General features: G+C 47.7%; 7 protein-coding genes, 1 long non-coding RNA gene and 2 pseudogenes across 25 annotated transcripts; 9 read left to right on the forward strand and 1 right to left on the reverse strand.

Moving 5' to 3' along the window:
- LOC100154127 (tripartite motif-containing protein 26) lies at nt 12,109-38,524 on the forward strand. Of its 2 annotated transcripts, XM_013977562.2 has the most exons (9): nt 12,109-12,374; nt 26,113-26,168; nt 26,267-26,761; nt 29,031-29,126; nt 29,372-29,602; nt 30,754-30,776; nt 34,361-34,476; nt 36,017-36,049; nt 36,483-38,524. In XM_013977562.2, exons 3-9 carry the CDS (start codon nt 26,321-26,323, stop codon nt 37,052-37,054), a joined length of 1,512 nt encoding a protein of 503 aa, XP_013833016.2. In that variant the 5' UTR covers nt 12,109-12,374; nt 26,113-26,168; nt 26,267-26,320; the 3' UTR covers nt 37,055-38,524. The 2 variants fall into 2 exon arrangements, with proteins under 2 accessions (XP_013833016.2, XP_013833017.2); XM_013977563.2 differs by lacking the exon at nt 26,113-26,168.
- SLA-1 (MHC class I antigen 1) lies at nt 55,849-151,866 on the forward strand. Of its 3 annotated transcripts, none has more exons than XM_021098437.1 (8): nt 55,849-56,231; nt 56,546-56,815; nt 57,042-57,317; nt 57,927-58,202; nt 58,322-58,432; nt 58,883-58,915; nt 59,043-59,093; nt 59,254-59,677. In XM_021098437.1, the coding sequence occupies exons 1-8, from the start codon at nt 56,168-56,170 to the stop codon at nt 59,256-59,258; spliced, it is 1,086 nt and encodes a 361-aa protein (XP_020954096.1). In that variant the 5' UTR covers nt 55,849-56,167; the 3' UTR covers nt 59,259-59,677. The 3 variants fall into 3 exon arrangements, 2 of the variants coding, with proteins under 2 accessions (XP_020954096.1, XP_013833010.1); XM_013977556.2 differs by lacking the exon at nt 59,254-59,677 and adding an exon at nt 151,772-151,866 and having other exon boundaries at nt 56,087-56,231; XR_001297765.1 differs by having other exon boundaries at nt 56,087-56,231; nt 57,927-58,432.
- SLA-5 (MHC class I antigen 5) lies at nt 83,600-86,494 on the forward strand. Its single transcript, NM_001114056.1, is given in 19 exon segments — nt 83,600-83,633; nt 83,636-83,662; nt 83,983-84,210; nt 84,213-84,251; nt 84,472-84,508; nt 84,511-84,547; nt 84,550-84,604; nt 84,607-84,682; nt 84,685-84,743; nt 85,342-85,365; nt 85,368-85,392; nt 85,395-85,456; nt 85,459-85,614; nt 85,733-85,749; nt 85,751-85,768; nt 85,771-85,843; nt 86,277-86,305; nt 86,436-86,488; nt 86,491-86,494. Coding segments are annotated over 19 exon segments (1,053 nt in total).
- LOC100515902 (HLA class I histocompatibility antigen, A-11 alpha chain-like) lies at nt 99,775-103,215 on the forward strand. The gene is given in 8 exon segments (XM_021098438.1): nt 99,775-99,853; nt 100,182-100,451; nt 100,642-100,917; nt 101,547-101,822; nt 101,942-102,052; nt 102,487-102,519; nt 102,650-102,700; nt 102,852-103,215. Coding segments are annotated over 8 exon segments (1,086 nt in total). The 5' UTR covers nt 99,775-99,789; the 3' UTR covers nt 102,857-103,215.
- Nucleotides 120,328-151,866, forward strand: LOC100513601 (patr class I histocompatibility antigen, A-126 alpha chain-like). Of its 2 annotated transcripts, none has more exons than XM_005665685.3 (8): nt 120,328-120,700; nt 121,017-121,286; nt 121,512-121,787; nt 122,398-122,673; nt 122,792-122,902; nt 123,337-123,369; nt 123,500-123,550; nt 151,772-151,866. In XM_005665685.3, the coding sequence occupies exons 1-8, from the start codon at nt 120,637-120,639 to the stop codon at nt 151,774-151,776; spliced, it is 1,086 nt and encodes a 361-aa protein (XP_005665742.2). In that variant the 5' UTR covers nt 120,328-120,636; the 3' UTR covers nt 151,777-151,866.
- On the forward strand, nt 148,459-191,117 carry SLA-2 (MHC class I antigen 2). Of its 9 annotated transcripts, none has more exons than XM_021097872.1 (8): nt 148,459-148,753; nt 188,132-188,401; nt 188,628-188,903; nt 189,501-189,776; nt 189,896-190,006; nt 190,422-190,454; nt 190,585-190,635; nt 190,796-191,117. In XM_021097872.1, exons 1-8 carry the CDS (start codon nt 148,474-148,476, stop codon nt 190,798-190,800), a joined length of 1,302 nt encoding a protein of 433 aa, XP_020953531.1. In that variant the 5' UTR covers nt 148,459-148,473; the 3' UTR covers nt 190,801-191,117.
- On the forward strand, nt 153,115-166,126 carry LOC110261491. Of its 2 annotated transcripts, none has more exons than XR_002345606.1 (3): nt 153,115-155,124; nt 160,304-160,388; nt 165,482-166,126. It is a non-coding gene; the product is annotated as an uncharacterized LOC110261491 (long non-coding RNA). The 2 variants fall into 2 exon arrangements; XR_002345607.1 differs by lacking the exon at nt 165,482-166,126 and adding an exon at nt 161,961-162,108.
- Nucleotides 169,923-174,447, forward strand: SLA-3 (MHC class I antigen 3). 5 transcript variants are annotated; one of them, NM_001097427.1, is given in 8 exon segments: nt 169,949-170,095; nt 170,413-170,682; nt 170,908-171,183; nt 171,778-172,053; nt 172,172-172,282; nt 172,714-172,746; nt 172,877-172,927; nt 173,088-173,659. In NM_001097427.1, coding segments are annotated over 8 exon segments (1,086 nt in total). In that variant the 5' UTR covers nt 169,949-170,031; the 3' UTR covers nt 173,093-173,659.
- On the forward strand, nt 206,184-208,167 carry SLA-4 (MHC class I antigen 4; annotated as a pseudogene).
- Nucleotides 237,148-242,502, reverse strand: SLA-11 (MHC class I antigen 11; annotated as a pseudogene).

The following is a 275,770-nucleotide window of genomic DNA, read 5'->3' on the forward strand; positions in this document are numbered from 1 at the left end:
TCCTCTTTTATACATTCCCTAGGTCTTTGCTGAGGTTTTAGCTTGGTTCTCTTCCCCTAGCAAGCTGGTCTCTACCTAGACTCAGCCTGCAGGCAGAGCCCAGGCTGGCCACACGGGACTCCTTCTCAGCTGTGACCCCCAAGTGCCGCTGGCCTGACTGCTCTACTGCTTACAAGGGCGACTGAGACCAACATGAGAGGCACCCTCAGGCTGGTGACTGTGAAGGGCTGATGAGGGCTTGGCCCTCAGAGGGAGCAGAGAAGCTGAGCACATAGAGGACTTTAGAACTGTTTACCCTGGCAGCCTGGGCGCGCTTCCTGCCTGAGGTTAGGGAGCCTCAGCACACCTAGCTGCCTCCTGCCCTGACAAGACAGAACTCATTTAAGTCCTCGGAGCCTCAGGTCACCCATCCATAAAATGGGGAGAGTGATACGTACCTTCAAGGGTTTCTAAGCGGGTTGAGTAAACGAATTATGTTGAAAATACTAAGCATAAGCGCGGCACAGAGGGGAATGGAGGAGAGAACCTGGAATCCTTGGTTCCCAAATCCAGTAAGTAGTCAAAGCACAGGGAGAGCAAGAGCAGAGATTTAAAGTGGCAGCAAAAGAGGAAGTGAAGAGGAACCACCACAGTGACACACGCGCTCCAGAGTTAATGCCAACAAGAGCCCTGTGGGGCGGGGCGGGGAACCTGGCTCTGCCCTGGACCCACGGAGGAACCCACGGAGGGACCCATGGAGGACCCGGGGAAGGCAACGGGAGCAGTCGCTAGGTAGACAGTCGGCAAACAGGGCACACAGGCAACCGTGAGGCTGAAATGAAACCTTTGGAACCACCGGCAAATCAATACAATTACTGATTTTGTACGTGAAAGTCCATTACAACAGGGTTCAGTGGCCTTTGAGTTCTTTCCCTGAAGCCACATGAGTGAGCCAGAAATAACGCCCCCAAGAGAACACACCACACAGGAGTACAAAGTCTGCTTCTTGAGGATCTGAGCCATATAAAAAGCACTTTATAAAATGAAAGTACTATGTAAACGTAAGGGATTTTACTGCCGACAATTCCAACCAGAAGCGTCAATGGATTTAGAAATGAGTGATTTAAGAGAAGTAACGTGTGTGGAAGAGACTGTAGGTACAAAGTTCAAATGAAAGAATTAAGGAATTTAATTGGTAAATGAAGGTAATAAGAGTTTTTCGAATGTTAATAAGGCGAGTAAAAATTCCTAGGGCATGCCTGGTCCAACTCCCTGGTCTGAGTGTTGAGGAAGTGAGCCTGACCCAGCACCCTGAGGGTGGCACAGGGTTGGGACAGGTTGGCCACGGTGCTGGTGATGCCCACGGGCATTGGAGCCCTGCACCAACTCACTCTGCTGAGGGGCTTGGAAGTTCAAAAGCTGAGGGTATTTGTCTCTTTTGTTGCTGTAGGTGGATGGCACATGCTACCTTTGGGGCTGGGAATTTAATGACTGGATGAAAAAAAGGGCTCGGGAGAGCTCAGCTACAGCTCCCCATTCACACGAGCAGGCGCCTCATCACTTGGAGCAGGTGTTCTTAACCCCTGGGGTCTATGCTGGGCCTTCATGGGTGTTTAAACCCCCAAACTATAGCAAAATGGTCACATACGTAGTAGAGGAACAAACCTGTCTAAGGGTTTCAGAAGAGCACTGGCGAGTAAGTGTAGGAGGGATAACAGAATTAGAAAAACACCATCTTGCAGCCCCCATTATAATAAGACAAGGATCATCACGGATGCCAAAACCATGACATGAGGGGACAGGATGGTCCCACGGTGCCAAAGTACCACCAGCGGGTACTCCCTAATGTGCCCTTGATAAGGGAGCGATCTGGTGATGGCTTAGCCAGTGCCCAAATCCAGCAGCCTGAACAGAGGGACAAACCAGCCTGTGTTTCCCATTGTGGCGCCACATGAATCGTACAACATCACCTTTGAGGCAGTCCTGCCCAAAATGTCTGATGTGACAAGCCTTTCTTCCTAACTTCCAGTTTATGGAAAATACGAGGGATAGAGGAATGAGCTAAATCACATCATCAGGAAACAATCAGATAAATCCAGAATACAAGGTATTCCACAAGACAAATGGTCTGGTCTTCTAAAAAGTCAGTGTCATGAAAAATAAAACAGGACTGTTCTTTTTTTTTTTTTTTTTTTTTGTCTTTTGTCCTTTTAGGGCTGCATGTGCGGCATATGGAGGTTCCCAGCTAGGGGTCTAATCAGAGATACAGCAGCCAGCCTACGCCAGAGCCACAGCAACACCAGATCCGAGCCATGTCTGCTACCTACACCACAGCTCACAGCAATGCCAGGTCCTTTACCCACTGAGTGAGACCAGGGATCAAACCACAACCTCATGGTTCCTAGTCTGATGTGTTTCCGCTGTACCACGATGGGAACTCCAAAACAGGACTGTTCTTGATTTAAGACTAAAGCAGGAGTTCCCTGGTGGCCTAGCAGTTAAAGATCTGGTGTTGTCACTGCTGTGGCTTGGGTCACTTCTGTGGCACAGTTTTGATCCCTGGCCAGGGAACTGCATGGCACAAGCGTGGCTAAAAAATAAAAATAAAAGACTAAAGAGAAACAATAACCAAATGCAAATACTCTGACTGCACTCACTTTTTTTAAAAAGCTATAAAAACTGGGGGAGTTCCTGTTGTAGCTCAGTGGGTTAAGAACCCAACTAGTATACATGAGAAAGGGGGTTCAATCCCTCCCCTTGCTCAGTGGGTTAAAGATCCAGCATTGCTGCAAGCTGCAGGGTGGGTCGCAGGTGTGGCTTGGATCCTGCGTTGCTGTGGCTGTAGTTTAGGCCGGCAGATGCAGCTCCTCCGATCAGACCCTTAGCCCAGGAAATTTCATATGCTGCAGGTGCGACCCTAAGAAGGAAAAAAAAAAAAAAAAAACTGTTTGGGGACACTTGGAGGAAATTTGACAAAAGACTGGGTATTGGATCATATTAAGAAATTATTATTGATTTCTAAATAGTATTTATTGAAGTTATGTACAAGAATGTCCATATTTTTAGGCATGCATGCTATAGTATTTAGGACTGCATGACTACGACTTCCTTTCAAATGGTTTAACAAAACAAAATAAAAAGTTAGAGAAATTTTCTGAGGAGGGGGCTAGAGTTTTCCATCTTTCTCAAAAGAATCTGTACAAGGGTCTGTACCTACTGAAGATGTTGAAAATCACCAATAGGGAGACGATGGTGCTTGGCACTTGTATAAGCTCAATACATAGATGCTGAATAAATGAATGGATTCCGAGGAATGGAAGGCAATGCTAATTGCATATGCATTTGTTTGAGAGTTTGCTGAAACTAACAAACAAAACAGAGTACGTTTCTATGTTCAACCCCACTGCTCGGTGACACAGGCTCCATCTTGCACATATTTCAAATACTGAAGATGACTAACTATGGCACTGCTGATTATACATAAGACCGAGGTGTAAATCTGTGGGTGGAATCCAGGTTCAAGATGGGGTCAAACCCAACAGCCAGGTGACTGACACCTTCTTGGTGACCACATTTATGTAGGACCCACCCTAGCTGCCACTGACACTCTTATGGTATTTAATGCTTAGGACACTCTTCTGAGAAAACTGAGGCTCAGGGAGGGAAGCAATTTGCCCAAGAGCACGTGGTTAGGAAGCAGCGTGGTGCTGATACCTCGGCCCAACCCATGACGCTCTCTTCTCTACCCAGGCCAGCGGTAAAACGGGGTGTAATACCAGCTCCTTTGTCAGGAAGCTCGGATGAGGTCATCTCAATGGAAGGGCATTGGAAGCTGAAGAGCGCTGACAAAAGTGAAAGGGCAGGGTTACTGCTGACACCCAACAAAAGCGCCCTTGCCTTGGGCCAGGCACGGGCAGACCTGACCAACTCACCCCACACCCAGCACTTTCAAGCCGACACAAACCTGACCCTCTCACCCAAAAGCCCTCCCGACTTACCACGTTCCCCGTGATTCTGCCCTTTCTGTCATCTGTGCCTTCGGCGTATCCTGATGAGCTCAACAGGTTTCCACAACAGGGGGTAAAACTAGCATTCTCTTCTCCACTCCTGGCTCTCAGGTGCACAGAAACCACAGAAAGCCAGAGCTAAAATAATCCACCTCTACTCCCTTCGCCCAAATGAGAACTCTGAAATCTGAGGAAGACACTTCATGAATTACCTACCTTGTACCAGAGGCCACACAGCCCTGCTCTGGGGTTGTCAGGTTTTCTGTCCTTTCAATAAGCCGGAACCTGGTTGTGATTCCACAGAGCCAGGCAGACCTGGAGACACTCCTGACCCTTCTGAGTTCCCCTTCCCCACAATCCACCTGTCCCTACAACACCTTGGATCTCATAAACACCTACTCTGCTTATGTCAAGAGACTGGCCAAGGTGGCACCACATAGACGCACGAATGGGACACATTTCAGGACGAGGATGCCATGCACAAGTCTTGGCTGTGAGAACCACTGGGAGCTGCAAAAACTAGCTGAGGGAAGCACTGCCCACGCCTTGGAAGGGACAGACATTACACGCCTCACCCATCCCTGCCCTGGCCCCGGTCCAGGGAGAAAGGATCCAACTCTAGCCCCTGCTTCAGAACAGTTGCCACCTCCGCCCTAGTGGAGACTAAACCTTCCTGCTACTTTCCGTGGCTTCTGATGCCCCATGTCTTCCTCCCTGCCTCCTGCTGCCTTGGCCTCCTACATGCCCCAGAAAGGGACCCCAGAAGACACCAAATCCCAGAAATGGACTCCGCGGCCCAGAGAGGTCAGTGGAGGGGCCTGATTTGCACTCTGGCCTCAAGTCCACGCGTGCATCTCCAAACAAAGCCCTTTTCCTTGTAATCCCAAAGCACGTAGCTAGGGCTCTGTGCCCTGTGGGGACCCCATTTAAGAGCTCTTGGGGCTCCAGATTAAGGCTCATTTCTTAATCTGAAATAAGCAAATTCTCCTAGAAGCAAACTTCCATGAGACACCTCTAACAAGCCCGGAGAGGACAGAACTCAGGGCGAAAAGCAAGTGATCTGGACCTGGATACAGAGGAGTGGCCATGCCCTGACAGCACCAAAGGCCCGGATGCCCCGGGCTGTGGCTGTGGGCTGGGTACCAGGCAGTCTCGGGGGACACTGATTCAGTGGACAGGGAATTGCTTTTCCCCCACAGGTAAGCATCAGACCACTGGGGCCAGAGTGGGACATGGAGGCTCCTGGGAGGTGGATGGGACAGGTTTTAAAGTGCCGCCAAGGCTTTTAAGTAGCAGGATGTCAAAATTCATTTAAGAGCTAATAGATACTTCTTGCTGGCTGTCTACTATGTGCCAGGCCCTGAGGATACAGCATGGAACAAAAATTGGAAAGTCCCTGCCCTCCCAGGGCTTACATCGAGTGATGTAATCAAGTGATCTTTGGAAGCTGAAATCAGAGCTAACTGGAGGGACTATACAGCCCTCAAGGAGTTCATGGTTTGCTTAAACCTCTTCTCTCCCTGCTTAGTGTTTCAGCCATCGTGGCCTTCCTTTAGCCCCTCACACACACCCCGCCACGTGTTAAAATGCAAGTATGCTCCTGTTGATTAACCTCCTCCATCTGGTGAATTCCTGTGCTCCAGAGAGGTCAGTGGAGGGGCCTGATTTGCACCCTGGCCTCCAGGCTGCTTCTCAAGTCCACGCATGCATCTCCAAACAAAGCCCTTTTAGGAGCAGGACACATCCTCAACTTGCCTAGATCAAGTCAAACTGTTTCCAAAACTACCCATGCTCTGTGAGGCCCCAGATAATCTAGGCCCAGCCCTTGTCTCCAGGCTCATTTCCTGCTACTCCCCACCTCAAATTCAAGTCCACAGCCAAACCAAAACCCTCTCCAAGCTTCAAAAAGTGCCATGTTCTTCCCTGCCTGAGTCCTCTGGAAATTCTGTGCCCTCTGCACAGAACACTGTTTCTTTCCCGCTTAGTAAACTTTTCCAGCTTGACGTCTCGGCTGAGAGCCGAATCCTCGGGCAAATCTTTCCTGACCTTCCAGACTGAGTCCACAAACTCACTCCTTATACAGCCCCCAACACCCCTACCAAGCGTGGGATACATCTCTACAATCATGAGTCCTGACTTGTAATTTCAGCTTATGGAACATCAGCTCTTCCCACCATGTTTGGATAGAGGCTGTGTCCACCTTATCCCCAGAATCCAGCACAGTGCCCCGTACAGAAGAAACAATAAAAACTAAGGAAGTGAATAAAGCACAAGCACAAAGCATCTGACACCTGCAAAATGCTTACCAAGTGTCTGTTCCAATGAGTCCAAGAAATCTCAGCCACTAGCCTTTCCCCTCAAGCAAGACGGCAGAGTACTAGAGTGATATTGGCTCCTTCCCCTTCTTTAGTTTTATGTTAGGTATGCATCCGTGAACAAAATAGTTTCATTTTCCTGATTTTGAGCATTTCAAATGAATGCAATCATACTGCAATTTGGGAGGTGGGAGGGGCTATTAGCAACATGTCTGTGAGGTTCGTTCATATGACTGTGAGTTGATTTTGTTCATTTTCATTGCTTTATGACTATAGAATTCTACCTTTTTTTTTTAGGGCTGCATATGGAAGTTCCCAGGCTAGGGGTCGAATCAGAGCTGTAGCTGCCAGCCTAGGCCACAGCCACAGCCACACCAGATCCGAGCCATGTCTGCGACCTACACTGCAGCTCACAGCAACACCAGATCCTTAACCCACTGAGAGGGGCCAGGGATGGAACCTGCGTCTTCATGGATACTAGTCGAGTTGGTTACCACTGAGCCACAATGGGAACTCCCTAAAATTCTACTTCTGATGTAGCTTACTTCTGATGGTCTCCTGAGTTGTTTCCAGTTTGGGACAATTATAATTACAAACACTGCTCCATGAACACTTCTGCTCGCGTACCCTAGTACATGAGCAGGACGCATCCTCAACTTGACTGTTTCCCAAGCAGCTGTACCAATGTACGTCCCCACCAGCAGGCTCCGAGCACCCACGTTGCTCCACGGCTTCACCAACACCCGATACTGTCATCTTTTACAATTCCTGCCATGGTGACTGTAGTTAATGATACTGTATAGCGTATTTGCAAGCAGCTAGGAGAGTAGGTCATGAAAGCTTTCAACACAAGAAGAACAATTTTTATAACTACGTATGGTGACAGATAGTAACAGGACTATTGTGATCATTTTGCAATATATACAAATATCAAACCATTATATTGTATATCTGAAACTAGTATGTCATTATACCTCAGTTGAAAACAATTATATAATAGATGTTTTACATTCTAAAAAAAAACCCTGCCAATCTGGTGAATAGGAAATAGAATCTCATTTTGTATGTGTGTGTGTTTAACTCTTTTAAAAAATAATAAAAAGAAACCGCATGAGAGAGTCCCACTAACAGACCAGGCAATCAATCCTACAACAGCAGATGAGATACGGTGCTTCCTGCTCCAACTGGTAAGTGCTGTAAATGTTTATCTTTTGAGGAGCTGAGAGGGCTCCACCCAGCCTCCATTCTTCCTTCCTTTGCCAGCTTTACCCAGTTGCTTTCCGAGGACAATGTGCTGAGGGTGGAACTCTCTCAGCTCCCCCCGCCCCGCATCAGGGATGAGAACATGACTCAGGTGCAGCCAGTCACAAGGAGACCTAGTTGGGACACAGGGGAAGAAAGATTCCTGAGAACTTTTTCTAGAGAACTTGCAAGAAGTGAGGTCATGCGATTTGGAGCTGCTGGAGCTGCTAGCCAGAGGGTTAGCCTGTTTGAAAATGTAGCCAATCCAGGGATGAAGGGAAAGAAACTAGGTCTTCAAGGCATTTTATGACACCTGCAGCAAGCTGTGCTGGAAGCTAGCCTACCCTTGAACTTTCTGTCCCAAGAACCAATAAATGCCCTTTCTGCCCAGTCAGCTTGGACTTGTCTAGCATCTGAAACCCCTGCCCCCAAAGTCCTGCAAGAAACATTAGAGGAAGTTATTGAAGGTTACTAGGCTGAAATATACAAAGAGCTAGTAAGAAAAATCAGCCTTTTTATCCAGAGAGTCTTGTGGCAAAGGTAGACACCAAGGTGTAGTTCGGTCCTCCCTCTGGGCCCCGCAGGTAGAACACAACCTGCAAGGACCACAGACTCCAACATGCTTTCAGCCACCATAGTCCCTCCCCACAGCACCCAGACATTGTCACTGAGGAAACAAGCAGAATCTTCTTCCACCCTGTCATTCTAACCAAAGCCCAAAGTGACAAGTGCTGGGTTAGGATGAAAACTCAAGATTATCACCCAGCCTCAGCTATTCTGCTGTGCAGCCCAGGGCTAGATTCTTGACCTCTCTGGGTTTCAATACCATCATGAAGTACTGGGGGTGGGAGGTAATATACAGGCTATTCATAGGACGGATTGAAATAAAGTTCTAGCAAAGTGCACCAGCATGTTTACTGGGCAACCTAAAGTTGCTGCTGTGATCAACAGCCATGAAATCTCCGGATCAGGCATCCCAGTTTTATCGTGCCTTTTTTTTTTTTTTTTTTTTTGATAACTGGCTACCAGACAGGAAAGGCCAGCCTACCAAATATAGTTTCTTCACGATCATAAACGGAGTTAGTGAAATCAACATCTATGCGTTAGTGAGAGGGAAAGAATCTAACCATTCATTCCCCTGAGGAAGGAGCGCCCTAAGCCACTAGCTAGGGAGTTACCGCTTTACATCAAATTTGTCATTATGTGTTTGCATCTCTGAAATGTGATCAACGGGCATGCCATAATTTAACTAGCAGAATGTTTCTTCCAATATAATCATAAAATAATTGATGACCTCTTAGATGTGGTGAAATGCAGCCTATCTCGTACAAAGTGCTGACAGGGTCATCTACCACATGGGACTCATCTGTCATTCTCCTGCTTCAAAACTCCTGAGCTTAAAACTGCATGGCAGGGCACACAGGCCCGTATAATCTGGCCCCCACTTACTTGTCCAGCCCTGAATCCTATTTCAGCCTAATGCTGGATACACTGAAGCAGAATGACAGCCCCTTTTTCACCGCCTCCCCCCCCCCACTCCCCGCCCCTTGTTCTTGTACATGAGTTTCTCAGTCCCAGCTCATCCTTGAAAGCTGGAATCAGACATGCCCCCTTCTCTGCGAGGTCCTTCCTGTGCCCAGCTCACCTCCACGCTGAAGGAATGCCTCTGTCGGGAAGCTCCTGCAGACCCTGCGTTTCCATTACAGCACGACCACCCCACTTCTTAACTGACAGCTTTACCCATCCTTCTCCCAACAAGAACGTGAACCCAAGGGTCATGGCTCACTGAACTTTTCATATCTCCAGCATTAGGCGTTTACACAGTGTAGAGGTTATCGCGTTCGCCTCATATCTCCAGTGCTGGGCACAAAGTCTGTAAATGTTTGTGAGGCTGAATGTTACCCCATGAGTCCAGAGCCCCATATCTTCTTCATTCTCCCCAACCACACTCCCCTCCCCCCTCTACAATCTCACTTCAGCAGGAGGCACCAAGGGCTCCCCTTAGATTAGACAGTCTTGGCCACAAATACTACCCAGATCACCTCCCTCCACACATAGCTTTGGGGGAAAGGTCACTGCATTTCTGCAAAGGTGGCAAGTTTTAATTCGCCCTGGATGCCAGCCAAACTAAGGCTTTGTTTTCCAAAACCAATTTCTTCCCATTCTCCATGTCTTTTCTATTCTGACCCTGGGAGGTGGGTTGGGGGTGGGAGTGGGGTGGAGGGTGGGGTGGGAGGAAGGGTATTAAGTCTGAAGTCACCCCAAGAAGCCTCAATTAAGATAATGGGCTCTCTTCTGCAGGTCACAGTGACTTCCCAGTTTGTGTCCAGCCTATCACTTCCTTTGCAGGAAGTGACATTTTAGATGTCACCTACTGCTCCTGGGCCTTGGTTTCCTTTCCACTTAAAAAGGTAAGAAGAACAAGATCTTGTCAGGTTTGCCTGGCTGTCTGAAGTTCAAGTGAGGTCACGTAACTGAAATTGTTCAAAAGCAAACAGCTCTATAAAAATACACACTAGAAAGGAGCACAGGAACTAACTTAGCACTCCCAGTGGCTAAAGCGGCAACAGAATGAAGTAGTATTAGATTATAACCCAAAGTATAAAATAAATATCCCCAAGTTCATACTGATAAGAATAAATGACTTCTCCCATGCAGAAGAATTCCAAATAGTATAGTATGGAGCTGCCCTTAAAGAGGGAGGAACATACTCCCCACTCCTTAGGTGTGGGCTACACATAGTTTGTCTGCTCTGCAGAGATACAGTATTGGGGTGGGGGGCGGGGGATAGGGTAACTTCACCCTGGAGAAGCCTGGCAAACACTGTCTCAGCCAGATGATCAAGACCAACATCAAAATCATAAAGCTTGTTTCCTGGATGTGAAGTGATGAAAACAGCAATCTACCTCTGTGGTCTTTCTCCCAGTAACCCACATACTCAGTCTTAGGGGACAAACAACAGAATCCAACAGAGGGGCATCCTATAATATACAGAGCAGGTGTTCCTCAAAACTTTCCTGATCGCAAAAACAAAGTCTGAGAAATTGCCACAGCCAAGGTAAATGTAAAGAGATTTAACGGGAATATGGTAACCAGGGTGGGATCATGAAACAGAAAAAGTACTCAGGTAAAAACTAAGGCAATCTGAATATGTTACGTATGTTGGCCAAACTTAATGGGTCAACAGAGGTTCACTAACTGTAACAAATGTTCCCTATTTAAGCACGATGTTAATAAATGAATGGGGAAAGGGTTTAGGGTATATGGAAACTCTACTATCACCATTTTTCTGTAAATCTAAAAATGTTCTTAAAAATAATCTATTTTTTAAAAAAGGGGAATTTGAGAAACAGTAAAAAAGTACATCTATTTATTTTTGCTTTTCAGGGCGGCACCTCCGGCATATGGAAGCTTTCAGGCTAGGGGTCCAATCCAAGCTGCAGCTGCTGGCCTACACCACAGCCACAGCAACACCATATTCGAGCCCTGTCTGCGACCTACACTGGATCCTTAACCCACTGAATGAGGCCAGGGATGGAACCCGCATCCTCATGGATACCAGTAGGATTCTCAACCTGCTCAACCATAACGGGGAATTCTGTCTATTTTAAACTTGAGGTGGGGGGACACTTTTAGGGATTACAATTTTTAGCGCAGGCACAGTCCCTGACACTGGTATTTGTTGTATGCATGACGGAATGACACTCTCTTGAAGCGCATACAAACTGTCGTGGTGTCAAAATCGAGAATGTACTGGGACTTTGTAAGTCTTGGCCCGCATTTGGTCCACAAAAATAAATTTTCATACTTTTCTAAGGCCATTGAAAAGCAGCAGGGAAAATGCAGCAGGGAAAATGCTGCTGTGCTAATCGGGTGAATGCACAACTTCAAGTGTACGTGGCTAAACCAGTTTATTCTGATCAAAACCAAAAAACCGTGACTTTGGTCCTGGAGCCAGACTGGCCGTCTACTCGGCTCCAAGCAGTGAGACTGTCATCTGGGCCCCGCTTACTTCTGGCTGTGGAGACAAGAATGGATTGGTGCCTGAGTTTGACACGGAAAGCGAGGAAGAACCCACGAGGAAGGAGCGAATGGAGGCCCAAGCAAGCAGGAGGATTAAGCCGGGAGGGAAGACGCAGCGAACTTCACCCTTCTCCCGAGCCTGCCCCGTTCGGCCCGGCCTCGTTCCGTTCGCGCTGCCACGTTCGATCGCCTGGACCCCGGGATGTGACGGCTGCTTTGCCGCATTTCTCACCAGGTCTGCCTTACTCACCAGCCCGCAGCTCCCGGCTACGAATCCTGGGCCAGGGTCGCTTCTTCCCCGCGGCGGTCAGTTCCGGGTCGGGCTGCTCTGCCGGCACCCAGCGCAACCGCGAGTCCCGGCCCGGTAATCTCCCGGCTCTTCGGAGCCCTCCACCGAGATTTCCCCCGGACCAGCGCCCGGATTGGCCCCTGCCGAACGCCGCCTCCCAATAGGAGCTTTAGTCCTGTCTACGTCACGAGTCACTGGGCGAATCCCCCGGCCGCCGCTGGAGCAGAGAAAAGGAAACTGAAAGCGTGCCAAGCCGAGGCTTCGCGGCTGCTGCAGCCTGGAGATTGGCTCGTGGTGCGCACTCCTGCGCCACAGGGCGGAAGGAAGTCCAGTTTTGAGGCCTAATGAGACTCCTTTGTAGGACTCTGTGATGCCAGAATCCCTCCTCTCCTCCCGATTCCCGCCTGGGTCTGGACCAGGGTCAGAGGCTGCTTGACTGCGAAGTGGCGCTTGCCAAGCGCTCAACATTAAATAGGATTTTCTGCCCCCAGCATGGCCTAAATTTGCTTCCTGGACCAGGTAGGATGTTAAGCAAACAGATAGTCTGAGGGGGCTATTTGAGAAAATTAACTACCGTTTCCGAAGTGCCTACGATGAATACGGCGCTTTACATGAAATATCTTTAAACCAGGAAGGCATTTTTGTCCCTATTCGACAGAAAAAACTGAGGTTCCATGAGCTCAGGGGTCTGAGTTGTTTCCTTCCGTGGTGCTGGATCTAGAAACCACAAAGCCGAAAAGCAGACGAGATCCTGGGGCGGGGGGTGGGGGGACGGCGGCGGGGGCGGGGGGAGCTTCCTAGAGGCTCCTGTGCATCCTCACCACCTAAGATCCGGGAACCTGAGTATGCCAAGTGTCACAGGCCTCTTGCCCGAGGCCATTGCTCTGTGCAGTCGTTGCTGTGTCCCAGGCATCGCCGCAGGAAAATTCTACAGTCTCCCTGGACCAGCGAAGCAGTCCCTATGTTCACCACATCCTAGGCCCTCCAGCTACCTGCTCCTGCAGTTGGTGTTTTGGAAGAAATGTTTAAAAGGCTCCTTAAATGACTTCATGCAACTAATTGTCTTCTCCCTGCCCCTAGGAGGTACATCCCCACACTCAGGCCATTTTGTACTTCCAGACACAGGTCCTTTCCCCTGTTTAAAATTATCTGATGGGAGTTCCCATTGTGGTTCAGCCTGTTATGAACCTGACTAGTATCCATGAGGATGCCGGTTTGATCCCTGGCCTCGCACGTTGCCGTGAGCTGGGGCGAGGGGGGGCGGGCACAAGGACAGTTGGGGGTTGTACACAGGAGTGCCCTACTTAACTCTCAGCCTTTGCTCTTGCCACAAAGCCCCTGTTCTTCATCCCCTGCGGTCTAGCCCCCCTCCCATGACTGCCCCCTTCTTGTCGGTCTTGTCCCTGCTCCACTGGCATCTCAGAAAGGCCTTCCTCTACCATCCAGCCTAACTCAGTTCTCCATAAAGCATCATTCTCTTTCACTTTCTTTGTACCTTAGTCCTTTGAAAGCATCTTGTTCATTTCTTTGTCAATGCGTTTGTACTTCCCACTCACCACTGGTACCCCACCAAGGTCAGCGCCATGAGGGTGGAGACATCACCTGTCTTCCCTGCACAGACTTATTCAATAAATGTATATTGAATGAATGGGCTCTACTTGGGCATTTCTGGAAGCCTTCTAAAGTCCTGTGGCCCTGCTTGGCTGCAGTGTCAATTATGTACTCCCCTCTCCTACCATACTGCACCTTCACTGATACAGCTCTCAAGCCCAAGTGAGAGGAGTGGGGACTCCAAGGCTGGGTGCTCAGACTTAGTGCCCCTGAGTTTCTGAAAGCAGAGCCAAAAGTCCTTCCTCCAGCTCTCCAGTCCAATGTCTGTACCAGCTGGAGACCAGAGCATCACCTGGGGCTGGTTATGAGTTTGGCTTTCAAGCCCGTGTTTGGCTCTACATAGGCAGGAATCCTCTCCTCTGCCACTTTCTGCATGACTCTGGAATGTTTCTCAGCCTCTATGTGCCATAGGTTCTTCCTCTGAAAATCAGGGATAATAATTATATCCACTTCATAGAATTGTTGTGAGGATTAAATGAAATAATATGTGTAAGGCCTTTGAAATTGACTAGCCCAAAGGGTATGATGTAATTACTTGCATTTAAAATGAGAATCTTAAATCAAGCAAGAAAATTTAGTAGCTATGTTCCTGCTATTTAGCATATTTATTGAGTTAAAATACGGCATTCAGAAATCTCAAGGTCTTAATATTAGAGTGCTTGGAGAGAGGCCTCCGGACAAAAATACTTAAAAATACGGATCTCCCATTGGCAAAGATGCAAAGAATTTGTTTGACCCTTTCATGTGAAAAACACCATGCTATCAGGGCCAGAATAAATGACTATCTCTAATGGGAAAGGTAAAAGTTACAATGAACTGAACTGCGTTTTAAGTCTATATGTCTGTTTTCTAGCAAAGGTTTGACTGATACAGAAATAACTGTGTGCTACTAAGAATTGACTGCTTTTGTGTTAAGACCTGGCAGCAGGTTAAAAAATAACAGTCCTTTTTAAAAGGAAGAAAGGCATTTTGAATGCTAACAGCATGAACTGCTGGGTTTTGAACGAAAAGGAGGCAAAGCCTGAGGCAATCTCATATGGCTTGGGTTGTTCTTTAAAACTGAGTTCCTGCCATGGCTCAGTGGTTAACGAACCTATCTAGTATCCATGAGCTTGTGGGTTCCATCCCTGGCCTCGATCAGATCCAGCTTTGCCATGAGCTGTGGTTTAGGTCGCAGATGCAGCTCGGATCCTGCGTTTCTATGGCTGTGGTGTAGACCGGCAGCTACAGCTCTGATTCAGCCCCTAGCCCGGGAACCTCCATATGCTGAAGGTGCAGCCCTAAATAGACAGAAGACAATAAAATAAAGTAAAATAAAATAGTTTGTATTCCAAATTTAGGGACCTTTATATAAATGTCTTTTAGTTCAAAGGTTAGTGAAAATATACTCTATAGTAAACAACGAGAAAGTAAAATTTTAACTTTAAAGTGAAGAATTCTAAACCTTATGTGGTGACGTGCAGTTATCCTAGAGTGAGAAGGGAAATACTATCATGGCATTTTTAAAAATTATTATGGAATTTTTCAAACAAACCTACACAAAAGTAGAGAAAATATAATGAACCACTTGGCCTCAACGATTGTCAACGTGTTATGTTTCATCTCTTCCCTTCCCCACTTTCTTTTTTAACTGGAATATTTAAAGCAAGCCACAGATATCTTTCACTTCATCATAAATACTTCCACATGCTTTCCTAACACAGAGGGACTTTGTTTGCTTATGTAACTAAAATACTATTATCGCACCAAGCAAAATTGTTCATATAATTATTCAATATTTTCATAATATCATTTAGTATGCATACCATATTCAAATTCCTTGATTTTCTCAAAGATGTCTTTTTCCCCCCTTTTTATGGCTGCATCTGCAGCATATGGAAGTTCTCCCAGCCAGAGGTCGAATCAGAGCTGCCGCTTCCAGCCTACGCCACAGCAACTCTAGTTCCTAAGTGCCATCTGTGACCTATGTTGCAGTTAGTGGCAATGCCTGATCCTTAACCCACTGACGGAGGCCAGGAATTGAACCTGCATCCTCAGAGACACTATGTTGGGTTCTTAACCTGCTGAGCCACAAGAGGAACTCCTCAAAGATGTCTTTTTGGCATTGAGTTGTCTGAATCCAGATGCAAATAAAATCCATACTATTAAAGAAAAAATCCTGAACTTGGACATAAACAAAATGATGACTGTGTGTCCTTTTTTATATTACACTGAAACATTTTCCAACAGGCCTACAAAAGAATTTATCTCATTCTCTAAAGCAACTTTACCTTGACTTATTATTTTAGGATATTTAGCATATTCTTTAAGGTTGGTGTGAATTTATAGAGAAGTGATAGAGATGCGGATAATTCTTGGTCAATAACAATGGAAACGAATATTGGTGTTACTCCACTGGGAGAGGACTCTTGAAAACTTGGACTTCTGATTTCCCCGGCTTCACCCCATGCTTATTTTGCCGATTTTACTTTGTAAGTGCTTGCTACGTTGTATTATGTAATATACGTTATGTAATAAACCATAATTATGAACAGAACTTTTGGTTCTTACGAATCCTTCTAGTAAATCATCAAGCCTGAGGGTGCTCTTCTGGATCCCCATCACAGCATCTTTGTCTGTGAAGTCTAAGTGACACCCTTCCATGAAGGAAGGGGCCCAATAAAATTGACTTAGCATCAATTAGCTAGTTACCCCCTCTCAGGAATGATGCTATATTGGGACCTCAGAGTTGACCTAGAGGTGGAGAATTCACCAATGGTGGAAGTTTTGGGGTATGGAATTCCTTTTTTTTTTTTTTTTTTTTTAACGGCCGTACCTGTGGCATATGAAAGTTTCTGGGTTAGGGGTCAGATTGGAGCTGCAGCTGCAGGTCTGCACCACAGCCACAGCAACACTGGATCTGAGCTTGCGGCAATGCCAGATCCGTAACCCACTGAGCAAGGCCAGGGATTGAACCCATGTCCTCATGGACACTATGTCGGATATTTAACCTGCTGAGCCACAGTAGGAACTTCCTGGAAGTCCATTTTTATTGAGCCTTGTGTAACCTCCATCCTTGCCACATGGTTATTTTGTACATGGACCTATTGATCAGGCAGCACAGTGATTGAAATCTACAGAATAGATCAATGTAATGCACATTAGCATGCACTTACCAGAACTGACCTCTGTCAAAATTAAGCTCTTATTCCCCTAGCTGCTGAGAGGCTTGATGACCAAAAGTTCGTAGCTCTCCCTTCAAAGATTGCCCTCTACTAAAGAGAGCTCCCTTGGCTTAAGATTATACCCCCTTCTCAAGGGCTTCTTGCATGTCACAACTGGTCTGCATGGGGTTATAAAGACCTAGTGTCTTTGTCCCAATGATGCTATAGGGCCATTCTAGCTCCTTAGCTCCTTATAAGGTAGACTGAAGTCTTTGCTGTGACTTTGCTTCTTCCTTCACTTCCTCCAGGTGTTGATATGGGAGTACTCCCTATTAACTTCCTTCACATTAATCCCTGTCCTAAAGTCTGCTATTCAGGGGATCACATCTGCAAAAGAGTCCAGCAGAAGTGGAGTCTGAGAAAGTAGCCCCTAAAATGGAGTTTGGGAGCTTTACTAACCACTTGCTGGCTGTCCTCATTACTGGTGGTAGGTGGAAATTATTGATAGTCTTCACCATAGGTGGGAAGGCTATTGTTAAAATTTCCAGCACCGGAGTTCCCATCATGGCTCAGTGGTTAACGAATCCGACTAGGAACCATGAGGTTGCGGGTTTGATCCCTGGCCTTGTTCAGTGGGTTAAGGATCTGGCATTGCCATGAGCTCTGGTGTAGGTTGCAGACGTGGCTCAGATCCTGCGTTGCTGTGGCTGTGGTATAGGCTGGCAGCTACAGCTCCAATTGGACCCCTAGCCTGGGAACTTCCACATGCCTCGGGAGCAGCCCAAGAAATGGCAAAAACACACAAAAAAAAAAAAAAATTTCCAACATCGGTAAACTGGGGTGAAGAACCAGAACAAGAAAATGCACTGGAGATTCAGCATATGAGTCATTTGACAAATACAGGGGAAATATAATATTTTTAAACAAATGGAATTGAATGACTGTATCTGAAAGCAATTACTCTATTGGGGAAATATAATTAAAATCTGAGGATAATAAATCAGTGGTTAAAGACTAAGTGTAAAATCCAGAGGACCTCCTTGGAACATAGAGAAACTCTTAGCTCCTACAGCAGGAAGGAAGAAAACGCTGAACACCAGACCCAGCACCTAATTATAAGAGAAGCAGAGCTCTAGAGGAGGTTGAATTCTCAGCACCTACCCGGTGTGTTATGTCAAGTTTGGAGCCATGTTTGGGAAATGATAGAATCCTGAGTTATAGGATGGGGACTATGTGGGCCAGCACACTAAAAAATCCTGACTACTGAGGTTCCTCTGCATTCTCTGGGCCTAGAGAAATGGCTCACTCCTTCCAATCATGAACTGTCCTCAGTAGTGGGTGGAATGGTGGCCCCCAAAGGCTATGTCTACATGTGAATTCCCAGAACCTATTAACTGAGTTGGGAAAAGAGTCTCTGCAGATGTAACTAAGCATCTTGAGATAAGACCATTCTGGATTATCAGGGTGGACCCTAGATCTAATGACAAATGTCCTTATGAGAAACACACAGAAAAAGAAGAGACCACGTGAAGACAGAGACAGAGCTCAGAGTAACGCAGTCACAATTCAAGGAATGCCTAGAGTCTAAAGAAACTGGAATAGACATGGAACAGAGTCTCCCCTAGAGCCTCTGGAAAGAGTGGCCTCTGCCAGTACCTTGATTTTATTCTGATTTCGGCCTTCAGAACTATGAGAGAATACATTTGTGGCTTTAAGCTACCTAGTGGTAATTTGTTACAGGAGCTCTCAGAAGCTGATATGTGCCCCCTTACCCAAAGACAATGCAGTGACCTTTGCCTTTCCACATAGTGGGTACTCCCCTCGGAGTACCCAACTTCTCTTCCTGCCCATTAGATCAATAACTATGGTTGTCAAAAAATATTGAGTTGGAGAATTATGGACCTGCTAAGGGAAGAAAGGTATTTATTCCCAAAGAGCTGAAGGATCTGGCCAAGGTGTACCAAGAGCCAGAAAATATACATGGAACTGGATTCTGGGGTTGCTGGATCAAGAGAACAGAGCAGAATACAAGGTGGGAAATGGAATATTTATTGATATGTGAGAATTCTTCTGGCAATCAGGATGAACATGCTGAGAAATCTGAGGAACCATGCGAACATGCTGCCAGAAAGGCTCTGAGAAGCTCGGAGGCAGTGATTGCCAACGTACGCAACGTAGAAACGCCAGATTTGCTGTGGCAGATGCACAATGAAGCCATCAAAAGCCTCAGAGAAGTGGACCCATTGGAGTGGATATACTGGATAAGTCCACTGTGATCCTCATTACTGTGGAGTGCCTTGCGCTTCCTGATAAGGTTTTATAGAGCCCAAATTATTGTTTCTGTAATTTTGTCTTCTAGTTTAGAATAAACTGTGATGTAGCAATCCAACACATATGCTTTTTTTAATATTTTAAAAATTATGGCTAATATACATATAATATCTATTATTTTAACCACATGTAAGTACGGAATTTCACAATGCTGTGTAACCATCGATACTATTTCCAAAATTTTTTCATCTCCCTCCCACCCCCAACATAAACTCTGTTGATGGCAACTCTTCCTTCCCCCATTCCCAGGCCCTGGTAACCTCGATTCTACTTTCTGTTTCTATGACGATGCCTGTTCTAGGTACTTCGTGTAATTAGAAGCACACATTTGTCCTTTTGTGTCTGGCTTATCTCCCTGAGCATAATGTTTTCAAGGTCCATCCTGTTGAAGCATAGATCAAAATTTCATTCCTTTTTATGGATGAATACTATATATATGCCACATTTTATTTAATCCATTTAACAAAATTTAGGTTAGATTTGCTACTAAGTATAAATTCTTTTTGATGCTATTGAAAATAGAATTGCTTTCTTAATTTCCTTTCTGGAATGCTCAGAACACAACTGATTTTAGTGTTTTGAGCTTCTACCTTGCAACTTTGCTGAATTAATTATAATTTAATATTTTCTTGTGTATTTTCTTTGGGATATTTGTGGGAATATTTGGGATTTTCTCTATACACGATCATGCCATTTGCAGATAGAGATTGTTTTGTGTCTTTTTTTCCAATTTAGATGACTTTTATTTATTTTTCTTGTTTAATAGCTCTGGTTAGAACTTCCGGTACAATGTGGGATGGCAACAGTGAAAGGAGAATTCTTGTCCTTTCCTGATCTTAGGGAGAAAGCTGTCTGTCACTGTTGAGTAGAATGTCAGCCATGGTTTATCATGGAGGTGAATTCCCTCTAGTTCTAGTTTTCTGAGACTGTTTATCACGAGAGTGTGTTAGATTTTGTCAAATTCCTTTTGTGTGTCAAGTGAGATGATTATGTTTTATTTTTTCCTTTCACCCTATTAATGTATTACATTGATAATTTTTCTTATGTGGGACCAATCTCATCTTCCTGGGATCAATCCCACTTGGTTATGGTGAACGATCCTTTTAATATCTTGTTAAATTAGGTTAGCTAAATTTTGTTGAAGTTTTTGCATTTGCAGTAATAAAAGATACTGGGGAGTTCTTGTTGTGGCTCAGCAGTTAATGAAAACAACTAGCATCCTTAAGGACGTGGGTTCCATCCCTGGCCTTGCTCAGTGGGTTAAGGATCCGGCATTGCCATGAGCTGTGGTATAAGTCACAGACTCAGCTTGGATCCTGCATTGCTGTGGCTCTGGCATAGACCAGAGGCTCTGATTGGACCCCTAGCCTGGGAACTCCATATGCCGCAGGCATGGTCCTAAAAAGACAAGAAAAAAAAGAAAAGATAGTGGGCTGTCATTTTCTTTTCTTGTGATGTCTTTCTCTGGATTTGGCATCTGGGTAGTTAATGCTGGCCTCATAAAATGAGTTAGGAAGTGTTACCTCATGTGATGATGAATTTTATGTATCAGCCTGACTGACTGAGCCATGAAGTTCATAAATATTTGGTCAAACATTATCCTGGGTGTTAACAGTGTGGATGTTTTGGGAAGAGAAAAACATTTAAATTGGTAGACTGAGTAAAGTCGATTACCCACTCTAAAATGGGTGAAGATGAAGATCTGAATAGAGCAAAATGAATGTTTCTTCTCTGAATGAGAGAGAATTCCTTTGCCTGTTTTTGAGCTAGGACATTGGCTGTTTCCAGTCTTGGACCTGAACTGAAACATCGGTCCTTCCTGAGTCTCGAACCCGCTTGCCTGAGGACTGGAACTACACCATTGGTTATGCTGGTTCTCAGGCCTTTGGGCTTAGCCTTAAACTACACAATCAGTTCTCCTGAGCCTCCAGCCTGCCAATTCACCCTTGCAGATTTGGGGACCTGTCAGCCTTCATAATCACACAATCCAGTTCCTTAAAAGAAATAAATAAATGAATGGATGAATAAATACACACACACACACACACACACACGCATGAATAAAGTGTGTGGTGGAGTAGGAGGTGGAGTGAATGACTGTAGATGAAAAGATGAAAGAAGAGCTAGTAACTGTTGAGGCTGAGTACTTGGGGTCATATCCCCTATGTCTCCTAGAGCATCATTTCTTGATCTTGGCACTATTGATGTTTTACTGTATAGGGATTATCCTGTGCATTGGAGCTCAGCAACCTCCCTGGTCTCTACCCACTAGATGCCAGTAGCCCTCTTTCCTCCAGTGTGACAATCAAAATTGTTTCCAGACATTGCCAGGTGTTGGGAGATGGCATTAGAGGCTTCCGAGGGGCAAAGACTTTGGGCTTCAAGGTAATGAGCCTAAAAACTTGTCTGGTCTTGCAGCAGAAGGGATATAAGTTCCATGCAAAAATGTTTTTCACAACTGCTGTGATCTTTTTCATCTTTTGTGCTCTTATTTGGTTTGGGGATTCAGATTTGTTCCCATGGATTGGTTGGTTATATGTGACCTTGCACTTTGCCAACACGCAAGCCCTAATCTGAGTTAAAAAATAAGGGGATGCCTGGCATCGCATGAAGAGTCACTAAGGCCTTACCCTCTAGGGAAAGTATCAAAGAATTCGGGGATACCAATGGCTACGGCTGTCCAGATTGGTGGAACTCCGGTGGTCCATGACCTGCCCCAGAGGCTGGGGTCGGGGTGTGGTGGAGCCTTTGGAATTTTCAAAAGGGCAAAAGCAAATGCATAGCGAAAATAGCAGAAGCACCGAACTCTGGTTGGGTAAACTCCCAGGACAAAGGGTAAAATCTCTGCCTTTAACTCTGAGAAACCAGAAGCCGGCCTAGGAGCTTGAGTGCCCCGCGTTGCCAGGCAACAACAGGCCTCACCGCCCAGGGGCGGCCTCGGGGACCTGGTCCAAGGGAGAGTCGCCGTCTTGGCCGATTGGTCTTGGCTGTTGCCTCACTGCCTCTGTCTGATTTGTGAAGTGGGCCTCTGTCAGCATCTTTGTGCCCTGCCTCACAGGCTTGTTGAGGATCACAACACGGTACTGACAAATTAATTTAAAAGCTTTTGTAGCTGCTGATCCCCCTGGAGCCACTGGGCCTTCCTTCTCCCCAGCCGACCTGGGCACGAGGGGCTCAGACGGTGGCCTCGCGGGTCCCCAAGCAACGGCTGCAGCCCTTAGGCTGCTTGGTAGAGACCTTTCCGGAGGGTACACGGGGCCGGACTGAGGGGCTGGGGTCCCAGAGGCACTGGCAGGGCTTGAGTCGCCCAGAAGGGCCCGGCAGGTGTCACAGAGGCCCCAGCAGAGCCTAGTGACCGGGGCCTCTTCCGTGACTCCTTGAGGTCCGGCGGCCCAGGTGAGTGCGGGGCTGGATTTGACGGGCTGAGGTTGGGGGTGGACCAGGCGCTGTGACGACGGGTCCCCTGCAGAGGAGAGAGAAACAAAAGGGTCAAAGCAGGGGTCCCTGTGCAGCTCAGGATGGCAGCTAAAAATGATGTATTAACTCGGATTTCTTGGTATGGAAATAATAACGAGCATTCCATAGGGTATCTTCCCTTGCAAAATGATTTTCACTTTTTTAACCTGATCTCATCGGATCCTTTCCACAGTCCTCTGAAATGTGGGGTTTATTATTATCATCCTCCTTTAAGGGGGCGATGGTGGTGGTGGCGGTGGGGAGCTTCAAGGCTGGGTGAATGCCAACCAATGCCCTATGAACAGCTCTCCAGTGGTGCCCCTTGGCCTTTCCACAGTTTAACATAATATCTTAAGAATACTGAGTCTTTCAATCCATTTATAGCATATGTCACCATTTATGTAGATCTTCTTTCATATTTAAAAAAAATTTTTTTTAGTTTATGGCGTAGAGCTCTTACACATATTTATACCTATTTCATGTTTTATGGTACTGTTGTAAATGGTACTTTGGTTTTGTTTTGTTTGTTTGTTTTAATTTTATGGCCGTATCTGCAGCATATGGAAGTTCTCGGGGATGGAATCTGAGCCACAGCGACTGAAGCAGCAGCAACTGGATTTTTGACCCATACACCACAATGGGAACTCCTAAAAATTACTGTTTTTTTGAACTTTCAATCTCCAGTTGTCACTTATTTGGGTATATTAACAAACAAATTTTAAAATATTTACCCTGTATTCTGTGGCTTTGTTAATAAACTCGTTTATTAGTTCTGCTTACTTTTTGTAGAATCTCTGACATTTTCTCCCCCCCCCCACAATTTTACTGAGATATAATTGATATAAAACATAGTATGTTTAAAGTGTATAACATGTTTATTTGAAACACTTATAAATTACGATATAACTACCTTTGTGTTATCTAACACCATCATCACATCATTGCTATTTATTTTTGTGGTGAGAACCTATACTGCAGCTCACAGCAACACCAGATCCTTAACCCATTGAGAGAGGCCAGGGATTGAACCTGCAACCTCATGGTTACCAGTCAGATTGGTTTCCGCTGCACCACAACGGGAACCCCTCCAACATGATTTCAAGTTTGTCTATTTTTTTAAAAAACCAATTTGACAGTCTTTTTTAATGGGTGTATTTAGACTGTTTATTGAATGTAACTATTAATATTGTTGAACTTGGGTCCACTATTTTATTATTTCTATGTTGTGTCCTATATTTTTACTCTTCTGCTTCATTTTTCCTGCCTTCTTTTGATCTATCCTAATATTTTTTAATATTCTGAGTTAATTTTCCTATTAGCTTTTGGCTGTATCTCTTCATATTATTATTATTTTGGTGGTGGTCTCTGGGTTACAATATACTTACCTTACACTTAAAAACCTACTTAAAGTTAAAAGTTAGCAACTTCAAGTAAAATGTAGAAGCCTTATGACTATATAGGTTGCTGTCCCTATAGTTGTCTTATGTGTTACCTCTTCATACATCATCTTTCTAACAATATTATAATTTTTGCTTCCAACAGTCCTACATATTTTAAAGAACTTGTGAGATATAAAGTAGACTACTAGCTCAACGGAAACGAATCTGACTAGTATCCGTGAGGATGCAGGTTCAATCCCTGGCCTCGCTCAGTGGGTTAAGGATCCTGCGTTGCCCTGAGCTGTGGTGTAGGTCGCAGATGCAGCTCCGATTGGATCCCTAGCCTGGGAACCGACATATGTCATGGGTGCAGCGCTAAAAAACCAAAAAAAACAAAAAAAAAAACAAAAAAACAAAAACAAAAAAACAGACTACTGTATTTATCCAAATGTTTACCATTTCTCTCGCTCTTTCTTCTAGTCTGTTGCTGTTCCTGAAGTTCCAAATGCCCCTTTGGAATTTCACATCAGCCTGAAAAACTTCCATTAGCTGTTCTTTTGGGGCAGGTTTGTTGGTGACATATTCTGTCAGTTTTCCTTCATCTGAAAATATTTATATTTTGCTTTTCTTTCTGAAGAATGTTTTACTGGTATAGAACTCTGGATTAATTGTTGTTGTTGTTTTTCCCAGCGCTTTACAGATGTTTTCCCCACTGTCTGTTGGCCTCTATGGTTTCTAATGAGAAATTTGCCAACATCTGAAACAGTCTTCCCCTCATTGTGATATTATTTTTTTCTGATTGCTTTCAAGATTTTTTTTTCTTCATCTTAGATTTGCAGCAGTTTGATTATGATGTATCTGGGGGTAGTCTTCCTTAAAATTATTCTCTCTGGCATTTGCTGAGCTTCTTGAACCTATAATCTATGTCTTTTCCATATTTGAGACATTTTCAGCCATTTTTTTTCTCTAATTTTTTTTTCCTTTATCAATTCATTTCCCTTCTCTGGGAATTTAGTGACATGAATGTTAGAACTTGAGATATTTCATAGGTCACTGAGTTTCTGCTTTTTTTTTTTTTTTTTTTTTTTGTCTTTTTGCCATTTCTTGGGCCGCTCCTGCGGCATATGGAGGTTCCCGGGCTAGAGGTCGAATCGGAGCTGTAGCTGCCAGCCTACGCCAGAGCCACAGCAACGCAGGATCCGAGCCGCGTCTGTGACCTACACCACAGCTCACGGCAACGCCGGAACCTTGACCCACTGAGCAAGGGCAGGGATCGAACCCGCAGCCTCATGGTTCCTAGTCGGATTCGTTAACCACTGCGCCACGACGGGAACTCCAGTTTCTGCTTTTTTAAAAATTTTTTTTTCTCTCTATTATTAAGATTTGATTATTTTTATTTATTGCAGTCTTCAAATTCACTGGCTTTTTTTTTTCTATCATCTATATTTTGCTGTTAAGGCCATGCAATGAAATTTTTATTTCAGATATTGTATTATTTAATTCAGTCACCACATACGGGAGGTGGGAATAAAAGAGAATGAAGTGTCTACAATCACACGTAGGTTTTGTCTTGGGTAATAGGATGGTTGTTGGTACTTCTCACTGAGGTACAGGAACAATGAGGAAAATAATGCATTTGGAGATGTGAATTTGAAGTGCAAGCAGCATATTCAAGTGGTGATGGATGCAATAGGCCTTCGTAGCTCCCTAGAGTTTGCACTCCTGGGTAGAGGTCAGGGTTAGTGATAAAGTTACTGTGATTTAAATCAGTGTTTTTCAAAGTCTAGATTATAATACCTTGTATTATGACATCAAATTTGTGGGTTATAATCAGAATTTCAAAAATGGCCTACTATAAAAAAATCAGCATATTACACATAATAAAAAGTAAATGATATTTAATGACATGCTTTCATGTGTATGCATGTGCATGTATATTAGACTGCGATGTAAATGCATTTCTTGCTGTGATGTTTCAAAATATGTTTGAAAACTTAGTTTAAACCACAATGATGAAGTTTCCCAGACAGTGTATGAATAACAGACTGATGGACCCCTAGCCTGGTTTATAGTAAGCTAACTCTCATGTTCTTAGATGAGTTTTTAAATATGACCCTAATTTTTTGTAATTCTTGTTTTCTACTCTTGTAATATTTATAGCAGATTTTTTTATTGAGCTGATCTACTAAGAGGGAGGGAAATTCCTTAGACTTTATTGGGGATTTATTTTCCCATAATTCTCTAGACTAGCCCCCACTTATTTACATACATAAGTAGCCTTGAAAATGTTTACAGCAAAGCGAGCTACCGGAAACTAATACCCATGTACCGTTGCAGGCTGGAATCTGTTGTGACCAGTGCTCTGGAAGGAACTTTGGATTTGGAGGAAAAAGGTTGGGGGCCGTCTAAAACATAAAAACTATTATCTCATGGGTTCCATCTCGATGTTGATGAAACTCACAGTTTCTGTTCTTCCTTCATGTCTTCTTAGAAAGTCACTCTGTGCTTTGAGAAGAACACTCTGCAGGGCGTGAGCATAGCTGTCATGGCTGCTGCCTCCCCGCTGAGAAACCTGGAGGACGAGGTGCTGTGCTCTATCTGTCTTGACTACTTGAGAGACCCCGTAACCATTGACTGTGGTCATGTCTTCTGCTACCACTGCATCATGAAGGTCTGTGAATCTGCTAGGCAGCCATTGCATTGCTCTCTCTGCAAGACAGCCTTTAAGACAGAGAGTATCCGCCACGTGTGGCAGATGGCCAGCCTAGTGGAGAGCATCTGGAGGATGAAAGCAGATGAGGAGAGACAGCCCAGAGAGGAAAGACAACGTGAACAAAAAGCAGAGGAGCTGTGCGGTCAACATTTGGAGAAGCTGCATTACTACTGCAAGGACGACCAGCAGATACTGTGTGTGATGTGTCGGGAGTCCCGGGAGCACAGGCACCATGCTGCAGTCCTCCTGGAGAAGGCTGCTCAGCCTCATCGGGTGAGAATCTTGCTGGACCCCAGCTCTGCTCTTGTAGCCAAAAAAGGTCTGTGGTACTTTCAGGATAAGGTCCAAATTTTTTAAATAAACACTTTATTAAGGTATGATTGACATGTAAAGAGCTGTTCATATTTACTGTATACAACTCAGCGAGTTTGGGGATTAGTATTAACCCATGAAACCATCACTGCCATCAAGGCCACAGGCACATCCATCACCTCGAAAAGTTTCCCCCCACCTGCTTTATAATTATTATTAGTGTGTGTGTGTGTGTGTGTGTGTGTGTGTGTGAGAGAGAGAGAGAGAGAGAGAGATAAGAACACTTACATAAGATCTATCCTGTTAGCAGATTTTAATTATGTAATACAGTATTGCTGTCTATAAGCTGTAGAGTAGGTCTTCAGAACTTATTTATCTTGCATAACTGAAACTATTACCCTTTGACCATCATTTCCCCCTTTCCCTTGCCTCCAGCTGCTGGCAACCACCATTCTGCTCTCTGCTTCTGCATGTTTGACTATTTTTAGATTCCTCATATAAGGGAGATGAATACACTATTTGTCTTTTGTGTCTGGCACATTTCACTTGGCATACCTCCAGGTCCGTCTATGAAGTCGCAAATGGCAGGATTTCCTTCTTCGTTAAGGCTGAGTGATATTTCATTGGATGTATATACCACATTGTTTTTTTTTTCCATTCACCCATTGGACATTTAGGTTGTTTCCATGTCTTGGCTACTGAGGATAATGCTGCAGTGAACATGGGAGTGCAGGTATCTCTGAGATCCTGATTTCAATTCCTTTGGATAAATACTTAGAAGTGGGATTGTTCGATCCTATGGAAGTTCTATTTTTAATTTTTTGAGAAACATCCAAAGAGTTTTCCATAATGACTGTGCTGTTTCCATTCCTGTCAATAGTACACCAGGGTTTCCTTTGCTTCACATCTTCACCAATATTTGTTATCTTTCCTTTTTAAAAAAATAATAGCCATTCTAACAGTGTAAGGTGAAGGTCCAGATACTTAAGCATGGAAAATTCTTATCAACGTATTATCCTTTGAATTTAGATAATAAAACTGGTTTGTTTTCAGGGTTCCCTGGTGGCTCAGCAGGTTAAAGACTCAGTGTGTCACTGCTGTGACTTGGGTTGCTGCCGTGGCATGGGTTCAGTCCCTGGCCCCGGAACTTCTGCATGCCATGGGCACAGCCCAAAAGGAAAAGAGAGAAAGAAAACTGGTTTATTTTCATATCGTTTATAAGAGCAAGTCTCACCCGCTGCCTTGATGTTTTAGTTTGAGGCATTTGACCAGGTCTCAGGCAGCAGCCTAGAAACCAGCACTCTTTTTTTTTTTCCGTCTTTTGTAGGGCCACACCCATGGCATATGGAGGTCCCCAGGCTAGGGGTCGAATCGGAGCTATAGCCACTGGCCTACACCACAGCCACAGCAATGCCAGAACCAAGCCGCATCTGCAGCCTACACCACAGCTCATGGCAACACCCGATCCTTAACCCACTGAGTGAGGCCATTGATACTAGTCAGATTCGTTTTTGCTGAGCCATGATGAGAACTCCTAGAATACTAGCACTCTTGGTAGTCCTCTTGATATATAGCTTCAAATTGTGTGTTTTTAGCATAAAAATGTTGTAAAAATATTTTTGAGAATATTGCATCTTGTATAAATTTTCTTTCAGAATTTAATCTCAGGGAAAATTTTTTTTTCTGACATACTAGTATATTTCCTCCTGCAAGCTAAAGAATTATGTGATTCATTGTTTTCCTCTTCTCCTTGGTTGCCAGGAATCTTAAAACCAATTTAGTCATTCTCTCAATGATTGGAGTTAATAGATATACTTTGCCCTTCACTTTTCGTGTTGATTTTCTTTATTTCTCTGTTATCAATTAAATTTAAAATAAGTTGTCTATATTTGCAGTAGAAAGAGACAATGTAAATATAAATAAAAACTCTGCTATAGGAGTTTCTGCTGTGGCACAATGGGATTGAGGGCATCTCTGCAGTGCCAGGATGCAGATTTGATGCCCAGCCTGGCACAGTGGGTTAAAGGACCTGGCGTTGCTGTAGCTGTGGTGTAGGTCGCAACTGTGGCTTGGATCTGATCCCTGGCCAGGGAACACCATATGCCAAGGGCAGCAAAAAAGAAACAAAAGGAAAATGATTAGGTCAAACGCTGATTTCACTGATTTTTGATCTCTGTTATTGAGGGCATTTTCGTTTTCATCTTGAGATTATTCATGTTTATTTCCACAGGGTAAAATTCTGAATCATCTGAAGGTCCTGAAGGGAGACAGGGACAGGATTCAGAATCTTCAGTCTACAGGAGAAGATGAGATTCAGGCCCTGCTGGTAAGAGAAGTCTCAAGTGAATTTTCTATGTACACGGGGGTGGGGGGGGTGAGGGGGTGGGGGGGGAGTGTGTGTATGGGCTGGGACTCGGGGCGGTGGGGGGGGCTGCGCAGGGATATTGAAGGATGGGGAGAGGGAAGGTGTGATGGATGGGATCCTTGTTCTGAATTCATCCCCAGATCTCACAAATGTTCTGGTGTTTCCTAGCCTGTCAGAAGAAATCATCTTTCTCTTTCTGCCTTTAGGCAAAATTCCAGAACCACAAGCAAGACATAGCATCCGTGTTTGAGCAAGGCCATCGGTTCCTGAGAGAAAGGGAGCAGTACCTGTTGGAGTGTCTGGAGGGGATGGAGCAAGAGCTCACTGAAGGGAGGAACAGCCATGTCACCAAGGGCTCCGAGGAGGTCGTCCGGCTTGGGACCCTGATTACTGAGTTAGAGAATAAGGCTCGGCAGCCAGCACTTGAACTTCTGCAGGTGAGGGACCAACTAAATGGTGCCTGAGTCCTCTGGCTCCAGGCTACAGTGTGGCCCCTCCATTAGCATGAGATAGGGACAAGGAGTCAGGAGAGACAAGGTTTTATTTTCATGTATTGAATTCCTTGATAAGTTAATCAGTAAACCAATAGGCTTTAAGTCCCAAATTGCAATGGGCCAGGGATTGTAATATGCACAGATCACACAATGAAGTAGAAGGAGCTATACATTTATAATCACGAGAAATAACTGAGTGTTAAATCTTGCGTTCAGACTGAAACCACAGGAACTCCGGAAAAGGCTAGGGTTTAATCAGGGAAGCTTTCACAAAATTAGCGGCCCGTAAGGGTAGCCTTGAAGAAAATGTAAAGATTTGAATTAGCAAGAAGGAGGAATTGAACATTCTCTTTGGTGGAGGTGCATTGGTTAAAATGAAGTAAATGAATGTGATAATAAGCTTAACGAGTATGATAGTAAAAAGATGGGTGAAGGTGCTGAGGAAGATGGTTTGGAAGACGTGAAGGTGACATAGAGTGAAAGGGGCTACCTTTCTGGAGGCGTCAGCCTAAGTGAGGAAGACGTTTAAGGGAAGATGAGGTAGGGAAGATGAGGCCAGCCGAGTAGAGGCCTCCCAAGCCAGGCTGAGACTTCAGTCTTATCTTGATAGACAATAAGATTCTTAACAGATTAAGGAAGGCCCCTGGGAGTTCCCAATGTGGTACAATGGGTTAAGAATCCCACTGCAGTTCCTTGGGTTGCTTCGGAGGTACGGGTTTGATCCCCAGCCTGGCACCGTGGGTTAAAGGATTTGGCATTGCCACAGCTGCAGCATAGGTCATAGCCGTGGCTTGGATTCACTCTCTGGCCTGAGAACTTCCATATGCTGTGAGTGCAGCCATTAAAAAAGAAAGAAGAAGAAAAGAAAAGGAAGGGTCCTGGAGGGACTAGTCTAGAACTCAAATGGAGAAAAAGAAGGGGAAACATATGCCCTCATAAATGGATATTACAGAGGAGCACAGAATAGGACTAGGCCCTGTACAGAATAATTCTCTGTATGGTCTCCCCTGTTCCCCAACAAGCCCATTGTAGGGAATGGTGTTGGCTCCTGGGAACCTTGTTTCTATGACAATCTGTGTTCTCTTCCTTTCCAGGACCCAAGTGACATAATAAACAGGTAGGTGTTGCCTTTTTTTTTTTTTTTTAATCACTTAGGTGTCCCTTTGTTTTTTCTTTCTGTCACCTTTTTGAAATTTGGCAAGGGTGGGAAAGGGATTCTTGGGAGGAAGAGAGGTTCTTTTAGAATGGATAAGTTGAAAGATATTCCATGGAATGGGGGAAGGAGTTCTGGAAAATTATTGTCATGGAATTTAGGATGGTAATAGGATAGGGAGAAGGGAAATGGGAAGAGATTATGGGAGGGTATTAGAGAAAATTTAGCATATGTGTTTGTTTATCAAACTCAATTTCTTTTTGTTCTTTCTATTCCTACTTGGTTCCCTGCCGCCTCTCCTGGCACAGCTTCCCTCATATGCTGTACAGCATGTTTCATCATTGCATTGTCCTCCATGCTCCGTAGTGATGGTTTCCTGCTCTCTGCCTGACCATAAGAAGTGGACTCTCGGAGTTCACGTTGTGGCGCAGCGGAAACAAAGCCGACTAGGAACCATGAGGTTGCAGGTTCGATCCCTGGCCTCGATCAGTGGCTTTAGGATCCGGCGTTGCTGTGAGCTGTGGTGTAGGTTGCAGACATGGCTTGAATCTGGTGTTGCTGTGGCTCTGATGTAGGCCAGCAGCTATAGCTCTGATTAGACCCCTCGCCTGGGAACCGCCATATGCTGCGGATACAGTCCTAAAAAGACAAAAGACAAAAAAAAAAAAAAAAAGAAGTGGACTCTCATATGGGTCATAGGGATAATGGTTTCTGTGATAGTTTGACAGGAATTATACCTGCCTAATATCAGAAGCTTTGAACAGAGATACAAGGCAGGTATGTTACTAAAAACACAGTTCATCCTGGAGACATCCAGGATTATTAGCCTATACTTAACATTTACTGTGGAGCAGGAGCAGTTACTGGGTAGAAAGGAGGGTGATGAGACTCTGGCTGGGGAGACTAGACAGAGACAATTACAGATGAGTAGTTATTCAGTTAAGGAGAGTGATGCCGAATGGGTGGTACTTCTTGCCCCAGAGTAATGTGTCTAATGTTAGTAAAATTATTCTAGTGTTTTTTTTGATTAGTGTCTGCATGCTATTTAACTTTTTACCCTTTAACTCTCAACCTTTCTGTGTTCTGCTGTGTTTTTGTTTTCTTTCTTTCTTTCTTTCTTTTTGCATTGGTTTGGTGGTTTTTCTTTTTTTTTTTTTTTCTTAGGGCCACATCCAAGACATATGGAGGTTCCCAGGCTAGGGGTCGAATCAAAGCTACAGCTGCCGGCCTACACCACAGCCACAGCAACTCCAGATCCGAGCCACCTCTGCGACCTACACCACAGCTCACGGCAATGCTGGATCCTTAACCCACTGGGTGAGGCCAGGGATTGAACCCACAACCTCATGGTTCCTAGTCAGATTTATTTCCGCTGAACCACAACAGGAAGTCCGGGGCAGTTTTTTGTTGTTGTTGTTGTTTTGTTTTGTTTTGTTGTCTTTTGTCTTTTTAGGGCCATAAATTTTTGTTTTCTTTTTAAATAAATTCATTCTGACACTTTTAAATTGGAATGTTTACTATTTATAGTGCCTGGAAAATCACCATTTTCACTTATATTTTTAAAAGTATTTGCATGGTTTGCCTAATAATGTCCTTAAATTTAATTTCTTTGTATCTGAATATATTTGTTTGTTTTGTGTATTTCTACTTTTGACTCCTCTACTTGCCTCTCTCTTCTTTTTTTCTATTTTAAATATTTTTTTTTGTTTTTGTATGTATATGAGCCCTGCTTTTGTCATATGCCATAATTTCTATGATATTTTCATTGTTTTCTAGATATTTTGTTTTGTTTGCTTTGCTATTTAACATAAAATTTGTTTAAGAAAGAGGATATCTGGAAGTTCTCATTGTGGCTTAGTGGGTTAAGAACCCCAGAAGTGTCCATGAGGATGTGGGTTCAATCCCTGGCCTCGCTCAATGGGTTAAGGATCCAGCACTGTCACAAGCTGCAGTGAGATGTGACTCAGGTCTGGCATTGCTGTGGCTGTGGTACAGGCTGGCAGCTGCAGCTCCAATTTGACCCTAGCCTGGGAACTTCCATATGCTGCAAGTGAGGCCCTAAAAAGAGAAAGAAAGAAAGAAAGAAAGAAAGAAAAGAAGGAAGGAAGGAAGGAAGGGAGGGAGGGAGGGAGAAAGAAAGGAAGAAAGGAAGGAAGAGGATATCTGTTAGTGATGCTGGTGGTTTTTTCCTAATAATCGTATGTTTTGTAGTTTTTAAATCTTGTGATCAGACAAGTTTGTTGCTATTCCTACCATTTGGACATTATTGATGCTTTTTTGTGTTGTATGCTGTAAATCCTTGGATAATTCCAAACACTTGAAAAGGAAGGTACATTCTCTGTGTTCTTGGAATAAGATTTCATATAGCTCTATGAGGTTTTCCTTAGTAATTTTGTCATTTAGATATTTTGTATTGGTACTTATTTTTTGACTTTTTTATGGCCACACATGTGGCACATGGAAGTTCCTGGACCAGTGATTGAATCCAAGCCACCTACACTGCAGATAGGACAACATCACCCACTGTGATCGGGCTAAAGATCCAACTCACACCTCTGCAGCTACTCTGCACTCAGATTCTTAACCCACTGCCCTACAGTGGGAACTCATTTTTTGACCTCTTGATGTGTTATGAACTAAAGAAATCGCTCAAAGATTCTTATTAGCAATGAGTTTTTGCCTATTTTTCTTTGTTCTTATAGTTTTTGCTTTTTATATTTTGATGCTTTTTTTCTGTATGACCATTAAAGGAGAGTTACATCTTAATTATGGATTATAATCTTAGTAACTAAAATATCCTCTGTTGTCTAACTTAATTTTTTTGCCTTGAATTCAGTCCTGTTTGATAAAAAGATCAAGACTTCAGATGTCTTTCATTTTGTATTTAGCTCATATCTCTCTGTCCAGCTGTACTTTAATTTTAAATTTAAAGCTTTTTGGGAGTTCCCATCATGGTTCAGTGGAAGTGAATTTGACTAGTATCCATGAGGAAGCAAGTTCGATCCCTGGCCTCTCTCAGTGGGTTAAGGATCCAGTGTTGCCGTGAGCTGTGGTGTAGATCACAGCAGCAGCGCGGATCCTGCGTTGCTGTGGCTCTGGCGTAGGCCCACAGCTACAGCTCCAGTTGGACCCCTAGCCTGGGAACCTCCATATGCTTTGGGTATAGCCCTAAAAAATTTTTAAGCTTTTTAAAAATATATATTCATAGCTTAATTTTAATTTGTCTAGTTATATGCTCGGGTAATTTCTTCAGGTGTCATAGTATTAGTAGCATGTTTTGAAGACTTTCAAAGGCAGAAAATGGCTTGCTTTCTTTTTTAGCATTGCTATAAATGATATATTGGTGGGTAGAGAATCCTGGGACCATGGCCCTTTCTTCAGAACTCTGCTAATCTACTCTTTGACCCTAATGTTGAAACTGACCCTTGAAAATGCAGCTTTTACTCTGCATCCCTTTGGTCCTTTGTTGGGTGTTTGTGTCTGTGCAGGTGGTGAGGGTGGAAATCACGCCTTTCTTTCACTAGTTCTCACTGTGACTTCATCTCTAGATATCCCCGGAAGAAGTTCTGGATTGAAAAGCCTATCAGTCCTGCAATCAAAAAGCGGGCAGAAGAATTTTCAGATAAACTTCTTTCTCTAGAGAAAGGACTCAGAGGATTCCATGGTAAAGGAGGGAGTTTCTGAGCCTGGAAAGCCTTTCTTTCCCTATAATGTTTCCTTGGTTTGATTGTGGCCATGGCTTCTAAGAATTCCTGGCTCTTGTACGTGTCATTCACACCAAACAGGGACATTGGGGAGGGACTCTAAGTCCAATCCAGGGAGTCTTTCCACGTGATAGTCTAAAACTGTTATCAAGAGTAAAATAGAATCATGGTCAGTAGGCCTCAGGGTTGGTAAAAAGATATTTCATATCAAAAAGAGAGGTAAAAGACTGTTGGGAGGCTATGGAACACAGCATGGGATTTTCTCAAAAATTAAAAATGTAATTACTGTATAATCTGGCATTCCCACTTCCCAAAGAATTGAAAGCAGACTCTCAAAGAGATATTTGCACATTCATGTTCATAGCAGCAGTATGCACAATAACCAGCAAGTAGAAGCAACCCAAATGTCCATCAGTGGATGAGTGGATACACAACTGGAGCATAGACAGACAGCGGAATATTATTCCGCCTAAGAAGGGAAGGAAATTCTGACACATATATTACAATATGGATGAACCTTGAGGACATTATGCTAAGTGGAATGAGCCAGTCACAGAGACAAATACTGTATGATCCATTTATATGAGGCCTCTAAAGTAGTCAAATCCATAGGAATAAAATGCAGAACAGTGGTTGCCAGGGGTTGGAAGGAGTGGGAAAATGAGGACCTGTTGTTTAATGGGTATAGAGTTTCAGGCTTTGTTGGGGGTTTTTTTGCTTTTTTTTTTTTTAGGGCCACACCCATGGCATATGGAGGTTCGAAGACTAGGGGTCGAACCAGAGCTGCAGCTTCCAGCCTACACCACAGCCACAGCAACGTGGGATCCAAGCCTCATCTGCTACCTAGCCCACAGCTCATGGCAACATTGGATCTTTAACTCACTGAGCAGAGCCAAGGATAGAACCCACATCCTCATGGATACTGGTCAGATTCATTTCCACTGAGCCACCATGGGAACTCCCTAGAGTTTCAGTTTTGAAGAATGGAAAAGTTCTGGAAATTTTTTGCACAACAGCATAAACATACTTAACATTAAAATATGGTACACCTAAAAACTGTAAAGGTAGTAACTGTGGGGTTTTTTTTACCACAATTAAAAACTTTTAAAGTTTTTTAAATCCTGGGAGAATTAATCTAAAAGACGTATCTTTGAGAGTGGAAAGAAATAGTGTGATTTAGGACTAGAAGTTTAGGATTTAGTTTAAAAACAGGAAATATGCCCAAAGGTACTCTGTAATGAAGCACCACATGGGCTCAGCAGATGCTGGCCTGGATACCTCCTTCAGACCGGATAACCTAGTAGGTCTAAACCTACTTTAGACGTGAACCACTTCAGACTGGATAACTCTGGGTGGCTCCTGAACTGATTTCTTTATTTTGCTTGAGCTTTTGTGGTACCCTGTCATCTTTTAAAGTTATATTAGCCAACAGTGAGAGAATTTGACCCAGAAGATGTGGTTAGCAGAATTGCTTACTGGCTTTTTCTTCTTTTACTCTAGGAAAATTGATGAGAGATCTGGAATATAAGACAAGTGAGTATCTGGAGAGGACAGTGGCTGAAGCTTGCTTCAGAGTAAAGTCTTCAAACTGCAGCTTTCCTGTGGGGCTCCATTAGTTCTGGGTCAGGAAGACTGTGACTATTTTTTTTTCAAATTCTTTATCCCAAGAATTCAAATTTCAAAACCACAAACCTTTCCCCAGATTTCCCCAGCTGCAGTGATCCCGGTCCTTATCTTTTTTTCCTCTGAAGTCTCAATTACACTGTCTGTGCCCTTGAATTTTCCCTCTGCGTTCTCTTTATTTTCTAGACATGGTTGCTAATAGTATGAGCATGAGATCAAAAGCAGTCTCTGTGCTGGTCCCCTGAGGAGTCTCCCACCCTTGGCATAAAAGCCCCCAGAACCTGGGATAAATCTCATTTGATGGCTTTTGTGATGCCACAGCTTTGTCTCCTTGTCCCCACAGTGAGGATCAGCCTGAATTCCCAGACAGCCAATGGCTACCTCTCAGTGTCTCCGAATGGAAAGAGTATGGTATTCACTGGCTTGTGGATGAACAAATACCAACACGGGCAGCGATTTGACCCGGAGCCTGGTGTGCTGGGCAGTAAGGGCTTCACGTGGGGCAAAGTGTATTGGGAAGTGAAAGTGGATAGGATATGGTGGGGGGCAGAGGAGGAAGAAGAAGCGATGAAGTACAGGGGTGAAACCAGAGGTGTGTTTGGCAGTAGCTATGTTGGTGGATTCATAGGCATCACTGATGGGTATAGTTCTCCTGGATACAGAGATGAGAATGAGGAGCTGGAGGAGGAATGGTCTCAGGAAAATGGAATATGGCCAAAATTCTGCCTGGTGGGAGTGGCAAGAGAGTCCGTGGTGAGACGAGGATTTCTCACTTCACCCCCGAGGAGGGATTCTGGACTCTGCAGCTGTCTTCAGCTGGGGTCTGTATATGTACCAGCCTGGAGCCTTTCCAGATCCTGTCCTACTGTCCGAGGCAGATTGGCGTTGCTCTGGATTATGATGGTGGGAAGGTAGCCTTTACCAATGCCAGAACTCACGAGTTTATCTATGAGTTCTCCTCTTCCTTCAGTGGGAGAATTTTCCCTTTCCTGTGGCTTAACTGCATGAGATCCAGACTTACGCTGAGACCCTGAGAGAAGACCTCATGGGCACAGCCCGAGGTTTCTTCCTTTATCCTTTGTTCCTTTACATCATGCCCAGCTCTCTACCTCAGCTAGATGGTCCTGCTGGGTTGCTAAAGGCACTTCGGTGACTGGAGCATTATGGTAGCGTCAGGAGTCTCTTATCCTCACTGCTTTGTCTCTAAAATGGAAATAGTAATATATGATCTGCTTTCTCTGCGGGGGAATGGTTGAAATGTCTTTAAAGTACTTATTAAACCGTGTGTTATTACTAATCTTTCTATTCTGTTGCCTTTGATTGATTCTTCACCTGCCACTGAGACAAAGTTATGAGCACGAATGACTGTATCATAGGATTGCAGGCCCTGCCACTAAGAGTAATTGATTACAACATCCATATCAATTTCTAAAGCACGTTTTCTGTCTCATTATTTCTGCTGCCATCCTTCTAAGCAGCTGAGCAAACAGTAACTATTATGTAATTCTGAAACTTGAGGTATCTGGAGTGGAAATTGGTTTAGTTCTTTCTGCTCCGTTCTGATCATATTTGCAATAAGAAGGGGGGAAGGGAAGCTATATAAGTTTCCTGTGTATATGAATCTTTGGAAGTCACTGGTCCTGAAACAAGTTTTTGTCAGCTGTGTTTTGCGATGGGAAAAATAGATTCTTAATGTTAAATTTGTAGTCTTAGCTAAAGCAGCAGAAAACAAATCAGGCTAATTTTAGGGAAAAAGGGAAATGCATTAAAAGTTCCTGGGTATGGAGAGCACAAGGAGAGAAGGATATGTGTGCCCACCTGCTTGCAGTTCCTGGAGGTCCTGCCACGTTGCCATAGACATCTGGGAGTCAGTGTGGGAGCTGCAGTAAGAGGGAGAAGGAGGTGGGGGTCGAGAGGGTTGTTGGGATCGTCAGTACATAAACAGAACACATGCGTGAGGACAAGCTAGGCAATAGTGGAGCTGAGCTGGTGGGGAGCAGAGGAGGAGGAAGCAATGCACACGGATGGGGGTGGAGTCAGGGGTGTGCTTGGCAGTACCCATCTTGGTGGATTCATAGACCCAACTGATGGCCATAGTTCTTCTGGATATAGAGATGAAGATGAAGAATTGAGGAAGGAATAGTCTCAGGAGTTAGTGGATAGAACAGACCCTAGTTCTTTATGTAGCGAACTCCTAAAGCAAAATCTGGCACAAGTGCACCAGAAATTGCCAGAGTATAGGGTGTCTGCCTGGGCTGCAGCAACGAAAAAGATTTGGAAAGTATGTTTTCCGCTTCTGGTTTTTTTGGTTTTGGTTTTGGATTTTTTGTCTTCCTAGGGCTGCACCCGTGGCATATGGAGGTTCCCAGGCTAGGGGTCTAATCAGAGCTGTAGCCGCCGGCCTATGCCAGAGTCACAGCAATGCAGGGCATCTGCGATCTACACCACAGCTCATGGCAATGCCGGATCCTTAACCCAGTGAACGAGGCCAGGGATCGAACCTACAACCTCATGGATGTTAGTCGGGTTCATGAACTGCTGAGGCACAATAGGAACTCCCTTCAGCTTCTGTTTTAAGAGGTGGTCTCATCAAGACTCATGTAGTTTAACATTTTTAGGACATGGGAGCAGATGCTAGTTGCCCAAAAGGAGCTTAAACTCCTGGATTCATGAGATGGGAAATTTGCTCGGATAGTTCAGTTGTATAAGAATGTTTTGTTGAAAAAAATATGACCAAGCAGTGCAAGATTCCTATATCCTCCATCTGTATCTATCAATACCAGCAGGTACAAGTAGATTTCTGACATAAGTTCAGACCCTCATTACAGCAGGAGCAAGCAATTTGCAACCAGATTTTTTTCTACATGGTGAGTGGCCAAAGATTTTAACTATTATAGTCTCAGACCATGTTTGACTTTTAAGGCTGAAAGGAACAAATTTTATGGGCTAAGGATACAGATCGTTCCAATGATTTTGGTTAGAAATAAATGTGAAACTAAATACAAGAAATTACTAAAGAACAGGGTCAGAATTTAGCAAGATAATGGTGGAACTGTTCCTCTGTAGAATGTTTTTTAAGACAAAGATTAATGTTAATGGGATACTTATTAGATAAATAGGAAAAAAATTCCAGAAAAAAGAAGCCTAAAAAAGAAATTACGTCTGATTGCTAGAGCCATAGTTCACAGCAGCTCAGAGTCAATTGCCTGTTTCAAAAGTGTCAACATTCTAGTCTTCAAAAAATAAATCATCTAGATACTCATGTTGCAACAGAAGAAAGGGTGGGGGAAAAACTGTAATTGTAATGTATACATGTAAGGATAACCTGACCCCCTTGCTGTACAGTGGGAAAATAAAAAATAAATAAATAAATAAATAAATCAAAAGCTATTTTCTTCTGTTGTATATATTTTGTGAAGAATTTATATTTTATATTGGCTTGTATTGGTTTACTGCAGAAAAAAATTTGCTGTGTATATTTCTCTTTGAAAAGAAGACAGTAGAATTTCTCCTTTGAAAGAGAGGTTGTAACAGATGTGCCAATGAAATACTTAACTCTAACATGATTATTATGAAGAGAATAGATGCATTTCCACTGTTAGTAGAAATAATACAATTTCTTTTTTTATTACTCGGTGAATTTTATTACCTTCATAGTTGCGCAACAGTCATCACAACCAAATTTTATAGCATTTCCATTCCAAACCCCCAGCACATCCCCCCACCCCCCCAACCTGGGTCATTTGGAAACTGCAAGTTTTTCAAAATCTGTGAGTCAGTATCTGTTCTGCAAAGAAGTTCAGTCTGTCCTTTTTTCAGATACCACATGTAAGTGATAGCATTTGATGTTGGTGTCTCACTGCCTGACTGACTTCACTTAGCATGATAATTTCTAGGTCCATCCATGTTGCCGCAAATGCCGTTATTTCTTTCCTTTCAATGGCTGAGTAATATTCCATTGTGTATATGTACCACATCTTCTTGATCCATTCCTCTGTCAATGGACATTTAGCTTGTTTCCATGTCTTGGCTATTGTATATGTGTCTTTTCGAGTCATGGTTTTCTCTGGATAGATGCCCAGGAGTAGGACTGCAAGATCAAATGGTAATTCTATTTTCAGTTTTCTGAGGAATCTCCATACTGTTTTCCACAGTGGCTGCACCAATTTACATTCCCACCAACAGTGTAATAGGGTTCCCTTTTCTCCACATCCTCTCTAGCATTTATTGTTTGTAGACTTTTTTTTTTTTGGTCTTTTGTCCTTTTAGGGCTGAACCAGGAGAATATGGAGGTTCCCAGGCTAGGGGTCTAATCGGAGCTACAGCTGCTGGCCTACGCCAGAGCCACAGCAATGCCAGATCCAAGCCTCATCTGTGACCTACACCACAGCTCACAGCAATGCCAGATCCTTAACCCAGTGGGCAAGGCCAGAGGTCGAATCCGCAACCTCATGATTCCTAGTCAGATTCATTTCCTCTGCACCACGATGGGAACTCCTGTTTGTAGACTTTTTGATGATGGCCATTCTGGCTGGTGTAAGGTGGTTTTGATTTGCATTTCTCTAATAATGAGTGATGTTGAACATCTTTTCATGTGCTTTTTGTCCATCAGTATGTCTTCTTTGGAGAATTGTCTGTTTAGAGGAGAATTGTCTGTTTAGATCTTCTGCTCGTTTGTTTTTTTGGTATCGAGCTGTAGAAAGCTGTTTATAAATTTTGGAGATTAATCCTTTGCCAGTTGCTTCATTTGCAAATATTTTCTCACATTCTGTGTGTTGTCTTTTCATTTTGTTTAGGGATTCCTTTAATAAAATTTCATATTAACCTTTCATCATGATTTTTACCTATCACAAATGAAAATCTTGAAACATATTTTCTGTCAAACTCATTGTAGCAGGTAACTTTCTGGAGTCGTTGAAACTAATGATTAAGAAATATCATTTGGTTTTATGTTCTGATTTAAAGTGTGCATAATGCTTTAGAAAATGAAAACACAAAACACCCAAACTTATGGATGCCATGAAACCAGCACTAAGAGGGAAGTTTATAGCTGTAAGTGCTTATACTAAAAAGAAGAAATAGGTGTTCCCTGGTGGCCTACAAGTTAAGAACTTGGTGTTGTCACTGCTGTGGTTTGGGTTTGATCCCTGGCCCAAGAACTTCCATATGCCATGGGCATGGCCAAAAAATAAAAAAAAAGAAATATCTTAAATTAACAGCCTAATTTTACAACTTAAGGAATTAGAAAAAGATGAGCAAATTAAACCCAAAGATGGTAAAAGAAAAGAAGTAATAAAGATTAGAGCAGAGATAGAGAATAGAAAAACAATAGAGAAAATCAGTGAAACCAAAGGAGGTTCTTTGAAATGATGATTGAGGAAATGGACAAACTTTTAGCTACATTAATGAAGAAAAAATGAGAGAAAACTCATGTAACTAAAATCAGAAAAGAAGGGACACTAGGGCTGATTTCACAGAAATAAAAAAAAAATTATAAAAGCATACTATGAACAAGTATACCAACAAACAAGGTAGCCTAGAGGAAATTGATAGATTCCTAGAAACACACAACTTAATGAAGACTGAATCACAAAGAAACAAAATCTGAACAGATCTGTAACTATTAAAGAGATTTAATCAGTGATTTAAAACTTCCCAAAAAAGAAAAGACTAATACTATATGGCTTTACTGGTAAATTCTATACAATATTTAAAGAATTAGCACCACTCCTCCTCAAACTCTTGCAAGAAACCTAAGAGTAGAGAACACACCCAAACTTATTCTATAAGGCCAGCATTACCTTAAAATCAAAGCCAGACAATATAAGAAAACTATAGACAATACTCCTCATGAATATTGATGCAAAAATTTTCAACAAAATACTAGGAAACAATTCAATAGCACATTCAAAAGATTATGCACCATGATTAAGTTGGATTTATTCCTGCAATGGAACACAATTCCTCCAATGATGGTTCAGCATGCTGAAATCAACCACATTCACACAAAGACAACAACAAAACCCCCGTGTTTATCTCAATGGATAGAGAAAAAGCATTTAACAAAATTCAACACCCTTTCATGATAAAAAAAAAAAAAAAGACAAAACACTAAGAATAGTAGGAAACTTCAGCATAATAAAGGCCATTTATGAAAGGTGTGCAGCTAATATCATAAAGGCCTGCCTTGAAGATATTGCATGTTTGGCTCCAGACCACAGCAATAAAGCAAATTATTGAGATAAAGAGAATCTAATTTTTTTTTTAGTCTAACTAATTTTTTGGTTTCCCAGTGCATATAAAAGTTATGTTTACACTATACTGTGTCTATTAAGTGTGCCTTAGGTCATGTACATACACTAATCAAGAATACTTTATTGCTAAAAAGTGCCAGCCATCATGTGAGTCTTCAGTGAAGCGTAATCTTTTTGCAATAGTAACATCAAAGATTATTGATCACAGATGGACCACATAACAGATATAACAATAATAATAAATGTTTGAAATATTGTGAGAATTACCAAAATGTGACACAGACACATGAAGTGCAGAAATGCTCTTGGAAAAATAGTGTCAACAGACTTGCTCAATGCAGGGTTGCCACAAACCCTCAATTTATACATTAAAAAAATAAAAACAACAACAAAAAAACCTCAGTATTTGCCAAGTGCAAGAAAGTGTAGCAAAATAAAACGAGGAATGGTACTTGATGGTGAGAGACTTAAAACTTTTGCTCTAAGATCAGGAACAAGACAAAGATGCTTGCTTTCACTATTTCGTTTAACACAGTACTGGCCGTCTTAGCAGTGAGACTGGAAAAAGAAATAAAAGGCATCCAAATCAGAAAGTAAAAGTAAAATTACTTCTGTTCATAAGCGACATGGTCTTATTTGTAGGAAACCCTAAAGGTTTCCCATGCACAAAAAATGCTCTTAGAACTAATAAATGAATTAAGCAAAATAGCAGAATACAACATCAACACATAAAAATCAGTATTTCTATACACTAAAAATGAACAATCTGAAAATGAAATTAATAAAACAGTTCCATTTACTATATCGTCAATAAAATAAATTAACCATGGAGGTAAATAAAACTGAAAAACATGGTTGAAAGAAATAGAAGACACAAATAGTCTATAGCCCCTCCACCTTGAACGTGCCCAATCTCGGCTGATCTTGGAAGCTAAGCAGGGTCAGGCCTTAGATAGGAGAAAATACAAGAAAATGGAAGCAACAATAACAACAACAGCAGCAAAAAAGACAAAAAAAAAAAAAAAAGAAAATGGAAAGACATTCTGTGTTCATAGATTGCAAAACTTAATATTATTAAGACATCAGTACTACCCAAGGCAGTCTGCATATTTAATGCAATCTCCATCAAAATTCCAACAGCAATTTGGGGGGGGGGGCAGAAACAGAAAAATCCATTCTCAAATTCATATGGATTATTAAGGGACTCAGAATAGCTAAAAATAATCTTGAGAAAGAATATCAAAATTGGAGTCTCAATTTCTGATTTCAAAAATTTCTACAAGGCTGCACGTATTAGCAGAAAGACAGACATACAGGCTAATGGAACAGAACAGAGAGCCCAGAAATAACTCTTGCATATATAGTTAAATGTTTTTTGACAAGGGTGCCAAGACTCTTCCAAGTGGAAAGGACAGCCTTTCCACAAATAGTGTGGGAAAACTGGATATGCACATAAAAAAGAATGAAGTTGGAGTGCTGCCTTACAGCATATATATGTAAATTAACTCCAAATGGACCAAAGACCTAAACATAAGAACTTAAATTATAAAGCTCTTAGAAGAAAATATAAAAGGAATATTCATGATATTGAACCTGGCAATAACTTCACGGATATGACACCAAGAACACAGGCAACAGCAATAAAAATAGGTAAGTCAGACTACATTCAGATTTAAAGCTTCTGTGCCTCAAAAGATACAATCAACAGTGTGAAAAGCCAGCCTGTGGGATGGGAGAAGATATTTGCAAATCATATATCTGATGTTGATTGAAAAAATGCACAACTTAGGAGTTCCTGCTGTGGCACAGTGGGTCTTAAGGATCCTGAGCTGCCACAGCTGTGATGTAGGTTGCAGCTGTGGTTGGGATTGATCCCTGGCCCTGGAATTTCCATGTGCCGTGGGTGCAGTCAAAAAAGAAAAAAAAAAAATGTACATCTTAAAAGTCAAAAATTATTATTTATTTTGTGGATGAAACTAAGGACTTAAGCCCAGGACACAGCATCTCAGATAAGTCTGAGAGATGGCTCTGAAGAGGCAAGAGGGGGAGCCAGGATGCATAGGAGTTTTGGGAATGAAGACCAGGTAGTTGGAACATCGGAATTCCTTGATTGACAGCCTAATATTCCTATAGTTTTTCTCTACGCTGCCATCACTTTCCCATTTGCACTAACTAGTGGGCCTATTTCCTTAATATTCTAGTTAATCTATAGCATTACTCATGTCTATACTCATATATTTTATTTCCAAGGGTCTTTCTTATTCCCTGATCATACAGAACGTTGTTCTTGTTTCATAAATGCCATGTTTTTTCTTACATCATCTAGATACTGTTGGTAATAGCGGTAGGGGGCCTATTTGGTGTCCAGGCTACCTGCTTTCATGATATCACGAACGTTTTCCTAGCTCAGTAGGGATTTTAGATTTATCTTTATAATTTTTTGCTAAATATTAATTTCCCTCATGAATAGTGAAAGCCTCATAGAGATAGGGTTTTACTTTCACTTCTAATTTTATCTCCAGTGTCTAGCAGATCTGGTTCAAAGGAGACCTTGAAATATACACTGCATATATGGACTTCGGTGTGGTTTTGGGAGCCAAGTCACACTGCCCTGTGACATCCTCCTGAGCTCTGAGCGTAGTGGTCTCCTATCATAGACCATCCTGGAACATGGACATAGTTCACTTATATGGGGTGCAGAGTCAGACCTGCCTACCTGATGGACAGGGAATCAGTGAAACAGGAATCAGCAGAACTCTGAGAGAAAACATCTCTGGGGTTCAGCTGAGCCCCACCATCTTTTTAATGTCTCTGACCATCCCTTTCCCTGATGTACAAAAGGACCACATGGTGGGGGCCCCATAGGTTTGCCTTGAGGATGAAATTTGACCCTCTATGTAAATCACGTCGTATTCACCCCTAAGACGTTAAGTATTTCTCTATTCCTTGCTACCATGACACTGATTATAACATTTAGATTGTCTATGTTGCTTTTATAAACTGGAATTCAATGAACATATTTTGAAGCACATACATGATTGATATTCTTAGGATGAATTTCTATAAGAGAAATCTTTATGTGAAAATGTAAACCCATTTATATTGCTGAGACATTTGCAAAACTGCCCTTTCAAAAGTTTGTACTTGTTTTCAATTTTATCAACCCTGTGATCATATATTTTCCCTACCCTATGGCCAGTGGTCAACATTCCCCCACCATGGCAGTGACCAGAGCCACAGGAGTGACAAAGGCAGATCCTTAACCCACTGAGCCACCAGGGAACTCCTGTGTATATATATATTTATTTTTGTATATTATGACTTTTGACAGCTTTAAAAACCTTCAGACTGCTTTCCCAGGGTTAAAGCCCAGCCAAGAGCATGCCTTTGATATGCTAACTAACCAGTGGAGGGCCCTGCCTCCTTTGTGTGGCCTGAGTACCTGAGGCAATATTCTTCTGCCTTAAGGATCCCAGAGCCAGGTACCAGACACCTTAAGAGCACCCCTGTAGCCCCAGCCCTGCTGAAACTATCCACACCAGCCAGTCTTCATCTGTGTACCCTGCCCTGCCTTGACCTTCCCAGGGAGACCTGGTCAAAACTGCAGATTTGTTTGTGGATTTTGTTTTGTTTTGTTTTGTTTCCCTTCTTTTGGGCCATATGGAAGTTCCCTGGGCCAGGGGTTGAATCCCAGCCAGAGCTGAGACCTAAGCCACAGCTGCACCTGGCTGGGAATGGAACCTACAGTGCTGATCCTGCTGGGCCACAGCGGGAACTCCTAAAGTTGTAGCCTTTATTTTCCTTTCATCTTTGCCAAGCTGATAGATTTTAATTTTTTGTTCTATTTCTTCTTCCAACATTCTCACTTTTGTTCCCAGTCTTCATTAGTCATATATTTGACATGTGCATTTCTTCTTTTCCAAATCATTTTCTAATAGTCTTTCATTATTTTCCAATTGAGGTGTAGGAATTTTAAAATATTGAATTTAAGAAAAAAGAAAAATCAGCCTCCTAACCCCAGGGAACAGGTAGGAAACTTGCAGCCGGACCTCAGTGTTGTTTCAGGCTGTCCTTTTGCTCACAGCTCGGCCATGTTATTCTCCCCTTTGAAATAACCCATCTCACAAAACACCAATATCAGACAGGGACACGCTGAGACCATGATGATGGGACACACAGCAAGACCATGGCATCATTTTGTTGACGCCCAGAGCAAGACAGGGCACTGTGCTACTCACAAAGCAGTGAGCATCTCCCTGTCCTGGGTCACATGCTGGCTGCGACTTTACCTATTGCTGTTCTATCCTGGCTCTAGCCTGTCCTCCTTATAAATAAGGTTGATAAGGACACCCAGTCATCTAATTGACTGTGCTTCCTGGCAATACTCAAATTAAGTCAATCCTTGCTTTCTTACTCGTCCCCCAAATTATCCAGCCAAAGCCCAATTCCTATAATAATAGATTCTTTCTAACTCCCTCATTCTAAGATGCCCTGTGGTTCCTCGTGGTGGGCACTCTCCCTGCTGCATCAACCAGTCAATACAGTGTGTTCAGCTAAGTGGGTTCCTGCTGGTCTTTGGGTGAAGAATATTGACACCTGCCCACCTTTGCCTGACACGTGTTTTTAGGTGTCCTTGAGTTTGACTATGGACATGGGTGTGCATGCTTGTGAGTTTGTGGTTGCCACAGAAAAGCTTTATTTTTTCATTAGGGTTTTTCGTCTTTGGGTCATGTAGAAAATTCTTTATCCTACAACTGTGAAAGTTTCATGTATCTTTTCCTCTAGATACAGATGATGAGGGGAGTGGGTCAAAGAGTGAAAGAGAGCAGAGAAACCTGAAATGGGGGGATGGACTGCGGAGGATCGAAAAGTAAGGAATTCTGTGGTGGTGGATTCAAAGGTTACATCTGCTGCTTTATCATTTCATAATTATGTAGGGCTTACAAGGTATTTTATATTCGGGGTATTCAACAAATGCTTTCTTGTGGGCTAAGCAAAGGCTCCTGTGCTTGCTTCTGTTACCAGATGAATGAAAAGGACACCACGCATCTCAAGGTAATATAGTCAAGAATTAGCCCCAATGATGGGTGTTTTGGAATACCGTTGACCATGAGATGGTAAATCATGTTTTGGATAACATCTGTACACTCTAGACCTTAAAATACATATTGACTCAATTTTCTTGGGCATGCTGTATTTTCAGGATATGTCTTAAGACCCACCATAGACAAATCCGTGGCTTCTATGTGAAGATGATTTTTTTTTTCTTTTCTGGCTGCCCCAAGGCATATGGAGTTCCCAGGCCAGGGGTCAGATGTGGGCCACAGCTGCAACCAACACCAGATCCTTTAACCCACCGTGCCGGCCAGGGATGGAACCTGTGTCCATGCGCTGCAGAGTCACCGCCGATCCCATCATGTCACAGTGGGAACTCCTGAGGTTAATTTTATGAATCATACAGTATCTTCCTGAGGTTTGAGAATGAAAACTAAAACACCCTAGATATGCTCCATCAAATAGGGTAGCTGAGCCACATATGGCTATTTAAGTTAAAGTTGAAATTAAAATTCAACTGCTCAGTGCCGCTAGTCTAATTTTAAGAGCTCAGTAACCACAGGTAGTAGCACCTGCCATGAGGACAGTGCAGATATGGAATAATTTCTTCATCGCAGAACATTCTGTTGAACAGCACTATTATTGATGTTTGGGGCCTCACATAAGGTGCATTAGACCCACTGAAAACCAAAGAGCAGGAGTTCTCCTTGTGGCTTAGCAGGTGAACTTGACTGGTATCCAGGAGGTTTCGGGTTTAATCCCTGGCCTTGTTCAGGGTTAAGGATCTGACATTGCTGTGAGTTATGGTGTAGGTCGCAGACTTGGCTTGGATCACACGTTTCTGTGGCTGTGGAGAAGGCTGGCAGGTGCAGCTCCAGTTCGACCCCTAACCTGGGAACTGCCTTATGCCGCACCAGTGGCCAGAAAGAAAGAAACAAAGAAACAAAGAAAAAACAAACCCACCAAAACCAAAGGGCAATATTGCTTCTCACACAGATTATATCAGATGTCCTGGGTATGGATAAATATTAAGCTGGCATGAACAGAACCAAAATGGGTCATGAGTGAGTCTCTCTCCGGTCCCCTCAGGCACAAAGTGTTCCCAGTTCCAAAGGGAAACCCCTGTCCTCCAGCCCCCTTCCTAGACCAACACACTCTCTAGCATCAGATTTCTAGGGGCTGGTTCTCTGTTATAAGAGACAAGGGGGCGAGTGGAGGTTAAGGATCTGGCTTTGTGACTGTTGTGCCCAGGGTTGATCCCTGACCTAGGAACTTCTGCATGCTGTAGGTGTGGAGAAAGAAGAAAGAGAGAAAGAGGAAAGAAGGAAGGAAGGAAGGAAGGAAGGAAGGAAGGAAGGAAGGAAGAGAGGGAGGAAGAAACATCTGTGTTGATGTGGTGGAGATTTGGGTGCTCTTGTGTGCCCTGCATCCCCTCTGTCAGGGGTGTGGCCGTAGTGCCCACATTATCACTCCCTGTGCCTCCAGGGTCATCGGAGCTTTGGTGGCTCCCAGTGCTGCTGGCATCACTGCCTGGTGGACCAGATAGTGGGCTCTTCCCTCATGTCGTGAGTCCCCTGAGTCACAGGGGGATGGGAATGTGGGGATCTAGGCACCTCTGTCACATCCTGTATGGTCAGGTTCTCTGGCTCTGTTGCTCTGAGTGGGGGGTTGGGGGGCCGAAGTCAGGGGTGTCTCAGAGGCTGGTGGGCTGGGGTCCCAGGACCCACTTCTGTGGCTGCCTAGTGACCTGGGGCCCTGGGCACCCCTGCTGCTGGAAGGCTGGCTGGTTCCTGTGTCACCTCCCAGCTACTCCTGGGTGTTCTGGGGCTTCCAGCTCCGTGGCCACAGCTGGAGAACAGGGTCGCAGCCTCTGGCTCTGCTCCTCACTCAGTGCTGCCTCCTCTGCGTCACCCAGTCCACCCACCTTTTCCTGCATCCTGGTGCGCTGGGCAGGGCACCTTTGCTGCGTGGTGGGTGTTAAGTGGTTGGACACTGCAGCAAACAGACAGAAGCGCTTGCACCCCAACATCTGGCTGATGTGGCTGCCCCTGGGCACAGGCTTCTGTCTAGGATCTGCTGATTCTGCGCAACTGGAGCTGAGGCTGAGCTGCAGCCTGTGGGGCCCTGGGCTGCCTACCTAACCCGTGACCCCAAACCCTGGGTCGCCCTGATGGCCAGAGGTGAGTTTGGGGTCCAGGACCACAGGTCCTGGAATTTCAAGATTGGAGGTGGAGGGAGCAGGCCTGGAGGATCCAGACAGCAGGGCCCTGCCTACCAGAAGGACAAAGGGGAAGAAGAGGCAGGACGCTGGGTCTTGAGCTCCAGGACTGGGCGGACGGGGAGGGCACCCTCCAGGTTTCAACAGCTGGGGGTGGGAGGCCTGGACAGCTGTGTGTCCCTGGGGACAGTGTTGGGATCATGGGTCCTATAGGTCTTGGAGGGGGACGGTTGGGTTCGACTCTCAGGGAAATGTGAGGGGCACCACTGGGCCCAGACGCAGGGTGGATCTCCTTGTCCCCACTGTGGTCTCCAGGCTCCACTCCACATCCTGTCCTCTGCTCTCCAGGAACCACCTCCGTGGCCACCAGGTGGGTGGCTGTTTTTCTGAAGCTCTGTGACCAGTCTTTGTGCCACAGTACTCCCTGCTGTCTGAGCTCCCAATGAGCCAGAGTCCCAGTAGCCCAGGGCTGTGTGCTGAGGACAGGCTGTCCCTTAACTGTCCCTGTCCCCAGCATCATGTGTGGGGGATGCGGTGGGGAAGGGGGTGGGGTGTTTCACTGGAGGAGGGGGATTCCTTGAATCGCCTCCCTGCTCTCCTGTCTGCTCTGCCCTTCCTTCTGGGTGGGTCTGAGTTATAACAGTCCTGTAAGGACAGAAAAAGGCCTCACACTGAAGCAGCATTTACCAGCCCAGCCCAGAGCGAAGGCCTGTGTGATTATCATCCAGGGGAAAAGCAGAGCCTCTTCCCAGTGCCCAGGCCAGAAGCCCCTGTGCCGCTTCCCACACACACCCCGCCCTCCCTGCACACCTATCCCCTGCACTGACCCTCCCCCGGCCCTGCCCTCTAGTCCTTCCATCCCCACTCCCGAGCTTCCATCCCCAACTGTCACCATTTCCTCTCTCTCCTCACTTTCCCAGGAGACTCCCCATCTTCTTAGCCCTTTCCCCTGGGGATCTCCTCCTCCTGTTCCTCCTCCTTCTCTGTCTCCTAGGGATGGAGAGTCCAGAGTTGACTCCCTGGAGGAAGAGCCTACATCACTGTCAGCAGCAACAAGAAAAAGTTATAGGGACTTCAGGTTCAAGGTCCCATCCCAGGAGACTGAGGGCACCCAGGGTGTTTGCAGAGTCCACTTGGACCTGGGAATCAGCTGTCAGGGCCTTGAGCTCTCATCCTCCCTGAGGCCAAATTCCTTGGTCCTTTAGGGGAAATGAAAACGTCTGTGTCAGGTTGCATTTGGGGAAATCAATTCAGACTCTGAACTTGACACTAGCTAGGGCGCCACCTGGTGTGCACAGCCCTGACCCCGCTGCTGGGAGCCCAAGGAGACCCTGGGCAGGTGCCTGGTAAGGAGGTGAAAAGGGAGCTCAGGTCGCCTGTCATGAGCTCTGTGGCCACACGGGGGAGCCACAGCTCTACTTTCCTCTATTCAGCACAGCCTGGGGAAAGGATGCCCTGTGGTCTGAGGCAGAGAGATGCTGCCCTGGAGGCTGGGCAACAGTGGGGGATGAAGATGCCTTCTGAGTAGCTCTGGGAACAGGCCTTCGGGGCCGGGCAGCGATCAGGGGAGAGGAGAGCCCTGGAGCCCTGCCCTGTGCCTGAGGGTTCCGGCTTTTCACACTATTACTCCTCTCTTCATCCCTTGATGAACACACCCTGGAAAACTCAAATAAATGTTTCTTCCACTGCTTGTTTGCTTCTCATGGGTATTAAACCCTAGTGTAGTATATGTTCTCCTCTACTGCAGGAGGAATTTGTATAGGCCACTCAATACGTAAATTGGTGTCTTAAGTCTGAGAAGTTTTTCTCGAATTTTTAAAATAATTTTCTAGTCTGCATCATTTTGAAACCTGAATGATTAACTTCTGTAATCTCTTGATTGATAGACTAAGAGTCTTATAGCTCTTTTCTCCTCCTTGCTATTACTCTTCCTTTTCTACTAATTGGGAGTATGTCTTGTATCTTCTAATTACTCTATTGAATGATTCATTTCTCTGATCACATATTTAATTTGTAAGAGGTTTTTTTTTTGGCCACACCCACAGCATATGGAAGTTCATAGTCAAGGAGTTGAATCCCTGGGGCAGCTGTGACCTATTCCACAGCTGGGGTAGTAACACCAGACCTTTAACCTGCTGTGCCACAGCGGGAACTCCTCCAAGAGCTCGTTCTCATTCTAGGAGAGTATATAATTTTATAGAATTCTGGTTTTGTTTCATATGCTACATATTTTTCAGATATTACTGGCACTAGAGGAAGGACACCTGTCAGGTCTCGTGATGATCTGCTTTCATGGTGTCGTGAGCTGACTCCTCACAGCACTTAGCTCAGTAGTGATTCACACTCATCCTTGTCACTGTGTCCACTGTGTCCACCTCCACACAGCACAGCCTGGCTCACATCAGCAGGGTCTTATTTTGCTCACATTGTATCACCCGTGTCTCATCTCATTCAAGGCGGCCTCGAACCATAAGCCCCTTCACCTCTCTGAGTCTCCCTTCCTCTGTCTGCACAAAGGGACTACAGGTTCAGTGGCTCATGGCTTTGCCTGGAGGAATCAATTACACCCACTGTGTCAATCACGTGGCTCTAGGACCTGAGACGTGTCAAGTGTTCCTCTAGTCATGGTTCCAATCATTGCAGTGACTGTAGCACTGAGATGGTTTCCATTCTCAGTGCTATAAACCACAATTCAAGAAAGATCCTTACATATATATTTTTGAGAACAGATGTGCTTATCTTTTTAGGACAAAGTTGAAAGAGAAATTTCTGTGTCCAAATGTGAAGATATTGAAAGTGTTGATGCATCTGCAAAACTGAAATTGTGCACAAGTTCTCAAATGCTGTCAGTATTTATGAAAGCACATTTTGCCTAAATTTTAATCTAATAATCTCATCACTTATTTTCATCTTTGCCAAAATAGGAGATTTAATTTATTCCCATTTCTTCTGTTACACTTTCCTTTTGGTTTACATGTAGTTATTGGTGAAATATTTGACATGTGCCTTTCTTTCTTTCCAAGTAGTTTTCTAATATTCTTTATTGTTTGGGTTTAGTTACTTAAAACATGGAATTCCAGAGGGACAAAGCAGCCGCTGACATCAGGAACTGCTCTGACACCTCCAGGAGGCCTCAGCGGTGTCAGAAGCTGGGCGGGTGCTCACCACGCGGCCGGGTTTTTCTCCTGTTGGACAGAAGTCACCTCGCAGAACATCAGCATCAGACCAGGACACTGACCTTGACACAGTGAGACAAAACGAGACCACGACATCCTTCTGTCTAAGCCCAGACCAAACGAGGCCACGCTGTGCTCTCACAATGTGCCAAACCTCTCCCTGTGCTGATACAAGTGGCCACTGCTTCTTTGCAATCACAGCTGGACCCTGGCTCTAGTCTGCCCTCCCTACAGGGGAGGTCACTGAGATGCCCGGTCAGAGACCTGCCCCCACTGCCTGACACCAACACCCGATCTGGACTGAGCCCCTCTTCCATCCACCCTCCTCGAAATCACCCACCAAAGCCCCAACTCTTTCATCCTAAGATGCCCTGTGGTCTCTGATGGACTTTGTTCTCCCTCGAGCAGCCTCCAGTCAGAAATCTCTCTTATTGGCCCACATATCTGCTCCCAGGGGGCTTTGGCTGAAGAACACTGAAGGATGTCACACGTTTGTCCGTCAGATTATTTTCGTGTGTCTTTTGAGTTTGAACATGGCCATGTGTTTGTATTGTCGCCCCTGTCTAGGTGACACTGAGATGTATAACTTTTTATACGTTTTCAACTTTGGGTGATACTTTGAGACGTCGTCCTTCCACTATTGTTAATTTTTCATGTCTATTTCCATCTAGGAGCAAGGCGCCCAAGTGTGAAGGGAGACGGAACTTATTGAATTTATGGGGGAAAGTACAGCAGGAGCAGACAGCAAAGAATTCTAAGCTGGTGGGTTACAAGGTTACACCTTCTGCTTTATGATTTTACACGCAGGTACAGGTCCTACATGGTATTTGATACATGTTATGTTCAAGAAACACTGTCCCTTGGGCTCAGTGAGTGAAGCCATCTGTGTCTGCTTCCGTTGACCAGGTGAAGGCAAACAACACCAAGAGCCCAAGGTAGTATAGACAAGGAGTAGCTCCAGTGATGGGCAATCTTGAACAGTTAGTGCCTTAAGGTGATAAATAATGGTTTGGTTAATATCTGTACACTCCAACTATGAAAATACACATTAATTAAACTTTCTTGGACCTGCTGCATTCTAAGGGTATATCGAAGACCCCCACAGAAAGACCCAAATGACTTCCATGTGAAGATTATTTTAATATGCATCAATCTATGAATCTCAGAATATCTTTTGGGGGAAGAGCTTGAAAATTAAGAACATGCTTGATATGCACTGTCCCATATGCTAGCTACAGGCCACATATGGCTACTTTAACTAAATTAAAGAAACTTAAGGGTGCTCTGCACAATAGCGTCTTTTGAGTTGCTAAACAGCCACCTGTAGTCAGTGAGTAGCTGATGACACAGACAGATATGAACAGTTCCTTCATACAGAACGTGCTGTTGGACAGGACTGCTCTTCCCACTTTGTGGGCCTCACATCAGATACATTAGACCCAAGAGAGAGGATTCCTCTCAGAGACTCTGTCACAGATTCCTGTCTGGGACATGAATGCATATGAAGCTGATGTGGAACAAAACCAAGGAGGTGATGCGTGGGTCTGGCGCCTTCAGACACAGACTGTTCCCAGTTCCAGTGGGAAACACCTGTCCCCCCACCTCCCTTCCCAGACGGAGGACTCTCTCTGGCATCACTTTCGAGGAGGTGAGTTCTCTCCTAGAGGAGCCCAGGGGCAGGGCCCTCAGCTGAGGCTGGGGAGGCAGGGAGTCCAGGGCAGGGAGAGGGACTCTGGGGAATGAAGAGGAGGCCAAGGCCAGGGACAATGAGGACACTTTTCCAGGTTTATTCAGAAGAGCCGTTCTCAGAGTGTGGTCTGTGGAACCCTTGAAGTTATGGAGACCCTTTCATGAGATCCCTGAGTGAAAACTACATTCATAGCATTCCTAAGATAGTATTTGACTTTTCACTATGTTGACATTTGCTTTGAGGTACAACTTAGCAATAATGGGGACTAGGGTAGCCAACTACAATAGTAGTTATTTCACCACAACTTACTTGTAGAAAAAAAAAAAAAGCAGGTTTGCTATAAAATGTCCTAGTTGATGCAGTAAAAATGCTTGTCTTACCTTTATAAACCATCAAGGAAGAGAATATGGAAAAGATTATACATATATGTATAACTAAAGGACTTTGCTGTATGGCAGAAATTAACACAACATTGTAAATCAACTGTACTAAATAAAATTTTTGAAATAAATACAAAATCTTATCTTTCCTAAATTACCATTCTTCAATCCATACTTTAATAGTATCTTCTATGAGGACGTAGGAAGTACATATGAAACACTCCTGCTACCTTCCAAAGTACTGTGTCCCAAGGAAAATCATTCTGTGAGCTGCACTAGCCTCTTTTGCATGGAATACAACCTTTACTGGAAAGAATGAATGACACTGGAAGATCTATATAACTTAGTGAAACAATGTATTCGGTCTTAAAAATCTTACATTACTACAAGCAACAGTCAGTGTGCAAGCCAGGCTTTTAATTTAACAGAATAGGAAACATGGAGTGATACTGATTCAGGTCTATGTTCAAAATAATCTTTGAGAAAACACCATAATGATAGATAGCATCCAAAATTATCTGAAAAGGTTATTAAAAATACACGTCCTATATGTGTGTGAGGCTTTTAGGCTTCATAGATGTCAGTCACAAAATGGACTCAGTGCAGAAGCAGACGTAAACATCCAGTGCTCATCTCATGAACCAGACAGCAGAGAGACTTGCCATAGAGTAAAATGTAAAAAGCTCCACTCTTCACACTACAGTGTTTCTTATGCGAAATAATTGTTTTCATATGAAATGCATGGATTATTTATATCTTCTAAAAAATTGATGAAATTTTAAACTATTATTTCTAGTATGGAAAATATCCACTGACGTATCAACACAAACATATCTTTGAGGTCTTCACTAATTTGTAAAACTATAGGAATATTCTGACTAAAAGGTTTGGAAATCGCTGGGTACACAGCCCCTGGGCCACGTGAGGCACGGAGCTTTCTGAGCAGAAGGAGCAGGAGCAGGACAGAGTCCCAGCTCCGCAGCCAGGCGTGGCTCTCAGGGTCTCAGGCTCCAGGGCGGCGCCTGGGCGGGGAGGCTCCGTGCTGGGGAGTCCCCGTGTCCCCAGTTTCACTTCTCCGTCTCGCAACCTGTGTGGGGCCGTCCTGCCCGGACACTCGTGACGCGGCCCCACTTCTCTCTCCTATTGCGTGTCCGGTTTCTGGAGAAGCCAATCGGCGCCACTGCGGTTCCCGGTTATAAGCTCTCCACCCACCCGGCTCTGCTCAGCTTCTCCCCAGACCCCGAGGCTGAGGATCATGGGGCCTGGAGCCCTCTTCCTGCTGCTGTCGGGGACCCTGGCCCTGACCGGGACCCAGGCGGGTGAGTGCGGGATCGGGAACAAGGCCGCTGCGGGGAGGAGCGAGGGCACCGCCTGGGAGTCGGGTGGGGGCAGGACCCACAAGGAAGATGAGACTCTGCTGTCCTGGCCCAGACCCCCCACCTCACCCCGTCCTGTCCTGTCCCTCCCTTGCTTCTGCCCCTCTGTTCGTCCCCCTAAACCCGGGGCCCTTCTCCGACCTACACCCCTTTCCCGCCTCCGGAGCCCCGAGCTCCCTGCCCGGTCCCGGCCCCACCACCTCGCACCCGGGACCCCGCGCCGAGAGGAGGGTCGTGTCTCACCCTCCCGCCCCCAGGTCCCCACTCCCTGAGCTATTTCTTCACCGCCGTGTCCCGGCCCGACCGCGGGGACTCCCGCTTCATCGCCGTCGGCTACGTGGACGACACGCAGTTCGTGCGGTTCGACAGCGACGCCCCGAATCCGCGGATGGAGCCGCGGGCGCCGTGGATACAGCAGGAGGGGCAGGAGTATTGGGATGAGGAGACGCGGAACGCCATGGACAACGCACAGATTAACCGAGTGAACCTGAAGACCCTGCGCGGCTACTACAACCAGAGCGAGGCCGGTGAGCGACGCGGGCCCGGGTCCAGCTCACGACCCCCATCCCCATCCCCAGGGACGGGCCGGGGTCACCCCGACCTCCGGGTCCGAGGGTCACCCCGGCATTTCGGACCCGCCCTGCCCCCGACCCGGAAGGAGCCGGCGGGGACTGTCCCCCGGTTTCGTTTTCAGTTTGGGTTGAACCCCGGGTTGGTCGCGGCGGGGGCGTGGCTGACTTGGGGCGGGGTCAGGGTCTCACACCCTCCAGAGAATGTTTGGCTGCTACTTGGGACCAGACGGGCTCCTCCTCCGCGGGTACGATCAGGACGCCTACGACGGCGCCGATTACCTCGCCCTGAACGAGGACCTGCGCTCCTGGACCGCGGCGGACATGGCGGCTCAGATCTCCAAGCGCAAGCAGGAGGAGGCCGATGTGGCGGAGCGGATGAGGAGCTACCTGCAGGGCACGTGTGTGGAGTCGCTCCGCAAATACCTGGAGATGGGGAAGGACACGCTGCAGCGCGCAGGTATCAGGGGCCGCGGGGCCTCCACCATCTCCCCTCGGGAGGGAGCTGCCTTCCCACAGGGAGAGGAAAAGGGGGTCCCTGCGGGAAAGCCCCCCACTGCCTGTCCTGAGAGGGAGGAGTCACCTAGGTTTCCAGCTTCTCCACAAGACAGGGACTCCCCAGGGGCCCCTCTTCTCTAAAGGACAGTTAAGGAAGACTTTCTCTTTTGGGGTGCAAGGGGGAGACCATCCCTGAAAGGACTGCTCAGCGGTGCCCTTTGACCCTGGCCGCCATTTTGTGAACCATGACTTTCTCAGCCCTGGGCTCAGCCTGAGAACAGCTTTGGATTTAACTCCAGGTTTTCTGGATTCAGCCTCCTCCCAAGTCAGGAACATGACTGTATTCTCCCCCTTAAAGTCTTGAAACCTCCTACCTTGGCTTTCATCCTGATTCTAGAACTTTCCAAGGACTGGGAGCTATTCCCAGATACCCAAGTCCAGGCTGGTGTCTGGCTTTTGTGCTTCCTTTCAAACCCATTGTCCTGGCCCTTCCCCCACTGGTCACATGAGGCTGCTTCAGGGGCCCAGGCAGGGGACCCACAGGGTGAATTTTCTGATTCTTCTTCCTCAGAGCCTCCAAAGACACATGTGACCCGCCACCCCAGCTCTGACCTGGGGGTCACCTTGAGGTGCTGGGCTCTGGGCTTCCACCCTAAGGAGATCTCCCTGACCTGGCAGCGGGAGGGCCAGGACCAGAGCCAGGACATGGAGCTGGTGGAGACCAGGCCCTCAGGGGATGGGACCTTCCAGAAGTGGGCGGCCCTGGTGGTGCCTCCTGGAGAGGAGCAGAGCTACACCTGCCATGTGCAGCACGAGGGCCTGCAGGAGCCCCTCACCCTGAGATGGGGTAAGGAGGGCCCTGGGGGCAGAGCCTCTTCTCAGACACAGCAGAAGCCCTTCTGGAGACCTTCAGCAAGGTCAGGACTCCAGCCTGAGGAGGTCCCTCACCTCGTCCTTTGTTCCCAGACCCTCCTCAGCCCCCCGTCCCCATCGTGGGCATCATTGTTGGCCTGGTTCTCGTCCTGGTCGCTGGAGCCGTGGTGGCTGGAGTTGTGATCTGGAGGAAGAAGCGCTCAGGTAGGGAAGGGAGGTGGGAATATGAGGGTTTTTTTTTTTTTTTTTTTTTTTTTGTCTCAGTCAGGTGTTTTAAGTTCAGGTAGAAATTTACCTGCATCTTTATTGGACATCCCCTCCACACACATGTGCTGAGTCTGGGGCTGAGTGTTACCACGTACCCTTCTGTGAAGCACATGTGGAAATGAAAGACAAATGTGTTCCCTGGATACTTCCAGTTGGGGACCAGGTTCTCAGCCCTTGGAAGTGGAGGGGAGGCCCCCACTGAGTAGAGACCTCCAGGAGGGCACTCGGTCCAGTCTCCCCCACATCTCCTTCCTTCACATTCCTGATCCTGTCCCAGATTTTTGGGCAAAGTTCTGGAAAGGTCTCTGTGGTCCGGTTCTAGGATTTCCTCTAGATCTCATGACCCATCGTCTCCCTGGCCTCTCACATGATGTCTTCTTCCCCCAGGTGAAAAAGGAGGGAGCTACACTCAGGCTGCAGGTCAGTGTGGAGGGTTGTGATGCCTGAGGCCCTGGTGGTGCAGATAGGAGGCCATGGGGGGAGCTCACTCACCTGTCATCTTCTCTCTTGGGGGTCCTGACCCTGTCCTGCTTTTGCTCTCCCCCAGGCAGTGACAGTGACCAGGGCTCCGATGTGTCCCTTACCAAGGGTCCTAGAGGTGAGACCCTGGAGGGCCTAGATGGGGAGGGGGTTGGGGCAGAGGGGGTGCCCTGGGTGACGGGGACCTTTGGGGGGGACGTTTGGAGCATGTGGGGCTGTTGAGCATGTCAGCCCTTGCTTGACTGACCTGCCTGTTTCCTGATGATTTTCTTTCACAGTGTGAGACAACTGCCTTGTGGGGACTGAGGGACACAAGATTTGTTCACATCCCACTTTGTGACTTCAGATCCCCTGACTCCTGTTTCTGCAGCTGCATCTGAAAGGGTCTGTGTTCCTATGAGCATCCTGAGAGGAGGTGGGGACCCTGGCCCAGCCCTGCCCCCCACGTCCCCTCCTCACCCTGACCTGTGTTCTCTTCCCTGATCCTCTTTCCAGTTCTTGCAAGTGGGAGCTGGGCTGGGGGGGGTGGCCACTGGACACCATCTCCATCCTTATCTTAACTTGACTGCCCTGAGTAATGACTTCCTGTTGAATTTGCTTTTTCTAATTGGTGCCATGAGGAGTTGAGGGGATAATAAATGAGAGATTTCCTTAGTTTGAAAGAGGAAATAAATGGAAGGATTGAGAACCTTCCAGAATCCACATGTGTGCTGTGCTGCCTCTGTTCCAGGTGAGACGTGAGCAGAGAAACATGGTCGGGGCCTGTGCCCGGTGAGAGCTCAGGGCATCATGGGCTTCAGTGTGGACACTCCCAGGCTGGGTCACCTTTTCCGCTGTCCCTTTGTCCTTGTCCCTTCAGGAGAACTTTCTTCCACCAGGCCCTGTGATCTCAGGGACTGAGAAGTCCCCTGGGCCTTGTCCTGTATTCAGGAGCTTGGTTAGCAAGGGCCTCCTGTCACCAGGTAGCCTACGCTCCAGCCTTGGTCCCATCAGTAGTCCCTTTATTCTGTGTTTGTATTTGGCCTTTTTAGATTTTTTTTTTAAATACGGACTTTTCATTTACATGTGTGAAATTACAGTCTCATTTTGCTCTGGGTGTCCCTCGTCTGCCACAGCCACCAGAGTCATTTGCCTGTCATTGTCCCCCCATGTCCAAGGGGTCCCTACTCACAGGATCTCAGTGGTATCAAGAGATCCATTTTCAGCCTCATCCAGCTCTTGCCCTCCTTCCAGAGATGTTTCCTGGATGCTTCTTTCTTTCTTTCTTTCTTTTTTTTTTTTTTTTTTTTCGACTTTTCAGGGCCACAGCCAGGGCACATCGAGGTTCCCAGGCTAGGTGTCTAATCAGAGCTACAGCTGCTGGCCTACACCACAGCCATAGGAACGTGGGATCTGAGCCACACCTGTAAACTACACCACAACACACAGCAGTGCTGGATCCTTAACCCAGTGAGCATGGCCAGGGATCGAACCCGCCACCTCATGGTTCCTAGTCGGGTTCATTTCCGCTGTGCCACCACGGGAACGCCTGGATGCTTCTTTCTAACTTTTCCCCATCCTTTTGTGGGAACGAGATTCTGGAAGTAGCAACCAGGAGGGACCCAGTGGTTTTCCATCTTGACCTCATTCTTGCTGGATCTGGATCTTCTCTGCAGCCTGCCCCCTCCTCTGCCCTGAGCTCTCCTCAGCCCAGTGCCGGCTCCAATCCAAGCCCATGCATTTCGAAAGCAGAGTCTGATAGACTCACAGCAGCGGGAATCTAGGGCCAGCAGCGCAGGAGCATCTTTCCTGGGGAGAGAAAGAGCGCTGTGTGGGGTGAGCAGACGGACTGGTCTGGCAGGGAGGGGACATCAGCCCTTGTGAGGAAAGGACAGGCGGCCCTGATGTCACCGGGAATGGACATTGTGCTGGAGCTGCCACCAGACAGCACGTGGCCCGAGGGCATGTTAGTAAAAGTACTGTCCCTAGAAGAGGGAGGGGCTGTGCACTGATCCGTCATTCAACTCTGTTGAACGGATATTTGTTGTGCGCCAGACACAGGACACACGCTTTCGGCATCTGGGAGACCTCAGGGACGTCGCCAGAGACCAAACTTGTCGGCGGTGTGGAGTCTCTGTCCTGGGGGAGGGGCAGAGTGGACACTATATGCCTCGTCAGGGAGGGACGTGTCACATCGGAGGTGGGAGGGGCCTTGGGGAAGGTGACCCCGAGTAGAAGTGTGTGGGGACAGGGTGGGGGGTGAGTGTGGGCCTTCCTGGGAGGGTGACCTTTGAGTCCAGATGGGAAGGACCCGAAGGAAATGCCCGCGAGGCTGTGTGGGGACGTTCTCTGCAGGCAGGGGACCCTCCTGGGCGAAGGCACAAGGACAGGAGGGGGTATGTGTTCAGGGAGGAGCCAGGAGGCCGGCGAGGCTGCCGGAGGGAGGCGCTGGGATGAGACCCACTGTCCAGCCAGATTGTGTGGCCTCCCCATGTGAGAAGGGTTTTGATTTTGTCTCAGATGTGGCGTTTGTAAGATGGTTTGACCGAAGATCAGGCTGGAGTGAGTGCTCTCTAGAAGCATGGGTCTGGCTGCTGCACAGACTCAGGAGGGGAAGGCGAGTGACACCGTCGAGGAAGGAAACAGAGCAGCGTCCAGGCTGGAGGAGATGCTGCTGGTCAGGGGTGAGAGCAGGGAATGGACGAGTCAGTGACTGGAGTCTCGACACGTTCTCAGGATGGATTTAGAGCATTTCCTCCTGGATCAAATCTGGACTGTGAGAAAGCAGAAAGAAGGATGGCACCCCAAACTTGAGACTGTGCAAGTTGGCCTGTGGAAATGGGGAGATTCTGGGAGTTCCCGTCGTAGCGCAGTGGTTAACGAATCCAACTAGGAACGATGAGCTTTTGGGTTTGATCCCTGGCCTTGCTCAGTGGGTTAAAGATCGGGCATTGCTGTGAGCTGTGGTGTAGGTTGCAGACGTGGCTCAGATCCCGTGTTGCTGTGGCTCTGGCGTAGGCCGGTGGCAACAGCTCTGATTAGACCCCTAGCCTGAGAACCTCCATATGCCACGGGAGTGGCCATAGAAAAGATAAAAACAAAAAAAAGAAAAGAAAGAAATGAGGAGACTCTGGAAGGAGCACATTTGAGGAGGTGGCAGCACCTGCACTCGGATTAGGAACATGGCCACTGAGTGGCATGTACCCATCTGGGCTTTAGGGGAGGTGCCTTGGCTGGAGAAATAGATGGAGGAGGTGACACCCAGTGAATGATATTGAAAGCTCTCAGAACAGACGAGGTCACCAGGGGAGAACTGACTACAGAAGAAGAAGGACAAGGATTAAACCCTGAACCCCCAGCGCTGGGCGATCTGATCAGAGCACACACACCTGAGCAGACTGTGCGGATCTGACCCCGGGTCCAGACACCACAGGCCCAGGGAGTCCCCATCCCCACGCACACAGGACTCAGCTGGATGCCTCGTTAGATACAGTAGGTCTTGATAAGAGGATGAGCTTCTGCCTTTACAGCAAGGTTGGTGCTGATGCCCTGCTGGTCTCCGGGTCACACTTTGAGCGGCAAGATGGTCCCCAGGATTCCCACGTGCCTGTGCCTCAGTCTCCCCTGCAGAGCTTGTTAATCAGGGTTCCTGGATCCATGCCCAGGGTGCTGAGATGGGGGGTCTGGGAAGAGGCCTGAGGATGTGTAATAATCCCGACCAGCAGGCCTGAGGCTCTGTCAGAGTGAGATCCACGGAGGTCAGTGGTCAGAGAGGGATCAGCCTGGAGTGGGCTCTTCAATACACATTTCCAGGTGTTTTCCTGGAAGCAAATGACAAGACATGTCCTCTCTACCCTGGGGTATAACCAGGTGGCTGACCTAGGACGTTCTCAGCTCAGCATAAAGAAAGCCTCAGAGTTGCTAAGAGAATCGATTTAAATTCACACACACACACACACACATACACACAAATGGTAAAGATGTGACATCACACAGTTGTCGGCTGAGGCTATGACGATAATCACTTTGCAGTACGTAAGTGTTTCCTATCGACAATTTGTACACTATAAACTTAATATTTATATCAATCATATCTCAATAAACTAGGGGGGGAATCTCTGAATCTTGCTCTCTGAGAGTTTCCTTGTGTGTTATTCTTGCAAAGTTCTTTGTGGGCAAAAGGATTTCGAATCGTTCTAAATTCGAGTTCCCATCATGGCTCAGTGGTTAATGAACCCGGCTAGTATCCATGACGATGCGGGCTCGATCCCTGGTCTCGCTCAGTGAGTTAAGGATCCGGTATTGCCGTGAGCTGCGGTGTAGGTGGAAGACAAGTCTCAGATCCCATGTGGCTGTGACATAGGCCAGCAGCTAGAGCTGCAATTCAACCCCTAGCCTGGGAACCTCCTTGTCCTGCGGGTAGAGCCCTAAGAAGATATAAGACAAAAAAAAAAAAAAAAAAAGGTTCTAATCAAATAAAGGCAGAGAGACAGATTTGTAGTTTTGTTTTATTTCAGGAACAGCCCTGAGGCCACACAGCCAGGAACAGAATCCACAGCCCTACCCAGTTCGGGTCCCGCCCGGGAACCACTGCCTTGCAGGTGGCACAGATGCCACCGTTCACAACACCTTCAGTCTGATGGGGGACAGTGGACTCGGGGCTAGACCTGCTGTCCCTGCTGCTCCTGGAAACTGGGTGACATTACTGCCACCTCTGCCACATGTGCTAAAATCATTCAGCACAGGGCCAGCTTCCCTGTGTGCCCAGGTTCCGAGTCAGAGTCTGGCCCGTGGTCCCCTGCCTGGTGGCGCCTGGGGCTGGCTGAACCTGCGGCAATGTTTAGGAAGCAAGCTTTCCTCTTACGGGGGGAGGGGTCTCAGCCTCCCACCAACACCCTCAAGTTTGAGCTTGCCCTCCTCTGGGAAGAGGATACAGATTCTTGGGTGGAGGGCGAGGGAAGGAAGAGAAAGGAAGGACACATGGCCATGTTGGGAGCAGTGCCCCAGCCCAGACCCTGACCTGGCACATCACAGGCACTGGGGTTTGGAGGGATGAAGGAAGGACTCAGAAATGACACCGTCCGCTTCTGCGATGTTCTGCCCCGGGGTCCAGCTTCTGTCTCCTCCAGTTTACACTCCGGACAAGCAGAGCGCATTTTTGATAGATGACATAATTCTCCAAAATGTCTTCTCCCGGCCTTTGTCTCTGTGTAAATCTTCATGCGATTCATCTATACATGAATATATACAGACACGTGAATACTTAGATACACACACCGACATTTTACGTTAAGTTTTATATTTCTTTGGACACTCCCGTCCTTCTTGGGAAAGTTCCCATATTTACCAGTTTCCCTGGGACCCCCACAAAAGCCCTTAAAATCCCCCGTTTAGACACCAAAGTGCTCAATCTCAGGTCCAGGAGAAGCTAATCATCCAACTGGTTTAGAAGACTCAAGGACGTGATTTTTTTGATTTACTCATTTATTTATTTTGCTTTTTAGGGCTGAACTCGAGGCATATGGAGATTCCCAGGCTAGGGATCAAATCAGAGCTACAGCTGCCTGCCTACTCCACAGCCACAGCAACACAGGATCTGAGACGCATCTCTGACCTACACCTTGCAGTGCCACCAAGTGAGGCCAGGGATCGAACCCACAACCTCATGGTTCATAGTCGGACTTGTTTCTGCTGCACCAAAATGGGAACGCTGTCAATGACATGCTGTCCTCTCTTTCTTGGCAATGACCCCTCTGGGTCAAGAGAAAGTAGAGGTTGACTTGCTCACTCTCTCTTACAATGTCTGTCTGTTTCTCATTTCACAAACATTCCACAAACCAGCAGAGAGATCAAGTACCATTGGTTTAGGTGGACTTGGACTCTAGCACAAACCCTGGCGCCAGATAAACAGCAGGAGTTTAAAAAATGAGCCCTGGGGATTCTATTTCCAGTAGCATGGTAGGCCTTGCTTTAAAGCTGCCTCTTCAAGTGAAAACAAATAAAAAGAATAGAGAAAAGGGGTGCCCTTGTGGCCCAGTGGCTTCAAGATCCAGCACTGTCACTGCTCTGTCTGTGGTTACTTCTGTGGCGCGGGTTCCATCCCTGGCCTGGGTACTCCAGCATGCCTCTGGGGTTGGGCAAAAAAAATGATCAAATATGGAAACTTCAGGAGTTCCCATCATGGCTCAGCAGTTAACGAATCCGATTAGCATCCATGAGGACATGGTTTCAATCCCTGGCCTCGCTCATTGGGTTAAGGATCCGGGGTTGTCGTGAGCTCTGCTGTAGGTTGCAGACATGGCTCAGATCGGCTGTGGTGTAGGCTGGTGGCTATAGCTCCAATTCAGCCCCTATCTTGGGAACCTCCATGTGCAGGGAGTGTGGACCTAAAAAGCCAAAAAAAGAAAAACAATAATAAAGAAAGCTTGCTTCCATAAGTACAGTAGCAAGGAAGCAATTCTTCAGGTCAAAATATCAATGTGGGCAGTAATCCAGACGAAAAGTTCTTTTTATTCTCAGGCTATTGGTCAAATCTGGAAAAACCTTCCCTTGGGGTTTCTCAAGCTTATGAATTGTACTAGAAAATGTAACCCAGAACTGACATGCGGAGGATAAGAGACATCGGCTCCCTGATAATCTGGGAAACCAAGGTTCACGTCCTCAGAGAGGATGTGGAGATCCTGGAACCATATCATCCGCGTGGGGGGCGTATAGAACAGTGCTGCCACTTTGGGACAGTCTGGAAGTTGCTCAGAGTTGAACACAGTGCTCCCGGATGACTGACTCGACAGTGACATTCCTCGTTGTTTACACAGGAGACATGACAACATCGGTCCACACAAAACCCTGTGCATGATACTCATAACACCGTTGTCCATAGTAGCCAAACGATAAGAACAACTCCACTGTCCATCACTGGATGAATGAATAAATAAAGGTGTACACGTGAGCCCGAGAACCTTACTTGGAACTAAAACAAGAATGGAGACCAGAGGCCTAACACAGCATGGATGAACCTTGAAGACACCATGTTCCACCAAAGAACAGGCACCACCACTCATGTTGGTGATTTAATTGTGTTTACAGGATTCATAAGCAAATCCCTTTAGGCAGAAAGCAGATTACTGGTTGTCTAGAGATGAGGGGAGCGGGGGAGGGAAATGGGGGCTGACCGCAGAGGAATAACGGGGTACAGGGGATGACAATGGTCTCAAAGGCTTTGGGGTGATGGGCTTCTTCCCAGATGACTGTGGTTCTGGTCTCACCTCTCTATGAACATGCGAAAACCAATCCTCTCCAACGGGTGAATTGCATTTGTGAATTGTATCTGAATCGATGGTTCTCACAAAAATGATGACCCACCTTAAATGAAGCACAGATGCCAGGACCACCACGGCCATTGCACAGAAAGACAAGGAAAGGCGCAGAGAAGTGGGCGAGCAGCCACAAAAGAAAACCAGACCAAACCCCTTCCTTCGACTATTTCCCGAAGGAGCCATCGGCCCATAAGGATGAGCACAAGCCAGAGCAGTGCCCTCACTGCGCCTGTCCGTTGGCGGCAGGGCTGACTCTAGGAAAGAGTATGACCGCAGCAATGGTCAGAAGAGGATCCCAGAAGGCCAGAGAAACTGAGGCCATCCTCCCACCATCCTCCAGCAAAAGACGGGCGCCCAGCTCTCCGACCACAAGGACCCGCTCAGTCGGACTCCCTAAGAACCCTTTTCTTTTTGAGGACAGACATGTTGCTCTCTCTTTACTGGCATAAGTGTCACGGTCTCTTTCTCTCCTGGTGGTTTTCCTCTCACTCTCGCCATGAAGCCCCAGAAGGGAGCAGCAGGCAGCAGGGAGGAAGTGCTGCTGAGCAGGGCTGTGGCCAGACCCCTCCTCTGGTGTCACTTTGGAGAGCAGACGTTCCCAGGACGTCAGCTGGAGCAGAGCCGTCAGACCACAGGGATGCAAAGGACAGAGTGATCCCCCCGTGACTCTCAGGTCCACGGGGGGCTGTGTTTCGGGCTGTGAAGTGACCCAGGGGTGAGTAAACGCTGCTCGGCCCCTGCTCTTCTTCTCCCACAGCATCTGGAAAGCCCAGCTCACTCCCCAGATGGAAAGACCTTTGATGCCCTGCAGCCAGCTGTGACCCACCCTGCCTGCCACCCCCAGCAAACGCAATCCATCAGCCAGTGTGGAACCAACTCTCCTGTCACTTCCAACCCTGGGGACTCGCCTGTAGGGACTGAGCAATGCAGTGGGTTCCCGGCCACTCCCAGAGCTGGGAAGTGCTCAGAACAGTGCCTGGCTCTGTGACCTCAGGTGAGTTACTTTCCCTCTGGGCACCTGTTTCCTCATCTACTAAATGGGTAACGCATGAGGGCTGCGGTGAGGACTGGCTGCCCTGATACAAGCAAAGGGCTCAGAACAGTGCCTGGCATGTACCTGAGGCTCAACCCATCTTTGCTCTGGTGGCTGGAGGCTGATGACGGAGCCCCGCCCCAAGAGCCCTCCTTGCCTGCTGCCGTAACCAGAAGCGAAGGCGAGCTTCCATTCGCAGAAAGGCCCCTCTGCCCGCATGTGGAGAAGGGACTGGGGAGGATAAGAATGCAAGTGAGGAGACCAGTTAGGAGGCCCAGCTTGAGGCCTAGATTACTCCTCTCCACCCCAACAACTCCTCCTCCCACTGCAATTCTTGTTCACGTTCCTAACTGCATCCTGCTCCTGTCCCAGAGTCAATATTAAGAAGGAATTCTTGGAGATCCCGTTGTGGCTCAGTGGTTAAGGAAACCGACTAGTATCCATGGGGACACGGGTACAATCCCTGTCCTTGATCAGCGGGTTAAGGATGTGGAGTTGCCCTGAGCTGTGCTGTAGATTGCAGACACAGCTTGAATCCCGCATTGCTGTGCCTGTGGTGTAGGCCGGCAGCTGTAGTTCCGATTCCACACCTAGTCTGGGAACCTCCACATGGGGCAGTTGAGACCCTAAAATTTTAAAAAAGACAAAAGACAAAAAAAAAAAAAAAAAAAAAAAGGAATTGCTTGGCTGGAGAGAAGGAGAGAACCTGCGTTTTGTGAAGGAGGAAACTTGGTGAAACTACAGTGAAATCTAGAGTAAAAAGCAAGTTGGTCCCAGATGTCCTGTGGCCTGTAAAATCAGGGTGTCATTTCTTTAGGTTCATGTTCAATGATTTTAATCACTGGAATGCACACATTTTTAATATGCAAATCAAAGGTTTACAACTTGAGGAAAAGAAAAGAAGGGATTGCTGAGCAAGCCTGGGATGGCAGTCAGGGTATCAGGCCCACTGCTGGGAACCTCCTGGAACAGGTGACCTCAGGGTCTGCTGGGAGCTCCTGAAGGACCCAGTGAGCATCTCCTGTGGTCCCAGCTCTTGCCAGGCCTGCATCCCCAAGAGCTGTGTCACTTTCAGGCCCAGGGAGGAAGCCCTGTGCTGTCCAATCTGCAAGAGAACATTTCAAGGGGGACCCTCGGGCCCAGGTGGTTTCTGGCCAGTTTGGTCCCCAGCTGCCTAGCACTGGAGCCCAGGGGTGGGAAGCCAACACAGAAAGTTTGGTTCTGTGAGCTGCACAAGGAAAGGGCCTTTCTTCTGTCACCGGAAGGACCAGCAATTCCCGTGTATGCTTTCCAAAGACCTCATAGAGCACAACTGCCACTCGGCGCTACAGAGGGAGGAAGATGCTGGGTCTTGGGAGGTAGGTAGACCCTTTTCCTGTCTTGTCTAAATGAGGTACAAGCCTTGGGGTGACTGGCCCTATCCCTGGCTTTTGCTCAAGGGCAGAAAAATATATGGCCATCTTCTAAATAGGATTCTAAGTGCACCAATAATTGCTTTTTCAATCCTAGCTTCTCTTGGTAAAACTCTCTGCCAGTGCCTACCATTTCCTTCGAAATAACCCAGCAACAGAAGGCTTCGCAGCTTCTTTACATTCGGCATACACAAACCTGGGTGCTGCTTTGAAATGTCTCACACCCTCCAGAATCCCCTTCAGTTTTCTGGGGGTGAAGCAAACATGATTGACCATGAAGCTGTGCAAGCAAAAAGGCTCTAGATAAACAGAGCTTTGCCTTCAGGTTCGCTCTACTATTTGGGCAAATCGAAACATGTTATTGCTGGAAAAGTGAAACCAGATGGCATTGATCCGTTCCATTTTGGTTGGAAGTGGCAGAAATTCAACTCAGGCTTCTCAAAGGAGGAGTCCTTGTCTTATTGAACCAACTAAGAAGAAGCTGGGGTGACCCTCAGGTGTAACTGGAGCCAGGGGCATGAGTACAGCTGAGACTCCTCACCTCTTTCCCCCTCTTGTCTCCGTATTGGCACCCTTTTCAGGCCAGTTACCTGGACAAGCTGCAGCCTCAACCATGTCTGGGTTCAAACCTCTTATCTTGCCAACATAGAAAGACTCAGAATTACCCTCCCTGGTCCTGACCCGTCACAATTTAGGAAAGATTTTTCTTTTTCTTCTCCTTCTCCTTCTTCTGTTCTCTCTTTTTTGCTTCTTAGGGATGCACCCACAGATGACACATGGAAGCTTCCAGACTAGGGGTTAAATTGGAGCTACAGCTCCTGGCCTACACCACAGCCACAGCAACGCGGGATCTGTGCCATGTCTTCGACCTACACCACAACTCAGGGCAATGCCTGATCCCCAACCCACTGATCGAGGCCAGGGATTGAAACTGCATCCTCATGGATCCTAGTTGGGTCTGTCCACAACTGAGCCATGAAGGGAACTCCTGGAAAGGATTCTGAATCAGTGGCCTGAATCCTGGCTGATCTGTACTGGGCAGAGCTGAGAGACTGGCTGAAGAGTGAGCTCGCAGTGAGCTTTAGGGCCAGAGGCCAGTGTAGGATCAAGTCCTAGTGTATCCGTGTAACGCGACAGACCAGGTTATGAGGAGTAACCAAGACCTCCCACATGCCAGTGGCCTAAAGAAAAAGATTTCTGTCCTGTACAGAGCTCTAAAATACACGGAGTACTACGCAATAGAACAAATGAGGAAATAAAATTATTTCCTTTATATGTCAGTTACCTTTACGGACCGATTGTTGTATAGATCAATAATAGAAATGGTAAACAAAAAGCAAGTAAGGGTAGAGAGGACTTAAACCCAAGCTAACCCGACTAACCGGCATGTATTGACCATCACATCCACCAAGAACAGAAGAGACGGTCTTTCTCCAGTGCACCTGGAACAGCGCCCAAAAGAGACAATATTCTGACCCTAAACAAGTCTCAGGAAGTTTAAAGTGACTGGAAGTGTAGATGGAGTTCCCGCTGTGGTGCAGTGGGTTAAGCATCTAACTGGAGCAGCTTGGGTCTCTGTGGAGGTGCAGGTTCGATCCCCAACCTGGCACAGTGGGTTAAAGGATCCAGAGGCAGAGATCACAGCTGCAGCCTGGATTTCATCCACGGCAGGGGACATCCATGTGCCATAGGTACAGCCATTAAAAATAAGAAAAAGGAGGAAGGGAAGAAAGAAAGAAAAGAGAAAAAAAGAAAGGGAGGGAGGGAAGAGTATAGACCACAATTATATTAACTCAGAAATGGGGGGAGTTCCTGTCGTGGCTTAATGGTTAATGAATCTGACTACGAACGATGAGGTTTCAGGTTGGATCCCTGGCCTTGCTCAGTGGGTTCAGGATCGGGCATTGCTGTGAGCTGTGGTGTAGGTGGCAGACACGGCTCATAACTGGCGTTGCTATGGCTCTGGTGTAGGCCTGTGGCTACAGCTCTGATTAGACCCCTAGCCTGGGAACCTCCATGTGCCACCGGAGCGGCACTAGAAAAGGCAAAAAGACCAAAGAAAAGAAAAAAGAAATGTGTAAATGAAGACATCTGGAAAATCCACACATATTTAGAAGTTAACTAACACACTTCAATTATCACAACTTTGAAAATCAACTATACTTCGATAAAACTTAAAAAAAAGAGTATTCTAAAGATTAATTTTTAAAAACTGTGGGATTCATCAAAAGTAGTTTCAGAAGGAAAGAGACTATTACAAACAACTTAAGCAAATACATTTGATAACTAGTATCAAGTAAATCAGTTTCTTTAAAGACACCATTTACCAAACTGAATTAAGAAGAAACAGGAAAGTTAATGACTTCTTATGAATTGAAGAAACTGAATTCATAATTTAAAAAAGACTCCAGGCAGAAATTTCCAGGCTTGGATGGCTTCATTGGTGAATTCTATCAAACATTCAACTATTAACGGCAGCACGTCACAAACTCTTGGAGAAAATACAAGGGGAAGACAATCTACCTCCGTGGCCACCAGCTGGGCGGCTCTTTTTCTGAAGCTCTGTGGCCAGTCTTTGTGCCACAGTGCTCCCCGCTGTCTGAGCTCCCAATGAGCCAGGGTCCCAGTAGCCCAGGGCTGTGTGCTGAGGACAGGCTGTCCCTTGACTGTCCCTGTCCCCAGCATCATGTGTGGGGGGGATGCAGTGGGGACGGGGGTGGGGTGTTTCACTGGAGGAGGGGGATTCCTTGAATCACCTCCCCACTCTCCTGTCTGCTCTGCCCTTCCTTCCGGGTGGGTCTGAGTTATGACAGTCCTGTAAGGACAGAAAAAGGCCTCACACTGAAGCAGCGTTTACCAGCCCAGCCCAGAGCGAAGGCCTGTGTGATTATCATCCAGGGGAAAAGCAGAGCCTCTTCCCAGCGCCCAGGCCAGAAGCCCCTGTGCCTCTCCACACACACACCCCGCCCTCCCTGCACATGTGTCCCCTGTGCTGACCTGCCCCCGGCCCTGCTCTCTGGTCCTTCCCTCCCCTCTCCTGTGCCTCCATCCCCGACTGTCACCGTTTCCTCTCTCTTCACTTTCCCAGGAGACTCCCCATCTTCTTAGGCCTTTCCCCTGGGCCCTCCTCCTCGTCCTGCTCCCCCTACACCCTTCCTGGAAGGGAGAGTCCAGGGTTGACTCCCTGGAGGAGACTGTCTCTAGAAGCAGCATTGAAAACAAGGGTCAGGGGATTGGGCTTCAAGGGTCTTCCCAGGAGACCATGACACCCACTATGGTTGTAGGCTCCACCCTTACCCTGGGAACCAGCTGTTAGGCCCTTGAGGGCTGGTCCTCCCTAAGGCCAAATCCCTTGCTCATCCAGTGAGGATACAAACTTCTGTGTCAGCATGCATTCGGGGGAATCAATTCAGATTTTGAACCTGACACTGGTTCAAACCCTGACACCTGGTGTGCACAGCACTGACCCCGCTGCTGGGAGCCCAAGGAGACCCTGGGCAGGTAGGTGCCTGGTAAGGAGGTCAAAAGGGAGCTCAGCTCTCCTGTCATCAGCCCTGTGGCCACACGGGGACGCCACTGCTCTGTTCACTCCTTTCAGCCCAGCCTGGGGAGAAGATGCCCTGTGGTCTGAGGCAGAGAGATGCTGACCTGGAGGCTGGGCAACAGTGGGGGATGAAGATGCCTTCTGGGTAGCTCTGGGGTCAGGCTCTGGGATGGGACAGGGTTTGGAGGAGAGGAGAGCCCTGGAGCCCTGCCCTGTGCCTGAAGGTTCCATCTTTTCTCCCTATTACTCCTGTCTTTATCCTTTGGTGAAAACACCCTGGAAAACTCAATGTAGAACATTGATTTTTTGGTCGCAGACCCGGCTCCCAACCTGGCGTTGCTGTGGCTGTGCTGTAGGCCAGCAGCTACAGTTCCGATTCCGCCTGGGAACTCCCATATGCTGCGGGTGCTGCCCTAAAAAGACGGAAAAAAAAAAAAAAAGAAAAAGAAAATAAAAGAAAATGGATGTTTCCACTCCCTGTTCCTTTCTGGGTGACATGAATCTTTTTCAACGTCAGTGTAGTTTGGGATTCACCAAAAAGTAGCCCAGTTACTAGAGAGTTACCGTCTGTCCCACACTCGGTTTCTCTGGGCCGACATCTCATGTCACCCTCATGCATTTGTCACAGCCCATAAAACAATATTGACACATTCTTACCAAACTCCAAAATTTCTTTGACTGTCACTGGTTTTTTATTTTTTTCCTGATCCAGGATCGTATCAAAGACACATTATATTAAGTCCCGATCTTGTCTCCTTCCGGCCCCTCTGGCTATGACAGTCTCTCAGCCTTTCCTCGACTTTGATGACCTTGGTGTTTTCCAGTCCTGCTCAGGGATATGGCGCAATGTCTATTTGAGCTTGGATGACAGAGCCAAAGGGTCTGGGGGAAGAGGACACGGAGATGAAGGGACCATCTCCCCACATCAAGGGTGTTTACCCTCCACTTGAGAAGGACCCATACACTCACCTGGCACCTGGCTAAGGTGTGTTCCCAGGTCTCTCCGTGTGAACTTTCATTCTTACTTCCCCCCTTTCCACACGCCAGTCCTTAGAAGGAAGTCCCTAAGTGCAGCCCACACTTAAGGGCCGCTCTGCTCTCACCGTTTGTGCGCAGGGTTCTGTGCAAACACGTCTTCAGAGGAGCTGGAGAAGGACCCGTGCGCTCAGCAGGCTGGGTGCTGAGTCCCTGTGCAGCTTCCTGAGAACCTGCTGACCGTCACCCAGTGGCTGTGCTGCTTCGTATTCCTGCCCTGAGGATGAGGGTTCTGCTGCTCCACATCCTGCTCAGCACCTGGTACCACCCATTTGTTTTTGTTTTTGTTTTTTTACTTTTTTGATTTAATTTTACAAAAAATTTTGACAATATTCAGTCAATTTCTGCTGGAAAGCAAAGTGACCCAGTCATACACACACACACACACACACACACACACATTCTTTTTCTCATATTATGTGTTCTATCACAAGTGACTGGATATGGTTCCCTGTGCTACAGAGCAGGAGCTCATGACTTAGTCGCTCTAAATGGAATGGTTTGCATCCACTCAGCCCAACCTCCCCGTCCATCCCACTCCCTCCCCGTCGGCAACCTGAGGTCTGTTCTCTGCAGGTGGATATCACCAGTTCTTGGATTCCAGCTCTTCTAATGGGTGTGTGATGGTTCATCAGTGTTTTAATTTTCATTTCTTAAGAACTTCAGATGTTGAGTCGCTTGCGTATGCATTTCCATTGATAGATCTTGTTAAAGAGATGTCTGTTCAGCTCTTCTTCATTTGTAAACTATTTGTTTTCATTTTGTGGAGTTGAAGGGTGCTGTGTATATTGACTTACTAGTCCTTTATTGGATAGGGGAATTGGCCTAGAATTTCTGCCAGTCTGTGGCCTGAGCTCTTTTACTGACCTAACAGTGTGTGTTAATGAATAGAGAGAGTTTTCTGGGGAGAAAAATGCAGAATTACTAATTGCCATGGTTTCTGAGTAGAGCACTTGGGCGAAGGGGGATGAGGCAGAGAATATGAATTCGTTATTTGTGTATGTTCCAGAGTATCTTTTCAGTTCTCTTGCATGCAGGTAAATGGCACTTTCAGATTTTTTTTTTTTTTTTTTTGTCTTTTTGTCTTTTTAGGGCCACATCCACAGCATGTGGAGATTCCCAGGCTAGGGGTCTAATCGGAGCTGTAGCTCCTGGCCTACACCACAGCTCACAGCAACGCAAGATCCTTAACCCACAGGTGGAGGCCAGGGATCGAATCCACCACCTCATGGTTCCTAGTTGGATTCGTTTCCATTTCGCCACAAGGGAAGTCCCACTTTCAGACAATGACATTAAAATCTCTGACATCAAAAAAGAAAGAAAGCTCCCTTTGTGGCTCAGCAGTACCGAGCCCGACTAGTATCCATGAGAATGAGGGTTCTATCCCTGGCCTCGCTCAGTGGGTTAAGGGTCCAGCATTGCCATGAGCTGTGGTGTAGGTCACAGACAGCTCAGACACCATGTTGCTCGGCTGTGGCTCCCATTCAACCCCTAGCCTGGGAACTTCCATGTGTCACTGGTGAGGCCCAAATAAAGAACTAAAATCCCCGACACATATGAACACGTGCCAGACTGTCTTCAGATCACAAGTGAGGAAGCACATGCTGATCCTTTACTCCAGGACCCACCACGTTGGGAGTGAGCTACTCTGCCACAGAAATTCCACTACTGGAAAAGACGGGCTAGAGTCTATGGACGAGGCTGCCCACGGAAAATAGCTAAAAATGCGATGTAAACACAACAACAGCCTTAAGAGCGACAAAGAGGTGACCAGGTGGTAAAAAATGAGTTGTGGTCAGGAGTTCCCGTTGTGGCTCAGCAGGTTAAGGGCTAGACATCTCTGTGAGGATACGGAGACAATGCCTGACCTCGCTCAATGGGTGGAGGATCCAGCCTTGCCACAGCTGCCCAGCAGAGCACAGGTGTTGCTGTGACCGCAGGGTAGGCCTCGGTGCAGCTCCAGTTCAACCCCTAGCCCTGGAATTCCCAGAGGCCAGAGGTGTGGCTGTAAAACAAATGAATGGAAAGATCCTGCTTGGCCTCCGCAGAAAACATGGTCCTGAGAAGAGGCTGTGTGATTCCCTGCCCAGAGCCCAGGCATGGAGCCCAGCACGTCCAGCTCTGTGCCCCCAGCTCTTGGCTTCTTCTACCCACCTGCCTTCCTTTTAAAACATGCAAACAAAGCTTTTTATTTCCAATTATGAGGTATATGCGTAATGTGTAATATACGGATAATGTATACTCGCTATAAAACAAGCTGTAAAGTGTTGAATGTGATAAATGACAACGTCAAAAGAATGTGGCTAAAACTAGCCCGCCTAATCCTCGGGGCAGAGCCTGCCTGCATCTCTCAAAAGCATCTTCTCCTAAGAAATTGATTCCTTGGGAGTTCCCGTTGTGGCTCAGTGGTTAACGAACCCGACTAGCATCCATGAGGACTCAGGTTCCATCCCTGGCCTCGCTCAGTGGGTTGAGGATCCAACGTTGCCGTGAGCTGTGGTGTAGGTCACAGACTCGGCTCAGATCTGGTGTTGCTGTGGCTGTGGCGCAGGCCAGCGGCGGCAGCTCCAATTAGACCCCTAGCCTGGGACCCTCCATGTGCCTCGGTTGTGGGCTGAAAAGAAAGAAAAAGAAAAGAAAGAAAAAGAAAAGAAAAGAAATCTATTTCCTGCCAATCAGAAAAAAAAAAAAAAAGTCAAAAGAATAGAAACCTCACACTGGAGATAGTTGCATGCGTTTACTTTCAGTTGCTTATACATCCTGCTGCCCACTTGCTAGAACTTTCTCTAAGGTGCTGAGCACAGACCTCAGGGCCCCAGGCTGCACTCTCCAGAAGCCATTTCCTGAGTCAGTTCCCCTCACGTGCCCCCCACTCTGGGGCAGGTCCTCTGCCCTCCTCCCTCCTAATCCTCTCCACTCCCTCCCCACGCCCTGTTCTTGATGGGAGCTTCTTTCTTTTGTCACTCAGGAAAAAAGAGACTCAGATGAGAATTACATCCTCCGCCTGCCCCACTCTGCCACCTGCACCTGCACCCTCACCTTCCCACCAGCAATGATGGGCAGCCCCCTCCTGTCTGAGGTTGCCCCTCGGCATGGGCACAGGATCCGGCCCCTCTCTCACTCTCTACTTGCTCCTGCCTGCCTCCAAACACACTTAATTCCTCCCATTAAAATTAATCCAACACACGAAATAAATCACCAAGTTTGGGGTTGGTAGATGCAGACTGCTGCATTTGGAGTGGATAAGAAATGAGATCCTGCTCTGTAGCACTTGTGATGAAGCAGGATGGAGGATGAAGCGAGAAAAAGAATGTGCATAAATGCATAACTGGGCCACTTTGCTGCACAGTAGAATCAGACAGAACACTGTAAATTGACTGTAATAAAAATGTGAAAAATGGAGTTCGCGTCATGGCTCAGCAGTTAACGAATCCAACTAGGAACCATGAGGTTGCGGGTTCGATCCCTGGCCTCGGTCAGTGGGTTGATGATCCGGCATGGCTGTGAGCTGTGGTGTAGGTGGCAGATGCGGCTCGGATCTGGCATTGCTGTGGCTCTGGCTCCGATTAGACTCCATATGCCAAGGGAGTGGCCCTAGAAAACGCAAAAGGCAAAAAAAGAAAAAAAAAAGAAAAAACTAAAAGAAACTAAATAAATCAAAATACAACCGTCCCGTAAACATCACTACTCTATGTACTTTGACCTTCCAACTTCTGCTCTGTTTCTATGACTCTTGGTCCAGAACAAGCCTTGGTCCATGCTCTTTCACCTGCCTATTGTCTTTCATGTTTCGCCAATGGCCAGAGGCAGGTAGGCTGAAAAAGTAAAATACTTTACAAGACTCGCTGTCAGGATGGCTGCCCCATCATCTTCCTGCCCCCGTCTCTTGAATCTCCGAGATGAGCTGTTTTCAATCTTTCAGCTGACGCTTTGTTTTGTTTTTCTATGCCTTTAAAACCATGCCTATACGACCCTTTCTCTGTCTCTCACAGCACTTGACTCAGTTTTGATTTACTCCTATTCATTTTTGTTTTCTTGTTTTGGGTTTTTTGTTTTCTTGTTTTGTCTTTTTAGGGCCACACCCATGGCATATGGAAGTTCCCAAGTTATGGGTCCAATCGGAGCCATAGCTGCTGGCCTACAAGTAGCATCGATGAGGACATGGTTCCACCCCTGGCCTCGATCAGTGGGTTGGGGATCCAGCATTGCCGTGAGCTGTGATGTAGGTCTCAGACGGGACTCGGATCCCGAGTTGTTGTTTTTTTGGTTTGCCTGGGGCATGTGGAAATTCCAGGGCCAAGGACTAACCTGCGCCATAGCAGTCCCTGAGCAGCTGCAATGAAAGGCCAGATCCTTAAAAGGCTGGGCCACCAGGGCACTCCGATTTACTCTTATCATCTTTGTCTCACCACAGGGCCTGTCTCACATCACCAGGGTCCTGACTGCTGTTCTTCATTTCATCACCAGTGTCTCCAGATCTGGAGTCAAGGGGACCTTGAAATTGCCACTCCTTAAACCTGGAGTCTCCCTTCCCCCGTCTGCACGAGGGATCACATGTCCTGTGCCTCATGTGTTGGCTTTGAGGAATACATTCGACCACTGTGTCAATTACATGGCATGATGCCTGGAACACAAAGTGTTCCCCTGTTCATAGTTACTAACATTAGAGTGATGAAATCATTTTTATTATTTCCATTCTTTTACTTATTTTTATTTTTATTTTTTTGTCTTTTTGCCATTTCTTGGGCCACTCCCGAGGCATATGGAGGTTCCCGGGCTAGGGTTGGAATCAGAGCTGTAGCCACTGGCCTACGCCAGAGCCACAGCAATGCGGGATCTGAGCCACATCTGCAACCTACATCACAGCTCACGGCAACGCCGGATCTCTAACCCTCTAAGCAAGGCCAGGGATCGAACCTGCAACCTCATGGTTCCTAGTTGGATTCGTTAACCACTGCGCCATGATGGGAACTCCATTTATTATTTCCATTCTTTGTAAACCGCCATTAAAAAAAATCCTTGAATATATATTTTTGAGAACACGAATGATTATCATAGGATGAGGTTTTAGAAGACATTTCTGTGTCAAAATGTAAACATAATAAAGTTATTGAGAAATGTTGCAAAAGTGACCTTTAAATTTTTTGTACCAGTTCTTAATCCCACAACCTTATAACATTATCATCTTCCTAAATTCCTGTCAATACTCTCCTCATTTACTTCCATCTTTGGCAAGATGACAAATTTTAATTCCTTTCCATTTCTTATTTCACATTTTCATTTTTTTACATTAATTATTACTATTATATTTGTTTAACACTTGCACTTCTTCTTTTCAAATATGTTTTCCAGTATTCTCTATTGGGCGGTGGAATGTAGTTACTTCAAAATACTGAATTCAGGGGGTTCTTATTATAGCTCAGTAGGTCACAAACATGACTAGTATCCATGCAGATGCAGGTTTGATTCCTGGACTTGTTCAGTTGGTTAAAGATCCTGCATTGCCATGACCTGTGGTGCAGGCCACAGACCCCATTTGGGTCTCCTGTTACTGTGGTTGTGGCATAGGCCAGAGGCTGCAGCTCAGATTCCACCCCTAGCCTGGGAACTTCCATATACCGCAGGTGAGGCCCTAACAGCTAAAGTACATAAACAAAATAAAATAAAATAAAATATTGAGTTCAAGAGGGACAAAGCAGCCCTGGACATCAGGAACTGCTCTGACACCTCCAGGAGGCCTCAGCGGTGTCAGAAGCTGGGCAGGTGCTCACCACGCGGTCGGGTTGTTCTCCTGTTGGACAGAAGTCACCTCACAGAACATCAGCATCAGACCAGGACACTGACCTTGACACAGTGAAACAAAACAAGACCACGACATCATTCTAAGGCCAGATCAAGCAAGGTGGCCCTGTGACCTCACAGTGTGCCAAACTCCTCCCTTTGCAATCACAACTGGACCCTGGCTCTAGTCTGCCCTCCCTACAGGTGAGGGTCACTGAGATGCCCGGTCAGACACTTGCCCCCACCGACTGACACCAACACCCGATCTAGACTGAGCCCCTCTTCCATCCACCCTCCTCGAAATCACCCACCAAAAGCCCAAATCCTATATATGTTCTTCTTCTTCTTCTTCTTCTTCTTTTTTTTTTTTTTTTTTTGGTCTTTTTGTCTTTTTAGGGCTGCACCCACGGCATATGGAAGTTCCCAGGCGAGGGGTCTAATCGGAGCTATAGCCACTGGTCTACACCAGAGCCACAGCAACACCAGATCCGAGCTGTGTCTGCCACCTATACCAGAGCTCACGGCAACACCAGATCCTTGACCCATTGAGCAAGGCCAGGGATCGAACACACAACCTCATGATTCCCAGTCATGCTTGTTTCTGCTGCGCCACGACGGGAACTCCCAAATCCTGTATATGTTCTAACACCTTCACACTAAGACGCCCTCTGCTCCCTGAGGCAGTGTGTTCTCCCTCGCTGCATCCAGACATACACCCAACCTCTTTGCCCGCATAGTTGCTCCTGGTGGCTGCAGAACCTTGAGACATGTTACTTTTCATTTGTCAATTTTGTTACATGTCTTTGAGTTGACATGAGGGCATGGGTTTATATTGCTGTCTGTGTCTGGTTGACACAGAAAAGATTTGTGGCTTTTTATGGGTTTTCATCTTTGGGTGACCCTTAGAGACGTCTTCATTCCATGTGTAAAACATTTCATCAGGAGAGAGGGGTCCACTGGTGAAGGGAAGCAGCATTGACTGAATTCGAGGGAGGGGACCGGAGTAGCCGTCAGTAACACTACTGGGTATTCTAAGGTGGTGGATTCTGAGGTCACATCTTCTGTTTTATAATTTGACAACCATGTACAGGTCCTACAAGATATTTGATAAATGCCGTGTTCAACAAACACTTTCTGTGGGGCTAAGTGAATGAAGACTTCTGTGTCTATGCGATGTCTTCCGCTTACATTTATCAGGTTAAAGAAAACGACACCAAGAGCCCAAGGTAATATAGACAAGCGTTAGCTCCAGTGATGGGCAGATTTGAGCAGTTATGACCTTCAAGGGATAAGTCATGGTTTGGAGCAGAACCTCCTTGCCTGCCCGCTTGCATCTCTCACAAGTGTCCAACTTAATAAATGTTTCTTGCCTATCAAAAAAAAAAAAAGTCATGGTTTGGTTAATGTCTGTACACCCTAAATAGATATGTAAATAAATACTATAAATGCTTTCTAAATACTGTTATCTTTTTTTTTTTCTTTCTTTCATTTTTTTTTTTTTTAGAGCCACACCCTTGGCATAAGGAGGTTCCCAGGCTAGGGGTCAACTTGGAGCTACAGCTGCTGGCCTGCACCACAGCCACAGCAACCTGGGATCCAAGCTGTGTCTGCGACCTACACCACAGCTCATGGTAACACAGGATCCTTGACCCACTGAGCCAGGCCAGGGATCAAACCTGAAACCTCATGGTGCCTAGGTGGATTTGTTTCTGCTGTGCCTGAGTGGGAACTCCTACTCTAAATATTCTCAAAATAAATATTAATTAAACTTTCTTGGACATACTGCATTTTAAGGATATATCCAAGACTCAGACAAATCCAAATGACTTCCATATGAACATTATGTCAATATGCAGCAATCTATGAATCAGACCTTATCTTTGGGGGGAAGAACCTGAAAATTAAGAACATTCTCGATATCCACTGTCCCATATGATAGCTACAGGCCACATATGGCTACTTTAATTAAATTAAAGAAACTTAAACATACTCAGCACAAAAGCCACTTCTGAGGTGCTAAATAGCCACATGTAGCCAGTGAGCAGCTGATGACACAGACAGATATGACCAGTTCCTTCAACAGAACGGGCTGTTGGACAGGACTGCTCTTCCCGCTTTGTGGGCCTCACGTCAGATACATTAGACCCAAGAGAGAGGATTCCTCTCAGAGACTCTGTCACAGATTCCTGTCTGGGAGGTGAATGCATATGAAGCTGAGGTGGAACTAAACCAAGGCGGTGATGCGTGGGTCTGGCACCTTCAGACATAGGCTGTTCCCAGTTCCAGTGGGGAAACACCTGTCCCCCCACCTCCCTTCCCAGATGGAGGACTCTCTCTGGCATCACTTTCCAGGGGCTGAGTCCTTTCCTGGAGGAGCCCAGGGGCAGGGCCCTCAGCTGAAGCTGGGGAGGCAGGGAGTCCAGGGCAGGGAGAGGGATTCTGGGGAATGAAGAGGAGGCCAAGGCAAAGGACAGTTTGAAGACTTTTCCAGGTTTATTCAGAACAGCCGTTCTCAGAGTGTGGTCTGTGGAACCCTTGAAGTTATGGAGACCCTTTCATGAGATCCCTGAGGTGAAAACTACATTCATAGCATTACTAGGATAGCATTTGACTTTTCACTATGTTGACATTTGCTTTGAGGTACAACTTAGCAATAATGGGGACTAGGGTAGCCAACTGTAATAGTAATTATTTTCACCACAACTTACACATAGAAAAAAATAATAATAAGCAGGTTTGGTGTTTCCGTCATGGCACAGTGGAAACGAACCCGACTAGGAACCATGAGGATTCATGTTCAATCCCTGGCCTTGCTTGCTCAGTGGGTTAAGGATCTGGCGTTGTGACGAGCTATGTCTGTGATGTAGGCCGGTGGCTACAGCTCCAATTCAACCCCTAGCCTGGGAACCTCCATATGCCACAGGTGAGGCCCTAAAAACACAAAAGACAAAAGACAAAAAAAAAAAAAAAAAAGCAGGCTTGTTATAAAACGTCCTGGTCGATGCAATAAAAATTCTTATCTTACATTTATAAACCATAATGGAGAAGAATAGACATAGACACATATGTGTACAATCGAAGGACTTCACTGTCCAGCAGAAATGAACACATCGCAAATCAGCTATTTGAAATAAAATAAAATTTTTGAAATAAAGAAATCAAAATGTTTGTCTTCCGTAAATCATCTTTTTTTTTTTGTCTTTGTAGGGCCGACCCATTGTATATGCAGATCCCCAGGTTAGGGGTTGAAGAGGTTGCATCAGAGCTGTACATGCTGTCCTATACCACAGCCACAACACCACCAGATCCGAACCTCGTCTGAGACCTACACCACAGCTCATGCCATCATAGCATCCTTAACATACTGATCAAGACCAGGGATCGAACCTGCTTCCTCACAGATGCTACTCAGATGTGTTTCCACTGAACCAGGACAGGAACTCCTACATCATCCTTCTAAATCCATGTTTTAATAGTATCTTCTCTGATGTCGGGGGAAGTACATATCAAACACTCTGGCACATTCCAAAGTATCATGTCCCAAGGAAAATCATTCTGTGAGCTGACCCACCCTCTTTTTCCTGGAATACAACCTTTACTAGAAAGACTGAATGACAATGGAAGATCTATGTAACTTAGTGAAACAATGTATTATTTTTAAAAAATCTTACATTAGTACAAGAGGCAGTCAATGTGCAAAACAGGCTTATGGAGTTAATGCAACAGAATAGAAAACATTGAATGATGTTGTTTCAGGTCCACTTGGAAAATATTTGAGAAATTACCATAATGATAGCATCCAAAATTATCTGAAAAGGTTATTTAAAATACACATCTACGTTTCATAGATGTCAGTCACAAAAAGGACTCAGTGCAGAAGCAGACATAAACAACCAGTGCTCTTCTCATGAGCCAGACAGCAGAGAGACTTGCCATAGAGTAAAATGCAAAAAGCTCCACTTTGGGCACTACGGCGTTTCTTATGGGCAATAATTGTTTTCATATGAAATGCATGGATGGTTCACATTCCTCTAAAAAAATAAATTCAAATGTTAACTATTATTTCTAGTATGGAAAATAATGATTGAAGTAACACATAAAATACATATCCCTGAGGACCTAATTCGTAAAATGTATAAATATTCCTACTAAAATAGTTTGAAATCGCCGAGTACACATTCCTTGGGCCAGGTGACTCAACGGAAACAATGTGACAAAGAGCTTTCTGAGCAGAAGGAGCAGGAGCAGGAGCAGGGCCTGGCTCTCGGGGTCGCAGGCTCCAGGGCAGTATCAGGGTGGGCAAGCTCCATGTTGGAGTCCCCGTGTCCCCAGTTTCACTTCGCCATCTCCCAACCTGTGTGGGGCCCTCCTGTCCGGACACTTGTGGCACGGCCCCACTTCTCTCTCCTATTGAGTGTCTGGTTTCTGGAGACGCCAATCGGCGCCACCGCGGTTCCCGGTTCTAAACTCTGCACGTACCCTCGGCTCGACTCAGCTTCTCCCCAGACTCCGCGGCTGAGGATCATGGGGCCCCGAGCCCTCTTCCTGCTGCTGTCGGGGCCCTGGCCCTGACCGGGACTCGGGCAGGTGAGTGCGAGGTCGGGGACACGGCCACTGCGGGGAGGAGAGAGGACACCGCCCCGGGGGTCGGGGTCGGGGTGGCGGCAGGACCCACGGGGAAGGTGCGACTCAGCGGTCCAGGCCCAGACCCCACCCCCCAACCTCGCCCCGTCTGGTCCCGTCCCTCCCTTGCTTCCTGCGCCTCTGCTCGCCCCCGACTAAACCCGGGGACTTTCTCCGACCTCCAGCCCTTTCGCGCCTCCCGAGCCCCGAGCTCCCTGCCCGGTCCCTCGCACCCGGGGCCCCGCGCTGGAAGAAGGGTCGTGTCTCACCCTCCCCGCCGCCAGGTCCCCACTCCCTGAGCTATCTCTTCACCTCGGTGTCCCGGCCTGGCCGCGGGGAGCCCCGCTTCATCGCCGTCGGCTGCGTGGACGACACGCCGTTGGTGCGGTTCGACAGCGACGCCCGGAAGCCCAGGAAGGAGCCGCGGGCATGGTGGATAGAGCAGGAGGGGCCGGAGTATTGGGACGAGGAGACGCGGATCAGCAAGGACAACGCACAGACTCTCCGAGGGAACTGAACACCCTGCGTGGCTACTACAACCAGAGCGAGGCCAGTGAGCGACGCGGGCCCGGGTCCAGCTCACGACCCCCATCCCCAGGCACCGGCCGGGGTCCCCCCGACCTCCGGGTCCGAGGGTCACCCCGGCATTTCGGGACCCGCCAGGCCCCCCGACAGGCTGAGCCGGCGAGGACTTTCCCCCGGTTTCAGCTTCAGTTTAGGTTTAACCCCTGGTTGGTCGCGGCAGGGGCGTGGCTGACTCGGGGCGGGGTCAGGGTCTCACACCATCCAGAGCTTGTTTGGCTGCGACGTGGACCAGACCGGCTCCTCCTCCGCCGGTACAGACAGGACGCTACGACGGCGCGGATTACCTCGCCCTGAACGAGGACCTGCGCTCCTGGACCGCGGCGACACTGCGGCCCAGATCACCAAGCGCAAGTGGGAGACGGCCAATGTGGCGGAGCAGGAGAGGAGCTACCTGCAGGGCCGTGTGTGGAGTGGCTCCAGAAATACCTGGAGATGGGGGAGGACACGCTGCAGCGCGCAGGTATCAGGGGCGCGGGGCCTCCACCATCTCCCCTCGGGAGGGAGCTGCCTTCCCACAGGGAGAGGAAAAGGGGTCCCTGCGGGAAAGCCCCCCACTGCCTGTCCTGAGAGGAGGAGTCCACCTAGGTTCCAGCTTCTCCACAGACAGGGACTCCCAGGGCCCCCTTCCTAAAGGACATTATGAATCCTGTCTCTTTGGGGTGAAAGGGGAGACCATCCCTGAAAGAACTGCTCAGCGGTGCCCTTTGACCCTGGCCGCCATCGTGTGAACCACGACTTTCTCAAGCCTATTCTGAGCCTGAGAACAGCTCTGCATCCTTGACACCACCTTGCCTGAGTCATTCCGCCTCCACCAAAGTCAGGAACATGACTATATTCTCCCCCTTAAAGTCCTGGAGCTCCTCCTGGACTATCACCCTGAGTCTAGAACTTTCTAAGGACTAGGAGCTTTCCCAAATACCCAAGTCCAGGCTGCCTCTTGGTTTTGTGCTTCCTTTCAAACCCATTAACCTGGCCCTTCCCCCACTGGTCACATGAGGCTGCTTCAGGGGCCCAGGCAGGGGACCCACAGGGTGAATTTTCTGATTCTTCTCCCTCAGAGCCTCCAAAGACACATGTGACCCACACCCCAGCTCTGACCTGGGGGTCACCTGAGGTGCTGGGCCCTGGGCTTCTACCCTAAGGAGATCTCCCTGACCTGGCAGCGGGAGGGGCAGACCAGAGCCAGGACATGGAGCTGGTGGAGACCAGGCCCTCAGGGGATGGGACCTTCCAGAAGTGGGCGGCCCTGGTGGTGCCTCCTGGAGAGGAGCAGAGCTACACCTGCCATGTGCAGCACGAGGGCCTGCAGGAGCCCCTCACCCTGAGATGGGGTAAGGAGGGACCTGGGGGTGGAGCCTCTTCTCAGACACAGCAGAAGCCCTTCTGGAGACCTTCAGCAAGGTCAGGACTCCAGCCTGAGGAGGGCCCTCCCTTGCCCTTTGTTACCAGACCCTGCTCAGACCCCCCGTCCCCATCGTGGGCATCATGTTGGCCTGGTTCTGGTCCTGGTCGCTGGAGCCATGGTGGCTGGAGCTGTGATCTGGAGGAAGAAGCGCTCAGGTAGGGAAGGGAGGTGGGAATATGAGGGGGTTTTTTTTGTCTCAGGTGTTTCAAGTTCAGGTAGAAATTTACCTGCGTCTTTATTGGACGTGCCCTCCACACACATGTGCTGAGTCTGGGACTGAGTGTTACCACGTACCCTTTTGTGAAGCACATGTGGAAATGAAAGACAAATGTGTCCCCTGGATTCTTCCAGTTGGGGACCAGGTTCTCAGCCCTTGGAGGTGGAGGGGAGGCCCCCACTGAGGAGAGGCCTCCTGGAGGGCACTCGGTCCAGTCTCCCCCACATCTCCTTCCTTCACATTCCTGACCTGGCCTGGATTTTTGGGCAAAGTTCTGGAAAGGTCTCTGTGCTCCAGGACTAGGGTTTCCTCTAAGATCGCATGGCTCAGATTTCTTCTTGGCCTCTCACATAAATGTTATCTTCCCACAGGTGAAAAAGGAGGGAGCTACACTCAGGCTACAGCTCAGTTTGGAGGGTTGTAATCCCTGAGGCCCTGGTGGTGCAGACAGGAGGCCGTGGGGGGAGCTCACCCACCTTCTCTTGTCTTCTCTCTTGGGGGTCCTGACCCCGTCCTGCTTTTGCTCTCCCTCAGGCAGTGACAGTGCCCAGGGCTCTGATGTGCTTCTTCCAATGGATCCTAGAGGTGAGACCCTGGAGGGCCTAGATGGGGAGGGGGTTGGGGCAGAGGGGGTGCCCTGGGTGACGGGGATCTTTGAGAGGGACGTTTGAGTATGTGGGGCTGTTGAGCATGTCAGCCCTTCCTTGACTGACCTGCCTGTTTCCTGGTGATTTTCTTTCCCAGTGTGAGAGAGCTGCCTTGTAGGGACTGAGGGACACAAGATTTGTTCACGTCCCACTTTGTGACTCCAGATCCCCTGACTCTTGTTTCTGCAGCAGCATCTGAAAGTGTCTGTGTTCCTATGAGCATCATGAGAAGAGGTGGGGACCCTGGCCCAGTCCTGCCCCCCATGTCCCCTTCTCACCCTGACCTGTGTTCTCTTCCCTGATCCTCTTTCCAGTTCTCGCAAGTGGGAGATGGGGGTGGGGGCACTGGACACCATCTCCATCCTTATCTTAACTTCACTGCCCTGAGTAATGACTTCCTGTTTTCTCATTGGAAATAAAACCTCTATTGAATTTGCTTTTTCTAATCGGAGGCAGGAGGATTTGTGGGGATGATAAATGAGAGATTTCCTAAGCTTGTGAGAAGAAATAAATGGAAGGACTGAGAACCTTCCAGAATCCACATGTGTGCTGTGCTGTGTCTGTTCCGGATGGGATGTGAGGAGAGAAACATGGACGGGGCCTGTGCCCAGTGAGAGCTCAGGGCATCATGGGCTTCAGTGTGGACACTCCCAGGCTGGGTCACCTTTTCCGCTGTCCCTTTGTCCTTGTCCCTTCAGGAGAACTTTCTTCCACCAGGCCCTGTGATCTCAGGGACTGAGAAGTCCCCTGGGCCTTGTCCTGTATTCAGGAGCTTGGTTAGCAAGGGCCTCCTGTCACCAGGTAGCCTACGCTCCAGCCTGGGGCCCTTCCTTCGTCCCTTTTGTGTGTGTTTATATTTGACTTATTTAGGTTTCTTTATTATTATTATTCTAATAATGACTATTCTTTCTCATGTGTAAAGTTCAGATTCATCCTGCTCTGGATGTCCCCCATCATGGGCAGAGGCAGGAGCATTTGCTTGCCATTGTCCCCACACATCCAAGGGGTCCCTGCTCACAGGATCTCAGTGGTATCAAGAGATCCATTTTCAGCCTCATCCAGCTCTCGCCCTCCTTCCAGAGATGTTTCCTGCATGCTTCTTTCTGTCTCTTTTGTACGGAAGCAGGATCTGGAAAAAGCAATGAGGAGGGACCCAGTGGTTTTCCATCTTGACCTCACTCTTGCTGGATCTGCATCTTCTCTGCAGCCTGCCCCCTGCTCCGCCCTGAGCTCTCCTCAGCCCAGTGCTGGCTCCAATCCAAGCCCATGCATTTCGACAGCAGAGTCTGATAGACTCACAGCAGCGGGAATCTAGGGCCAGAAGCACAGGAGCATCTTTCCTGAGGAGAGAAAGAGCGCTGCATGGGGTGAGCAGAAGGACTGGTCTGGCAGGGAGGGGACATCAGCCCTTGTGAGGAAAGGACAGGCGGCCTTGATGTCACTGGGAATGGACGTTGTGCTGGAGCTGCCACCAGACAGCACGTGGCCCGAGGTCACACGAGTGAAGGTACTGTCCTAGAAGAGGGAGGGTCTGTGCACTGATCCGTCACTCAACTCTGTTCAACGGGTATTTGTTGTGCGCCAGACACAGGACACACACTTTCAGCATCTGGGAGACCTCAGGGACGTTGCCAGAGACCAAACTTGTCCGCCGTGTGGAGTCTCTGTCCTGGGGGAGGGGCAGAGTGGACACTATATGCCTCGTCAGGGAGGGACGTGTCACATCGGAGGTGGGAGGGGCCTTGGGGAAGGTGACCCTGAGTAGAAGTGTGGGGTGACAGGGTGGGGGGTGAGTGTGGGCCTTCCTGGGAGGGTGACCTCTGAGTCCAGATGGGAAGGACCCAAAGGAAATGCCCGCGAGGCTGTGTGGGGACGTTCTCTGCAGGCACGAGGACAGGAGGGGGTGTGTGTTCAGGGAGGAGCCAGGAGGCTGGCGAAGCTGCAGGAGGGAGGCGCTGGGATGAGACCCACTGTCCGGCCAGATCACATGGCCTCCGGATGCGAGGAGGGTTTTGATTTTGTCTCAGATGTGGCGTTTGTAAGATGGTTTGACCGAAGATCAGGCTGGAGTGAGTGCTCTCAAGAAGCATGGGTCTGGCTGCTGCACAGACTCAGGAGGGGAAGGCGAGCGACACCGTCAAGGAAGGAAACAGAGCAGCGTCCAGGCTGGAGGAGATGCTGCTAGTGGGGGTGAGAGCAGGGAACGGACGAGTCAGTGACTGGAGTCTCGACACGTTCTCAGGATGGATTTGCAGCATTTCCTCCTGGATCAAATCTGGGTTGTGAGCAGGGAGTCAAGAGAACACCCCAAGTTAGAGGCTGTGAGTAGGCACCCAGTGGAGCACCTTCAGAGGAAATGAGGAGGAATCTGGAAGGAGCACATCTGAGCAGGCGGCAGCACCTGCACTCAGACAGGGAAGTCATGACCATGGAAAAGGTTAGGGTTTGGAGCTAGTAAAGACCTTTAAAATCATCCAATCAGGTACAGAGATGAGGGCAAGGTCATCCATCAAGGCCACGCAGGTTGGCAGCGGCAGAAGGTGGATGCAAGGCCGGGATGCCTGACTCCCATCCAGTGTGCTTCCCATCCCGCCTGGAGGAAGGACACAGCCTGGAGAGCCCAGGAGAAGGGCTGGACCCCTCTCCTCCTGCTGCTTCTCCTCCTGCAGCTTCTCCTCCTGCTGCATATCCTCCCGCACGATGCAGGTCCCAGTGGAGCCGAAGTTTCAGGCCGCTGCAGGCTGCACTTTGTCTCAGATGTGTTTTATTCCTTGGCCTGTGCTGAGTGTAAGCTATTTGGTCATAAAGCCTCAGGCGATGGGTGACAGTACCACTAAGAAACGGGAGCCAAGTACCAGGGTTTATGTCTATATTCCCACTCCAGGCCACTGCACAAAAGGTTATTGAGAGGGAAATGAAGAATCAAGATTCACTCTCAAATAGGATTTCCCATTGTGGTGCAGCGGAAATGAATCCCCCTGGGAACCATGAGGTTTCGGGTTGGATCCCTGGCCTGGCTCAGTAGGTCAAAGATCTGGCCTTGCCATGAGCTGTGGTGTGGGTCACAGACATGGCTCGGATCTGACATGGCTGTGGCTGTGGTGTAGGCCAGTGACCGCAGCTCTGATTTGCCCCCTAGCCTGGGAATATCCATATGCCCCGGATACAGGCTGTACAAACCTGGAAGAAAGGAAGGAAAGAAGAGGAGGGGAGGGGAGGTGGGGAGGGGAGCAAGATTCAACATCGGGTATATTCCAATCTTGGAGTCCCCACTGTGGCTCAGCAGGTTAAGAGTACAACACATTGTCCGTGAGGAGGCGGGTTTGATCCCTAGTGTTGCTCAGTGGGTTAAGGATCTGGCATAGCCCTGAGTATCGGGTTAGGGCCCTGATGAGGCTTGGATCCTGTGTGGCTGTGGCTGTGGTGTGGTCAGCCCAGAACTTCCATATGCCATGGGCGCAGCCATAAGAAACCTTTTTAAAAAGGTGTCCAGTCTTGAAGAGTTCTGCATACCCTAAGTCCTGAAATGAACAGTGTGTTCCTGGGACAATGGGGTGACCGTCAGGAGAGTCCACCTCGAGAGCAGGAGCGCATGTGCTGGAGAAGGCTGCCCAGGCGGAGCCGGTGTGCACAAAGCTAAGAGCCCTACCGAGGACTCACGGTCAGTGCAAACAGCCCTGTTTGCTTCCTGGTGGCTTCTGTACCAGATCAATGCTTATTTGTAAGTAAAATCCCGGAAGACTCTCCAGGGTCTGTGTTGGGGGAGTAACTGTGCTTCAAGCAGCAGACAGGGGAAAGCCTGAGAGTCTCCACTGGAGGAAATAACAACTCAGACTTAAGACTTTTTTCTTTCTTTCTTTTTTTTTTTTTTTTTTTTTTTTTGTCTTTTTCTAGGGCCACACCTGCGACATACGGAGGTCCCCAGGCTATGGGTCCAGTTGGAGCTGTAGCCATCGGCCTACACCACAACTCACAGCAATGCCAGATCCTGAACGCACTGAGCGAGGCCAGGGATCCCGCAACCTCATGGTTCCTAGTTGGAGTCATTAACCACTGCGCCACGACGGGAACCCCCAAGCAGACTTAAAACTTTAGAAAGTCCTGATGAGTTTCTATTTCTTGGATGGGCGTGGCCATCACCCCAGAGCTGGATCAAAGCATAATAGATCTTTGTGAACCTCAGGCTGAGGCACCCTCATCACTCAGCAATGGCTTCTGCAGCAGCCACCACTGAAAGGCGACAGGCAAGACTAAAGCCCAAAGACATCTAGAAGGTCCCCTCTTCTCCTGTGGAGAAGGCAGGAAACAGGAAAAGTAGGTCAACCCCCAGTGGTCCCCTTGGAGCTGCTCTTCTGTCTCCGGTGCCAAGTGACAGGACACAGGCCACCTCACCTTCCTGAGACTCGACTTTGTGCCCTTAAAGGAGAAGTAACATCTTCTCTCTTTGCTACTTGGAGCTGTCAGGAGCCTTCAGTGTGCGCTTTGGAAAATGTAAGAACACGGATGTTTAAGCTGTTTCCATCATATCACCAATAATAATACCGACCTCTCTCATCTCGTGCAGGAGGAAACTAAGGGATCTGCCCTGAGTCTAGTGACGGGTAGAATCTGAATCTCCTTTTTCTTCTTCCTTTTCATGTTTCTTTTTTCTTTTCTGTCTTTCTTTTTTGCTTGTTTTTGGCTGCATCCCCAGCATGCAGAGGTTTCCAAGCCACGACTGAACCCACACCGCAACAGTGGCTATGTCAAATCCTTAACCCATGGAGCCACCAGGGAACTCCTGGGTCTCCTATCTTTATCTAGTGGAACCCTGACCCTCAGTCTCTTTCTCTAGCAGCGGGGGTGGTCCTGGACCAGGACCCTGCTCACTCATAGCTACTGGGACTGAGGGTGGGGAACAGCTGGCTCTGAGGGGCTCACATCTGGGGCCGCCTGCTCACCCTAAGAGACCAACCCCTATGTGCTGGGTCTGGACGGCTGCTCCCCTGGGACCTGCTGCTGCATGGTGGCCCCTCCTACTGCAGAGCCTGTGCCCTGGGGATGGTTCCAGAGTCACCTGGAAGAGCGGGAAGGATCTTCCACTGCCAGGAGCAGGGGATCTGGGCGGTAGGGTCACCAGGGGACGGGACTGAGCTCTCACACCCCCAAAACCAAAGGGACTCGGGATGAAAATTCCCAGATGGTAGAGGTGGCCATTAAATATCAGGAAGCGGTATTGCATTTTGTTGCTGGGAGATGTCATTTTTATTATTAATGATATTATTGAAACAGTATATTGTCTAACACTGGAGCAGAGGTGCCCAGTCTCTGCCCTGCCCTCTGATGACTTCCTCCCTGCCTGTGTGTTCATATGGTTTTCACACCCGAGCCAATATCTCAAGGAGATCATTTGTTTCCTATGCTGTTCATGAGACATGTTCTGAAGATCGACACGCAGCAGAAGAGGACTCGGCATTTTCAATACTGGGAGTTGAGATCCCAGCCTGGGCCAGCTGTCCTGGGGGGCGGGGAGGAAGTCTGACTGATGGGAAGCAGCTGTGTGTCCTCCACGCTCCTCCTGGGGCAGGTCCTTCTCTCCTTTAGACCCACTGGCCACTGGAGTCATAGTCATTCAAGAACTTTTCCCGGAAATGATTTTTTGTGTTGGTTTGCTTGCTTTTTGGAACCACACTCGTGGCACATGGAAGTTCCCAGGCTAGGGGTCAAACCAGAGCTACAGCGGCCAGCCCGCATCACAGCCACAGTGACAGCGTATACAAGTCACCTCTGCAATCTACACCACAGCTCAGGGCAATGCCAGATGCTTAACCCGTTGACCGAGGCCAGGGATCAAACCTGCATTCTCATGAATGTTAGTCAGGTTCCTTACCACCGAGCTACAACGGGAACTCCCAAATGATATTTTAAAAGAGGCACAGGGAGTTTCCTTTGTGTCCCAGGGAAACAAATCCGACTAGCTTCCATGATTATGCGGATACCTTCCTGCCCTGGATCAGTGGGTAAGGGATCCGGTGATGCCGTGAGCTGCAGGGCAGTTCGGAGAAGGGGCTCCCATCTGGCGTTGCTAGTGGCTCTGGCTCTGATTTCAACCCCTGGCCTGGGAACTTCATTATCCCAAAGGTGAGGCCCTAAAAAAGGGGGGAAAAAAAAGAGGCACGCGATCACTCTAGAGGGGGCTGTCCCTCCTCCCTTGGGTTACCTGTCCTGGCCCAGGAAGAACAGGTCCATGGAGAGAGGGGCCAAGGTTTGTGCCACAATCACACACAGATCTGCCCACAGACCACAGCCGGGGAAGTACAGCCTCTTGCCTGAGTCACCACTGCCTCTGTCATCCAGCCTGAGTGTCTTGTTTGGTCCTAGGTTCCTCCAAAAGCTATACCTAACTAGTTCCCCTGCACGGACTTTCCCCAGCTGTACCCTGGGCATTGGCAGGGTAGGGGGCTGCCTACCTATAGATTAAATGAAATTCAACCTGAATCTTAAAGGCCAATAAAAATGCTAGAGGTTTTGTTTTGATTTGTTTTTTTAATCATTGAGCTGATTCTCCAATCCAAGTGCAAAGGCAAAAGATTTGAAGAGTAAAAATAATTGTGTGAAAAGAGGAAGCATCTTGGGGGAAGCCCACTACCTGATTTCAAGTCTTGCAGTGAAGCTCCAGGACCCAGAACAAAGTGGTGTCAGATAAGGGTGATCGGCTCAATGGAAGAGAAGAAAGTGTGTGTAATCAGAACTCACCGAATTGGCTCAGGAAAAAGAAGTCAAGGTCATTGAGCAGGGAAAGAATAATCTTTTCCACCAATGATGTTGACACAAATAGACACAAGCAAGAGAATGAAACCATCGGTGCAGTGGTTCCCACTGTCTCAGAAAACAGAGACCGCGTCCAAGCAGCCCAGGGCTGTGAGCTGAGGATGGACTCAGATGAGGCCGTGACATCCTGGTGCCCAGAGTGGGACCTGGAGACCTGGGAAGCAGGCCCGGGGCTGTGTCCTCCAGGGCTGCACAAGCCTGGCTCTCCCTCCCTGATTCTCCCTGCACCCCAGCTTTTGTTGGGCGGTAAGGGGAGGAGGGGGAGCTCTCGTTGGAGAAAAGAGGAATTCCTCCCCTCCCCTCCTCTCTCTCCTTTATGGTTTTGCCCTTTCTTCTGTGGGTGTGTGTGTGAGTTTTACAGAAGAGTACCCCAAACTGAAGTAGAGTTTATCAGCCAGTCATAGCGGGAACACCTGTATGCATCCAGCAGAAAAATAGAGCCCCCAGACCAGGAGCCCCAGTGCCCACCCAGACCCCATCCCTCCCTGCACAGGTGGCCCCTACGCTGACCCCTCCCCTCCCCTCTGGCTTCCTTCCCCTCCCCTCCGCTCCACCTTCCCTAATGTCACTGTTCCCTCCTTTTCCTCACGTCTTCAGAGTCTCCCCATCTCCATAAGCCATCACCCTGGGGGGGGCCACTCCTGCTCCTTCTCCCCCACTTCCACCCCATCCTAGGATGGAGACTCCAGAGTGGATTCCCTGGAGGAAGAGCCTCCTGCCCTGGAAGCAGCGGCAGGAACAAGTGAACCTTGGGGTTTAAGGCTGCATTCCAGGAGGCTACAGGCCCTCAGTATGTGTGTGGGCTCCACCCTGGACCTGGGAACCAGCTGTTAGGGCTGGAGATCTGCTCTTCCCTGAGGCCAAAGTCCTGGGTCATTTAACGGGGAGGAAAAGGTCTGTGTCAGCGTGTGTTTGGGGAAACAGTTCAGGCTCTGAACTTGACACTGCTTGGGGCTCCCCTTTGGGGGCACAGCCCTGTCCCTCTGCTGGGAGCCCAAGGAGACCCTGGGCAGGTCCCTGGTAAGGAGGTCAAAGGGGAGCTCAGGTCTCCTGTCATCAGCCCTGTGGCCACACGGGGGCGCCACGGCTCTGCTCTCTCCTACTCTGCCTGGGGAAGGATAGGATGGGCTGAGGCCTGAGTCCCACAGAGATGGCTGCCCTGGAGGCTGGGCAGCAGTGGGGGAGTGAAGGTGCTTTCTGAGCAGCTCTAGGGGGTGGGGCAGGGACTGGAGGAGAGGAGCGCTCTGGAGCCCGGGCCTGTCTCCGAAGGTTCCCTCTTTGCTCCCCAAACCTCCCCACTCCAGCTCCTTTATGCAAACACCCTGGGAAACTAAAACCAGATAATCCTTTTCTCAACACCCTGTTCCTTTCTCAGGGACATTTTTAAATAACACTTTTTAAAATGAGAGTAGTGTGAGATTTACAAAACCATTGCAAAGTTGTTACAGGGCTTCTCTCTAGGCCATATTCAGTTCCCCGTGGTAGACAACTTATATGACCATCAGGCATTTTTCACAACTAATGAGGCCATATTGGTACATTATTACTGAACTCCGTTCTTTATTTGGACTTCATTCGTTTCCTTTTTCTTCTTTATCTTTTTATTTCTGTATGTTTTTGCTTTTGAGGGCCGCACCTGTGGCATATGGTGGTTCCCAGGTAGGAGGTGGAATGGCAGCTGCAGCTCCCAGCCTACACCACAGCCACAGCAACGACAGAGCTGAGCTGCATCTTCTACCCACACCACATCCAAGGCATCTCCTGATCCTTAACCCACGCAGTGAGGCCATGGACACTAGTTGGCTTTGGAACCTGCTGAGCCACCACAGGCACTCCAGTTTTTCCTTTCTCTGATCAAGGATCCTCTGATCAAGGATCCCACCCGAGACACCACATTACATTAAGTCCCAATCGTGTCCCCTTCGGGCTCCTCTGGCTGGGACAGCCTCTCAGACGTCCCTCCTTTGTTGATGACCTTGATGTTCGGAGGAGTCCTGCTCCCGGATATTGTAGAATGTCTCTCAATGTGAGTTGGTCGACGGGGCCAGAGGGTCTGGGGGAAGAGGACACGGAGATGAAGGGACCATCTCCCCACATCAAGGGTGTTTACCCTCCACTTGAGAAGGACCCATACGCTCACCTGGCACGTGGCTAAGGTGTGTTCCCAGGTCTCTCCGTGTGAACTTTCATTCTTACTTCCCCCCTTTCCACACTCCAGTCCTTAGAAGGAAGTCCCTAAGTGCAGCCCACACTTAAGGGCCCCTCTGCTCTCACCGTTTGTGCACAGGGTTCTGTGCAAATATGTCTTCAGAGGAGCTGGAGAAGGACCCGTGCGCTCAGCAGGCTGGGTGCTGAGTCCCTGTGCAGTTTCCCGAGAACCTGCTGACCGTCACCCAGTGGTCTGCTGCTTCGTATTCCTGCCCCGGGGATGAGGGTTCTGCTGCTCCACATCCTGCTCAGCACCTGCTCAACTGTCCCCAGTTCTTGGACTCTAGCTCTTCTAACAGGTGGGTGATGGGGCCTCTCTGTTGTGATTTGCATTTCCGAAGAACATAAGATGGCATGTGTCTTTCATACCCATTCCCATTGACGGATCTTATTAAGGAGATTTCTGGGAGCTTCCATTGTGGCTCAGAGGGTTCAGAACCAACTGGGATCCAGGAGGATCTAGGTTTGATCCCCAGCCTTCCTAAGCAGGTTAAGGATCCCGTGTTGCTCTGGGCTGTGGTGTAGGTTGCAGAAGAGGCTTGGATCTGGCATGGCTGTGACTGTGATGCAAGCCGGCAGCTGCAGCTCCGATTCGACCCCTAGCCTGGGAACCTCCGCATGCCCCGCATGGGGCCCTAAGTAGAAAAAAAAATCAAACGGAACTAAATAAATCAAAATAAAATCCTCCCATAAACATCCACCAGGCTAAGTCCAGTATCCTTCCCACTCCCGCTCCATTTCTATGACTCTTGTTCCTGAGTCCATTCTCTCACCTCCCTGTTGTCTTTTATGTTCAGCTAATGGACAAAGGCACAGAGTCTGAAAACTACAATACCTTTACGAGACTCACTATCACGAGGGATGTCCCCATCTCCCATCCCCCCATCTCTTGAATCTCCGAGATGAGCTCTTTTGGTTCTTTCAGCTGATTCTCTAATTGCTTCTCTGAGCCTTTAAAACCAAGCCTATAATGCTCTTTCTGGGTTTCTTAGTTCCATGTCACACCTTTGCTTCACAGGTTCTTCTTCCACACACGACTCTCATCCGAATATAAGTATAATTTATAATGATCACTCTTCAATGTAGTGATTCTCATTAGCTCCATGTGCAATGTTTGAATTCTTAGGAGGATGGAAATGCAAGTCTCAACTGAGTGTTTAGCAGACTATGGTTTCTTTTTCAAATGGATTTCTCAATTTTCCCGGAAATGCACAGCATCTTAGCATTGTTGTGAAACCAGTCCCAAACTTTCCCCGAGTCTCGTCTTGCTGAGTATCTTCGAGCAAGTCTGATCTTCCAGCAACGTCATCTCCCTGCACAGCCTCTCCCAAGGCCCTCAGTGCTGCCACACGGGACGGGTCCCCGCACACCTGGGGCAGGGCTGACGGCCCGGGTCTCCTTCGCCTCGTCCTGGGCAGCCCTCTGCCTCCCTTGTTCTGGCTCCACTGTGGCCTGCATCCCACGTCTCCCTGTCCGTGGTTTTCTCCATCAATTCCCCCCACTTTGCCAACAGTCTCCTGAAGAAAGGGATCAGCACAAGTAAAACCCGGGAACTCTGCCATCCTTAGGCCACCCTAGGACTTCCACGGTGACACCTACAGAGCTCTGTGTTGGAAACACCTATTTCTGCCTTGGGATTCGGAAACCATCGCTTCCATGTCTTCTAGCCTCCAGGACCATGGTTTTTGCCTCTTGAAGTTCACGAGGTCGCTTCCACTGTCTTTCTGAGATTTCACTGCCATGTGTCTGGCTGGGGGTCTGTCTTCATCTCCTGCGGTAAGAATTTGGTCAGGCCATTCAGGATGTAAATTTTTGTCTGTAAATCTGACAAGTTGTCTTGAAATTGAACTTTTCATCATTTCCTCCTTCCCATTAGTTTTGAAACTTGTATTGCCAAATGGTTGGAATCTCTTGAGTGACAGACGGATATTTTTATCAGTCTTCTCTCCTTCTTGTGATGACTTTGCCTTGCCTATGACTGAGAGCAGGCCCGTAACCTTCCAATCCATCTATTGGATTACTCCTTTCTATGACATCATTTCTAAGTTCCAATAGCTTTCTCTTGTTCTATGTTTGTATATGATTGTATAGAATTCTCTTTTTGTTTCATTTGCTATGTATCTTTTCTGTCTTTCAGATATTATCGATAAGAGTGGTAGGAAACGTTATCTACTCTCATGATATCATGAATTTTTTTCCCATAGCACTTGGCTCTGTTTTGACTTACACTTAGCATTTTTTTTTTTTTTTTGGCCCTTCCTGAGCAAAGTTCCCAGGCCAAGGATTGAACCCGTGCCACAGCAATGGCCTGAGCAGCTGCAATGAAAGGCCAGATCCTTAACAGGCTGGGCCACCAGGGCACTCCAAGTTACCCTTATCCTTGTCATCTTTGTCTCACCACAGGGCCTGTCTCACATCACCAGGGTCCTGACTGCTGTTCTTCATTTCATCACCAGTGTCTCCAGATCTGGAGTCAAGGGGACCTGGAAATATCCACTCCTTAAACCCAGAGTCTCCCTTCCCCCATCTGCCCAAGGGATCACATGTTCCGTGCCTCATGGGTTTGGGCTGAGGAATATATTTGACCACGATGTCAATTACATGGCATGATTGCCTGGAACACAAAGTGTTCCCCTGTTCATACTTATTAACATCATAGTGATTAAATCATTTTGATTATTTCCATTCTTTATAAAGCCCCATTAAAAAAACATCCTTGATATATATATTTTTGTCTTTTTAGGGCTGCACCCATGGCATATGGAGGTTCCCAGGCTAGGGGTCGAATTGGGGCTGTCGCTGCCAGCCTACACCACAGTCACAGCAACTCAGGATCCGAGCCACATCTTTGACCTACACCACAGCTCACGACAATGCTGGATCCTTAACCCACGGAGCAAGCCCTAGGATCAAACCTCCATCTCATTGATGCTAGTCAGATTCATTTCCACTGAGCCATGGCGGGAACTCCTTGAATATATATTTTTGAGACCAGGTTTAACTGTCTTCTTGGCATGAATTTCTAAAAGAAATTTATGTGTCAATATGTAAATATATTGAAATAATTGATACATGTTGCAAAAGTCCCCTTTAAACGTTTTGTACCAGTTTTCAATCCCATCACAGTTTATGCCCGTATATTCTCCCTAGATTCCTGTCAATGCTCTCCTCTTTACTTTCAACTTTGTCAGGATGATACGTTTTAATTCATTTCCATTTCTGATTCCACATTTTCATTTTTGTTTACATGTATTCTTACAAATGTATTTGTTCGACACTTTCGTTTCTTCTTTTCCAATTTGTTTTCTAAAATTCTTTTTTGTTGTTGTTGTTTTCTAAGGCCACACCTGTGGCATATAGAGGTTCCCAGGCTAGAGGTCGAATTGGAGCTGTAGCTGCCAGCCTACACCACAGCCACAGCAACACAGGATCCGAGCCTCGTCTGCGACCTGCACCACAGCTCAGGGCAACACTGGATCCTTAACCCACTGAGCAAGGCCAGGGATGGAACCCGCCACCTCATAGATGTCAGTCACAAAACGGACTCAGTGCAGAAGCAGACATAAACATCCAGTGCTCTTCTCATGAGCCAGACAGCAGAGAGACTTGCCATAGAGTAAAATGTAAAAAGCTCCACTTTGGGCACTACGGCGTTTCTTATGGGCAATAATTGTTTTCATATGAAATGCATGGATGGTTCATATTCCTCTAAAAAATAAATTCAAATGTTAACTATTATTTCTAGTATGGAAAATATCAATTGAAGTAACGACATAAACATATCCTTGAGGTCCTCACTAATTAATAAAATGTATAAATATGACGACTAAAAGGTTTGGAAATCGCTGGGTACACAGCCTCTGGGCCAGGTGGCTCACGGAGACACTGTGACCAAGAGCTTTCTGAGCAGAAGGAGCAGGAGCAGGGCAGAGTCCCAGGGCCCCAGCAGGGCGTGGCTCTCGGGGTCTCAGGTTCCAGGGCGGCGTCTGGGAGGAGAGGCTCCGTGGTGGGGAGTCCCCGTGTCCACAGTTTCACTTCTCCGTCTCCCAACCTGTGTGGGGCCGTCCTGCCCGGACACTCGTGACGCGGCCCCACTTCTCTCTCCTACTGCGTGTCCGGTTTCCAGCGAAGCCAATCGGCACCACCGCGGTTCCCGGTTCTAAACTCTCCAACCACTCGCCTCGACTCCGCTTCTCCCCAGACAAAGAGGCTAAGGATCATGGGGCCTGGAGCCCTTGTCCTGCTGCTGTCCGGGGCCCTGGCCCTGACCGGGACCTGGGCGGGTGAGTGCGCGGTCAGGGGACAAGGCCTCTACCGAGAGGAGCGAGGGCACCGCCCTGGGGGTCGGGGTCGGGGTCGGGGTGGCGGCAGGACCCACGGGGAAGGTGCGACTCAGCTGTCCCGGCACAGACCCCCCACCTCACCCCGTCCCTTCCTGTCCCTCCTTTGCTTCCTGCGCCTCTGCTCGCCCCCCCCCCCCGCCCCCGAAACCCGGAGGCCTCTCCGACCTCCACCCTTTTTCCGTCTCTCCCGCCCGGTCCGGACCCCACCACCTCGCACCCGGGCCTCACGCCGAGAGGAGGGTCGTGTCTCACCCCTCCCCGCCCCCAGGTCCCCACTCCCTAAGCTATTTTTTCACCGCCGTGTCCCGGCCCGACCGCGGGGAGCCCCGTTTCATCGCCGTCGGCTACGTGAACGACACGCAGTTCGTGCGGTTCGACAGCGACGCCCCGAATCCGCGGATGGAGCCGCGGGCGCCGTGGATGGAGCAGGAGGGGCAGGACTGTTGGGATCAGCAGACGCGGAATGTCAAGGAAGAGGCACAGATTTACCGAGGGAACCTGCGCGGCGCTCTCGGCTACTACAACCAGAGCGTGGCCGGTGAGCGATGCGGGCCCGGGTCCAGCTCACAACCCCCATCCCCATCCCCAGGGACAGGCCGGGGTCACCCCGACCCGCGGGCCCCCGACCGGGAAGGAGCCGGTGGGGACTTTCCCCGGTTTCGTTTTCAGTTTAAGTTGAACCCCTGGTTGGTCGCGGCGGGGGCGTGGCTGACTCGGGGCGGGGTCAGGGTCTCACACCCTCCAGACCAAGTAGGGCTGCGACGTGGGACCAGACGGGCTCCTCCTCCTCTGGTACAGACAGGACGCCTACGGCGGCCCTGATTACGTCGCCCTGAACGAGGACCTGCGCTCCTGGACCGCGGCGGACACGGCGGCTCAGATCGCCAAGCGCAAGTGGGAGGCGGCCAATGTGGCAGAGCAGGAGAGGAGCTACCTGCAGGGCCGGTGTGTGGAGTGGCTCCGCAGATACGTGGAGATGGCAAAGGACACGCTGCAGCACGCAGGTATCAGGGGCCGCGGGGCCTCCACCATCTCCCCTCGGGAGGGAGCTGCCTTCGCACAAGGAGAGGAAAAGGGGGTCCCTGCGGGAAAGCCCCCCACTGCCTGTCCTGAGAGGGAGGAGTCCACCTAGGTTCCCAGCTTCTCCACAAGACAGGGACTCCCCAGGGCCCCACTTCTCTACAGGACAATTATGAATCCTGTCTCTTTGGGGGTGAAGAGAGAAGACGATCCGTGAAAGGACTGCTCAGCGGTGCCCTTTGACCCTGGCCGCCATCCTATGAACCACGACTTTCTCAAGCCTGTTCTGAGCCGGCAGAGAGCTTTGCATCCTGGACACCACCTTGCCTGAGTCATTCCGCCTCCACCAACGTCAGGAACATGACTCTGTATTCTCCCTCCTACCTTTCAGCTCTCAAAGTGACTCTAGAACTAGAATCAGCATTCATCCAGACTCTACAATTTTCCAAGTACTAGGAGCTATTCCCAGATACCCAAGTCCAGGCTGGTGTCTGGCTTTTGTGCTTCCTTTCAAACCCATTGTCCTGGCCCTTCCCCCACTGGTCACATGAGGCTGCTTCAGGGGCCCAGGCAGGGGCCCCAAGGGGTGAATTTTCTGATTCTTCTTCCTCAGACCCTCCAAAGACACATGTGACCCGCCACCCCAGCTCTGACCTCGGGGTCACCTTGAGGTGCTGGGCCCTGGGCTTCTACCCTAAGGAGATCTCCCTGACCTGGCAGCGGGAGGGCCAGGACCAGAGCCAGGACTTGGAGCTGGTGGAGACCAGGCCCTCAGGGGATGGGACCTTCCAGAAGTGGGCGGCCCTGGTGGTGCCTCCTGGAGAGGAGCAGAGCTACACCTGCCATGTGCAGCACGAGGGCCTGCAGGAGCCCCTCACCCTGAGATGGGGTAAGGAGGGCCCTGGGGGCGGAGCCTCTTCTCAGACACAGCAGAAGCCCTTCTGGAGACCTTCAGCAAGGTCAGGACTCCAGCCTGAGGAGGGCCCTCACCTTGCCCTTTGTTCCCAGACCCTGCTCAGCCCCCCGTCCCCATGGTGGGCATCACTGTTGGCCTGGTTCTTGTCCTGGTCGCTGGAGCCATGGTGGCTGGAGTTGTGATCTGGAGGAAGAAGTGCTCAGGTAGGGAAGGGAGCAGGGATCTGAGTGTCCTTGTGTCACGGGGGTTTCAAGCCCAGGTGGAAATTTGTTCTGCCTTGTTCCTGGGACGTCCCCTCCACACACATGTGCTGAGTCTGGGGCTGAGTGCCAACACGTACCCTTTTGTGAAGCACATGTGGAAATGAAAGACAAAGGTTTTCCCAGGATAATTCCAGTTGGCATCTAGTTTCTCAGCATTTGAAGGTCAGAGGGGAAGGACCCCACTGAAGAGAGGCCTCCAGGAGGGCCGTTGATCCAAACTCCCCAACATTTCCTTCCTGCTTACTCCTGGTCCTTTTCTGGATTTTTTGTCAAAGTTCTGGAACCTTCTTTTTGATCCAGAATTAGGGTTTCCTCTGGCATCTCATAACTCACACTACTCCCCCAGCCTCTCACATGATGTCTTCTTCCCACAGGTGAAAAAGGTGGGAGCTACACTCGAGCTGCAGGTCAGTGTGGAGGGCTGTGATGCCTGAGGCCCTGGTGGTGCAGACAGGAGGCCGTGGGGGGAGCTCACCCACCTTCTCTTGTCTTCTCTCTTGGGGGTCCTGACCCCGTCCTGCTTTTGCTCTCCCTCAGGCAGTGACAGTGCCCAGGGCTCTGATGTGTTTCTTCCAATGGATCCGAGATGTGAGGGCCTAGATGGGGGAAGGGGTTGGGGCAGAGGGGGTGCCCTGGGTGATGGGGATCTTCTAGGGGGAGGTTTGAGCATGTGGGGCTGTTGAGCATGTCAGCCCTTCCTTGACTGACCTGCCTGTTTCCTGGTGATTTTCTTTCCCAGTGTGAGACAGCTGCCTTGTGGGGACTGAGTGACACAAGATTTGTTCACGTCCCACTTTGTGACTTCAGATCCCCTGACTCCTATTTCTGCAGCTGCATCTGAATGTGTCTGTGTTCCTATGCGCATCATGAGAGGAGGTGGGGACACTGGCCCAGCCCTGTCCCCCACGTCCCCTCCTCACCCTGACCTGTGTTCTCTTCCCTGATCCACTTTTCAGCTCCAGCAGGTGGGGGCTGGAAGATCTAAGTTGATCCCCTCAGTCCCCACCTCTGGTCCCCAAGCCCCTGTGTAATCCTGACTTTTGGGGCATCCGCTGGCCCTAGTGACTCACTTGGAACAAACACAATAGGGGATGTTTGGAAAAGTCTATATTGGGATCTCTGGTCGGGGATGGGGGAGGAGATACAAGGGACCTGGGGTCAGTCGTCTCAGGGTGGATGGTCCAGGCCAGGCTGGGGAGCAGAGATTCCTGAAGGGTCCCCGTGACAGGTGACACTGCAGCCCTTTCCTACCCAAGGGGTTCCTCCTCTAGGTCTCAGCCTCCACAGCCCCTGCCGTCGGACAGGAGGAGGAGGAGAGACCAGCAGCAGAGACTCCCATCCTGCCTGGAATGTCCAGGGAACCGTGGGTAGAAAGGACGGGAAGGGAAGGGGAGAGTCCCGGTGACCCCAACACTCCGAGGGAAGCCCCAGGGCTGGAAAGAAGAGGAGGGTGACAGGTTCCAGGCTCCCTGTGCCGCCCCCTCTGGCCCAGCTCTCTTTCTCAACTCACACTAAGGTCCCGGAGCCCACAGTGGTGACCCTGTAAATACCTCTGGGCCCATCTCCAGAACAGCCCACCCTGGCCGCACATCCTGGGAAATCCTGTCCTCCCGGCATGTGTGAACTCAGAGGCTGCAGCAGAAACCCGCATACCACTGGTCTCCCAGGACGGAAGCTGGTGTGCGTCCCACGTCAGTAGGGCAGGCAGCTCCAGGGCTGCTGGGGTGGCTCTGCACCGCAAGAGAGTCCAGGCATCCAGGTCCCTGTGACCGTCCCTCCCTGCTGTCTCTGGGGTGGTGCCCTTATTAGGATGACCCAAGGTTCCCAAGGCCATGTTCATGGACCATGAGCAACCAGGCAGAGCAGGGGAGGAGGCAAAGTCACGTGGCATGTGCTTGGGTGGCCAAATGCATCATCAATAAGCAGGAGTATTTTGTTTGTTTGTCTGTTCATTTTTAGGGCCCCACGCATGGCATATGGAGGTTGCCAGGCTATGGGTCGAATCGGAGCTGTAGCTGCTGGCCTTCTCCACAGCCACAGCAACACCAGATCCGAGCCACATTTGCAACCTATACCACAGCTCATGGCAACACCAGATCCCTAACCCACTGAGCAAGGCCAGGGATGGAACCCACAACCTCATGGTTCCTAGTCGGATCCGTTTCCGCTGTGCCACGATGGGAACTCCTAAGCGGTCTTATCTTGAAAGGAACTTTTTTTCTGAACAGTAGTTCTCAACAGTGGGCATCGTATATACAGTCCACCGTGTTGTAAACAGATGTGCTGTCACCTAGGCTTTGTTGTTCCATTTCTAGAGCATAGGCAGGGCGGCTATAATATCCATCTTAACGGCCCTAGGGTTTTCTGAATGGCAAATGAGCATTGGCTTCAATTTCAGGTGCTAGTTGCCTAAAAGGAGCTTCCCATAGTTAAACTTGTGGTTTCAAAACATGCTGGGAAATGTTCGCTGATGGTTCCGTTGTGAAAGAACGGTTTGTTGCAAACAATATGGCCAAGCACTACAAGATTCCCGTATCCTCCATCTGTATCTGTCAATACCAGCAGATACACGCTGATTTCGGACGTTGTACGTTCAGATCCTCATTGAGGCAGGGACAGAGCAATTGGCAGCCAGATTTTCCTTTCTTTCTCTTTTGTTTCTTTTCTGTGGCCACACCTGTGACATATGGAAGTTCCCATGCCAGGAGTGGAATTAGAGCTGCAGCTGAGGCCTGTGCCACAGCCATAGCAACTCTGGATCCCAGCCGCATCTGCCACCTCTGCTCCAGCTTGCAGCCATGTCGGAGCCTTAACCCAATGAGCAAGGCCAGGGATCCAACCCGCAACCTCACGGAGACAACCTTGGCTCTTTAACCCGCTGATCCACGACGGGAACGCCACAGCCAGATCTTTTCTAGGTGGTGAGGGCCCAAAGGTTTTGACTAATATGTTCTATTACAGTTCAGGCCACATTTGACTTATGGGACCAAAGGTAGCAAGTTTTGTGGGTTAAGGATATAGATAGAGGATGTTCCAATAATTTTGGTTAGAAATAGACATGAAATGAAATGCAGATTCTTACTAAAGAACAGGGTCAGAATTTAGGAAGATAACAACTTGATGAAGACTGAATCACGACCCTTCCTCTTTAGAATATTTTTTAAGTCAATGATTAATGTTAGGGAAATACATTATCAAGTGGGTAGGTGGATGACTAGACAAACAAATCAGAAAAAAGAAATTATGCTTGGAGTTTCCATCGCGGCCCAGTGGTTAACGAATCCGCCTAGGAACCATGAGGTTGCGGGTTGGATCCCTGGCCTTGTGCAGTGGGTTAAGGATCTGGCGGTGCCGTGAGCTGTGGTGTAGCTGGCAGATGTGGCCCGGATCCTGAGATGCCGTGGCTGTGGCATAGGCTGGCAGCTACAGCTCCGATTAGGCCCCTAGCCTGGGAACCTCCGTATGCCGAAGGAAGCGGCCCTAGGAAAGGCAAAAAGACAAAAAAGACAGAAATTATGTTCGATGCTGCAACCACAGTCACCAGTAGATCTGAGTCAACTGCCTATTTCAAAAGTGCCAACACTCCAGTCTTCAAAAAATATATCAAAAGGCCATGTGCTCCTGTTGTATGTATTTGGTGAAGACTTTCGGTCTTATATTGGCTTGTACGGGTTCCCTGCAGAAAAAAAATAAATGTTTTTGCTGTGTACATTTCTCATTGAGCAAAGACTTGCTCCTTTGCAACAGAAGCTGGAACGGGTGTGCCAGTGAACCTAACACTGACGTGATCATTACCAAGGCAATGGGTGCGTTTCCATTGTTTGTGTGACAATAATAAAAGTTTACATGAACCTTTCATCATGATGTTTACCTGTCGCACCTGAAAATGTTGAGCCATTTTCTGTCAAACTCATAGTAGCAGGTCAATTTCTGGCCTTGTCGAAACCATTTAAAGCTTAAGAAATACCATTCTGTTTTGTTTTCTGATTTCAAGTGTGCAGGGTGCGTTGGAGAATGAAGACACAACACACCCAAACTTGTGGATGCCATGAAACCAGCACTAAGAGGGAAACTGAGAGCTGTGAGGGCTTCTGCTAAAAAGAAGAGGTAGGAGTTCCCTGGTGGCCTACCAGTTAAGAACTTGGTGTTGTCCCTGCTGTGGCTTGGGTTCTGTTCCTGGCCCAGGAACTTCCACAGGCTAAAACTTTTTGAAAAGAAATATCTTAAATTAACCACCTAATTTTCAATGACTTAAGCAGTTAGAAAAAGATGAGCAAAGTATACCTCAAGCTGGGAAAACAAATGAAATAATAAAGATTAGAGCAGGAGTTCCCATCGTGGCTCAGTGGTTAGCGAATCCGACTAGGAATCATGGGGTTGCAGGTTTGATCCCTGGCCTTGCTCAGTGGGTTAAGGATCCGGCATTGCTGTGAGCTGTGGTGTAAGTTGCAGATGCGGCTCGGATCCAGGGTTGCTATGGCTCTGGCATAGGCTGTCGGCTACAGCTCCGATTCGACCCCTAGCCTGCGAACCTCCATATGCCGAGGGAACAGCCCAAGAAATGGCAAAAAAAAAAAAAAAGATTTGAGCAGAGAGAAATAGAGACTAGAAAAGCACTAGAGAAAACAGTGACACCAAAAGAGCTGCTTTGAAATCATGACTGATGAAAATGACAAACTTATAACTACACTGGCTAAGAACAAATGAGAGCAGACTCACATAACTAAAATCTGAAAAGAAAGAGGGGACATACGTGTGATTTCACAGAAATGAAAAGGATTTTAAGAGAATGTGTGAACACTTGTACGCCAACAACCTAGAGAAAAGTGATAAACGCCTAGAAACACACAACTTGATGAAGACTGAATCACGAAGAAAGAGAAAATCTGAACCGATCTGTAACAAAATTATTAAGAAGATAAAATAAGAAAAAAAAGAAGATAAAATCAGTATTTAAAAACCTCACAAAAAGAAAACACCAGAACTAAATGACTTCCCCAGTGAATTCTATTCAATATTTAAAGAATTAGCCCCAATCCTCCTCAAATTCTTGCAAGAAATCTGAGAGGAGAGAATTCTTCCCCACTGAGTCTATGAGGCCAGCCTTACCTTGAAACCAAAGCCAGACAGTACAGGAAAAGAAAACCATAGACAATACTCTTCATGAATATTGATGCGAAGATACCTACAGGCAGAATTCAACATCACCTTCAAAAGATTATGCACCATGATGAAATTGGATTTACTCCTGCAACAGAAGGGAATTTCTCCAAGGATGGTTCAGCAGACAGAAACCAACCACATTAACAGAATAGCAACAACAACAAAACCCCCATGTTCATCTCCATTGATACAGAAAAAGCACTTGAGAAACTGAACACCCTTTCAGGATAAAAACACTTAACTCGCAGGTCCCGTGGTGGCTCAGCCATAAGGAACCCGACTAGGAGCCATGAGGATGCGGTTCAGCTCTTGGCCCCACTCATTGTGTTGAGGATCCAGCTTTGTCATGAGCTGCGGTGCAGGTAGCAGGCGGGGCTCGGATCTCGCACTGCTGTGGCTGTGGCGTAGGCCGGAAGCTGAGGTTTGATTTCACCTTCCCTATGCCACACATGCAGCCCTAAAACACAAACAAGCAAACAGACAAACTAACTAACTAGGAATAAAGGGAACGTCAACATAATAAAAGCCATTTATGAAGAGCCCGCAGCTAACAGAAAGGCATACTTTGAAGATACTGCAGGTTTGGCTCCAGACCACAGCCATGAAGCAAGTATTGCAATAAAGAGAGTCAAACCACATTTTTGGTTTCCCAGTGCATGTATAAGTCATGTTTCCACGATACCGCAGTCTATTGGGTGTGCGATAGCATCAGGTCATGTACATACACTAAGACACGATGGGCAAACACTAATTAAGAAGACCCAATGGATAAAAAGTGCTGACCATCAAGTGAGTCTTCAGCGAGGTGTAATGTCTTTGCAATAGTTACATCCAAAATTGTTGATCACAGACAGACCCCCGTAACAGGTCTAGTCATAGTGACAAAAGTGGGAATCATTATGAGAAGCACCAACATGTGACACAGAGACATGCAGGGAGGAGATGCTCTTAGAGAAACAGTGCCCACAGCCTTGCTGAATGTAGGGTTGCCACAAACCCTCAATTCAGAAAATACTCCGTATCTGCCAAGGGCATTAACGCGAAGCAAAATACAACGAGGCATCAAGTAAGTCTCTTGATGGTGAGAGACTGAAAGCTTTTCCTCTAAGATCAGGGACAAGACAAAGATGCCCACTGTCCCTAGCTTGTTGAACACAGAACTGGGAGTCTTCGTAGTGAGACCAGCAAAGGAAATAAAAGGCATCCAAAATAGAAAGGAAAAAGTAAAATTATTTCTCTGCATAAGCGACATGATCTTATTTGTCAAAAACCCTAAGGAGCTCCCATGCACAAAAAACGCTCTTACAACTGATAAATGAATTAAGCAAATGGCAGGACACCAAATCAACACACAAAAATCCATCTGATTTCTATACCCTCAACAATGAACAGTCGGAACATGAAATTAAAAATATCAGTGATGATATCATCCAAAATAATAAAATCCTTAGTAATACACTTACCCATGGAGGTAAGGAAAACTGCAAAACATGGTTGAAAGAAATAGAGGACACGCGTCGTCTCCAGCCTTGCCACCTCGAACGCGCCCAATCTCATCTGAGGTCGGAAGCTAAGCAGGGTCCGGCCTGGTTAGTCCGCAGATGGGAGAAATTACAAGTAAATGGAAAGGTATTCTGTGTTCATAGATTCAAAGACTTGATATTGTTCAGAAAACAGCACTACCCATGGGAGTCGGCATATTTAATGCAATCTCTGTCGACACTCCATCAGCATTTGTTTGCAGAAATCGAAAAGTTCATCCTCAAATTCATATGGGTTATTGACGGACTCAGAATGGCTGAAAACGATTTTGAAAGAAGATCAAAATTGAAATTTGTGATTTCAGAACTTAATATGAAGCTACAGTCACCAAAGTGGTGTGGTACTAGCAGAAAAACAGACATATAAGCTAATGGAACAACACGGAGAGCCCAGAAGTAACTCTTGCACGTGTGGGCAAATGATTTTGGACAAGGGTGCCAAGACTATTCCGTGTGGAAAGGACAGCCTTTCCACAAATAGTATGAAAAACTGGGTATCCACATAAACAAGAAGGAAGTTGGAGTGCTGCCTTACACCATTACATGCACATTAACTCCAAATGGGCCGAAGACCTAAACGTAAGAACTTCACTTGTAAAGCTCTTAGGAGAAAACGGAAGAGGAATATTCATGATATGGAACCTGACAATAATTTCATGGATATGACACCAAGCACACAGGCAACAACAAGCAAAGGAGGTAAGTCAGACTACATTAATGTTTAAAGCTTCAGTGCCTCAAAGAATACAGTCAACCTTGTGGAAAGGCAGTCTCGGAACATGAAATTAAAAATATCAGTGATGATATCATCCAAAATGAGAGAAAATATTTACAAATCGTGTATCTGATGATACTGAAAAAATGCACAACTTAGGAGTTCCTGCTGTGGCCCAGTGGGTTTTAAGGATCCTGAGCTGCCACAGTGGTGGCACAGGTTGCAGCTGTGGTTGGGATGGATCCCTGGCCCTGGAACTTCCATGTGCCGTGGGTGCAGTCGAAAAAGAAAACACAAATGCACATCCTAAAAGTTGAAAATTATGATTTACTAGATTGTCTATGTTGCTTTTATAAACTAGAATTCAGTGAACATATTTTGAAGCACATACATGATTGATAGTCTTAGGATGAATTTCTACAAGAGAGACATCTTTGTGTCAAAATGTAAACCCATTTAAACTGCTGAGACATTTGCAAAACTGCCCTTTCAAAAGTTTGTGCTGGTTTTCAATTTCATCAACCCTGTGATCATATATTTTCCCTACCCTATGGCCAGTGATCAACAGCCCCCCACACACCATGACAGTGACCAGAGCCACAGAGTGACAAAGGCAGATCCTTAACCCACTGAGCCACCAGGGAACTCCTACGTACACATTTTTGTTTTTGTGTATTATGATTTTTGACAGTTTTAAAAACCTTCCTAGCTGAGGAGAGACTGCTTTCCCAGGGCTAGAGCCCAGCCAGGAGCATGCCTTTGATATGCAAACTAACCAGTGGAGGGCCCTACCTCCTCTGTCTGGCCTTAAGGATCCCAGAGCCAGGTACCAGACACCTTAAGAGCACCCCATAGCCCCAAACTTGCTGAAACTAGTCATACCAGCCAGTCTTCATCTGTGTACTCTGCCCTGCCTTGACCTTCCCAGGGAGACCTGGTCAAAATCACAGATTTGTTTGTGGTTTTTTGGGTTTTTTTGCTTTATTTTTTTTCCCTTGTTTTGGCCATATGGAAGTTCCCTGGGCCAGGGGTTGAGTCCCAGCCAGAGTTGAGACCTAAGCCACAGCTGCACCTGGCTGGGAATGGAACCTACAGTGCTGATCCTGCTGGGCCACAGCGGGAACTCCTAAAGTTGTAGCCTTTATTTTCCTTTCGTCTTTGCCAAGCTGATAGATTTTAATTTTTTGTTCTATTTCTTCTTCCAACATTCTCATTTTTTGTTCCTAGTTCTTCATTACTGACATATTTGATATGTGCATTTCTTCTTTTCCAAACCATTTTCTAATAGTCTTTCATTATTTTCCAATTGAGGTGTAGGAATTTTAAAATGTTGAATTTAAGAAAGAAGAAAAATCAAGTTTCCCTCCTGACCCCAGGGAACAGGTGGGAAACTTGCAGCCGGACCTCAGTGTTGTTTCAGGCTGTCCTGCTGCTTACAGCTCGGCCATGTTATTCTCCCCTTTGAAATAACCCATCTCACAAAACACCAATATCAGACAGGGACACGCTGAGACCATGATGACGGGACACATAGCAAGACCATGGCATCATTTTGTTGACGCCCAGAGCAAGACAGGGCACTGTGCTACTCACAAGGCAGTGAGCATCTCCCTGTCCTGGGTCACATGTTGGCTTCGACTTTACCGATTGCTGCTTTATCCTGGCTCTAGCCTGTCCTCCTTATAAATAAGGTTGATAAAGACACCCAGTCATCTACTTGACTGTGCTTCCTGGCAATACTCTGTTTTCTTACTCATCCCCCAAATTATCCAGCCAAAGCCCAATTCCTATAATAGATTCTTTCTAACTCCCTCATTCTAAGGTGCCCTGTGGTTCCTCGTGGTGGGCACTCTCCCTGCTGCATCAACCAGTCAATACAGTGTGTTCAGCTAAGTGGGTTCCTGCTGGTCTTTGGGTGAAGAATATTGACACCTGCCCACCTTTGCCTGACACATGTTTTTAGGTGTCCTTGAGTTTGACTATGGACATGGGTGTGCATGCTTGTGAGTTTGTGGTTGCCACAGATAACCTCTATTTTTTCTTTAGGGTTTTTCGTCTTTGGGTCATGTAGAAAATTCTTTATCCTACAACTGTGAAAGTTTCATGTATCTTTTCCTCTAGATACAGGTGATGAGGGGAGTGGGTCAAAGAGTGAAAGGGAGCAGAGAAACCTGAAATGGGGGGAAGGACTGTGGAGAATCGAAAGGTAAGGAATTCTGTGGTGGTGGATTCAAAGGTTACATCTGCTGCCTTATCATTTCATAATTATGTAGGGCTTACAAGGTATTTTATATTCGGGGTATTCAACAAATGCTTTCTTGTGGGCTAAGCAAAGGCTTCTGTGCTTGCTTCTGTTACCAGATGAATGAAAAGGACACCACGCATCTCAAGGTAATATAGTCAAGAATTAGCCCCAATGATGGGTGTTTTTGAATACCGTTGACCGTGAGATGGTAAATCATGTTTTGGATAACATCTGTACACTCTAGACCTTAAAATACATATTGACTCAATTTTCTTGGGCATGCTGTATTTTCAGGATATGTCTTAAGACCCACCATAGACAAATCCATGGCTTCTATGTGAAGATGATTTTTTTTTCTTTTCTGGCTGCCCCAAGGCATATGGAGTTCCCAGGCCAGGGGTCAGATGTGGGCCACAGCTGCAACCAACACCAGATCCTTTAACCCACCGTGCTGGCCAGGGATGGAACCTGTGTCCATGCACTGCAGAGACACCACTGATCCCATCGTATCACAGTGGGAACACCTGAGGTTAATTTTATGAATCACACAGTATCTTCCTGAGGTTTGAGAATGAAAACTAAAACACCCTAGATATGCTCCATCAAATAGGGTAGCTGAGCCACATATGGATATTTAAGTTAAAGTTGAAATTAAAATTCAACTGCTCAGTGCCGCTAGTCTAATTTTAAGAGCTCAGTAACTACAGGTAGTAGCACCTGCCATAAGGACAGTGCAGATATGGAATAATTTCTTCATCGCAGAACATTCTGTTGAACAGCACTATTATTGATGTTTGGGGCCTCACATAAGGTGCATTAGACCCACTGAAAACCAAAGAGCAGGAGTTCTCCTTGTGGCTTAGCAGGTGAACTTGACTGGTATCCATGAGGTTTCTCGGGTTTAATCCCTGGCCTTGTTCAGGGTTAAGGATCTGACATTGCCGTGAGTTATGGTGTAGGTCGCAGACTTGGCTTGGATCACATGTTACTGTGGCTGTCAAGTAGGCTGGCAGGTGCAGCTCCAGTTCGACCCCTAACCTGGGAACTGCCTTATGCTGCACCAGTGGCCAGAAAGAAAGAAACAAAGAAACAAAGAAAAAACAAACCCACCAAAACCAAAGGGCAATATTGCTTCTCGCACAGATTATATCAGATATCCTGGGTATGGATAAATATTAAGCTGGCATGAACAAAACCAAAATGGGTCCTGAGTGAGTCTCTCTCCTGTCCCCTCAGGCACAAAGTGTTCCCAGTTCCAAAGGGAAACCCCTGTCCTCCAGCCCCCTTCCTAGACCAACACACTCTCTAGCATCAGATTTCTAGGGGCTGGTTCTCTGTTATAAGAGACAAGGGGGCGAGTGGAGGTTAAGGATCTGGCTTTGTGACTGTTGTGCCCAGGGTTGATCCCTGACCTAGGAACTTCTGCATGCTGTAGGTGTGGAGAAAGAAGAGAGAAAGAGAGAAAGAGGAAAGAAGGAAGGAAGGAAGGAAGGAAGGAAGAGAGGGAGGAAGAAACATCTGTGTTGATGTGGTGAAGATTTGGGTCGTCTTGTGTGCCCTGCATCCCCTCTGTCAGGGGTGTGGCCGTAGTGCCCACATTATCACTCCCTGTGCCTCCAGGGTCATCGGAGCTTTGGAGGCTCCCAGTGCTGCTGGCATCACTGCCTGGTGGACCAGATAGTGGGCTCTTCCCTCATGTCGTGAGTCCCCTGAGTCACAGGGGGATGGGAATGTGGGGATCTAGGTAACTCTGCCACGTCCTGTGTGGTCAGGTTCTCTGGCTCTGTTGCTCTGAGTGGGGGGTTGGGGGGCCGAAGTCAGGGGTGTCTCAGAGGCTGGTGGGTTGGGGTCCCAGGACCCACTTCTGTGGCTGCCTAGTGACCTGGGGCCCTGGGCACCCCTGCTGCTGGAAGGCTGGCTGGTTCCTGTGTCACCTCCCAGCTACTCCTGGGTGTTCTGGGGCTTCCAGCTCCATGGCCACAGCTGGAGAACAGGGTCGCAGCCTCTGGCTCTGCTCCTCACTCAGTGCTGCCTCCTCTGCGTCACCCAGTCCACCCAACTTTTCCTGCATCCTGGTGTGCTGGGCAGGGCACCTTTGCTGCGTGGTAGGTGTTAAGTGGTTGGACACTGCAGCAAACAGACAGAGAAGCTTGCACCCCAACATCTGGCTGATGTGGCTGCCCCTGGGCACAGGCTTCTGTCCAGGATCTGCTGATTCTGCGCAACTGGAGCTGAGGCTGAGCTGCAGCCTGTGGGGCCCTGGGCTGCCTACCTGACCCGTGACCCCAAACCCTGGGTCGCCCTTATGGCCAGAGGTGAGTTTGGGGTCCAGGACCACAGGTCCTGGAATTTCAAGATTGGAGGTGGAGGGAGCAGGCCTGGAGGATCCAGACAGCAGGGCCCTGCCTACCAGGACAAAGGGGAAGAAGAGGCAGGACGCTGGGTCTTGAGCTCCAAGATTGGGGGGACAGGGAGGGCACCGTCCAGGTTTCAACAGCTGGGGGCGGGAGGCCTGGACAGCTGTGTGTCCCTGGGGACAGTGTTGGGATCATGGGTCCTATAGGTCTTGGAGGGGGACGGTTGGGTTCGAGTCTCAGGGAAATGTGAGGGGCACCACTGGGCCCAGACGCGGGGCAGATCTCCTTGTCCCCACTGTGGTCTCCAGGCTCCACTCCACGTCCTGTCCTCTGCTCTCCAGGAACCACCACCACGGCCACCAGGTGGGTGGCTGTTTTTCTGAAGCTCTGTGGCCAGTCTTTGTGCCACAGTACTCCATGCTGTCTGAGCTCCCAATGAGCCAGTGTCCCAGTAGCCCAGGGCTGTGTGCTGAGGACAGGCTGTCCCTTGACTGTCTTGTCCCCAGCATCATGTGTGGGGGGAAGCGGTGGGGAAGGGGGTGGGGAGTTTCACTGGAAGAGGGGGATTCCTTGAATCCCCTCCCCGCTCTCCTGTCTGCTCTGCCCTTCCTTCTGGGTGGGTCAGAGTTATAACAGTCCTGTTAGGACAGAAAAAGGCCTCACACTGAAGCAGCGTTTACCAGCCCAGCCCAGAGCGAAGGCCTGTGTGATTATCATCCAGAGGGAAAGCAGAGCCTCTTCCCAGCGCCCAGGCCAGAAGCCCCTGTGCCTCTCCCCACACACACCCCGCCCTCCCTGCACACGTGTCCCCTGCACTGACCCTCCCCAGGCCCTGCTCTCTGGTCCTTCCCTCCCCTCTCCTGTGCCTCCATCCCCAACTGTCACCATTTCCTCCCTCTCCTCACTTTCCCAGGAGACTCCCCATCTTCTTAGGCCTTTCCCCTGGGGACCTCCTCCTGCTGCTCCTCCTCCTTCTCTGTCTCCTAGGGATGGAGAGTCCAGATTTGACTCCCTGGAGGAAGAGCCTACATCACTGTCAGCAGCAACAAGAAAAAGTTATAGGGACTTGGGGTTCAAGGTCCCATCCCAGGAGACTGAGGGCACCCAGGGTGTTTGCAGAGTCCACCTGGACCTGGGAACCAGCTGTCAGGGCCTTGAGCTCTCATCCTCCCTGAGGCCAAATTCCTTGGTCCTTTACAGACAGTGAAAACGTCTATGTCACCTTGCATTTGGGGAAATCAATTCAGACTCTGTACTTGACACTAGCTGGGGCGCCACCTGGTGTGAACAGCCCTGACCCCGCTGCTGGGAGCCCAAGGAGACCCTGGGCAGGTGCCTGGTAAGGAGGTGAAAAGGGAGCTCAGGTCGCTTGTCATGAGCTCTGTGGCCACACGGGGGAGCCACAGCTCTACTTTCCTCTATTCAGCACAGCCTGGGGAAAGGATGCCCTGTGGTCTGAGGCAGAGATGCTGCCCTGGAGGCTGGGCAACAGTGGGGGATGAAGATGCCTTCTGAGTAGCTCTGGGAACAGGCCCTCGGGGTCCGGCAGGGACTGGGGGAGAGGAGAGCCCTGGAACCCTGCCCTGTGCCTGAGGGTTCCAGCTTTTCGCACTATTACTCCTCTCTTCATCCCTTGATGAACACACTCTGGAAAACTCAAGTAGGTGTTTCTTCCATTCCCTGTTTGCTTCTGGTGGGTACTAAACTTTACTCTAGTGCAGTATATGTTCTCCTCTACTGCAGGAGGAATTTGGATAGGCCACTCAATACGTAAATTGGTGTCTTAAGTCTGAGAAGTTTTTCTCGAATTTTTAAAATCATTTCCTAGTCTGCATCATTTTTGAAACCTGAATGATTAACTTCTGGAATCTCTTGATTGATAGACTAACAGTCTATAGCTCTTTTCTCCTACTTGCTATTACTCTTCCTTTTCTACTACTTGGGAGTATGACTTGTATCTTCTAATTACTCTATTGAATGATTCATTTCTCTGATCACATATTTAATTTGCAAGAGGTTTTTTTTTTTTTTTGCCACACCCACAGCTTATGGAAGTTCATGGTCAAGGAGTTGAATCCCTGGGGCAGCTGTGACCTATTCCACAGCTGGGGTAGTAACACCAGACCTTTAACCTGCTGTGCCACAGCGGGAACTCCCCCATGGCTCTTTCTTATTCTAGGATTGTATATAATTTTATAGAATTCTGCTTTTGTTTCATATGCTATGTATCTTTCAGATATTATTGACACTAGAGGAAGGACACATGTCAGGTCTCGTGATGATCTGCTTTCATGGTGTCGTGAGCTGACTCCTCACAGCACTTAGCTCAGTAGTGATTCACACTCATCCTTGTCACTGTGTCCACCTCCACACAGCACAGCCTGGCTCACATCGCCAGGGTCTTATTTTGCTCACACTGTATCACCCGTGTCTCGAGAATCTCACTCAAGGCAGCCTTGAACCATATGCCCCTTCACCTCTCTGAGTCTCCCTTCCCCTGTCTGCACAAAGGGACCACAGGTTCAGTGGCTCATGGCCTTGCCTGGAGGAATCAGTTACACCCGCTGTGTCAATCATGTGGCTCTAGGACCTGAGACGTGTCAAGTGTTCCTCTAGTCATGGTTCCAATCATTGCAGTGACCGTAGCACTGAGATGGTTTCCATTCTTTGTTTTATAAACCACAATTCAAGAAAGATCCTTACATATATATTTTTGAGAACAGATGTGCTTATCTTTTTAGGACAAATTTGAAGGAGAAATTTCTGTGTCCAAATGTGAAGATATTGAAAGTGTTGATGCATCTGCAAAACTGAAATTTTGTACAAGTTTTCCAGTGCTGTCAGTATTTATGATAGCACATTTTGCCTAAATTTTAATCAATAATCTCATCACTTATTTTCATCTTTGCCAAAATAGGAGATTTAATTTATTCCCATTTCTTCTGTCACGCTTTCCTTTCGGTTTACATGTAGTTATTGGTGATATATTTGACATGTGCCTTTCTTTCTTTCCAAGTAGTTTTCTAATATTCTTTATTGTTTGGGTGTAGTTACTTAAAACATGGAATTCCAGAGGGACAGAGCAGCCGCTGACATCAGGAACTGCTCTGACACTTCCAGAAGGCCTCAGCGGTGTCAGAAGCTGGGCGGGTGCTCACCACACAGCTGGGTTGTTCTCCTGTTGGACAGAAGTCACCTCACAGAACATCAGCATCAGACCAGGACACTGACCTTGACACAGTGAGACAAAACAAGACCACAACATCCTTCTGTCTAAGCCCAGACCAAACGAGGCCATGCTGTGCTCTCACAATGTGCCAAACCTCTCCCTGTGCTGATACAAGTGGCCGCTGCTTCTTTACAATCACAGCTGGAGCCTGGCTCTAGTCTGCCCTCCCTACGGGTGAGGGTCACTGAGACGCCCGGTCAGAGACCTGCTCCCACTGCCTGACACCAACACCCACCCGATCTAGACTGAGCCCCTCTTCCATCCACCCTCCTCGAAATCACCCACCAAAGCCCCAACTCTTTCAAGCTAAGATGCTCTATGGTCCCCGATGGACCGTGTTCTCCCTCGAGCTGCCTCCAGTCAGAAATCTCTCTTGTTGGCCCACATATCTGCTCCCAGGGGGCTTTGGCTGAAGAACACTGAAGGATGTCACACGTTTGTCTGTCAAATTTTTTTCGTGTGTCTTTGAGTTTGAACATGGACCTGAGTTTGTACTGTTGCCCCTGTCTAGGTAACACCGAGATGTATAACTTTTTATACGTTTTCAACTTTGGGTGATACTTTGAGAAGTCGTCCTTCCACTACTGTTAACGTTTCATGTCTATTTCCATCTAGGAGCAAGGGGTCCAAGGGTGAAAGGAGACGGAACTTATTGAATTTATGGGGGAAAGTACAGCAGGAGCAGACAGCAAAGAATTCTAAGCTGGTGGGTTACAAGGTTACACCTTCTGCTTTATGATTTTACACGCAGGTACAGGTCCTACACGGTATTTGATACATGTTATGTTCAAGAAACACTGTCCCTTGGGCTCAGTGAGTGAAGCCGTCTGTGTCTGCTTCCGTTGACCAGGTGAAGGCAAACAACACCAAGAGCCCAAGGTAATAGAGACAAGGAGTAGCTCCAGTGATGGGCAGTCTTGCACAGTTAGGGCCTTAAGGTGATAAATAATGGTTTGGTTAATATCTATACACTCTAACTATGAAAATACACATTAATTAATCTTTCTTGGACCTGCTGCATTTTAAGGGTATATTGAAGACTCCCACAGAAAGACCCAAATGACTTCCATGTGAAGATTATTTTAATATGCATCAATCTATGAATCTCAGAGTATCTTTTGGGGAAGAGCTTGAAAATTAAGAACATGCTCGATATGCACTGTCCCATATGCTAGCTACAGGCCACATATGGCTTCTTTAATTAAATTAAAGAAAATTAAACATACTCAGCACAATAGCCTCTTTTGAGGTGCTAAACAGCCACCTGTAGCCAGTGAGCAGCTGATGACACAGACAGATATGAAAAAATTCCTTCATACAGAACGTGCTGTTGGACAGGACTGCTCTTCCCGCTTTGTGGGCCTCACGTCAGATACATTAGACCCAGGAGAGAGGATTCCTCTCAGAGACTCTGTCACAGATTCCTGTCTGGGACGTGAATGCATATGAAGCTGATGTGGAACAAAACCAAGGAGGTGATGCGTGGGTCTGGCGCCTTCAGGCACAGACTGTTCCCAGTTCCAGTGGGAAACACCTGTCCCCCCACCTCCCTTCCCAGACGGAGGACTCTCTCTGGCATCACTTTCCAGGGGCTGAGTTCTCTCCTAGAGGAGCCCAGGGGCAGGGCCCTCAGCTGAGGCTGGGGAGGCAGGGAGTCCAGGGCAGGGAGAGGGATTCTGGGAAATGAAGAGGAGGCCAAGGCCAGGGTCAATGAGGAGACTTTTCCAGGTTTATTCAGAAGAGCCGTTCTCAAGAGTGTGGTCTGTGGAACCCTTGAAGTTATGGAGACCCTTTCATAAGATCCCTGAGTGAAAACTACATTCATAGCATTCCTAAGATAGTATTTGACTTTTCACTATGTTGACATTTGCTTTGAGGTACAACTTAGCAATAATGGGGACTAGGGTAGCAAACTACAATAGTAGTTATTTCACCACAACTTACTTGTAGAAGAAAAAAAAAAGCAGGTTTGCTAGAAAATGTCCTAGTTGATGCAATAAAAATGCTTGTCTTACCTTTATAAACCATCAAGGAAGAGAACATGGAAACGATTATACATATATGTATAACTAAAGGACTTTGCTGTATAGCAGAAAATAACACAACATTGTAAATCAACTGTACTAAATAAAATTTTTGAAATAAATACAAAAGCTTATCTTTCCTAAATTACCATTCTTCAATCCATACTTTAATAGTATTGTCTCTGAGGACGTAGGAAGTACATATGAAACACTCCTGCTACCTTCCAAAGTACTGTGTCCCAAGGAAAATCATTCTGTGAGCTGCACTAGCCTCTTTTTCATGGAATACAACCTTTACTGGAAAGAATGAATGACACTGGAAGATCTATATAACTTAGTGAAACAATGTATTCGGTCTTAAAACTCTTACATTAGTATAAGCAACAGTCAATGTGCAAGCCAGGCTTTTAATTTAACAGAATAGGAAACACGGAGTGATACTGATTCAGGTCCACATTCAAAATAACCTTTGAGAAATTACCATAATGATAGCATCCAAAATTATCTGAAAAGGTTATTAAAAATACATGTCCTACATGTGTGCGGGGCTTTTACATTTCATAGATGTCAGCCACCAAAAGGACTCAGCACAGAAGCAGACATAAACCTCCAGTGGTTTTCCCATGAGCCAGACAGCAGAGAGACTTGCCATAGAGTAAAATGTAAAAAGCTCCACTCTTCACACTACAGTGTTTCTTATGCGAAATAATTGTTTTCATATGAAATGCATGGATTATTTATATCTTCTAAAAATTTGATGAAATTTTAAACTATTATTTCTAGTATAGAAAATATCCACTGACGTATCAACACAAACATATCTTTGAGGTCTTCACTAATTTGTAAAACTGTAGGAATATTCTCACTAAAAGGTTTGGAAATCGCTGGGTACACAGCCCCTGGGCCACGTGAGGCACTGGAGACACTGTGACAAAGAGCTTTCTGAAGAGCAGCAGGGCAGAGTCCCAGCTCCGCAGCCAGGCGTGGCTCTCAGGGTCTCAGGCTCCAGGGCGGAGTCTGGGCGGGGAGGCGCGGTGGTGGGGAGTCCCCGTGTCCCCAGTTTCACTTCTCCGTCTCGCAACCTGTGTGGGACCGTCCTGCCCGGACACTCGTGACGCGACCCCACTTCTCTCTCCTATTGCGTGTCCGGTTTCTGGAGAAGCCAATCGGCGCCACTGCGGTTCCCGGTTCTAAACTCTCCACCCACCCGGCTCTGCTCAGCTTCTCCCCAGACTCCGAGGCTGAGGATCATGGGGCCTGGAGCCCTCTTCCTGCTGCTGTCGGGGACCCTGGCCCTGACCGGGACCCAGGCGGGTGAGTGCGGGATCGGGAACAAGGCCGCTGCGGGGAGGAGCGAGGGCACCGCCTGGGAGTCGGGTGGGGGCAGGACCCACGGGGAAGGTGCGACTCTGCTGTCCCGGCCCAGACCCGCCACCTCACCCCGTCCTGTCCTGTCCCTCCCTTGCTTCCTGCTCCTCTGCTTGTCCCCCCTAAACCCGGGGCCCGTCTCCGACCTCCACCCCTTTCCCGCCTCCCGAGCCCCGAGCTCCCTGCCCGGTCCCGGCCCCACCACCTCGCACCCGGGACCCCGCGCCGAGAGGAGGGTCGTGTCTCACCCTCCCGCCCCCAGGTCCCCACTCCCTGAGCTATTTCTACACCGCCGTGTCCCGGCCCGACCGCGGGGACTCTCGCTTCATCGCCGTCGGCTACGTGGACGACACGCAGTTCGTGCGGTTCGACAACTACGCCCCGAATCCGCGGATGGAGCCTCGGGTGCCGTGGATACAGCAGGAGGGGCAGGACTATTGGGATGAGGAGACGCGGAAAGTCAAGGACAACGCACAGACTTACGGAGTGGGCCTGAACACCCTGCGCGGCTACTACAACCAGAGCGAGGCCGGTGAGCGAGGCGGGCCCGGGTCCAGCTCACGACCCCCATCCCCATCCCCAGGGACGGGCCGGGGTCACCCCGACCTCCGGGTCCGAGGGTCACCCCGGCATTTCGGACCCGCCCAGCCCCCGACCCGGAAGGACCGGCGGGGACTTTCCCCCGGTTTCGTTTTCAGTTTAGGTTGAACCCCGGGTTGGTCGCGGCGGGGGCGTGACTGACTCGGGGCGGGGTCAGGGTCTCACACCCTCCAGAGCATGTTTGGCTGCTACTTGGGACCAGACGGGCTCCTCCTCCACGGGTACAGACAGGACGCCTACGACGGCGCCGATTACATCGCCCTGAACGAGGACCTGCGCTCCTGGACCGCGGCGGACATGGCGGCTCAGATCTCCAAGCGCAAGTGGGAGGCGGCCGATGCGGCGGAGCACTGGAGGAGCTACCTGCAGGGACTGTGTGTGGAGTCGCTCCGCAGATACCTGGAGATGGGGAAGGACACGCTGCAGCGCGCAGGTATCAGGGGCCGCGGGGCCTCCACCATCTCCCCTCGGGAGGGAGCTGCCTTCCCACAGGGAGAGGAAAAGGGGGTCCCTTCGGGAAAGCCCCCACTGCCTGTCCTGAGAGGGAGGAGTCCACCTAGGTTCCCAGCTTCTCCACAAGACAGGGACTCCCCAGGGACCCCACTCTCTAAAGGACAGTTAAGAAAGCCTGTCTCTTTTGGGGTGAAGGGGGGAAACCATCCCTGAAAGAACTGCTCAGCGGTGCCCTTTGACCTGGCCGCCATCTTGGGAACCATGACTTTCTCAGGCCTGGACTCAGACCGCGAACAGCTTTGGATTTAACTCCAGGTTTTCCGAGGGATTCAGCCTCCACCAACGTCAGGAACATGACTATATTCTCCCCCTTACAGTCCTGGAACCTCCTACTTCGACTCTCACCCTGATTCTAGAACTTTCCAAGGACTAGGAGCTGTTCCCAGATACCCAAGTCCAGGCTGGGGTCTGGCTTTTGTGCTTCCTTTCAAACCCATTGTCCTGGCCCTTCCCCCACTGGTCACATGAGGCTGCTTCAGGGGCCCAGGCAGGGGACCCACAGGGTGAATTTTCTGATTCTTCTTCCTCAGAGCCTCCAAAGACACATGTGACCCGCCACCCCAGCTCTGACCTCGGGGTCACCTTGAGGTGCTGGGCCCTGGGCTTCTACCCTAAGGAGATCTCCCTGACCTGGCAGCGGGAGGGCCAGGACCAGAGCCAGGACATGGAGCTGGTGGAGACCAGGCCCTCAGGGGATGGGACCTTCCAGAAGTGGGCGGCCCTGGTGGTGCCTCCTGGAGAGGAGCAGAGCTACACCTGCCATGTGCAGCACGAGGGCCTGCAGGAGCCCCTCACCCTGAGATGGGGTAAGGAGGGCCCTGGGGGCGGAGCCTCTTCTCAGACACAGCAGAAGCCCTTCTGGAGACCTTCAGCAAGGTCAGGACTCCAGCCTGAGGAGGGCCCTCCCTTGCCCTTTGTTACCAGACCCTGCTCAGCCCCCCGTCCCCATCGTGGGCATCATTGTTGGCCTGGTTCTGGTCCTGGTCGCTGGAGCTGTGGTGGCTGGAGTTGTGATCTGGAGGAAGACGCGCTCAGGTAGGGAAGGGAGGTGGGAATATGAGGGGTTTTTTTTTGTCTCAGTCAGGTGTTTTAAGTTCAGGTAGAAATTTACCTGCATCTTTATTGGACGTGCCCTCCACACACATGTGCTGAGTCTGGGGCTGAGTGTTACCACGTACACTTGTGTGAAACATATGTGGAAATGAAAGACAAATGTGTCACCTGGATTCTTCCAGTTGGGGACCAGGTTCTCAGCCCTTGGAAGTGGAGGGGAGGCCCCACTGAGGAGAGACCTCCAGGAGGGCACTTGGTCCAGTCTCCCCCACATCTCCTTCCTTCACATTCCTGATCCTGTCCTGGATTTTTGGGCAAAGTTCTGGAAAGGTCTCTGTGGTCCGGTTCTAGGGTTTCCTCTAGATCTCATGACCCATCATTTCCCTGGTCTCTCACATGATGTCTTCTTCCCACAGGTGAAAAAGGAGGGAGCTACACTCAGGCTGCAGGTCAGTGTGGAGGGTTGTGATGCCTGAGGCCCTGGTGGTGCAGACAGGAGGCCGTGGGTGGAGTTCACTCACCTTCTGTCATCTTCTCTCTCGGGGGTCCTGACCCCATCCTGCTTTTGCTGTCCCCCAGGCAGTGACAGTGACCAGGGCTCCGATGTGTCCCTTACCAAGGATCCTAGAGGTGAGACCCTGGAGGGCCTAGATGGGGAGGGGGTTGGGGCAGAGGGGGTGCCCTGGGTGACGGGGATCTTTGAGGGGGCGGTTTGGAGCATGTGGGGCTGTTGAGCATGTCAGCCCTTCCTTGACTGACCTGCCTGTTTCCTGATGATTTTCATTCCCAGTGTGAGACAGCTGCCTTGTGGGAACTGAGGGACACAAGATTTGTTCACGTCCCACTTTGTGAATCCAGATCCCCTGACTCCTGTTTCTGCAGCTGCCTCTGAAAGGGTCTGTGTTCCTATGAGCATCCTGAGAGGAGGTGGGGACCCTGGCCCCCACGTCCCCTCCTCACCCTGACCTGTGTTCTCTTCCATGATCCTCTTTCCAGTTCTTGCAAGTGGGAGCCGGGCGGGGGGAGGGGGGGCACTGGACCATCTCCATCCTTACTTAACTTGACTGCCCTGAGTAATGACTTCCTGTTGAATTTGCTTTTTCTAATTGGTGCCATGAGGAGTTGAGGGGATAATAAATGAGAGATTTCCTATGTTTGAAAGAGGAAATAAATGGAAGGATTGAGAACCTTCCAGAATCCACATGTGTGCTGTGCTGTGTCAGTTCCGGATGGGATGTGAGGAGAGAAACATGGACGGGGCCTGTGCCCAGTGAGAGCTCAGGGCATCATGGGCTTCGGTGTGGACACTCCCAGGCTGGGTCACCTTTTCCCCTGTCCCTTTGTCCTTGTCCCTTCAGGAGAACTTTCTTCCACCAGGCCCTGTGATCTCAGGGACTGAGAAGTCCCCTGGGCCTTGTCCTGTATTCAGGAGCTTGGTTAGCAAGGGCCTCCTGTCACCAGGTAGCCTACGCTCCAGCCTTGGTCCCATCAGTAGTCCCTTTATTCTGTGTTTGTATTTGGCCTATTTAGATTTTTTTTTAAAATACGGACTTTTCATTTACATGTGTGAAATTACAGTCTCATTTTTCTCTGGGTGTCCCTCGTCTGCAACAGCCACAACAGTCATTTGCCTGTCATTGTTCCCACATGTCCAGGGGGTCCCTGCTCAAAGATTCTCAGTGGTATCAAGAGATCCATTTTCAGCCTCATCCAGCTCTTGCCCTCCTTCCAGAGATGTTTACTGGATGCTTCTTTCTTTCTTTCTTTTTTTTTTTTTTTTTTTTTTTTTTTTTTTTGACTTTTCAGGGCCACACTCAGGGCACATGGAGGTTCCCAGGCTAGGGGTCTAATCAGAGCTACAGCTGCTGGCCTATACCACAGCCATAGGAACGTGGCATCTGAGCCGCATCTGTAAACTACACCACAACACACAGCAATGCTGGATCCTTAACCCAGTGAGCATGGCCAGGGATCAAACCCACCACCTCATGGTTCCTAGTGGGGTTCATTTCCACTGTGCCACCACGGGAACGCCTGGATGCTTCTTTCTAACTTTTCCCCATCCTTTTGTGGGAACGAGATTCTGGAAGTAGCAACCAGGAGGGACCCAGTGGTTTTCCATCTTGACCTCATTCTTGCTGGATCTGGATCTTCTCTGCAGCCCGCCCCCTCCTCTGCCCTGAGATCTCCTCAGCCCACTGCCGGCTCCAATCCAAGCCCATGCATTTCGAAAGCAGAGTCTGATAGACTCACAGCAGTGGGAATCTAGGGCCAGAAGCGCAGGAGCATCTTTCCTGGGGAGAGAAAGAGCGCTGTGAGGGGTGAGCAGAAGGACTGGTCTGGCAGGGAGGGGACATCAGCCCTTGTGAGGAAAGGACAGGCAGCCCTGATGTCACCGGGAATGGACATTGTGCTGGAGCTGCCACCAGACAGCACGTGGCCCGAGGTCACACGAGTGAAGGTACTGTCCCTAGAAGAGGGAGGGGCTGTGCACTGATCCGTCATTCAACTCTGTTGAACGGATATTTGTTGTGGGCCAGACACAGGACACACGCTTTCGGCATCTGGGAGACCTCAGGGACGTTGCCAGAGACCAAACTTGTTGGCCGTGTGGAGTCTCTGTCCTGGGGGAGGGGCAGAGTGGACACTATATGCCTCGTCAGGGAGGGACGTGTCACATCGGCGGTGGGAGGGGCCTTGGGGAAGGTGACCCCGAGTAGAAGTGTGTGGGGACAGGGTCGGGGGGTGGGTGTGGGCCTTCCTGGGAGGGTGACCTTTGAGTCCAGATGGGAAGGACGTGAAGGAAATGCCCGCGAGGCTGTGTGGGGACGTTCTCTGCAGGCAGGGGACCCTCCAGGGCAAAGGCACAAGGACAGGAGGGGGTGTGTGTTCAGGGAGGAGCCAAGAGGCCGGCGAGGCTGCAGGGAGGGAGGCGCTGGGATGAGACCCACTGTCCGGCCAGATCGTGTGGCCTCCGGATGGGAGGAGGGTTTTGATTTTGTCCCAGATGGTGGCGTTTGTAAGATGGTTTGACCGAAGATCAGGCTGGAGTGAGTGCTCTCTAGAAGCATGGGTCTGGCCGCTGCACAGACTCAGGAGGGGAAGGCGAGCGACACCGTCGAGGAAGGAAACAGAGCAGCGTCCAGGCTGGAGGAGATGCTGCTGGTCGCGGTGAGAGCAGGGAACGGACGAGTCAGTGACTGGAGTCTCGACACATTCTCAGGATGAATTTAGAGCATTTCCTCCTGGATCAAATCTGGACTGTGAGAAAGCAGAAAGAAGGATGGCACCCCAAACTTGAGACTGTGCAAGTTGGCCTGTGGAAATGGGGAGATTCTGGGGGTTCCCGTCGTAGGGCAGTGGTTAACAAATCCAACTAGGAACGATGAGATTTTGGGTTTGATCCCTGGCCTTGCTCAGTGGTTTAAAGATCGGGCATTGCTGTGAGCTGTGGTGTAGGTTGCAGACGTGGCTCAGATCCCGTGTTGCTGTGGCTCTGGCATAGGCCAGTGGCAACAGCTCTGATTAGACCCCTAGCCTGGGAACCTCTATCTGCCACGGGAGTGGCCTTAGAAAAGATAAAAACAACAAAAACAAAAAAGAAAAGAAAGAAATGAGGAGACTCTGGAAGGAGCACATTTGAGGAGGTGGCAGCACCTGCACTCGGATTAGGAACGTGGCCACTGAGTGGCATGTACCCATCTGGGCTTTAGGGGAGGTGCCTTGGCTGGAGAAATAGATGGAGGAGGTGACACCCAGTGAATGATATTGAAAGCTCTAAGAGGAGTTCCCGTCGTGGCGCAGTGGTTAACGAATCCGACTAGGAACCATGAGGTCGCGGGTTCCGTCCCTGCGCTTGCTCAGTGGGTTAACGATCCGGCGTTGCCGTGAGCTGTGGTGTAGGTTGCAGACGCGGCTCGGATCCCGCGTTGCTGTGGCTCTGGCGTAGGCCGGTTGCTATGGCTCCGATTCGACCCCTAGCATGGGAACCTCCATATGCCGCAGGGGCGGCCCAAGAAATAGCAAAAAAAAAAAAAAAAAAAAAGGAAGCTCAAGAACAGACGAGGTCACCAGGGGAGAACTGACTACAGAAGAAGGACAAGGATTAAACCCTGAACCCCCAGCGCTGGGCGATCTGATCAGAGCACACACCTGAGCAGACTGTGCGGATCTGACCCCGGGTCCAGACACCACAGGCCCAGGGAGTCCCCATCCCCACGTGCACAGGACTCAGCTGGACGCCTCGTTAGATACAGTCGGTCTTGATAAGAGGGTGAGCTTCTGCCTTTACAGCAAGGTTGGTGCTGATGCCCTGCTGGTCTCCGGGTCACACTTTGAGCGGCAAGACGGTCCCCAGGATTCCCACGTGCCTGTGCCTCAGTCTCCCCTGTAGAGCTTGTTAATCAGGGTTCCTGGATCCATGCCCAGGGTGCTGAGATGGGGGGTCTGGGAAGAGGCCTGAGGATGTGTAATAATCCCGACCAGCAGGCCTGAGGCTCTGTCAGAGTGAGATCCACGGAGGTCAGTGGTCAGAGAGGGATCAGCCTGGAGTGGGCTCTTCAATACACATTTCCAGGTGTTTTCCTGGAAGCAAATGACAAGACGTGTCCTCTCTACCCTGGGGTATAACCAGGTGGCTGACTTAGGACGTTCTCAGCTCAGCATAAAGAAAGCCTCAGAGTTGCTAAGAGAATCGATTTAAATTCACACACACACACACACAAATGGTAAAGATGTGACATCACACAGTTGTCGGCTGAGGCGATGACGATAACCACTTTGCAGTACGTAAGTGTTTCCTATCGACAATTTGTACACTATAAACTTAATATTTATATCAATCATATCTCAATAAACTAGGGGGGGAAATCTCTGAATCTTGCTCTCTGAGAGTTTCCTTGTGTGTTATTCTTGCAAAGTTCTTTGTGGGCAAAAGGATTTCGAATCGTTCTAAATTCGAGTTCCCATCATGGCTCAGTGGTTAATGAACCCAGCTAGTATCCATGAGGATGCGGGCTCGATCCCTGGCCTCGCTCAGTGAGTTAAGGATCCGGTATTGCCGTGAGCTGTGGTGTAGGTGGAAGACAAGTCTCATGTGGCTGTGACATAGGCCGGCAGCTAGAGCTGCAATTCAACCCCTACCCTGGGAACCTCCTTGTCCTGCGGGTAGAGCCCTAAGAAGATATAAGACCAAAAAAAAAAAAAAAAAAGGTTCTAAACAAATAAAGGCAGAGAGACAGATTCGTAGTTTTGTTTTATTTCAGGAACAGCCCTGAGGCCACACAGCCAGGAACAGAATCCACAGCCCTACCCAGTTCGGGTCCCGCCTGGGAACCACTGCCTTGCAGGTGGCACAGATGCCACCGTTCACAACACCGTCAGTCTGATGGGGGACAGTGGACTCGGGGCTAGACCTGCTGTCCCTGCTGCTCCTGGAAACTGGGTGACACTACTGCCACCTCTGCCACATGTGCTAAAATCATTCAGCACAGGGCCAGCTTCCCTGTGTGCCCAGGTTCTGAGTCAGAGTCTGGCCCGTGGTCCCCTGCCTGGTGGCGCCTGGGGCTGGCTGAACCTGCGGCAATGTTTAGGAAGCAAGCTTTCCTCTTACGGGGGGAGGGGTCTCAGCCTCCCACCAACATCCTCAAGTTTGAACTTGTCCTCCTCTGGGAAGAGGATACAGATTCTTGGGTGGAGGGCAAGGGAAGGAAGAGAAAGGAAGGACACATGGCGATGTTTGGAGCAGTGCCCCAGCACAGACCCTGACCTGGCACATCACAGGCACTGGGGTTTGGAGGGATGAAGGAAGGACTCAGAAATGACACCGTCCGCTTCTGCGATGTTCTGCCACGGGGTCCAGCTTCCGTCTCCTCCAGTTTACACTCCGGACAAGCAGAGCGCATTTTTGAAAGATGACACAATTCCTCAGGATGTTTTCTCCCTGCCTTTGTCTCTGTGTAAATCTTCATGCGATACCTCTATACATGAATATATACAGACACGTGAATACTTAGATACACACACCGACATTTTACGTTAAGTTTTATATTTCTTTGGACACTCCCGTCCTTCTTGGGGAAGTTCCCATATTTACCAGTTTCCCTGGGACCCCCACAAAAGCCCTTAAAATCCCCCGTTTAGACACCAAAGTGCTCAATCTCAGGTCCAGGAGAAGCTAATCATCCAACTGGTTTAGAAGACTCAAGGACGTGATTTTTTGGTTTACTCATTTATTTATTTTGCTTTTTAGGGCTGAACTCGAGGCATATGGAGATTCCCAGGCTAGGGATCAAATCAGAGCTACAGCTGCCTGCCTACTCCACAGCCACAGCCACACAGGATCTGAGATGCATCGCTGACCTACACCTTGCAGTGCCACGAAGCGAGGCCAGGGATCAAACTCGCAACCTCATGGTTCATAGTCGGATTTGTTTCTGCTGCGCCAAAATGGGAACGCTGTCAATGACATGCTGTCCTCTCTTTCTTGGCAATGACCCCTCTGGGTCAAGAGAAAGTAGAGGTTGACTTGCTCACTCTCTCTTACAATGTCTGTCTGTTTCTCATTTCACAAACATTCCACAAACCAGCAGAGAGATCAAGTACCATTGGTTTAGGTGGACTTGGATTCTAGCACAAACCCTGGCGCCAGATAAACAGCAGGAGTTTAAAAAATGAGCCCTGGGGATTCTATTTCCAGTAGCATGGTAGGCCTTGCTTTAAAGCTGCCTCTTCAAGTGAAAACAAATAAAAAGAATAGAGAAAAGGGGTGCCCTTGTGGCCCAGTGGCTTCAAGATCCAGCACTGTCACTGCTCTGTCTGTGGTTACTTCTGTGGCGCGGGTTCCATCCCTGGCCTGGGTACTCCAGCATGCCTCTGGGGTTGGGCAAAAAAAATGATCAAATACGGAAAGCTTCAGGAGTTCCCATCATGGCTCAGCAGTTAACGAATCCGATTAGCATCCATGAGGACATGGTTTCAATCCCTGGCCTCGCTCAGTGGGTTAAGGATCCGGGGTTGTCGTGAGCTGTGGTGTAGGTTGCAGACATGGCTCAGATCGGCTGTGGTGTAGGCTGGTGGCTATAGCTCCAATTCAGCCCCTATCTTGGGAACCTCCATATGCAGGGAGTGTGGCCCTAAAAAGCCAAAAAGAGAAAAACAATAATAAAGAAAGCTTGCTTCCATAAGTACAGTAGCAAGGAAGCAATTCTTCAGGTCAAAATATCAATGTGGGCAGTAATCCAGAGGAAAAGTTCTTTTTATTCTCAGGCTATTGGTCAAATCTGGAAAAACCTTCCCTTTGGGTTTCTCAAGCTTATGAATTGTACTAGAAAATGTAACCCAGACTGACATGCGGAGGATAAGAGACATCGGCTCCCTGATAATCTGGGGAACCAAGGTTCACGTCCTCAGAGAGGATGTGGAGATCCTGGAACCATGTCATCCGCGGGGGGGCGTATAGAACGGTGCCGCCACTTTGGGACAGTCTGGAAGTTGCTCAGAGTTGAACACAGTGCTCCCGGATGACTGACTCGACAGTGACATTCCTCGTTGTTTACACAGGAGACATGACAACATCGGTCCACACAAAACCCTGTGCATGATACTCATAACACCGTTGTCCATAGTAGCCAAACGATAAGAACAACTCCACTGTCCATCACTGGATGAATGAATAAATAAAGGTGTACACGTGAGCCCGAGAACCTTACTTGGAACTAAAACAAGAATGGAGACCAGAGGCCTAACACAGCATGGATGAACCTTGAAGACACCATGTTCCACCAAAGAACAGACACCACCGCTCATGTTGGTGATTTAATTGTGTTTACAGGATTCATAAGCAAATCCCTTTAGGCAGAAAGCAGATTACTGGTTGTCTAGAGATGAGGGGAGCGGGGGAGGGTAATGAGGGCTGACCGCAGAGGAATAACGGGGTACAGGGGATGACAATGGTCTCAAAGGCTTTGGGGTGATGAGCTTCTTCCCAGATGACTGTGGTTCTGGTCACACCTCTCAATGAATGTGCGAAAACCAATCCTCTCCAACGGGTGAATTACATTTGTGAATTGTATCTGAATCGGTGGTTCTCACAAAAGTGATGACCCACCTTAAATGAAGCACAGATGCCAGGACCACCACGGCCATTGCACAGAAAGACAAGGAAAGGCGCAGAGAAGTGGGCGAGCAGCCACAAAAGAAAACCGGACCAAACCCCTTCCTTCGACTATTTCCCGAAGGAAGCCATCGGCCCAGAAGGATGAGCACAAGCCAGAGCAGTGCCCTCACTGCGCCTGTCCCTTGGCGGCAGGGCTGACTCTAGGAAAGAGTATGACCGCAGCAATGGTCAGAAGAGGGTCCCAGAAGGCCAGAGAAACTGAGGCCATCCTCCCACCATCCTCCAGCAAAAGACGGGCGCCCAGCTCTCCGACCACAAGGACCCGCTCAGTCGGACTCCCTAAGAGCCCTTTTCTTTTTGAGGACAGACATGCTGCTCTCTCTTTACTGGCATAAATGTCACGGTCCCTTTCTCTCCTAGTTGTTTTCCTCTCACTCTCGCCATGAAGCCCCAGAAGGGAGCAGCAGGCAGCAGGGAGGAAGTGCTGCTGAGCAGGGCTATGGCCAGACCCCTCCTCTGGTGTCACTTTGGAGAGCAGACGTTCCCAGGACGTCAGCTGGAGCAGAGCCGTCAGACCACAGGGATGCAAAGGACACGAGTGATCCCCCCGTGACTCTCAGGTCCACGGGGGGCTGTGTTTCGGGCTGTGAAGTGACCCAGGGGTGAGTAAACGCTGCTCGGCCCCTGCTGCTCTTCACCCACAGCATCTGGAAAGCCCAGCTCACTCCCCAGATGGAAAGACCTTTGATGCCCTGCAGCCAGCTGTGACCCACCCTGCCTGCCACCCCCAGCAAACGCAATCCATCAGCCAGTGTGGAACCAACTCTCCTGTCACTTCCGACCCTGGGGACTCGCCTGTAGGGACTGAGCAATGCAGTGGGTTCCCGGCCACTCCCAGAGCTGGGAAGTGCTCAGAACAGTGCCTGGCTCTGTGACCTCAGGTGAGTTACTTTCCCTCTGGGCACCTGTTTCCTCATCTACTAAATGGGTGACGCATGAGGGCTGCGGTGAGGACTGGCTGCCCTGATACAAGCAAAGGGCTCGGAACAATTCCTGGCATGTACCTGAGGCTCAACCCATCTTTGCTCTGGTGGCTGGAGGCTGATGACGGAGCCCCGCCCCAAGAGCCCTCCTTGCCTGCTGTCGTAACCAGAAGCGAAGGTGAACTTCCATTCGCAGAAAGGCCCCTCTGCCCGCATGTGGAGAAGGGACTGGTAAGGATAAGAATGCACGTGAGGGGACCAGTTAGGAGGCCCAGCTTGAGGCCTAGATTACTCCTCTCCACCCCAACAACTCCTCCTCCCACTGCAATTCTTGTTCACGTTCCTAACTGCATCCTGCTCCTGTCCCAGAGTCAATATTAAGAAGGAATTCTTGGAGATCCCGTTGTGGCTCAGTGGTTAAGGAAACCGACTAGTATCCATGGGGACACGGGTACAATCCCTGTCCTCCATCAGTGGGTTAAGGATGCGGAGTTGCCCTGAGCTGTGCTGTAGATTGCAGACACAGCTTGAATCCCGCATTGCTGTGCCTGTGGTGTAGGCCGGCAGCTGTAGCTCCGATTCAACACCTAGTCTGGGAACCTCTACATGGGGCAGTTGAGACCCTAAAATTTTAAAAAAGACAAAAGACAAAAAAAAAAAAAAAAAAAAAAAAAAAAAAAGGAATTGCTTGGCTGGAGAGAAGGAGAGAACCTGCGTTTTGTGAAGGAGGAAACTTGGTGAAACTACAGTGAAATCTAGAGTAAAAAGCAAGTTGGTCCCAGATGTCCTGTGGCCTGTAAAATCAGGGTGTCATTTGTTTTGGTTCATGTTCAATGATTTTAATCACTGGAATGCACACATTTTTAATATGCAAATCAAAGGTTTACAACTTGAGGAAAAGAAAAGAAGGGATTGCTGAGCAAGCCTGGGATGGCAGTCAGGGTATCAGGCCCACTGCTGGGAACCTCCTGGAACACGTGACCTCAGGGTCTGTTGGGAGCTCCTGAAGGACCCAGTGAGCATCTCCTGTGGTCCCAGCTCTTGCCAGGCCTGCATCCCCAAGGGCTGTGTCACTTTCAGGCCCAGGGAGGAAGCCCTGTGCTGTCCAATCTGCAAGAGGACATTTCAAGGGGGACCCTCGGGCCCAGGTGGTTTCTGGCCAGTTTGGTCCCCAGCTGCCTAGCACTGGAGCCCAGGGGTGGGAATCCAACACAGAAAGTTTGGTTCTGTGAGCTGCACAAGGAAAGGGCCTTTCTTCTGTCACCGGAAGGACCAGCAATTCCCGTGTATGCTTTCCAAAGACCTCCTAGAGCACAACTGCCACTCGGCACTACAGAGGGAGGAAGATGCTGGGTCTTGGGAGGTAGGTAGACCCTTTTCCTGTCTTGTCTAAATGAGGTACAAGCCTTGGGGTGACTGGCCCTATCCCTGGCTTTTGCTCAAGGGCAGAAAAATATACGGCCCTCTTCTAAATAGGATTCTAAGTGCACCAATAATTGCTTTTTCAATCCTAGCTTCTCTTGGTAAAACTCTCTGCCAGTGCCTACCATTTCCTTCGAAGTAACCCAGCAACAGAAGGCTTCGCAGCTTCTCTACATTCGGCATACACAAACCTGGGTGTTGCTTTGAAATGTCTCACACCCTCCAGAATCCCCTTCAGTTTTCTGGGGGTGAAGCAAACATGATTGACCATGAAGCTGTGCAAGCAAAAAGGCTCTAGATAAACAGAGCTTTGCCTTCAGGTTCGCTCTACTATTTGGGCAAATCAAAACATGTTATTGCTGGAAAAGTGAAACCAGGTGGCATTGATCCGTTCCATTTTGGTTGGAAGTGGCAGAAATTCAACTCAGGCTTCTCAAAGGAGGAGTCCTTGTCTTATTGAACCAACTAAGGTGAAGCTGGGGTGAGCTTCAGGTGTAACTGGAACCAGGGGCTTGAGTACAGCTGAGACTCCTCACCTCTTTCCCCCTCTTGTCTCCGTATTGGCACCATTTTCAGGCCAGTTACCTGGACAAGCTGCAGCCTCAACCATGTCTGGGTTCAAACCTCTTATCTTGCCAACATAGAAAGACTCAGAATTACCCTCCCTGGTCCTGACCCGTCACAATTTAGGAAAGATTTTTCTTTTTCTTCTCCTTCTCCTTCTTCTGTTCTCTCTTTTTTGCTTCTTAGGGATGCACCCACAGATGACACATGGAAGCTTCCAGACTAGGGGTTAAATTGGAGCTACAGCTCCTGGCCTACACCACAGCCACAGCAACGCGGGATCTGTGCCATGTCTTCGACCTACACCACAACTCAGGGCAATGCCTGATCCCCAACCCACTGATCGAGGCCAGGGATTGAAACTGCATCCTCATGGATCCTAGTTGGGTCTGTCCACAACTGAGCCATGAAGGGAACTCCTGGAAAGGATTCTGAATCAGTGGCCTGAATCCTGGCTTATCTGTACTGGGCAGAGCTGAGAGACTGGCTGAAGAGTGAGCTCGCAGTGAGCTTTAGGGCCAGAAGCCAGTGTAGGATCAAGTCCTAGTGCATCCGTGTAACGCGACAGACCAGGTTATGAGGAGTAACCGAGACCTCCCACACGCCAGTGGCCTAAAGAAAAAGATTTCTGTCCTGTACAGAGCTCTAAAATACACGGAGTACTACGCAATAGAACAAATGAGGAAATAAAATTATTTCCTTTATATTTATATGTCAGTTACCTTTACGGACCAATTGTTGTATAGATCAATAATAGAAATGGTAAACAAAAAGCAAGTAAGGGTAGAGAGGGCTTAAACCCAAGCTAACCCGACTAACCGGCATGTATTGACCATCACATCCACCAAGAACAGAAGAGACGGTCTTTCTCCAGTGCACCTGGAACAGTGGCCAAAAGAGACAATATTCTGACCCTAAACAAGTCTCAGGAAGTTTAAAGTGACTGGAAGTGTAGATGGAGTTCCCGCTGTGGTGCAGTGGGTTAAGCATCTAACTGGAGCAGCTTGGGTCTCTGTGGAGGTGCAGGTTCGATCCCCAACCTGGCACAGTGGGTTAAAGGATCCAGAGGCAGAGATCACAGCTGCAGCCTGGATTTCATCCACGGCAGGGGACATCCATGTGCCATAGGTACAGCCATTAAAAATAAGAAAAAGAAGGAAGGGAAGAAAGAAAGAAAGAAAGAAAAGAGAAAAAAAGAAAGGGAGGGAGGGAAGAGTATAGACCACAATTATATTAACTCAGAAATGGGGGGATTTCCTGTCGTGGCTTAGTGGTTAATGAATCTGACTACGAACGATGAGGTTTCGGGTTGGATCCCTGGCCTTGCTCAGTGGGTTCAGGATCTGGCATTGCTGTGAGCTGTGGTGTAGGTGGCAGACACGGCTCATAACTGGCGTTGCTGTGGCTCTGGTGTAGGCCTGTGGCTACAGCTCTGATTAGACCCCTAGCCTGGGAACCTCCATGTGCCACCGGAGCGGCGCTAGAAAAGGCAAAAAGACCAAAGAAAAGAAAAAAGAAATGTGTAAATGAAGACATCTGGAAAATCCACACATATTTAGAAGTTAACTAACACACTTCAATTATCACAACTTTGTAAATCAACTATACTTCGATAAAACTTAAAAAAAAAGAGTATTCGAAAGATTAATTTTTAAAAACTGTGGGATTCATCAAAAGTAGTTTCAGGAGTTCCCATCGTGGCACAGTGGTTAACGAATCCGACTAGGAACCATGAGGTTGCGGGTTCGGTCCCTGCCCTTGCTCAGTGGGTTAACGATCCGGCGTTGCCGTGAGCTGTGGTGTAGGTTGCAGACGAGGCTCGGATCCCGCGTTGCTGTGGCTCTGGCGTAGGCCGGTGGCTACAGCTCCGATTCAACCCCTGGCCTGGGAACCTCCATATGCCTCGGGAGTGGCCCAAGAAATAGCAACAACAACAACAACAACTAAAAAAAATAAAAATAAAAATAAAAAATAAAAAAAAGTAGTTTCAGAAGGAAAGAGACTATTACAAACAACTTAAGCAAATACATTTGATAACTAGTATCAAGTAAATCAGTTTCTTTAAAGACACCACTTACCAAACTGAATTAAGAAGAAACAGGAAAGTTAATGACTTCTTATGAATTGAAGAAACTGAATTCATAATTTAAAAAAGACTCCAGGCAGAAAATTCCTGGCTTGGATGGCTTCATTGGTGAATTCTATCAAACATTCAACTATTAACGGCAGCACGTCACAAACTCTTGGAGAAAATACAAGGGGAAGACAATCTACCTCCGTGGCCACCAGCTGGGCGGCTCTTTTTCTGAAGCTCTGTGGCCAGTCTTTGTGCCACAGTACTCCATGCTGTCTGAGCTCCCAATGAGCCAGGGTCCCAGTAGCCCAGGGCTGTGTGCTGAGGACAGGCTGTCCCTTGACTGTCCCTGTCCCCAGCATCATGTGTGGGGGGGATGTGGTGGGGAGAGGGGTGGGGTGTTTCACTGGAGGAGGGGGATTCCTTGAATCACCTCCCCACTCTCCTGTCTGCTCTGCCCTTCCTTCTGGGTGAGTCTGAGTTATAACAGTCCTGTAAGGACAGAAAAAGGCCTCACACTGAAGCAGCATTTACCAGCCCAGCCCAGAGCGAAGGCCTGTGTGATTATCATCCAGGGGAAAAGCAGAGCCTCTTCCCAGCGCCCAGGCCAGAAGCCCCTGTGCCTCTCCCCACACACACCCCGCCCTCCCTGCACACGTGTCCCCTGTGCTGACCCTCCCCCGGCCCTGCTCTCTGGTCCTTCCCTCCCCTCTCCTGTGCCTCCATCCCCGACTGTCACCGTTTCCTCCCTCTCCTCACTTTCCCAGGAGACTCCCCATCTTCTTAGGCCTTTCCCCTGGGACCTCCTCCTCATCCTGCTCCCCCTACACCCTTCCTGGAAGGGAGAGTCCAGGGTTGACTCCCTGGAGGAGACTGTCTCTAGAAGCAGCATTGAAAACAAGGGTCAGGGGATTGGGCTTCAAGGGTCTTCCCAGGAGACCATGACACCCACTATGGTTGTAGGCTCCACCCTTACCCTGGGAACCAGCTGTTAGGCCCTTGAGGGCTGGTCCTCACTTAAGGCCAAATCCCTTGCTCATCCAGTGAGGATACAAACTTCTGTGTCAGCATGCATTCGGGGGAATCAATTCAGATTTTGAACCTGACACTGGTTCAAACCCTGACACCTGGTGTGCACAGCACTGACCCCGCTGCTGGGAGCCCAAGGAGACCCTGGGCAGGTAGGTGCCTGGTAAGGAGGTCAAAAGAGAGCTCAGCTCTCCTGTCATCAGCCCTGTGGCCACACGGGGGCACCACTGCTCTGTTCACTCCTTTCAGCCCAGCCGGGGGAGAAGATGCCCTGTGGTCTGAGGCAGAGAGATGCTGCCCTGGAGGCTGGGCAACAGTGGGGGATGAAGATGCCTTCTGGGTAGCTCTGGGGTCAGGCTCTGGGATGGGACAGGGTTTGGAGGAGAGGAGAGCCCTGGAGCCCTGCCCTTTGCCTGAAGGTTCCATCTTTTCTCCCTATTACTCCTGTCTTCATCCTTTGGTGAAAACACCCTGGAAAACTCAATGTAGAACATTGATTTTTCAGTCGCAGACCCGGCTCCCAACCTGGCGTTGCTGTGGCTGTGCTGTAGGCCAGCGGCTACAGTTCCGATTCCACCCCTAGCCTGGGAACTCCCACATGCTGCAGGTGCTGCCCTAAAAAGACGAAAAAGAAAAAAAAAAAAAAAGAAAATGGATGTTTCCACTCCCTGTTCCTTTCTGGGGGATATGAATCTTTTTCAACGTCAGTGTAGTTTGGGATTCACCAAAAAGTAGCCCAGTTAGCAGAGAGTTACCGTCTGTCCCACACTTGGTATCTCTGGGCCGACATCTCATGTCGCCATCGTGCATTTGTCACAGCCCATAAAACAATATTGACACATTCTTACCAAACTCCAAAATTTCTTTGACTGTCACTGGTTTTTCATTTTTTTCCTGATCCAGGATCGTATTGAAGACACATTATATTAAGTCCCAATCGTGTCTCCTTCCGGCCCCTCTGGCTATGACAGTCTCTCAGCCTTTCCTCGACTTTGATGACCTTGGTGTTTTCCAGTCCTGCTCAGGGAAATGGCACAATGTCTGTTTGAGCTTGGATGACGGAGCCAAAGGGTCTGGGGGAAGAGGACACGGAGATGAAGGGACCATCTCCCCACATCAAGGGTGTTTACCCTCCACTTGAGAAGGACCCATACGCTCACCTGGCACCTGGCTAAGGTGTGTTCCCAGGTCTCTCCGTGTGAACTTTCATTCTTACTTCCCCCCTTTCCACACGCCAGTCCTTAGAAGGAAGTCCCTAAGTGCAGCCCACGCTTAAGGGCCGCTCTGCTCTCACCGTTTGTGCGCAGGGTTCTGTGCAAATACGTCTTCAGAGGAGCTGGAGAAGGACCCGTGTGCTCAGCAGGCTGGGTGCTGAGTCCCTGTGCAGCTTCCCGAGAACCTGCTGACCGTCACCCAGTGGCTGTGCTGCTTCGTATTCCTGCCCCGGGGATGAGGGTTCTGCTGCTCCACATCCTGCTCAGCACCTGGTACCACCCATTTGTTTTGGTTTTGGTTTTGGGTTGTTTTTGTTTTGTTTTTGTTTTTTTACTCTTTTGATTTAATTTTATAAAAAATTTTGACAATATTCAGTCAATTTCTGCTGGAAAGCAAAGTGACCCAGTCATACACACACACATACACACACACACACACACACACACACATTCTTTTTCTCATATTATGTGTTCTATCACAAGTGACTGGATATGGTTCCCTGTGCTACAGAGCAGGAGCTCATGGCTTAGTCGCTCTAAATGGAATGGTTTGCATCCACTCAGCCCAACCTCCCCGTCCATCCCACTCCCTCCCCGTCGGCAACCTGAGGTCTGTTCTCTGCAGGTGGATATCACCAGTTCTTGGATTCCAGCTCTTCTAATGGGTGTGTGATGGTTCATCAGTGTTTTAATTTTCATTTCTTAAGAACTTCAGATGTTGATTCGCTTGCGTATGCATTTCCATTGATAGATCTTGTTAAAGAGATGTCTGTTCAGCTCTTCTTCATTTGTAAATTATTTGTTTTCATTTTGTGGAGTTGAAGGGTCCTGTGTATATTGACTTACTAGTCCTTTATTGGATAGGGGAATTGGCCTAGAATTTCTGCCAGTCTGTGGCCTGAGCTCTTTTACTGACCTAACAGTGTGTGTTAATGAATAGAGAGAGTTTTCTGGGGAGAAAAATGCAGAATTACTAATTGCCATGGTTTCTGAGTAGAGCACTTGGGCGAAGGGGGATGAGGCAGAGAATATGAATTCGTTATTTGTGTATGTTCCAGAGTATCTTTGCAGTTCTCTTGCATGCAGGTAAATGGCACTTTCAGATTTTTTTTTTTTTTTTTTGTCTTTTTGTCTTTTTAGGGCCGCATCCACAGCATGTGGAGATTCCCAGGCTAGGGGTCTAATCGGAGCTGTAGCTCCTGGCCTACACCACAGCTCACAGCAACGCCTGATCCTTAACCCACAGGTAGAGGCCAGGGATCGAATCCACCACCTCATGGTTCCTAGTTGGATTCGTTTCCGCTGCGCCACAACGGGAAGTCCCACTTTCAGATAATGACATTAAAATCTCTGACATCAAAAAAGAAAGAAAGCTCCCTTTGTGGCTCAGCAGTACCGAGCCCGACTAGTATCCATGAGGAGGAGGGTTCTATCCCTGGCCTCGCTCAGTGGGTTAAGGGTCCAGCATTGCCATGAGCTGTGGTGTAGGTCACAGTCGGCTCAGACGCCATGTTGCTCTGGCTGTGGCTCCCATTCAACCCCTAGCCTGGGAACCTCCATATGTCACAGGTGAGGCCCAAATAAAGAACTAAAATCCCCGACACATATGAACATGTGCCAGACTGTCTTCAGATCACAAGTGAGGAAGCACATGCTGATCCTTTACTCCAGGACCCACCACGTTGGGAGTGAGCTACTCTGCCACAGAAATTCCACTACTGGAAAAGACGGGCTGGAGTCTATGGACGAGGCTGCCCACGGAAAATAGCTAAAAATGCGATGTAAACACAACAACAGCCTTAAGAGCAACAAAGAGGTGACGAGGTGGTAAAAAATGAGTTGTGGCCAGGAGTTCCCATTGTGGCTCAGCAGGTTAAGGGCTAGACATCTCTGTGAGGATACGGGGACAATGCCTGACCTCGCTCAATGGGTGGAGGATCCAGCCTTGCCACAGCTGCCCAGCAGAGCACACGTGTTGCTGTGACCGCAGGGTAGGCCTCGGTGCAGCTCCAGTTCAACCCCTAGCTCTGGAATTCCCAGATGCCAGAGGTGTGGCTGTAAAACAAATGAATGGAAAGATCCTGCTTGGCCTCCGCAGAAAATGTGGTCCCGAGAAGAGGCTGTGTGATTCCCTGCCCAGAGCCCAGGCATGGAGCCCAGCACGTCCAGCTCTGTGCCCCCAGCTCTTGGCTTCTTCTACCCACCTGCCTTCCTTTTAAAACATGCAAACAAAGCTTTTTATTTCCAATTATGAGGTATATGCATAATGTGTAATATACGGATAATGTATACTCGCTATAAAACAAGCTGTAAAGTGTTGAATGTGATAAATGACAACGTCAAAAGAATGTGGCTAAAACTAGCCCGCCTAATCCTCGGGGCAGAGCCTGCCTGCATCTCTCACAAGCATCTTCTCCTAAGAAATCCATTCCTTGGGCGTTCCCGTTGTGGCTCAGTGGTTAACGAACCCGACTAGCATCCATGAGGACTCAGGTTCCATCCCTGGCCTCGCTCAGTGGGTTGAGGATCCAACGTTGCCGTGAGCTGTGGTGTAGGTCACAGACACGGCTCAGATCTGGTGTTGCTGTGGCTGTGGCGCAGGCCAGCGGCGGCAGCTCCAATTAGACCCCTAGCCTGGGACCCTCCATGTGCCTTGGTTGTGGGCTGAAAAGAAAGAAAAAGAAAAGAAAGAAAAAGAAAAGAAAAGATATCTATTTCCTGCCAATCAGAAAAAAAAAAAAAAAAGTCAAAAGAATAGAAACCTCACACTGGAGATAGTTGCATGCGTTTACTTTCAGTTGCTTATACATCCTGCTGCCCACTTGCTAGAACTTTCTCTAAGGTGCTGAGCACAGACCTCAGGGCCCCAGCCTGCACTCTCCAGAAGCCATTTCCTGAGTCAGTTCCCCTCACCTGCCCCCCACTCTGGGGCAGGTCCTCTGCCCTCCTCCCTCCTAATCCTCTCCACTCCCTCCCCACGCCCTGTTCTTGAAGGGAGCTTCTTTCTTTTGTCACTCAGGAAAAAAGAGACTCAGATGAGAATTACATCCTCCACCTCCCCCACTCTGCCACCTGCACCTGCACCTTCACCTTCCCACCAGCAATGATGGGCAGCCCCCTCCTGTCTGAGGCTGCCCCTCGGCATGGGCACAGGATCCGGCCCCTCTCTCACTCTCTACTTGCTCCTGCCTGCCTCCAAACACACTTAATTCCTCCCATTAAAATTAATCCAACACACGAAATAAATCACCGAGTTTGGGGTTGGTAGATGCAGACTGCTGCATTTGGAGTGGATAAGAAATGAGATCCTACTCTGTAGCACTTGTGATGAAGCAGGATGGAGGATGAAGCGAGAAAAAGAATGTGCATAAATGCATAACTGGGCCACTTTGCTGCACAGTAGATATGGACAGAACACTGTAAATCGACTGTAATAAAAATGTGAAAACTGGAGTTCACGTCATGGCTCAGCAGTTAACGAATCCAACTAGGAACCATGAGGTTGCGGGTTCGATCCCTGGCCTCGCTCAGTGGGTTGATGATCCGGCATGGCTGTGAGCTGTGGTGTAGGTGGCAGATGCGGCTCGGATCTGGCATTGCTGTGGCTCTGGCTCCGATTAGACCCCTAGCCTAGGAACCTCCATATGCCAAGGGAGTAGCCCTAGAAAACGCAAAAGGCAAAAAAAGAAAAAAAAAAGAAAAAACTAAAAGAAACTAAATAAATCAAAATACAACCGTCCCGTAAACATCACTACTCTATGTACTTTGACCTTCCAACTTCTGCTCTGTTTCTATGACTCTTGGTCCAGAACAAGCCTTGGTCCATGCTCTTTCACCTGCCTATTGTCTTTCATGTTTCGCCAATGGCCAGAGGCAGGTAGGCTGAAAAAGTAAAATACTTTACAAGACTCGCTGTCAGGATGGCTGCCCCATCATCTTCCTGCCCCCGTCTCTTGAATCTCCGAGATGAGCTGTTTTCAATCTTTCAGCTGACGCTTTGTTTTGTCTTTCTACGCCTTTAAAACCATGCCTATAAGACCCTTTCTCTGTCTCTCACAGCACTTGACTCAGTTTTGATTTACTCCTATTCATTTTTGTTTTCTTGTTTTGGGTTTTTTGTTTTCTTGTTTTGTCTTTTTAGGGCCACACCCATGGCATATGGAAGTTCCCAGGTTACGGGTCCAATCGGAGCCATAGCTGCTGGCCTACAAGTAGCATCGATGAGGACATGGTTCCATCCCTGGCCTCGATCAGTGGGTTGGGGATCCAGCATTGCCGTGAGCTGTGATGTAGGTCTCAGACGGGGCTCGGATCCCGAGTTGTTGTTTTTTTTGGTTTGCCTGGGGCATGTGGAAATTCCAGGGCCAAGGACTAACCTGCGCCATAGCAGTCCCTGAGCAGCTGCAATGAAAGGCCAGATCCTTAAAAGGCTGGGCCACCAGGGCACTCCGATTTACTCTTATCATCTTTGTCTCACCACAGGGCCTGTCACATCACCAGGGTCCTGACTGCTGTTCTTCATTTCATCACCAGTGTCTCCAGATCTGGAGTCAAGGGGACCTTGAAATAGCCACTCCTTAAACCTGGAGTCTCCCTTCCCCCGTCTGCACTAGGGATCACATGTCCTGTGCCTCATGTGTTGGCTTTGAGGAATACATTCGACCACTGTGTCAATTACATGGCATGATGCCTGGAACACAAAGTGTTCCCCTGTTCATAGTTACTAACATTAGAGTGATGAAATCATTTTGATTATTTCCATTCTTTTATTTATTTTTATTTTTATTTTTTTGTCTTTTTGCCATTTCTTGGGCCACTCCCGAGGCATATGGAGGTTCCCGGGCTAGGGGTGGAATCAGAGCTGTAGCCACTGGCCTACACCAGAGCCGCCACAGCAACGCGGGATCTGAGCCACGTCTGCAACCTACATCACAGCTCACGGCAACGCCGGATCTCTAACCCTCTAAGCAAGGCCAGGGATCGAACCTGCAACCTCATGGTTCCTCGTTGGATTCGTTAACCACTGCGCCATGATGGGAACTCCATTTATTATTTCCATTCTTTGTAAACCGCCATTAAAAAAAATCCTTGAATATATATTTTTGAGAACACGAATGATTATCATAGGATGAGGTTTTAGAAGACATTTCTGTGTCAAAATGTAAACATAATAAAGTTATTGAGAAATGTTGCAAAAGTGACCTTTAAATTTTTTGTACCAGTTCTTAATCCCACAACCTTATAACATTATCATCTTCCTAAATTCCTGTCAATACTCTCCTCATTTACTTCCATCTTTGGCAAGATGACAAATTTTAATTCCTTTCCATTTCTTATTTCACATTTTCATGTTTTTACATTAATTATTACTATAATATTTGTTTAACACTTGCACTTCTTCTTTTCAAATATGTTTTCCAGTATTCTCTATTGGGCGGTGGAATGTAGTTACTTCAAAATACTGAATTCAGGGGGTTCTTATTGTAGCTCAGCAGGTCACAAACATGACTAGTATCCATGCAGATGCAGGTTTGATTCCTGGACTTGTTCAGTTGGTTAAAGATCCTGCATTGCCATGACCTGTGGTGCAGGCCACAGACCCCATTTGGGTCTCCTGTTACTGTGGTTGTGGCATAGGCCAGAGGCTGCAGCTCAGATTCCACCCCTAGCCTGGGAACTTCCATATACCGCATGTGAGGCCCTAACAGCTAAAGTACATAAACAAAATAAAATAAAATAAAATATTGAATTCAAGAGGGACAAAGCAGCCCTGGACATCAGGAACTGCTCTGACACCTCCAGGAGGCCTCAGCAGTGTCAGAAGCAGGGCAGGTGCTCACCACGCGGTCGGGTTGTTCTCCTGTTGGACAGAAGTCACCTCACAGAACATCAGCATCAGACCAGGACACTGACCTTGACACAGTGAAACAAAACAAGACCACGACATCATTCTAAGGCCAGACCAAGCAAGGTGGCCCTGTGACCTCACAGTGTGCCAAACTCCTCCCTTTGCAATCACAGCTCGACCCTGGCTCTAGTCTGCCCTCCCTACAGGTGAGGGTCACTGAGATGCCCGGTCAGAGACCTGCCCCCACCGCCTGACACCGACACCCGATCTAGACTGAGCCCCTCTTCCATCCACCCTCCTCAGAATCACCCACCAAAAGCCCAAATCCTATATATGTTCTTCTTCTTCTTCCTTTTTTTTTTTTTTTTTTTTTTGGTCTTTTTGTCTTTTTAGGGCTGCACCCACGGCATATGGAAGTTCCCAGGCGAGGGGTCTAATCGGAGCTATAGCCACTGGTCTACACCAGAGCCACAGCAACACCAGATCCGAGCTGTGTCTGCCACCTATACCAGAGCTCACGGCAACACCAGATCCTTGACCCATTGAGCAAGGCCAGGGATCGAACACACAACCTCATGATTCCCAGTCATGCTTGTTTCTGCTGCGCCATGACGGGAACTCCCAAATCCTGTATATGTTCTAACACCTTCACACTAAGACGCCCTCTGCTCCCTGAGGCAGTGTGTTCTCCCTCGCTGCATCCAGACATACACCCAACCTCTTTGCCCGCATAGTTGCTCCTGGTGGCTGCAGAACCTTGAGACATGTTACTTTTCATTTGTCAATTTTGTTACATGTCTTTGAGTTGACATGAGGGCATGGGTTTATATTGCTGTCTGTGTCTGGTTGACACAGAAAAGATTTGTGGCTTTTTATGGGTTTTCATCTTTGGGTGACCCTTAGAGACGTCTTCATTCCATGTGTAAAACATTTCATCAGGAGAGAGGGGTCCACTGGTGAAGGGAAACAGCATTGACTGAAGTCGAGGGAGGGGGACCGGAGTAGCCGTCAGTAACATTACTGGGTATTCTAAGGTGGTGGATTCTGAGGTCACATCTTCTGTTTTATAATTTGACAACCATGTACAGGTCCTACAAGATATTTGATAAATGCCGTGTTCAACAAACACTTTCTGTGGGGCTAAGTGAATGAAGACTTCTGTGTCTATGCGATGTCTTCCGCTTACATTTATCAGGTTAAAGAAAACGACACCAAGAACCCAAGGTAATATAGACAAGCGTTAGCTCCAGTGATGGGCAGATTTGAGCAGTTATGACCTTCAAGGGATAAGTCATGGTTTGGAGCAGAACCTCCTTGCCTGCCCCCTTGCATCTCTCACAAGTGTCCAACTTAATAAATGTTTCTTGCCTATCAAAAAAAAAAAAATGTCATGGTTTGGTTAATGTCTGTACACCCTAAATAGATATGTAAATAAATACTATAAATGCTTTCTAAATACTGTTATCTTTTTTTTTTCATTCTTGCATTTTTTTTTTTTTTTTAGAGCCACACCTGTGGCATAAGGAGGTTCCCAGGCTAGGGGTCAACTTGGAGCTACAGCTGCTGGCCTGCACCACAGCCACAGCAACCTGGGATCCAAGCTGTGTCTGCGACCTACACCACAGCTCATGGTAACGTCGGATCCTTGACCCACTGAGCCAGGCCAGGGATCAAACCTGAAACCTCATGGTTCCTAGGTGGATTTGTTCCTGCTGTGCCTGAGTGGGAACTCCTACTCTAAATATTCTCAAAATAAATATTAATTAAACTTTCTTGGACATACTGCATTTTAAGGATATATCCAAGACTCAGACAAATCCAAATGACTTCCATATGAACATTACGTCAATATGCATCAATCTATGAATCAGACCTTATCTTTGGGGGGAAGAGCCTGAAAATTAAGAACATTCTCGATATCCACTGTCCCATATGATAGCTACAGGTCACATATGGCTACTTTAATTAAATTAAAGAAACGTAAACATACTCAGCACAAAAGCCATTTCTGAGGTGCTAAATAGCCACATGTAGCCAGTGAGCAGCTGATGACACAGACAGATATGAACAGTTCCTTCACACAGAACGGGCTGTTGGACAGGACTGCTCTTCCTGCTTTGTGGGCCTCACGTCAGATACATTAGACCCAAGAGAGAGGATTCCTCTCAGAGACTCTGTCACAGATTCCTGTCTGGGACGTGAATGCATATGAAGCTGAGGTGGAACAAAACCAAGGCGGTGATGCGTGGGTCTGGCACCTTCAGACATAGGCTGTTCCCAGTTCCAGTGGGGAAACACCTGTCCCCCCACCTCCCTTCCCAGATGGAGGACTCTCTCTGGCATCACTTTCCAGGGGCTGAGTCCTTTCCTGGAGGAGCCCAGGGGCAGGGCCCTCAGCTGAAGCTGGGGAGGCAGGGAGTCCAGGGCAGGGAGAGGGATTCTGGGGAATGAAGAGGAGGCCAAGGCAAAGGTCAGTTTGAAGACTTTTCCAGGTGTATTCAGAACAGCCGTTCTCAGAGTGTGGTCTGTGGAACCCTTGAAGTTATGGAGACCCTTTCATGAGATCCCTGAGTGAAAACTACATTCATAGCATTACTAGGATAGCATTTGACTTTTCACTATGTTGACATTTGCTTTGAGGTACAACTTAGCAATAATGGGGACTAGGGTAGCCAACTGTAATAGTAATTATTTTCACCACAACTTACACGTAGAAAAAAATAATAATAAGCAGGTTTGGTGTTTCCGTCATGGCACAGTGGAAACGAACCCGACTAGGAACCATGAGGATGCATGTTCAATCCCCGGCCTTGCTTGCTCAGTGGGTTAAGGATCTGGCGTTGTGACAAGCTATGTCTGTGATGTAGGCCGGTGGCTACAGCTCCAATTCAACCCCTAGCCTGGGAACCTCCATATGCCACAGGTGAGGCCCTAAAAACACAAAAGACAAATGACAAAAAAAAAAAAAGCAGGCTTGTTATAAAACGTCCTGGTCGATGCAATAAAAATTCCTATCTTACATTTATAAACCATAATGGAGAAGAATAGACATAGACACATATGTGTACAATCGAAGGACTTCACTGTCCAGCAGAAATGAACACATCGCAAATCAGCTATTTGAAATAAAATAAAATTTTTGAAATAAAGAAATCAAAATGTTTATCTTCCGTAAATCATCTTTTTTTTTTGTCTTTGTATGGCCGACCCATTGTATATGCAGATCCCCAGGTTAGGGGTTGAAGAGGTTGCATCAGAGCTGTAGATGCTGTCCTATACCACAGCCACAACACCACCAGATCCGAACCTCGTCTGAGACCTACACCACAGCTCATGCCATCATAGCATCCTTAACATACTGATCAAGGCCAGGGATCGAACCTGCTTCCTCACAGATGCTACTCAGATTTGTTTCCACTGAACCAGGACAGGAACTCCTACATCATCCTTCTAAATCCATGTTTTAATAGTATCTTCTCTGATGTCGGGGGAAGTACATATCAAACACTCTTGCACATTCCAAAGTAGCATGTCCCAAGGAAAATCATTCTGTGAGCTGACCTACCCTCTTTTTCCTGGAATACAACCTTTACTAGAAAGACTGAATGACAATGGAAGATCTATGTAACTTAGTGAAACAATGTATTATTTTTAAAAAATCTTACATTAGTACAAGAGGCAGTCAATGTGCAAAACAGGCTTATGGAGTTAATGCAACAGAATAGAAAACATTGAATGATGTTGTTTCAGCTCCACTTGGAAAATATTTGAGAAATTACCATAATGATAGCATCCAAAATTATCTGAAAAGGTTATTAAAAATACACATCTACGTTTCATAGATGTCAGTCACAAAAAGGACTCAGTGCAGAAGCAGACATAAACAACCAGTGCTCTTCTCCTGAGCCAGACAGCAGAGAGACTTGCCATAGAGTAAAATGCAAAAAGCTCCACTTTGGGCACTACAGCGTTTCTTATGGGCAATAACTGTTTTCATATGAAATGCATGGATGGTTCATATTCCTCTAAAAAAATAAATTCAAATGTTAACTATTATTTCTAGTATGGAAAATATCGATTGAAGTAACGACATAAAATACATATCCCTGAGGACCTAATTCGTAAAATGTATAAATATTCCTACTAAAATAGTTTGAAATCACCGAGTACACATTCCTTGGGCCAGGTGACTCAACGGAAACAATGTGACAAAGAGCTTTCTGAGCAGAAGGAGCAGGAGCAGGAGCAGGGCCTGGCTCTCGGGGTCGCAGGCTCCAGGGCGGTATGAGGGTGGGCAAGCTCCATGTTGGAGTCCCCGTGTCCCCAGTTTCACTTCGCCATCTCCCAACCTGTGTGGGGCCCTCCTGTCCGGACACTTGTGGCGCGGCCCCATTTCTCTCTCCTATTGAGTGTCCGGTTTCTGGAGACGCCAATCGGCGCCACCGCGGTTCCCGGTTCTAAACTCTGCACGTACCCTCGGCTCGACTCAGCTTCTCCCCAGACTCCGCGGCTGAGGATCATGGGGCCCCGAGCCCTCTTCCTGCTGCTGTCGGGGGCCCTGGCCCTGACCGGGACTCGGGCAGGTGAGTGCGAGGTCGGGGGACACGGCCACTGCGGGGAGGAGAGGACACCGCCCCGTGGGTCGGGGTCGGGGTCGGGGTGGCGGCAGGACCCACGGGGAAGGTGCGACTCAGCGGTCCAGGCCCAGACCCCACCCCCCGACCTCGCCCCATCCGGTCCCGTCCCTCCCTTGCTTCCAGCGCCTCTGCTCGCCCCGACTAAACCCGGGGACTTTCTCCGACCTCCAGCCCTTTCGCGCCTCCCGAGCCCCGAGCTCCCTGCCCGGTCCCTCGCACCCGGGGCCCCGCGCTGGAAGAAGGGTCGTGTCTCACCCTCCCCGCCGCCAGGTCCCCACTCCCTGAGCTATCTCTTCACCTCGGTGTCCCGGCCTGGCCGCGGGGAGCCCCGCTTCATCGCCGTCGGCTGCGTGGACGACACGCCGTTGGTGCGGTTCGACAGCGACGCCCCGAAGCTGAGGAAGGAGCCGCGGGCGTGGAAGATAAAGCAGGAGGGGCCGGAGTATTGGGACGAGGAGACGCGGATCAGCAAGGACAACGCACAGACTCTCCGAGGGAAACTGAACACCCTGCGCGGCTACTACAACCAGAGCGAGGCCAGTGAGCGACGCGGGCCCGGGGCCAGCTCACGACCCCCATCCCCAGGCACCGGCCGGGGTCACCCCGACCTCCGGGTCCGAGGGTCACGCCGACCTTGCGGGACCCGCCAGGCCCCCCGACAAGGCTGAGCTGGCGAGGACTTTCGCCTGGTTTCAGCTTCAGTTTAGGTTTAACCCCTGGTTGGTCGCGACGGGGGCGTGGCTGACTCGGGGCGGGGTCAGGGTCTCACACCCTCCAGAGCTTGTTTGGCTGCGACGTGGGACCAGACCGGCTCCTCCTCCGCCGGTACCGACGGGACACCTACGACGGCGCCGATTACGTCGCCCTGAACGAGGACCTGCGCTCCTGGACCGCGGCGGACACGGCGGCTCAGATCTCCAAATGCAAGTGGGAGACGGCCAATGTGGCGGAGCAGGAGAGGAGCTACCTGCAGGGCACGTGTGTGGAGTGGCTTCAGAAATACCTGGAGATGGGGGAGGACACGCTGCAGCGCGCAGGTATCAGGGGCCGCGGGGCCTCCACCATCTCCCCTCGGGAGGGAGCTGCCTTCCCACAGGGAGAGGAAAAGGGGGTCCCTGCGGGAAAGCCCCCACTGCCTGTCCTGAGAGGGAGGAGTCCACCTAGGTTTCCAGCTTCTCCACAAGACAGGGACTCCGCAGGAGCCCCTCTTCCCTAAAGGACAGTTAAGGAAGCCTTTCTCTTTTGGGGTGAAAGGGGGAGACCATCCCTGAAAGGACTGCTCAGCGGTGCCCTTTGACCCTGGCCGCCATCGTGTGAACCACGACTTTCTCAAGCCTATTCTGAGCCTGAGAACAGCTCTGCATCCTTGACACCACCTTGCCTGAGTCATTCCGCCTCCACCAACGTCAGGAACATGACTATATTCTCCCCCTTACAGTCCTGGAGCTTCCTCCCTGGACTATCACCCTGAGTCTAGAACTTTCTAAGGACTAGGAGCTGTTCCCAGATACCCAAGTCCAGGCTGGCCAAATGGTTTTGTGCTTCCTTTCAAACCCATTGACCTGGCCCTTCCCCCACTGGTCACATGAGGCTGCTTCAGGGGCCCAAGCAGGGGCCCCAAGGGGTGAATTTTCTGATTCTTCTTCCTCAGAGCCTCCAAAGACACATGTGACCCGCCACCCCAGCTCTGACCTGAGGGTCACCTTGAGGTGCTGGGCCCTGGGCTTCTACCCTAAGGAGATCTCCCTGACCTGGCAGCGGGAGGGGCAGGACCAGAGCCAGGACATGGAGCTGGTGGAGACCAGGCCCTCAGGGATGGGACCTTCCAGAAGTGGGCGGCCCTGGTGGTGCCTCCTGGAGAGGAGCAGAGCTACACCTGCCATGTGCAGCACGAGGGCCTGCAGGAGCCCCTCACCCTGAGATGGGGTAAGGAGGGCCCTGGGGGCGGAGCCTCTTCTCAGACACAGCAGAAGCCCTTCTGGAGACTTCCGCAAGGTCAGGACTCCAGCCTGAGGAAGGCCCTCACCTTGCCCTTTGTTCCCAGACCCTGCTCAGCCCCCTGTCCCCATTGTGGACATCATTGTTGGCCTGGTACTGGTCCTGGTCTCTGGAGCCATGGTGACTGGAGTTGTGATCTGGAGGAAGAAGCGCTCAGGTAGGGAAGGGAGCGGGGATCTGAGTCTCCTTGTGTCACGGGGGTTTCAAGCCCAGGTGGAAATTTGTTCTGCCTTCTTCCTGGGACGTCCCCTCCACACACATGTGCTGAGTCTGGGGCTGAGTGCCAACACGTATCCTTCTGTGAAGCATATGTGGAAATGAAAGACAAAGTTTTCCCCAGGATGATTCCAGTTGGCATCTAGTTTCTCAGCATTTGACGGTCAGAGGGGAAGGACCCCACTGAGGAGAGGCCTCCAGGAAGGCAGTTGATCCAAACTCCCCAACATTTCCTTCCTGCTTATTCCTGGTCCTTTTCTGGATTTTTTTCTCAAAGTTCTGGAACCTTCTTTTTGATCCAGAATTAGGGTTTCCTCTGGCATCTCATGACTCACACTACTCCCCCGGCCTCTCACATGATTTCTCTTCCCACAGGTGAAAAAGGAGGGAGCTGCACTCAAGCTGCAGGTCAGTGTGGAGGGCTGTGATCCCTGAGGCCCTGGTGGTACAGACAGGAGGCCATGAGGGGAGCTCACCCACCTTCTCTCGTCTTCTCTCTTGGGGGTCCTGACCCCGTCCTGCTTTTGCTCTCCCTCAGGCAGTGACAGTGCCCAGGGCTCTGATGTGTTTCTTCCAATGGATCCTAGAGGTGAGACCCTGGAGGGCCTAGATGGGGGAAGGGGTTGGGGCAGAGGGGGTGCCCTGGGTGATGGGGATCTTTGAGGGGGACGTTTGGAGCATGTGGGGCTGTTGAGCATGTCAGCCCTTCCTTGACTGACCTGCCTGTTTCCTGGTGATTTTCTTTCCCAGTGTGAGACAGCTGCCTTGTGGGGACTGAGGGACACAAGATTTGTTCACGTCCCACTTTGTGACTTCAGATCCCCTGACTCCTGTTTCTGCAGCTGCCTCTGAAAGTGTCTGTGTTTCTATGAGCATCATGAGAGTAGGTGGGAACACTGGCCTAACCCTGTCCCCCACATCCCCTCCTCACCCTGACCTGTGTTCTCTTCCCTGATCCACTTTTCAGCTCCAGCAGGTGGGGGCTGGGAGATCTACTTTGATCCCCACTGTCCCCTCCTCTGGTCCCCAAGCCCCTGTGTAATCCTGACTTTTGGGGCATCCGCTGGCCCTAGTGACTCGCTGGGAACAAACAGAATAGGAGATGTTTGGAAAAGTCTATTTTGGTATCCCTGGGGTGGGGAGGGTAGAGGGAGATACGAGGGACCTGGGGTCAGTCGTCTCAGGGTGGATGGTCCAGGCCAGGCTGGGGAGCAGAGATTCCTGAAGGGTCCCCGTGACAGGTGACGCTGCAGCCCTTTCCTACCCAAGGGGTTCCTCCTCTAGGTCTCAGCCTCCACAGCCCCTGCCATCGGACAGGAGGAGGAGGAGAGACCAGCAGCAGAGACTCCCATCCTGCCTGGAATGTCCGGGGAACCGTGGGTAGAAAGGACGGGAAGGGAAGGGGAGAGTCCCGGTGACCCCAACACTCTGAGGGAAGCCCCAGGGCTGGAAAGAAGAGGAGGGTGACAGGTTCCAGGCTCCCTGTGCCGCCCCCTCTGGCCCAGCTCTCTTTCTCAACTCACACTAAGGTCCCGGAGCCCACAGTGGTGACCCTGTAAATACCTCTGGGCCCATCTCCAGAACAGCCCACCCTGGCCGCACATCCTGGGAAATCCTGTCCGCCCTGCATGTGTGAACTCAGAGGCTGAAGCAGAAACCCGCATACCACTGGTCTCTCAGGACGGAAGCTGGTGTGTGTCCCATGTCAGTGAGGCAGGCAGCTCCAGGGCTGCTGGGGTGGCTCTGCACCGCAAGATAGTCCAGGCATCCAGGTCCCTGTGACCGTCCCTCCCTGCTGTCTCTGGGGTGGTGCCCTTATTAGGATGACCCAAGGTTCCCAAGGCCATGTTCATGGACCATGAGCAACCAGGCAGAGCAGGGGAGGAGGCAAAGTCACGTGGCATGTGCTTGGGTGGCCAAATGCATCATCAATAAGCAGGAGTATTTTGTTTGTTTGTCTGTTCGTTTTTAGGGCCCCACGCATGGCATATGGAGGTTCCCAGGCTATGGGTCGAATTAGAGGTGTAGCTGCTGGCCTTCTCCACAGCCACAGCAACACCAGATCCGAGCCACATTTGCAACCTATACCACAGCTCATGGCAACACCAGATCCTTAACCCACTGAGCAAGGCCAGGGATGGAACCTGCAACCTCATGGTTCCTAGTCGGATTCGTTTCCACTGTGCCACGATGGGAACTCCTAAGCGGTCATATCTTGAAAGGAACTTTTCTTCTGCGCAGTAGTTCTCAACAGTGGGCATCGCATATACAGTCCGCCGTGTTGTAAACAGATGTGCTGTCATCTAGGCTTTGTTGTTCCATTTCTAGAGCATAGGCAGGGCGGCTATAATATCCATCTTAACGGCCCTAGGGTTTTCTGAATGGCAAATGAGCATTGGCTTCAATTTCAGGTGCTAGTTACCTAAAAGGAGCTTCCCATAGTTAAACTTGCGGTTTCAAAACATGCTGGGAAATGTTCGCTGATGGTTCCGTTGTGAAAGAACGTTTTGTTGCAAACAATATGGCCAAGCACTACAAGATTCCCGTATCCTCCATCTGTATCTGTCAATACCAGCAGATACACGCTGATTTCGGACGTTGTATGTTTAGCTCCTCATTGAGGCAGGGACAGAGCAATTGGCAGCCAGATTTTCCTTCTTTCTCTTTTGTTTCTTTTCTGTGGCCACACCTGTGACATATGGAACTTCCCATGCCAGGAGTGGAATTAGAGCTGCAGCTGAGGCCTATGCCACAGCCACAGCAACTCTGGATCCCAGCCGCATCTGCCACCTCTGCTCCAGCTTGCAGCCATGTCGGAGCCTTAACCCAATGAGCAAAGCCAGGGATCCAACCCGCATCCTCACGGAGACAACCTTGGCTCTTTAACCCACTGATCCACGACGGGAACGCCGCAGCCAGATCTTTTCTAGGTGGTGAGGGCCCAAAGGTTTTGACTAATATGTTCTATTACAGTTCAGGCCACATTTGACTTATGGGACCAAAGGTAACGAGTTTTGTGGGTTAAGGATATAGATAGAGGATGTTCCAACAATTTTGGTTAGAAATAGACATGAAATGAAATGCAGATTCTTACTAAAGAACAGGGTCAGAATTTAGGAAGATAATGGTGAGACCCTTCCTCTTTAGAATATTTTTTCAGTCAACGATTAATGTTAGGGAAATACATTATCAAGTGGGTAGGCGGATGACTAGAATAACAAATCAGAAAAAAAGAAATTATGTTTGGGGTTTCCGTCATGGCCCAGTGGTTAACGAATCCGACTAGGAACCATGAGGTTGCGGGTTGGATCCCTGGCCTTGTGCAGTGGGTTAAGGATCTGGCGGTGCCGTGAGCTGTGGTGTAGCTCCCAGATGTGGCCCGGATCCTGAGATGCCGTGGCTGTGGCATAGGCTGGCAGCTACAGCTCCGATTAGGCCCCTAGCCTGGGAACCTCCGTATGCCGAGGGAAGCGGCCCTAGAAAAGGCAAAAAGACAAAAAAGGCAGAAATTATGTTCGATGCTGCAACCACAGTCACCAGTAGATCTGAGTCAATTGCCTATTTCAAAAGTGCCAACACTCCAGTCTTCAAAAAATATATCAAAAGGCCATGTGCTCCTGTTGCATGTATTTGGTGAAGAATTTCGGTCTTATATTGGCTTGTACGGGTTCCCTGCAGAAAAAAAATAAATATTTTTGCTGTGTACATTTCTCATTGAGCAAAGACTTGCTCCTTTGCAACAGAAGCTGGAACGGGTGTGCCAGTGAACCTAACACTGACGTGGTCATTACCAAGGCAATGGGTGCGTTTCCATTGTTTGTGTGACAGTAATAAAAGTTTACATGAACCTTTCATCATGATGTTTACCTGTCACACCTGAAAATGTTGAGCCATTTTCTGTCAAACTCATAGTAGCAGGTCAATTTCTGGCCTTGTCGAAACCATTTAAAGCTTAAGAAATACCATTCTGTTTTGTTTTCTGATTTCAAGTGTGCAGGGTGCGTTGGAGAATGAAGACACAACACACCCAAACTTATGGATGCCATGAAACCAGCACTAAGAGGGAAACTGAGAGCTGTGAGGGCTTCTGCTAAAAAGAAGAGGTAGGAGTTCCCTGGTGGCCTACCAGTTAAGAACTTGGTGTTGTCCCTGCTGTGGCTTGGGTTCTATTCCTGGCCCAGGAACTTCCACAGGCTAAAACTTTTTGAAAAGAAATATCTTAAATTAACCACCTAATTTTCAATGACTTAAGCAGTTAGAAAAAGATGAGCAAAGTATACCTCAAGCTGGGAAAACAAATGAAATAATAAAGATTAGAGCAGAGAGAAATAGAGACTAGAAAAGCACTAGAGAAAACAGTGACACCAAAAGAGCTGCTTTGAAATGACGACTGATGAAAATGATGAACTTATAGCTACAGTGGCTAAGAACAAATGAGAGCAGACTCACATAACTAAAATCTGAGAAGAGGGGACATCACGTGTGATTCAGAGAAATGAAAAGGATTGTAAGAGAATATGTGAACACTTGTATGCCAGCAACCTAGAGAAAAGTGATAAACGCCTAGAAACACACAACTTGATGAAGACTGAATCACGAAGAAAGAGAAAATCTGAACCAATCCCTAACAAAATTATTAAGAAGATAAAATAAAAAAAAAAAGAAGATAAAATCAGTATTTAAAAACCTCACAAAAAGAAAACACTAGTAGTAGATGACTTCCCCAGTGAATTCTATTCAATATTCAAGAATTCTATTCAATATTCAAGAATTAGCCCCAATCCTCCTCAAATTCTTGCAAGAAATCTGAGAGGAGAGAATTCTTCCCCACTGAGTCTACGAGGCCAGCCTTACCTTGAAACCAAAGCCAGACAGTACAGGAAAAGAAAACCATAGACAATACTCTTCATGAATATTGATGCAAAAATCTTCAACAAGATACTAGCAAACAATTCAACATCACCTTCAAAAGATTATGCACCACGATGAAGTTGGATTTACTCCTGCAACAGAAGGGAATTTCTCCAAGGATGGTTCAGCAGACAGAAACCAACCGCATTAACAGAATAGCAACAACAACAAAACCCCCGTGTTCATCTCCATTGATACAAAAAAGCACTTGAGAAACTGAACACCCTTTCAGGATAAAAACACCTAACTCGCAGGTCCCGTGGTGGCTCAGCCATAAGGAACCCGACTAGGAGCCATGAGGATGCGGTTCAGCTCTTGGCCCCACTCATTGTGTTGAGGATCCAGCTTTGTCATGAGCTGCGGTGCAGGTAGCAGGCGGGGCTCGGATCTCCCACTGCTGTGGCTGTGGCGTAGGCTGGAAGCTGAGGTTTGATTTCACCTTCCCTATGCCACACATGCAGCCCTAAAACACAAACAAGCAAACAGACAAACTAACTAACTAGGAATAAAGGGAACGTCAACATAATAAAAGCCATTTATGAAGAGCCCGCAGCTAACTGAAAGGCATACTTTGAAGATACTGCAGGTTTGGCTCCAGACCACAGCCATGAAGCAAGTATTGCAATAAAGAGAGTCAAACCACATTTTTGGTTTCCCAGGGCATGCATAAGTCATGTTTCCATGATACCGCAGTCTATTGGGTGTGCGATAGCATCAGGTCATGTACATACACTAAGACACAATGGGCAAACACTAATTAGAAGAAGACCCAATGGATAAAAAGTGCTGACCATCAAGTGAGTCTTCAGCGAGGTGTAATGTCTTTGCAATAGTTACATCCAAGATTGTTGATCACAGACAGACCCCCATAACAGGTCTAGTCATAGTGACAAAAGTGGGAATCATTATGAGAAGCACCAACATGTGACACAGAGACATGCAGGGAGGAGATGCTCTTAGAGAAACAGTGCCCACAGCCTTGCTGAATGTAGGGTTGCCACAAACCCTCAATTCAGAAAATACTCCATATCTGCCAAGGGCATTAACGCGAAGCAAAATACAACGAGGCATCAAGTAAGTCTCTTGATGGTGAGAGACTGAAAGCTTTTCCTCTAAGATCAGGGACAAGACAAAGATGCCCACTGTCCCTAGCTTGTTGAACACAGAACTGGGAGTCTTAGTAGTGAGACCAGCAAAGGAAATAAAAGGCATCCAAAATAGAAAGGAAAAAGTAAAATTATTTCTCTGCATAAGCGACATGATCTTATTTGTCGAAAACCCTAAAGAGCTCCCATGCACAAAAAACGCTCTTACAACTGATAAATGAATTAAGCAAATGGCAGGACACCAAATCAACACACAAAAATCCATCTGATTTCTATACCCTCAACAATGAACAGTCGGAACATGAAATTAAAAATATCAGTGATGATATCATCCAAAATAATAAAATCCTTAGTAATACACTTACCCATGGAGATAATGAAAACTACAAAACGTGGTTGAAAGAAATAGAGGACACGCGTCGTCTCCAGCCTTGCCACCTCGAACGCACCCAATCTCATCTGAGGTCGGAAGCTAAGCAGGGTCCGGCCTGGTTAGTCCGCAGATGGGAGAAATTACAAGTAAATGGAAAGGTATTCTGTGTTCATAGATTCGAAGACTTGATATTGTTCAGAAAACAGCACTACCCACGGCAGTCGACATATTTAATGCAATCTCTGTCGATACTCCATCAGCATTTGTTTGCAGAAATCGCAAAATCCATCCTCAAATTCATATGGGTTATTGACGGACTCAGAATGGCTGAAAACGATTTTGAAAAAGAAGATCAAAATTGAAATTTGTGATTTCAGAACTTAATATGAAGCTACAGTCATCAAAGTGGTGTGGTACTAGCGGAAAAACAGACATAATATTTACATAAGTTAATGGGAACAGCACGGAGAGCCCAAAAGTAACTCTTGCACGTGTGGGCAAATGATTTTGGACAAGGGTGCCAAGACTATTCCGTGTGGAAAGGACAGCCTTTCCACAAATGGTATGAAAAACTGGGTATCCACATAAACAAGAAGGAAGTTGGAGTGCTGCCTTACACCATTACATGCACATTAACTCCAAATGGGCCGAAGACCTAAACGTAAGAACTTCACTTGTAAAGCTCTTAGGAGAAAACGGAAGAGGAATATTCATGATATGGAACCTGACAATAATTTCATGGATATGACACCAAGCACACAGGCAACAACAAGCAAAGGAGGTAAGTCAGACTACATTAACGTTTAAAGCTTCAGTGCCTCAAAGGACACAGTGTGGAAAGGCAGCCTCTGGAATGAGAGAAAATATTTACAAATCGTCTATCTGATGATGCTGAAAAAATGCACAACTTAGGAGTTCCTGCTGTGGCCCAGTGGGTTTTAAGGATCCTGAGCTGCCACAGCGGTGGCACAGGTTACAGCTGTGGTTGGGATGGATCCCTGGCCCTGGAACTTCCATGTGCCGTGGGTGCGGTCAAAAAAGAAAACACAAATGCACATCCTAAAAGTTGAAAATTATGACTTACTAGATTGTCTATGTTGCTTTTATAAACTAGAATTCAATGAACATATTTTGAAGAACATACATGATTAATAGTCTTAGGATGAATTTCTACAAGAGAGACATCTTTGTGTCAAAATGTCAACCCATTTAAACTGCTGAGACATTTGCAAAACTGCCCTTTCAAAAGTTTGTGCTGGTTTTCAATTTCATCAACCCTGTGATCATATATTTTCCCTACCCTATGGCCAGTGATCACCCCCCCACACACCATGACAGTGACCAGAGCCACAGAGTGACAAAGGCAGATCCTTAACCCACTGAGCCACCAGGGAACTCCTACATATATATTTTTACTTTTGTATATTATGACTTTTGACAGCTTTGAAAACCTTCCTAGCTGAGGAGAGACTGCTTTCCCAGGGCTAGAGCCCAGCCAGGAGCATGCCTTTGATATGCAAACTAACCAGTGGAGGCCCTACCTCCTCTGTGTGGTCTGAGTATCTGAGGCAATATTCTGCCTTAAGGATCCCAGAGCTAGGTACCAGACACCTTAAGAGCACCCCCATAGCCCCAAACCTGCTGAAACTATCCACACCAGCCAGTCTTCATCTGTGTACCCTGCCCTGCCTTGACCTTCCCAGGGAGACCTGGTCAAAATCGCAGATTTGTTTGTGGTTGTTTTTTTTGTTTTTTGTTTTTTTTTTTTTCCTTTTTTTGGCCATGTGGAAGTTTCCTGGGCCAGGGGTTGAATCCCAGCCAGAGCTGAGACCTAAGCCACAGTTGCACCTGGCTGGGAATGGAACCTACAGTGCTGATCCTGCTGGGCCACAGCGGGAACTCCTAAAGTTGTAGCCTTTATTTTCCTTTCATCTTTGCCAAGCTGATAGATTTTAATTTTTTGTTCTATTTCTTCTTCCAACATTCTCACTTTTGTTCCCAGTCTTCATTAGTCATATATTTGATATGTGCATTTCTTCTTTTCCAAACCATTTTCTAATAGTCTTTCATTATTTTCCAATTGAGGTGTAGGAATTTTAATATATTGAATTTAAGAAAGAAGAAAAATCAGCCTCCCGCCCCCCAGCGAACAGGTGGGAAACTTGCAGCTGGACCTCAGTGTTGTTTCAGGCTGTCCTTTTGCTCACAGCTCGGCCATGTTATTCTCCCCTTTGAAATAACCCATCTCACAAAACACCAATATCAGACAGGGACACGCTGAGACCATGATGACGGGACACATAGCAAGACCATGGCATCATTTTGTTGACGCCCAGAGCAAGACAGGGCACTGTGCTACTCACAAGGCAGTGAGCATCTCCCTGTCCTGGGTCACATGCTGGCTGCGACTTTACCGATTGCTGCTTTATCCTGGCTCTAGCCTGTCCTCCTTATAAATAAGGTTGATAAGGACACCCAGTCATCTACTTGACTGTGCTTCCTGGCAGTACTCTGTTTTCTTACTCATCCCCCAAATTATCCGGCCAAAGCCCAATTCCTATAATAGATTCTTTCTAACTCCCTCATTCTAAGATGCCCTGTGGTTCCTCGTGGTGGGCACTCTCCCTGCTGCATCAACCAGTCAATACAGTGTGTTCAGCTAAGTGGGTTCCTGCTGGTCTTTGGGTGAAGAATATTGACACCTGCCCACCTTTGCCTGACACGTGTTTTTAGGTGTCCTTGAGTTTGACTATGGACATGGGTGTGCATGCTTGTGAGTTTGTGGTTGCCACAGATAACTTCTATTTTTTTCTTTAGGGTTTTTCGTCTTTGGGTCATGTAGAAAATTCTCTATCCTACAACTGTGAAAGTTTCATGTATCTTTTCCTCTAGATACAGATGATGAGGGGAGTGGGTCAAAGAGTGAAAGGGAGCAGAGAAACCTGAATTGGGGGGATGGACTGCGGAGGATCGCAAGGTAAGGAATTCTGTGGTGGTGGATTACATCTGCTGCTTTATCATTTCATAATTATGTAGGGCTTACAAGGTATTTTATATTCGGGGTATTCAACAAATGCTTTCTTGTGGGCTAAGCAAAGGCTCCTGTGCTTGCTTCTGTTACCAAATGAATGAAAAGGACACCACGCATCTCAAGGTAATATAGTCAAGAATTAGCCCCAGTGATGGGTGTTTTGGAATACCGTTGACCATGAGACGGTAAATCATGTTTTGGATAATGTCTGTACACTCTAGACCTTAAAATACATATTAACTCAATTTTCTTGGGCATGCTGTATTTTCAGGATATGTCTTAAGACCCACCATAGACAAATCCGTGACTTCTATGTGAAGATAATTTTTTTTTCTTTTCTGGCTGCCCCAAGGCATGTGGAGTTCCCAGGCCAGGGATCAGATGTGGGCCACAGCTGCGACCAACACCAGATCCTTTAACCCACTGTGCCAGCCAGGGATGGACCTGTGTCCCATCGTGTCACAGTGGGAACTCCTGAGGTTAATTTTATGAATCACACAGTATCTTCCTGAGGTTTGAGAATGAAAACTAAAACACCCTAGATATGCTACATCAAATATGGTAGCTGAGCCACATATGGCTATTTAAGTTAAAATTGAAATTAAAATTCAACTGCTCAGTGCCGCTAGTCTTATTTTAAGAGCTCAGTAACCACAGGTAGTAGCACCTGCAATGAGGACAGTGCAAATATGGAATAATTTTTTCATTGCAGAAAATTCTGTTGAACAGCACTATTATTGATGTTTGGGGCCTCACATAAGGTGCATTAGACCCATTGAAAACCAAAGAGCAGGAGTTTTCATTGAGGCTTAGCAGGTGAACTTGACTGGTATCCCTGAGGTTTCAGGTTTAATCCCTAGCCTTGCTCAGGGTTAAGGATCTGACATTGCTGTGAGTTATGGTGTAGGTTGCAGACTTGGCTTGGATCACACGTTGCTGTGGCTGTGGAGAAGGCTGGCAGGTGCAGCTCCAGTTCAACCCCTGACCTGGAAACTGCTATATGCCGTGGCAGTGGGCTCTTCCCTCATGTCGTGGACTCCCTGAGTCACGAGGGGATGGGAATGTGGGGATCTAGGTACCTCTGCCATGTCCTGTGTGGTCAGGTTCTCTGGCTCTATTGCTCTGAGTGGGGGGTTGGGGGGCCGAAGTCAGGGGCATCTCAGAAGCTGGTGGGCTGGGGTCCCAGGACCCACTTCTGGGGCTGCCTAGTGACCTGGGGCCCTGGGCACCCCTGCCGCTGGAAGGCTGGTTCCTATGTCTCCTCCAGGTACTAGTGGGTGTTCTGGGGCTTCCAGCTCCGTGGCCACAGCTGGAGAACAGGGTCGCAGGCTCTGGCTCTGCTCCTCACTCAGTGCTGTCTCCTCTGCATCGCCCAGTCCAGTCACCTTTTCCTGCATCCTGGTGCCTTGGGCAGGGCACCTTTGCTTCGTGGTGGGTGTTAAGTGGTTGGACACTGCAGCAGACAGTCAAAGCAGCTTGCACCCCATGTGTGGCTGACGTGGCTGCTCCTGGACACAGGCTTCTGTCCAGGATCTGCTGATTCTGTGCAGCTGGAGCTGAGGCTGAGCTGCAGCCTGTGGGGCCCTAGGCTGCCTCCCCTGACCCGTGACCCCAAACTCTGCCTCGCCCTGATGGCCAGAGGTGAGTTTGGGGTCCAAGACCACAGGTCCTAGACTTTCAAGATTGGAGGTGGAGGGAGCAGGCCTGGAGGATCCAGACAGCAGGGCCCTGCCTACGAGGAGGACAAAGGGGAAGAAGAGGCAGGACGCTGGGTCTTGAGTTCCAGGACCTGGGAGGCGGGGAGGGCACTCTCCAGGCTTCAACAGCTGGGGGTGGGAGGCCTGGACAGAGGGTCCAGCTGTGTGTCCTTGGGGACAGTGTTGGGATCATGGGTCCTGTAGGTCTGGGAGGGGGACTGTTGGGTTCGACTCTCAGGGAAATGTGAGGGGCACCACTGGGCCCAGAGGCAGGGTGGATCTCCTTGTCCCCACTGTGGTCTCCAGGCTCCACTCAACGTCCTGTCCTCTTTTCTCCAGGAACCACCTCCGTGGCCACCAGCTGGGCGCCTCTTTTTCTGAAGCTCTGTGGCCAATCATTGTGGCACGTGGTCCCCGCTGTCTGAGCTCCTAAAGGGACAGTGTCCCAGTAGCCCAGGGCTGTGTGCTGAGGACAGGCTGTCCCTTGACTGTTCCTGTCCCCTGCATCATGTGTGTGGGAGATGCAGTGGGGTCGGAGGTGGGGTGTTTCACTGGAAGAGGGGAATTCCTCTAATCCCTTCCCCCCACCCCATCTTTCTTTCCCTTCGGGTCTGAGTTATAACAGTCCTGTAAAGACAGAAAAAGGCCTCACACTGAAGCAGCGTTTACCAGCCCAGCCCAGAGCGAAGGCCTGTGTGATTATCATCCAGAGGGAAAGCAGAGCCTTTTCCCAGCGCCCAGGCCAGAAGCCCCTGTGCCTCTCCCCACACACACCCCTCCCTCCCTGCAGGCATGTCCCCTGCGCTGACCCTCCCCTGGCCCTGCTCTCTGGTCCTTCCCTCCCCTCTCCCATGCCTCCATCCCCGACTGTTTCCTCCCTCTCCTCACTTTCCCAGGAGACTCCCCATCTTCTTAGGCCTTTCCCCTGGGGACCTCCTCCTGCTGCTCCTCCTCCTTCTCTGTCTCCTAGGGATGGAGAGTCCAGAGTTGACTCCCTGGAGGAAAAGCCTACATCACTGTCAGCAGCAACAAGAAAAAGCTATAGGGACTTGGGGTTCAAGGTCCCATCCCAGGAGTCCGAGGGCACCCATGGTGTTTGCAGAGTCCACCTGGACCTGGGAACTAGCTGTCAGGGCCTTGAGCTCTCATCCTCCCTGAGGCCAAATTCCTTGATCCTTTAGGGGAAATGAAAATGTCTGTGTCAGGTTGCATTTGGGGAAATCAATTCAGACTCTGAACTTGACACTAGCTGGGGCGCCACCTGGTGTGCACAGCACTGACCCCGCTGCTGGGAGCCCAAAGAGACCCTAGGCAGGTGCCTGGTAAGGAGGTGAAAAGGGAGCTCAGCTCTCCTGTCATCAGCCCTATGGCCACACGGAGGCGCCACAGCTCTACTTTCCTCTATTCAGCACAGCCCGGGGAAAGGATGCCCTGTGGTCTGAGGCAGAGAGATGCTGACCTGGAGGCTGGGCAACAGTGGGGGATGAAGATGCCTTCTGAGTAGCTCTGGGATCAGGCCCTTGGGGTGTGGCAGGGATCAGGGAAGAGGAGAGCCCTGGAGCCCTGCCATGTGCCTGAGGGTTCCAGCTTTTTGCACTATTATTCCTTTCTTCATCCCATGATCAAAACACCCTGGAAAACTCAAATAAATGTTTCTCCCACTCCCTGTTTGCTTCTGGTGGTTATTAAACTTTAGTGTAGTATATGTTCTCACCTACCGCAGGAGGAATTTGGATAGGCCACTCAGTATGTAAATTTTTGTCCTTAGGTCTGAGAAGTTCTTCTCAAATTTTTTTTAATCATTCCCTAGTCTGCATCATTTTTGAAACCTGTATGATTAACTTGTTGGACTCTCTTGATTGATAGACTAACATTCTTATAGCTGCTTTCTCCTCCTTGCTTTTACTCTTCCTTTTCTACTGATTATTGGGAGTATGTCTTGTATCTTGTAATTACTCTATTGAATGATTCGTTTTTCTGATCACATATTTAATTTGTAAGAGTTTTTTTTTTTTCCTGCACCCACAGCATATGGAAGTTCATGGGCAAGCAGTTGAATCCCTGGGGCAGCTGTGACCAATTCCACAGCTGGGGTAGTAACACCAGACCTTTAACCTGCTGTGCCACAGCCGGAACTCCTCCATGGCTCTTTCTTATTCTAGGATTGTATATAATTTTATAGAATTCCGGTTTTGTTTCATATGCTACATATTTTTCAGATATTACTGACACTAGAGGAAGGACACCTGTCAGGTCTCCTGATGATCTGCTTTCATGGTGTCATGAGCTGACTCCTCACAGCACTTAGCTCAGTAGTGATTCACACTCATCCTTGTCACTGTGTCCACCTCCACACAGCACAGCCTGGCTCACATCAGCAGGGTCTTATTTTGCTCACATTGTATCACCCGTGTCTCATCTCATTCAAGGCGGCCTTGAACCATATGCCCCTTCACCTCTCTGAGTCTCCCTTCCTCTGTCTGCACAAAGGGACTACAGGTTCAGTGGCTCATGGCTTTGCCTGGAGGAATCCATTACACCCACTGTGTCAATCACGTGGCTCTAGGACCTGAGACGTGTCAAGTGTTCCTCTAGTCATGGTTCCAATCATTGCAGTGACTGTAGCACTGAGATGGTTTCCATTCTTTGTTTTATAAACCACAATTCAAGAAAGATCCTTACATATATATTCTTGAAAACAGATGTGCCTATCTTTTTAGGACAAAGTTGAAAGAGAAATTTCTGTGTCCAAATGTGAAGATATTGAAAGTGTTGATGCATCTGCAAAACTGTCCTGCAGAAATTGTGCACAAGTTTTCAAATGCTGTCAGTATTTATGAAAGCACATTTTGCCTAAATTTTAATCAATAATCTCATCACTAATTTTCATCTTTGCCAAAATAGGAGATTTAATTTATTCCCTATTTCTTTTTTTTTTTTTTTTTGTCTTTGTTGCTGTTGTTGTTGTTGTTATTGTTGCTATTTCCTGGGCCGCTCCCTCGGCATATGGAGGTTCCCAGGCTAGGGGTTGAATCAGAGCTGTAGCCACCGGCCTACGCCAGAGCCACAGCAACGCGGGATCCGAGCCGCGTCTGCAACCTACACCACAGCTCACGGCAACGCCGGATCGTTAACCCACTGAGCAAGGGCAGGGATCGAACCCGCAACCTCATGGTTCCCAGTCGGATTCGTCAACCACTGCGCCACGACGGGAACTCCTATTCCCTATTTCTTCTGTCACACTTTCCTTTTGGTTTACATGTAGTTATTGGTGATATATTTGACATGTGCCTTTCATTCTTTTCAAGTAGTTTTCTAATATTTTTTATTGTTTGGGTGTAGTTACTTAAAACATGGAATTCAAGAAGGACAAACAGCCGCTGACATCAGGAACTGCTCTGACACCTCCAGGAGGCCTCAGCGGTGTCAGAAGCTGGGCGGGTGCTCACCACACAGCTGGGCTGTTCTCCTGTTGGACAGAAGTCACCTCACAGAACATCAGCATCAGACCAGGACACTGACCTTGACACAGTGAGACAAAACAAGACCACGACATCCTTCTGTCTAAGCCCAGACCAAATGAGGCCACGCTGCGCTCTCACAATGTGCCAAACCTCTCCCTGTGCTGATACAAGTGGCCGCTGCTTCTTTGCAATCACAGCTGGACCCTGGCTCTAGTCTGCCCTCCCTATGGGTGAGGGTCACTGAGATGCCCGGTCAGAGACCTGCCCCCACTGCCTGACACCAACACCCGATCTAGACTGAGCCCCTCTTCCATCCACCCTCCTCGAAATCACCCCGCAAAGCCCCAACACTGTCATCCTAAGATGCTCTATGGTCCCCAATGGACTGTGTTCTCCCTCGAGCTGCCTCCAGTCAGAAATCTCTCTTGCTGCCCCACATATCTGCTCCCAGGAGGCTTTGGCTGAAGAACACTGAAGGATGTCACACGTTTGTCTGTCAGATTTTTTTCGTGTGTCTTTGAGTTTGAACATGGACCTGTGTTTGTATTGTCACGCCTGTCCAGGTGATACCAAGATGTATAACTTTTTATATGTTTTCAACTTTGGGTGATACTTTGAGAAGTCGTCCTTCCACTACTGTTAACGTTTCATGTCTATTTCCATCTAGGAGTGAGGGGTCCAAGGGTGAAGGGAGACGGAATGGATTGAATTTGTGGGGCAAAGTACAGCAGGAGCAGACAGCAAAGAATTCTAAGCTGGTGGGTTCCAAGGTTACACCTTCTGCTTTATGATTTTACACGTAGGTACAGGTCCTACACGGTATTTGATACATGTTATGTTCAAGAAACACTGTCCCTTGGGCTCAGTGAGTGAAGCCGTCTGTGTCTGCTTCCGTTGACCAGGTGAAGGCAAACAACACCAAGAGCCCAAGGAAACAGAGACAAAGAGTAGTATCAGCGCTGGACGGTCTTGAATATTTATGGCCTTAAGGTGATCAATCATGGTTTGGTTAATGTCTGCACACTCTAACTACGAAAATACACATTAATTAATCTTTCTTGGACCTGCTGCATTCTAAGGGTATATCGAAGACTCCCACAGAAAGACCCAAATGACTTCCATGTGAAGATTATTTTAACATGTATCAATCTATGAATCTCAGAGTATCTTTTGGGGAAGAGCTTGAAAATTAAGAACATGCTTGATATGCACTGTCCCATATGCTAGCTACAGACCACATATGGCTACTTTAACTAAATTAAAGAAACTTAAACATACTCGGCACAAAAGCCACTTCTGAGGTGCTAAATAGCCACATGTAGCCAGTGACTAGCTGATGACACAGACAGATATGAACCGTTCTTTTATATAGAACTTGCTGTTGGACAGGACTGCTCTTCCCGCTTTGTGGGCCTCACGTCAGATACATTAGACCCAAGAGAGAGGATTCCTCTCAGAGACTCTGTCACAGATTCCTGTCTGGGACGTGAATGCATATGAAGCTGACGCGAAACAAAACCAAGGAGGTGACGCGTGGGTCTGGCGCCTTCAGACACAGACTATTCCCAGGTCCAGTGGGGAAACACCTGTCCCCCCACCTCCCTTCCCAGATGGAGGACTCTTTCTGGCATCACTTTCCAGGGGCTGAGTCCTTTCCTGGAGGAGCCCAGGGACAGGGCCCTCAGCTGAGGCTGGGGAGGCAGGGAGTCCAGGCCAGGGAGAGGGATTCTGGGGAATGAAGAGGAAGCCAAGGCCAGGATCAATGAGGAGACTTTTCCAGGTGTATTCAGAACAGCAGATCTCAGAGTGTGGTCTGTGGAACCCTTGAAGTTATGGAGATCCTGTCATGAGATCCCTGAGTGAAAACTACATTCATAGCATTCCTAAGATAGCATTTAACTTTTCACTATGTTGACATTTGCTTTGAAGTACAACTTAGCAATAATGGGGACTAGGGTAGTAAACTACAATAGTAATTATTTTCACCACAACTTACTTGTAGGAAAAAAAGAAAAAAAAAAGCAGGGAGTTCCTGTCGTGGTGTAGTGGTGAATGAATCCAACTAGGAATCATGAGGTTGCGGATTTGATCCCTGGCCTTGCTCAGTGGGTTAACGATTCGGCGTTGCCATGAGCTGTGGTGTAGGTTGCAGACGTGGCTCGGATCCTGCGTTGCTGTGGCTGTGGTGTAGGCTGGCGGCTACAGCTCCGATTTAACCCCTAGCCTGGGAACCTCCATATGCCGCAGGAGCGGCCCAAGAAATGGCAAAAAGACAAAAAAAAAAAAAAAAAACAGCACGTTTGCTATAAAGCGTCCTAATTGATGCAATAAAAATGCTTGTCTCACCTTTACAAACCATCATGGAAGAGAATATGGAAAAGAATATACATATATGTATAACTAAAGGACTTTGCTGTGCGGCAGAAATTAACACAGCATTGTAAATCATCTATACTAAAAAAATTTTTGAAATAAATACAAAATCTTATCTTCCTAAATTATCATTCTTAAATCCATACTTTTTTTTTTCTTTTTTTTTTTTTTTTTGTCTTTTTGCTATTTCTTGGGCCGCTCCGGCGGCATATGGAGGTTCCCAGGCTAGGGGTTGAATCAGAGCTGTAGCCGCCGGCCTACACCAGAGCCACAGCAACACGGGATCCGAGCCGCGTCTGCAACCTACACCACAGCTCACGGCAACGCCGGATCGTTAACCCACTGAGCAAGGGCAGGAACCGAACCCGCAACCTCATGGTTCCTAGTCGGATTCGTTAACCACTGCGCCACGACGGGAACTCCTTTTTTTTTTTCTTTTTGCCATTTCTTGGGCCGCTCCGGAGCAGCATATGGAGGTTCCCAGGCTAGGGGTGGAATCGGAGCTATAGCCGCCAGTCTACACCACAGCCACAGCAACACAGGATCCGAGCCACTTCTGCAACCTACACAACAGCTCATGGCAACGCCGGATCGTTAACCCACTGAGCAAGGGCAGGGACCGAACCTGCAACCTCATGGTTCCTAGTTGGATTCGTTCACCACTGCGCCACGACGGGAATTCCTAAATCCATACTTTAATAGTATCTTCTATGAGGACGTAGGAAGTACATATGAAACACTCCTGCTACCTTCCAAAGTACTGTGTCCCAAGGAAAATCTTTCTGTGAGCTGCACTAGCCCCTTTTTCATGGAATACAACCTTTACTGGAAAGAATGAATGACACTGGAAGATCCATATAACTTAGTGAAACAATGTATTCGGTCTTAAAAATCTTACATTAGTATAAGCAACAGTCAGTGTGCAAAACAGGCTTTTAATTTAACAGAATAGGAAATATGGAGTGACACTGATGCAGGTGCACGTTCAAAATAACCTTTGAGAAATTACCATAATGATAGCATCCAAAATTATCTGAAAGGGTTATTAAAAATACACGTCCTACATGTGTGCGGGGCTTTTACATTTCATAGACGTCAGCCACCAAAAGGACTCAGCGCAGAAGCAGACAGAAACCTCCAGTGGTTTTCCCATGAGCCCACAGCAAAGAGACTTGTGATAGAGTAAAACGTAAAAAGCTCTACTCTTCACACTACAGTGTTTCTTATGCGAAATAATTATTTTCATAGTAAATGCATAGATTATTTATATCTTCTAAAAAATTGATGAAATTTTTTTTTGTGTGTCTTTTTTGCTATTTCTTGGGCCGCTACCGCGGCATATGGAGGTTCCCAGGCTAGGGGTCGAATCGGAGCTGTAGCTGCCAGCCTACACCAGAGCCACAGCAACGCGGGACCGAGCCGCGTCTGCAACCTACACCACAGCTCACGGCAACGCCGGATCCTTAACCCACTGAGCAAGCGCAGGGACCGAACCAGCAACCTCGTGGTTCCTAGTCGGATTCGTTAACCACTGCGCCACGATGGGAACTCCTGATGAAATTTTTAACTATTATTTCTAATATGGACAATATCCACTGAAGTATCAACACAAACATATCCTTGCGGTCTTCACTAATTTGTAAAACTGTAGGAATATTCTGACTAAAAGGTTTGGAAATCGCTGGGTACACAGCCACTGGGCCAGGTGAGGCACGGAGACACTGTGACCAAGAGCTTTCTGAGCAGAAGGAGCAGGAGCAGGGCAGAGTCCCAGGGCCCCAGCAGGGCGTGGATCTCGGGGTCTCAGGCTCCAGGGCGGCGTCTGGGCGGGGAGGCGCCGTGGTGGGGAGTCCCCGTGTCCCCAGTTTCACTTCTCCGTCTCGCAACCTGTGTGGGGCCGTCCTGCCTGGACACTCGTGACGCGGCCCCACTTCTCTCTCCTATTGTGTGTCGGGTTTCTGGAGAAGCCAATCAGCGCCACCGCGGTTCGCGGTTCTAAACTCTCCATCCATTCGCCTCGACTCCGCTTCTCTCCAGACTCCGAGGCTGAGGATCATGGGGCCCCGAGCCCTCTTCTTGCTGCTGTCGGGGACCCTGGCCCTGACTGGTACCCGGGAGGGTGAGTGCGGGATCCGGGCACAAGGCCGCTGCGGGGAGGAGCGAGGGCACCGCCTGGGAGTCGGGTGGGGGCAGGACCCACGGGGAAGGTGCGACTCAGCTGTTCCGGCCCAGACCCGCCACTTCACCCCGTCCGGTCCTGTCCCTCCCTTGTTTCCTGCCCCTCTGCTCGCCGCCCCCTAACCCGGGGCCCTTCTCCGACCTCCACCCCTTTCCCGCCTCCCCAGCCCCGAGCTCCCTGCCCGGTCCCGGCCCCACCACCTCCCACTCGGAGCCCCGCGCCGAGAGGAGGGTCGTGTCTCACCCTCCCGCCCCCAGGTCCCCACTCCCTGAGGTATTTCGACACCGCCGTGTCCCGGCCCGACCGCGGGAAGCCCCGTTTCATCTCCGTCGGCTACGTGGACGACACGCAGTTCGTGCGGTTCGACAGCGACGCCCCGAATCCGCGGATGGAGCCGCGGGCGCCGTGGATAGAGCAGGAGGGGCAGGAGTATTGGGATGAGGAGACGCGGAACGCCATGGGCAGCGCACAGACTTTCCGAGTGAACCTGAACAACCTGCGCGGCTACTACAACCAGAGCGAGGCCGGTGAGCGAGGCGGGCCCGGGTCCAGCTCACGACCCCCATCCCCATCCCCAGGGACGGACCGGGGTCACCCCGACCTCCGGGTCCAAGGGTCACCCCGGCATTTCGGACCCGCCCGGCCCCCGACCCGGAAGGACCGGCGGGGACTTTCCCCCGGTTTCGTTTTCAGTTTAGGTTGAACCCCGGGTTGGTCGTGGCGGGGGCGTGGCTGACTCGGGGCGGGGTCAGGGTCTCACACCTTCCAGAGCATGTACGGCTGCGACGTGGGGCCAGACGGGCTCCTCCTCCGCGGGTACAGTCAGTTTGGCTACGACGGCGCCGATTACATCGCCCTGAACGAGGACCTGCGCTCCTGGACCGCGGCGGACACGGCGGCTCAGATCACCAAGCGCAAGAGGGAGGCGGCCGATGCGGCGGAGCAAATGAGAAGCTACCTGGAGGGCGCGTGTGTGGTGTGGCTCCAGAAATACCTGGAGATGGGGAATAACACGCTGCAGCGCGCAGGTATCAGGGGCCGCGGGGCCTCCACCATCTCCCCTCAGGAGGGAGCTGCCTTCCCACAAGGAGAGGAAAAGGGGGTCCCTGCGGGAAAGCCCCCCACTGCCTGTCCTGAGAGGGAGGAGTCCACCTAGGTTCCCAGCTTCTCCACAAGACAGGGACTCCCCAGGGGGTCTGACTTCTCCACAGGACAGTTAAGGAAGCCTGTCTCTTTTGGGGTGAAGGGGGGAGACCATCCGTGAAAGGACTGCTCAGCGGTGCCCTTTGACCCTGGCCGCCATCTTGGGAACCATGACTTTCTCAGGCCTGGTCTCAGCCTGCGAACAGCTTTGCATCCTGGACACCACCTTGCCTGAGTCATTCAGCCTCCACCAACGTCAGGAACAGGACTCTGTATTCTTCCCCTTAAGTCCTGGAGCCTCCTACCTCAATCTCACCCTGATTCTAGACTCTTCCAAGGACTAGGAGCTATTCCCAGATACCCAAGTCCAGGCTGGTGTCTGGGTTTTGTGCTTCCTTTCAAACCCATTGTCCTGGCCCTTCACCCAGTGGCCCAGGCAGGGGACCCACAGGGTGAATTTTCTGATTCTTCTTCCTCAGAGCCTCCAAAGACACATGTGACCCGCCACCCCAGCTCTGACCTGGGGGTCACCCTGAGGTGCTGGGCCCTGGGCTTCTACCCTAAGGAGATCTCCCTGACCTGGCAGCGCGAGGGCCAGGACCAGAGCCAAGACATGGAGCTGGTGGAGACCAGGCCCTCAGGGGATGGGACCTTCCAGAAGTGGGCGGCCCTGGTGGTGCCTCCTGGAGAGGAGCAGAGCTACACCTGCCATGTGCAGCACGAGGGCCTGCAGGAGCCCCTCACCCTGAGATGGGGTAAGGAGGGCCCTGGGGGGGGAGCCTCTTCTCAGACACAGCAGAAGCCCTTCTGGAGACTTCCACAAGGTCAGGGCTCAAGCCTGAGGAGGGCACTCACCTCGCCCTTTGTTCCCAGACCCTCCTCAGCCCCCCGTCCCCATCGTGGGCATCACTGTTGGCCTGGTTCTCGTCCTGGTTGCTGGAGCCGTGGTGGCTGGAGTTGTGATCTGGAGGAAGAAGCGCTCAGGTAGGGAAGGGAGTGGGGATCTGAGTCTCCTTGTCTCACTGGGGTTTCAAGCCCAGGTGGAAGTTGACCTGCCTTATTCCTGGGACATCCCCTCCACACACATGTGCTGAGTCTGGGGCTGAGCGCTGCCACGTACCCTTCTGTGAAGCACATGTGATAGTCAAAGACTAATTATTCCCCAGGATAATTCCAGTTGGCGTCTAGTTTCTCAGCACTTGAAGGTCAGAGGTGAAGGACCCCACTGAGGAGAGGCGTCCAGGAGGGCAGTTGGTCCAGTCTCCCCCACATCTCCTTGCTGTATACTCCTGATCCTGTCCTGGATTTTTGTTGAAAGTTCTACACTGGTTGTGAGATCCAGGACTAGGTTTCTTGTAGGATCTTATGGCTCAGTTTTCTTTTTGGCCTCTCACATAAATGTTATCTTCCCCCAGGTGAAAAAGGAGGGAGCTACACTCAGGCTGCAGGTCAGTGTGGAGGGTTGTGATGCCTGAGGCCCTGGTGGTGCAGACAGGAGGCCGTGGGGGGAGCTCACCCACCTTCTGTCATCTTCTTTCTTGGGGGTACTGACCCCATCCTGCTTTTGCTGTCCCCCAGGCAGTGACAGTGCCCAGGGCTCTGATGTGTCCCTCACCAAGGATCCTAGAGGTGAGACCCTGGAGGGCCTAGATGGGAGGGGGGTTGGGGCAGAGGGGGTGCCCTGGGTGACCGGGATCTTTGAGGGGGACGTTTGGAGCATGTGGGGATATTGAGCATGTCAGCCCTTCCTTGACTGACCTGCCTGTTTCCTGATGATTTTCTTTCCCAGTGTGAGACAGCTGCCTTGTGGGGACTAAGGGACACAAGATTTGTTCACGTCCCACTTTGTGACTTCAGACCCCCTGACTCCTATTTCTGCAGCTGCCTCTGAAAGGGTCTGTGTTCCTATGAGCATCCTGAGAGGAGGTGGGGACCCTGGCCCAGCCCTGCCCCCCATGTCCCCTCTTCACCCTGACCTGTGTTCTCTTTCCTGATCCACTTTCCAGCTCCAACAGGTTGGGGGGAGGCAGGCGGCAATGGACCATCTCCATCCTTATGCTAAGTTCATTGCCCTGACTGGTGACTGCGGGGAGCCGAGGAAACACAGGAGGCCAAGGAAGGGAACTAGCCTGACGGCACAGTTCCAAAGGCAGGGTTCCTAACCAAGGGAAAAGAGCCTACCCACCGGCGCAGTTCCAAGGGTAGGTTTAGAAATAGGGAAAGGGGCTTACCCAGTGGCACAGTTCCAAGGGCAAGTTATAAAAATAATGAGGCTCACCTGCTAACCCGACTACAACGGCAACAATAACAAAACGAAGGTTTTGCACAATAGTGCAAGAATAAAAATTGCTTCTTGGAAAATTCAGTCTTTCCTGTTGTTTACTTATTACTCAGCCTTTTCTGTTATTTGTTTGTTATTCTTTGTTATTTTTCTATATTGTTTTGTGATTCAGTAAAATTGGAACAACAAAAATTGGAATGAGTTTCACCTTGGTGAAATTCCCCCTATTCAGATCTAATACAAGCAAAAACAAAGTGTTCACTGGTTTGTTACAAGTAAAAATAGGTTTTAGAGTTAGGTATTTGTGGAGTGTACAATAGGTTAGAATAGGTTAGACATACATCATTCTTGATGGAAAATATAATCTTGCTTTTAATAAGTTTTGTAGGGAGCTTTTAAGTTTTATGAAATTAAGTTGCTTTGATATATAAAATATTTTCTCATACTGTCCCCTGACTGTAATACCTTGAAGTTAGTACCTTAAGCTTTAATCTAAAAAATGAGTTTTTGTAAATGTTAAATTCTTGTACTTGTGACCTTTCTAGTTGTTAAAGATTAGCTTAAAACAATAACGGGTGGTGCTTGCTAAAAGTAACCACAAGCCGTTTTATACTGAATTGCCTTATTTTTATATAATGATTTTTCAGCATAATGTTTTGTACCCATTATAATTTTACATGATGCATTGTATCCATTAGTTTTAACTAAAATTCTTAGAGCACAATGTGTATCTACTGTACCACATAGTCTAAAATTTAACCTTTGAAAGTATGATGTAAACATTGTGATGTAAGTTACAGTTAAGCTGTCTATATAAACTGTTACCTATACTAATAAAATTTGAGCAGTCCAGCGCCTTGAGAGAAGGGACAAAGAGGCTGTTTCCATGTACTTCGCCGACACTGTCCATCCCTGGGGGGACACCCTGGCTACTGGAGCTGGACTCCGGCAGGTGACTTCCTATTTTCCCATAGAAAATATAGTATATATTAATTTTGCTTTTTCTAATTGGTGCCATGGGGAATTCATGGGATAATAAATGAGAGATTTCCTAAAGCTTGAAAGAGAAAATGAATGGAAGCACTGAGAAATTCCAGAATCCACCTGTAGCTTAGTTTGGCCCAGAACTTCCATATGCCACGGGCGCAGCCATAAGAAACCTTTTTAAAAAGGTGTCCAGTCTTGAAGAGTTCTGCATACCCTAAGTCCTGAAATGAACAGTGTGTTCCCGTAACAATGGGGTGACCGTCAGGAGAGTCCACCCCGAGAGCAGGAGCACATGTGCTGGAGAAGGCCGCCCAGGCAGGGCCCGTGGGCACAAAGCTAAGAGCCCTACCGAGGACCCATGGTCAGTGCAAACAGCCCTGTTTGCTTCCTGGTGGCTTCTGTACCAGATCAATGCATATTTGTAAATAAAATCCTGAAAGACTCTCCAGAGTCAGTGTTTGGGAAGCAACTCTGCTTAAAGCAGGAGACAGAGGAAAGTCTGAGATTCTGCACTGGAGGAAATAACAATTCAGACCTATGACTTTCGAAAGTCCTGATGAGTTTCTATTTCTTGGAGGGGCCGTGGACATCACCCCAGAGCTGGATCGAAGCATAAATAGATCTTTGTGAACCGCAGGCCAAGGCATCCTCGTCACTCAGCAATGGCTTCTGCAGCAGCCACCACTGAAAGGGGACACACAAGACTAAAGCCCAAAGACATCTAGAAGGTCCCCTTTCTTCCTGTGGAGAAGCAGGAAACAGGAAAAGTAGGTCAACCCCCAGTGGTCCCCTTGGAGCTGCTCTTCTGTCAAGGTGCCAAGTGACAGGACACAGGCACCACCTCACCTTCCTGAGACTCAACCTTGTGCACTTAAAGGAGAAGTAACATCTTTTCTTTCCTTCTTTTTCTTTTCTTTCTTTCTTTCTTTCATTGGCCACACCCCCAGTATGCAGGAGTTTCCAGGCCAGGGATTGAACCCACACCACAGTGGTGACAATGTCAGCTCCTTGGCCCACTTAGCTACCAGAGTACTCCTGGGTCTCCTATTTTTATCTCGTGGAACCCTGACCTTCAGTCTCTTTCTCTAGCAGCGGGGGTGGTCCTGGACCAGGACCCTGCTCACTCACAGCTAGTGGGACTGAGGGTGGGGAACGGCTGGCTCTGAGGGGCTCACATCTGGGGCCGCCTGCTCATCCTAAGAGACCAACCCCTATGTGCTGGGTCTGGACGGCTGCTCCCCTGGGACCTGCTGCTGCATGGTGGCCCCTCCTACTGCAGAGCCTGTGCCCTGGGGATGGTTCCAGAGTCACCTGGAAGAGCGGGAAGGATCTTCCACTGCCAGGAGCAGGGGATCTGGGCGGTAGGGTCACCAGGGGACGGGACTGAGCTCTCACACCCCCAAAACCAAAGGGACTCGGGATGAAAATTCCCAGATGGTAGAGGTGGCCATTAAATATCAGGAAGCGGTACTGCAGTTTGTTACTGGGAGACGTCATTTTTATTATTAATGATATTATTGAAACAGTATATTGTCTAACACTGAGCAGAGGTGCCCAGTCTGCCCTGCCCTCTGATGACTTCCTCCCTGCCTGTGTGTTCATATGGTTTTCACACCCGAACCAATATCTCAAGGAGATCATTTGTTTCCTATGCTGCCCTTCATGAGATATCTTCTGAAGATCGACACGCAGCAGAAGAGGACTCGGCATTTTCAATACTGGGAAATGAGTCCCAGACCTCAGTAGAGATCCCAGCCTGGGCCAGTTGTCCTGGGGGGCGGGCAGGAAGTCTAACTGATGGGAAGCAGCTGTCTGTCCTCCACGCTCCTCCTGGAGCAGGTCCTTCTCTCCATTAGACCCACTGGCCACTGGAGTCATAGTCATTCATGAACTTTTTTTTTTTTGTCTTTTTGTCTTTTTGTCTTTTCAGGACCGCATTCATGGCATATGGAGGTTCCCAGGCTAGGGGTCAAATTGGAGCTATAGCTTCTGGCCTACACCACAGCCACAGTAACACCCCATCCTTAAGCCACTGAGCAAGGCCAGAGATCGAACCCACAACCTCGTGGTTCCTAGTCGGATTCATTTCCGCTGCACCACAATGGGAACTCCTCATTCATGAACTCTTGGTGAAAATGATTTTTTTTCTTTTTTCCTTTTCTTTTTCTTTTCGGTTTTAGGGCCACACTCTCGGCATATGGAAATTCCCAGGTTAGGGGTCAAATCGGAGCTACAGCTGCCGGCCTGCACCACAGCCACAGCAACGCCAGATCCAAGTCACATCTGTGATCTACACCACAGCTCAGAGGGATGCCAGATCCTTAACCCACTGAGGGAGGCCTCGGATCGAACCCGCATTCTCATGGATACTAGTCAGGTTCCTTACCACTGCACCGCAATGGGAACTCCCAAATGATATTTCAAAAGAGGCACTGGGAGTTCCCTTTGTGTCCCAGGGGAAACAAATCCGACTAGCATCCATGATTATGCGGATACCTTCCTGCCCTGGATCAGTGGGTAAGGGATCCGGTGATGCCGTGAGCTGCAGGGCAGTTCGGAGAAGGGGCTCCCATCTGGCGTTGCTAGTGGCTCTGGCTCTGATTTCAACCCCTGGCCTGGGAACTTCATTATCCCAAAGGTGAGGCCCTAAAAGAGGGGGAAAAAAAAAGAGGCACGTGACCACTCTAGAGGGGGCTGTCCCTCCTCCCTTGGGTTACCTGTCCTGGCCCAGGAAGAACAGGTCCATGGAGAGAGGGGCCAAGGTTTGTGCCACAATCACACACAGATCTGCCCACAGACCACAGCCGGGGAAGTACAGCCTCTTGCCTGAGTCACCACTGCCTCTGTCATCCAGCCTGAGTGTCTTGTTTGGTCCTAGGTTCCTCCAAAAGCTATACGTAACTAGTTCCCCTGCACGGACTTTCCCCAGCTGTACCCTGGGTATTGGCAGGGTAGGGGGGTGCCTACCTATAGATTAACTGAAATTCAACCTGAATCTTAAAGCCCAATCAAAATCCTAGAGGTTTTTTTTGTTTTGTTTTTTGTTTTAATTGTTGAGCTTATTCTACACTCCATGTGCAAAAGCAAAAGATTTGAACAGGCAAAATAATTCTGCGAAAAGAGGAAGCATCTTGGGGGAAGCCCGATACCTGCTTTCAAGCACAAAGTGGTGTCAGATAAGAGTGGTCCAGCTCTATGGAACAGAAGAAAGTGTGTGTGATCAGAACTTCAAATATAGGCTCAGAAAAAAGAAGTCAAGGTCATTCAGTGGGAACAAATAATCTTTTCCATCAATGATGATGACAGAAATAGACACAAACAAGAGAATGAAACCACATTCAAAGACTAATTTGAAGGAAGCGTAGACCTAAACCTAAGAGCTGCAACCAAACCAGTCTCTCCCGCACAAGGTCCTGAACCATAAACTGAGCCACATTTGTAATATTATATTTTCTAGCAGCCATGTTTAAAAAATGTTTTAATTGGATGAAAATAATTCTAACATTTACTTTAACCCAAAACATTCAATAATTTCCTTGCAGAACCAAAACAAGGATAGGTGATGGGCTATTTTATACCCTTTTTCTCATTTGTTACCTTTCTTGCAATTGTTGCTTTGAGCCTCCAGGGGTTTAGAAATTCTCTCATTTTATACCCTGCCACGTGGTGCCTTCCCCCCAGATCTTGGAATTCTGGAATTATTGAAGCCAAAACCCACTTCCATCTCACACTGGATGCAGGAGAGGATGAGCTCAGAGATAAAGTGGGGGCAGGACACCCACCCCCAGCTCCCTCCTCTCCCCAACTTCCTTTCTTCTTCTTCCAGTCTGAGGAACTCAGGAATTCCACAGCACAAATGGGGAGCCGGTTGTAAACGCTACAAACCCAGATCCATCCTCATATTCCTCTGCAGGAAGTCCTTCCTGAAGTCTGCCCACTCCCCTTCCTGCTGCAGCCTCAGCGGCTCCCCAGGTCTGTGCAGAGGGCGATACCAGAACTCTCTTCCTCCCAACCCCTCAGCGCTCACTCCCTGGCCTCCCTCAGGACTCAGCTCAAATGGCATCTCTCAGGAAAGCCGCCCCTGAGGATACTATTTAAAATGACCACCAGCTCCCCGCGTCCCTCCCTTGTTCTTTTTCTCGAAATCAGTCTTTGCTTTTTTTTTTTTTTTTTTTTTTTTCCCCAGTCTTTGCTTTTTGACACCCTGATCTTTGACTTCAAGAGCCTTGTGGGAGTTCCCGTCGTGGCGCAGTGGTTAACGAATCCGACTAGGAACCATGAGGTTGCGGGTTCGGTCCCTGCCCTTGCTCAGTGGGTTAACGATCCGGCGTTGCCGTGAGCTGTGGTGTAGGTTGCAGACGCGGCTCGGATCCCGCGTTGCTGTGGCTCTGGCGTAGGCCGGTGGCTACAGCTCCGATTCAACCCCTAGCCTGGAAACCTCCATATGCCGCGGGAGCGGCCCAAGAAATAGCAACAACAACAACAACAACAAAAAGACAAAAGACAAAAAAAAAAAAAAAAAAAGAGCCTTGTGGTTTATCGGCAGCTCTTCCATCCGCGCGTGCGCACACAGGGCGGGGACTCGGGCTTAGTTGGTCTGAAACATCCCCAAAGGGCTAGAATCTTGCCTGGCCTATAGCTGGCGCTCAAACATATCTGTCGCCGAATGAATAAGTCTAGGGACCAGAACTCCTTAAAGGTGAGACTGGGGCGGCACAGGGAGAAGGTCCCTGGTAAGAGATGGGGAGGGGGCGGGGCCTCGCCCCAGTTTGCCCCAGGCCCGCGGCCCAGCGCCCAGGCAGCCTCACGAGACCGTCCGCACTTTGAATGTGGCCACAAGCACAGGAGACAGACTCAACCAGACCCCAGCTGCCTCCACAGACTCTTGCCCTCCTGCGGGGCGTCCGGCTCAGGTGGTGGGGTTCCTAGGCGGGGACGTCCTCCAGGTCCCAGTCTTAGGTCCAGAATCCTGGGTTTCTGCGCAGCTGGTGGCGGGGCTCAGCCTCAGCCTGGGAGGCCCTGGGACTGGGACCCCAAACCTGCAGGGCCAGAAATTGGAGACCAGGATTGTGGGGCTTTCAGTTCTTTGTTTGGAGGTGGAGGGAGCAGACCTGGGGGAGGCAGCCTGCAGGTCTGGGTCTCTCAGGTGCTCAAAGGGGAAGAAGAGGCGGGATGCTGGGCTCCTTCCTGTGGTTGTGAAGTGGGGCCCCCCCCCACCCCCGGCCTAGGCACCAAAGCGTCGACAGTCTGGCGCCTGGGCAGAAGCATCCACCCTTGGCGACCTTGGGCGTCCAGGTCCTGAGCCCTGGGTCCTGGGAACCTGAGGGGGAACAAGGGCTGCATTGGGCTTCCTGGGAAAATATCAGGCCAAGTCCGGGGCTGAGACTCACACAGATCTCCTGGAGTCACTGTGGTCCCAGGCTGCAGCCTCCATCCCACTCTCTGTGCCCCAGGAATGACTCTGTGGCATCAGCTGGGCAGCTCTGTTTCTGCAGCCCCAGGGCCACTCTTGTTGCTGCGGTGGTTCCCACAGTCCTAGAAAATAGAGACCATGTCCAGGCAGCCCAGGGCTGTGAGCTGAGGATGGACTCAGATGAGGCCGTGACGTCCTGGTGCACAGAGTGGGACCTGGAGACCTGGGAAGCAGGCCCAGGGCTGTGTCCTCAAGGGCTGCACAGGACTGGCTCTCCCTTCCTGATTCTCCCTGCACCCCGGCTTTTGTAGGAGGGGGTTAAGGTAGGAGGGGGAGCTCTCATTGTAGAAAGAAGGAATTCCTTTATCCCCCTCCTCTCTCTCCTTTATGGTTTTGCCCTTTCTTCTCTGTGTGTGTGTGTGAGTTATACCAGACCTGTATATACAGAACAATGCTGCCAAACTGAAGCAGAGTTTATCAGCCAGTCATAGCACGAACACCTGTTATGCACCCAGCAGAAAAACAGAACCCCCAGACCAGGAGCCCGAGTGCCCACCCAGACCCCATCCCTCCCTGCACAGGTGGCCCCTACGTCGACCCCCCCCCCGGTTCCTCCTCCTCCCCTCCTCTATGCCTTCGCTAATACCACTGTTCCCTCCTTTTCCTCACATCTCCAGAGTCTCCCCATCTCCATAAGCTATCACCCTGCGGGGCTCCTGCTTCCTCTCCCCCACTTCCACCCCATCCTAGGATGGAGACTCCAGAGTGGATTCCCTGGAGGAAGAGCCTCCCACCCTGGAAGCAGCACCAGGAACAAGTGAACCTTGGGGTTTAAGGCTGCATTCCAGGAGACTGCAGCCCACAGTATGTCTGTGGGCTCCACCCTGGACCCAGGAACCAGCTGTTAAGGCTGGAGATCTGCTCTTCCCTGAGGCCAAAGTCCTGGGTCATTTAACGGGGAGGAAAACGTCTGTGTCAGTGTGTGTTTGGGGAAACAGTTCAGGCTCTGAACTTGACACTGCTTGGGGCTCCCCCTTGGGGGCACAGCCCTATCCCTCTGCTGGGAGCCCAAGGAGACCCTGGGCAGGTCCCTGGTAAAAAGGTCAAAGGGGAGCTCAGGTCTCCTGTCATCTGCCCTGTGGCCACACGGGGCGCCAGGGCTCTGCTCTCTCCTACTCTGCGCGGGGAAGGGAGCGGATGGGCTGAGGTCTGAGTCCCACGGAGATGGCTGCCCTGGAGGCTGGGCAGCAGTGGGGGAGTGAAGGTGCTTGCTGAGCAGCTCTAGGGGGTGGGGCAGAGATTGGAGGAGAGGAGCGCTCTGGAGACCGGGCCTGTCTCCGAAGGTTCCCTCTTTGCTCCCCAAACCTCCCCACTCCAGCTCCTTTATGCAAACACCCTGGGAAACTAAAACCAGAAAATTGTTTCTTCCAACCCCTATTCCTTCTGAAGAACATCTTTTAAATAATACTTTTTAAAATTAGACTAGTGTGAGATTTACAAGACAGCTGCAAACGTGTAACAGGGCTTCCTCTTACTCTGTATTCAGTTTCCCCGTGGTGAACATCTTATATGAACGGCAGGCATCTTTTCACAGCTAATGCAGCAATGTTGGTACATTATTACTGAACTGCATACTTTATTTGCACTTCATAAGTTTTTCTTTCTGTTCTTTTTTGTTTACATTTTATTTTTATTTATTTATTTATTTTTTTTTTTTTTTTGCTTTTTAGGCCCGCACCGCGGCATATGGAGAATCCAAAGCTAGGGGTCGAATTGGAGCTGTAGCCACTGGCCTACACCACAGCCACAGCAACGCCATATCCAAGCTGAGTCTGTGATCTACACCACAGCTCACGGCAATGACGGATCCTTAACCCACTGAGCAAAGCCAGGGATCAAACCTGCAACTTCACAGTTCCTAGTCAGATTTGCTTCTTCTGAGCCACAACGGGAACTCTTCTAATTGTTTTTCTATGCCTTTAAAACCATGCCTATGATACTCTTCCTCTGTTTCTTAGTTTATGTCTCATCTTTGCTTAATTTTGTTTGTCCTCCCAATATAATTATAATTTACTATTTTCAATCTCTGAATAGTATAATTCTAGTTAGCTCAATGTTCAATGTTTGAATTATTAGGAGGATGGAAATGCAAGTCTCAACTGAGTGTTTAGTAGACTATGGTTTCTTTTTTAAATGGATTTTTCAATTTTCCCAGAAATACACAGCATCTTAGCATTGTTGTACTCAGGTGAAACCAGTCCCAAACTTTCCCCGAGTCTCGTCTTGCTGAGTATCTTCTAGCACGTCTGATCTTCCAGCAACGTCATCTCCCTGCACAGCCCTCAGTGCTGCCACACGGGACGGGTCCCCACGCAACTGGGGCAGGGCTGACAGCCCCAGTCTCCTTCGCCTCGTCCTGGGCAGCCCTCTGCCTCCCTTGTTCTGGCTCCACCGCAGCCTGCATCCCATGTCTCCCTATTAGTGGTTTTCCCCATCATTTCCCCCCACTTTGCTAACAGTCTCAAGAAATGGAACAGCTAGAGTTCCCATCGTGGCTCAGCGGTTAACGAACATGACTAGCATCCTTGAGGATGCAGGTTCGAACCTGGCCTCACTCAGCGGGTTAAGGATCCAGCGTGGCACTGAGCTGTGGTATAGGTCAATAAGCTGGCTCCCATCCCCTGTTGCTAGTGGTTATGGTGTAGGCTGGCAGCTACAGCTCCTGTTTAACCCCTAGCCTGGGAACCTCCATATGCCACTGGTGCAGCCCTAAAAAGACAAAGAAAAAAAGGGAACAGCACAAGTAAAACTCTGTAACTCTGACATGACTTAGGCAACCCTAGGACTAACATGGTAACTAGATATAGAGCTCTGTGTTGGAAACACTTATTTTTGCCTTGGGATTCAGAAACCATCACTTCAATGTCTTCTAATCTCCAGGACCATGGTTTTTGCAAGGTTTGCCTCTTGAAGTTAACAAGGTTGCTTCCACTGTCTTTCTGATATTTCACTGCCATGTGTCTGGCTGGGGGTCTGTCTTCATCTCCTGCGGTAAGAATTTGGTCAGGCCATTCAGGATGTAAATTTTTGTCTGTAAATCTGACAAGTTTTCCTCAAATTGAAATTTTCATCATTTCCTACTCTCCATTAGTTTTGAAATTAGTATTATTCACTTGGAATCTCTTGATTGACAGATGAATATTTTTATCAGTCTTCTCTCCTTCTTGCGATGACTTCGCCTTTCCCATGGCTGAGAGTATGACCGTAACCTTCCAATCCATCTATTGGATTATTCATTTCTATGACATTATTTCTAAGTTCCAATAGCTCTTTCTTGTTCCATGTTTGTATATGATTGTATGGAATTCTATCTTTGTTTCATAAGCTATATATCTCTTACCTCTTTAGATATTAGTGATAACAGTGGTAGGAAACTGTCAGGTCTCCGGGTTATCTGCTCTCATGACATGAATGTTTTCTCACAGCACTTGACTCAGTTTTGATTTACCCTTAATCATTTTTGTTTTCTTGTTTTGGGTTTTTTGTTTTCTTGTTTTGTCTTTTTAGGGCCACACCCATGGCATATGGAAGTTCCCAGGTTACGGGTCCAATCGGAATCATAGCTGCTGGCCTACAAGTAGCATCGATGAGGACACGGTTCCATCCCTGGCCTCGATCAATGGGTTGGGGATCCGGCATTGCCGTGAGCTGTGATGTAGGTTGCAGATGGGGCTTGGATCCCGAGTTGCTGTTTTCTGGGGGTGTTTTTTGCCTGGCCTGGGGCATGTGGAAATTCTAGGGCCAAGGACTGAAACTGCACCACAGCAGTGACTTGAGCAGCTGCAGTGAAAGGCCAGATCCTTAAAAGGCTGGGCCACCAGGGCACTCCGATTTACCCTTATCCTTGTCATCTTTGTCTCACCACAGAGCCTGTCTCACATCACCAGGGTCCTGACTGCTGTTCTTCATTTCACCACCAGTGTCTCCAGATCTGGAGTCAAGGGGACCTTGAAATATCCACTCCTTAAACCTGGAGTCTCCCTTCCCCTGTCTGCACGAGGGATCACATGTCCTGTGCCTCATGTGTTTGCTTTGAGGAATATATTCAACCACTGTGTCAATTACATGGCATGATTGCCTGGAACACAAAGTGTTCCCCTGTTCATAGTTACTAACATTAGAGTGATGAAATCATTTTGATTAATTCCATTCTTTGTAAACCACCATTAAAAAATCCTTGAATATATATTTTTGAGAACACGAATGATTATCTTAGGATAAAGTTTTAGATGAAATTTCTGTGTCAAAATGTAAACATAGTGAAGTCATTGAGAAATGTTGCAAAAGTGACCTTTAACTTTTTTGTGGCAAACCTCTCCCTGTGCTGATGTGAGCAACCAATGCTTCTTTGTAATCACAGCTGGACCCTGGCTCTAGTCTGCCCTCCCTACAGGTGAGGGTCACTGAGATGCCCGGTCAGAGACCTTTCCCACCGCCTGACAGCAACACCCGATCTAGACTGAGCCCCTCTTCCATCCACCCTCCTTGAAATCACCCACCAAAGCCTAAATCCTATATATGTTCTTTTTTTTTTTTTGTCTTTTTAGAGCTGCACTCACAGCACATGGAGGTTCCCAGGCTAGGGGTCCAATCAGAGCTATAGCCGCTGACCTACTCCACAGCCACAGCAACACCAGATCCGAGCCACATCTGGGACCTACACCACAGCTCACGGCAATGCCAGATCCTTGACCCACTGAGCCAGGCCAGGGAATCAAACCTGAAACCTCATGGTGCCTAGTTGGATTCATTTCTGCTGTGCCTTAACGGGAACTCCTACTCTAAATACTCTTAAAATAAATATTAATTAAACTTTCTTGGACATGCTGCATTTTAAGGATATATCCAAGACTCAGACAAATCCAAATGACTTCCATATGAACATTACGTTAATATGCATCAATCTATGAATCACACTTTCTCTTTGGGGAGAAGAGCCTGAAAATTAAGAACATGCTCGATATCCACTGTCCCATATGATAGCTATAGGCCACATGTGGCTACTTTAATTAAATTAAAGAAATTTAAGGGTGCTCAGCACAATAGTCTCTTTTGAGGTGCTGAATAGCCACATGTAGCCAGTGACTAGCTGATGACACAGACAGATATGAATAGTTCCTTCAAACAGAACGGGCTGTTGGACAGGACTGCTCTTCCCACTTTGTGGGCCTCACGTCAGATACATTAGACCCAAGAGAGAGGATTCCTCTCAGAGACTCTGTCACAGATTCCTGTCTGGGATGTGAATGCACATGAAGCTGACTGGGAACAAAACCACGGAGGTGATGCGTGGGTCTGGCGCCTTCAGGCACAGGCTGTTCCCAGGTCCAATGGGGAGATGCCTGTCCCCCCACCTCCCTTCCCAGATGGAGGACTCTCTCTGGCATCACTTTCCAGGGGCTGAGTCCTTTCCTGGAGGAGCCCAGGGGCAGGGCCCTCAGCTGAGGCTGGGGAGGCAGGGAGTCCAGGGCAGGGAGAGGGATTCTGGGGAATGAAGAGGAGGCCAAGGCAAAGGTCAGTTAGGAGACTTTTCCAGGTGTATTCAGAACAGCCGTTCTCAGAGTGTGGTCTGTGGAACCCTTGAAAGTCAGGGAGACCCTTTCACATGAGATGAACACAACATTCATAGCATTACTAAGATAGTATTTGACTTTTCACTATGTTGACATTTGCTTTGAGGTACAACTTAGCAAGAATGGAAACTAGGGAAGCAAACTGTAATAGTAATTATATCACTATGACTTACTTGCAGAAAAAAAAAAAGGTTTGCTGTAAAACATCCTGGTTGACATTAAAAATTCTTATCTTTCCTTAATAAATCATAATGGAAGAAAATATGAAAGAGAGTATAATATGTATGTGTGTAACTGAAGCATTCTGTTGTACACCAATTAACACAACATTGTAAATCAACCGTATTAAATAAATGTTTTGAAATTAATAAATAGGAGTTCCCGTCGTGGCTCAGTGGTTAACGAATCCGACTAGGAACCATGAGGTTGCGGGTTCGGTCCCTGCCCTTGCTCAGTGGGTTAAGGATCTGGCGTTGCCGTGAGCTGTGCTGTAGGTCACAGACACGGCTCGGATCCCGCGTTGCTGTGGCTCTGGCGTAGGCGGGTGGCTACAGCTCTGATTCGACCCCTAGCCTGGGAACCTCCATATGCCACGGGAGTGGCCCTAGAAAAGGCAAAAGGACAAGGGAAAAAAAAGAAATTAATAAATAAAAATTCTTATCTTTCGTAAATCATCATCCTTTTTTTTGGGGGGGGGCGCTTTTTGCCTGTTCTAGGATCCTTAACCCACTGAGCAAGGTCAGGGATCAAACCTGCAACCTCACAATTCCTAGTCCGATTCATTAACCACTGAGCCACAACAGGAACTCCTAAATCATCATCCTTAAACTCACATTTTTTTCTCCTTTTTTTTTTTTTCTTAAACTCACATTTTAATAGAATCTTCTATGATGACCTGGGAAGTACATACCAAACACTCCTGCTATATTCCAAAGTACTATGTCACAAGGAAAATCATCTGTGTGAGCAGAACTAACTGCTTTTTTACAGAATACAATCTTACTTCAAAGAATAAAGGACACTGAAAGATCTGTATAACAGTGAAACAATGTATTACTTTTTTTAATAATCTTACATTAGTACAAGGGATAGTCAATGTGCAAAATAGGCTTATGGATTTTAATGTAATAAAATAGAAAACATTGAATGATAATGACTCAGGTCCACTTTGAAAATAACTTTTTTTTTTTTTTTTTTTTTTTTTTGTCTTTTTGCTATTTCTTTGGGCCGCTCCCGCAGCATATGGAGGTTCCCAGGCTAGGGGTCGAATCAGAGCTGTCGCCACCCGCCTACGCCAGAGACACAGCAACGCGGGATCCGAGCCGTGTCTGCAGCCTACACCACAGCTCACGGCAACGCCGGATCGTTAACCCACTGAGCAAGGGCAGGGATTGAACCCGCAACCTCATGGTTCCTAGTTGGATTCGTTCACCACTGCGCCTCGACGGGAACTCCCTGAAGATAACTTTTAACAAACTACCATTTGTGTAGTTTTAGCTTTGTATCAAAGATGAGCATCCATAATTATCTGAAAAGGTTATTAAAAATACTCTTGCTACATATGTGTGGGGTTTTTATCTTCATAGACATCAGTCAAAATAGTGGATTTAATGCAGAAGCAAACATAAAAATCCAGTGGTCTTCTAATGACACAGACAAGAAAGAGGCTTGCAATCATGGACAATGTAAAAAGCTCCACTTTTCACACTACCGTGATTACTATGGGAAGTAATTATTTTCACATGAAATGCATGGGTTATTCATATTCCTCTAAAAAATAAATTTAAAATGTTTATTATTTCAAGTATGGAAAATATCTATTGAAGTAACAAAACACATATCCCTGAGGACCTCACTAATTTGTAAAACTGTATAAATACTCTGAGTAAAATGTTTGGAAATCGCTGAGCTCACAGCCCCTGGCCCAGAACTCAGAGAGACAGGGTGACAAAGAGCTTTCTGAGCAGAAGAAGCAAAACCAGGGCAGAGTCCCAGGGCCCCGGCAGGGTGTGGCTCTGGGGTCTCAGGCTCCAGGGCGGCGTCTGGGCGGGGAGGCGCCGTGGTGGGGAGTCCCCGTGTCCCCAGTTTCACTTCTCCGTCTCCCAACCTGTATGGGGCCGTCCTGCCCGGACACTCGTGATGCGGCCCCACTTCTCTCTCCTATTGCGTGTCCGGTTTCTGGAGAAGCCAATCAGCGCCACCGCGGTTCCCGGTTATAAACTCTCCACGCACCCGCCTCGACACAGAATCTCCGCAGATTCCAAAGATGCGGGTCAGGGGCCCTCAAGCCATCCTCATTCTGCTGTCGGGGGCCCTGGCCCTGACCGGGACCTGGGCGGGTGAGTGCGGGGTCGGGGGACAAGGCCGCTGCCGGGAGGAGCAAGGGAACCGCCCGGGGGTCGGATGGGGGCAGGACCCACAGGGAAGATGAGACTCTCCCTGCCCGGTCCGGGCCCCACCACCTCGCACTCGGGGCCCCGCGCCGAGAGGAGGGTCGTGTCTCACCCTCCCGCCCCCAGGTCCCCACTCCCTGAGCTATTTCTCCACCGCCGTGTCCCGGCCCGACCGCGGGGAGCCCCGCTTCATCGCCGTCGGCTACGTGGACGACACGCAGTTCGTGCGGTTCGACAGCGACGCCCCCAATCCGCGGATGGAGCCGCGGGCGCCGTGGATACAGCAGGAGGGGCAGGACTATTGGGATCGGGAGACGCGGAACGTCATGGGCAGCGCACAGACTGACCGAGTGAACCTGAAGACCCTGCGCGGCTACTACAACCAGAGCGAGGCCGGTGAGCGAGGCGGGCCCGGGTCCAGCTCACGACCCCCATCCCCATCCCCATGGACGGGCCGACGTCACCCCGACCTCCGGGTCCGAGGGTCACCCCGGCATTTCGGACCCGCCCGGCCCCCGACCCGGAAGGAGCCGGCGGGGACTGTCCCCCGGTTTCGTTTTCAGTTTGGGTTGAACCCCGGGTTGGTCGCGGCGGGGGCGTGGCTGACTCGGGGCGGGGTCAGGGTCTCACACCATCCAGAGCATGTACGGCTGCGACGTGGGGCCAGACGGGCTCCTCCTCCGCGGGTACAGACAGGACGCCTACGACGGCGCCGATTACATCGCCCTGAACGAGGACCTGCGCTCCTGGACCGCGGCGGACACGGCGGCTCAGATCACCAAGCGCAAGTGGGAGGCGGCCGATGTGGCGGAGCAGGAGAGGAGCTACCTGGAGGGCACGTGTGTGGAGTGGCTCCAGAAATACCTGCAGATGGGGAAGGACACGCTGCAGCGCGCAGGTATCAGGGGCCGCGGGGCCTCCACCATCTCCCCTCGGGAGGGAGCTGCCTTCCCACAGGGAGAGGAAAAGGGGGTCCCTGCGGGAAAGACCCCCACTGCCTGTCCTGAAAGGGAGGAGTCCACCTAGGTTTCCATCTTCTCCACAAGACAGGGACTCCCCAGGGGCCCCTCTTCTCTAAAGGACAGTTAAGGAAGACTTTCTCTTTGGGGGTGAAGGGGGGAGACCATCCCTGAAAGAACTGCTCAGCGGTGCCCTTTGACCCTGGCCGCCATTTTGTGAACCATGACTTTCTCGGGCCTGGTCTCAGGCTGAGAACAGCTTTGGATTTGACTCCAGGTTTTCCGAAGGATTCAGGCTCCACCAACGTCAGGAATATGACTATATTCTCCCCCTTAAAGTCCTGGAACCTCCTACTTCGACTCTCACCCTGATTCTAGACTCTTCCAAGGACTAGGAGCTATTCCCAGATACCCAAGTCCAGGCTGGGGTCTGGCTTTTGTGCTTCTCCTTCCAAACCATTGTCCTCTCCATTCTCCCAGTGGTCACATGAGGCTGCTTCAGGGGTCCAGTGAATTTTCTGATTCTTCTTCCTCAGAGCCTCCAAAGACACATGTGACCCGCCACCCCAGCTCTGACCTGGGGGTCACCTTGAGGTGCTGGGCCCTGGGCTTCTACCCTAAGGAGATCTCCCTGACCTGGCAGCGCGAGGGCCAGGACCAGAGCCAGGACATGGAGCTGGTGGAGACCAGGCCCTCAGGGGATGGGACCTTCCAGAAGTGGGCGGCCCTGGTGGTGCCTCCTGGAGAGGAGCAGAGCTACACCTGCCATGTGCAGCACGAGGGCCTGCAGGAGCCCCTCACCCTGAGATGGGGTAAGGAGGGCGCTGGGGGCAGAGCCTCTTCTCAGACACAGCAGAAGCCCTTCTGGAGACCTTCAGCAAGGTCAGGGCTCAAGCCTGAGGAGGGGCCTCCCCTTGCCCTTTGTTCCCAGACCCTCCTCAGCCCCCCATCCCCATCGTGGGCATCATTGTTGGCCTGGTTCTCGTCCTGGTCGCTGGAGCCATGGTGGCTGGAGTTGTGATCTGGAGGAAGAAGCGCTCAGGTAGGGAAGGGAGCAGGGATCTGAGTCTCCTTGTCTCACGGGGGGTTTCAAGCCCAGGTGGAAATTTGTTCTGCCTTGTTCCTGGGACGTCCCCTCCACACACATGTGCTGAGTCTGGGGCTGAGTGCTACCACGTACCCTTTTGTGAAGCACATGTGGAAATGAACAACAATTTTTTCCCCTGGATTCTTCCAGTTGGGGACCAGTTTCTCAGCCCTTGGAGGGAGGGGAGGCCTCCGGGAGAGCAGTTGATCCAGTCTCTCCCACATCTCCTTCCTATGTTATACTCCTGATCCTGTCCTGGATTATTGGACAAAGTTCTGGAACGTTCTCTGTGGTCCAGGACTAGGGTTTCCTGTATGATCTCATGACTCCATCATCTTCCTGGTCTCTCACATGATGTCTCTTCCCTCAGGTGAAAAAGGAGGGAGCTACACTCAGGCTGCAGGTCAGTGTGGAGGGTTGTGATGCCTGAGGCCCTGGTGGTGCAGACAGGAGGCCGTGGGGGGAGCTCACTCACCTTCTCCCGTCTTCTCTCTTGGGGGTACTGACCCCATCCTGCTTTTGCTCTCCCTCAGGCAGTGACAGTGCCCAGGGCTCCGATGTGTCCCTTACCAAGGATCCTAGAGGTGAGACCCTGGAGGGCCTAGATGGGAGGGGGGTTGGGGCAGAGGGGGTGCCCTGGGTGACAGGGACCTTTGAGGGGGATGTTTGGAGCATGTGGGGCTGTTGAGCATGTCAGCCCTTCCTTGACTGACCTGCCTGTTTCCTGGTAATTTTCTTTCCCAGTGTGAGACAGCTGCCTTGTGGGGACTGAGTGACACAGATTTGTTCACGTCCCACTTTGTGACTTCAGATCCCCTGACTCCTGTTTCTGCAGCAGCATTTGAATGTGTCTGTGTCCCTATGAGCATCCTGAGAGGAGGTGGGGACCCTGGCCCAGTCCTGCCCCCCACGTCCCCTCCTCACCCTGACCTGTGTTCTCTTCCCTGATCCTCTTTCCAGTTCCAGCAGGTGGGGGGGCTGGGCCATCTTCATCCCTGTCCTAACTCTGTGTTGCACTGGTAATGTCTTAATTTTCCTGTTGGAAATAAAATCCAATATGAATTTGTTTTTTCTCATTTGTGCCATGAGGAGCAGATGGAATAATAAAAGTGAGGCTGCCTAAAGTTTGAGAGAGAAAATAAATGAAAGCACTGAGAACTTTCTAGAAGCCACATGCTTGCTGTGCTGAGTCCATTACAGGAGATCCAGTCGGAGGCTGTGGGGAGCCAGGCATGGACTGGGCCTGGGCGCAGTCTGTGCTCAGTGCCTCATGGGCTGTGACAGGGTCCCTCCTGGGCTGGTCATTGTCTCAGCCCCTTTGTCCTTGTTCCTTCAGTAGAACCTTGTGCCACCAAGACCTGTGATCACAGGGACTCAGACATCACCTTGGCCTTGTTCTGTCTCCAGGACTGTGGGCAGTGAGGGCTTCCTGTGACCAGGTCAGCCTAGACTCAAGCCTTGGTCTTACCCTCATCCCCCATCTGGTGTGTGCTTATATTTTACTTTTTCAGGTTTTTAGAATACAACTCGTCTTTTTCATGTGTAGAGTTTTGGTCTCATTCAGCTCTGGGTGTCCCCCATCTCTGAAAGCAGCAGAGTGATTTTGGCCAGGCATTGTCCCCACAGGTTCAAGAGGTCCTTGCACACAGGATTCTCAGTGGTATTAAAAGATAAATTTTCAGACTCGTGCAGTTCTTGCCCTCCTTCTAGGGCTGCTTTCTGAATTATTCTTTCCATCCTTTCCACATATTTTTTAAGGAACCAGATTCTGAGATTAGCAAAGAGGAGGGACCTGATAGTTTCCTGTGTTGATTTAATTCACACTGGGTTTCTATATTCCCTGCAGCCCACCCTCTCGCTCTGCCCTTAGACCTAGTAATCCTAGTGCTGACTCCAATTTTGCTTTTCTCAAGCTTATGAGCTGGGATAGGAAATGGAACCCACAATCTAATTTATGTGGGAAGCATAAGAGACATCAACTCCCTGAAAATCTAGGAAACCAAGATTCATGTCTTCAGAGAGGCCGTGGAGATACTGGAACGCTTGAAGGCTACTGGTGGGAATATAAAGCAGTGCTGCCCCCTTGAAACACAGTCTGGCAGTGCCTCAAGTTTGAACACAGTGTTACTATGTGACTCACCATGCCATGCCTAGTGTTTACACAGGAGAAATGAAAACAAAGGTGCACACGAGAACTTGCAAGTGACAGTCATAGCAGCATTATTCATGATAGTCAAACAGTAGAAACAAGTCAAATTTCCCCAACCTAAAAAGTAGCGTAAGGAGTTCCCATTGTGGCGCAGCAGAAACTTATCCGACTAGTATCCATGAGGATACAGGTTCGATCTCTGGCTTCACTCAGTGGGTCAAGGATCCCACGTTGCTGTGTCTATGGTGTAGGCTGGCAGATGCAGCTCCAATTCGACCCCTAGCCTGGGAACTTCTATATGCTGCAGGGCAGCCCTAAAAAAAATAAACAAAAAACAAAAAAAAAAAATTCATGTGGAAAATTATTTGGTAATAAAAAAGAATGGAGTACAGATGCATAGTAAAGCATGGATGAACCTTGACTGTATTATGTTCCACAAGAAAACAGAAGCAAAAGATCAAATTTGTTTGATTTTACTTATATGAAATGTCCATAAGCAAATATATTTAGATAGAAAGTAGATGAGTGTTTTCCTAGGCGTGAGGGGAGTGTCGAAGGAAAATAGAGACTGATTGCCCAGGAATAAATGGGTACAGGGGATGATGATGTTCTAAAAATGCTTTGGGGAGTTCCCTCTTGGCCTAGCGTTGGATCCAGCATTGGCACTGCAGTGGCGCAGGTTCGATCCCTGGCCTAGGAACTTCCCCATGCCATGGGTATAGTCAAAAAATAATAAAATAACAAAATAAAAATTAAAATGCTTTGGGGTGAATAAATTGTTCCAAAATTGATTGTGGCTATCTATGGTCACAGCACTCTGTGGATATGCCAAAAACCAATTCATTTCAATGGCTGAATAATATGTGTGAATTATATCTAAATTCTAACTAAAAAAAGTTGTGGCTCACATTAAATGCGTTAATGCCAGAACTGCCATGGCAATTGCACAGAAAGACATGAAAAAGCTCAGAGAAGTGGGCATGCTGGTATAAAAGAAAAGTGGACCAGAGTTCCCGTCGTGGCGCAGTGGAAACGAATCTAAGAACCATGAGGTTGCAGGATCGATCCCTGACCTCACTCAGTAGGTTAAGGATCTGGCGTTGCCGTGGACTGTGGTGTAGTTCGAAGACGCGGTTTGGATCTGGCATTGCTGTGGCTGTGGCGTAGGCCGTCAGCAACAGCTCTGATTAAACCTCTAGCCTGGGAACCTCCATATGCCTCAGGTGTGGCCCTGAAAGGACAAAACCCAAAAAAAAAAAAAAAAAAAAAAAAAAAAAAAAAAAAAAGGAAGGGAGGAAGGGAGAGAGGGAGAGAGAGAAAGAAAGAAAAAGAAAGAAAGGACGGAAAGGAAGGAAGGAAGAAAAGTGGACCAAACCCAGGTGACTGTTTCCCAGAGGAAGCTACTTATCTGGCCAGAAGGATGAGCAAGTGAGCAGAGTACTAACCTCACTGTGTCCGTCCTTCGTGGGCTGGGGCTGACTCTAGGAGATAATATTACAGGAGCAAAGGAGATAGTAGGATCCCAGAAAGCCAGAGGACAGGTAACAGCAAAGCAGAAAAGAGGGCTGAATTCCCAAATTATCCAGCAATGTCAGAATGGAAGGAAGAAGTTTTGACTGCAAGGCGTTTATGGAAATGCTTCCAAGATCATGGTGTTATCAGAGGCAAGGTAGATGGACAACCAACAAGAACATTGCTTAATAGTTGCCCAGTGGCTCAATGAGTTGGGGATCTGGCGTTGTCACTGTTATGGTATGGACTGGATTGGGAACTTCCACATGCCACCAGCACAGCCAAAAAAAAAATGGAGTTCCTGTTTTGGCACAGCAGAAACAATTCCGGCTAGTATCCATGAGGATTCGGGTTCAATTCCTGGCCTCTCTCAGTGGGTCAGTGATCCAGAGTTGCTGTGAGCTGTGGTGTAGGCCAGTGGCTACAGCTTGGCTTCAACCCCTAGCCTGGGAACTTCCATGAGCTGCAGGTGCAGCCCTAAAAATAAAAAATGTAGGATTTCCCGTCATGGCTCAGTGGTTAAGGAATCCGACTAGGAACATGAGGTTGCGGGTTCGATCCCTGGCCTCATTCAGTGGGTTACAGATCTTGCATTGCCATGAGCTGTGGTGTAGGTCACAGACATGAGCTGTGGTGTAGGTCACAGATGCAGCTCAGATCCCATGTTGCTGTGACTGTGGTGTAGGCCTGCAGCTACAAGCTCCGATTTGACCCCTAGCCTGGGAACCTCCATATGCCACGGGTATGGCCTTAGAAAAAGGCAAAAAGACAAAAAAAAAAAATTTTTTTTAAAGAATGTTTCAGGAGTTCCCACTGTGGCACAGTGGCATTTCATTGTCTCTGCAGCAGCTTGGGCCACTACAGCGGGGGCATGTTCAATCCCCAGCTTGACACAGTGGGTTGAGGATCCCACATTGCCTCAGCTGTGGCATAGGTCACAGATGTGGCTTGGATTGGATCCCAGGCCCAGGAAATACAATATGCTGTGAGATGGGAAAAAAAAAGAAAGAAGAAAAGTCGCTTGATATGGTAATTAATAGATTACCAATAATTGAATTAGAGGATGTGATTATTTACCTAATAGAAAGCTACCATCCCTTACCTAGTTTCCAAACCCGAGCCAATTCTCGGAACTCATGGTTGAAGAGAGCCTAGGTCCCCGAGGAAATATCCAGCAAAAGCAAAACCGTGGCAACTGTGTGCAGTAGGAATTCCCCACAGGCTCCCAGGAAGGTACCCATGGCCATTTACTCCAATTTCCATTCTCTGACAAAAAGGAAAATCTAGATCCTTTTAGGTCTCCTGGAAACACAGTCCAATTTGACAATGATACCTGGGGAAACAAAGTACAATCATCAACTCCCGTTAGAGGAGAGGCATGTGGGGAAAAGGAAATAATTCGAGGAGAGGCATGTGGGGAAAAGGAAATAATTCGAATCCTGTCTTAGGTCCACCCACCCAGATCTCTGTGAGTTCTCAGTATCTACACATCCATTGGGTGGTAATTTCCCCAAGTTCCAAATGTAACATTGGAGTGGACATATTTAGAATCAGCAAGAACCTCATATTTGTTATTTGACCCGAGGAGTAAAAGCTTTTAGCTAGAAACGCCAAGTAGAAGCTCAGCCAAGGCAGAATTATAAAAACAATATTGGGGTGTTCCTGCTGTGGCACAGGGGGGTTAAGAACCGCACTGCAGCAGCTTGGGTCGCTGCAGAGGCGCAGGTTCAATCCCTGGCTTGGCACAGTGGGTTAAAGGATCCAGCCACTGTGGTGTAGGTCACAGCTGCTGCTCAGATTCAATCCCTGGCCAGGAAACTTCCTTATGCCTCGGGGGTGGCTATAATTTTTTTTTTCAATTTAAAAAATAAAAACAATATTTTATCTTGGGGGTAATGAAAGAAGTTAATTTCATCCCAGAAGACTTAAGGGACCCAGGGGTGGTCATATAACCATTTGATCCACCGCTGTGGTTCTTGCAGAAACTGGAAGCATCATTGTCAATGATACCAAGAAAATTCTTGGAGTTCCCGTCATGGTGCAGTGGTTAACGAATCAGACTAGGAACCATGAGGTTGCGGGTTCGGTCCCTGCCCTTGCTCAGTGAGTTAAGGATCCGGCGTTGCCGTGAGCTGTGGTGTAGGTTGCAGACGCGGCTCGGATCCCGCGTTGCTGTGGCTCTGGCGTGGGCCGGTGGCTACAGCTCCGATTGGACCCCTAGCCTGGGAATCTCCAAACGCTGCGGGAGCGGCCCAAGACCAAGAAATAGCAAAAAGACCAAAAAAAAAAAAAAAAGAAAAAAAGAAAACTCTTAACTCTGAGCACTGCTACCTTTCTTTTCATTTCCTACCTTTAGATTTTTTTATATTATTTTATGTTATTTTTTTGTCTCTCGTCCTTTTAGGGCCATACCCTTGGCATAAGGAGGTTCCCAGGCTAGTGGTCGAATTGGAGCTGTAGCTGTTGGCCTACACAACAGCCCCAGCAACACAGGATCTGAGCTGCATCTGCAACCTACACCACAGCTCACGGCAACACCAGATCTTTAATCCACTGAGTGAGGCCAGGAATCCAACCTGCGTCCTCATGGATACTAGTCGGGTTCATTAACTAACCACTGAGCCACGATGAGAACTCCTCATTTCCTACCTTCATAGTTGCACCAACCAAGTTCTCTCTTTTAATTCCAAATTTCCTGGAACACCGAGCCATTTGTACAGGATCACAATTTTGATCTGGATGGCTATGGAGGAAGCACCAAAACGTTGACTTGAACTCTTCACTTGTTCTAGTCTCTGCATTCCTAGCCTCATCCCTGTGAGATGCCATGCAGTCAGATGGTTCCCAAAGTCACCCTGTGGTTGGCCCCCAGTGTCCCCTCCTCTAGTACCATGCCCTTGCCATTCTAACTTCTGGAACATCAGCTGGACTTGTAGCAAACAGAATAGGAGAACTAATGAAAGCATATTTTGGTAATTGCAGGGCGGGGGTTGGGGCAGCGATATGAAAACCTGGATCATTTTCCTCAAGATTAGCTGTCCAGGCCTGGACAAGCAGGTTAGCTGGACAAGCAGATATTTTCGATGGATCCCAATGACAGGTGACGCTGCAGCCCTTTCCCACCTGAGGGGTTTCTCCTCTAGGTCTCAGCCTCCACAGCCCCTGCCATCAGACAGGAGGAGGAGAGACCAGGAGAAGAGATTCCCGCTCTGGCTGGAATATCAAGGGAACCATTGTCAGCTCTGCAGTGGGGAGTGACTGCATTTGGTTCCAGGATATATTGGAAAAGCCTTGGATGGAGACTTACAGACTTGAGTTTTGCCAAGAACTGGGTCGTTTGGGCAGGTTATTCAACCACCGGTTTTCTCTATTTATCTTCTGTAAATGGAGGGTGTGATCATGACCTCACGGGTCTCTTCTGCACCAGCTGTCTCAGATTCTGTGTGCGAGTTCCTGGAAGCAGAGTCACACAGCCCAGCATTCATGTAAGAGGGTGCACTATGCCCAGTGCAGTTTCCTAAGAGGTGCTGTGATACAAACAACTTAACACTAACGAGCACCAAACTTCAGCTGAGAAAAGGCCTGAATGAAGTTTAGAATCAAATGCAAATAATTCTGGGATTGCCCCAGACTGACCACCACCCTCTCCAGGACTCCCGCTATCTCCCGCACAAGCTCCTAGTCCAACCCTTACACGCTCTATCAGCTTCTTTCTGTCCCGTCCCTTGTCTCACACTGTGACCCCTTAGAAGGAGGGGACTCTGCTGGGACCTCTAACACACCATCCAGCGAGCCTTTGCTGAATTCACATTCCTGTAAGAATCAACTGATAAAAGCTGAGCAGCCCCATTATTCAGATTTAATTGTACCTCCTACTGGTGTATGCCCTGATTCAGCATTTCAGGCCATTCACACACTGTTTCAATAGAGCTAAACCCTCAAGAGATATTAATTAGGGAGTTCCCTTCGTGGCTCAGTGTTTAACAAATCTGACTATGAACCATGAGGATGCAGGTTTGATCCTTGGCCTCGCTCAGTGGGTTAAGGATCCGGTGTTGCTGTGAGCTGTAGTGTAGGTTGCAGACATGGCTCAGATCCCAAGTTGCTGTGGCTGTGGTGTAGTCTGGTAGCTACAGCTCCGATTAGACCCCTAGCCTGGGAACCTTCATATGCCGCTGGTGCAGCCTTAAAAAATACAAAAAAAAAAAAAAGAGAGAGAGAGAGAGATATTAATTAGAAATTAATTAACTACAATCTATCCCCTGACTCATGCCCAGTTTCACCCCATATCTTGCCACTCACTAAATTCTGAGATCTTACAAAATCTTTTTTCTTTTTACGGTCACACCCATGGCACATGGAAGCTCCCAGGCTAGGGGTCAAATCAGAGCTGCAGCTGCCGGCCTGTGTCACAGCCAGGACAACACTGGATCTGAGCCATATCTGCAATCTACACTGCAGCCTGCGGCAACGCCAAACCCTCAACCCACTGAACGAGGCCAGGGAGCGAACCTGCACCCTCACAGACACCATGTTGGCCACTGAACCACAACAGGAACTCCTTAGAACAACTTTTTTTCTTCTTCTTTTTGTCCTTTTAGGGCCACACCCACAACTTATGGAGGTTCACAGGCTAGGGATCTAATCAGAGCTATAGCTGCTGGCCTACACCACAGCTCACAGCAATGCCGGATCCTTAACCCACTGAGCAAGGCCAGGGATTGAACCCGCAACTTCATGGTTCCTAGTCGGATTCGTTTCCTCTGCGCCACGATGGGAACTCCAGAACATCTTTTCAAAAAAATTTTTCCAGAGTTCCCATTGTGGCTCAGTGGGTTAAGAAGCTGACATAGTGCCCATGAGGATGCAGGTTCAAGTTCAATCCCTGACCTTGCTCAGTGGTTTGAGGATTCCATGTTGCTACAAGCTGTGGCATAGACTGCATATGGGGCTCAGACCCGGTGTTGTTGTGGCTATGGTATCTGCAGCTGCAGCTCTGATTTTACCCCTAGCCAGGGAACTTCCATATGCCACAGGTGGGGCCCTAAAAATAAAAAATAAACATTTTTTCACTTCATCCATCCAAATCATACACATGCATGTAGGTCTGTCCAGAGTTCTGCTTCACTCATGAAACTCTCCCTAACCACTAAGGTGTCTCACCTATGCACTTCAATAAACCATGTCTCTGCTGTTCCTCTGACATTGAAGGAGGTTCTGGTTTGACCTGAGTATGCATCAAAGTGTCAATCAGGAGTCCCTAAAAGTAAGGCCACTGCCCCATGTTAACTGCAAGCTCTTCGGGGGCCAAGACTAGGTTAGAACATTCTGGTTCCCCACCTCCAGTACCTCTGAATTATGTTAGACACATATCCATGACCCAGTGAAACCTCCTCATACCCCTGATCCCAAACCTCTAATGTCACTATTTCCTCCATCTCCTTACTTCTCCAGGATTCCCCATCTTCCAAGGCCCTCCCCCTGGGGATCTCCTCTTCCTCCCCCTCCTCCTCCACCCATCCTAGGGAGGGAGATTCCAGAGCTGATCCCCTGGAGGAGGAGCCTTCATTACCAGAAGCAGCAGCAGGAACAAGTACAGGGACTTGGAGTTCAAGGTCTTATCCCAGGAAACTGAGGGCACCCAGCATGTTTGGGGGGGTCCACTCTGGACCTGAGAACCAGCTATTATGCCCTGGAGATTGGTTCCTCCCTAAGGCCAAAGTCCGTGGTCATTTAGTGGGAAGGAAAACGTCAGCATGCATTTTGGGAAACAATTCAGACTGAATCTGACACTGAATGTGGATGCTCTCTTGTGTGCACTGCTCTGAACTGTGGCCAAGAACATTGGGAGACCAACAAGGAGCAGGCCAATAGGGAATCTCCAATAGGAAATGCGGAAGTTCCTGGGATGGAATCCAAGCACCTACCGCCCCTAGCTGTGGCAATCGGGAATCCTCAGTCGCCTGGCCTCAGTCCTATGGCCACACGGGGGCGCCACCTCTCTGCTCTGTCCTACGGAGCACAGCCTGGGGAGAGGGCGGGCAGTGGTTTGAGTCCGAGATGGCTGACCAGGAGGCAGAACATCAGTGGGGGAAGAAGTGTCTTACCAGCAGCCCAGGCAGAGGCCAGCCTGTCTGTCTTCTTAGAAGCATCAGAAAGGCGACAAGAGGAGTTCCCGTCGTGGCTCAGTGGTTAACGAATCCGACTAGGAACCATGAGGGTTTGATCCCTGGCCTTGCTCAGTGGGTTAAGGATCCGGTGTTGCCATGAGCTGTGGTGTAGGTTGCAGATGCCGCTCTAACCTCGCGTTGCTGTGGCTCTGAAATAGGCTGGTGGCTATAGCTCCGATTGGACCCCTAGCCTGGGAACCTCCATATGCTGCGGAAACGGCTCAAGAAATCAAAAAAAAAAAAGAAAGAAAGAAAGAAAGGTGACAAGATATTAATAAATGACCATTCCTCCCCAAAGAAGAGAAAGATCCTGTGTGGCCTCCGCAGAGAACAGGGTCCTGAGGAAAGGCTGTGTGAGTTCACTGCCCAGAGCCCAGGCACGAAGTCCAGCACGTCCAGCTCTGTGCCCCCAGCTCTTGACTCTTCCCATCTGCCTTTCTTTTTAGAAATTCAGAGATTTTATATCCTGTGATTATGAGATATATGCACCATGTACTATATGATATAATGTATATTCACTGGAGAAAAATTATAAAATGTTAAAAATGAAAAAGAACTTTCATCCTCACAGTTGGAGCTATTTTACTGGGTCTTCTCTATTATTATACACCCTTCTGCTGCTGCCCAAGTGCTGGAACTTTCTCTCTCTAAATTGATGGGCCCAGGAGTTCCCGCTGTGGCATAGTGGGTTAATGATCCTACTTGTCTCTGTGGCTAAGCTTCTTGGATCCCGGCATGGTAGGCTGGCACAATGGGTTAAGGATCCAACCCTTAACCTGTGGGTGGTAGGTGGCTCAGATTCAATCCCAGGAACTTCCACATGCTGCAGGTGCCACCCAAAAAGAAAAAAATAAAATAGTGAAAAATAAAATAATATTTTTATAACAATAAAAAAATAAAATAATAATAACTGATGAGCACAGACCTCAGTGGCCCCACCACGCACTCTCCAGATGCCACTTCCTCAGTCAGCTCACTCTCACACATCATTTCCTCCTTCCTCCTCACTCCCCTCCACTCTCCCCTCGCCCCACTCTAAAGTGAGGAGCTTATTTCTTTTTTCAGTCAGAGGAAGGAAGGACTGAATCTCAGCCCCGCACACTCCACAACTGCACCTGTATCCTCACCTTTCCACCAGATGTGACAACAGAAGGTCCCCTCCTGTCTAAGGCCACCCTTCAGCTGGGCACAGGATTGGACTCCTGTCTCCCTGCACCATCAATTTCCCTTTCTCCACTGCTGCATAAGTTCCTGCATACAAGCAGGCTGTAATTATTTCCCATTTTTAAAAAATGAAATAGGAGCTCCCACTGTGGCGCTGTTGGATTGGCGCTTCTTGGGAGTGCTGAGACGCAGGTTATATGCACATAGTTTCAAAAGTCCAATACTTCTACAAGGCTCATTATGAAACAGATGTCCCCCCACCCCACCCCCACTATTTCTTGAATCTAAGAGACCAGCAGTTTTCACTCTTTTGGCTGAATCTCTAGTTGTTACTGCCAAGGCTCTAAACAGAACTTACAATACTCCTTGTTTTTAAGTTTTAGTGAACTGGTTCTTCTTTCGCACTCCCCCATTCTCCTAATATAATTACTTTATCAGTTTGATTAGTTCAATGTGCAGTAATTGCATTATGATGATCGTGTAAATGCTGGTCACACCGGAGACTTTAGTAACTATGATTTTCTCTTTCTTGAATCAACCTTTTATTTTCCCTGAAGTTAATATCTAATTTCTCTGAGTTCCCGTTGTGGCTCAGTGGAAACTAATCCAACTAGTATCCATGAGGACGCAGGTTCGATCCCTGGCCTCACTCAGTGTGTAAGGATCCAGTGTTGGCGTGGCTGTGGTGTAGGCCTGCAGCTACAGCTCCGATTCAACCCCTAGCCTGGGAATTTCCATATGCTGCGGGTGCGGCCCTAAAAAGATCAAAAAAAAGAAAAAATCTAATTTCTTCATTTGCTTAGTTTCTGTTGTATCCATTATGAAATCTTTCCCAAACTCTCCCCCAGGGTCTAAATATGTGTTTATGTGAGCGCATCTGGATTCTCCCAGCTTCATCTTTTCAAACACACCTACCCCACAGCCCTCAAGCCTGCCTCGCGTGGACTGGTTTCTTGCACATCTGGGGCAGGGCTGATGTGCCATATCTCCTTCGCCTCATCCTGGGCACCTCATCTTTTGTTCTGCTTCCCCTGTTGCCTGAATCCCATGGTGTCCTCTTTTTTGGCTTTCTCCATCCTTTTCCCCACTTTGGCAAGGAAGGAAACATGGGAAGTAAAACACTGGAACTCTGAACATTGCAATGTCTTAGATACCCTCCCACTTACTCACATCTTGAACTGATATTGAACTCTGTGATGGAAATAGTTTTTCCTTGGAATTCGGAAGATATGGCTTCAGTATCTTCTAGTCTACAGGCCCATGTTTGTCGCCTCTTGAAGTTTTCAAGGCCTCTTCTATCCTCTTTCTGAAAGGTCACGATGATGTGTTTTGCAATGGGTCCATTTCATCTTTTGGAGTAAGAATTTGGTTAGGCCATTAAAAACGTAAATTTCTGTCTGTAAACTCAGAGAAATGTTCTTGAAAAAATGTTTTACCGTTTCCTACTTGTCATTCTTGATGAAACTGGTACGATTAATTTGCTGGAATGTCTTGACTGACAGACTAGCAGGTCTTCTCTCCTGCTGGTCATTACTTTCCATTTATACCACTTAGTGGGGGTATGATTTCATATTTCAATTAATTATTAAATTATTCATTTCTATGATCATATTTTTATTTTCCAAGAGGTCTTTCTTCCTCTATGATTGTACACATTTTTAATAATTCTGGTTTAGTTTCATACACCTTATATTTTTTACATATGTTTACACGTCTTAGATATTATTGATGATAGTGGTAGGGGACCTGTCAGGGCTCCTGGTTTTCTGCTTTCATGATTTCATGAATTTTTCCTCACAGCACTTAGCTCAGTACTGGTTCACATTAATCTCTGTCATTTCTTTCTTTTTTTTTTTTTTCTTTTTTCTTTTTACAGCCACATCTGAAACACATAAAAGTTCCTGGGCCAGGGGTCAAATCAGAGCTGCAGCTTCAGCCTAAGCCATAGCCACAGCGACATCTGATCCCTAAGCCACTGGACAAGGTCAGGGATGGAACCCCCATCCTCACAAAGTCAGGTCCTTAACCCACTGAGCCACAACGGGAACTCCTAGCTCTGTCATTTCTGCTGAGTGTCCATCTCCCTCACAAGAGTGTCAGGGTTTTTTTTGGGGGGGAGCGCACCTATGGCATATGTTAATTCCCAGGCTAGGGGTCTAATCGGAGCTACAGCTGCCAGCCTACACCACAGCCACAGCAACACCGAATCCCTGACCCACTGAGAGAGGGCAGGGATCGAACCCACATCCTCATGGATACTAGCTGGATTTGTTTCCATTTCGCCACAATGGGAACTCCCTATCAAGGTCTGCTTTTGTTCTTCATTGTCTCTACCAGATCTTGATTCAAAGATGCACTAAAATATATGCACTTTAATCTCCCTGAATCTCCCTTTCCCTGTCATTAAAAGGGATCATAAATTGGGTGCCTCGTAGGTTTTCTTCGAGGAATAAATGTGATTCGCTATGTAAAATCTATGGCACTGTTGAGACATATTTGGTGTCCCACAGTTCATAGTCATTATAGTGATTATAGCACTTAGACAAGATTCCATTCTTCTGCTTTTATAAACCAAAATTCAAGAAATTTCTTGAACCTGTATTTTAGGGAATATGTGTGATTAGCTAATTAGGATAACTTCCTAAAGGTGAAATTTCTAGGTCAAAATGTGAGCACATTGAAATTATTAAGATGTTTAGCAAAGGGGCCCATTAGAAATTTTGTATCAGTGTTCAATCCCATCAGCCTTTATGACAGCATATTCCCCCTACCCTCTGCTCAGTTATCTCATCGCTTGCTTTCATCTTTGCCAAACTGATAGATCTTAATTTTATTCTCATTTCTCCTTTCACATTCTTGCTTTTGTTTACATTTATTTATAACTAATATATTTGACATTTGCATTTCTTTTTTTCTTTTTTTTTCTTTTTTTTTTTTTTTGTCTTTTTGCCTTTTCTAGGGCCACTCCTCAGCATATGGAGGTTCCCAGGCTAGGGGTCTAATCGGAGCTGTAGTCACGAGCCTACACCAGAGCCACAGCAACACCAGATCCAAGCCCTGTCTGCCACCCACACCACAGCCCATGGCAACACTGGATCCTTAATCCACTGAGCAAGGCCAGGGATCAAACCCCCAACCTCATGGTTCCTACTTGGATTCGTTAACCACTGAGCCACGACGGGAACTCCTGTGAATCTTTGGTTGCCTTAGAAAAGTTTTATGTTTTTCTTGATTGTTTTTCACCTTTGGGTCATGCTTAGAGAACTCGTCAGTCTACAATTGAAAAATGTCATGTGTGTTTTCATTTGGGTACAGACAATAAGGACAGAGGAGTCTGGGATGAAAGGAAATAAAATTGTTTGAATTTGGGGGGAAAGTATGGGGAGGCGCAATAGGTAAAGAATTCTAAAAAAAATAAATAAATAAAGTATCCATTTATAAAAAAAAAAAAAAAAAAAGGAGTTCCCGTCGTGGCGCAGTGGTTAACGAATCCGACTAGGAACCATGAGGTCCCTGCCCTTGCTCAGTGGGTTAACGATCCGGCGTTGCCGTGACCTGTGGTGAAGGTTGCAGACGCGGCTCGGATCCCGTGTTGCTGTGGCTCTGGCGTAGGCCGGTGGCTACAGCTCCGATTGGACCCCTAGCCTGGGAACCTCCATATGCCGCGGGAGCGGCCCAAGAAGTAGCAACAAAAACAACAACAACAACAACAAAAAGACAAAAGACAAAAAAAATAAATAAAAAAAAAAATAAAGTATCCATTTATAAAAAAAAAAAAAAGAAAAGAAAAGAGTTTGATTCCCTGCCCAGGAACTTCCATATGCCACAGGCCCCAGGGGGAAAAAAAAATCAACTGACGCTTAACAAGTAACAATACTTGTTTCCTTGATTCAAACGTTGATTTACTGAAATCTACAGTGGAAGACCTATAACTTAGTGAAACCATACATTACTTTAAAAACTCATGCATTAGTTAAAGATCCATTTCAATATCAAGATAGGCCTATGTATTTTAATGTGACAAGACAGGAAGTATTCAGTGTTTCAGGTTCCACTTGGTCAAAAAACAAAACTGAGAAACTACCACTTGCATAATTTTAATTTAGTAACAAAGATGATTAGCAAAAATTATCTGAAAATGTTAGTTAAAACACTACTCTCATGCATTTGTAAGGCTGCATATTTTTTCATATACTTCAATCAAAATAACAGTGGGTTGTTTTGGTATTTATTTGTTTTTGTTTTTGTTTTGTCTTTTTGCCTTTCTAGGCCTGCTCCCACGGCATATGGAGGATCCCAGGCTAGGGGTCCAATTGGAGCTTCAGCCGCAGGCCTATGCCACAGCCATAGCCACACCAGATCTGAGCTTCGTCTGCGACCTACAGCACAGCTCACGGCAAGGCCAGATCCTTAACCCACTGAGCAAGGCCAGGGATGGAACCTGCAACCTCATGGTTCCTAGTCGGATTCCTTAACCACTGCGCCACGAAGGGAATTCCTCCAGCGGTCTTCTAATGCGAGACGAGAGTTGCAAAAAATGTAAAAAATACACTCTTCTGAGACTTGTGGTTGCCTGATGGGAGGGGGAGGGAGGGGGAGGGAGTGGGAGGGATCGGGAGCTTGGGCTTATCAGACACAACTTAGAATAGATTTACAAGGAGATCCTGCTGAATAGCATTGAGAACTATGTCTAGATACTCATGTTGCAACAGAAGAAAGGGTGGGGGAAAAACTGTAATTGCAATGTATACATGTAAGGATAACCTGACCCCCTTGCTGTACAGTGGGAAAATAAAAATAAATAAATAAATAAGTAAATACACTCTTCTCACTATTCTGCTTATCTAGGAAAATAGTTATTTCTCATAAAAACATATGATTTCTGTTAACATGTAAAAGGTTATTAATACTATCACCCTGCCCGGATTATAAAATATCGGACCCTCCCCGCATGGATTTTCCTGACGCGGCCCCAAGTCCCCACTTCTCACTCCCATTGCGGGTCGGGTTTCTGGAGAAGCCAATCAAAGCCACCGCGGTCCCGGGTTACAAAATCTCCACTCACCCGCCTCCACTCAGCTTCTTCCCAGACCCCAAGGATACGGGTCAGGGGGTCTCGAGCCCTCCTCCTGCTTCTCTGGGGGGGGGCCTGGCCCTGACCCGGACCCGGGCGGGTGAGTGCGGGGTTGGGGAGGAACGGCCTCTGCGGGGAGGAACGAGGGCACCGCCTGGCTGGGGAGCCGGACCCCAGGAGAAGATGCGCCTCCGCCGCCTCCGCCCCAGATTCCCCACCTCGGTCCTGCCGGGCCCTGTACCTCCCCCGCCTCCCACCCCTTCCGAACTCCAGTGCCCTCTCCGACCCACCACCCCTTTCCCTTCTCACCAGCCCCACGCCTCCTCCCCGGTCCCACGCCTCGCACCCGGGGCCCCGCGCCGGGAGGAGGGTCGTGTCTCCCCCTCCTCCCCACCCCCAGGCTACCACTCCCTGAGGGATGTCTACACCGCCGTGTCCCGGCCCGGCCGCAGGGAGACCCGCTCCATTGCCGTCGGCTACGTGGACGACACGCAACTCATGAGGTTCGACAGCGACGCCCCGAATCCGAGGGTGGAGCTGCGGCCGTCGTGGATGGAGCAGCAGGGGCCAGAGTATTGGGATCTGAACACGCGGGGCGTCAAGGACACCGCACAAACTCCCGCAGTGAACCTGAACACCCTGCGCCGCTACTTCAACCAGAGTGAGGCCGGTGAGCGACTCGGGCCCGGGTCCAGGGCACGACCACCATCCCCAGGACCGGCTGGGGTCGCCCCAAGATTTCTGGACCCGCAGGGCCCCTTCATCTGGGAAGGGGCGGCAGGACTTTCACCCAGTTTCACTTTCAGTTAGGTTTAACCTCTGGTCGGTCGGGGCGGGGGGCGGGGCTGACTTCCGGCGGGGCTACGGGCCCGGATCAGTTATCGGGTCACCGCTAGGATCTCACACTCTCCAGTGGACTTACGGCTGCGACGCAGAGCCAGACGGCCGCCTCCTCCGCAGGTACGAACAGTTCGCCTACGACGGGGAGGATTTCATCGCCCTGAACGAGGACCTGCGTTCCTGGACCGCGGCGGACACGGCGGCTCAGATCACCAAGCGCAAGTGGGAGGCTTCAGGTGAGGCGGAGCGCGATAGGAACTACCTGCCGGGAACGTGCGTGGAGTGGCTCAGCAGACACCTGGAGATGGGGAAGGACACGCTGCAGCGCAGAGGTATCAGGGGCCGCGGGGCCTCCACAATCTCCCCTCGGGAGGGAGCTGGCTTCTTAAAAGGAGAGGAAAATGGAATCAGTCTAAGAATATATAGCCTTTCTGGTGTAGGTCGCAGACGCGGCTCAGATCCTGAGTGACTGTGGTGTAGCCCGGCAGCTACATCTCCAATTCGACCCCTAGCCTGGGAACTTCCCTCCATATGCTGCGGATGCAGCCCTCAAAAGACAAAAAACAAACAAACAAAAAAACACCGCCATTCTTTCTGGACGGGAGAAAGAGGTTCTTATATCCTGTACTAGAGAGTGACTTGCTCAGAAGCCAGACTTTCTCTAAAGGGCAATTAAAGAATTTAGTCTCAGGGAAATGGAAAGGGAGACCATCCCTGATGTAACTGATCAGCAGTTCCCTGTGACTCTGACAGCAATGTTGTGAACCATGACTTTCTCTCTAAAGGTCTTTTTCTCCACCTGAGAACATCTTTGGAGGCCTGACTCCAGCTTTTCTGAGTCAGTCACCCTCCACCCAGAATAGGACCAGAGACTGTCTTCTTCCTCTGAGACCTGAAGACTTTTACCCTAGTCTCTAATTATAGAAATTTCCAAGGAATAGGAGATATTTCCAGACCCCCACCCCCATCCCCAGGCCAGGCTGGTGTCTGTGGTTTGTGCTTCTCCTTCCAAACCATTGTCCTCTCCATTCTCCCAGTGGTCACATGAGGCTGCTTCAGTGGCCCCTTGTGAGTAATCCGAAGTGAATTTTCTGATTCTTCTTCCTCAGACCCTCCAAAGACACATGTGACCCGCCACCCCAGCTCTGACCTCGGGGTCACCTTGAGGTGCTGGGCCCTGGGCTTCTACCTAAGGAGATCTCCCTGACCTGGCAGCGGGAGGGCCAGGACCAGAGCCAGGACATGGAGCTGGTGGAGACCAGGCCCTCAGGGGATGGGACCTTCCAGAAGTGGGCGGCCCTGGTGGTGCCTCCTGGAGAGGAGCAGAGCTACACCTGCCATGTGCAGCACGAGGGCCTGCAGGAGCCCCTCACCCTGAGATGGGGTAAGGAGGGCCCTGGGGGCGGAGCCTCTTCTCAGACACAGCAGAAGCCCTTCTGAAGACCTTCCGCAAGGTCGGGACTCAAGCCTGAGGAGGGCCCTCCCCTCGCCCTTTGTTCCCAGACCCTCCTCAGCCCCCCTGCCCTGTCCCCATCATAGGCATCATTGTTGGCCTGGTTCTCGTTGCTGAAGTGGTGGTGGCTGGAATTGTGATCTGGTGGAAGAAGCGCTCAGGTAGGGAAGGGAGCGGGGATCTGAGTCTCCTTGTCTCAGTGGGGGTTTCAAGCCCAGGTGGAAGTTGACCTGCCTTATTCCTGGGATGACCCCTCCACACACATGTGCTGAGTCTGGGGCTGAGTGCTACCACGTACCCTCTGTAAAGCAGGTGTGGAAATGAAAGACAAAATACTCACCTGGATACTTCTGGTGATCCGGGCCTGATTTCCAGCAGTCAGAGATTAGAGGGGAAGGTCCCTGCTGAGGACACACTTCTAGGAGGGCGGTTGGTTCAGGCCCTGCGCATCTCTTCTTCATGTTTCCTGACCCTGCCCAGAGTCTTCAGTCACAGTTCTAGAAACCTCCCTGTGGTCCAGGACTAGGGGCTTCCTCTAGGATCTCATGACCCTGCCTCCTCCCTGGCCTGTCATGTGATGTTTTCTGCCTAAAGACAGAAAAGATAGCAGCTATGCTCAGACTGCTAGTAAGTTTGGGTCGATTGGAGGGTTATGCCTGAAATCGTTGGAATAGTGTAAATGGGAGCCTATGGGGAGGAATCTCATCCATCCCATAATTCCTCCTTTAGTCTCATCTCCTATGGACTTTGATCAGATCCTGTTTCGTTTTATCCCAGCAAGTGACAGTGCCCAAGGCTGTGATATCATCTTTCACCAGTCCTAAAGGTGAGACCCTGAAGGGCCTGATGCTCAGCCCTGGGGACCTCTTCCCCCCCGGGCCACCTTCTCCTCAGTCACCAACAGATCAGTGAAGCCCAGGCTGGGCTGAGTCCACGGCACCAGCACCTCAGGTACCGACCCCACGAAAGGTCCCTGCGGCTGTCACTGTGTCTCCATCTTTTCAAAGATCCGAATTCTCAAAAGGTACAAGGACTAAACCCTGGAAGTCCCAGTGCTAAGTAACCTGATCAGACCACACACCTGAGCCGGCACATTTCTGGCACTGTGTCTAGACAGCACAGAGACCTGGGAGTCCTAAACTTTACTGCATAGGAATCATCAGGACATTTTGTTAAAATTCAGAGGTCTGCAGTAGAGCGTGGAGTTCTGTGTTGTAACAAGGTTGGTGCTGATGATGCTGGTCTCCGGTTCACACTTTTTTTTTGGCGGGGGGGGGAGCAACCTCAGCATATGGAAGTTCCCAGGCTAGGGGTCGAATCAGAGCTACAGCTGCCGGCCTGCACCACAACCACAGCAACATGGGATCTAAGTCTCACAGCAATGCCAGATCCTTAACCCACTGAGCCGGGCCAAAGATTGAACCCACATCCTCGTGTATACTAGTTGGGTTTGTTACTACTGAGCCACAACTGGGAAGTCCCAATCCAGATCACACTTTGAGTAGCAAGACTGGAGACCAGGATTCCCACGTGGCTGTGCATCAGGCTCACCTGTCAGGCTTGTGGAATAAGGAATTCTTGGGCTCCGTGCCCAACATTCTGGGTCTGGGAAGAGACCTGAGTATCTTGCAGCAGTCCCTACAAGCAGTCCTGGGCGGGGCTCAGCCAGATTGGGAACCAATGAGGTCAGTGATCAGAGAGCGCCCAGGGTGGGGAGGGGTCTTCAATCCGCAATTACGTGTTGTGTGTTCCTGGGAAGAAAAGGGCAAGACATCTGCTGGGGCATAGCTGTTGTTTCTCTACCTGGGGTGTGTAGCCAGGCGGAAGACTTGGGGACGTGCTTATCAGCCCAGCGTAATGAAAATCAATGCATCCTTGCTCTCTGAAACTACTCCCTAGGTGGATTTCTCACTCATTCCTTGGTACAAACAATGGAATCCAAATTTTTCTAGTTGTAACATAAATGAAAAGTGTGTCTGTCTGTCTGTGTCTGCCTGTGTCTGTCTGTGTGTGCGTGTGGACTGGGACTCTGTTCCTTTCAGGGAAAGCCACAGAACAAGCTTGAGGCTACATAGCCGAGAACAAAATCCACAATCCACCCGAGGGTACCACACAGGAACCCCCGCCCCTGCAGCTGAGCGTAGATGTCACTGCTCACACCACTGACACCTCACTGGGCTGGGACTGCTGTAGTTGCTTCTCTTGGCAGCTGGATGTCACTACTGCCTCTCATGCCACCTTTGCCAAATGCATGCAGCACTGTCCTGGCTTCTTTATGTCACCACACCCTGAGTCAGAGTCAGTATGCGGTCACCTGACTGGTGGACTTATGCCGTGTCCACCTGCAAGAATGTTGAGGAAACAAGTTTTGCTGTCATGTGGAGGGAGATGGTCTCTGTCTCCTAGTAAGACACTTGAAGTGGGGATCCCCCTAAGGCAGGAAGAGGGTACAGGTGCCGGGAGTGAAGAATGGGGTGAGAGATGGAAAAAGAATGACAAATATTAATTTTCCTGGCTGCATTTGAACATTGCTCTGGACTAGTGACTCTTTTTTTTTTTTTTTTTTTTTGCTTCTTTTTATTGCTTTTTTTTCGGGGGGCCGCACTCGCGGCATATGGAGGTTCCCAGGCTAGGGGGTGAATCAGAGCTACAGCTGCCAGTCTATGCCACAGCCATAGCAACACCAGATCTGAGCCGTGTCTGTGACCTACACCACAGCTCTCAGCAACACTGGATCCTTAGCCCACTGAGCAAGGCCAGGGATCAAACCCACAACCTCATGGTTCCTAGTCAGATTCGTTTCCGCAGCGCCACGACAGGAACTCCCAGACTAGTGACTCTATGCCTCCCCTTTCTCCCCTTTTACATGTGTCTGAAGGTTGTACAAGGTCCCACCGTTGTGTATTAGGTCTGTGGAGGCAGATAACTCATCTCCTTACTTCACAGGCCTTCAGCCCATGAGAAACTGTGATTGAAGGGCTTCACTTAACATAAATACACTCCAGGAGCCTCATCCACACTGGGGCTGGATTTGGATGATGATCTTCTGGGTTTTGTACTGATTCTGTAATGAGATGTTGGGGACCTTGGATGCGAGGGAGTTTATCCTGCGTGTGGAAGGCCTGCAAATAATGAGTGTCCAGAAGGCGGACCATAGTGGTTTTCAAATGTCCATATACTGTTCAATACTTGAGAGGCAGAGGCAGGATCTTCCGTAGTGGCTGTGCCTTCCTTCCAGCAAGGAGTCAATGTTCCTGCCCTGGTCTGAATGTTTGCGTGCCCTCAAAGTTCATATGTTGAAATCCTAGTGCCCAGTGTGATGGTACTAGTTGGGGGGGGGGGGGCTGTGGGAGGTGCTTACGTCGTAAGAGAGAGTGGAGCCCTAATGAGTGGGATGAGTACCTACGTTCCTGCTCCCAGGTCTCAAGGTGGGTATTTTCCACACCACCAAGCACTTCTCTGACACCAGCTAGGAGGCCTACAGTTCAACTGTTCTGACACCATTTAGCTAGAGATCACATCAGATCACACAGGTTGGAGTTCCCATCATGGCTCAGCTGTTAACTAACCCGACTAGTATCCATGAGGATGAGGGTTTGATCCCTGGCCTTGCTCAATAGGTTAAGGATATGGCATTGTCGTGAGCTGTGGTGTAGGTCGAAGACGAGGCTCAGATTCTGCTTTGCTGTGGTTGTGGCATAAGCCGGCAGCTGCAACTCTGATTCGACCCTTAGCCTGGGAATCTCCATATGCTGCAGGTGCAGCACTAAAAAGGCAAAAAAAGAAAAAAGAAAAAAGAGAAGATCACACAGGTTAAGGGTTCAGTCTCCCAAGACTATTCCTCTCAATTGCAAATCCTACACATCTGACTGGTTCAATGGTTCCCAGAACCCCTCCTGATTAATTTACTAGAGAAGCTCACAGAACTCAGGAAAATAGTTTCCTTACTGTTTACCAGTTTATTATAAAAGGATATGATGAAGAGTACAGACGAGTACCCGGATGGGAGAGATGCGTGGGGTGATGTATGTGGCAGGGGCCACCAAGCTTCCATGCCCTCTGTGGGGGCACCACTCTCCCAGCACCTCCACTTGTTCACCAACCTGAAGACTCCAAACCCCATCCTTTTGGGTTTTTATGGAAGCTTCATTAAATAGGCATAATCGATTAATTCATTAGCAGTTGATTCAGTCTCCAGCCCCCACTTACCTCCACAGAGGTCATGGGGGTGGGGCTGAAAATTCCAGTCCTCTAATCACTTGGTAGCTTCCTCTGGTGCCCCACAACCCTCATCCTTAGGTTAGCTGAAGAGCTTTCCAAAAGTCACCTCATTAACGTAACAAAAGATATCTTCGGAGTTCCCAGAGTGGCTCAGTGGTTAGCGAACCCGACTAGGAACCATGAGGTTGTGGGTTTGATCCCTGGCCTCACTCAGTGGGTTGAGGATCCAGTGTTGCCGTGAGCTGTGGTGTGGGTCACAGATTCGGTTCGGATCCCACGTTGCTGTGGTGGTGGTTTAGGCCGGCAGCTGCAGCTGCGAATGGACCCCTAGCTTGGGAACCTCCATATGCCGCGGGTGTGGCCCTAAAAAGACAAAAGACAAAAATAAATAAATAAATAAATAAACAAAAGATACCTTCATCGCTCTCATACTTATGAAATTGAAAAGTTTTTGTAGCTCTGTGCCAGGAAAAGAGAGGAGAACCAAATATATATTTATTACAAATCACGACATTACAGTGCCTCATGCAAGAGGCTTCAGGGAGGTCCCTAGTGCTTTCCGCTCTGTGAGGTCACAGCCACAAGGTGGCAGCTGTGAGCCAGGAAGAGGGTCCTTACCCAGCCTTGCTAGTGTGGTGATCATGGACAGCCCAGCCTGCAGAACACTGAGCAGTAACTTTCTCTTGTTCATAAACTACCCAGTTGGTGCTGTTTTGTTACAACGGTCCTAACAGACCACATCCTCATGATACTTGTTATCACAAGTTTTTTTTTTTAATTTCTATATTTACATTTATATATGTTTACTTACCTACTTTTTAATTACTCAGTGAATTTTATTATATTTATAGTCATACATTGATCATTACAACCCAATTTTATAGCATTTCCATCCCAAACCCCCAGCCCATCCCCCACCCCCAACCTGTCTCATTTAGAAACCATAAGTTTTTCAAAATCTGTGAGTCAGGATCTGTTCTGCAAAGAAGTTCCCACCTCCTTTTTTTAGATTCCACATGTAAGTGGTAGCGTATGATGTTGGTGACTCACTGTCTGACTAACTTCACTTATGATGATGATTTCTAGGTCCATCCATGTTGCTGCAAATGCCGTACCAGTTTGTATTTTAACTATTCCAATAGACGTGTAATAGCATACTATTTTTGTAATTTGCATTTTCCTAATGACATGATATTGGGCATCTTTTCCAGTATACTTTATCATGTATACCATCTGTATATTGTCTTTGGTGAAATGTCTGTTCAGATTTTGCCCATTTTTTTTTTGTTGTTGTTGTTGTTGTTGTTGTTGTTGTTGCTATTTCTTGGGCCGCTCCCGCGGCATATGGAGGTTCCCAGGCTTGGGGTCCAATCGGAGCTGTAGCCACCGGCCTACGCCAGAGCCACAGCAACGCGGGATCCGAGCCGCGTCTGCAACCTACACCACAGCTCACGGCAACGCCGGATCGCCAACCCACTGAGCAAGGGCAGGGACTGAACCCACAACCTCATGGTTCCTAGTCGGATTCGTTAACCACTGCGCCACAGCGGGAACTCCAAGATTTTGCCCATTTTTAATTGGGTTATCTGCTTTCTTATTGTTATGTTTTAAGTGTTCTTTATATATTAACTCTTTTGTCAGAGAGGTGATTTGCAAGAGTTTTCTCCTGGTCTGTGGCCTGTGCTCTTTTACTGACATAATTAACACACACTAGTGACCTTATATAAGCATGGGTTTTTATTTTACAAAAAAGACCAGTATTTTTCTGGAAAGAGAAATGAGAAATTGTTAACTGTGGTTTCTGGGCAGATGACCTGGGTGCCTGGGGGATGGGAAATGTGACGTTATATGTGTGTGTGTGTGTGTGTGTCTATCTCTATCTATGTCTATATCAATATATCCCTCAGGATCTTTTTGAATTTTCTTATGTGTACATCAAAGAATACTTTCAAAACTAAGTGACATTAAAATCCTTTAAACTTGTAAAACACCTGACAGATCATGTCCAAATCATGTGTTGAAACTCACATTTTGATCCTCTATTCTGGGACTGATTTTTTTTAAGACTATTTTTTAAGGAGTTCCTTCATGGCGCAGTAGAAACAAATCCGACAAGAAACCATGAGGTTGCAGGTTCGATCCCTGGCCTCACTCAGTGGGTTAAGGATCCTGCATTGCCATGAGCTGTGGTGTACGTCCCAGACGCAGCTCAGATCTGACGTGGCTGTGGCTGTGGTGTAGGCCGGTGGCTACAGCTCCAATGAGACCCCTAGCCTGGGAACCTCCGTATGCCACGGTGCGGTCCTTAAAAGCAAAAAAAAAGAAAAAAGACTATTTTTTTAGATCAGTGTTAGCTTCACAACAAAATTGAAAGTACAGAGATTCCCCATATGCTCCCTGTCCCCTCCTCCAATGCATAACCTCCCGTCATCAACATCCCCCACAGGGCGGTCCATTTGTTAGAATTGATGAACCTGCATCACGCTCACTCAAATTCAGTGGTTTATCTTGTTTACCTCCAGGTTTACTCCTTTACGTTTTATTGAAGTATAATTGATTTACAAGGTTGTGATAACTTCTCCTATATAGAGTTCACTCTTGATGGTGCACATTCTGTGGGTTTGAACAAATGTGTGATGCATGTATATCCATCATTATAATACTTGGAGCATTTTTACTGCCCTTAAAATCCTCTCTGCTCCTTCTATTCATTTCTCCCCTCTCCCTAACCTCTGGCAAAAACTGAACTCTCTACTGTCTCCATGGTTTTGCCTTTTCCAGCATGTCATATAGTTGAAATCGTACAGGATATCATCTTTTGAGATAGCTTCTTTTACTTAATAATATGCATTTAAGGTTCCTCATGTTTTTTCAAGGCTTGATAGCTCATTTCTTTCTTAGTGCTGAAAGTATTCCATTGTGTAATATACCACAGTTTATTCACCCACCTACTGAAGGACATCTTGACTGCTTCCAGATTTGGACTTTTTTTTTTTTTTTTTTTATTATTATTATTATTTTTTTGCTTTTTTAGAGCTTCACCTGTAGCATGTGGAAGTTCCCAGGCTAGGGGTCAAATCAGAGCATCAGAGTTGCAGCCACCAGCCTATATCACAGCCACAGCCACACCAGATCTGAGCTGCTCCTGCGACCTACCTATTGCAGCTTGCTGCAGTGCCAGATTCTTAATCCATTGAGCAAGGCCAGGGACCGAACACGGACACTGTGTTGGGTTCTTAACCAGCTGAGCCACAGCAGAAACTCTGGGTTTTCACCTCCTTTGGGGAAATACCAAAGAGGGTGTATGGTAAGTTTGGTAAGTTTTGTGACAAACCACCAAACTCTTCCAAAATAGCGGTACCATTCTGCATTCAAGCCAGCAATGAATAAGAATTCGGGTCAGTCCACACCCTCATTGTCACTTGGTGTCAGTTTTCTGAATTTTTGCCATTCTAATAAGTGTGTAGTGGTATCTCATTGTTTTAATTTTCATTTCCCTGATGACTTATTTTTTGAGCATCTGTTCATGTGCTCGTTTGCCATCTCTGTATGTCTTCTTTGGTGATGTGACTGTTAAGGTCTTTGCCCAATTTTTAATGGTTGTTTGTCTTGTTGTTGAGCTTTAGGAGTTCTTTGTGTATTTTGGATAACAGTGCCTTACTAGATGTGCTTTTTGCAAACATATTCTCCTACTATGTGGCTTGACTTCCAATTCTCCTGACATTGTCTTTCACAGAGCAGAAGTTATTGTTATTATTATTGAGGTAAAATTAACATATTATTTTCAAGTGCACGACGTAATGATTTAATATTGTGTATATTGCAAAATGATCACCACAGTGCGTCAACGTTAATCATCATACGTAGTTATAAAACTCTTTCCTTGTGAGAAGAACTCAGATTTATTCTCTTAGCAACTTTCAAATATGCAATACAGTATTAACTATAGTTGCCATTTGTACACTACATCTCTGGAACTTATTTATTTTATAGCTGGAAGTTTGTACCTTTTGATTCCCCCCATCCATCCATTTTGCCCATTCCTCCACCCCTGCACCTTTGATAATCACTAATCCGTTCTCTCTATTGTTGATCTTGGGAGCTTTTCTTGCAGGGGAGGGCTCTGGTTATATTCCACATATAAGTGAAGTCATATGATATGATATTTGCTTTTCTCTGTCTGATGTATATCACTCAGCATAATGCCCTCAAGATCCATCCATGTCACAAATGGCAAGATTTCATTCCTTTTATAGCTGAATAATATTCCTCTGTGTGTGTGTGTGTGTGTGTGTGTGTGTGTGTGAGTACACGACGTCTTCTTTACCCATTTAACCATCCTCGGGCACTTTGCCCCCATATCTTGGCCATTGTAAATAATGCTGCAGTGAACATGAGGATGCAAATATCTTTTTGAGTCAGTGTCATTTTCTCCAGATAAATACCCAGAAGTAGAACTGCTAAATCATATGGTGGTTCTATTTTAATTTTTTGAGGAACTTCCATAATGTTTTCCATGGTAGCTGCACCAATTTACACTCCTGCCAACAGTTCTCAAGGGTTCCTTTTCCCCCACATCCTCGCCCACACTCGCAGAAGATTTTAATAAGTCCAGCTTATCACTTATTTCTTTCCTGGATTGTGCCTTTGTTGTATCTAAGAAGTCATCGCCATCCCCTAAGTCATCAAAGTTCTCTCCTATGCTATCTTTTGGGTGTTTTATAGTTTTACCTTGTTTTCTTTTTTTAATTTTTTATTATAGTCGATTTACAGTGTTCTGTCAATTTCTGCTGTACAACAAAGTGACTGGATATAGTTCCCTGTGCTGTACAGCAGGACCTCGTTGCTTATCCATTCTAAATATAATAGTTTGCATCTACGAACCCCAAACACAGTTTTACTTACATCTAGGTCTATCCTCCATTTGAGTTAATTTTTGTGAAGGGTGTAAAGTCTGTGACGAGACTGATGTTTGTTAGCATGAATGTCCAGTGGTTCTAGCACCATTTGATGAAGAGGTTATCTTTGCTCCATTGTATGCCTTTGCTTGTTTTGTTTTTGTTTGTTGGTCTTTTTGTCTTTTTAGGGCCGCACCCATGGCATGTGGAGATTCCCAGGCTAGGGGTCCAATCAGAGCTGTAGCTGCCAGCCTATGCCAGAGGCACAGCAACACCAGATCCGAGCTGCGTCTGTGACCTACACCACAGCTTATAGCAACACCAGATCCTTAACCCACTGAGCAGGGCCAGGGATCAAACCCGAGTCCTCATGGATGCTAGTGGAGTTCGCTAACCGCTGAGCGGAGACGGGAACTCCGAGCCTTTGCTTGTTTTGTCAAAGATTAGTTGATGACATTTATGTTTGGCTATTTCTAGGCTCTTCATTTCTATTCAATTGATCAACATTGTCCCTCAGCATCCACAGAGAATTGACTTCAGGACTCCCCAGAAAGGTACCAAAATCTGTAAATGCTCAAGTCCTCTTTGTAAAATGGCATAGTATTTGCATATAACCAACACACATCCTCCTGTGTACTTTTGATCATGTCTAGGTTAACTTTTTTTTTTTTTTTTTTTTTTTTTTGGTCTTTTAGGGCCACACCTGCGGCATATGGAAGTTCCTGGGTAGGGGTTGAATGGGAACTGTGGCTGCCAGTCTTCACCACAGCTACAGTGACTCCAGATGCAAACTGCGTCTGCAACCTGCACTGCAGTTTGTGGCAACGCTGGATCCTTAACCCACTGATCGAGGCCAGGGATCGAACCTGCCTCCTCATGAATGCTAGTCGGTTTGTAACCACTGAGCCATGATGGGAACTCCATCTCTAGATTACTTCTAATACAGTGTAATTGCAATGTAGGTGGTTGTAAATACAATGTAAATGCTATGTAAATAGTACCGGGTGTAGCGAACTCAAATTTTGCTTTGGGAAACTTTTTGAAAAAATTTTTTAAATCTTAAGGGCAATGTTTCGCCCTGTTTCCTTCTTCTCTTTTATAAATCTTAGAACTATTTTTGATTTTTCAGTCTGTTCAGGTTTTTACACAGTTTAAGAACAGAGAGGTGATTTCCAAGCTGCTTATATGTAGAACCCAAACTGGGAACTCCCCAAAGATCTTTTTGCTGAACTATTTTGCTGTAAATTTTTCATTTCTAGAGAAGATGGGCATAGTATAGTAGATAAATCCTTTCACTGAAAATAGATACAAATGTCATGTAAAATTCAAAAACCTTCTTCTTTTTTTGTCTTTTTAGGGCCACACCCATGGCATATGGAGGTTTTCAGGCTAGGGGCGAATCAGAGCTACAGCTGCTGGCCTACACCACAGCCCCAGCAACGCCAGATCCGAGCTTCGTCTTCGACCTACACCTCAGCTCATGGAGACACTGGATCCTTAGCCTACTGAGAGGAGCCAGGGATCGAACCCGCGTCCTCCTGGATACTAGTCAGGTTCATTCACCACTGAGCCACAATGGGAACTCCCACTATTTTTCTTTTATAAACCACAATTCAAGAAACATCCTTGAATACGTCTTTTGAGAACATGTGTGATTATCTTCTTAGGATACATTTTTTTAGGAACTTAGTTATCTCTGCCTCAAAATGTAAGCACATGTAAATTGTTGATATGATTTGCAAATGTACCCTTTATAAATTTTGTACTGTTTAGCTTTATTTCAAAGCTAAAAAAAAAATGGCTTAGGACAAAATGGGTTCTTTTATGGCAGGAAAGCCATTTGTGGTTCTTTCTCCAGGGATCTCCAACCTGTTTGCTTATGGTTCTACTATTAAGATTTTTTTTTCCTCTACAGCAACTGTAGGCCAAAGTTTATGTATCTAATGTTATTTCAAACTATTTAAATGGGCAAATGAATGTGTAAAGTATATAGTCTATCCAAACGGGAGGTTACTGAGGAACTGACCAGAGTGACATTTCTTGACTAGGCAGAGGCATAATGAAATAGGAACTTCAAGTAGAGGTCTTCAGAGTTTAAACAAACAAACAAAAAAACATAGAAACAAAAACATTACTGGAGTTCCCCCTGTGGCATAGAGGGTTAAGGATCTGACTGCAGGGGCTTGGGTCCTTGCATTGCCACAGCTGCGGCATAGGTCTCAGCTATGGGCTCGGATTCAGTCTCTGGGCCAGAAACTTCCATATGCTATAAGTGAGACCATTAAAAATAAAACAAAATTTAAAAATAAAAATAAATTTTTATGGAGTTCCCAATGTGGCACAGCGGAAATAAATCCAACTAGTACCCATGAAGGTAGGGGTTCGATCCCTGGCCTCACTCAATGGGTCGGGAATCCAGCTTTGCCATGAGCCATGGTGTAGGTCGCAGACACAGTTCAGATCCCACGTTGCTGTGGCTGTGGTGTAGTCTGGTAGCTACAGCGCCGATTCGATCCCTAGCCTGGGAACTTCCCTATGCCGTGGGTATGGCCCTAAAAGCAAAAAAAAAATAAAATAAAATTTTAAAGCCTAACAACTTGTTAAAATTTAATGCATCCTTTAATTCTATTATTTTCCCCAAAAAGTGTATACTTTAGGATAGAGATGAGCAAAAAACTGGACTTTGAGTGGTTAAGAAAGTGGGCTTCATGCTTGGCACACTTTAAAAAAATAATTTTATATTGTACATATTTTTTTGCTTTTTAGGGCTGCACCCCGCAGCATATGGAGATTCCCAGGCTAGGGATCCAATCAGAATTACAGCTGCCAGCCTACTCCACAGCCACAGCTACTCCAGATCCAAGACACGTCTGCGACCTACAGCACAGCTCACAGCAACGCCGGATCCTTAACCCACTGAGCGAGGCCAGGGATCGAACCCGCAACCTCATGGTTCCTAGTCAGATTCGTTAACCACTGAGCCACGACAGGAACTCCTAAGCCTGAAAATTCTGATGGAAACAGGTAATAGACCATTGTACTCCCAGGGACCTACCAGAGTGCTGCTTAATATTTTTACCAATAGATGAAGAATGAATAAGCTGAAGGCTGAGATTAATGTCCCCAAAAGGAAGTTTTGATTCTTTACTGGTTTCTGGACCTGAGCTAGATCTCAGACCCACAGATTAAAGGAGATGCCAGGTCCTCTGTTGCGGGACCCAGCAACATCACGGCAAGCGTATAGTTTCGTAGTCCCAGAGGTCCTTCGCTAAAGGAATCAATGGTCATTTATTCATATACTGAAGAAAGAAAATACCCAGATCTTTGCTAGGTCCCTTAGACACGAATTAATTTGACACTAATTCTTGGGGAACCAAAGCACCATCATGGATTCCCATTAGAGGAGAGGCATATGGGGACCAGGAAATGTGTGTCCTGTCTCAGGTCCACCCGTATCTTAGTAGGTTCTCTGTGTCCACACATCCATTTGGTGGTCATTTCCCTGGTTCCCAAATATGTAATTAGAATGGACATGTTTAACAATGACCCGAACCCAGGGGAGGGGGAAGGAGGGGATGGATGGACTGGGAATTTGGGGCTAATGGATGCAAACTGTTGCCTTGGGAATGGATAAGCAATGAGATCCTGTGTATAGCACTGGGAACTAGTCACTTATGATGGAGCATGGTAATGTGAGAAAAAGGATGTATACATGTATGTATGACTGGGTCACCTTGCTGTACAGTAGAATATTGACAGAACACTATAAACAAACTATGATGGAAAAATTAAAAATAATTAAAAAAAAAATACCAGAACCCTCACAGAACTTCTTTGACCTGTAGAGTAAAAGCGTGATAGTAAGAGAGGCCAAGTGGAAGCCCATGAAATAGCCTTTGAATCTCAGTCAAAGACAGAAAATTACAATAGTGGTGTACCTTGAGGGTAGTGAAAGAGATTGATACCACTCTCAAATACGTAAAGCATGCAGGAGTTCCCATAGTGGCTCAGTGGAAATGAATCTGACTAGCATCCATGAGGATGCAGGTTCAATCCCTGGCCTCACTAAGGGGGTTAAGGATCTGCCATTGCTGTGAATTGTGGTGTAGGTCGCAGATGTGGCTCGGATCTGGCATTGCTGTGGCTGTGGTAAAGGCCAGTGGCTACAGCTCAGATTTGACCCCTAGCCTGGGAACCTCCATATGCCAGGGGTGCAGCCCTAAAAAGACAAATAATGATAATAAAATGAAGGATGCATAGTGGAGGGCAATCCCAACACACTAAGAGTTAATTTGCCAATCTGGTTCTTGCAAAAACTGGATGGATCCATGGTAGATGATTGTGGAGTGCTAGAAATTTAACTCAAGTTTAACTAATTGCAGCAGAGGTGCTGAAGGTGATATGTTTCATAGAGCAGATTTTTAGTTTCCGGTACATGGTATAAGGCTATCGAATACTTAAAAACTATTCTTGAATTCAATATATTTGCATAAACAAATGACTCAGACGTTGTCTTTTCCTCAATTCTCACCTATGACCTAATGGGAAGTTCCTATGACCAGCTGACGTAAAGGGAAAACCTGAGCTTGGTTAAACAAATGTGGCAGCTCAGTATGTTGGTGTGACCCCAAAGTGGCCTGCTGTCCTGCTGTACCATAGCCCACTCAGGGAAGACCAAAGACAGCGCCAAGGGACCCTCCTTCCAATGGGCAGAACTTCATGTGGTGCTCCTACCCACCCATTTTGTGTAGAGACAAAAGTGGCCTGAGGTAAGAATATGCACAAACTCAGGCAATGGCAGTGGCTGAGCTGGGAGGGACCTGGGAGGAGCAAGACTGGAAGATCAGGACAAGGACATCTGGGAAGAGGCGTATCGTATTAGGATAAATTGTATCACGTGTTTTGTGGCTTTTGGGTTTTTTGTTGGTTTTTTTGGGTTTTGGGTTTTTTGGTGGGTTTTTTTTTTTTTTTTTTTTTTTTGCTTTTTAGGGCCCCACCCGTGGCATATGGAGGTTCCCAGGCTAGGGGTCGCATCAGAGCTGTAGTTGCTGGCCTACGCCAGAGCCACAGCAACGTGGGATCCAAGCAATGTCTGCTACTCACACCACAGCTCGTGGCAACGCCGGATCCTTAACCCACTAAGCAAGGCCAGGATCGAACCTGCGTCCTCATGGATGCCAGTCAGATTCGTTAACCTCTGAGCCACGACGAGAACACCTGTAGCACAGGTTAATGCCCACCACGAATTATCCTCTATGCAAGAGATACTAAACAACCAAATGAACAGTATGATTCGGGCAGTAGACATGAGCCAGCCTTGGTCCTTAGCCACTCCGGTGCTTGAACAACAAGCTATGAAAGGAGTCTCCCTGGTGCAAGGGGCATGGGTTTAACAGCATGGACTCCCCTTTGCCAAGGCTGGTGTAGTTCCTGCCACTGCTGAACATCTGATCTTCCAACAAATAAACTCCATTGTGGGACCATTGCTTGAGAAGGAATATATCGGGGATTGATCTTGACTGACTTGTATTCCAGGTAGGATTTTGTCCTTCCTTCCCACAGAGCCTCACTCATAACTACTATCCAAGGGCTCAAGTAGTAATGTAAGTATCCCAGGCTACATTTCTAGTCATTGCAGCGGAGTGATGGAGAGAACATATAAATTCTGCTGAGCCTTCCTTAAAAACTAACAATGTTAGGGAGTTCCCATCATGGCTCAGTGGTTAATGAATCTGACTAGGAACCCTGAGGTTGTGGGTTCGATCCCTGGCCTTGCTCGTTGGGTTAAGGATCCAACGGTGCTGTGGCTGTGGTGTAGGCTGGTGGCTACAGCTCCTATTGGACCCCTAGCCTAGGAACCTCCATATGCCTCAGGTGCGGCCCTAAAAATACAAAAGACAAAAAAAAAAAAAAAAAAAAAAAACCTAACAATGTTATTGTGGCAGGACTCTTTCAGTCACAAGTTAACAGTTTTAGCAAAACTTGCAGCATGTGGAAATTCCCAGCCAAGGATCTAACTCGAGCCATAGCAGTGACCAGAGCCATTGCCATGGCAATGCTAGATCCTTAACCCACTGAACCACCAGGGAACTCATGAACATGTTGATTTACCTGAGGGTAGGGTGAGGCTGACTTGAGAGAGAATTTGATCCGAGGACTCAAAACTTGTCATCACATCTCTCTTTGTTCCTAGGGAAGGTAGCCAAGATCAGCTCTAACCGCCTTCATGTTATCCCACATTAACAACTTAAGCAGAAAGATAAAACATCTTTCTCACAGAGTCCACACATAAAATAGCAGAGAATCTTACCCTTGGACCAATTCGTATTGTTAGACAGGTGTTGTACTCCTTGGTACACCCTGATTGGCCAGGTCTGGATCATGTGATTCCCTCATCCCCCTGGCGCCTTATAATACTTCCTAAGCTATTTAAGGTCTTGCTGATTGTTAAACCATGTAACTATTAAACAAAAAGACCTTTGGAATTCTTTGGTCCATGAGAAAAATGAGAAAGAACATAACTACTAGCAAAGCTGGCTTTCTTTTCATTTCTTTACCTTTCTGTTTTTAGCTAACAAAATTGACTCTTTGAATCACAAAATTACTGGAAAGTCTGGGCCACTTTCTGGGATCAAAATTTTAATCACAGGAGTTCCTGTTGTGGCCTCATGAAAATGAATCTGACTAGTATCCAAGAGGACACAGGTTCGATCCCTGGCCTTCCTCAGTGGGTTAAGGATCCAGCATTGCCGTGAACTGTGGTGTAGGTCGCAGTTGTGGCTCGGATCCCTCATTGCTGTGGCTGTGGCATAGCCACCAGCTACAGCTCCAATTCAACCTCTAGCCTGGGAACTTCCTTATGCCACAGGTGTGACCCTAAAAAGACAAAAATAAAATTTTTTTTGATAAAAAAATTTTTTTTGATCACAGAGTTCAAACAGTGGCCCAGTGGTTAAGGATCTGGAGTTGTCCACTGTGGTGGCTCTGGTCACTGCTGGGGCTCAGGCTCAATCCCTGGCCTGGGAACTTCCGCATGTTACAGATGAGGCCAAAAAATATATATATATATATTTTTAAATCATATTCCTGTGAGGTGAGTGCCATCCCTTTAACCTTGCCCTTTCTTCTTCTTTTTTTTTTTTTTTTTCTTTTTGTCTTTTCTAGGGCTGCTTCCTGTGGCATATGGAGGGTCCCAGGCTAGGGGTCTAATCGGAGCTATAGCCGCCAGCCTATGCCAGAGCCACAACAACATGGGATCCGATCCGCATCTGCAACCTACACCACAGCTCACAGCAACGCCGGATCCTTAACCCATTGAGCAAAGCCAGGGATCGAACCCACAACCTCAGGGTTCCTAGTCAGATTCATTAACACTGCGCCACAACAGGAACTCCAACCTTGCCCTTTCTTTCTTCTAGTCTCTGCGTCCCTAGTTAGAGCACTGTGGGCAGCCATGTGTTCAGGTGGTTCCCACGGTCACCCTGTAGTAAACAGACTCTAAGATACTCAGAACGATCTTTATCTCCTGGCATCCAAGCCCTTGTATAATCCTTACCCTTAGAGGATAAGCTGGAGCTAGTGACTCACTGGTAGCAAATAGAACACACTTAAGGAGTTCCCACTGTGGCACAGTGGAAACAAATCCCACTAGTATCTATGAGGGTTTGGGTTCAATCCCTGGCCTTTTTCACTGGGTTAAGGATCCTACGTTGCTGTGAGCTGTGGTGTAGGTCGAAGAGGCGGCTTGGATCCCGAGTTGCTGTGGCCGTGGGGTAGGCCAGCAGCTGTAGCTACAATTCGACCCCTAGCCTGCCTGGGTCACACGCCTCAGGTGTGGCCCTAAAATGCAAAACAACAACACCACCACCACCAGTAAAGTGAGTGATGAAATACATATCTTGAGTCACCAGAGGACAGGATGTGAGGGAACTGAGATCAATTGTCTCAATTCCACTGTCCAAGCCAGGCTGCAGAAGCAGAGACTGAGTGAAACCCATGACCAATGACACTGCGGCCCTTTCCCACCTGAGGGGTTCCCCTTTAAGGCTCAGCCTCCACAGCCCCTGCCATCAGACAGGAGGAGGAGGAGAGACCACCAGCAGAGATTCTGATGCTGGCTAGGACTGTTGTATATTGGTTGGAAGTGATTTCAAATCCACCTGTTTAAAACTTAGGTGGAGTTATTTTAATCCGCTTGTTTACAACAAAGACAAAACAAAATTTGTTCTTTAAAGTTTTTTTTTGGGGGGGGGGCCACACCCACAGCATTTGAAGTTCCCAGGCTAGGGATCGAATCAGAGCTACAGCTGCCGGCCTACGCCACAGCCACAGTAACGTGGGATTCAAGCCACATCTGTACTACAGCTCACGACAGCGCCAGATCCTTAACCCGCTGATTGGAGCCTGGGATTGAATCCTTATTGATACTAGTCAGGTTCATTACCACTGAGCCACAATGGGAACTCCCAAAGTAAAGTTGTTTTGATATAAAAATGAAGTAAGATGTGTGGGGAAGTTGTCATGTCATCTGCTGTCAAATGATAAGCGCTCAGCCGCCCAGCTGCTGACAGATCCCGCTGGGGACTTTATCAGTAACAACATGTGGAGAAGCAACCATGACAAAGGGACATTTGGAGCATTAAAAAACAAAAAAAAACAAGGAAGTTCCCATTGTGGCGCAGAGGAAACAAATTGACTAGTAACCATGAGATTGCAGGTTCGATCCCTGGCATCTCTCAGTGGGTTAAGGATCCAGCATTGCCATGAGCTGTGGTCAGGTCACAGATGCAGCTCAGATCCTGTGATCCTGGGTTGCTGTGGCTGTGGTGTAGACCAGCAGCTGTAGCTCCAATTCAACCCTAGCCTGGGAACTTCCACATGCCATGGTCACAAGCCCTAAAAAGCAAAGCAAAACAAAACAAAAAACAGAAAGGAGAATAGAGAAGAATATCTGAGAGTGTTGGTCAGGGCAAAGTTACCCTTTGCCAATCTAGCTCTCAGAAATCTTGAGATACTTGCTTCTGCCCTGGCCAAGGCAACACTTTGGTTGGCAGTGGTGTTAATGCCGCAGCAGTCTCAGGAAGGGAGGGATTTGTTCCTGCTTTACCCAGGCCCTCTTGGTAGGCAGTGATAGGAGCCATGCCATGGTCCCCAGAGTGATACCCTCAGAGCAGCCTAGCCTGCCCACCCACACGGGATCCAACATTCCTCGTAACATGCTCTAGCAAAGGCCTCTCTCCTGAGAAACCAACCCCCAATCAAAGATGCACCTCAAAGAACATTTACTTTGTACTGAATCTATCATTTGTCTGGAGTATGTTCTTTCTTTTTTAAATTGGATATAGTTGACTTAAGTATGCTATTTCTCTATTAGCTTATAAAGAGACCTACCCTGTATGCTATTGGCTGATGAAATTATAATTCCCACAGTGAACCTGTGTTAAATAAACTATTGGCAAAGACAATGTCAGTCTCTGTGCACAGTTTTCTGCACCCCCCAAACAAATCATAAAATGAACAAGGAATCTGATCTGTAATGAAAAAAGAAAGTGAAGAAACAAAGATTTCCAAACCTAGGACCTGATGAGCCCATGGCTGGAAAGATGAGGAAGCTAACAGTCTCCCGTCTCCCTGTGCTGGGCTGGGGACCCTGCTCCTCTTTTTTTATTTTTATGGCCGCATGCCGCGTATGGAAGTTCCCAGGCCAGGGACTGAATCAGAGCCGCAGCAGCCCACCTATGCCATAGTTATGGCAATGCCAGATCCTTTAACCCACTGCTGGGCTGGGGATGGAACCCATACCTGGGCAGCGACCCAAGCTGCTGCAGATTCTTAACCCATTGCACCACTGCAGGAACTCCTCCACTTACTTTAGCTCAGAATAATGTCCCACGAGCCCACAGTGCTGACACTGTAAATATATCTCTGCGCATCTCCAGGACAACCCACCCGGACTCACATCCTGGGAAAGTCTGTTCTCCCAAAATGTATGAATTCAGTGTGTGCGGCAGAAACCCACATACCACTGGTCTCCCAAGAAGGAAGCTCATGGTGTCCCATGACTGTGAGGTAGGCAGCTCCAGGGCTGCTGGCAAGGCTCCACACCACAAGGTGGTCCAGGCATCCAGGTCCCTGTGACCTCCCGTCCCTGCTGTCTCTGGGGTTATGCCCCTATTAGGATGACCTACGTTTCCCAAGGCCATGTTCATGGTCCATGAGCAACCAGGCAGAGCCGGGGAGGAGGAGAAGGGCAATGCTTTAAAGCAAAACCTAAAACTTAGCCTCTGGATCATCATATTGGCCGTAATTTTGTCACACAGACACAGCTAGATTCAAGAAAGGCCGGAAAATGAATCGTTCTTAATCTGGGTGACTTGGTGCCCGTATAAAACTAATACTATGCGACAAGGATGATTTTTGCTATACTTAGTACATTTGTAAAAATCAGGAATGTCAGCGTTGTCATTATCTTAAATTGAGCCAGGTTTGTGTGTAAGAAATGGACTAGTCTCGGGATATATTGTTAATTGAAAACAAAGGTACAGGTAGTGTGTGTAGTAAAATACTACCTGATAAAAAGGGAAATCTCCCTCTGTAATACTGTAGAAACTAGTAACAGTGGTTGGGTCCAGGGAGGAAATTTGAAAAAACTATAGATGGATGGAGGAGAAAATTTACTTTCCACTGTATACGCTTTTAATTGTTTGAGTTTTTAAAACCTTGTGCATGTACATCACGACTTTATTAAATCGCTGTTTGTTAAGTGGAGTTCAGGTGTTGCATAGTGAACCAGTTCAAAGAAGACAGCAAGAGAAGGTGAAGTAGGAGTTCCCATTGTGGCAGAGCAGAAACGGATCCAACCAGGAACCATGAGGTTTCGGGTTTGATCCCTGGCTTCACTCAGTGGGTTAAGGATCCAGCGTTGTTGTGAGCTGTGGTGTAGGTCTCAGATGCAGCTTGGATCTGGCATTGCTGTGGCATAAGCTGGCGGCTACAGCTACGATTAGACCCCTACCCTGGGAACCTCCATATGCTGCAGGTGCAGCCCTAAAAAAGACAAGAGACCAAAAAAAAAAAAAAGAAAAGAAAAGAAAAAAAAATAGCAAAGGAGATAGAAGATGAAATAGGAGTTTATTATCCACAGGTTCTGGAGGAAGCATACAGCATGGCTCGGGCCATACAGCAAGGTGGTGGGGTATAGGCAGAGCAACAGACAGGACCTGGAGTCTATACCTTTATTAGGGTCCGGGTGGTAAAGTCATTTTGGGTTTCCAGGCTAAGTCCAGATTAGTCAGTTCAATTCAGAACCAGCAGGGTTTTGGTAAGGTCCCGATAAGCACACAGGGAAAGGCTTGGAAGGCGGAGGAGACTGTTGCTCCCAAGGGCTGGTGGGGAAGTCATATCAGGAACTCACATTTGCTTGAGACTTTGCATGCTGTTTAGGGCATGCAGTTGAGGGAGGGGCCGGGTTAGTTCAAGCCCCCTGCAGGCCCCTTGGCCCCCCAAAATGGATACCAGGGCAACAATATCATGAAGTCGTTTAGCTAAACTCTCGACAATGGATTGGCTAGTTGAAATAAATTTTGAATTACCAAAGGAAAACTCACATTTTTTTTTTAGGGCAGCACCTGCAGCATATGGAGGTTTCCAGTCTTGGGGTCGAATCAGAGCTGTAGCTGCCGGCCTACCACAGCTCACAGCAACACCAGATCCTTAACACACTGAGCAAGGCCAGGGATCGAACCTTCATCTTCATGAATGCTAGCCAGATTCATTAACCACTGAGCCAGGACAGGAACTCCCTGGAAAATTCACATTTTTTAGCAAACAATTATTAGGTAGTTATTATCCATTAGGTTTTCTGCAAGAGCCTCAATAAGTCAAACAGTAAGGAATTCACAGTGGGTCTGAATAAGCTGGTAAATGCAGCATATAATGCATGATATAATAGTGCTGGGAAACCGCTTTTGGAGGAAGCAATGTTTAAACTGACCTCTGGAACTCACAGATATAGACAGTAGGCTTGTGGTTACAGGGGTGGGGTTGGGGGAAGGATTGGGAGTTTGGGATTAGCAAATGTAAACTATTATATATAGAGGATGGGTAAACAAGGTCCTACTGTTTAGCACAGGAAACGGTGCTGATATCCTGTGATAAAACATAATGGGAAGGAATATGAAAAAGAATACATATGTATAACTTTGCTATACAGCAGAAATTAATACAACATTGTAAATTAGCTACACTTCAATAACATTAAAAAAAAATAAACTAAGATCTGGAGGAGAAGGCCAGGTAAATGGGCAAGGAAATATTTGGGGGAATCAGCATCACTAACAAGTCTCAGAAAGGGCAAGTGCAGAGTATGGAGGAACTTGAGCAGTTCTAGGTGGACATCAGTGAGAAAAGAGCACCAGGGCAAAAAGCAGCACTGGAGAGGAGGGCGTGCTCCCGATCAAAGGCTGCTCAGCCTGCATTGGGCTGAGGAATGTTCCCCTAAACCAGTTTACTGAGTAGTTTTATCATGAAAGCATGTTGTGTTTCATCGAATGATTTCTCTTGATCTACTGAGATAATCATCTGATTTTTGTCTTCAGTTCTGTTTTTGTTGTTGCTGTTTTTTGTTTGTTTTTGCTTTTTAGGGCCACACCTGTGGCATATGGAGGTTCCCAGGCTAGGGGTCCAATCAGAGCTACAGCTGCCGGCCTGCTCCGCAGCCACAGCAACTCAGGATCCGAGCCATGTCCGTGACCTACCCCCAGAGCTCATGGCAATGCCAGATCTTTAACCCAGTGAGTGAGGCCAGGAATCAAACCCACGTCCTCTTGGATCCTGGTCAGGTTCATTACCGCTGAGCCATGACAGGAACTCCCTTCCATTCTATTGATGTGGTGTATTCCATCAGCTCAGCTGCCTGTGTTAAACCATCCCTTGCATTTCCAGGGATGAGCCCAATGATCATGTTGCATGATCTTTTTAATATGCTGTTAAATTTCTTTTGCTAATATTTTTCTTTTTCAGCCGTACCTGTGGCACATGGAAGTTCCTGGGCCAGGGATAAAATCCGTGCCAAAGGATTCTATGGCCTATGCCATGGCTACAACAATGCCAGATCCTTAACCCATTGTGCCACAGTGAGAACTTCTGTTTTGCTAATATTTTCTTGGGCATTTTTGCATCTTATTCATCAGGGCTATAGGTCTATAATTTTTTTCTTATCATGTTCTTATCTGGCCTTGATATCAGGACAGTGTTGACCTTCTAAAATGAGTTTGGTGGAGTTCCCATCGTGGCTCAGTGATTAATGAATCCAACTGGGAATGATGAGGTTGTGGATTCGATCCGTGGCCTCACTGAGTGGGTTAAGGATCCGGTGTTGCTGTGGCTGTGGTGTTGGCCGGCGGCCACAGCTCTGATTAGACCCCTAGCCTGGGAACCTCCATATGCCGTGGGTGTGGCCCTAGAAAAGACCAAAAAAATAAAATAAATAAATAAAATGAGTTTGGAAGTGTCCCCTCCTCCTCTATTTTTTGGAAGAATTTGACAATTGGCAGTAATTCTTCAAGTGTTTGCTAGAATTCACCAGTGAAACAACCTGATCCTGGGCTTTTCTGTGTTGGGAGGTTTGCAGCAGGGCGGCGGGGGGTGGGGTGGGGAGGACGGTTCTTAATGGAAGTATAGTTGATTTGAAATATTTAATTAGTTTACGTGTACAGCAAAGTGAGTCAGTTATATATATCTTTACCCTTTCATGTCGATGGGCACTTGGGTTGTTCCATATCTTGGCTGCTATAAATATTGCTGCTATGAACACTGAGGTGCATTTTAGTGCAAATTAGTGTTTTCATTTTTTCTGTATGTACACCCAGGAGAGGAATTGCTGGACCATTATGGTAGTTCTATTTTTATGTTTTTTTGAGGAAGCTCCATACTTTTTTCCACAGTGGGTGCACCAGTTTACTTTCTCACCAACACAATAAGAGGACCCTTTCTCTACATCCTCTCCAGCATTTGTTATTTGTAAGACCTTTTTTTTTTTTTTTTTTTTTTTTTTTTTTTTTTTTAAGGCCACACCTGAAGTATATGGAAATTCCCAGGCTAGTGGTCGAGTTGGAGCTGTAGCTGATGGCCTATAGCAACACCAGATCCTTAACCCACTACGTGAGGACAGGGATCAAACCAGCGTCATCATGGATCCTAGTTGGGTTTATTACTGCTGAGCCACAACAGGAACTCCTGTAGACTTTTCGATGATGGCTCTTCTGATTGATGTGAGATGACATCTAATTGCTGTTTTGATTTGCATTTCTCTAATAATTACTGATGTCGAGAATCTTTTTATTTGCCCATTGGCCATATATATGTCTTCTTTAGAGAAATGTCTATTTAGGTCTGCTGTGCATTTTTCAATTTGGTTGTTTTTTGTTTTTTTGTTTTCTTTTTAGGGCTGCACCTTTGGCATACAGAAGTTCCCAGGCTAGGGGCTGAATTAGAGCTGTAGCTGCCAGCCTATGCCACAGCCATAGCAATGCCAGATCCAAGCCGCATCTGTGACCTATACCGCAACTTTCAGCAATGCTAAATACTTAACCCACTGAGCAAGGCCAGAGATCAAACCCAAATCCTCATGGATACTAGTCAGGTTCTAACACACTGAGCCACAACAGGAACTCCAGTTGTTTGTTTTTCTTCTGTTGAATTGTGTGAGTTGTTTGTATGTTTTGGAGATTAAACCTTTGTCAGTTGCATTGCATGCAACTTTTTTTTTTATGGTTTTCTTTGCTGTGCAAAAGTTTGATTAGGTTCCATTTGTTAAGTTTTGTTTTTATTTTTATTGCCTTGGGAGGCTGACCTAAGAAAACATTTGTATGGTTGATGTCAGAGAATGTTTTGCCTATGTTCTCTCCTAGGAGTTTTGTGGTATCAAGCCTTTTTAAGATATGTTTAAGCCTTTTTATTTAAACAATGAATTTTATTACATTTATAGTTTAACAATGATCATCATTATATTTAAGGCTTTAAGTCATTTTGAGTTTATTTTGTGCATGATGTGAGGGTGTGTTCTAGTTTCATTGACTTACATGCAGTGGTCCAGTTTTCCCAGCACCACCTGCTAAAGAGACTGTCTTTTTCCCATTTTATTTTCTTGCCTTTTTTGTCAAAGATTAATTGACTGTAGGCATCCGGCTTTATTTCTGGGCTCTCTATTCTGTTCCATTGGTTGGTATTTCTGTTTTGGTACCACTACCACACTGTCTTGATGACTGTAGCTTTGTAATATTGTCTGAAGTCTGTGAGAGTTATGCCTCCAAACATGCAAGTAGACACAGGTTCCTTCAGTCAAATGACCACATGCTGAATCCTGACTCAGGAGATGATGACACAGAGATGCTGGGTGTGTGCACAATGCATTCCGGCAAAGGTAGTGAGCAGCAGTAGGGACATCCACTTGCCAAGAGCCACACTGATAGCAGTCCTGGCCACAGGACCCAGTGTCCAGCATCGAGGGTATTGGTGGTAAAAACATTAGCAACTGTGCCCAGCAGCAAAGAAGTGCTCCTGTAAGAAAACTAATTTAAAATGACATTATTGGCTGTCACTTCATGCACTCTCCACAATAAAATGAGATCCCAAGTGTACGTGTGTATGTGTGTACATTTCAATTAGAAAAACTTGGATTCCATTGACTGCACCAAGAAGTGGGTGAGAACTCAATGCAGGGAGTAGTTTCAGAGAGCAAGGATGCATTGATTTTCATTATGCTGGGCTGATAAGCACATCTCCAGTCTTCCACCTGGCTACACACCCCAGATAGAGAAACAACAGCTATGTCCCAGCAGATGTCTTGCCTTTTCTTCCCAGGAACACACAACACGTAATTGCGGATTGAAGACCCCTCCCCACCCTGGGCGCTCTCTGATCACTGACCTCATTGGTTCCCAATCTGGCTGAGCCCCGCCCAGGACTGCTTGTAGGGACTGCTGCAAGATATTCAGGTCTCTCCCCAGACCCAGAATGTTGGGCACAGAGCCCAAGAATTCCTTATTCCACAAGACCTACACAGCTATGTGGGAATCCTGGTCTATGTTCTTGCTACTAAACGTGTGATCTGGAGACCAGATCTGAACCTTGTAGGTTCAGATTCTCACACTCTACTCCAGACTCCACTGGATCTTCATAAGATGTCCAGGTAATGCTCATGCACAGGTAAGTATGGGACTCCCTGGTCCCCGGGCCACCTAGACTCGGTGACAGAACCCTGTACTCTGCTCAGTTGAGTGGTCTGACTAGACTGCATAGCGCTGGGGGGTTCTCAGTGCTTGTTCCTTCCTCCTCTAGTCATCATTCCTTTGGTGACCTCAACTGTGCTCAGGTTATAAACAGCACTTATATGGTGTTAGTTATAGGATCTATTTCTCTGCTCAAGACATCTCACTTGCATTTCTAACAGACATCCAGATTCAGCATTTCCTAAACCGACTACCTATAATGTGGCTTCACACAGGCTCCTTCCAGGGTTCTCCCTGTTTCCTCTCTACATGCCTGCTCGCACAGTCTCAAAGTCTGGGTGTCCTCCTTGATTCCTTTCTCACCACCCTGATTAAATCCATTAGGAAATGCTGTAAAGTCCCTCTTTAAATATATCCAGTTACAATCACTCCCTATTATTTTCCCTGCTCACACCTAGATACCGACCATTTCTAGCCTGGACACTGCACTGCTTCCTACAGTTTCCTCTACGGTGTTGCTTGCCCATCATGTTTTTTTGTTTATTTATTTTTTTGCTTTCTAGGGCTGTACCCATAGCATATGGAAGTGCCCAGGCTAGGGGTCAAATCAGAGCTGCAGCTGCGGGCCTATACCACAGCCATGGCAACGCAGGATCCAAGCTGTGCCTGCAACCTACATCACAGCTCATGGAAACGCCAGATCCCAAACCCACTGAGTCAGACCAGGGATCAAACCTGCATCCTCATGGATATTAGTTGGATTCTTTTCCTCTAAGTCACAACGGGAGCTCCTCCCTTCACTTCTTGATTCTGTTCTTTTTTTTTTTTTTTTTTTGTCTTTTTGCCGTTTCTTGAACTGCTCCAGTGGCATATGGAAGTTCTCAGGCTAGGGGTCAAATCGGAGCTGTAGCCACTGGCCTACGCCAGAGCCACAGCAACACCAGATCCGAGCCGCGTCTGCAATTTATACCGCAGCTCAGGGCAACGCCAGATCCTTAGCCCACTGAGCAAGGGCAGGGATCGAACCTGCAACCTCATGGTTCCTAGTCGGATTTGCTAACCACTGAGCCACGACGGGAACTCCTTGATTCTGTTCTTGCATCAGGTAGCCAGACTGATGCTTCTAAAAAGAGGTTGCACCGGATCCCTCTTCTTCCCAAACTGTCTTGGAGCGCTACGTCTTCCTCAGAGAAAAGTCAACCCAGTATTCCCAAAGCCTAGGTGATCTGGGTGTACAGAGACCTCACCTGAATTACTCCCTGCTCCAACCACACCTGGCTCCCCCCTGAACACACACACCCTCCTGTCCTCGTGCCTTCGCACTGGAGGGTCCCCTGCCTGCAGAGAATGTCCCCACACAGCCTCGCGGGCATTTCCTTCGGGTCCTTCCCATCTGGACTCAGAGGTCACCCTCCCAGGAGGCCCACACTCACCCCCCACCCTGCCCCACACACTTCTACTCGGGGTCACCTTCCCCAAGGCCCCTCCCACCGCCAATGTGACACGTCCCTCCCTGACGAGGCATATAGTGTCCACTCTGCCCCTTCCCCAGGACAGAGACTCCACACGGCCGACAAGTTTGGTCTCTGGCAACGTCCCTGAGGTCTCCCAGATGCCGAAAGCGTGTGTCCTGTGTCTGGCGCACAACAGATATCCGTTCAACAGAGTTGAATGACGGATCGGTGCACAGCCCCTCCCTCTTCTAGGGACAGTACTTTCACTCGTATGACCTCAGGCCACATGCTGTCTGGTGGCAGCTCCAGCACAACGTCCATTCCCAGTGACATCAGGGCCGCCTGTCCTTTCCTCACAAGGGCTGATGTCCCCTCCCTGCCACACTAGTCAGTCTGCTCACCCACGCAGCGCTCTTTCTCTCCTCAGGAAAGATGCTCCTGCGCTTCTGGCCCTAGATTCCCGCTGCTGTGAGTCTATCAGACTCTGCTTTCGAAATGCATGGGCTTGGAGTGGAGCCAGCACTGGGCTGAGGAGAGCTCAGGGCAGAGGAGGGGGCAGGCTGCAGAGAAGATCCAGATCCAGCAAGAGTGAGGTCAAGATGGAAAACCACTGGGTCCCTCCTCGTTGCTACTTCCAGAATCTCGTTCCCACAAAAGGATGGGGAAAAGTTAGGAAGAAGCATCCAGGAGTTCCCATGGTGGCACAGCGTAAACGAACCCGACTAGGAACCATGAGGTGGTAGGTTCGATCCCTGGCCACGCTCAGCGGGTTAAGGATCCGGTGTTGCCGTGAGCTGTGGTGTAGTTTATAGATGCGGCTCGGATCTCCCATTCCTATGAATGTGGTGTAGGCCAGCAGTTGTAGCTCTGATTAGACCCCTAGCCTGGGAACCTCCATATGCCCTGGGTGTGGCCCTGAAAAGACCCAAAAAAAAAAAAGAAAGAAAGAAGCATCCAGCAAACATCTCTGGAAGGAGGGCAAGAGCTGGATGAGGCTGAAAATGGATCTCTTTGATACCACTGAGATCCTGTGAGAGGGCCCCCCTGGACATGTGGGGACAATGACAGGCAAATGACTTTTGTGGCTGTCGCAGAGGAGAGACACACAGAGCAAAATGAGACCGTAATTTTACACATTAAAAGAACAGTCCGTATTTTTTAAAAATCTCAATAGGCCAAATACAAATGCAGGATAAAGGGATTAATGATGCAACCAAGGCTGGAGCGTAGGCTACCTGGTGACAGGAGGCCCTTGCTAACCAAGCTCCTGAATACAGGACAAGGCCCAGGGGACTTCTCAGTCCCTGAGATCACAGGGCCTGGTGGAAGAAAGTTCTCCTGAAAGGACAAAGACAAAGGGACAGAAAAGGTGACCCAGCCTGGGAGTGTCCACACTGAAGCCCATGATGCCCTGAGCTCTCACTGGGCACAGGCCCCGTCCATGTTTCTCTGCTCACATCCCACCTGGAACAGAGGCAGCACAGCACACATGTGGATTCTGGAAGGTCCTTCCACTTATTTCCCTCTTTCAAACTTAGGAAATCTCTCATTTATCATCCCCTCAACTCCTCATGGCACTGATTAGAAAAAGCAAATTCAACAGAGATTTTACTTCCTACAGGAAGACATTAATTACTCAGGGCAGTGAAGTTAAGATAAGGATGGAGATGGTCCAGTGGCCAACCCGCCACCCCCCCCCCCCGGTTCCCACTTGCGAGAACTGGAAAGAGGATCAGGGAAGAGAACACAGGTCAGGGTGAGGAGGGGACGTGGGGGGCAGGGCTGGGCCAGGGTCCCCACCTCCTCTCATGATGCTCATAGGGACACAGACACACTCAAATGCTGCTGCAGAAACAGGAGTCAGGGGATCTGAAGTCACAAAGTGGGATGTGAACGAATCTCGTAACACTTGGTCCCCACAAGGCAGCTGTCTCACACTGTGAAAGAAAATCATCAGGAAACAGGCAGGTCAGTCAAGGAAGGGCTGACATGCTCAACAGCCCCACATGCTCCAAACGTCCCCCTCAAAGGTTCCCATCACCCAGGGCACCCCCTCTGCCCCAACCCCCCTCCCATCTAGGCCCTCCAGGGTCTCACCTCTAGGATCCTTGATGAGGGACACACCAGAGCTCTGGGCACTGTCCCTGCCTGGGGGAGAGCAAAAGCAGGACGGGGTCAGGATCCCCAAGAGAGAAGAGAGAGAAAGTGGGTGAGCTCCCCCCACAGCCTCCTGTCTGCACCACCAGGGCCTCAGGGATCACAACCCTCCACACTGACCTGCAGCCTGAGTGTAGCTCCCTCCTTTTTCAGCTGTGGGAAGAAGACACCACGTGTGAGACCAGGGAGATGATGAAGTCATGAGATCCTAGAAGAAACCCTAGTCCTGGGAGACTTTCCAGAGAACTTTCCAGAACTTTGACCAAAATCCAGGACAGGATCAGGAATGTGAAGGAAGGAGATATGGGGGAGACTGGACCAAGTGCCTTCCTGGAGGCCTCTCCTCAGTGGGGGCCTCCCCCTCAACCTCCAAGGGCTGGGAACTTGGTCCCCAACTGGAAGAATACAGGTGACACATTTGTCTTTCATTTCCACATGTGCTTCACAGAAGGGTACATGGTAGCACTCAGCCCCAGACTCAGCACATGTGTGTGGAGGGGACGTCCCAGGAACAAGGCAGAACAAATTTCCACCGAGGCTTGAAACCCCCCCGTGAGACAAGGAGACTCAGATCCCTGCTCCCTTCCTTACCTGAGCGCTTCTTCCTCCAGATCACAACTCCAGCCACCATGGCTCCAGCGACCAGGACGAGAACCAGGCCAACAAAGATGCCCACGATGGGGACGGGGGGCTGTGGAGGTTCTGGGAACAAAGGGCAAGGGGAGGGCCCTCCTCAGGCTGGAGTCCTGACCTTGCTGAAGTCTCCAGAAGGGCTTCTGCTGTGTCTGAGAAGAGGCTCTGCCCCCAGGGCCCTCCTTACCCCATCTCAGGGTGAGGGGCTCCTGCAGGCCCTCGTGCTGCACATGGCAGGTGTAGCTCTGCTCCTCTCCAGGAGGCACCACCAGGGCCGCCCACTTCTGGAAGGTCCCATCCCCTGAGGGCCTGGTCTCCACCAGCTCCATGTCCTGGCTCTGGTCCTGGCCCTCGCGCTGCCAGTTCAGGGAGATCTCCTTAGGGTAGAAGCCCAGGGCCCAGCACCTCAAGGTGACCCCGAGGTCAGAGCTGGGGTGGCGGGTCACATGTGTCTTTGGAGGGTCTGTGGTAAACAAAGAAAGGAGGCTCAGGCCAGGGTTTGCTGAGGAGCATCTACTCCAAAGGCCAAGATGCTGTAACTCCTGATGGTTTGGCTGCCACCCAGAAGGAGACAGGGATCTTCCTCCACCTTCCAGTACAGGGACCCAAGCTGAGCTGCATTCAAAACAAGAGCACGGGAACTCAATCTAACATTCTCCTCCAGGGTAAAACCCTCTTCAGAGACCCGCCACTCTTTTATCAAGTCGCTAGTCAGTGTTTCTAAATACAGGTGTGTATCTAGTGGGAACGTGCCAAAGGGTGAAAAACCTCCAAGCTTCTATGAAGTAGCTCTGTGCCCTCTGGAGAGTAAGTTGTTTCCTAGGCCTAATAACAAGTGAGTAAGGGGAGTTCCCGTCGTGGCTCAGCAGTTAACGAATCTGACTAGAATCCATGAGGATGCAGGTTCGAACCCTGGCCTTGCTCAGTGGGTTAAGGATCCAGTGTTGCCATGAGCTGCAGTGCAGGTCAAAGACACGGCACGGATCCTACGTTGCTGTGGCTGCTATGGCTGTGGTGTAGGCCGGCAGCTACAGCTTGGATTCAACCCCTAGCCTGAAACCTCCATATGCTGTGGGTGAGGCCCTAATAAAGCAAAAAAAAAAAAAAAAAAAAAAAAAAAAAGAAGAAGAAGAAGAAGAAGTGGGTCAGATGGCACCACCCACAAGATGCAGGAGACCCAGATGGGAAGCTCCCAGGTCCACAACTCTGGCTTGTAGGGAAGTCATCATCCCACCCTAAATATGCTACCCCCTGTGCTGGGTCAGCTCTGGAGGAGACCCCCTCACCCATGCTCTGGAGAGAGAAGGGCCCAGGCCAGGGATGGGGAAAGGGCTGATTGGGTGGGGGGAGAAGTCATTACCAGTGCGGTTCAAGCTCTCCCCTGCAAACTCCAAGTATCTCCGCAGCCAGACAATGCACTCTTTCTCCAAGTAGTTCTTGTCTCTCTCTATGAAGTTCCTATCGGCCTCCCATTTTTGCTTGGTATATTGAGCAATGAATGTGGCCGCTGTGTACTGCAGAGGATCCAGATGCAAGCTCAGGTAGTCGGCACCATCATAGCCATACTGCCAGTGCCCTGAGGTCCGGCCATCCTGCTGGAGCTCACAGCCGTAGTTGAACTGGAGGGTGTGGGGACCTGCCCAACCCCAAGACCAAGCAGTGTCAGTCAGGTGGAGTCTGCCTTCAAGTCCTCTCCATCCATGGTTCTGGCTCCCCCACACCCTACCACCTCACCTCTTATCATCTCCTTAGAGGACATTCCCCTTCTGCAGACCAACTAGATTTGTCCTCATACTGATCTCTTTAACTCGCTGTCAGCTCTTTTTTTTTTTTTTTTTTTGGTCTTTTTTTGCTATTTCTTGGGCCGCTCCCGCGGCATGTGGAGATTCCCAGGCTAGGGGTCCAATCGGAGCTGTAGCCACCGGCCTACACTGGAGCCACAGCAACTCGGGATCCGAGCCACGTCTGCAACCTACACCACAGCTCACGGCAACGCCGGATCGTTAACCCACTGAGCAAGGGCAGGGATCGAACCCGCAACCTCATGGTTCCTAGTCGGATTCGTTAACCACTGCGCCACGACGGGAACTCCGCTGTCAGCTCTTTTGTGGGGAGTGGCCTATGGTTGGTCCCAGGAGGTATTGAAACAGCCTTGGATGGATGGGAAATTACAGATTTGGGCTTTGCCATGAACTGTGTGATTTGATCAAATTATTCAAGCTCCACAGTTCTACATGTATCTTGTGTAAATTGAGGGTTAGACTATGACCTTACAGGCCTCTTCTGTGCTAAGAGTCTCAAGATTCTGGAATTCCCGTTGTGGTGCAGGGGAAACGAATCCGACTAGGAACATGAGGTTGTGGGTTCAATCCCTGGCCTTGCTCAGTGGGTTAAGGATCCAGCGTTGCTGTGAGCTGTGTGCAGGCCACAGACACAGCTTGGGTCCTGCGTTGTTGTGGCTGTGGCATAGGCCAGCAGCTGTAGCTCCAATTAGACCCCTAGCCTGGGAATCTCCGTATGCCTCAGGTGTGGCCCTAAAAATAAAAAAAAATTTAAAAAAAAGTCTCAGATTCTAAGTGCAAGTTCCTAAAAACAGAATCACACTACACAGAATTAATAAAAGGGGGCATAAAGTGCTGAGTACAGTTTTCCTTGAGTGCTATGGACCGAATTCTATCCATCCAGTATTCATATGCTGAGGCCCTAACAATCCTTGTATTTGTGGAGATAAAGTTAAATAAGGTCATGAGAGTGGAGCCCTAATCCCACAGGGACTAGGGAGACAGGGAGCTCTCTCATTCAGTCCACATCCACACAGCAAGGAAAGCAAGAATGTGGTCAAATGCAAGCCAGGCAGGGCGCCCTCACCACAAGGTGCGCTCTGCTGAACTTGATCTTGGGCTTTGCAGCCTCTAGAACTGTAAGAAAATACACTTCTGTTGCTTAAATCATGCAGTTTATGTATGGTATTTTGTTATGGCAGCCAGAGCAGACAAATACACGACGTACTAGAGAATGTGAATAACATTAACAAGCCCAAACTGCTGAAAAATGGCTCACATGAACTTCAAAGTCAAATATAAATAACGCTAAGATCACTCCAGCCTGGATTCCCCACACCCTCCTCTAGGCTCCCACAGGCTCCTGGCTCAAGCTCCTAGTCCCACACTTAACACACTCTCACTTCAGAGGTGCATCATCACCCTCTTCTTTTTTTTTTTTTTTTTTTTTTGGTCTTTTTGCTCTTTCTAGGGCCGCTCTCACGGCATGTGGAGGTTCCCCATCACCCTCTTATTACACTGTGAACCTTACAAAGCAGGGACCAAGTCGGAGCCTGTAGTGTAACTACCTGATAAACCTTTGTTGAACACATGCTCCTGGAAGGATCAACTACTAAAAGCTGAGCAGCCTCAGTATTCCGCTTCAATTGTACCTCTCACTGGTTTATGCCTTGACTTGGTCTTCAAGGCCCTTCACAAACTTGTTTCAATAGCGCTAAATGCTCAAGAGCCATTAACTAGAAAGGATTAAACTTCAGTTTATCCCCTGAACTCACTACACTGAATCCCACCCCACACCTTGCTACTGCTCAGAACACCTAATTTTTTTTAATTTATTCCTTTTTTTTTTTTTTTTTTTTTGCTTTTTAGGGCATAGAACACCTTTTATTTTCTTCAGACACCTAAGTAATGCACATCCATCAGGCTCCACAGCCAGTTCCACTTCATTCATGAAGCTGCGACCACTTGGGTGTCTCATCCATGAACCTCATAAACTATTTATCTGCTTCTCATTTGGCATTTAAGGAGGCTCCGGTCTTTGACATTTCTGGGTCTGCACCAAAGGGTCAATAAAGTTTTCACAGAAGTGTGAGTCTGCTCATCATACGAACCGTAAGAATTGTAAGCTCTTTGAAAACAAACACCAGGTCGTACTTTTCTGGATCCCTGCCCGCAGCACCCAAAAGATACATACGTCCATGACCCAAACTGCTTAATTAATCTATTTATTAGTTATTAATTCATGTCAAACAGACCCTACCCCATAGTGACCAGACTAGGTCTTCTCTCACTCTCAAGTGATACCTTGCACACGTTCTCCAGCGCCAGTCTGATTCTACAGGAACACTTGTTGAGAGAGCCTTTCTCCCCTGAGGATCGGTGCGACTCGGTGAGCACCGCTTCCCCTCAGGCCCCTACCTGTTTGCTTGTGCTCCAGGGCTTTGTTCAGCCCATTCTCCATGGTTTGGTTGTAATATCGCTGCACGTTCCTCAGATTTAAGCGGAAGATCTTCATCCGACTGGTGAAGATCTTGGTCTCATCATTGAAGTAACTTGGCTCCTCCCTCAACCACTGAACACAAGATTTTGCCTTCATCTCCTCATTGTCATAGCGAATGAAGGGCTGGTCGTCTATGACTCCGAAAGCAGTAAATGCAGGGACACCTGGTGCAGCCTCAGACATGGCCAAGTAGAAATATTGCAGAGAATGTGTTCCTGAGGTAAGGACAAGAGCAGCAAGATCCAGCATTTACTGACTGCAGATCTAGGGAATGAATGTGTGTGCATGAGTGTCTAATAGGAGAGACAGGGCCCGTAACAGAAAACAATGAGATGACAATTACCACCCTCTTCAAAGGTGAATATGAACTGAGAGAATTTGAAGAAATAAATATATACACACATACATACACATATATATACATGCATATATACTTATATACATATGGAGTAACAGATTGACTTACTTTAAGGAATTAGCCCATGCAATTTTGTTTGGGTTTGTTTTTTGGTTTTGTCTTTTGTGTTTTGTTTGCTTTTTAGGGCCTCATCTGAGGCATTTGGAGGTTCCCAGGCTAGGGGTCCAATCAGAGCTAGAGCTACCGGCCTACGCCATAGCCACAGCCATGCAGGATCCCAGCCGCGTCTGCAACCTACACTAGGCTCACGGCAACACCGGATCCTTGACCCACTGAGCAAGACCAGGGATCAAACCCGCCACCTTGTGATTCCTAGTCGGATTCGTTTCTGCTGAGCTACAATGGGAACTCCAACCCATGCAATTTTGGAGGGGTGGCAAAACCAAAATCTGCAGGGCAGACCTTCATGCTGGATACCTGGAGAAGACTCCGTGTTACAGCTTGTGTTCAAAGGCAGTCTGGAAGCAGAATTCCCTCTTCCTCAGAACACCTGAATCCTGAACTGACTGGATAAGGCCCACCCACATTATTAACCAGGGTAATCTACTTTACCCAAAGTCTACTGACTTAAACGTTAATCTCAACTAAAAAATAACTTCTTAGTGGAGTTCCCGTAGTGGCTCAGTAGTAAGGAAACTGACTAGGATCCATGAGGATGCAGGTTCAGTCCCCAGCCTCACTCAGTGGGTTAACTATCCGGGGTTGCCATGAGCTATGGTGTGTCACAGATGCAGCTCAGGTCCCATGTTGCTGTGGCCAGCAGCTACAGCTCCAATTCGACCCCTGACCTGGGAACTTCCATATGCCATGGGTGTAGCCCTAAAAAGATCTAAAAAAAGCAATGTTTTAAAATTATTTATTTATTTTTTTTGTCTTTTTGCCTTTTCTAGGGCTGCACCTGAGGCATATAGAGGTTCCCAGGCTAGGGGTCTAATCGGAGTAGTAGCCGCCGGCCTACACCACAGCCACAGCAACACCAGATCCTTAACCCACTGAGCAAGGCCAGGGATCGAACCCAAAACCTCATGGTCCCTAGTTGGATTCGTTAACCACTGAGCCATGACGGGAACTCCAAAAAAATTTTTTAATTAAAAAAAAAAAAAAAAAAAAAAAAAACTTCATAGCTGACCTAACCAAGTTTACACAGAAGATTAACCATCACAAGTACTTAGCACAAGAGTCTCCTTGTGGCTCAGTAAGTTAAGGATCCAGCACTGTGACTGCTGTGGCATGGGTTGGATCCCTGTCCTGGAAACTTCTGCATGCCATGGGTGCAACCAAACAAAAAAGCAACCAAAAAACCAATGCTGTTAAAAGCATGTTAATTAGGAGCTTCAGCGGCTCAGGTCACTGCAGAGGCAGGGGTTCAATCCCCAGTCCGGCACAGTGGGTTAAAGGACCTAGTGTTGCCACAGCTGTCACAGCTGGTGACTTGGATTCAATCCCTGGCCCAGGAACTTCCATATGCTTCGGTGTGGCCATTAAAAATCACCCCACATTGGAGCTCCCTGGTGACCTAGTTATTAAGAATCTGGCATGCCACTGCTATGGCCTGTGTTCAGTCCTTGGCCTAGGAACCTCTGCATGCAACAGGTGCAGTTTCCTGTCTGTCCCTCACCAAGAAAAACAGGTATATAACATAAATATATAATCTACAGGACATATACAACTGTATATATAAATATATATGATATGTATATATATACACACTATGTACATGAGAGACAGCCATAAGCAAGCAAGCCTTATTTATACCTTACAAAGGTACTAGGAACGTAAATTCATGCAGATATATAATATAGGAAGTACAAATGCCCCATAATAACATCTAAGAGAGAACCATTGTTACCTATTCGTTCTATATTTCCCCCTTTTCCTCTTTGGAAATTTGAAATAAATGTCACTCCCAATTCAGATTTTTCTCCAACTTTTATATATTTTTAATTATTATTACTTTTTAATGGCATACAAAAGTTCCTAGGCCAGGGATTGAATCCAAGCCGAAGCTGCAACCTATGTAGCAGCTGCAGCAACACTGGATCCTTTAACCCACTGTGGATTGACTCCACATCCTAATGGATACTAGTTGGCCTCTTAACCTACTGAGCCACAATGCGAACTCCCTAGACTATAACTTTTTTTTTAAATCACAGGTGTAGTATTTCACTGTATGTGTACAGCTTATTTTATTTAATGTCCAGTACTTTTTTCCCCAATTATTCACTAATATACATAATGCCTCATGTATATTTGTACTTATTTGTTTGTATACTAAATACAAACTCCCTTTTTCTCTAAGGCTCAGTCCGGCAACCATACCCTGGATGACTTCTGGTCCATTCAGATAGGAAATGCACAAATATGGAAATGTTCACACCACCCTCCCATTACACCCTCACCAGACCAATTAGGTTTGCAAGAAATAATTTCCTAAAAATAAGCATTGTGTTGGAGCATCTCCTCTATAGTCTGATTTTATTTCTTTAATTGTCTTAATAGCTATATGATGTAGACATTTAAACTCCATGTTAGAGGTGAGAAAACTGAAGCTTAGTAAAGCTTTCAATACAACCCATCTCTTTCTCTCTTGCTCATAAATAGGAGAGAATTAAAAAAAAAAAAATCCAGAAACATTTTATTCAGCAATTAAGTCAGGAGCTTGGCCTCTCATCAGGCTTTCCCCATGTACCTCTAGACTCTGGAGTTGGACAACAGCTTCTGTACAACCTTGCTAGGGGACCATGAGGCTGTGGACCACCGTTTCTCAATAGTTTGCATAAGGGGAAATACAAAAATAGTGGGTGGAGGAGTTCCTGTCGTGGCTCAGTGGTTAACGAATTCGACTGGGAACCATGAGGTTGCGGGTTCGAACCCTGGCCTCACCCAGTGCGTTAAGGATCTGGCGTTGCCATGAGCTGTGGTGTAGGTCGCAGACAAAGCTCAGATCTGGCGTGGCTATGGCTGTGGCGTAGGCCGGCGGCTACAGCTCCAATTGGACCCCTAACCTGGGAACCTCCATATGCCACGAGTGCAGCCCTAGAAAAGACAAAAAGACAAAAAAAAAAAAAAAATTTGTGGGTGGGAATGGGAGGACTTTAGGGAAGGAATTTTCCTGGATATGAGTATATGAGTGAGTGAGTGAGTGAGTGTGTGTGTGTGTGTGTGTGTGTGTGTGTGTGTGAGAGAGAGAGAGAGAGATCTCAGCTCCATCATCAACCAAGGACCAAAATGAACTCAACTTAGAACCAGACTATCAAATAACTGTATCACAAATTTTTAAAACATAATTTTCAAAAATAATTAAGTCTAATTGGTCACATTACTCTCAGTGGAATATTATAATTAATTTTGTAAGGGCAAAAATATTTTTGTATTTTGTATTTGTATAAATAAAGAAGTTATTTAAAATATTTTATCCCATCTTTTTGGATTACTGTCTTTGTAACTATTTCATAATATGCCTAATGTATTAGTACAATGGACCATCTATAGTCTTTATAAATAAATGTACATTATATATTGTAAAGAAAGATGATTTTTTTCTCTCTTTTTTTTTGGTGTTTTTGCCATTTCTTGGGCTGTGGGAGCGGTCCATGAAGGTTCCCAGGCTAGGGGTCGAATCGGAGATGTCGCAGCAACGCGGGATCCGAGAGGCGTCTGCGACCCACACCTCACGGCAACGCCAGATCCTTCACCCACTGAGCGAGGGCAGGCATCGAACCCTCAACCTCATGGTTCCTAGTCGGATTCGTTAACCACTGCGCCACGACGGGAACTCCAGCCTCTCTTTTCTAAACAACATTTAAAAACCGGAACCATCTCGTTGTTTCCCTTGTGGCTCAGCAATGAAGAATCAGACAAGTATCTAGGAGGATGTGGTTAGATCCCTGGCCTCGCTCAGTGGGTGAAGGATCCTGTGTTGCCAGGAGCTGTGTGTAGCTCAGACCGCGCGTTGCTGTGGCTGTGCAAGAGGCGGGCAGCTGCTGCTCCGATTAGACCCCTAGCCTGGGAACCTCCATATGCCGCGGGTGCGGCTCTGAAAACCAAAGGAAAAAGAAAGAAAGGGAGAGAGGGAGAGAGGGAGAGAGGGAGGGAGAGAGGGAGGGAGAGAGGGAGGGAGGGAGGGAAGGAAAAACACCGGAAACATCTATTTTGAGGAAGAGTGGGTAGTTCATAACTGCCTCCGTCGGAGCTCCTCTAGCTTCCTTCTTGTTTGCCCTACATACCCTTCTTTGACAGAGTCCGCGCCAAGTTTTTGGAAAGTCACCCTTAAACTTCGAGTTCCATTTTGGAATCTTCCTCGGCGGGTTTATGCTTCCCCTACAACTCTTCCCAGCCCGCCACTCCCAGTTCCCCACTCACGGGCTCGGGTCTCCTGCAGAGAGCTCAGGAAGGAGTGTAAGAGGACGGGAGCCCACCACATCGCCTCAGCTGCTGTGACTGGGTCCCAACCTTCCCGGGCATAACCGGGCGGCTGAGGGACACAGCGAGGAGAGAGCTGGTTCTGCTGCAGCTCCCCAGCGGGGTGGTGCCTTAGAAGAACCGAAACTCGTTGCTGGAACAGGAAGGGTGGGGGAGGGGAGGGGAAACAGGGGCGCCCTCCAGTCTGAGACAAGCGTAAACAAGGGCCAGAGGAAATCGCACTGGCGTGGATTTTGGACAAAAATAAAAGTCCGGGTGAAGAGATACACGCTCCCGATCCCACAAAGCCAACTCCGCACCAAGTCACCAGTAGCCCAGGGCTGGTCTAGACAGACCCACTCCTTTATTGGTACTGATCCGGAGCGGGTCTCTCAGTTTAGGAGCCTTGGTTTCTTCCTTATCTTAATGCGAATAATGTTTGATATACACATTGACAACCGCAGAGCAGTTAAAAGGGTGTTTAGCAACTTGGGGAAACTTAAACTGTATATTTATGTAATAAACGTATAATTAAAAATGAATTGGCAGCCTTGTCCAAAAAATTACATATTTAGGGGGGAATACACAAAAATGAGGGTCTATTTTGGTTTCTGTTTTCCCTCCAGTTTTACAGAATGCACTGCCTTCCGTTTAAAGTATCCAATCATCAGTCACATTGTTATGTTCTACACCTTAAACTAATATAAGGGTACATGCCAATTTTATCTGAAAAACTGGGGGAAAAACATAAAATGTCCAATTAAAAAAAACTGTGGCTCGAGTCTGATCCCTTGCCCGGGGAACTCTGAATGCCTCAGGGCGGTGGTCAAAAAAGGAAGAGAAACGTTCACAGAAGTGCTGTTTGAGGGAAACTAGAATGAGGAGTAACTACCGGGGTACTGAGGAGAAGTGAGACTTTCGTTAGGTCGGAGTCGAGCTGGGGGATGGCACTGAAGAAACTCTTCTCCCTGGTTGGCGTTCAAGGGGACCAGGTTCAGACCTGTACCGTGGGTTGTTGGGGATGGCGGAGTCTGCGCAATTTGAGAGGAGGAAGTGGAGCCAAGAGACACATTAAAAAAATAGAAACAAAGGACAGCCCCTTTCCATCTCCCCCAGGTTTCTCTTTTGCTCACTCTGGGCGGTTGAAAGCACACGAGAGCCAGGAGGGACCAAAAGTCAAGACTTCCTTTCCCCCACCTTCTATTTCTCTATTCTCCAGGAACACCGCCTCCTCCAATTCTTCACACCTCGACCCTAGCCGATCCCAAAGGTCATTATTCACTGGCAAGAATGGTCTTGGGAAATCCCTGGAGCAATAGCACCAGCAGTAGACCCTTCATGACTCCAATTCTGAATATCAAGTGCAAGATTTTCAGGGAGACCCAGTACAACATAACTTGCAGCTTGTAGCTAAAGCCAGAGGAGCAGCAAGAACAAAGATATGGGATACTCCTCAGCAGTAAGCAAATATTGAGGCTGAGGGTTGAGCAACCAACTGTTCCTGTGCTCTCATACTATCTTGATGACTTTGGCTTTGTGGTAAAATTTTAAACCAGTAAGCTCCCTGGTGGCCTAAGCTGTTAATGACTTGGTGTTGTCATTGATATGGTTTATGTTTGACCCCCGACTGGGAAACTTCAGCCTGTGGTGGCTGTGGGGGGAAAAAAGTAAACCAGGAAGTATGAGTCTTCTGATTTTGTTCAAGATTATTTTGCGTCCATGTGGCACAGCAGCAATGAATTTGACTAGGAACCATGAACCATGAGGTTGTGGGTTCAATCCCTGGCCTTGCTCAGTGGGTTAAGGATCTGGCATTGCCGTGAGCTGTGGTGTAGCTCACAGATGCAGCTCGGATCTGGCATTGCTGTGGCTGTAGTGTAGGCAGGCAGCAACAGCTCTGATTAGACCCCTAGCCTGGGAACCCCCATATGCTGTGGGTGCGGCCCTAAAAAGACAAAAAAAGATTATTTTGGCTTTTCTGGTTCTCTTCCATTTCCATATTAAATTTTACTTTTTGCTTTTTTAGGGCCACAGTTGCAGCATATGGAAGTTCCAGGCTAGGGGTCAAACTGGAGCTAAAGCTGCTGGCTTACACCACAGCTCAGAGCAATGCCAGATCCTTAACCCACTGAGTAATGCCAGGGATCAAACCCACATCCTCATGGGTTTGTTACCGCTAAGCCACAATAGGATTCCTCCATATTAAGTTTTAGAATTAGCTTGTTGATTTCTGCAAATAAATTACTGGGATTTTATAAGGATTACATTAAATCAGTAGCTCGACTTGGATAAAATTTCCATCTTAATATTAGGTCTTCTGATCCATGAACATGATAAATCTGTCCATTTATTTAGATCTCCTTTATTTCAACATTTTTTCATTTCAGAGTATAAACTTGTTATACTACTCCTATTTTATTTCTTTTGATGCTATCATTAATGGAAGTGTGTTTATTTTGGGTTTGTTTGTTCCTTGTCTTTTTAGGGCTGCATCCACGGCATATGGAGAGTCCCAGGTTAGGGGTCTAATTGGAGCTGTAGCTGCTGCCAGGCTATGCTACAGCCGGAAAGTGTGTTTATTTTGAATTGCTCATTGCTACTATATAGAAATAAAACTGATTTTTGTATATTGATCTTTGTATGTGATCTTTTCTTTACGTTTTTAAAATGGCTGTTCCTGGGCCAAGGATTTAATCCAAGCCACAGCTGCAACCTACAACACAGCTGTAGCAACACTGGATCCTTTAATCCATTGCACCAGGCTGGGGATCAAACCCAAACCTCTGCAGTGACTGGATTCTCTCCATCAGCTGGATTCTTAACCCACTGCACCACAGCGGGAACTCCAGTGTGCTTTTTTTTTTTTTTTTTTTAAGTATATTGTTCCGGAGTTCCCGTCGTGGTGCAGTGGTTAACGAATCCGACTAGAAACCATGAGGTTGCGGGTTCGATCCCTGCCCTTGCTCAGTGGGTTAACGATCCGGCGTTGCCGTGAGCTGTGGTGTAGGTCGCAGACGCGGCTCAGATCCCGCGTTGCTGTGGCTCTGGTGTAGGCTGGCAGCTACAGCTCCAATTAGACCCCTAGCCTGGGAAACTCCATATGCCGTGGGAGCGGCCCAAGAAATGGCAAAAAGACCAAAAAAAATAAAATAAAAAATAAAGCATATTGTTCCACAATATTGTGTTAGTCTCAGGTGTAGAGCACAGTGATTCAGTATTTTTGCAGATTATACTCAATAGATTTATTACAAGACAATGGATTTAGTTTCCTCTGCTGTACAATAAACACTTGTTGCTTATCTACTTTATATATAGTAGTTTATATCTGTTAATCCCATACCCCTTATTTGTCCCTCCCCTCTTTCATCTTCTCTTTGGTAATCACAAATTTTATTTGTGAGTCTGTTTCTGCATCAGAACCTCTTCATATAAATAAATCAAGGTGTGGATGAAGTCCCATGGATGTACTTCCTTCCTACCCATCAATTTCTAAAAATAAATTATCTGCCTCATATACCTCAACTTTAAACGGTAGGACAGGCATAGGGTAACAGAGGCAAACATCCCCATCTCCCAACGGGGTGGGGGTGGGGGTTATGGAGATACAAAGGAATCACTCTTTCCTAGCAATTCCGGTATCCAGCTGGATGAATGTTGTATGAAAGGTCCTGAGTAAGTTTCAAGACCTGGTAATAATTCTCAGGGCTATTGGCTCTGTCCTGCGCAACTTTTATTCCACTGATTTGTCCTCCCTTTTTCATGAAAGGCAGCACTTACTTGTACCTGAGTTGTTTTATCAGCTGGCTACCGACCAGTAGAAGTGGGGGGAGTGGGAGTGCCTGACAGCACCCTTTCCTTATTCTCTATGCTCTTCATCCTTTTTAGCCCAAACTGGCAGTGATTTTATTGACTAACCTTCTTAAAAAACATTGTTGGCCTTCCATGGATTTCACTCATATTCACAATTAGGCAAAAACCACAACCAGAGATCTTTTCTTTTTCTTTTTTATTTTATTTGCTTTTTAGGGCTGCACATTCAGCATATGGAGGTTCCCAGGCTAGGGGTCCAATCGGAGCTACAGCTGCTGGCCTACACCACAGCCACAGCAATGCCAGATCCGAGCCGCATCTATGACCTAGACCACAGCTCACGGCAATGCTGGTTCGAACCCACAACCTCATGGTTCGTAGTCTGATTCGTTTCTGCTGAGCCACAACTCCCAGAGATCTTTTCAAGATAAACACTTTCTACCTTGGGCTCTTGCTAAGATGACTGAAGGACAAGATTTTTAAGCTTCCTAGAAGTCCTATGGTTTGACTGAGAGGTTCCCTGAGGTTCATAGGGATTTTTTTTTTGGTCTTTTTAGGGCCGCACCCACACCATATGGAGGTTCCCAGGCTAGGGGTGGAATGGAAGCTGTAGCCGCTGGCCTACATCACAGGCACAGCAACGACAGATCTGAGTCAAGTCTGCGACCTACACCACAGCTCACAGAAACGCTGGATCCTTAATCCACTGAGCAAGGCTAGGGATCAAACCCGAAACCTCATGGTTCATGGTTCCTAGTCGGATTTGTTTCCATTGCACCACAACAGGAACTCCACATTTAGTATTTTATTTTATTGTCTTTTTGCCATTTCTTGAGCCGCTCCCACAGCATATGGAGGAAGGCTGCATCCGCAACCTACACCACAGCTCACAGCAACGCCGGATCCTTAACCCACTGAGCAGGCCAGGGATCGAACCCAAAACCTCATGGTTCCTAGTCGGATTCTCTAACCACTGAGCCACGACAAGAACTCCCAACACTTAGTATTTTTAAAAGACCTGTTGTGTGACTAAAGTTTACTGGATGCTTTGGTCTTTAAAATTGTATAGTCACACCTTCAGCTTTTTCTTTTTGCCATGCCTTCCTGATAGTGCTGAAAATTCATTTCCTACTATTAATGCTTTTTGTCATCTAGACAGGCTGAGTTTTCAAAATAATCAAACCCTGGTTCCTTTATACTCTTCTTTCCTCAATTTATGTCTCCTCTTATATGCTATTATAAACAGAAAGAAACCAAGCAGCACCTTCAACACTTTGCTCAGAAATCTCCTTAGCGATATATAAACAGGTTCATTGCTTAAACTGAAGACAACTGAAGATAATTTAGCTACATAACTGAAGATAATTTAGCTAAGCTTTCCTATTTAACAAGAATTTTCTACTTCTATTTAACTACTTTTTAACTACTACTTAACAAGATTTTTCAACTACTATTTAGCAAGAATTTTCCTTCCTTTAGTTTCCAGTAAGATATTCTTCATTTCCTTCTGAGCCCACTAGCAGAGTTACTAAAGCCCAGGTTTCTTTTTTTTTTTTCTGTCTTTTTGCCATTTCTTGGGCTGCTCTCGAGGCATATGGAGGTTCCCTGGCTAGGGGTCTAATGGGAGCCGTAGCCACAGCAACGCGGGATCCAAGCCAAGTCTGCGACCTACACCACAGCTCACGGCAACGCCGGATCCTTAACCCACTGAGCAAGGGCAGGGATCGAACCTGCAACCTCATGGTTCCTAGTTGGATTCGTTAACCACTGCGCCACGACGGGAACTCCAAAGCCCAGGTTTCTACTAAGACTGTTCCCGGAAATGTAGGCTTTCTCCACCATGCTTCTTAAAATCCTACTGCCTCAGACTTCCGGCTCTGGCTCAGTGGGCTAAGAAACCGACTACAGCCGTTCAGGTCGCTTCAGAGTCTTGGGTTCAAACCCTGACTGGGCACAGTGGGTTAAAGGATCCAGCCTTGACGCAGCTGCAGCTCAGATTCAATCCCTGGCCCAGGAACTTTAATGTGCCACAGATGCAGCCAAAAAAAAAAATTAAAAAATAAAATAAAAATCTCCTGCTCTAGCAGCTACCTGGTTCCAAAGCGACTACCCCTACAAAGGTCTTTGTTACAGCAACACCCACTTTCAGGTACTAAAATATATATATTACATGCCTATTAAGGCATAAACAATGTTACCATCACTTCGCTGACTAAAACAATAAATATTTATTATCTTGCAGGCTTTATGAGGCAGAATCTGGGCACAGCTTAGTGGGTCCTCTTAGGGTCTCACAAGCCTGCAATCAAGGTGTTGGCCATCTCAGAGTTCCCGTCGTGGCTAGCATCCATAAGGACATGGGTTCGATCCCTGGCCTCACTCAGTGGGTTAAGGATCCGGCGTTGCCATGAGCTGTGGGATCAAAGACACAGCTGGGATCCCATGTTACTGTGGCTGTGGCTGTGGCATAGGTTGGCAGCTGCAGCTCTGGTTCGACCCCTAGTCTGGGAACCTCCCTATGCCACAGTTGTGGCCCTAAAAAGACAAAAAGACCAAAAGAAAAAAAAAAAAGTGTTGGCCATCTCAAGCCTTGACTAGAGAAGGATCTGTTCTCAAGCTCCCAAACTGCCAGCAGAATTCAATTCCACATGGTTACAGGACTAAGGACTTCAGCTTATTGCTGACTGTTGACCAATGGCCACCTTCAGCTCCAAGCAGCAGACCTAAATTGCTTCCATGTTCCTTCCAACATGGCTGCTTTTTTCATTAAAACCATAAGAGAAGCACGCCTCTTCCTAAGACAGAAGTGACAACCTGATGTAATGTAGTCACTTAAGGGATATCCCATAACCCTTGCCATAGTTATGGTCAAGACTTATAACCAGGAGTTCCCGTCGTGGTGCAGTAGTTAACGAATCCGACTAGGAACCATGAGGTCGCAGGTTCGGTCCCTGCCCTTGCTCAGTGGGTTAACGATCCGGCGTTGCCGTGAGCTGTGGTGTAGGTTGCAGACGCAGCTCAGATCCCGCGTTGCTGTGGCTCTGGCGGAGGCCGGTGGCTACAGCTCCGATTCAACCCCTAGCCTGGGAACCTCCATATGCCGCGGGAGTGGCCCAAGAAATAACAACAACAACAACAACAAAAGACCAAAAAAAAAAAAAAAAAAAAAAAAGACTTATAACCATAACTTATAGTCTTGGACAAGAGCCTCAAGTGCAGCTTATCACAGAAATGATTAAACAGGAGGCAGGGGCGACAGGGGCTGTACAGGTACAATGTGTATATAATACAGTAGGTATTGTACTGTATACTTGGCTGAACTAATTTATTTGTTCCAATAATCTGTGTATGGGGGAGGGTACCTTAGGATTCTCAAATGTAGGATCATATCATTTTCAAAGATAGCTTTATTATTATTATTTGTCTTTCTAGGGCTGCACCTGCAGTATATGGAAGTTCCCAGGCTAGGGGTCAAATCAGAGCTACAGTGCCAGCCTACGACACAGCCACAGCAATGCCAGAACCAAGCCGTGTCTGCAACCTACACCAAGCTCACAGCAACACCGGATCCTTAACCCACTGAGGCCAGAGATCGAACCCACAACCTCATGGTTCCTAGTCGGATTCGTTTCTGCTGCACCACGGGAACCCCAAGACAGCTTTATTTCTTCTTTCCAATGCAGATGTCTTTTTTTCCCCCTAATTGCACTAGCTATCATCTCTAGTACAATGTTGAACAGAAATGGTGAGAGCAGAGACATACTTACCTTCTGCTGAGCCGCCAGGGAACTCCTTGCTCCCAATCTTGGAGGAAGGCAGTCATTCTTTCACCATTAAGATGTTATTTATAGGTTTTTCATAAATGCTCTTTATTGGGCTAAGCAAGTTCCCTTCTGTGGCAGAAAAAATAAGATGACCCCCAATAATCCTCATCTTCTAATATTTATGTCCTTTTATGACCCCCCTCCCCTTGACTGTCTCTGGGACTTTTGACCTGTTTCTAACCAATAGAATATGGCAAATGATGGGATGTCATGCCTGCAATTACATTGTTACAAAGTCTGTCTTCTAGTACATTTTTCTTTTTTTTTTTTTCTTTTTTATGGCCACACCTGCAGCATATGGAAGTTCACAGGCTAGGGGTCCAATCAGACCTGCAACTGCCAGCCTACACCACAGTTTGAAGCAACAGCGTATCCTTAACCCACTGAACAAGGCCAGGGATCAAAACGGAGTTCTCATGGATACTGGTCGGGTTTGTTACCACTGAGCCACAAGGGGAACTCCTAGAATTCCTTGAGACACTCACCAGTGCTGGCCTTGAAGAAGCAAGCAGCCATGTTGAGTTCCGTGTAACAGGGAGCTGAGGGCAACCTCCAGCCAACAACCAGCAAGAAGTTCAGTCCTATAGCCACAAAGAATTGAATTCTACTGACATCCTTAGTGTGTAAGTGGACCTTACAGTCAGTCCTCCAAATAAGAACACAAATGACACTTTGATACAGCCTTGCCGAGAACCCAGCTGAGGTATGCCTGGAGTCCTGACCCACATACATTGTGAGATAATATGTGTGTGGAATTCCCTTGGTGGAGCAGAGGGTTAAGGGTCCAGCATTGTTGCTGCAGTAGCTTGGATTGCAGCTGTGCCATGGGTTCTATCCCTGGCCCAGGAACTTCTGCATACCGTAGGTGCAGCCAAATAAATAAATAAGGGTTGATTTGAATGCTAGGTTTGTGATCATTTATTATGCAGCACAGAAGACCATGTGTTTGGAGTTCCCGTCGTGGCGCAGTGGTTAACGAATCGACTAGGAACCATGAGGTTGCAGGTTCGGTCCCTGCCCTTGCTCAGTGGGTTAAGGATCTGGCGTTGCCGTGAGCTGTGGTGTAGGTTGCAGACGTGGCCCGGATCCTGAGATGCTGTGGCTGTGGCGTAGGCCGGCGGCTACAGCTTCAATTTGACCCCTAGCCTGGGAACCTCCATATGCCGTGGGAGCGGCCCAAGAAATAGCAAAAAGACAAAAAAAAAAAAAAAAAAAAAAGAAAAAGAAAAAGAAAACCATGTGTTTAATCCATTTGCATTTAATGCTTTTTTTTTTGGCCATAGCCACAGCATGTGGAGGTTCCAGGGCCAGGGATCCAAACCAAGCCACTGCAAGGACAATACTGGATCCTTAACCTGCTGCACCACCAAGGAACTCCCAATGTTATTTTTTATCTGAGTGGACATATTTATTACCACTTTTCATTTTTTATATACCCCATGTTTTTCCCTATTCTTTCCTTATTGTCTTCTTTTCTATTAAGTAGGTATTTTGTTATGAGCCATATAAATTACTTTACTGTATAATTTTGAATTATTTTATAGTGGTTTCTCTAGGAATTACAATATCCACCTTAACATATCACAATACACTTCAGATACTAATTCAGGACCAGCAAGCACAGGAACTTTGCTCTAACATAGCTCTGCTGTCTCCTCTCCTTTGCATTATTGTCACCTATATTACATCTCCATATAAACCTAACAAAAACATAATATTGACTTACATAATTTTGTCTTTTAAAGAAGTTAAGAAAAGAGAAAAACCATATATGAGCCTTTCATTTTATTTTATTTTTGTCTTTTTCTAGGGCCGCTCCCTTGGCACATGGAAGTTCCCAGGCTAGGGGTCTAATGGAGCTGTAGCCGTCGGCCTGCGCCAGAGCCACAGCAACACCGAATGTGAGCCACATCTGCGACCTACACCACAGCTCATGGTAACAAGGGATCCTTAACCTGCTAGGCAAGGCCAGGGATTGAACCCACAACCTCACGGTTCCTAGTCAGATTCGTTAACCACTGAGCCACGACAGTGAACTAGAAGCCTTTCATTTTAAACTTTGTATTTAGCATTTCCAGTTCTCTTCATTTCTTCTTGTGGCTTCAATCTACTATTTTTGATATTTCCTACTCCAAAACAGTTCCATTCCCTCTTCCATCCTTTGTCCAATTATTTACACATAATACAATTTTTATTGCCTATGTAATTTAAGTCAGATAAAAAAATTAGGAGTTCCTGTCGTGGCGCAGTGGTTAACGAATCCGACTAGGAACCATGAGGTTGTGGATTCGATCCCTGCCCTTGCTCAGTGGATTAAGGATCCGGCGTTGCCTTGAGCTGTGGTGTAGGTCACAGATGCGGCTCGGATCCTGCGTTGCTGTGGCTCTGGTGTAGGCCAGCGGCTCCAGCTCTGATTAGACCCCTCGCCTGGGAACCTCCATATGCCACGGGAGCGGCCCAAGAATTGGCAAAAAGACAAAAAAAAAAAAAAATTTAAAAGTTAAGAAAAAATTAAAAATACATTTATAATGTTTTTCATAATTGCCTCCATATTACTTTTCCTGGTACTGCTTTTTTTTTTTCATGTGGATTGGGGTTATTGTCTGCTATCATTCCTTTTCAGCCTACAGAACTTGTTTTAGTATTTCTTGTAAGAAATTTATCCGCTAGCAATAAATCCCCTCAGTGTCTTTATCTGGGAATGTCTTTGTCTTCAGTTTCAAATCATAATTTTGCTGAAAACAGGATTCTTGGTCAACAGGTTTGGTGACATGGCCTCCATTGTTTCTGATGAGAAGTTAGTTATTAACTTAGTGTATGTGTGGGATACAATGAGCTCTTTTTTTCTTACTGCTTTCAAATTTTTCTTTTTGTCTTTGGTTCACATTCTTCTGACCATAATTTGCCTTAGTGTGGATCTCTTTGTGTTTATATTACTTAGAGTTTGTTAAGTCTCTTAGGTATATAGATTAACGTTTCTCATCAAATTTAGAAGTTTCATTACTGCTGAGCCACGCATGAGAACTCCATAAAAAATTGATTTCAACTTTTATCAATTTCTAATTAAAATTTTTCTTTTCTTTTTTTTTTCCTTTTTTTTGTCTTTTTAGGGCCGAATCCACAGCATATGGAAGTTCCCAGGCTAGGAGTTGAATCAAAGCTGCAACTGCAGTCTACACCAGAGCCACAGCAATGCAGAAGCAGAGCATCTGCAATCAACACCAGAGCTCTCAGCAATGCCAGATACTTGACTCAATGAGTGAGGCCAGGGATCGAACTCACATCCTCATGGGTACTAGTCAGGCTCATTACTGCTGAGCCACAACAGGAACTCCATAAAAAATTTATTTCAACTTTTATTCATTTCCATCAATTTTAATTTCATTAAAATTTTAATTTAAATTTCTTTTTTAACAGCTTTCTTGAGATATAATTCACATACCACACAATTCACCCATTAAAAGTGTACAATTCAGGAGTTTCTATTGTGGCTCATTGGGTTAAGGACCCTATATTGTCTCTGTGAGGATACAGGTTTAATCACTGGCCTTGCTCAGTGGGTTAAGGATCTGGCGCTGCCACAAGCTGCAGCATAGGCTGCAGAGGCAACTCAGATTCAGTGTTGCCATAGGCCTGCAGCGCAGCTCTGACTGACCTGTGGGGGAGGAAAAAAAAAAAGTGTAAAATTCAATGGTTTTTAGTAAATTTACAGTTGTTCAACCATTACCACAACCAATTTTTTTTTTTTTTTTTTTTTTGTCTTTTTACCATTTCTTCGGCTGCATATGGAGGTTCCCAGACTAGGGGTCCAATAGAAGCTGGAGCCGACGGCCTACACCAGAGCCACAGCAACGCGGATCCGAGCCGCATCTGTGACCTACACCACAGCTCACAGCAACGCCGGATCCTTAACCCACTGAGCAAGGGCAGGGATCGAATCCGCAACCTCGTGGTTCCTAGTCAGATTCGTTAACCACTGCGCCACGACGGGAACTCCGGTTTTTTTGTGTGTGTGTCTTTTTGCCAATTTTTTTTTTAGCTGCCTTCCCTCCCCCCACCCACCCCCCGGAAATAGAAGTTCCCAGGGTAGAAATCAAATCCAAACCAGAGCTGTGACCTACACCACAGCTACAGCAACACTAGATCCTTAACCCACTGCATCAGGCCTGAGACTGAACTGGCACCTCCACAGAGACAAGCCGAATCATTAACCCACTGTCCCACAGCAGGAACTCCAATTTTTGAAGATTTTCATCACTCCCAAAAGAAATCCCTTATCTATGAGTTTCCCCCCAAAAAAATCCCTCCACCATCACTTCCTCCCAACACCCTCCAATCCTCTGGCAACTACTCATCTATTTTCTATCTTCATGGATTTGCCTATTCTGGACATTTCATAGAAATGAAATCATTTGTAGCCTTTTGTGTCTGGTTTCTTTTACTTAGTATATTTTCAAGATTCATCTATGTTGTGACATGTATCAGTACTTTTCTTATCAAATGATATTCTATTGTATGAATATACCAAGTGATGAAATAAAATTTATATTTTAAGGCAGGATAGGAAAATTAGATTCTCAGTTTGGGCCTCCTCCCTTTCTCCCTCACCACATTCTGTGTGAAAGAACTTCCTTCTTCTCTAATAACATGTTTTCTAAGTATGAAATAACTTTAAGGATAATGATAAACCTCACCTTTGCACTCAGCACTTAATAACATCTTGCTGCAGATTACAACATAACCATCAATACCCAGTCCACTTCATCTTACTCAGACTATCGACCTTTGTTCATTCAGCTGAAAAGAAGCAGGAAAAAGACAGGCCACCACCCTTTGCTCTCACTCCTCAAGGCAAGAATCCTGCCTCCCAAGGCTCCTTATTACTATAATTTCTAAATGTGCCCCACCTGATGCCCAAACCTAGCCTACTCAATACTTAAACATTCAGTCTCATGTTCATATAGCCCTCTACGGTATTCTGTTCCACGCGGGTTTTCAGCTAGTATGCACTAGTAAGTCATGCCGATTGTTTAAAAGAGCAGCTGATACACAGTAAAATTAATAAGTACTATAAATCCTCATGGATACTAGTCAGATTTGTTTCTGCTGAGCCACAACAGGAACTCCCCTATAAATCCTAAAATATACTCAATAGCAATGTCTAGGCTACCATAACGACTATCAGTGGATGAGTTCCTGTCATTGCAGGAGACACACTTGTGGTACTTACCAGTTCAGTCACATCATGACAAGTTTTGTGGCTGGGGTGAATATTCTTCATCCTGACATTTACAAAAATTATCACTTTGTCAAATCCCCATACTGCCAAAACTTTTTTTTTTTTTTTGTCTTTTTAGGGCCCCTCTCGCGGCACAGGGAAGTTCCCGGGCTAGGGTGAATTTGGAGCTGCAGCTGCCGGCCTATGTCATAGCAGATTCAAGCTGAAACTCGAGGCAACGCCAGATTCTTTAAGCCACTGAGCAAGGCCAGGGATCGAACCTATGTCCTCACAGATGCTAGTCAGATTTGTTTCTGCTGAGCCATGATGGGAACTCCACTAGTCGGATTCTTAACCCACTGAGCCACAACGGGGAATGGGGAACCCCTAAAACTTCTAAATAGTATATTTGTTTGGCTTTTCCTGTTTTTATTGTTAGTGTGCTGTTATTCTTGTGGCAATAATAGTTGTGCAGTGTTCTGATATCTATAAATGCAAGAACTTAGAATATGAAGAATAAACAGAATGAAGTAAGGAAGTTTGGATACATCTCTAACATTGCTTTTAAATATTAACATTAATCTCGGGAGTTCCCATTGTGGCGCAGTGGAAACAAATCCAACTAGTATCCACAAGGATTCGGGTTCGATTCTTGGCCTTGCTCAGTGGTTGGGGATCTGGCATTGCTGTGACCTATGGTGTAGGTCACAGATGAGGCTCAGACCCCACCTTGCTGTGGCTGTGGCATAGGCTGGCAGCTATAGCCGCGATTTGACCCCTAGCCTGGGAATTTCCATATGCTGCAAGTGCGGCCCTAAAAAGACCAAAAAGAAAAAAAAATCTCTTAGATCTGAGAGAGAACAAGGAAGCAATGACATAAATAGTGAATCACAGAAACGTATGACATTGTACCAGAACTATGACAAGTAGTAATGCCTTTAACACTGTATGAGATTCAGTTCAAAGTACATAATTTGTTTTCCTAAGACTTAAAAAACCTGATAATTTTGACAGAACTCACTGATGGCTTATAATTGCTAGCAATGTGAATACTGGTGGTTTAGAAGCTGTGTAAAAGTTTAAAGTACTCAGCACAGGAGTTCCCGTCATGGTTCAGTGGCTAACGAATCAAACTAGGAACCATGAAGTTGTGGGTTTGATCCCTGGCCTCGCTCAATGGGTTAAGGATTGCCGGGAGCTGTGGTGTAGGTCACACACACAGCTTGGATCTGGTGTTGCTATGGCTGTGGCTTAGGCCGGTGGCTCCAGCTCTGATTAGACCCCTAGCCTGGGAACCTCCATATGCCGTGGAAGCGGCCCTATAAAAGGCAAAAAGACAAAAAAATAAAATACTCAGCACACTGTCAGTGCCCAGAATTCAAAGAAAATGATTAGCAATGATAAAGAATGTTTGTGTTTTGTTTTTCCTCTTTTGGCTGCACCCACAGCATACGGAAATCCCTAAGCCAGGGAGCAAATCTGAGCCAGAGTTGTGACCTTTGCCACACAGCTGCAGCAATGCCAGGGATTCACACAGTGCACCAGGCCAGGGATCGAACTGACACTGACACAGAGAAAATGCTGGATCCTCACCCAATGTACAACATCGGGAAATCCTACCTTGCTGTTTGTAACAAATGCCGTGTTTTTTCTTGAACAAGTAGGATGATACTTTCTTTAACAACACATCAAATTTTGTTCCCTTCCCACCTCCCCCACCAAAAAAAAAAAAGATGAGTTCCCATCACAGCTCAGTGGAAACGAAATTTGGCTAGTAGTATCCATGAAGATGCAGGTTTGATTCCTGGCCTCATTCAGTCGGTTAAGGACCCAGCATTGCTGTGGGTTGTGGTGTAGGTCACAGACATAGCTCAGATTAGGAGTTGCTGTGGCTGTGGCTGTGGCGTGGGCTGGCGGCTACAGCTCCGATTCAACCCCTAGCCAGGGAACCTCCATATGCTGTGGGTACAGCCCTAAAAAGACAAAAAGACCAAAAAAAAAAAAATTTTTTTTTGTTCCCTTCCAAAACCCAGTACAACCAAAATTAAGGGATTATTTGAAAACTTAACTCACAAGGTCAGGGAAAAACAGTTAAGGACACACCAACAACATTTTGGACCTAAAAAGTAGATGAATGCTATTTTCTTGGCAAACTTGAAAAACAAATCCCCAGAGAGCTGTTAAAAGCCAAGAGCCAATCTGACTCTATAACTTCAGAAAAAGAAGAACATTATAGATTGTTATAAATAACAAACTACCTGAAATAATAAAACTCCTGAAGTAAATTTTATCATAAAATTTATCATAACAAAACATTGAAAAAGTGCCATCAGAAGTCAGTACTAGAGGAGTTCCCGTCATGGCTTAGTGGTTAATGACTGACTAGCATCCATGAGGATGCGGGTTTGACCCCTGGCCTGGCTCATGGGTTATGGATCCGGCGTTGCCGTGAGCTGTGGTGTGGGTCACAGATGCAGCTCAGATCCTGTGTTTCTATGGCTGTGCCATAGGCCAGCAGCTACAGCTCCATGATGTGACTAACCTCTAGCCTGGGAACTTCCATATGCCGTGAGTGCAGTTCTAAAAAAGCAAACACACACACACACACACACACACACACACACACACACACAAAAGGCAGTACTAGAGGAGTTCCCATTGTGGCTCAGCAGATTAAGAACCCAAATAGTATCCATGAGGATGTGGGTTCCTTCCCTGGTTTCGTTCAGTAGGTTAAGGATCTGGTGTTGTGATCAGCCTAAGCTGTGGCACAGGCTGCAACTGTGGCTCAGATCTGACCCCTGGCCCAGGAACTCCATATGCAAGTCAGCCAAAAAAAGGCAGTACTATCTAATGTATAGTTAAGTAGAGCATTTTACACACTAACTAGAGGGTTTTTAAAAGACTGTTAAGTAGTGTATATCATTGCAATCTTAATAATGGTTCTGCTGGTTGCAAAACCATATATAACTACCATAATGAGACGTTTTAGAAAACTTAGAAATCTAAACACTAAATCATTACCAATAAAGCTTCAACTAGGTCACAAAAATGTGTTTTGATGAATTACTTAAATACTGAGTTTAAGACTTGTAAATTGATGTGGTTTTGTTGATTTGAGGGACTCCAAAAATAATAGGAGTTCCTGCTGCGGCACAGTGGGTTAATGATCCAGCTTATCTCCATGGAAGCACCAGTTCAATCCCCAGCCTAATACAGGCACTGAGGACTGACATTGCTGCAACTGTGGCATAGGTTACAGCTGCAGCTCAGATTCAATCCCTGGCCTGGGAACTTCCATATGTCACATATGTGGCCAAAAAAGAAAACAAAAAAAGTATTCCTCAGTGTTCAAGAAAAATGGTTCAATGTGAAAGAGTTACACAATGGTAGAGAGGATGCCAGTCACACCACACAGAAAGTACAGGGTCTTAGCCAAACTTTTAGAAGCCTTCTGGATGATTTAATTTGGAACTATATCATCACTGTATTCAGTGATTTCAGGACATGCAGTAAAATGCCTAAATAACTTTAAATATTTGCCTCAACAAACTTTTTATTCACTACCATACATTTTTTTTAAATGAGAGAAAAATAAATGATATGTCTGAGGAAGTTAGAATTGGAATCATTATGAAACTGGGAAAACCCGAGCCCACTGTAGTGCTAGGACGGCAAAAGCACTAGGACATTTTGTCAAACTTTATATATTCACTTTCTTGGGATAAGGAATGATGGAAATGTATACCTTATTTTCTGCACACTCTTCATGTTTGAACTCAGTCTTCATAATGGACGCTCTGGGGTGGCACACCAGAACATGCTCTGCTCTAAGGAGGTCTGCATGGCTTCTCCATTCCCTAAGCAACTCCAACAGGGCAGAAGCATTGGCAGAGGGTGGAGAGATTTCCTGGGTGACTGACTTACTGCTGGGCTGACTCCATAAGTCATTACACAGAACTAGTTAGGAAAGGAATCATTTCCTCATTGCCTGTGAGGAAAAAGAAACTTATTTTAGGTGGAACAGTCTGAATGGGCTTCAACACAAGAAACGAAAGTGAAGGCAGAGCGTTCTCCTGAAGGGGAGGAGAGGGCACTTTGCATTCCCACACAGAGATCCCCTAAAGCACCTTCAGGGGGCTCCTGCCTCCCAGAATTCACTCCACATCCTGCTGGCCCCACCCTGCTTGCAAGAGGTCAGGAGGATGGTCAGGAAGGAAGTCAAATAGGCTGAGGACAGGAGGGTGTGCCCTCTCCGACCTGGTCCTAGGAGTCACAGTTAATGCAGGTCAACACCAATTACTTATCTGAACCCTTCTCTAAACTCTCGGAAGGGAGGGCTGAAATGGAAGCGTGTCTATTTCTCTGTTCTGTAACCTCTCCTTGTGGAGCACTAGAGGATCTCAGGCTATTTTTCCCATCCTCCCTTCCTTCTTTATCACGTGTTGTGTTCAGGATGAATTCTCTTGGTATTGACTTTTGAAGGGAAAAGGGCAGACAGGACTGACTGGGAACTCACATGCCTACGCATAGTACCTGAGGAGACGGAGACGGAAGATGAACAAAGGGGAGGGAAACAATTTACGCTGCTCAGTGGGCTTAAGAAGAGAAACAAAACTATTTCCATGCATTTTTCTCTTACCCAAATACACCTTTCAGACTTTCTGCTGTGGCACAATGGGATCGGTGGCATCTTGGGAGCAATGGGACACACGATCATGGGCCTGGCACAGAGGGTCAAGGATCCAGCTTGCTGAAGCTGCAGCTAAGGTCACAACTGCAGCTCAGATCTGATCCCTGGCCTAGGAACTCCATATGCCATGGGATGGCCAAAAAGATAGAACAAATATACCTTTCACTTCAGTTTTTCCCACAACATTTTTTTCCCTTTTTCTCCACGGCATATGGACTTCTGGGGTCGGGGATCAGATTCAAGGTGCAGCCCCAGCCCCAGCTGCAGCAACAGCAACGGCAGACCCTTTAACCCACTGTGCCAGGCCAGGGATAGAACCTGCATCGTGACACACTGAGGGTGGCAAAAAGTTCAAGGAACTGGTGGGGCTTCCCATGCTCTTAACTAAAATGGTTTCCCATGTTGGTACCAAAGTCACTCTTGGTTACACTAGAAGAGAGAAAAAATAATTAAGTAGGGTTGCAAGTAGTTATTTTCCTCTTTTAAAAATCCTTTTATTGTTGTTGGTATAATGATGTGCAACTTAAAAAAAATTAAAGATGGAAAAATAGTTGCATGGGTTTTCATAATGCAAAGGAAAAAGCATTTAAAAAAACATGAAGATTTACATGTATTATTCAATATAATCTACTCATAATTCTGTGAAATCATCAGATATCATCATACCAGATTATCTAAAAAAAAAAAAAAAAAAAAAAGTCAGGAATGAGACTCAAAAGCACCCAGAGCAGAGTTCCCCTGTGGTGCAGCAGGTTAAGGTTCCAGTGCTGTTACTCAGTGACTCAGTCCTAGCCTGGGAATTTCCATGTGCCAGGGACGCAGCCAAAACAAAAAACAAAAAACTGCCCAAAGCAAGATCACACAGTTTGTGGAACCCAGGTCCTCTGACACCCAGCCCACTGCTCCATTTACTATGGCAAGTTAAATGAGGAAGGGACCTTAGAAATCAGGTGACTGACCCTCTCAGCATGTCACACTTCTCTATACAAAATCAAGAGTGGCTGAATCTCTTTAATGATGGAAAACCACTTAATCAAGGAAGCTCATTCCTATGTGTTTGATTTTTCTCCAAATCTTTATGCCAAGCTGAATACTGTCTCACAGAAGCTTGTACGAAAATGACCAGGAGTTCCCTTTGTGACTCGGAGGTTAAGAACCCCACTAGTAGGAATTGTCTTTGTGGCTCAGCCCTTAATGAACCCCTCTAGGATCCATGAGGATGTAGATTCAATTCCTGGGCTCACTCAGTGGGTTAAGGATCTGGCATTGCAGTGAGCTGTGGTGTAGGTTGCAGATGCAGCTCAGATCCTGCATTGCTGTGGCTGTGGTATAGGCTGGCAGCTGTAACTCTGATTCAAACCCTAGCCTGGGAACTTCCATATGTTGCAGGTGTGGCCCTAAAAAGTATTTAAAAAAAAAAAAAAAAGAACCCAACTAGTATCCATGAAGACGTGGATTCGAACCCTGGCCTTGGTCAGTGATTTAAGGATCCAGCACAGCTCAGACCCACATTGCTGTGGCTGTGATGTGGGCTAGCAGCTGTAGCTCCAATTCAGCCCCTAACCTGGGAACTTCCATATGCTGTAGGTACGGTCCTAAAAAGAAAAAAAAAAAAAAAAAAAAAAAAAAACCTGACCAATTTCTGACCTCTATGGTCTAAAAGAATAGGTATAGTTCTTCATACAATAGCCCTTCAAATATCTGAAATCTCTGTAGTCATAAATAAGGTATATTGCATCAAAATAAATGGCTGTTCTCAGTAGGCTGGGTAGTCCAAATGTCCTAGCCTGCCATTACCAGAAACGGGACGTTCTCCTTAACTAAACTTTGAGGAGGCTTATTAATTAACTCAAATGATATTTATTTGGGCTTGATATCTACTAGCACTGGGGATGCATTAATGAGAAAATAGAATATGTCCTGTGTGTGAGCAGCTCAGAACACCCTCCCCGAGGAGGTGATATTGAAATGAGCCCTGAGGATGAACAAGAGTTGAGAGGGCAGGTGAGGTCCAGATAGAGGGAAACCACTGGTGACAAGTCCTGTATGTACTATGGACAATGTGGCGGATTCGCAGGACTGACCAAATCCCAGAATGAGGCACCTGAAGCCTGGCACTGGAGTATGAGGTGCCTTCCACCTGTACAGCCTGGACCGAGTATTTCCTTCCCCACCCACTTGGCTGTGTGACCTCAGGTGAGTTACTTTCCCTCTGGGCACCTTTTTCCTCATCTACTAAATGGGTAACGCATGAGGGCTGCGGTGAGGACTGGCTGCCCTGATACAAGCAAAGGCCTCGGAACAGTGCTTGGCATGTACCTGAGGCTCAACCCATCTTTGCTCTGGTGGCTGGAGGCTGATGACAGAGCCCCGCCCCGAGAGCCCTCCTTGCCTGCTGTCGTAACCAGGAGCGAAGGCAAGCTTCCATTCGCAGAAAGGCCCCTCTGCCCGCATGTGGAGAAGGGACTGGTAAGGATAAGAATGCACGTGTGGGGACCAGTTAGGAGGCTGCTCTAGAGGCCCAGCTTGAGGCCTAGATTACTCCTCTCCACCCCAACAACTCCTCTTCCCACCTCAATTCTTGTTCACGTTCCTAACTGCACCCTCCTCCTGTCCTAGAGTCAATATTAAGAAGGAATTGCTTGGAGATCCTGTTGTGGCTCACTGGTTAACGAACCTGACTAGTATCCATGAGGGTTCGATCCCTGGCCTCGCTCAGTGGGTTAAGGGCCTTTTTCTGTCACTGAAAGGACCTGCAATTCCTGTGTGTACTTTACAAAGATCTCACAGAGCACAACTGTCACTCAGTGCTACAGAGAAAAGATGTAGGGTCTTATGAGGTAGGTAAACCCTTTTACTGTCTTGTCTAAACTAAGTACAAGCCTTGGGGTGGCTCACTCTATTACTTCCTTTTGAACTGTTACAGAAAAACTAACTACTGTATTCTGAACACATTCTGAATACAACAACAGCTTTCCATCCTGGATTCTACCAGTAAAAATTACTTGCGAATGCATAATACGGCACCTCACTTCTAAAATTCCCAGACACTAGAGACTGGAAATTTCTCTACCCATACAACGTAGAAATATGTTACTATAGTTATTTAACATTGTCCTCTATAATCTCCTAGAGCATTCTGGGTGTAAAGGAATATTACTGGACCCAAAGTTGAAAACGGCAACAAAGTCCTACATAGACATAGGGCTTTGGTCTGAATGAGGCTTTATTAACCAGGCAAATAAAAATACTACATGACTTTTAGGAACGTGAAATCTGGCTATATTAATCAAGTCTCCTTTTGGCTGAAAAGGGCAAAACCTAACTCAAGAGTCTCAAAATAGGGATTCTCTGCCTTACTTAACAAATTAAAGGAAAAGCAGGGATACAGAACCTCAGGTCTAACTAGAACCAGGAACTCAAACGCAACAAAGACTCCCCACCTCTTTTTCCTCTTTTCTCTGTATCAGTTCGATTTTTTTCAACCTCATTCTTTGTTTAATAATAGCCACCTATATCTAGGTTCCTAACTCTCATCTTTGCAACAAAGAAAGACAGGGCCACTCTTTCTGGTCCAGGCACAGAAAATTGCAGGAAAGAATCCTGAAACAAGGGTCTAAATACCAGCATGCCTCTGCTGTACAGAGCTGAGAGACTGGTGTAAGGGTGAGCTGGCAGCAAGCTATCCTCAGTTTAGGAGCTGATCTAGGAATCAAACATCCTAGTGGATTCCAGAGCTAAGAAAGCATGGCTCCAGCAGTGGCCCCAGAAACAGGAGGTTCTTCTTTGGCTGGTTTTGCTTTATTGCAGGAGTCATGCCAGGAGACATAAAGAACCTGCTCTTTCAATCATTCTACCACCTTTCTGGTAAGAACTTAATTCTCTGAAATCCCTTCCTACTTGAAATATCTACATCATTGTACCTTTCAAAACCAATTCAAATGTCTCTTCCTTTTTTAAACCATCCTGAGTCTCCTAGAAAACATAGTTCCCTGACTCCTTTGGTATTTTGGCACTTCTTTCAGCAATAACCACAATAGTTATCTGTAAGCCTCTCTTTTCACAGTTACTAAATCACTAGTTGCCTCTGTACAAGAACTGTTTTTGTGCATCCTTTCTCCCAACCCCCCCAACACACCCTGGACCTAGCAATGTCCTTTTTCTTTTTTGTCTTTTTGTCCCTTTAGGGCTGCACCCTCGGCACGTGGAGGTTCCCAGGCTGGAGATCTAATCAGAGCTACAGCCGCCAGCCTATGCCACAGCCACAGCAACGCCAGATCCAAGCCACGTCTGCGACCTACACCACAGCTCACGGCAACGCTGGATCCTTAACCTGCTGAGCAAGGCCAGGGATTGAACCCGCCACCTCATGGTTCCCAGTTGGATTCGTTTCCGCTGCATCACAACGGGAGCTCTGCAATATCCCTGAGTACAACAAATGTGTAATGAACATTTGTTAAAATGCCTTGAATTGGAGTTTGGCTTTAGGGTTTAAGATCTGATACAGAGGAAAGCAGAACTTCAATGTAAACTAGCCTGACAAAACAGCAGGACGTAGAAATGGACAGAGCAAGTAGAGAAGGAAAAACAAGAGAGGTGGCATAAGTCACACAGGTAGGAAATGACAGAATCAAAATCCACAACCAGGTCTCCTTAACTTCTGCCACCAAGCACTTTGCCTCTGACACTGAGGATATCGCCCTGCAGAATGAGACTCAGGTAACTGGAGGGATTCACTGGGGAAAGGAGAAAGCTGAGATAACCAGAACTAGAACACAGCCCATGGAATGCTGGCCTGGAAGCCCCAAGATGGCTTGAAAGAGGTTAAAAAAAGAAAAGAAAAAAAGATTAAGGAATAAAATGTACAAGCGAAATGCAGGTGAAGTCCAAATAAAACTTTCCTGTCACTTCAAAGTTTGACTCAGCTTATCTTGGGACGTGAGGGAATACTGAGGAAGGTTCTGTTAGAGGTTCAAAGCAGAGGCAAGGTGTAGGGGGGAGGTGGTGGGGAGAAGGGGAGACGGAGCAGACTGGACTGTATCCAACAGTGCTGTGAAGCTAAGATGGGAGCAGCATGAGTGGTGTCAGGTGCTGTGGAGAAGGCTAAGGAAAGGCCGGCCTCTGAGGAACGCTGCAAGATGGTTTAAATTAAGCGGTGGGAAGAAATAGAATTGCAGAAGTCAAAGAAAGATGAGAATTGAGGAAACTAAAATAAATGCAGACCACTTCTCTCATGGCAGCAAAGAGAAGATTGTTGCTACAGAGGTCAGCCAGGTCAATAAAGGCTTTGTTAAATGCTGATTTGAAAGCAAAAAAGAAAGAAGCACATTAGAAACTGATAATTTTAAGAAAAAGGAAGACTATGAAAATAACTCTAGCTGTCTGTTTTCCCAGCTAGGACCTCAGATTCTTGAAGGAAGGGTTATTTCTGTCTTGTTCACTGGTTCCCATGGGACTTAGCACAATGCCTAACACAGCCCAATAAAAGTTTCTTTCTTTCTTTTTTTTTTTTTTTTTTTTTTTTGGACTTTTTAGGGCCACACTGGTAGCTTGCTGAAGTTCCCAGGCTAGGGGTCAAACCAGAGCTGTAGCTGGCGGCCTATGCCACAGCCATAGCAACCTGGGATCCAAGCCACATCTGCCACCTACACCACACTCACGGCAACGCCAGATCCCTAACCCACTAAGCAAGGCCAGGGATTGAACCTGAATCCTTATGAATGCTAATCAGATTCATTTCTGCTGAGCCACGACAGGAACTCCTAAAAGCTGGTTTCTGATTGACTCTTCCTTCAGTATTTGGGGAGTACATGCTTAATGAGTGTCCTCAGTGACCCACAGCCTACCTCTGTTGCAAAAAGAAATTTCCATAAGCAGTATGCAAAGATCTTGGCTTCCCTAAAAAGTGCTCAGTTTGACAAAACAGAAGGATGATTGTGCTTCCTTGACCAGTCAAAAAGAAGACTGGAGAAAGTTGTTTTAAACTTTCTTTACATTTGAATGGGATCACATACGGAATCCCCCATATACCTAAGGGCACAAAGATGTGGTGTCTACTTCTCTACAAATGATTTCTTCTTCCTCACAATTCCCCATCTATAAACTTCGGCCAGCCCACTGAACAAGCTCATAAAGATCTTCATAAGCCACTCCAGAGAGATTTAGGTTTTACCCAATAGGTGAAGAATAAAAGTCATCAAAGATGACAGTAGGGGAATGACCACAGCCAGAGTTTTGAGTCAGAAATATCACCAAGGAGGCAGTTACAAACGAAAGGCTGGGAGTGGGGCAAGGAGGTGAGACCAAATGCTCAGATGAAGGTAGGGAGGCAGTTACCAGTCTAAGGAAAGACTTGAAATAGGACAGTCGAGTGAAAAATGGAAGGAGGAGACAGCTAAGATGTTTAAAAATGTCAGAAACTGGCAATTAATTAAATGGGAGGGATACAGGAGAGGAGTAACAACGTAACTAACAAAGCAGTAAAGCACTAGATAATCAACAGCAAAGAAGTTGCTCTTTTAGGAGTTCCCATCATGGCACAGCAGAAACCAATCCGACTAGTATCCATGAGGTTGTAGGTTCAATCCCTGGCCTCGCTCAGTGAGTTAAGAATCCAGGGTTGCTGTGAGCATGGCTTAGATCCCGAGCTGCTGTGGCTGTGGCCTAAGCCAGCAACTCCGGTTGGACCCCTAGCCTGAGAATCTCCATGCACTGCAGGTGCAAAACTAAAAAGACCAAAAAAAAAAAAAAAATTGCTTTTTAAAGAAAAAGGAAATGCAGAGACTAAAAAGGAAGAAGGAAGATGAGAGAAAAAGAGAAAGCAGCAATCCAGATGCTCCATGTAGAGATTACCTCCCAAGATCGAATCTAGTAATTTCACATCCTAAGGGTCCTGACCCTTAGGAACCTCCCTTTGGAATCTCTCTAAGGTGCTCTATGGGAACAGGGAGAGGACTGGAGGGGCTATCACTTCTGGGTCACCTCCTAAGCAGTGGAATTCTCAGGGAAGACATTCTAGTTCCTTAGGGATTCGCTGAAGGGAAATCAGGGTATGATCATTGACAACACTGTGTTGATCGCAGAGAGGACAAAAGTCTGAGTGGGAGAGATACGGAGTTCCTGAAGTCTCTCTGACAGATCAATCCCGAAGCCTACCTAATCCTTCTGCAGTCCTAATGTCCTTAATCCTAAATCTGAGCTCAGTCTTGCCAGCACCTCTGGAGTAAATCATAAGGTCTGAGACCTCAGCAACAAGAGAAGCAGAGTTGGACACACTGAGGCAGCCAAAGGAAAAAGACTACAAAATGGAGAAATGGAGAAATGCGAAAGAACAGAAGATCTGTCTCTACCACCTGGACAGTACCTTTTATTCTCCTGTGGTTTCCAGTAACTCATTAACAGATCATCTGTCATCTCCTTTTTCTTCAAAAACAAATAAAAATTCAAATCTGTACTCAGGAAACAGAAACTTTCAGGAAACCCAGGGACATCTTTTCAGGACCATGGAGAGCAGAAGGTGTCACTCCTTCAAGGCTGGTGTTCCTCACCAAACCCGCTGAGGAAAGTCACATCTCAACCGGCAGATGACGGAAAGGGAGAATAAAGGGTGGTGCAGTCACCGAGGGACAGCATACAGGTGAGGGACAAACACTTGGAATATAAGACCCAAAAGGGCCCTATAGGGCACCGAGTCTGAACTACTCATAGGAGGGACACTCTTGAGCTAGAGCAGGAAATTCTTGATACCTTCATTATAGCCAACAGCTCTCTTCAGCCACTTATCTCAAAAGAAATCTATAGGGAATTGAGACTTTTTCAATTTCCTTGGAAGAAACGTAAACAAAAATAACCTTCAATTGATGGCCTTAAAAAGAGCATTACAAATGAGAACAAAATATGATAAAGGTAAAGAATCTCACCTAGGGAAAATCAACACAAGAGCCACCAACTAAAGGCTAGTCCTTGGGTCTCCTGACACTCATGCAGTGTTTCTTCTTTATAATTGTTGAGTGGTTAAGGATCTGGATGCTCCTTCTGGCTCTGCCATACACTAGCTATGTGACCTTAGGAAAATTATTCATTCTAAGCCTTGCTTTTCTCTTTTAGCTAAGGCTTCCTATGTGTCAGAGACTGTCAGGGATAGGAAAGAAAGACAGTTTCTGCTCTCAAGTAGCTCCCAGCCAAGTAGAAGACAAATATAAAAATATCATGAGTTTCCGTCATGGCTCAGTGGTCAACGAATCCAACTAGGAACCATGAGGTCATGGGTTCGATCCCTGGCCTTGCTCATTGGGTTAAGGATCCGGTGTTGCCGTGAGCTGTGGTGTAGGTTGCAGATGCAGCTCGGATCTGGTATTGCTATGGCTGTGGTGTAGGCCAGTGGCTATAGCTCCAATTAGACCCCCTAGCCTGGAAACCTCCATATGCCATGGGTGTGGCCCTAGAAAAAGACTAAACAAATAAATAAATAAATAATTCAAGAATCGTATAAAAGCATAAGGAGTTCCCCAGTGGCCTAGCGATTATGGAACCCACATTGTCACTACTATGATGCAGGTTCAATCCCTCGTCTGGAATTTCTGTATGCGGAGAGTGCGGCCAAAAAGAAAGAAAAAAAAAAATTCATCTTAAAAACTTTGTATTGATGAACATGGAGTTCCCATGTGGCTCAGCAGGTTAAGAACTTGACATAGGGTCTGTGAGGATGCAGGTTTATCCCTGGCCTCACTCAGTGGGTTAAGGGTCCTGCTCCAAACTGCAGCATAGGTTACAGAGGCAGCTCAGATCTGGCTGCCTTGGCTGCAGCTCAAATTGGACCCCTAGCCTGGGAACTTCCATGTTCCTTGGGTTCAGCCCTAAAAAGGCCAAAAAATAAAAATAAAGATGAAGACTTAAATGTAAAAATAATAAACACTGTAAGAAAATCCAGGAAAGTAAATTAGAATCTAGGGATCAGGCTGGAATTCTTAATGAGGACAGTATGCATTGTGTATATATGTATAAATTGATAAGCAAAAGACAGAACACAACAGGAAAAACAGGCAGAGAAAAACAAATCCCAATGACAAACAAATATTAATAACAAAAAGATAACCAAAATTACTAAGGAAGACAAAATGTAATTTAAATAAGATCTCTTTACTGGCTAGAAAAAATAAAATAAAAACATACATAACAACTACCTCTTCTGCGGATATGGAAAAGGGGAAAGTTCATACCTTGCTGCCAAGAGAAATGTAAAGAATAAGAGCCTTCTTAAAAAGTAGCAAGGTGGAGTTCCCGTGGTGGCGCAGTGGTTAACGAATCTGACTAGGAACCATGAGGTTTCGGGTTCGCTCCCTGCCCTTGCTCAGTGGGTTAACGATCTGGCGTTGCCGTGAGCTGTGGTGTAGGTCGCAGACGCGGCTCGGATCCCGCGTTGCTGTGGCTCTGGTGTAGGCCAGTGGCTACAGCTCCGATTCAACCCCTAGCCTGGGAACCTCCATATGCCGCGGGAGCAGCCCAAGAAATAGCAAAAAGACAAAAAAAAAAAAAAAGTAGCAAGGCAATATCTATTAAAATAAATACTGTAGTTGTTCTCCACAAATACCAAAATCTACCAAAGCACAGGTCCCTTCTAAAAAATGGCAGGAGTTCCCGTCGTGGCACAGTGGTTAGTGAATCCAACTAGGAACCATAAGGTTGCGGGTTCGATCCCTGGCCTTGCTCAGTGGGTTAAGGATCTGGCGTTGCTGTGAGCTGTGGTGTAGCTCGCAGATGCGGCTCAGATCCCGCGTTGCTGTGGCTCTGGCGTAGGCTGGCGGCTACAGCTCCAGTTGGACCCCTGGCCTGGGAACCTCCATGTGCCGAGGGAAGCGGCCCTAGAAAAAGGCAAAAAGACAAAAAATAAATAAAAATAAAAAATGGCATAGTAGTTAGCCCTCCATACCCAAGGATGTGGAACCCACAGATATAGAACCTGTGGATATGGTGGGCTGATTATAAATAATATCCTGCAACCCAGGAATACTTCTCACAGAAATAAATCCACTAGCACATAAGGACATGAGTTCAGAGATTCTTTAACACTGTCTATACAACAGCCAAAAAAGAAACTAAGTAAATGCCCACCTGCTGATAAAAGGTTGGAAAATGTATGTTACCTGCAGAACAAGACCAGTTATGCAGTCATCGCAATGTTTTAATGAAAAATATTAGCAAAAAAAATTTAAATACGAAAATATCAACACTGGCTCCACTATAGGAAGAGATTATCTCATAATATGCTGGTGTGGTCACAAATAAGTACAACCTTATGGGAAGGAAACTGGAGATGATTAGAATTTTAAATTTACATGCCTTCTGACCCAGCAACTCAATTTCCAGGAATCTAATTCCTGGAATTCTAATTCTAATTCTACAAAAATAGGTGGTATAACAATCTAAAGATAAAAGTATAGATATATCAAATAATTACACTCTGAATAGTGTACACTCTGAATAGTGTTATATGTCGATTATATCACAATAAAACTGGGGGAAAAGATGTATGTGCAAGGATGTTCACTACACCCTTTATTTAATAAGACTTGGAAAGACCCTAAATGTCTTCTCTAAACAAAATAATTCAATAAATTATATCTTTACACAATAAAGTAATAATGTAGATGTGAAAAAGAACAAAGTAGTTCCATGCTACTGAATCAGAAAGATGAAAGATAGCCAGTGTAAAGTATAAAAAGAAAACCAATGACTGTCTTTCTGTATGTTTGAAATTTTTCATAATTAAAAAAATAGGGGAAAATTAGATGCTTTTTTTTCTGAGTATGAATTTCAGAAGTCTGGACAGTTGAACCCTTTCCCTCTTTATCCTACCATATCTAACCTTAACCAGTTTTCTACCTACACTACTAATACATCCTCTTCTTCTATATGACTCAGTGGTTCCAAGATATCTTCCCATATAAAAGATGTATCAGGTGTATTTTCCTGACATGAATACATTATTAAAGTGTATATTAGCAGTTCCCGTCGTAGAACAGTGGTTAACGAATCCGACTAGGAACCATGACGTTTCGGGTTTGATCCCTGGCCTTGCTCAGTGGGTTAAAGATCCGGCATTGCCATGAGCTGTGGTGTAC

This window comes from Sus scrofa, chromosome 7, assembly GCF_000003025.6.
Source record: "Sus scrofa isolate TJ Tabasco breed Duroc chromosome 7, Sscrofa11.1, whole genome shotgun sequence".
Lineage (NCBI taxonomy): Eukaryota > Metazoa > Chordata > Mammalia > Artiodactyla > Suidae > Sus > Sus scrofa.

What these genes read in the sequence shown, in the direction of transcription:
- SLA-1 (XM_021098437.1), top strand. Translation starts at nt 56,168, where the DNA reads ATGGGGCCTGGAGCCCTCTTCCTGCTGCTGTCGGGGACCCTGGCCCTG. An exon ending in CCTGACCGGGACCCAGGCGG is followed by an intron (nt 56,232 to 56,545) that starts GTGAGTGCGGGA and finishes TCCCGCCCCCAG; the next exon opens with GTCCCCACTCCCTGAGCTAT. An exon ending in CTGGAGGAAGAAGCGCTCAG is followed by an intron (nt 58,433 to 58,882) that starts GTAGGGAAGGGA and finishes TTCTTCCCCCAG; the next exon opens with GTGAAAAAGGAGGGAGCTAC.
- LOC100513601 (XM_005665685.3), top strand. Translation starts at nt 120,637, where the DNA reads ATGGGGCCTGGAGCCCTCTTCCTGCTGCTGTCGGGGACCCTGGCCCTG. An exon ending in CCTGACCGGGACCCAGGCGG is followed by an intron (nt 120,701 to 121,016) that starts GTGAGTGCGGGA and finishes TCCCGCCCCCAG; the next exon opens with GTCCCCACTCCCTGAGCTAT. An exon ending in GAGCTACACTCAGGCTGCAG is followed by an intron (nt 123,370 to 123,499) that starts GTCAGTGTGGAG and finishes GCTGTCCCCCAG; the next exon opens with GCAGTGACAGTGACCAGGGC.
- LOC100154127 (XM_013977562.2), top strand. Translation starts at nt 26,321, where the DNA reads ATGGCTGCTGCCTCCCCGCTGAGAAACCTGGAGGACGAGGTGCTGTGC. An exon ending in ATGAGATTCAGGCCCTGCTG is followed by an intron (nt 29,127 to 29,371) that starts GTAAGAGAAGTC and finishes TTCTGCCTTTAG; the next exon opens with GCAAAATTCCAGAACCACAA. An exon ending in CCAAGTGACATAATAAACAG is followed by an intron (nt 30,777 to 34,360) that starts GTAGGTGTTGCC and finishes CTTCATCTCTAG; the next exon opens with ATATCCCCGGAAGAAGTTCT.
- SLA-3 (XM_021097849.1), top strand. Translation starts at nt 170,032, where the DNA reads ATGGGGCCCCGAGCCCTCTTCTTGCTGCTGTCGGGGACCCTGGCCCTG. An exon ending in CCTGACTGGTACCCGGGAGG is followed by an intron (nt 170,096 to 170,412) that starts GTGAGTGCGGGA and finishes TCCCGCCCCCAG; the next exon opens with GTCCCCACTCCCTGAGGTAT. An exon ending in CTACAACCAGAGCGAGGCCG is followed by an intron (nt 170,683 to 170,907) that starts GTGAGCGAGGCG and finishes GGGCGGGGTCAG; the next exon opens with GGTCTCACACCTTCCAGAGC.
- SLA-2 (XM_021097872.1), top strand. Translation starts at nt 148,474, where the DNA reads ATGTTGGAGTCCCCGTGTCCCCAGTTTCACTTCGCCATCTCCCAACCT. An exon ending in GGACACGCTGCAGCGCGCAG is followed by an intron (nt 188,904 to 189,500) that starts GTATCAGGGGCC and finishes CTTCTTCCTCAG; the next exon opens with AGCCTCCAAAGACACATGTG. An exon ending in GAGCTACACTCAGGCTGCAG is followed by an intron (nt 190,455 to 190,584) that starts GTCAGTGTGGAG and finishes GCTCTCCCTCAG; the next exon opens with GCAGTGACAGTGCCCAGGGC.